This window comes from Struthio camelus, chromosome 11, assembly GCF_040807025.1.
Source record: "Struthio camelus isolate bStrCam1 chromosome 11, bStrCam1.hap1, whole genome shotgun sequence".
NCBI lineage: Eukaryota > Metazoa > Chordata > Aves > Struthioniformes > Struthionidae > Struthio > Struthio camelus.
Window position 1 is genome coordinate 27,135,191 of NC_090952.1, and position 243,793 is coordinate 27,378,983.

Consider the following 243,793-nt stretch of genomic DNA (forward strand, 5'->3'; position numbering starts at 1 on the left):
TTGCGGCTGGGTGGGGATGCAGCTCTCGCCCCGCCGGGCTGACGTAAGGTGGGACGTGCTGCAAGCGATCTTTCCTGGTGCTGTAATTCCTTCTCCCTTGCGGAAAGGCAGCCCGAAGCAGCAGAGCATCCGAGCCCGCAGCTGGCGGCGGGGCCTTCGGGGCGGAGGGGTCCCGCGTGCTCGGGGTAGGGAGGTGCCTGAGGGTCTTGGCCGTGTAGGCTGCAGCAGAAAGTCTGCAAACACGTGTTTCCCTGAGCACGTTCCTGCTTTACTCCACCCAAAATATGGGTTCAAGACATGTCTTTGTTGTTCTCAGCTTGCCGCCTCTCCGTAGCCCCCTCTGCACTGTCATCTCCTCCACCAACCATCCAGTAGGTCTGGCAGCAGCCCGGGTCCCAAGGCCCCTTCCACCCACTGGTGACACCAACCACCTCGTTACCTTTGCGTTTTCCCCTTCTTTCATAAACCATCTCTGTGAAAATGTGTTTTAGGATTGATTTCACCACATTTGCACGTTACTAAATCTTTCTTCTGGGACTCACTGGCCAGTGCACTTTTCTTCGGTTTCCTAACCGTACCATTATTAGTAAACAAATAATCTATTTTATTTTCAGCTCCCTGCATATTTGCTTATCATGTTGTAAATTTAAATGAATGACCTTCCTCCAATCTATCAAGGATAAACCTTAAGGAGAAATGCAAGCTAAAATCTAGTATTCCAAGGAGCAAATCATGTCATTCTTTTGGAAGAAAAAAAAGGCTCATGCATGGTACGGTGCGCCACGAACAGCTGCCACTATCAACAAAGGAAGGGGTTGGAAAGTTTTTTTAGGAGTATTTCAAAGCTGTAACAAAAACAGCTTCTGGACACTTCGGATAATACTGAACTGAATGTGACCATCAATCCAATAACCTTTCTGTAGGCTGCAATAACTCCTCTGCATTTTGTGTTCTGCGGAGAACATAAGGTACCGGAATTTGAAAATATCAAACTTTTGTTTTTCCAAACGTGACTAACACTTCATTTGTATCATTAGCTAATTGCTTATTAACAAATTAACAAATATTTCTTTTTTTAAAAACAACCTTTTAAAAAGAAACTCCCAAAGACTAAGTAAATCTTGGCAGAAAACTCCCGTAGTAGCTTATAATAGTGCTTATGAGATTGTTTTCCCTTACATTCTCAAATGTCAAGTCCCACAGCATAGCTTTAATTTCATTCTCATTCTTATTTTGCCCATAATGAACTTTTAAAAACCTCTGGTGTTATATTCAAGCAAAGTGCGACAGCGTGCAGTTTAACCGAGCACTTCGCAGACCCCAGACAGCAATCGGTGACGACCTCCGTCGCGGACAGCAGGCCGGGACCACGTGCTGACACGCGGCGTCGGGAAGAGTTTTGCTGCTCATTTGGAGGAATCGGGGTATGGCACCCTCTTAGTCATGTTTTCGATCTTCTTTCCCCCTTGGGATATGATGTCAGCACCGGGAGGGCCCAGCTCAGCGTCCCTCCCTTGTCCCTGACCAAGGCGTCCCCAAAAGCGCAGTGGGACCTGGGGCTGAGCACTGCAAACTGCTTCTGCTCCACCCTCTGCACGCTCCCACGGCGCCAGTGTACACGCGGGTGCCAGGAGCCTCTGGAGAACTTGCTCTTGTCTACGTTCTGCGGAGATTCTTCAATGCCGTATGTGCTGCATTAGTTAAAGCTGTATTAAAACAAATCTCAATTAAGTTGTTTCATACATAAGCACAAAAATGGCCATGCAGGGAATAGGATAAAACTCTAAGGAAATGATTCAGTGAATTAAAAACAATACATACCGTATTTGGGGAAAGTTAAATCAAATTAGGTGACTCAGATCGTTTGATGAGAAGAGGTTTTGCCAGGTTGGTGATGCTCTCCACCAGATCCAGGAAGGTCTAAAGCAGATCAGCAACGCACACATGCTAGTAGGCTAAGGACAAGTCCACCACGTGCGTCGCCAGTGCTGGTATCAAGACGTAACATGCTGCCATGAGCACTTTTTTATAGCAGCTCTTGACTGTAATTACGTGCCCTGCTGAGAGCTTGCATGAGACATCCAACATGACTGGATCAAAGTAACAGGGTCTTCTGCCAGATACCCCACCGCAACCTCAGCATATTTTCTGGAAGAGCAAGATTTATTGGCTCTGTCCTAGAAGGAGCGTTTTAAAGGTCACCTTTCATAGCCGGGCTCGGTGGTTCCAGCCTGCGTTTACGGCAGGAGCAGGGGGGGAAGTGGAGAGCGTAGGCACGGCTCGCGTGTTGGCAAGCACCTACGCCTACTCCGTACGGCGCATCGCAGTGCGAGGCAGCGCTCCTCCGCCTCGCGGGGATTTCGGGCTCTGGCAAGGCTGTGTATCGCGCAGCGCGGGCGATGGGAACATCAGCACATCAGGCACCGAGGGACGATTCGCAATCAGCGCTCGCTGTTGCCTTGGCCGGCGGTCGTTCACAGCACTTTGGGAAATGGTTTTCATCTGCGCAAGGGGCTGAGGAAGGAAAAAATGCTTTGAATCCTGCTTTTTTCTAGCAACTAGCTCCTTTTAAGGGTAGGACTCATGGTGCTGATAGATACGATTAATGCTAGATGGGGCATGATGACCTTTTAAGGGCCTCACCATAAATTCAGACTCTTTTATTTCAACACTGGCAGGTGGGAGTTATGCTGGTGGGGGAAGTTTTTTGCCTGTTAGAAATGCATGGCTCATGCTTTGGCTTGAGGAGTCTGTGAAATTCAGTAAAAAAGGGTGAGATTAAAGAGAATTTGTTTTGCGATACCCGTTACCTGGCTCTGCCCTGAGGCTTCTTTGACGTGCTCCAGCTGAGGAGCAGATGCCACCTCTTTCCGCCGCGGCCTTGCTGCCCTTCCCAGAGGTGCACGTATAGACCGTCCTTCCATCAAGGCTCCTCCAGAGCACGAAAAACTGACAGGAAACTGCCCCTTCCCCCACTGAGCAAAGGAAAAAATTCCTGACGTGTTGAACTTTTCTCATAATACTTAAAGAAAATACTTAAAGAATGTGTAATAATAGGGGATTTAGAGAGAGCAAAATTAGCCGCATGGATAAAATGGAAAACCTTTAGAATGGCACCAAAATGCATCCTGTCTCATTTTACTGTGGGGAAGGGTGTGGGGGCGAACAGATGGTGCTGCAGGATCCTCTGTGCGTATCTGGGACGTGGAGGACCCCCTCTCTGCAAGGCCACCTGACGGTTTTCTTACCGGTTGCACTGGCTGAGGAAAAAGAAAGAGTTCTCGATTTAACTGCCAGGGAAACCACACAGGAGAAGCGAAATTAAAAATAGTTTGGGGGAAGTTGATATTAAGTCATTCTATATTCCCACTCGCCAGCAGAGCCCAGCAGACCTGGGGCCGCTGCTTCCTGCATTACCTTTCTTGGCACGCGTTTGGATGGCTGCTGGCCGCCCTGGGAATGGGATGAGCCCTCAAATAGGGCGTCCAAGGGTCTCCCGAACTTCAAGTAACAGATTAAAAGTACTGAGTCCTTTCGCAGAAAGGAATCTAAGAGTAAAGGGCCATTTTTAAAGAGAAAGATGATAGTGTTTTTACAAAATACAGCACATACTCTGGTTTGTTTCGCTTTAAATAGCAATCGGATACCTCAATGCATCTCCAGTGCTGGTGGGTATGTGGGGATGGTCCGTCGATGGTCTTCACCGCACATCACTTGGTTCTGAAGAAAAAAGGGCCAAAGTCTTCCCTAGCAGCCGGGGCTGGGGCTCGGGGCACGGCTTGGTCTGTGCCTGAGACGGGAGTGCGGAGGGCCCACAGGGCTGACACGTTGTCCAGGTGGGACACGGCACTCCAGTTCATGGTCCCCATGGATTCTTCATGTTCCTCTGGCAGTGCTTTGCTGCTGCAGGGTGAGTGCTGCTGCCTCGGAGCAGCAATGGCCTGGGGACATCAGGATGAAGCTAATGGGGCGAATGGTTGAGCATCCCTGCTGCCCTAGGGTCAGAGCTCCCCCATGCACCACCCTGCGATCCTGCTTTGCTCTCCAGCTTTCCTGGTGGGCAAAAGTCCAAGCAGCCAACTCAAGTGGCTGGTTTCTTCATATTTTCAATTACTTTATTCTCTGCAGACCATGGGACACATCAAAAAGCTAACATGAAGGGTAAACTTTTTGTTTCCGTTATTCTTTTGGCACTTTATCAGGATGCTTAAGAGAAAGTGCGTATGCCACTTACAGTCCTTCCGAGAACCCTTTGAAGCTGGTGCTTGGGTGAGGAAGGCCTTGGGGGACGTGGCAGCTGCGTGGTCCCTGCTGGTCGTATCTGCCCTGTCATTGGTTGCGTGCAGCACTGGGCTGTGCCAGGTGATGCTGGCAACTTGTTACATCTCCCATGGTGTCTTTTGCCCCTGCCACTGCCTGCAGATTCTTGACCTGCCCTGGAGATTGGCTTAGAAAATTGTTGCTGTCAGGGACACTCATGTTTTCTTCTTATTAATGCAGAAATTGCAGATTGCAACAGCTCTTTCTTACGCCTTACCAAATCCTAATGTCTACAATGAGCTTCCCTACCCGAGCACTTCGCTGGGCTCAGAGAACTCCTGCATTTGGGGAAGCTGGGTCCTGTCCCACCAGTTTTGGTGCAGTGTGGTTTTCTGATTTTTTTTATTTTTAATTGATTCCTTTCCACAGCCTGTTTTTTGTACTATGTAGCCACCAGATGCTTTGTTGTAGCCACCAGCTGGAAGATGGGTTTGGGAATTTCCTGTCCCAGTCAGCCTAGGAAGAAAAATACAACCTCTGGCCCTAAACCGAGTCTACACCAGGGATAGACCTGGCTATGGAGAAACCCATTGGAGCTTGTGTGAGACTTCTGGCACACAGGAGGGAATCATCCTGGGTCAGCAGCCTGAGCGTGCACGAAAAGCTGCCCATACGCCTGGGCAGCCCTTGTGGAAATATGGAGCCCCAAGGGGAAAAGGGACTTGGAGAGAAGCAGAACATGCACCCCACGAAGCACAAATTGTCACAGCAGAGCCTTGGCAGCTCCTCAGGCCAGCAGGGCTAGGCTCTTCGCAAGAGGCACGCTACCGATGGTGTCACCCAAAATCTCAATCCCTGCTGCACCTCTCATTCCTGGCTTCAGCTAACCAGCTTCAACTGTCTTCCAGGTCTGGGATGAAGACACAGGACCACAAGCCACCCTACTGTCCTGCTGCGGTGGTTAACAAAGCTAACATTGAACTAAGTCCGTTAGGCAATGTTTACACGCTTGCATTTCAGCTCAGGAAGGGCACGATGGTAAAATGCAAGTCGTCATTGCAGTGGTGGTGACAAGTGCAATGACGTCGGGAGCAACTTATAGCTTGTTCACGTGATTTCTGTGATGGATGAAGGAGAAGAAGCAGCAGCATCGGCTCCACCGTGAGCATTGCCCTCTCTCCGTACTTGGGTTTGCTCTTGAACGCACAGCATCCGTCCCTGAAATACGGACACGGCAGCTGCTGAGGAGCCGTGCAATCAGGCGTTCGCCTCCTCGGGCGTCTGCAAGGCTGCGTGTCTGCGACACCCTGAGCGGCAGCGCGCCGCGCCGGAGCCTTGCCCTGGGCCGCGGCACGGGGAGCCGGCCAAGTTCCTCCACGTTCTCACGATTAATTTTCATGACTCAGCTCTGTTTTGCTATTCAAGCCATGGTTATTCCAGTTAATTTCTGCTGCGAATGTAAACAGGAGAGGAAAATATAAAAGCTTGGAAAGGGCGATGCATTTGGGAGAAGGACAATAAATCAAAAAGTTTGCAAGGAAGCTTTCACTCATATTCTAAGTACCAATATATTTTTGAACTGTTTGCTTGAACTTAGGTTAAGAAGCAACTTTTGAAATTAAACAGGAAAGATAAAATCTTAGTATTTCGTATTATCTGCCAATACAAATATCTGTCAACAGATGTGTGAAGTAATAGCTTTGAAAAAAGGATAAGACTCACATGACAGTTTCTAAGGAGAGTGATGTCACCCCCCCAACCAAGCTATATAGTCTTTGTATTTGAAATTAAAACTGCATGAACTCTCCTCACAAAGCTGGGTGAAACTATGCTTTTTAAAGTATCCCCATAGGGATGACGGATATTTATTTTCTGGTTTTAATTTTAAAGTCATAAATAAGTGTCAATGATTGACTTGGTACCCAATAGCACCATCTGATTTGTGCATAGTAAATGCAATCCTTGCATATTAATGGGCTGGTAGTCTTTATAGAAAGTTTGTAAAGCAACACCTACCTAAGGCTAGTGGAGCCATAACAAAAGCACATTGACGTTAGCCGAACTGGTCCACCAGCTTTAGCTTGCAGGAGGAATTTCAGATCACAGAACAGGAAAATCTGTCTCCATGGTATTATCTCAGTTTCCAAAGTCTCCTTCTGGCTGTGCTGGGTCACAGACTGTGGACTGTAAGTTATACAGCAAAAAAACAAATGATCTTTTTCAATAAGAAAAGAAGAAAAAATGCAATGATTTAATATAAGAAGCACTTCAACTTATGGCTTTCTCTTGTTTGCAAATGTGGACAGTCCTGTTGAGATCCAAACGCCATTCCAGACCTTCAAAATTAGCAAATAACCATCTGGTGCGGGGGCTCAACACCTTCCATGGCTGTAAATTCAAATCCCGGGAACATTAACAGGGGATTTGCTCTGAAAAACAAGCGCTGTCCTACGGTAATGCGAAAACAAGGTGAGGCGGAAGAGGCTGGAGAGCACGTTGTGACCTGCACCGGGCCACTGGGTCCCCCGGGAGGAGTCTCTCTCCTGGCCCCTTGGGACACCTCTCCGCTAGCACGCTCCGCTCCAGCTCCAGGACAGAGCAGCATGATGCAAACCCTCCAGGCTCCCTATAGCAGTTTTGGGCATAGACCTGTGATCACGGCATACAGCTTTCTTTTCCAGGTCTCCAGAATCAAGCTAAGCCAAGCGTGTAGGTGCTAGTGCACAGATCTTCCTATCTGAAATGTAAGATCCTCCCCTCTCGCCAGCTCTGCTGTGATTTCCTCCGTCTTTGGCTGGAGCCCATGCTACGGAAGGGGAAGATTTGCAGGGGAGAAAATAGATTTTCTTGCAATGTGTGATATATCCATCCTGCTTCCCTTCCCTGCGTATGATTGCTGTGCTTGTTTAAATTGTGTGCAATTTAAAATTAGGCATGAAGCTGTAATATCCTTCTTGTCAATATAATAATTAAGGAGGCTTGTAAGCAGGCAGAAGAGACGCTGATAGGAGCCCTGAGTCTCCATAACCAGTGTGTGTCCGAACACCAGAGCCCTGGGAGCGAAGACCAGATCCCCGGGCGGTCGCATCGGCCTCTGTCCTGCCCTGCCAGCCCCTGCCAGGAGCCTGCGTTACCGTTATGGCTCACGCACCAAAAAAATCTCCCTTTTCCTAACCCGCGAGACCTGGAACTAGCAGCCAGTCCTGATTTGGGATTTGCAAGTTGTCTCCTCTAGAGAAGCTGTGTATTTCTCACGCCTTTGGTTGTATTTGTGGGTGATGCTGCTTTTCAGTGCTGCTGAAGCCTGTCTGTGCCCTTCAGCTCCCCGAGCAAAGAGCTGCCTCCTTGCACGGAAATGCACTGTTGGGCCGTTTCACATTTAAATATTATTGGCAATTCATTGCTGCTCTTAAGTTAGCACCAAATCAAGCGACAGCGCGCTGAGGGCACCAGCGCCGGCTTCGCCCCCTGCTTCTCCAAGGTCAGATTTCCCGAAGCTGCCAGGACAGGTAGTTTATCCTGCAGTGAAGCCTTGGAAAATACGTTTTATCCCAGAGCATAAAATACATTCCGCGCCATTTAAAATGCCTGATCCTGAGCCTTTTCCCATTTCCGTGAGAGCTACGCCCAGCTCGCGTGTCCTGACCTGGATGCAGCCCCTCCGAGGCCGACCCACGACCTCGGCACCTTTCGGCTTCGGCGGGCGCCCCGGCAGGGAGCGAGCTCTGCTTGTGCGGCCCTTGGCGTGGGCGCAGGGTTTCTACAGGATGCTGCGATAGGGCAGCCGGACAGTATTTTTTTCTGGATTTCTCAGGTTCTTGTATCTACTCATTATTAATAGCTCGTAAACTTAAGAGTGCTTCTTATGTAATAGAATTCATGCAGTTCTGTTAAAAAAAATTTTTCCTAATCTGAACAAATAGCCTCTGATTTGAGGCTGAGGAATATTTATTGTGGCACGGGTTTGCTGAGCCCAGCATGTTTCGCATTACCCTTTCCGTTGCAGCTAAAGGACTGAAAAATGTGTCACCCTCCAATTGCTATAATACAGGATACAGCTACGATAAGGAGAGTGAATCGCTCTTCCAGCGGCTCATGGGAAATAAATATTCAGAAGACAGCGCTGTGCTCTTTTTTTTGTAATTTATATATCAGCACTAAAATATATAAGTAGAAAGATCAGTAGGAAGCTAATATGAAAAATTTGGTTGTCTTGTCTTCATTGCTGGAAAAAATAGTTGAAAGACGGAAAACTGGCTAGGAAATCTGTGGATAAATTACCTGGGATGCTCAGCTGTGTGCGGCACTGGTGCCTTTACTACCTTTCCGTAGGGAAGACTGCCGGTGTCACGTCAAGGTCTGCAAACTTCTGGAGCTTTTTGTATGTGTGAACAAACCGTAGTCTGAAAACTATCTCAGCTTGTTTACGTCCACAAAAATCAAGAACACATTGGGAATAATTTGCAAGACAAAAAGGAAAGCCTTAATTTATCAAACACTCGGTTCGACAAATAATATTAAATGCATTCAATTACCAGTAAAACTGTAAACTGCATGCACGGGTGGCAGACGATGCTGCCGTGCAGAAGCCTCTGGCAGTTCTTCCATCATAAAGCTACGTAAATTCTTAAGTTTAAGGGAAGATAGATAGTCAAATTAAAAACCTGAAACGCTTTATGTTTTGCCCCTTCTGCCTACAAATCGCATCTCAAATCACGGTAGTCAAGTGAGATTGAAGGAAAATGGTGCTTCTGTGCTTTTTCCAGCTTGCTCCCTTTAGCCTGCGTTTCGGAGTCCGTTGCGGTAGCTCCTGGACGCAGTCTGCTGGCCAGTGCCTCCTCCCATCTTACTGGAAGTTTTAAAGCATGAACGGGAAAATATTGTTATTATTATTTATTTTTAGAGGCAAAGGAAACTGGCAGAGAGATCAAAGCGGAAGTATGATATCTGACATCTTTTCAGTTCTGCTTTTTGTATTTATTAGATTTCTTAATAATAAGAATAATAACTGGATCAAATTAAACCTTCATGTGACTCTACAGACCCAGTGTCGCTGAGGGGGTTAAACCTACCGTTTATGAACACAAACAGCAAAACTATATTTAGTGATACTCCCCGTGCTTATAATTTGTTACAAATTTGTCCTTTGCTTGCAGTTCGGGCATCGCAAAGGCACTATTTACCCTCAAAAGTCACTGCAGAAGCTAATACAGTGCTTCAGGTGTAAACCACTCGTGACCGTGGATTTGCCCAGGTTCTGACAACCCGTAACCGGACAGTTAGGGCAGCAAATTGCAGTGATTCCCTCTGGAATGAAACGCTGCCGTAATTAACTGAGGGGATTCACCTTAGCAGTATAATTTGACACAAACGCGCGGCTGTAATAGTCTATATATCTGCGTTCACGGCTTGCTTTGAGGGTTTCTGCAAATGATTTAGAGATGAGACTAGAAAAAAAAAAAAGCCAAACCAAACCAGTTTCCACTAACATAGCCTAGCTCCTGGGAAATGAGCTTTTAGTGCACGAATTCACTCGGAAAGCAGCGTCGCAAAGGGGTCACGAGCCGCTGGAGCCTCAATTCCCGTGAGCACCGTTTCGGGCAGCTGAAAGAGAGCGGAAATCCCGCGTCCTGCTGCCATCGGAGCGCCCGGATCCCCGGCGTCCTCGGCCGCGCGGGAACCCGGAGGAGGAGGAGAAGGAGGAGGAGGAGGAAGAGCCTCCTTCCTCGGGAAGGAGAAATCCCTTCCCTGGAAGTCACCCATTGCCTGCTCGGCCGCAGAGCGCGACGCGCCACCGCCCGGCGGCAAGGCGCTGCGGAGCGAAGCGCTGCTTGCCCCGCTTGCAGAAGGCCCCGCGGCCGCGCGACGGGAGGAGGAAAGTCTTCCCAATTAACCTCCGCTCATAAAACCTGCTACGAATGAAGACGTATTTTTAAATTCCATTTAGATCTTTTTTTTTTTTTTTTTTTTTTTTTTTAGGAGGCATCTCGGCTTACATTTGCGATGCCAGTGTCATCCAGGCCTTTAAATCAAATTATAGCGGTATCGGACCGCTTAGCAATGTTTCTTTTTAATTAAGTTTACTAGTCCCACATGCACTTTTCAGAGAAGTAAATTAAACAACCTTAATTAAATTACACGACAGGGGTTGGGCGAGATCCTGAAGAGCCCACAAGGGCTGCGAGGAGCGAGGAAGCCTCTGCGATAACCCTGCCGGCTTTCGCGGCTGCCGAAAAACTCCAAAACTTCAACGGGCATGAAAAACTCCAGGACGAAGGAAAAGGATGAAGCGGGTGGGCAGGAGGTGGCGGCGGGCGGCCAGGCCGAGCTGCGGCGGGCCCTGGCAGCCATGCCGCGCCGCCCGGCTCTAGCGCCACGGCATAAACACGTCCCACCTTGTCCATTTTTAAAAGGAGCTTCCGGGGCCGCCGCCATTACGGCAGCGCCGCAAGCCCGCCGGGTTTTACAGCGCCTAAAGGAAGAGGCCTGAGGCCCGCTGAGGGGCTGGCGAGCCCGAGGGACCGGCCGCCGGCCGGGGTGGGGGGGCCGCACGTGGCCGCCGAGAAACGATCGCGGCCCCCCCCGGAAAAGCGAGGCGTGCTGGGGGTTTCGGGGCGCCGCCGGCTCCGCGGCGAGGCGGGCTCGGCACGCGGGCCGGCGAGGATGAAGTCAGCCTCGGAGCCGCGGCGGGCCTGGAAATGATTTCACCGCGCTGCAATGCAGATGGATTAATTCCAGTCCCGTAAAGTCAACATGGTCGAACGCTGGCTACATCACAGCCTGCCTTGCTGTGGTCTGGATCAGGTTTGGATGAAGTAATTTCCCCGGGGTTTAGCACTTCGAAAACATACAGGGCGTCCGTCTTGGCTTCGCCGGGAGACGGGTCCTGCCTCCCCCCCGCCCCCGAACGGGCCTTTATCGGTTGCACATGGAGCGGGACGAGCCGGAGGGGCTCAAACGAGGCCCAGATGTGCCATGGCACACCATGCCCCAGCGGCCGCCGGCACGACACGGCACGGCGCGCGGGCTCGGCGGACGCGCCGCTCCAAGCCGGCATCTGCCGACGCCACGAGATGGCGGCGGCGACGCCTCGGCCCTGGCGGAGGGGCCCGGGGCCAGACCGGCTGCCCAGGAGCGCCGGGACGAGCCCCTGGGGCTGCCGGCCCTCCGGGACATCCCGCTCGTCGGCGCGCCGGGCGCCCTGAGGCCGCGCTCATAATCCTGCCGCGCTTGTGGTCTCTAAGACTTGGGCGAGAGCCCCGTTGTGCGAAAGCATCTGTTTTGTAATAATTTTCAGATATCAATTGTAATTGCCTATTTGCCAAGGGGGACTTCTTCCCTTGGGAAGTAATTCTGCAAAGGTGGCGTCCTCTCCCAAGGCGCCGGACGCCTGGGCCCTGCCAGCCACGGCACCGCTCGTCCCCTCGGCCCCGGGGCCTGACGGAAAGCCACAGTTAAGGGAGAATAACGGGCTCGTTCGTGATGGCGCCTCACTCGTGCCAAAGACCTCTTCCCATCACAGCCTGAGGCGTGAGCCCGCCGGAGCTGCGCCCGCCGCCGGACAGGGTTCAGCGCTGAAGCGGCAGCTGGACCCCAGCGTTTCGAGTCCGAAAAGGGGACGACGGGCGCAAATAGCAACCCACGCGCGGGCGCGTTTTCCCTTAAGCCCTTCCGGCGCCGCCGCTTTTGTCTCTAGGCGACGGGCAAGGACGAGGCCCCGCCACGGGCCAGCGCAGCCGGCACCGGGCGGACCGCGTCCCCCCAAGGCGCCGCTCAGCCAGGAGCCGCTTCCCCTCGCTCTGGCGCTGGCGCGGGCCTGGGGGTTATTTTGGCCCGAGCGGCGGTGGGAGCCAGGCGTCGCCGCACCCACCGCCCGCGTCCCCAAGCGCCGGCAGCCTCCGCCTTCCCCGCCTCCGCTTTCTGTTTCGGTGTTATGACGAGCACAAAGCCAGGCCTAGTGAAAAGGGACTAAACCCCTCAAAATACGTGCGAATAACGCTAATGGTCCACTAAAGGATGGAAATTCGGAGTAAGTGGTAAAACTGCCCCGTGCGCCCGGCGCGTGTGGCGAGAGGCCCCGGCTCCGTGGGCAGCTCGGCTTTTGCTGCCGGGCTGCTCTCGGCCTGCAGCGTGGGACGTGCGCCTCCTCAGGCTCGCCGCGCCCGCCTTACGGGGCGATGAGTAAGTATGACGACCTGGCAGCAACAAAGGCGGTAACGGAAACACCGAAGCGGCAGAAAACCGCTACCGCACCGACGTGAGGAAACATCGCAGCACCCCAAGGCAAGCGCGTGCGCGGCGGGCGCCACTGCGACAGCGGGATGGGGATGCGGGGAGCGATGCTGGCTCACGACCCGGGGGTGGCTGCTGGGTCGTCTGGACAAAAAGCTGCGACAACGTTGAAACTTGCTGTTTTGCTCACCTGAAGTGTTTTAGTCTTTGCCTTGGGAAACGAATGCGTTTTCAAAGTCGAGGCTGCGTGTGATGGAATCAAAGCAAAACCGATCTGTATGTGGTCGAGACTAAGCAGACTGAATGACTCAACATGATTTTTTATTGATTGAACGCTTTCCTGCCCAAACAGCGCTTTGGGGAGGGGGAGGATGGATGGGTGGAGAGTACGTAGGCGGGAAGAGAAGAGAGTTGCTCTCATTTGGGAGGAAATGAGCATTTTTCAGGTCCTAGTAACCTCTGGCACCAGGGATTCACTCCTGTATCTTGCGCTGCTGAACATGCCGCGGCCGCAGCACCCGCGGGAGCAGGGGACAGCCCATCGCCTGCATGCCCTGCTTCTGGACCTGCTCCCGGTCCCGGTCCCAGACCTAGTCCTGGTCCTGGTCTTGGTCCTGGTTCTGGTCTGGACCCAGTCCTGGTCCTGATCCTGGTCCTGGTTCCACTCCCGATCCTGGTCTGGGTCCCCATCCTGGTCCCACTCCCGATCCTGGTCCTGGTCTTGGTCTCAGTCCTTGTCCTGGTCCTGGTCCTGATCCTAGTCCCAGTCCTGGTCCCAGTCCTGGTCCTAATCCCAGTTCCAGGCCTAGTCCTGGTCCTGGTCCTGATCCCAGTCCCAGTCCTGGTCCTCATCCTGGTCTTGGTCCCCATCATGATCCCAGTGCCAGTCCCCGTCCCAGTCCCAGTCTTGACCTTGGTCACAGTCCTGGTCCCAGTCCTGGTCCTGATCCCAGTCACTGTCCTGGGATCCTAGTCCTGGTCCTGATCCCAGTCCCAGTCCTGGTCCTCATCCTGGTCTTGGTCACCATCGTGATCCCAGTGCCAGTCCCCGTCCCAGTCCCAGTCTTGACCTTGGTCACAGTCCTGGTCCCAGTCCTGGTCCTGATCCCAGTCACTGTCCTGGGATCCTAGTCCTGGTTCTGGTCCTGATCCTGGTCTTGGTCCCCCTCCTGGTCCCATTCCTGGTCCTGGTCCCAGGTTGACCCAACCTGGTCCACCCCTCCCACCTCACCCCGCTGCTTGGTGGCTCCGGCGTGCCAGGGCGCCGTGCCGCCGTCCTCACCCCTGCGGCCGGCCTGCGACACGGCCACGCTCTCTCTCCCGTGAGGAGCGCGTTGCCCGGCGGATGCCACGCGTTTCTCAGCCCTGAAGCCGTGCCCGCGACCCGGTTTGCTTCTGATGCTTGCGAGCGGCCCAGCGTGGCCGCGGCGGCGGCTTGGAAGACGCAAGAGCCGCTCAGGCCTTGCGAGGTTGGGGGGTTCCTGCGGTTGAGCCACCGCGTCCCCGGCTCACGGCGCGGGGCAGAGCCGGCCTGTGCCACCAGCCCCGTCCCCCGCGGCCGGCCGGCGCCCGGGGCAAAGCGGTTTCTTCCTCCTTGTTTTCTTTGGTGGGTGCTCCCTGGAGCGACAACGTGGAATTTCCTCTGAAACTTGAGCGCAGTGAAGGAAATTAATTTTCTCTGTTTTTCTTTTTTCCCCCCTCCCCAATTTATAAATTATTTCATGTGCCTGAGACGAAGTGCCTTAATAAGCAGACCTACGAGTTTTAAGCTGGAAGGGCTCCTCGGCGGTGCCGCTGCCCTCGCCTGCCGCGGTCAGTACGTGAGCGCGGTGTTTGCTCTTTCTGCCCGTCGAAAGAGTCCAATACGTTATTTCACGTTTGGTGCTGTTTATATCATCTGGTTAATTCAAGGCAAAGGGAGGGAGCGTGTGTCCGAGGCAGGGACGGGCAGGGACGGCGCGAGCTGCGCGGGCTTTGCGTCGAGCCCTGGCAGCGCGGCGGTTCGCCTCCTGCCTCTTCCTCCCCCAAGAAAGCAGACCAAAATTCAGTAAATTGGCCCGGTTTGAGTTTTTTCACCGAACATCGCCAGCTTATATTGCTTTTTTTATGTCAAATGCTGACGTTTTGCTAAAGCGATTTGCTCGGCAAAGCATATGAGCAGTGAGCGCTTGGAAAGGCGTGTGAGAGAAAGGGTTAGCCTAACTCCCCAGATTTTGGCAAAAAAATGCATTCGTGTTTTAAGAACTTTTTCGGCCAGCTCGTCTCTTTTTTAGTTCATTTCTCCATTTCCCCTCTTCACGCTCTCCCTCTTCTCATTTTGCATCTATTTTCCTCCCGGTTCTGCTTTGGCCAGTGCCAATTAGAATTAACTGCATTAAATTTAATTGCTTAAAACAGAAAAAAAAAAAAGATTCGCTATGAAAATAACGCAAGAACAGCCGGGATCTCTGCTCCCTGCACGGGCCGGCCCTGAAAACTCTCCCGCTAGCCCTTGTTGTGGTATTTCCTAACCTGGATATTGTTTGGATATTTTTTTCCCCCCCTCCCGGGATTTTTCTCGTCGAGACCACGTCAGAACAAGGCCGACGCCGGGCGTCATCCGCTGCTTCGACCCGGACGCTCGAGTTGGACGCAGCTCTCCAGCGCTCGGCGGGGAAACGCAGCTGCCAACCCAGAGGCCACCGGCGCCCGGCGCCGGGAGCCGTTCTCAGCTATATTTGCCCCCAAACGCGTTCTGGGTCTTTGCCGTGCGCTTTGAGGACGGGGCGAGCCCGAACCACGCCAGGCGTTGGCCGGGCCTGTGGCTCTGGCGGGCCGATAAACCCCCCTTGCACCACGCTGGGATTTTTGGTCTTTTATTTTCCTGACTCTGCAGGTCGCTGTCGTTCAGTTTTGGAAGAGGTGCCTTGCTGCCGCTCGAGCGGGGATGAGCTGAGGCCGCTGCCGCGTGCCTCGAAGCCCTTAACCCCAAATTCAGCTTGCAACAGGTACTGCCAAAGCTCAGGCCCCTGCTGCATGGTTGCTTGCAGAAGGCAGCGATGACCCCCCCCCCCCCAAGTAAGTTCGCCACGCTGCAAAGCTTTCTCCTTTCAATACCGCGGGGTTTTTTTGTTTGGCTGGGGTTTCTTTTGCCGAATTGAGCCCTTGGAAGAGTAACTCTAGACCGAGCGAAATTTTCCGGTGGCCGTTCCCTTCAGCAGCTTCCCAGTTATTTTTACCCGACCGGGAAATATTTTTAGCTCGGGAGAATAAAACAGCCACTTGCGCTGCGATCCCAAAAACGCTGTTTCCCCAAGTGGAACCGACGCCGGCGTGTGAGTTACGGCCCCAAAAACACAACTTCGTCCCCGCCGCTCCAGGCCGAGCGGGCGAGCGACCGGCTCAGGCGCTGCCGAAACCAACCTGCCGCGAGCGCACAGGGCTGCAGCCCAGTTCGCCGATGGAAGAGCATCAGGTTTCCGCTCTTTCCTGGCCGGAAACAATCGTGGCAAAGCTCTGCTACGGCAATTATTTTACCGTTGGCCAATAGGTGTTTTTTGGCGACTGGAAAATAGGAAGCGAGCCTGGGAAATGTTCGTGTGACGGAAAGGCGCGCTGTGAAGCGCTTCGCGCCGGATGGCTTTCGCCTTCCCGGTGCGCGACGGCTGCAGAAGCAGAGCCGTGGGCCACCGGGAGGCAATTTGATTTCAAAGATTATTTTCCAGATTTGATTTCAAAGCAGGAGAAGGGGGACGCGTGCTGCGCTGGCCTGAACAGTGCCGACGACGCTAAACGCGGCACCTGCGGAAGAGCCGCTAGCAGGAACGGCGAGGCGGCGCGGCAGGGATTCGGCACGGACGGTTCGCACGGGTGGGCTCCTTTCCGTGCGCCAAACACGCCGGAGACGGTCCCAGATTCCTCCTCGATTACTGAGGGAAGGCTGCAGGTTTTTAACACCGCTGGCATGGGTTTGGGAAAGGTCTGGGCAATCTGGGAAGCGCTGGAAATGCGGCAGCAGGGAGCAAGAAAAGCAGGATGCCGGGAACAGCTGCCCGGGGCGGCTTGCACGTGCACATGCGTGCACACTCATGCACATGCATGCACGTGCACACACACGCATGCACACACACATGCATGGACACACGCTACGGAAAGCATCGCGCAGACCCCAGCCAACGCCATTGCTCTTCACATTTCTTCATTCCCGGCTTTCTAACTAAACCCGGCTTTGGGCAAAGGCGGGAGCCCGGGGAGCGCGGAGCGGCCGGACGGGAGGGCAGCGGAGGCGAAAGGCGGCCTCCCCGCCGAGCACCCGGCGCCCGCCCGGGGCAGCGCAGCAGCTTCCCCGCGGCATCCGTCACTTCCTCTCCTCCAACAATTAGCTAAATTTCTCTGTCGCTGGCATTTTCTCTCGGCCAGGAAAAAATTATGTGATTGACTTAAAATGTTCTTCCAGAGAGGAAAAACATTTCTCTGGAAATGCTAATCTCCCCGTTCCTGTACTTTTCTCCGTAACTGCTCTCTTCCCTTTACCTATTCAGTAATTTTTCTAGTAAAAACACACATCCCCTCTACTGGGAACCTATAGCAGCAATTTATTTCGATTCACTGCCGGGCAATTTTGCTCCAGCAAAGCAATCAGGCCGATAGCACTGCTGGGAGCAGGCAGTAAAACATACGCACGTATCTGTGTACAGCTATATTTTTATACCGACCCACAGACCCATATATAGCGTGCATACACACGACGCGGACGCAGACACGCATATACCACGCTGCGGACGCGCGTTGCCTTCGACGGGGCCGCGCCGCGACGGCACAACGCTCGCAGAGCCAGCTAAGAGGGCTGCGCGCTTCAGTCGAAAACTTCCAGTCGCAGCGGCCTTCCTCTCAGCACCTGGCATTTCATTCTCCAGCTTGCAGCGTTAGGCAAGGTAATAAAATCAACGCGTGCCCGTGTACAGTCCCGAGGCAGACTGCGTTCAGCTAGGAGAGGCTGCAAGGAACAGCCCGGCGGCTAGGGCAGGAGCCCAGGGCGGGCCGCGCTCCTCCTGGCAGCCGCCAACGGCGCCCGTCCGGGCTCCGGGAGCGAAGCCAGCGCCCGCCGACCTGCTGCCAGAGGTTTAGGGCACCCGAGCCCGCTTTCAGCGGGTTTTCGGCCCGCTCCCGGGCAGCTCCTCCGGCAACCGGGGCCCGCACGGGTTAACGGCCTCACACGCGGCAAGAGCCACGGCGCGCGGCGCTTCCGCTTCCCATCTGGCTTTTATCAAGGCCGAGTCGCTCTCGGGAGGAGCGCGACGCGACGCAAACACGCCGCCGCCCTCGGCAGATAATTCAATTTCTGAAATGAATCGCTTATGTGCCCGCGAGGAAACGCATTCCTCGGCGGGGAGCGAGCGCGCGCTCCCGGCCCGACGCCGCGGGGATGGCGGGCGGCAGGGCGACTCGGTGCCCGCGGCCCCGCTCCGGCACGAGGTGACCCGAGCTCTTTGGCCAAAGGGGCTGCTTCAGCGGGCGGGCGCGCTGGGCGATGCCGAGCGGCGCGGCCCACCCACCGCGCCGGCAGCCCCGGCGTTTGCCTGCCTCCCTGCCGCTCGGCCCCCGGCCGCCGCGATCGTCGCGCTGGGAGGCGTTGGGGAGCTGCGTTTGGCGGGGGCTGCCCGACTCCCCGCCCGGCGCTTCGGCTCCGAGAGGGGTGCGGAGATTCACCCCCGCCCCAGCGCGGCCGGGGCGAGGGGACGCGATGCTGCTCCCGCTCCCAAGTTCTGGGCTGGGCAAGAGTTTGGGCGCTGCAGACCGCCGCCGCCGCGGCTCACCGGGGGGAGCCGGGGCCATGGCAAGGAAGCTTTCCGCCCGCGTGTCTAAAAGCCAGGTCGTGCCGTAGAGATCGGTGCAACGGGCTGTATTAGCTCCTTGAGGAACACGGGACTGCGCTGAAGGACAGGATGCAAACGTCCCTCCCGCAAACACGAACGGGGCTTTTCCGTGGCTTAGTCACCTGGTAGCAAAAATTCACACCCTATCCACCCAGAACAGCCTGAAATAATCAACGTCACTGATTTGGATTACTTCGCGCCACGGCGGCCCGGCTTGGGGGCGCGAGCCAGGCGTCCCGGCTCTGCGCGTTGCGGCCGCCGCGTTTTGGCGGTGCTCGTTTCCGAGTGGCCGCGGTTCCCTTCCTCCGGCCACGAGGTTTTTGCAGAGGTTTATCCCGCTGCGGGACACGCGCTTTGCACAACGCAGGGCAGCAGCAGCGGCTCCCGGCATCCTGCAGCACAATCGCCACGGAGAGACCCCGGCTGCAGCACGGAGCTCTTGGTGGGACTTGTCCCAAAGAGGTCCAGTAATTGACGGTTTTAGCTACCTGGGACTGGGGTGATGTCCCGAGAGAAGCTCTTGCCTGCTGCGTGCCCAGGGTGCCCCAGCGGGCTGGGACCCGACCCGACGCAGGGGCTCCCCGACCTCGTCCTCGCTCCGGCCGGCCATGCGCTCTCCCCTCCCAGCAAATCCGGCACATTTCTGCATACTAATGCACTAAATCTTCTTTGCTGAGGGGGATTGGAAGCAAGGCTAATGTTTGCTCGCTTATGCTGCAAGTCATTTGCTAAATAAATATAGCGTTGAAAGCCTGGAGAAATTCAGAGACGATTCTTCAAAAGGACAATTTTAGGGGGTACAAATTGTATCCACAAAATCTGCGTTCATATACTGCATCTGCAGATAATTGTAAGCATCTGGAGCGCTAACCATCTGGGAGAGAGCGTGCATGAGACCGACAAAGGTGAAACTGCACGGGCACGGGCGGGCTCCTCCAGATCACCTTCCAAGGTGTAACACACTGCTGCAATGCAGACTTGTGTCCGGAAAGGTCAGGTCTGCTTCTGCCTTTTGCTAAGGCTCCCACGTCCCTCCGACGGCGACGGGGCTCAGGGGGCAAGCCGTGCCCTCCCGTCCTGCCTCGCTTGCTGCCAGAGCTCCTGGCACTGCAGAGGAACCGCAAACTCTTCAGGGAGTATTCACTCCGTTAAGGGCTAGGCAAATGCATGCCACAATGGAAATGATAAAAATACTTAACTGAAAAATAAAATAAATGAAACAAAACAAGATAAAATAAAAAGCGTGGCTTGAAGTGCAAATTTCAGGTGTGCTTAATGGCATGAAGCAGATTTGTAGCTTTTCCTGTGCTAACCCTCGCCTGCCTTGGAGTGAGTCTCCCTGCAGAAAGCGCACGATCCGCACTGTTCCGATCTTTCGGAACTGCCTTCTGCATCCTCATTTCAAAAGTGCCAAATAAAGAGGGTGTGCTTTCTCGTACGCTCGTTCTGTTGGTGCTGGCGGAAAATCTGATGCTCAAGTCCTATTTTTTTTTCGTTTCAGAAATGTGACAGCTGACAGGCATTCTTTGCAGCCATTACGGATTTGGAAAGTAATATGCATATTTTGCCACTTTAGAAGCGAACTGAAGCAAGTTCTTGCCAATGTCCCACTAAATTACACCTTTAAGGATTTTTTTTTCCTGCGATGGCAAGGTTCTTTCATTACAATGTTGCTGGAAAAACTGTAGGATAAGTACAGTTAGACATTCCTCGAAGAACAGCTTCCGAGTAATCAGCTCTTTGCAAAGTTCAGGAGGTCCTTATTTTCATGGCGGAAGTGCTTTAATCAAGATTAATTTTTTCCAGTTTTCAGTAATCGGAGCTCTTCCTGAGTTTTCCTCAGCTCTCCTTTAAGATGAAATTATCAAATTTCCATGGCAATTAAACGAGAAAGTTTGAGCATAAGGATCGTTCTGTACAATGGATGACAGGGAACAAGTGAAATTAAGCTGGGAGAAACCAAGGGCAGAGACCTCCACGGCGAGGACCAGCTGCACCAGCAGTCCGAGCCCCCGTCCCTTGCGCCGCGCTCCCGTCCAGCAGCCTTATCTCCTGTTGCTCCCCAAACGCCGGCAGCTCCGGGACTCAGGGTGTGATGTGAGGCACAAACCCAGGCAGTTATGCATTGGGATGGCAAACAAAAGGGCTGACCTTTGACGCACACCAGCCAGAAATCATTCCCAGCATCAAAGGAAGGTGACATTTCTGGTGGATTTTCACTGTATACATGACCAATGCTGTGGGGTTTCTTGAGGTCTGTGCTGAAAATGCCTGTTTCCTGGTGGCACGGCAACTTTGGTCTAGGTTTATTCTTTATCTGAATCTGCAGTAAATCTGCCTGATGTTAAAGTCACCTCCCAGCAGAGCAGCCAGCCCAGGGCAGGGCTTGCACACGGGATGCAAAGACGTCACATGCTGCTGTGAAAGTTACGGTTCAGCTTGTGCAACGATCCTTGGTATAAAAATAAGGAGAGTTTCTGTGGTTTTGCCCAGATTTAAAAGTGTGAGGTCAAGGGAAATGACTTTCCAGGCATAAAACCTATCCCGGTGTGATCTTACCACTAGAGGAAAGGAGAAGCCGCTCTGTTGAAATCAATGAAGTTATGGAAAACACCAGGATGACGGTGGATGTGACTGACCACTGGATGTGACTGACTTCTCTATGTGCATCATGGTGCATTTTTACAGACGTGGCTCACTCCTGGTTCGGCAGAGGAGCACGTTCCCGGAGGAGCAGTGCGATGGGAAGGAGAGGAGCAGAAATGCTGTAGCAAAGGAGGAGAAATGGGGACCACAGCAGGAGGAGGACTCACAGGATATGTCTCTCTGAGCAGAGACATATCTGCTGTCTCTCTCACGACCAGCAGGTGGCCAGAGTGTCCAGGGTACCGTAGCCTTGGTCTGACCTGCCAACCATGATGTCCTCCTTGGATTCGGCACACGTGCCTTGAAGACCTTGGTGAACGCGGCTGCTGCTCTGGGTGCGGCCGCACGCTCTCCGAAGTTCCTCTCTAGGGAATCGGTGGTGGCTTGGGCTGAACGTGCCTTCTGGGGACGCTAGATAAGGTGGTGGCCAAACTGTGGCAATGCAGAGTTTGGACACAGGCTTCAGAGCCCCACCAAGAGGCAAACAGCAAACAGCACCAGCTTTTCAGTGTGTTGTGGAGGAGGGAGAAGTAACACACAAACGAGACCCCAGCTGCCGGCAGTGGGGCCCTGCCAAGGACAGCGAGGGGAGCATGAGCTGCGACAGGCAGCAGCGGGGAAAAAGGTAAAGGGCAGGAATTCTATTTAGCAAACAGAGATTTGCAGGGGCTTGTCCCAACAAAAGGTATTACTGAAGGGGCTTATGAGTTCTGTATTTTGTAATTCCTGGGACCAATTATTATCTGCAAGAACATGAACAATCCCTAGGAGTTCCTGAAATAGCTCAAGCATCCCAGCAAGTTCACGAATCATAGCAGAGCTGATGATTCAGCTGGAAACGCAATCTTCAAAATGCTGCTGATCATCCACTGAGCAGTGTTCGGCCTGTGAAAGCTTTGGTCACGCGGTGAGGAGCGTATGGTATAGTTCAGCTACTCACTGACAGCACACAAAATGTATAACTACTGATCTGGCCGAGTCATAAAATTACCATCAAAAATAGCTGACTCGTGCTTGGAAATAACAGATACACTCCATACACTTGAGATAATCATGTCTGGCTGGCTATATCAAAAAGCCACTACAACTCACAAAATATAATTATTTGAGGCAAGGAAAAAAAAGAGCAGTGTGGAGACTAACCAGTCATCAAGGGGGTGGCACAGCCCACCTGCCTTCACCAGCGTTCTGCTGGAGTGGGAACAGGCTGGCTGCCAGATTCCCAAAAAGGTTGAGCAGGATGTTATTTCAAGAGTGTATTTTCAGGACACTTTATTTATTTTCAGGAGAATAGAGACAGCTTCAACTCTATAGCTACGTGGCAGAGTCTTCCTGGGAAACAGGGTAAGGCAAGGTCTGGTTTTCCATAGCTTTGGTTTCCATGCTGGCTTGAGTGGAGACAAGTTCAAATTTGTACAAGTGAAAGGCAGGAGAAACCTGGAGCTCCTGGAGCGAAGGGCTGCTAAGGTGATTAAGGGTCTGGAGCATCTCTCCTATGAGGAAAGGCTGAGAGAGCTGGGACTCTTCAGCCTGGAGAAGAGAAGACTGAGGGGAGATCTGATCAATATGAATAAGCATCTGAAGGAAGGGTGTCAAGAGGATGAGGCCAAACTCTTCTCCGTGGTGCCCAGCAATAGGATGAGAGACACTGGGCACAAACTGAACCACAGGAAGTTCTGTCCAAACATGAGGAAAAACTTCTTTCCTGTGAGGGTGACTGAGCCCTGGAACAGGTTGCCCAGAGAGGTGGTGGAGTCTCCTTTCTTGGAGATATTCAAAAGCTGTCTGGACGTGGTCCAGGGCAACCTGCTCTAGGTGCCCCTGGTTGAGCAAAGGAGTTGGACTAGATGATCTGCAGAGGTCCCTTCCAACCTCAACCATGCTGTGAAACTGGTCCAGTTTGGTGACCTGAAAGCAGAGGCATTCTGCACAACCTGCCTGGTAACACCAATGGGACAGGGGGAAAGTGCAACTTTTCTTCTGTTGGTGGAGTTACTGCTGCAGTCTTTGAGTTGTGTGTTAAAAAATAGTTAAGGAACCAGAACCACCGTTTTTTTCTCATCGCTGCGCTCTGTCCCTGCAAAGAAAGCCTGGGAATGTCACCCATTTGCTTTGCTGACTGTTTAAAAAGGTTGCAACCCATCTCCATTTATGAAAATCCAGTTTCCTCCTGTTTTCTCCGTGGGGCTCTTGGAGGTGCGTGGCAGATTTGTACATTGCACTCATATCCTCTCCCCGCACAGACCCCAGGGCAGCGTGTGTTGGGGATGGGGAGCCGACAACTGCAGGGGACGCTCCTGGGGTCAAAGGCGCTGCAGGTGCGTGGTTAGGAGGTCTGCCAGCGTTAAAGCCACTGCAGGTGTGTGGCCAGGAAGTTTGGTGGGGAGGAAGGCACTGCAGGTGTGTGGTTAATGAAGTGCTAATGGGAAGGCAGTTGCCCATAAATAAGGGGGATGGCAGATTGGGAGAAGAACAGCCCAGGGTGGGGTGGTAGGGCTTAGTGCCTTAGTTGCAGGCAACCCTCTTGGCTCTTCTTGTCTCTAAGGTTTTGTGACTGTGCTCTGAATAGATGGGGGGGCTGTAATTCTTAGGGTGCAGTGAGTGAATAATCTCCTTCTGAGCAAACTATATATAGAGATTTAAGATTTCTCTACTCTTTTTTATAAATGTGCTCCTGTTTGGCAGAAGCTGGTGAACGTGGCTTCCCATGTGGGTGCCTGAGCAAGGTGCTATACCTCTGAAATGGAGTGTGGAACCCAAGCAGTGTTCCAGGAGGTCAGGAATACAGGGAAGGTGCTGAGGTCTTTAGGAAATATGACCCTTTCTGTAGACCCTGTTTTCATGCCCAGCTTTTGGGAAAGCTGCTTCTTCCCCATTTAGTGTTGGATGCTCTGTTTTTGCTTATTTAATTTCTCTAGTCTGCAAAGAAACTCCCAAGATGTAGCTGGAGTCAACTTCAGGAACAGTCTTAAGATAACATCCAAATGAAGCTGCTCGTGATAACGCATTGCATGGCATTGTCTCTTCCTTGGTCTGACCTGTCGCCATCTGGGTGTGGAGGAGCTCGAAGGCAGCACTGGGGCTGCCAGGACAAGTGGTCTGCGATCACCCTGCTTGGGTGGAGAAAGCCTGGCAGGCCTGGAGGAGGGACAGCAGCCATGTTGAAGAACGCCAAGGACTGAGAGGTAAGACCTGCTGTGTCCGGTTCAGCATTAGCCAAAAGCCCCACAAAAAAGGTGAAAGAAGCCTCCTGAGTCTGCTGGGAATCGTTTGGGAAGTAAGAGGGAAAAGCAGGGGCCAGGCAGGAGTGATGAGTGTTCAAAATTGCCAGTGATAGCCCCAGATGGGTGAAGGACTAGGCAGAACGTGAGGCTGGCAAAGGCCAACAGCAATGCACCAGCTCATGCCTTGACACTGCTTTCTCTGCAAAGTTAAATCCATCACTGGCAGGGATCGGCTCCTGCGCGAGCTGCAAACCCCGCGTCTGCCCTGAGCCAAGTACGTCACGGCTTCCTCAGCAGCAGATGGTGATAGGGTTTAAAGCACAAGCACGCATCCAAATATGCTGTAATTCTGCTATATGGCTCACTTACTCATTTCTGAAGCTGAAGAATAAACACTACCAAAAACTTAGCAGAGGCAACTATAATAGCTTGTGTTGTCAAAAACGTGCTGCTTTGCTAGGCTTGGATCTTAATTATAAATGCAAATACTTTGCAGCAGCAGCGTCGCTCGCCCATCTCTGCTGTTGCTTATGTAACAAATAGGAGGATACTGGTTGTGTGTTTCTGACCGTTTGTTACATGACGCAACATCTGGAAACAAGAAGGAGAATTACTGCTACATGATGAGCGAGCCACGGAGGCCAGTTCAGGAGCCAACAGGAAAGGCGGAACAGTGGAACAACTCAGCCTCCTCCAGCATCTAATACTCTCTTAAAAACGTATTCAAAGGAAAAAAGCACCGTAGAAACCCATTCAGAACCTCAGGCCTTTTCTTTCCAGCACTCATTTCAAATTACCTGCCTCGTTTAACGCGAGTTGTAGCTGCGGAGTGCATTAGGGCGTTTGCCTTTGCGTGGACCGTCTGCCACGTCCTGCGAGGCCGGTGCGGAGGTGCGTGGGGGCTGCCCCCGGCGTCGCGGAGGCACTCCCGGCTTCCCCGCGGGCGGCTTGGTGGTGGGCACGTTTCGTGACGTGCCAGCTCTGGGATCCGCGTGAGCGCTGGCGCTGCGCGTGCCGGTGCGGCGCTCCTGCTCTAAAACCAGACCTCAAATGCCTGGAAAAGACTTCTTGCGTCTTTTGCTACAGCAAAGACGGACGCTTCACTAAACGTAGGTGGAAGCGGCTCGCTGCTGATGTGAGAGCTTCCAGGAATAACTCCTGGGCTCGGCCAAAGCCGGTAACTCTACAATTTCCATGCGGAGCAGCAGCACGGTGATGTTCCCTATGGCGAGAGGGTGTGCTGTACGAGGCCTAGGCGGCTGCCCCTTCTCCATTAGCTCAGAAACAAGCAACCTATTTCTTTTTATTTTTTTTTCTTTTAGAAAACTGCTCTCAGCTGCGAGGCAGTTCTTGCTAGGCTGATAGGAAGGCGCTGACCGTGTGAACCAAGTGTGAGAGCCAGAGCAGGCAGCACCATCCTTGAAATCTTCAGCTTGTCATCTGCAGGCTTTTTCACTTGACCCATTTCCAGAGTTTGTTTTGCTGGTCCCCGGTCGAGGGAATCGCTCCCGCTGCAATGGGAGCCAGCGCCGCCTCGGCCCCCGCGCGGGGCAGCGGCTCCTCCCGGCCTGCTGGGTCACCGGGCGCTCCCCGGCCATATGAAAGATATCATTGCTTTTTCTGTATGCGAACAGCGGTTTTGTTACACTGCAATAAATCAGTTACAGATAGCAAATGATAAATCTTTGCACAGTGAGTTGAGAAATCCGGGATGAGAAGGTACGGGAATGTATTATTCAAGCCAAGTGGCCCTACAGCCCATGCCTGTCCTGCTCACTCCTTAGGAAAACTATCAACATTATGGAGCATGATAAACCATAGCGCTGTTAACAGCTGCTGCCCAAGTACACCTTAAAATGATAGCTTTTTTCAGTGACACTTTTACCCTGAAGCTAACTGAATGTTAGAGAGGGCTTAAAAAAAAATCCTCAGTATTTTTCTTCGGTTTTTAGTGCATTGCCTTAAAATCCTGTCCCCTCTAGTCACTGCTGCTGGTGTCAGGATTGTGCCTTCAGCGTCGGACTGAGGCTGCCTCTGACACCGGTGCGGGTCAGTGCAGAGTGGGAGGCTGCAATCTGTTGGAAAAGAAATCCTTGAAATGTGAATTTCGGGTAATAACACCAGCTTTTAAATACACTTGACTCGACAGCTGATGAAATCACCCCCGCTCCCTGTGGCAGAAGGTCAGCATTGAGGCTGGTATGCCACATAACCCCTTAATCCTCTCCCGAAGGCTGCAGAGGGGCGAATGCCCTGCAGTATAACTTAGATTATCCCTGATTTGTAAAGCAGTGTGTATTGGATTTAGGACTCTTTAATGCCTGGATGATGGAGGACAATGCCTGCAGCAGGCCACAACGCTGTCCAGAGCCACACGTGTGCGGACACGGCCAGTCCTTGGCCAGTCCTTGGCAAGTCCCACTGTCTTTGGCCTCGGATGACGTTAATGCTGGGTGCTGTCAGGACACGTATGAGAGACTTACCCTCAGGAAGTATTAGCTGCTGTTCATCCTCATATACAGTGTTGATGTGACATGTCTTCTGGATTGATGTTCCAGGTCTTCCTGGGTTGCTTTCCTCAGCTGTAAAGTACAATGGTGCAAGTCAAGTGTTTCCCACGATAGGTTTTCACAGATGTGTTCAGTATACTGTAGAAACTTATTTCTCACAATCTGTACAAGCAGAAAGGGAGCATGGTGTGGACCTTGGGGTGATAAAGCCTATATAAAGACCCCGGGCAGGTATTTTGCAGATATGGACCTTGTTGCTCAGATATTAAATGGGTCTGCACCATGAGAGGAGACACTGGTGGAAGTACTCAGGCTAGGTTTGAATGAGGAGGAATGGGCCAATGCAGTATAGCAAGGCCAGATGGAAATAGCGGTGGTAGAGCAGCGCAGTGTGCTCACGTCAAGGCCTCAGCCCCATCCTGCCCTCACAGCCTTTGGGCTTGCTCGGGACAGCGCCAGCAAGCACAGCACAGCACCAAGGGGACCTGCATGGGTCACGTAGCTGGGGTAGATCTGCTGTAACAAGAAGCAAAGCAAAACCTATTTTTGTAGTTTTCTGCAATGTTCTCCTGCCTCATCTTCCGGGAGAGTGCCTGGCTGCTGGGCAGCGTTGGAGGACCTCAGAACAGGGACACCAAAGCCAGTTTCTGTGGGGGGAGGGGGTGGAAACAAAGGCATGGAAGAGGGTGCTGTGAACATCTACGCTAGCCTTGAAGGTTGAATCAGTGGCATCAGGTAGGCCATGGATGCACTCCCACTGCAAGGTGCAGTCCCCCACTCCCTGAGTTAGTCTTCTGCTGTTGCTGGGTTTCCTTCTCCTCTGAGCCCATAGCCTGTGTCCTTGCCTGGCCCTCACATCTATCTGCCCAGCCTCAGGCCTTGCTGACTTTGGACAGACTTCGGCATTGAGTTTCTCATGATTTTCAGCTGCTCTTCTTTGTCCCACTTACTAAAGTCTGTAGAAAATTTAATTAAAGTTCTGCCTTGAGACCTGAGGTTTTCCCTAGTCCCATTCCTACCATAATAAGCAAAAGGGAATCTGCTCCCAAGGGCCAATTCTTACTTAGAGGGCTCAGAGGATTGCTTAGGACATTTGGGGCACATCCTTATGTCCTGATATAAGATGCTTCAAGATGTCACCTGGATTTCTCAAGGCCAGAAGGAAAGGTGTGAGCAGTTCCTTGGCATGTGGAGTTCCTCTTAGTTTGCATCACGTTCCAGTAAACTCTTTCTGTCAATGATTTATAATGCGTAATAGAAAAGAGCAAAAGGCCACTACATTTGTCCCTTATCGGACATTTGCGCTGGCTTATGACTTTCTGTTTCTCTCAACTAAGCTGCCAACTGTGTTACTAAACAGCAACATTATCCATTCAATCTTTCCCAGAAAAGTTTGGGTTCTGCTCAGCATGAAGGCAATAATATTTCTGCCCCCTTAGTGGGGAGAACACGAAAGGATGGAAATTCGGTGTCTGTTGGGCCTGATTTGCTGTCAGCAGTGGAAATGCTTATCTGTCTGGATTGGTTATTCACAGCTGTGTCCATGTCCGCATTTTATTCATACATAAACAGCTGGTGCCTTCAGTCTTAAGGACTTCTGCAGTGGGCCAGTGTCTGCAGAGCGGAGAACCCCTCCTGAGCTCCAGAGCTTCTCCTTGGTGCTGCCTGTGCCAAAACCAGGTGACAGGAGCCCCGCAGCCCTGGAGAGGCTCAAAACACCCAGTGCTCAGCAGATGTAGCTGAGGTTCTCCCAATTTGCCGTTCACTTCCCAGTCCTTAAGGCTTTCTGTTTCCCAGTTGTTTCTTTACTCCCGTGCCAGGGATCAGTTTTTGTGGGCGTTTGCTCTAACAAAAAGCTGATGTGACGTGGTCACTGGGCTCCACGTTCTGCAGCTTCAGGAGAAACATCTTGAGACTTACTTCACAGAAACTGGATGGAATCACACAAAATCGGAAGTGTTGCTTTACAGCAAAACGTAGGCTTTCTTTAACTGCACTTTGAGCATTACAGAATCACAGAATGGTTGAGGTTGGAAGGGACCTCTGGAGATCATCTAGTCCAACCTCCCTGTTCAAGCAGGGTCACCTAGAGCATATTGCCCAGGGTCACATCCAGACGGGTTTTGAATATCTCCGGCAAAGGAGACTCCACCACCTCTCTGGGCAACCTGTTCCCACGCTCTGTCACCCTCACAGTGCAGACGTTTTTTCTCAGGTTTAGGTGGAACTTCCTGTGGTTCAGTTTGTGCCTGTTGCCTCTTGCCCTGTTGCTGGGCACCACGGAGAAGACACTGGCCTCATCCTCTTGAGACCCCCCCCCCCTTCAGATACTTGTGCACATTGATGAGATCGCCTCTCAGCCTTCTCTTCTCCAGACTGAACAGGCCCACCTCTCAGCCTTTCTTCAGAGGAGAGATGCTCCAGTCCCCTCATCATCTTTGTAGCCCATTAGCTACTGTTTTGTTTTGGTGAATGCTTTATTCACTCAGAACAGAAGAATGTTAGGTTAAAAAAAGTGACAAAACATCAGGTTTTTCCTCAAAGGTGCAAAGACGAACAAAGAGGACAGAGACAGTGAGGAAGGATTGTTGCACACCGGGTGCTGGACAGCCAACTTGTGAACTTTTCCGCACAGGGAAAATTGTTTATATATAGTTTGTTTAGGGTTTTTTGTCCATGTGAATATTGCATGCAGAACATCAGGTTTCAGCTGGATTGTTTTGTGTAAGAAAACCCAGTGTTTATGGTCACTGTCATGGAGCGTTTGCCTCTTATAAGCCAAAATGCGAACTTGTGTACACCCCAGTACCCCTCTCCCACTGCCAGGGGAAGGAAAGTGTGAACTGGTTCTTTGGTTCTGTATTTTCTTTAGATACGTCACAGCCGAATAGTCATCCTTTTTGAAGGAGAAAAGGAGGAAGGTTGCTGGACACCTACAGATCTTTCCTCTAGGCTAGTGGAGGTTAGAGGTACCCACTGTCCTTCGGGTTTGAGCATGACAGACCAGTCCCTGCCTTTCTGAGCCTAATCCTGATGCTCTTCCTTAGCTCGCGCCCTTCAGGCCTTCGCGAGTAGATGCAATGGCTGCTGCCTTGTTGTTTTACCAGAAGACTTTCCTCAGGGTCCAGTCGGGCTGAGCTCTAAGGTTTCTTCTGCACCGTGAGAAGCTTATTAATTTTGGCTAAGCTTGCCATACATGCTGAATCCCTTAATAAAGCTTGAGAGAGACTTCAATAGTACATGAGTCCATATACCCTGTTTACCCTGTTCCTGAAGTTCCTTTCAGGAAGCCGTAGTAGAAATATTCAGGTTCTGCTGCTATGCAATGAATGAAAAAAATGAATTAAGGAAATCAGTGCTGCAAAACACCAAGTTTTTGGCCAGATCTCTATCTGTGCCTTACCTAGTCTTGCTGGGAGGCTTGCAAGGATTTAGTTAACTTCTAAGATTTTTTTCTTTTTAATCGGCCCCTGTGTTTCTGGGCTTGGGCTGAATCCAGAAGGAGCCACAATAAAACCATTGGCCAAAGTGTGCATTTCCAAGTACGATCGTGAAAGGATGTGGCTGGGAGTATGTTTGCCAGCCTTCATAATAAATGGCCCATATCTGCAGGCTGAGGCGCTGTACCGAGGGCTTTTATACGGAAAGGTTTCTTTGTGCGCACATTCATATGGAAAGGTTTCTTTGCATACACGTTTACACATGCAAGGCATTTGACTTGCATCAGAAATCCTGGTGACTCTAGTGGGTCATCCTGCATCAGTAAAGTTTCTTGCGTAAATAAATGATTGCAGATTTGTGATTTCGTCCAGGTCATAGCTGTGTATATTCTGGGATTTCTTTGCAAAGGGGATATTTAAAGAGAACATGGATGATTCAGCCCTGAATGACACTCATACTGACCAGGTTGAATAATGGCTGATGCCATTCCAGTACTTCTTTCATTAAAAAATATCGCTAGTGGGGGTTTATTCACATCTTGCTGGACACGGAGCCACTGTTCTTCCTGTGTAAGTCACTGTTTTGTATAGACCTGCTCTACAGAGCCTCTGGCTCACGCTTGGAAAGCACCTACGCATGTGATTTATTTTAAACGTATGGTACAGTCCATCTCTGTTCAGCAAAACACTTAAGCAAATGCTTAATTTTTAGCTTAAATTCTCAGGGTTATAGGTTAAATCAATGGGACATTGAGTCAATGGGATTTTTTTCCTTGATAGGAGTACAGGACCAGAACTTTAATATGGAAAGTCATGTCTTTTTCCTAAAGACTAAGTTTATAAAAATGAATATTATAGCACTGTTTTCAAGCTTATTAACTGTGTCATACTGTTATTGCCTTCAGCCATTTTTTTAGAAAACAAATAAACAGCAAGTATTTGTCAATCTCAGCAATAAACTATAGTGGCAGCAAACTTAATCTGGTGTTGATTAGGCTTGTGGAAAACTAAATCAAGCATCAGAAACCACAGATTATTTTAGGCTTCCTCTAGCATAAACAGAAAGGCTTGAGGATCCATAACGTATTATTTTTGTTGACAGTTTTCCACTTTTCCCCCAATTTATTTCATGTATCCGATAGGCTTCTCCTTGATTGCTTTTAGCTCTGTCTTCTTTTGGCCTCAATGTGGCAGTTTGTTAATCCTTCCTATTTTTGTGTGTTTAAGCAGGATTACAGACTTCAAATACATTGTAAAAGGAATCTGTATACAATCCTTCAAAATCACTTAAGTGGGCCAATGACAGAAGTACCAACCTTGCAAGCAAATACAGAACATTTCGGAAATGATCCCCAGTGTTTATTTATAAGCCATTTTTAATTACTCAGCAGAAATGAATGAAAGGACAAGAAAATGGAAAATGACAGAGGGTTTTGCATTAAGTTACAGCTCATGGAGAAGAAGGGAGTGATCAGTGCTTTCAAGTCTAGATGTTTTTGATATGTAATTATGACCTGCTGGTTTATTGACAATCTAATAAAATTAAACTGTAAACCATTTTCCAAATAGCTTAGAGATCTCTTAAAAGGCTCCACTGGGCAAAGAAGAGAAACAGCAGATATCGGCAATGGGGGCCGACAGGTAAAGGTGACAGGTAAATAACAGGGCAGAAAACTCACGGCAGGTGGTAGCCAAGCCTTGACTGGGGCGACTGCGGCGGCTGGCTGGGGCGGGAGCTTGCGGGGCTCCGAGTCAGGTCTGCTGTTGGATGCGACGCGTTTCTCTCGGATGCCAGAGGACTAAAAATCCTGCTTTTGGGATGGGAAAAGACCAAGATGCTGAAGCTGCGTGCTGCTGCTTGCTTGACCGTGGTTGACTTGCTCGACCTGCAGCTCCTGCTAGTGTCGCATGCTTGAGGCCTCGCTGCAATTGTCTGTGGGACTGCCAAAAAATGGCAGTGCTCCATGACTTTGCAGACTCATTTGAGAACACAAACAGAGCATATTTAGCACAAAGCCACAAACATGCAAGCAGCTGGCAGAAGTAACTGCTCTTAGGATGGGCAGGAAAGGGGCAACTGGTGGCCAGGGAGACAACCATGGCAGCAGGATGATGAAGAGGTAAGTGAAGAGAGAAGGGGAAAGCCCATCTGCTCTTCGTTCTTTCCACGAGATGTTATTCTCCCAACAAGCTGTCTGCTGGAAAGATGTTCCTTTGGAAAAATCTACCCATTCCCAATATCAAACCAGAGCGTCTTGTGAATTGCTCTCAGAGCCAAAATAATGAAGCAGAGTCATAAAAAGTTGGTTTACATCAATGTGACCCTGAAGCCAAATCCTTGGAGCCTGCATAGCTACCACACAACTAAGTAACAAACAAAACGTGGCACACTGCGTCACAGAAATTCGAGATCTGTAAATGGGCATGTGTAGGGCAGAAAAAAATCAGTTTATATGACACCGATAAATAATTAATCAATAAAAGAAAAGAAATGTGACAGATGCAATTTAATTTTAAAAAAGGCCAGCTCAGCGGACAAACAGAGAGAAGATATTCCCCCAAACATAAAACAACCCTGCAAAAAGTCATTCTGACCATTAGGGCCCATGGATGGGAAATCTGCTACAGATGATAGTGGTTTAGTCAACAGCTTGAACACATTCCTTGTCTCGTTATTCAGTGAAGCTGGAGGTCGACCTGCCTTGGTTGAGCAAGCGTGTTAGAGGTGAAAGGAGCTGAGTTCTCTGCAGGTCCTGAGCGAGCGCATTGGCATACGGGAAGCAGAAACACTTGGTAGAAACTAAAATTCAGTGTTTTCTGTGCTTATTATTACAATTACTCTTATACTCTTTAATTACATGTGTTTATTGATCATTTACAAATAGGTGCATTGTTGTAACTGAGAAAGGCCATTTAAAGCTCAGCACCTCCCCAAAGTATCACAGAATCACAGAATCGTTTAGGTTGGATGAGACCTCTGGAGATCATCTAGTCCAACCTCCCTGCTCAAGCAGGGTCACCTAGAGCATATTGCCCAGGATCACATCCAGACGGGTTTTGAATATCTCCAGCAAAGGAGACTCCACGACCTCTCTGGGCAACCTGTTCCAACGCTCTGTCACCCTCACAGTGAAGAAGTTTTTTCTCAGGTTCAGATGGAACTTCCTGTGGTTCAGTTTGTGCCCGTTGCCTCTTGCCCTGTTGCTGGGCACCACGGAGAAGAGGCTGGCCTCATCCTCTTGACACTCCCCCTTCAGATACTTGGACACGTTGATGAGATCCCCTCTGAGTCTTCTCTTCTCCAGGCTGAACAGGCCCAGCTCTTGCAGTCTTAAAGACTCAATACTGCAACTCCTTGTAAAGAGAGCTTTCCTGCAGGCTGGACGATGAATGAGATTAATGCAAAAGGGAAATAGTACAGGTACACTGAGAACCACTGCCATGGAGAAGCCAGTTCAAGGAGGCATGTGTGTAAGGCAGGCTCAACGCAGAGAACCGCGTGCTCTGACGCACCACCAGAGACCAAATCCCATAAATAGGAATGTCAGTCTGAGAATATCTATTTGCCACTTCCTGCTGATAGGATGTGGGAGAGGAGCAATTGCTCCACCTTCGCCAATCAACATAGCAAGGTCATTGCTGTAAGCCCTGTTTGGGTAGCTGTGAATAATCAGCATTTTCAACTGCCTTCAGGTTGTAGGAGGACCACTGCAGAGCCCTGATTATTTCTGGATGCAGAGTTCACCTACGTACAAGATGAATCCAAGAGAAATCCTAAGCTATCAGTTACTGGGAGAGGCAATGACCATCCTCATGTGACGAAGGCACCACCATCACCCCTTCTACTTCTCTCCCCGCCAGCATCAATGGCGTCTCAGCCAGCAAGAACTTCATCTGGAGGGATTTCCTCCAGGTCTGATCTGTTACCAGCTACTGTGAGAGCAGAGAAACATCAACATCTGAATTAGGTGTTGAGACTTTTAAGGATAATTACAAATCTTTAAAAGTTTTAAAGCAATGGGGCCATTTACTTTATGGTCTAATACTGTTAACACTGTTTAATCACAGAATGATGATAGGGTAATGAAAGGAGTCATCACCATTTTCCAGGATGGGCTGCACAGCCACACCAAGAGTTTGCACAACAACACACAGATAATAACAAATCATGGTGCGATCTTTGTTTACCTTAAGCACCATTCCAACGGTTGCTTTTGACTCTTCCAGTTTTTGAGGCTGCTGCTCGAGGATGTAAAACCTGGAGACTGCATTAAGAAGATGACTTCACACAAACAGCTACTTCACCTTTCTCAGTGCCAGGACCACAATTTCAGGATAGCCTGATATGGGCAGATGCAAGGGTATAGGAACAAAGGCATGTGCGTACGGCGTAAAGTAATACCTGCATTCACATGCTACCAGCACCACCAGTACAGGTCTCTCTCTTTCCCCAGTGTTGATTCTTTCTTGGGGTTCTACTCACAGAGAGCTTAACATAAGATCGCCTGAGAAAGAACGGACCGTTCATTTATCTGGATGAGATGATTTTCAAGACGATCTCCGTTAATTGTGAAAGTAAGATTTTTTTGTTCCTCTCTGTCTCTGAAACCTAAGTCATATGAGAGCAAACCATGCGTTGCCTGGTTTTGATCACTTGGCATACTTGGAACCAAACTAATTCCTCAAAGTAAATACATCTTACAAAGATCATTAAGAGTGCGACTAACATGTAAAGAACAGCAACAGGAAAACATTGCTTTAAACCTAATACCACATCATGTTGCATTCATTAGTTGCTCAACACTGTAGCTGGTACGTGAAAAAGTAAAAAGGCATGAAGCAGAATATTTCAGCTTGTTAAATGCTTCAACGAAAACCGGACCTTAGTTTATATTGGTTTATATTTAGTAAAAAGAGAAGGCGCGCTTCCATGTGTTCATGGGGGAAGGAAGATAACGGAGCAGTTCTCCTCCTTCTCCAGCTGCCCGACAGAAAGCTCCTTCCTAGGGTTTTATCTGGCCGGAGCAGGGCTGCAGCATTCCTGCTCTCCAGCGAGATGGGGCCAGCACGGCTCACTCTGCACGGTGGGAGAGCCCAGCCTCACACAGCAGCGCTGCCAGCCCAGCACTGGGCTGCTGTGCCAGCAGAGCGAGCGTCTTCCTCAGAGGCATCTCTTGGGATTTTTCCTGTTTTTACGAAATAACGCATAATTTGACAACTGAGAGCGGTCAAACGCGACTGAAGTCCATTGCTTCGGGCAGTCAACTGTGCCTTATTAAAGATTATTCAAACTCATTTTTAAAATAAGAAATGTTTTTCACAATCAGGACTCCAGAGTCCCTAGGACATCTGTTCTCCTCCAGCCTTGGGAGATAACTTTCCAGTTGTGCCACTGTTCGGTGGAAAATGGCCTGAGGGAGGAGGGACGCCTGCCCTGGGGCACAGCTGGTGGATCAAACACTCTCACACTGATCCAGCTGATTAATCAGAACTTCTGCAAACTGATAAAAAAACCCATTCATAATAAAAATTTAGCTCTGTTTTTTGCCATGCTTTGCACCACCAACACAAGCCTAAAGGAAGGACCTAATCAGGTTGGACAAGAGAACCCAGCCAAAACTGAATAACAGATCCTGTGTTTAAGAGATTTTTCAGATAAATGAATTCAAGCGAAATGTTATGAGACAGAGTTCCATTATAGGAGATGCTTGGGAGGTTTGTGGGTCAGATACATGGTTTTTGCCACTGCCTGTAAAGTTTTTTGTGTATTTTTGCCTGTAGGCTTTTAAGGTCAAACGTTCCCTTATGACAGACGCGTTGATAGGTATGTAGCGATTACCAGGGAGTCTGCCCCCGCGTTTCCTGCACAAGCTAAAGGCTCTCGCTGCTCAGCATGCTATTATTACAACTTACCACAGAAAGCTGGCTTCGACAGGGAGACAGTATAAAGAAACAAGACCTTCTGCAAGCTATTGGGAAAGAGATGTGGTCTGAAAACACGTAGCAAAACTGAGAGTGAATTTGCACAGGGAGAGTGTATTTGGAAAGCCAGCATGGTCTGCTCCGGCACCAGGAGCCACGTGTGTGGATCCCACGTGCTCACGCCTACAGAGTTAAGTGGGTTTCCTCATGGGCCTTCAGATGCGGGATTCACGCTCAAAGCCCAATGCCACAAGATGTGGGCACATCACACCTTCAGCCGCCAGTGGGAACTGGAGCGAGGTGCTCGTGCTTTGCGGACGCAGGACGCAATAATGGCTGTGCACGGATGATGATATGAGTTCTGCTGCATTTCCTAGTTTTTCATTCCAGCCCTCTGATCAGATGTTGAGAATTTGCACGTTTCACAGAAATCACAGCTCCGCCTGCAGCTCTGAACAGCATTAAGCTGAATTGCTCTTCCATCAGTGAGCCTCGATACTGGCATTCAGTATGAAATGCATGCATGTCTAGCATTAACACAGACAGCTAGTGCTTCAGTGTTACTCAAGAGGACACGGAGACACATGTCCTTTGCAAAGGGTGGATGCATCCAGCTGGCGAGAGGTTTAGAGGTGGTCCGGGTGGGCTCTCGGCGCACGGCTGCTCGGAGTCTCCTCTCCCCGCTGCCCCTTGCCTTGCCTCGCCTCTTGAAGATGCCCCCAGAGGCACCTGCATGCAGCATTAGGGTTTGATGAAGTTACTACAGAAGAACTGCTGGAAAATAAGAAATGGTAAATATTGATTTCACAGCAAGTGAATTTGCTTTACTTTGCCACAAGATGGAGCCTTCAGATTAAATTAGTTGTTTGAGATTTGGTTATTTAAGAAAATTAAGCCCCATTTAAAGATGCCCGTATTCAGTCTTCTCAGATGATTTCCTGTGTTTTCTTATGAATCACGTTTTTCATCATAGTAGTCAGACACGAGGAAACTCTTTCAAAATAGGTGCCACTCTGGCATAATTCAGCAGAGGAAGACGTTGAACAATGTGGCTTTTCTTTTTCGATAACAAATCATGCTCTGATACCATGAAATGTTCGGGGAGGGGGTTGGGGAGGGTGAGAAAAGTATAAGAAGGGGCACGTTGCTGAAGAAATGAGGCAGGAATGAGGGAGAAAGGAGAGAAACTTGGGAGGCAATAGGCTTTTTTCCCCCTCATTTACCTTCTGATTAGATTTTACTTCTACAAAATCCCCTAGTTGTATATGCTACAGTTACTTCTCAAGGGAAATGGAAAAGTGTCGTTGGAAAGATTTTACCAAATTCTCTAGCATTTGATATTGACAGGCAAATTTAAATGATGACTCCATCTTGGCAAAGCGTCGCTCTCCCTGTGTCAGTGCCTCTTCCACCGTTTATCTATCTGTCTTCAGCACATCTCCCCATGACCCTTGTCAAAGGTACTTCCCCAAAAATATAAGGCAATGTATATGCACTGCATTTGTCTTTTGATTTCACTTGCCCGCCGCAGAGGCAGGACCTGCACGCTGCCAGCGAGCAGCGGCCTCTCCTACCCTGAGGCGGGTGTAGATGTTGGGCAATCCGTCTTGCCGCGTCCTGATGTTGGGCAATCCCTTCCCTTGGGGAACCCTTTGTCATTTTTTGATAAAAAGTCAACACCCTTTTATGTGGCCTCTTGCTCTAGCTGCATTTTAAGTTAGAAAAAGTCAGCTTTTTTTTTTTTTCTTTTACAAAAACGCAGAGCTAAGAGCACAAGGGGAATCCTGAAACATCTGTCTGTTAAAGAGAGAAATGCACGTGGTGTTTCTGCTCCACTCAGCTTTGTATTGGTGCCCAATTTCTACAGCGTCTTGTGTAATCCAACACCATCAACTTTGTGGGTTCCTCTGAAAACCATACAGCTAGGTAGGAAGGATGTGTCACAAGCAATATCCAGCTGCAGGCGCATGCGCATGCTGGAGAAGAGGAGCCCACCACAGGGCAGCCTCTCGCCGGGGCACTGCTCCCCACCGCAGGAGGCTGCTGGCTGGTGCACACGAGCGGGGAGCACATGAGTGCACGCAAACCCATTTGTTGCTGCGGGGCTTACAGCACGTCCTTAGCACCTGTACCTAAACCTTCCTTTCAAGCGTTGTACGTGACTTCTGTCCATTTAGCTGTGTTCTAATTGCAAACATCAGTGCTTCCTCAGTAAGACAGAGACTTAAAGAGAAAACGTGCTGAACTTTTTTTGTACACTGAGGCTATGCTTCGTTAGCGTAAACAGGACTCTGACAACGGCCTCAGTCCAGTGCTGCTGGATGGCTGGAATAAACTGCACACAGGATCAGAACGGATAGCCAAAGGGTAGAGTATTTTAAAAGAGCACTGGATTTTATTTTATAGAAATATTTCCTTCCCGCTTCCCCCTACTCCTGCCCTGCCCCATTTCCCACTTGGGCCACTTGTCTTCCTTCCTGCCCATGCTGCTTCCTGCGCCCAGCACTTCTCCAGCCCCTCCTTTCCTGCTCTTCAGGCTGATTAAAACACGGTGAGCAACTTCATTAGCAAAACAACAGTCTCTGCAATAGCTGGAGCTGAATGATCATGTCCAACATACGCAGGATGGAAACCAGGACTGAGGCTGCGCCTTATCCTTTCAGCACAGTAATTGAACAGAAACTGTCCTCAGTTAATATTAATTTCCAGTAAGTCTTGAAATTAGCCAGGCACAGTTCTGCCAATTAAGGTGAAAAAGCAGCTTATCCTGAAGCAATGCTCCCAGCAGGCTTATTCCAAAGACCTACCTATTTGTTATATTCTGTATATTTATTATTCCTAGTGGGTTATATAGGATGTAAGTGGAAGAATTTACAATGTTGTAATTAATTTCAGTGGCACCTTTTCATACGGGAAAAGACTGTCCAAATGTGTCTAATGAAAATAGCTAATGTATATGTTTCTAGTGCTCTACAGATTTGGGGGGGAAACTCAAGTCTTGAGATAAAAGATGCAAAGGCAGTAAACTATTGTTACAAGAAGTGCTTCTTTTGATATTAGGTCTCTGAAGAAAATCCATAATATTTTTTCACGTAGAAGTTATGGTGAAATCCAAAACTAAGCATCAATCTGAGAAATGAACATTAGCTATATAAATTTCATATATGTATCTACTTCAAGGCCAGCTTATAAAACATGTGGAAGAATTAAATACCACCTATGCTGTAGCTCAGAAAGTGCTCTAGCTACAGCAAAACCCAATTTGCAGCACCTGCGGTAGTGAGGGCTTCTTGTGAGGGCCACTGGGCATGGAGCAAAGCAGGTGGCTGCATTCGTACGCTATGGGCCAGGCAGTCGTTGAAGATGTTGGCTCATTCTCTAACAAACTCAGCGTAGCCTCAGGGTGTGAGAGGACCTGCAAACTTCAGGACAGTGGTGATGCAGACCTGTCTCAGAGTTAGGTTTGGCTTCAAGATAGCTTGATCTCCAGGCTTCCAGCACACAACACAGACTAAGCAGGACACCATGGGGGAGACGATGTCCTTCTCGAATGGGAATATTCACTTGGGAAGAAGTAGGAGAAAATAACCTGGAAATAAGGCCATTGTTCTTGAGACATCCCCATGGGAAATTCAAGGAGCTGTGAGTGTATTCATTTTCCTGCTGAGTGTGACAGGCACGTGGCAGCCACTTTCCACACCAGCAGCAGCAGTAGGCTGTGAACAGTGGAAATAGCTCTAACACAGGCTTTGGAGAGTATCAGAAATGCCAAGGCTGTGAAGAGCCTCTAGCCCTTCAGGCAAATGGTCCCATGTGACTTCCCAGCAAGTAAATTTCAGTAAAGGAAGCTGGGGTATAACTTGGTTCCTGGTTTATCTCAGGGTTAACAAAAAGATGAAATGTTGCAACATAACTATCGAGAACTGTATGTCTCTGTGATGCAATCCCTACAGAGGTGGAAATAACACACTGCTCCTTCTGTATACTTCTTTGTCTAGGGTTACTGCATCATCACCTCCAAGAAATGGGTCCAGGCAGCAAACAACTGACGCTAGAAAGGGCTACTACAATTCTAAGCTGTTAAACTGCAGAAGAACAGAGATTTGCTCACTTGCACAGAAGGGCTTGCACTTTCATCCTGCATGCGCAGCTACATGATGGAAGAAGGCTAGAGATAGAAACAGGCAGAAACATGACCTGCTCTACATCGTTAGAGTTAAAAGACCTGAAGCCATGAAAGAAATGGAAATGAGGTCAAAGAGGTGAGCCCATGTTGCACTGCTCTATGGGCTGGGCAGTAACACAGCCACATTTCCTCCATGTCCCAACGCTATTTCCATGGATCCCTAGAGATCCATGGATCCCTGGCTGAGAGCCGCATCCCACCATCATCCCTACACAGAGCTTTGGGTGCAAATATTAAAATAATAATCTTTTTTGGAAAATTTTTTAGGATTTTTTTCTGAGATATTAAGTCAAGTATATGAATCAGAACTCGGAAAATTAATTTACTTAATTTTAATCACTGAGTTAGGTGGTAAGGCAGTATCACTGTCAGCAGAATATTCCTGCGTGTTCACCTCATTACTGACCGACTGGTTGGACTAAGGCACGTACTCCATTAATATGCAATGCCTAAATAGCCTTGACGAAGCGTCAAAATTGGTCCTGGGGAGGACTGTTATCTATACGGAGAATAAGTGCCATGTTTGAGAATGTACGTGATCCAGTGAGAGAGAACAGATGAGAACTCACACAAGCTGCTGAAGCCCAGCCCTGTACTCAAGTCTGCTGGAAAAATATGAATGTGCAGAGATTAGACCCATTTCCTGGTGACCTGGTGGAGTGGCTAATGCCATGAATAGCAGAGCCTCAGCCCAGAGGGACAGCCCAGAGGGACATTGGTGACCTCTGGGCCAACAGAAACTCCACAAAGTGCAACAGAGGTGAGGTTCCCCGTGACGGGAAGGTAGTGTTGTACAGGAATAGGACACCCAGAGAGGTTGTGGAGTCTCCATCCTTGGTGTTCTTCAATATCAAGCTACACAAAGCCTGATCTAATGATGGTGATAGTCCTCCTTCGAGTGGGAGGTTGGACTAAAGGGCTGACAGAGTTCCCTTCCAGTCAACATTTCCAAGATTCTGTAAACTCAGACTCAGGTCAGTGCACTTAACAATTAACATTAACCTTAACATTAACTTGGTGAGATTCCAGTATGTCCTGAAATGCTTTCCTCAAGAAGACTTTCTGAACTGGGGGCTTCATACAAAAGTGCAATAAAAAAACTAAAATTGTTTTAGGGATTTCTCATAAAGCTCCTTCAAAACCTCAGTGCTGTTCACCCTGCTGCCTGCTGAAGATTCAACACATTCAAAAATAGCATCGAATGAGGTCTCATCAAAGACTTCTAACATCACCAGGTGTCTCCTCAGTATGAAAACAAATTTTGTGAAGAGATTTCTTGCAACAGGAGAATAAGGCATCACAGGTTATTTCCTGTATCGTGATGCAGTACCATATGAATAAAAAACACTTTTTGCAGTAAAAGCTGCAGTCTAAAACTGCTGTAGACAGTAGTCTACAGTAGTTCCTTTCCATTCAAATCAAAAGGCATATTCTCAAAACCAATAGATAAAAAATAGTTTAATAGTTTTGTTAGGATCTGTTCTGACTGCATAATATTTTATGTATGCATCAAACTTATTATGTGTAAGTAGGTGGGTGGGTGGGTGTGGGTGGGGGTGTGGGTGGGGGTGGGGGTGTGTGTGTGTGTGGGTGGGTGGGTGGGTGGTTGTGTATGAGTGTGCGTGCATATGACCATATGCTGTTTCCTCTCTGCACTGCGAAGAGGAAACTCAAGCTGGGCTTGGGCATTTACGTCTTAGAAAACTAGCTTTTATCTTCACCCAGGAACACATACCACAACTTTGTTGAGGCTTTGCCTCTCAGAGCTGTGAGACTCTGCTCGCAGATAAATATCGTATCAGGATACCACTATTACCTGTTCTGTTCCTTAACAGAAAATCTGCACCCTGTTGCACAACTTCTTTTACCATCTGCAGAAAAAAGGGCAACAAATCACTTTAACCGACAATATTTGTACTGTAAGCTGCTGTTAGCACAGGTGTTCTGTGGTATTTCTATTTTTGATAGTGTTGGCTTCACATTGATGAAAAGGGACACCTGTATCCTAAAAAAATGCACATGGGAGTAGATGAGGATGAAGGCAGCTTCATTTTCTATAACAGCTTCTTTTTTAAAAGTTCATATTATTTCATCAGTTAAAAGAAAGCAAAAATATAGTGCAACTGGCTGCAGAAATTGGTAATATATTCTCACTCAAAGGCAAGTAGGAGGGAAATTTTTGTTAACGTTAATGGACTAAAGTTTGGTAAGTAGAGTGATATAATAAAATATTTTATTCTGAAAAGTTCTTATGAATTAGTGATATTTATGTGATATCTAAAATATATGCTTGCTCTTCTTCAGATAGAAAAGTGGCAGAAAAAAGAGTGTATATTTGCAGGAAAGGTGTCTGGCAGGGTTGTGTGGTCTTATTACAGCTTTTTTACTAACTATATGCTATTAATTCTAATATACTCCTGCAAGATTAACAAAATTATTCTCAAACCTTTAGAGGGTTCACCTTTGATTTTTCACCCCAGTTCCAAAACCTTCTATAGTCTCTTATTGCAGCGCTCAGACTTTGTAGACTGGGCCCCTGATTACATCACCTCGTAAGTAAGAGGACTCCCCAGCTGGAATGTTGTCTGGCTACAAATCCCTTATTAATGCCATTTTAACAGATGTATCTATGCAATATGCAAACACTATGTACGCAACACACACGGACATAAGCAATCAGACCAAATTAGACCTCTTGTTTCTTAGGCTTCTTTTAGAACTGCACCTTCGTGGGAAATCCTAATCAACGTTAAGCTGATGATGTGCCCACAAAACAATTATGTAGGGGAACAATTATCTCTGGGGGAATACTGCTTGCATTTTGCCAGAAAAGAACTGCCCCAGTGTGTACAGCCATGTCAACACTTTGCAAGTGAAACCATACACAACAGGTCAAACAAGTTGTACCAGTAAATGCACAGTTTTGTCAGTATGTTAGGGATCTCTGCCAGCACAGCTCTGTTGATCTGCGAACATCTTTTCACAGCCGCAGTGTAGGTACAGCCTTAGTTTAACTGCATTTGTAGGCAAGCACAAGTCAAATTCAGCACAGTTTCAGAAAATGTAGCCAAGCAAGATTTCCCTGTGTCTCTGTTTGCCATTAAACTGAGCTCAAACTACAAGTGTGGTCACGAGCGTGGTGAGCACTGGGTTGTTCTCCTGCACTGATAGCAGAGGCTGGCCACTGCAGCAGCCTCTGGGCAGCCTTCAGCGGCAGGGCATGGGTGCGGGCTGTATCGCGCTGTGCTGCATTCCTGCACAGCAGGTACCCACGAGCCACGTGTTGCCTCTCGGGGCTAAGGTGAGATGCTACCCCGCACCTCCTACGAACAAGTAGAGATTGGGACACAGAGAAAACGCCAAGGACAGAGGAGTCGGGTTAAACCCAGCCTCTTTCCCATTCAGGGGGTCTAACAAGTACCAGCCCCTGATGAGCCCACGGGTCTCGCTGAGTCCCTGGACAGGAAGAGGAGGGAGACGGGGCGCTCATCTAAAGCCACCCCACGCAAATGAACTCGCAAGACGGCGCCACCAAGCAGTGGGGTGAACTAAACCTCAGCAAGCCCACCTCAGTCCGAGGGAGAGCTGCTGGGGCACGCAGGCTCTAGCGGTGGTGTTGGGGGGAAGTGTACTTGAAAGCACAAAGGGGAACCTGAGAGGACACCCCTCAACGCCGAGGTAAAAATCAATCCACATTCAGAAACGCGTACTTGGTCAGTTCAGTAGACGATAGCTTGAGCTCCAAGTGTTTATGGGATTTCCTCTAATAATAATATTTGGTAATGCTTTTTTAGACCTGCCAAGAAATACTCTGCATCCCTAATATATCTCTGGTGTAACGCTGCTTGCTTCACTGAAGTTACACCAGAAGCGATTTTGGTCCTTTAATCATTCCGGGTTGCTGATCGTTTTGGGCGTGCTGCTTACTCTGCAGATTTTCTGGACTGCTGGAATTTCTTGTGGAATCCTGTTTTGTGAGGCAATTGCTGTGTGGGCAGCTGAGTCCTATTCAACGCTCAGTTTGAACACAGTCATTACAGGATATGCTTTTGACTTTGTTGCTTAATCTTCTCTGTCTCCTTCAGGCTCACTTTCCTGCTCATTGCTTCCGTAGTTTATCACTACATACAGAGAATTGGAACCATGGCTTTCCCCTGAATGCAGATAGGCTATTTTCCATTTAACTAATATTCTTGCTACAGTATTTTGTAAGGAGGCAATCAGTAAAAGTAATGTAAGGTTTTTTTTGCCACAGATACTAACATAATGTTGCTGCAACAAAGAAAAGCACTCCGAACAGTAAGAGAAGTAAGTAGAGTAAATACAGTAATTGCTGTCCAGAAACAGATATCCTCAAAGGCCCAAATTCATCACAATCCAGCGGGAATAATTTTCCCGTAAAAAAATTTATATAGGCAGCTCTCAGCATGACAGTTTCATAGTCGGAAATATGGACAGGGTCCTTACCAAGAGTCTTATAAAAAAGAGTGAGGTAGAAATGCAGGGGACCTAAAGAGGAAAAAACCAGGATCACTGATTAGAGAAGTAATGAAAACAGAGAATATCAGTGCCAGAGAGCAAAGGAAAACAGGCTGAGTAAGCGAAGAAGGAGGAAGTCTGACAAAGAGGGACGGAAAAAGTTTGAAGCAAAAAGCAGAAGTTCAGACATCTGGATAAATATAAACAAACTTAGTGAAGGACTCCCTTCATAAATGTAATCACCCTGGTAGTTTCCCTTTCATTTTTAATAGTCTTACGTGACGCAGTTATTGTTTACCTTTTGTTGTCCATCTTTCAGCAATTACGCTATTCATAAAACCTTTCAAATGACAGAAACTGTGTGCATTTAAAACTATTATTAATTATATGTATTAATTATTGTTTCTGGGTGTGTTCCACCTTGATTCAGCACTGGGGCTCCACTGTGCAATGGTTTGTTCATGTATTTAGTAAGAGACAGTCTCTGTAGATGTGAACTCATTGTGTGGAGTGCATTAAGAATATCAAGCCCATGCTGACTGAACATAACGTTTCAAAACTTAAGCATGGACACAGATTCAGGTCTACCAAAAAACTTAAACACACGCTTAATATTACACTGCGAGTGACCACTGAAATGAAAGGACGTGTTTATATGCCTTGCTAGACTTCAATCCTCCTGATCATAGCTTTGTTTCAACCAGAACAATATACATGACTGAAGACTATGCACATATATAGTACCTTCTACTTCAAAGTCTGAGATTACAAACTGTAACACATGTAATATTATTCCCAAGAGGTAAGGTAGTAGTCTCCTGACAAACATAAGAAGATTGAGGTAAGGGAGGCAGAATAAACATGAGTGGATTTTAAAGTTTGTGTTTTCTAAAGAGTACACTAGAACAGTAAAAAACTCCTAAATATTCAAAATCGGTTTTAGTGCTATGTAGCTTACTCAAAAAGATTGTTAAAATGACATCATTTATTGAACCACTGATTGGTTCAATAAAAGATATTACTTCACCTTACGAACCTTGTTCTTTAATATTCTTAGACTGTCTGGACTACTTCATCACTTCTGCTAAAATGGGAGGTGCTCATGTTTAATGTCAGTTCTAAGAAACACAGTTCACAGCTCTCTGTGAGTAGGCTTAAAGGTAACAGTCATAGCCACTGTAACGTACCAGTTCACCCTTCTTTTTTGCCAAATTTCTCTAGTCTATAAGTCAGTTTAGTCTGTATATTTGTTAGCTGTTAGAGCAGTGTTGCTTTAACATTACTACCAATAGAAGGATTAAAAGGGTAATTAGGATAAAAGGATAATCTCTTGCCTTTCAAGAGGATAAAGATGATCTCAGAGTAAATATCAGTAAACAAAAACCTGCATATTTCACTAGAAGGAAAAGCAGAGATACAATGGAATTTGAAAGAGTAAGTGGTATCACTTGTTTGGAGGTCTTGGAATTTCATATATTTTGGGCCTAAATTGGAGCCATCACATGGGGAAAGCCTGAAAGAAAACTGAGCCAGGACTAAGAGGCGGAGTTAAAAGCATTTTAAAGGCGAAGTGGTGAGCTCACCCGTGGAGATGCTACGTGGAAGCCAGGTCTCTAATATGTATTTGGCAGAATATCTTGATGATTTCAGAATGACAGCCTTGATGATTTTCAGAATGATTTCATGTCCATACATCTGAGGATGGAATTTGTCTTCCCAGACCTATTACTTCAGAATGCAACTGCTCTACAAAATACAATCAGACTAGCATAGAAGGAGCTTTATCTGGAAGGAAAAGGTATTGACTGAATTGAAAGTTATTATCAGGTGGGTAAGGATAGGAAAAATGGTTTGATGACATCGGAATATCTTTCTCCTAGACACTGCACATTTTGAAGAAGTTTTGAACACGTTAAGATAAATGATTTATTTCCACCTAGATCCTGGCGGATGCTACAAACAGAAATGTCAAAAGATATCATAATGAATCTTATGAGAGTTCCAGTTTTGCAAATTCATTGAGGCCAGATAAACATATAAAACCCTAGATTTTTGAATTCTTGAGCACAGTCTTCTGATGTGCATCCATCCCTTGCAACAGAGCATACAACGTAGGGAGTGAACAAGCCGACACGTACAGACACTAGTCTTGATGAAATGCAAGGGTCTATCTTAATTTTATCTCTGTGGAGTTCTGTGTCCCATCAAGAAAAGTGAGCGTTTTCTTTTTCATATAAAGGTGCTGGGTAATTGGAGGATAAAGTCAATTTGTTTAAGCATAAAGTAAGTGTACTAGATTAAGGTACTGAAAATTATTCATACAAAGGACAAACTGCCAGGCTGTATAGATATCGTGTCAGCCATACAGAAAACTTATATAATCTCTTCTTAGGGACTTTGATGAGAGTATGGCTTAACTTCTTCCTACCATGCTAAAATTAGGAAGAATGAAAATTTGTAGATTTTTTTTTGGTGAAATGAAGTAAAAATGTTTTCTGTTTGTTACTAGACAAAGTCAGGTTAAAGAGACATGAAAGACTGTTCTTTCACTGAAGTCAAAGTTCTGATTAACACGAAAGGCAGCAATATCAAAGCTACGATCTTGAAAGGAAATAATAGTGATATTGCACCTGTAGAATAACAGGAATATGCTTTGAGCCCTAGAATGCACTCTGCATTTTGTTTACACTTAGAAAAATTACTTATTGCAATAATTGGCATAGTGTTTCGTTCTGTTTAATCTAGAGCCATCAAGTCAAATTCCAGTGAGACTGAAAGCAACTTTCGTCAGTATGAAGCAGAAGATAGTTTCAGTTTAATATATAAAGCTTTTTTCCCCTCCCTTGGAGTCATTAAATAGATAGTGAAGTCTTGTCTGTCTTCATGGTTGTTAAAGACTCCTTAGGCCCCATTTCATAACAGAAGCAATGTCGGTGATGGTACGCTTGACTAAAAATATCCCTATCCCTGTGTCACACAGAATGTGGCCCAGAAATTTCTCCTTTTCACTAGTGACTGTTGCGATCCCAGTGTAAATGCAGAATATTAAATGTAGGTATGATTATCTACATGAATGGTGCACAAAGCAAAAACTGGCTAAAAGGAAAGAAAATGACTGCTGTGAAGAAAGACCAGAGAAATGCGCAACAAACGGCATCCTCCTCCCGCTGTACAGCACTGTCCTCCTTATCTCATCTCACTTGAGCACATTACTGCGAGCGTCTCTGAGATTTCAGGCTATTTTTAGGCGGTAGGTCTCTCTGAGGCAGGGATCTGGTCCGTATCCTTGCCTGTAGCGCCATGTGCAGCCGTGGAGCTATGTAACCCCCTGGCCGGGACAGCGCGGCGTTTCTAGACGGCTCCACAAGAAGGAAAGCCGAGGCAGGGCCGGGCCTCAGCGTGGCCGACAGCCCGGCGAGCAAAGACACGCGGCAGCAGGCTTCTGTAACGGTCACGCAGTGGTAACGCAACACCACCGCTTAAAGGCTCTATTTCTCTCTCGCCGGGAATCGCGCTGCCGTGCATCGCGGCACGCGCAGAAACGCCGCGGTCACCTTCAACAGAGCTGCCGGCGCCTCTCCCCCCTGGGCTCGAGCACCCCGCCTGACCTCGCTTGTTTTATTTCTAAATCAACATCTCTTTTCCAAGGTTTTTTTTTTTTTTTTTTTTTAGGGTTGCTAAAGGGCCATCGGCACTTGTGCCCGATTTTCCACCCCGGAGAAAGCGGCGCGGGCCGCACAGCCGCCCCCGCCTCAGCGCCCCTCACCGCAGCAACGGCGGCCGGCGGGCGGCCCGCCGCCTTCCCACAATGCATTGTGACGTGCCCCGCCTGCAGGCGGCGCTCTGCCCCGCTGCCCTGCCGCGGCGGCGGCCGGGCCTGCCCGGGGGGCGGGGCGGGAAGAGAGGGGAGGGGCGGGGCCAACGCACACCCCGCCCCCCCCGCCGCCCGGCAGGCTCTTCAGCGGGCCAGGAGGGCGCTGCGCAACACCGGCGCCATGGTGAAGATCGCCTTCAACTCCCCCTTCGCCCAGAAGGACGAGCCCAAGAAGGAGGCGGCCGAGGCGCTGGTGGCCGACAAGGTGCGGGCTGCCGCCGCCGCCGGGCCGCGGAGCGCGGCGGGGGGACACGGCGGGGGTGGGGGCGGACGAGGAGGTGGCCGCCGCCGCCATCTTCTCGCTGAGGCCGGGGTTAGTCAGCGCCGGGGGCGGCCGCGCTCTGCCCCGTCCCCCCCGCCCGTCGCTGCCGGCCGGTGCGGGGCGGTCGGCGACCGCCGAGGTACCACCACCACCGCCGCCGCCGCGGGCTGGGCTCTGCGGGTGGCTCTGGCGGTTTTTCCCTGGCCGCAGCCATTTTCCCGGCGCGGCTGCGGCTCCGCAGGGCCCGGGGGCCGCCGCGGGGCAGGCCCGCCGCTGTCCGCCTAGCGGGCCGGCGGCTGGGCCAGCGCCAGCGCTGCCCTTCCTGGCTGCTGTTGAAAGTCCTGGCGAGCGCTGGGGCCGGCTCGGCTCCGGCCCGGCGAAATCTGCTGGGGAAAAGTGCTGCGCCCTCGCCTGCAGCCTGTCCTGTTCCCCCCCCCCCCCCAAAAAAAAAAAAGTGCTAGTTTGCAGCAGCGTCTGCCGGGAAAACCAAGTGGGTTAAGGCTCTGACGCCCTGTAGGCTGCGAGTTGGAAAGAGGTGCTGTGGTAGGCTGTCTGGGCTTCTGGCACGTCTAGCTTAAGTTAAGAAACCTGCCATAAAGGGGTTTTAAATAGAAACTCTGTGGCTGGCTTTTCCTTCCTAATGAGTTGTCATGGTGCTGGTTTGAAATGAACTCTTTAAATATGTGGGGAGGCTTTATTTTTGAAGAGGGCGTGCTTAGCTGCTAATGCTTTCGGTCAGCCTCTAGGTAAATAAAGTTGGCCCATCCCGGCTCCTCTAGAGCTACTGATTTATTTGTAATCACGGGCTGGGACTGCAAAAACGGTAGTCTAGGAATCTAACTTCTCGTTTTCTGCTAAGTTCTAATCAGGCAAGCAACTTACCTCCCAGCTCACAAAGCCTCCCCTCTCCTACAACAGCGAGCCCCTGAAAGAGGAAGGGAGCAGAGAGTGGTGGTATTGCTCAGTGGTGCCTTCTGAATTGTAGGAGTTGTATGTGTGCACACATACAACTTGGTGTCACTGTATTAATTCAGAGAGCAAGAGGAGAGGAAGTTGGGAAACAGAAACAAACTAAGTTCAACTTAAACTTTAGTCTGGCTAGTCTACTGTAGAACAAAGTCGTCAACTACTTTTGAGGAAGCCTTTGTTAGATGCACTTTTAGCAGCCCTCTACTGTACAAGTTCTGAGCATAGCTCTAATGTGAGAAAGAGAAGGGCATGAAGTATGTATGTTTTCAAGGTAGCTTCAAAAATGAGAAGAGTAGTTACTTACGTTGCTTTATTATGCCTTTTGCAATATTTTGTGCGTGTGTGTACATGTCTCTGACTGAAATCTTCACTTTGACTTCAGGGCTTAGAATTGCATGTAAACATCGAGTTCACAAGTCTACTTAAAGACAAACTCATTTTGGTGCTTGTTGTGCCTCTGTCTTCTTCCTCCCCTGCCCCTGAATGTTTGGGTAGAGCCAGCAAGCTTAACGGCTCATGTTGGCTGAAATGGCTCAGTAAGAGTCCGCTAGATAATCTTCACAAAAACACTTGAGTTTGCAGAATATTCTCCCGCAGTTCTTTGGAGCTGACTGTGTCAACAGTGTCTCTTGAGCTAGCTGCAGATGTTAATGCAAGTGTTTTTCCCTCCCTCCTCCATTATTTTCAGTTTGCTTTGCATGTTATTACGCCACTTAGAACTGCGTTGTCTTTGCAGTTTGACTCGAGCTGAGGCTGTGTAACCTGCTGGAGGGGAATATTGGTATTGTGTTCTCTTATCAGTCCTCTATACTATTCTCGGGTCCTGGCTTCCTATGCTGCCTCCTAATATGATAAATGGCTGTGCTTTGTTTGAAATAAGTGTAGTGCAAGAGTAGCTAATGACGTGCAGACATCATCACGTCGTCTGAGCACTACGAAGTCTGTAGTGCCAAAACTTGTTGCAGACTACTATGTTTGAGTAATGATAGGCTAGACAGGTAAATAGCTGAAAGATGTTGATGAAGATGGCAGACTATGAAGAGAACAGTACTAGCCTTGATCTTCCAAGCAAGATGGGTCTGAAACATTGTTTCCCTGAAATGGCATGTAGATGTGACGACTCTGACCTGAAACTGGTTTATTTTTGTCAGACTCTTTCTCCAGCCAATAGGAGAGGCTTATGTCTCACTGGACGAACACTTTTTTGTTTGTAGGATGTGAGACTGGAGTGTAGGAGTGTTGACTTTCACTAAACATAGATTGTTTTCTGTCTTATGGTCGTTGCACAGCTGGTGTGTTTGAATTATACACTGCTGTATCTTGCTGAGCATAGAAATATGTGCAGCCTTGTAAATAATGTTGGGGTGTGTCATGGTCGCAGGTTCCTTATACAAATGGCCAATAATAGGACCCAAACTAAGAATGGACGTGGAGGGTGCTGTGATGAATCTAGGTGCTGGCTCTAGGAACAACCCAAGGGAAAAGATCTCTTACTGCTTGCATAAGATCCAGTTTTGTCCTTATGCTGAGTAGGAAGAACGGATCTTGAAAGTGCCATGAAAGGGACGTACTGAGCTGAACATCTAGATTACCTAAACAGTTGCTCCCCCCGGAGACCTAAAAATGCTATTTGCTGTCCAGGTGAACATCTCTTCTGCCTGTTTTGTATTTGATGGTACTTCTTGTCATTGTTCTCCACTCAGCATGGCTTGTGTGGGCCTTTCACCTGAAAGACTAGAAAGGGATCTAAAGAACTGGAAGAATGTTATAATATGCCATTCAGATACCACCACCAGCTTTGCAGTCAGTATTACACAAGTGATCCCCCATAGTACATAACAGTAGTAGTAGTAGTTTCACTTGGATGGATTCTTCTGCTACTTAAGAGAGCACTGGAAAAAAATCACTAAACTAGAGTTAAAATCTAGGCTGCCAGAAGCAAAACTTCCCAGGTGCTTGGGTGAGAGGAAGAGAATTTTGAAACTGCAAGGGAGGGTATGCCGCAAAGAGTTACTTTTTTGAGTATATTTTTGAGGCTGTACTTAGTCTGGCTAGTACTTCTTTCTCTATAGTCATCTTCAGTCATGCATATTACAAGAAAGTTCCAAAACCTGAATGTTTGACTTAAGTGTGAGATAGCTCTTCAATTACTAGATAAGGTCCTATCTCTCTCTCTCTCTCTCTTTTTTTTTTTTTTTTTTTCCTCCTTATAAGCTGGACTACTGGGGCGGGGGGGGGGGAGGGGGAGTCTTACTATCTTATTCCATCTGATAGTAAGAGGAGGATAGGAAATAGGCTTTTGGAAACAGGCCTGAAAACGCTGTGTACCTTTAAATGACCTTGCCCTAGAAATCTTGCCTTGCTAGTATAATATTGTGGCTGCAAGACTGTCTTTTATTACAGTTACATAAATTTCTTGTACCTCACTTCTTCAGACAGGTTTGGTTTCTGGTTAGATCTGAGTAGAGGTTTGTGTAGAAAGCTTACTCTTAAATAAGAAAGTCTTTCTGTGCTGTTTGAAAACTGATCTTGATAAGATACAAAAATGTTTCGTGAAATGCTTAACTGTTTTCTCTGAGGTATGCAGTGAGAATCATTGTAGGTCAAAGTGAAGCACTTGGTAATAGCTTGCAGTTACATCCTCTCAGTTTCCATCTCCTTCTCTTCAAAGGATCCAGAAATTGCAACACATGGAAGTGAAAATTCATCTGGAAGATGTCTTTTGACTCTGCTGGGTCTAGCGTTCATCTTGGCGGGAGTTGTTGTTGGTGGAGCCTGCATCTACAAGTACTTCATGCCTAGGGTAATGTGAAGCTTCTCTCTTATAAAGCATCACTAAGCAAAGAAAGTGTAATTATAAATGCAGCACTTACTGAAGGGTTTATATCATAGTGGTAATCTGTAACTGAGACTGGAAGGCTACTGTAGCTTTTATAGAAGCTCCGCGTGTCATCTTAGCATATGTGTTGGACATGCAGTTTTAAAGCATCTTACCTTTGAAAATTAACTAGGCTTGCCCTTACTTTCAGCATAAGGTGTATCGTGGTGAAATGTGTTACTTTGAAAACGAGAATCGGGATCGTGCAGTAGAACCATATTTCCTCCCCATTGCTGAAGAAGCTGACATTCGGGAAGATGACAACATAGCGATCATTGATGTTCCTGTTCCAAAGTTCTCTGACAGTGATCCAGCAGCGATTGTTCATGACTTTGATAGGGTGAGTACATGTAAAACAATAAGAAATCCAACAAGTCTTAGTAGGAAACTGCAGAGTAGGTAGCAGTCATAATGGCTCCTGATTTTTTTTTTTTTTTTTTTTTTTTCATTCCTGGGACTTCGGACACTTGATGTGAGCCTCTCTTGGTGAGGGGAAGAGTGGGAAATCTTACCCTTGGCATAAAGTGGATAAGTTCTGTTTTAACTCTCTAGGAGCAGGTATAATTCTGCAAGAGAGGAGTGTTATGAGAATACTAGGGAAGTTCACACCCACAGTGATTTTTAACTGATTCATTTCAGATGAGTGGACCTCAGTGCTGTGCAACTTTAAACACTTTTGCCAGTGGTATATCTGAAAATGGCACGTCATGCGGTTAATCCTACTTATTTGAAATTGGGGGGAAGAGAACTCTGTAAACACAAATTAGAAACAAAACAGAGGATTTGGTATAAGACTACCACACTGCATGTTATAGCAAAATTTAGAATTCTAAACACGTGTGGAGTCCTATTTCTTGAAAGTAATTAAAATCACTTAAAAAGTGACAGAAAGCTAGAAATTGAGAATGCCACATTAGTAGCATGTAGTTTCTCTAAAGCAAAGATGAGAGGTTGGTTTGTTTTAACACTTTTTTGTTGAAGTTGCCCTGATAGTGTTAGTGGTTATCCTTAGTCTAAGTGTAAAAGCTCTCCTCAGGTGGTTTGTAAAGCAAATTTTGGAATTGCGGATATAATCGCTGTAAATATGCTAGAACTAATCTCTGTACGTGCTGCCTTTTAGCAGTAGCATGGAATGCCGTGCAAACAAACTGCTACCTGCTAGTTTGGAGCACTTGTAGAACCTTGCTATAACTTAAAGCATTTGGACAATTTAAAGTTCAATTGATTTTTGGCTAAGCACTATGTAAAGTTGTGATAAAAGAAGTAGGTATATATTGGAAGTTCTGTTTTTGCTGGTCTTGTACTCGGTGGCAATGCTGAAGTGAATTCCTAGAGACTTTGACGCTTGACCTGAAGAATCGTTTCCAGAGAATGACCGCTTATCTGCGTTTGGATACCTTTAATTTGCATTGTGCTTAATTAGACGACATCAATTATGAGAACACACTTCCAAGTACTTCGTTTGTATTAATATAAACCTTACTCTTGTTAGGAACTGACTGAAATGTTTAGCTGTTAGTCAACTGTCACTTCTGTTCAGAAGTCCTGTTGTAAACCAGGGCTATAACAACTTTTGTTACTTTTGTTCCAAACAGTTCATGTACTAGGTGGTTCCTGAATGTGGTGTTCTGATAATGCCTGTGCATGAACTCTAGTTTTTAAACTTCCTTCTTAGACGTGTAGAACTGTGCTCTAATAGTCACTCAAAGGCCACAATTAGTTGAAAACTTTTTTTTTCCCCCCTCTCCTCTCCCCAAAATAGCTTTTGACAGCGTATCTTGACTTGCAACTGGGTAATTGCTATGTGATTCCACTGAACACATCCATAGTTATGCCACCAAGGAATTTGATGGATCTCTTCGCGAAACTTGCGGTATGTGGAAACCGTACTGTTTAGCTGGGTTACGAAGATCACTTGATAAGAATGTTGGGTGGTGTTCCTGAACTTAGCTACAGTCTCTTACTGTAACAGTCCTCTTGCCATCAAAGTACATAATCCTCCCTCTCAGTCACTGTACTGAAGTTTAAGGCCAGCAGTCAGTATGTGTTCTGTTGAGTAGATTCATGCTTAATACATTCATTAATACCTAGTTTTATGGAAGCTAAAAGCAGCTAGTTAATAAGGATAAATTTTCTTATTATAAAGGAATTTGCTAAACCTCTGAATACCATTAAAAGTCTAAAACGGAAAGTTACTACCAGAAAGCGCACTTGCCCTGTAAGAGCTTTAATGGAAAGAACAGTGCTGACTTGTTCTTCTGTTTTACTGGTATAGTAGTTTTGCACTCTCTACATGAATCTTTATCTTCAGTGACTAAAACAGAATTTTATTCAAAATAACAATCTTATGGGTCAAGCTAATAGAGCTTGCTGCTATTCCCAAATTATTTGTGATACTGAGCTATCATATGTTGAGATTGTGAGGGATGGATAGTAGTTTCAGTAATGCTGCCTTCTTTAGTGAAGGCCTGACTTCTGTAGGTCACGTTCAATGTTCTCATCAATATACTTCTAATACTGAAAAACTGTAAAATTGATCTTTGTATGTTATTTCTCCAGTTTTAACTGCAGGCTTAACAGTACTTGCATACGAATAAATTTCAACAGATTCTATTAATAGTTTGCCTCATGTAAGGTGAGCGTTGTTAGCTTACTTTGTAACTGCACCTGTTTGTAGTAGCCTTTGTCAGTTTAATTTCTTTGGTGTGCAGCCATTCACAACTAGCATAATGTTAGAATGAAGGAGAGCTGAAATCTAGGTTCACAAACCTTTCCAAAGCAAAGAAAATTTGTACGGCTATTTGGCCGTTGTTAGTGGAATCCTCTATCTCACGGCTTCTTTTCCTTTTAGACTGGCTCATATTTGCCTCAGACTTACCTTGTCCGTGAAGAAATGGTGGTTACAGAGGAGATAAATAATGTGTCTGATTTGGGTATCTTCATCTACCAACTTTGTGTTGGAAAAGAGACCTTCAGACTGCAGCGCAGAGATCAGATAATAGGTAAGTTTCCATCAGTAAAAGAAATTCCCGGTTACAGTAGGGAAGGGGTATGTGAGGGGAAGAGGGGGGGGGGGAAACAAAAACAACCCCACCAAAGATCTAAGGAGACTTTGGAAATCGGTGGGCCTTCAGCATGTAGGGGCTGACAGAACTGGTAGGGTTTTTTCCCCCCTTCTCTTAAGTAAGGATCTGAAGCTTCATTCAAAACCGAAGAGAGAAAGTTTCAGTTATGGAATTAGCAGTTATGTGCCCACACTTAAGCTTAAGCCTATTTCTGTTCCATTTTTTGGTCCCCAAATTCAGATAACCAGATTAAGACTTCAAGCAGACTATGTGAGTCATTGTAGGGTAGAGAGGACAAAGACAGAATAAGCTATCTAAAACTGGGTTACATGAACGCCAAGTAAAAGGATTTTCTGGTTCACTTGCTCTGAAAAATTAGATATCTAGAACAGATCTCTACTTTAAAGTAAAGACGAAGAACACTTCAAGGAGGGTTTTTTCTGTTCTTTTCTTATTTGCCTGTTCCCTTCCTCTCCCCCTGCACTTCTGTGAAAAGGCCAGTTTCATCGGGATTCAATTTGATGTGTCAGTGGCTTGACGTTGGAAGGATGCCTAGAGTATGAAAATCTGATGATGCTGTGAATTTTACTTCACTAGAGTTCTCGAAGCATTTCATAGCTTGCTACTCTCACTGAACACATAGCAAACTAATCCTTTGTCTGTTATTGCCTTTTAGAATGCAAGTGTTTGGTTTGTCAGAACTCTCTGCTCTTGTTTTCCTGCCAAACTCTTGGGCAAGATTTTCCTCAGCCCAGTTAGAGCTTGCAAAGTCTGAATTTGTCTACTGTTCCCTAGAGGCTACATGCCCTTACTAGAGGGAAAGCTCTGTATGTGAGAGCTTGACTCAGTGCTCCTGAGTAGCTAACAGCATAAGGCAGGTGAGGAAATAATAAATGCTGCCTTTATGGAAGAGAGGCTTCTGTGACTCAAGTTTGTGTGTGTGTTCACAACAGCTAAATTGACTGCTACTGCTGAAAGACTACAGTCCACAGGCAGTGCTGTGAAGAGTATTTATGGTGGTTTCTTAAAATATAAATCATCTTGCTCTAGCGTGTCTGTGTTGCTGACATCTTCACTGCACAGTAAATGACTTCTCAAATACTTAAGTAGAAATACTCTCTAGTAAATGAATAACACCTCTGGGTGCAGTTTCTTTCCTGTAACTAACCTTGTTTACCCTTGGGGAAAAAAACTATTCAAATGAAGGACTCCTGCTGAGGAGAAAACTGTTCAGAGACGAGGCTTCCCTTGCCTTTCGGATTAGATTCCTCATTAGCTGCTGCCTGGTAATGCATTGGTTCTCAGATTTATTTATTTATTTTTTCTTGTAGGGTTTATAGATTTCCATGTTAGATCGGTGTGGCATCAAGTTGTACTGAAGGAATTTCCTGGAGATGTAACTGTAGGCATACGTGTGACTGCAGAACTCATCCTAGCCAGTTCAAACGTATACCCAGTTACATAGCCACTGGAAACCTCTTAGCCTGTGCAGACATTTAGAGATTAATAGCTGGGCTATCCTTCTATTCATGTTTTTACTATACCGTAGAACAGTGTCCTGCAGGGTTTATTTTAAGGCCTAGTGCTTGTAGACTTCCATGGAGAGATTCCATTGCTCACTGTGAATGAGTCTCTGCTTATTACCACACGCTGGAGAGCTTTCTTCTGTAACTGCTGTATACTGGAGAGCTTTGGTTGATCAGCTTGTCTGTGATGGCAGGACTATCATATTCTTGTCTCCTGTTAAAGATTCACAGCTGATAGAGGTACATTGCCTGTGTCAAGTTTGGTACTGGCATGCTCCCACACAAAGAAGATCACTTTAAATATGTTGGGAGAAGTTTCAGTAAGGTCATGAGATGAGAGGCAAATCATCACAGGGCTTGCATCAAGATGAAGACTGCTGCGTAGAAGTATGCTCTCTATTAATACAGAGGAAGAAAGAGAAGTCCTGATAAAGAGTTAGCTTTTTCTGCATCCTCTGAGTTCTTAACACTTCCCTGCAGTTTGTCTGCTTTGTTTTTCCTTTTCTTTGCGGTTAGGAAGAGCTATGAGAAACTGTGCTGTAAAGGATCTATTTTAGTGTTCTCTCATCTCTCACTGAAATGATGATAGGGAACTAGAATAAAAAGGCTATAGCTTGTAGCTTGTTTTGTCCTCTGTTTGTATCTGGCCTCCTCTTATGTTGCCCTGTTCTGAGAATGGGGAAGCTATCTAATAAACCCATTTGCAGCCTTAATGGCATACCTGTGAAAGCGTTATAGATGGAGTTACTTTATCTTCTTGCTCTTCATAAGTATCTGAAACTTATAAATGCTTCCTGTTAAAGAAGTTATTGATCTGCTTTACTTAGGCTCTCATCTCCTCTCATCCCCAGGTCTGCAGAAACGTTCAGCGGAGAACTGTCATTCAATCAGACACTTTGAAAACTCTTTCGTTGTTGAAACAAAGATTTGTCAACAGTGAAAGGCGCTGACTACTTCACACCTTCATTGAGAAGTCTGAGCTTTAGACCTTGACTTCTAAATTAAAATGTGCAGTGATAATCAAAAGCCTTATGCATTTTCTGTGTATTGCTTATATTACAAAAGACAAAGTCACCATTTCAGCTTTCTTTAATCCTTGGTATAGTATTATTTTTAGTTGTTTCTTGTAAAACTTAAATTTGAGTAAGGTTCTTTTAGAAGGTTAATATCAGTTTATCCATTGAACGTTTGGTTTAAAATCGGAGAACGGCAGAAATATATATATATATAAAAATGTTAACCAATTTCTTGGCTGGAACCAATTCTATTCACGTTAACTTTCACAGGATGATTAATGTATTAATACATCTGTGGTTTGCACATTTTGTGTAGTTTTATAGAATAGCTCTGCACTCAGTCTCCTGGCTAAAAACCTTCTGAGTATTGTTAAAGGTTTATTTTAACTTCCATGTGTGAAGCATGTAAAATCTAACCTCAGTGATTATAAACCTCTAACATAGCTTTATTTCATTTTGTGCAATTACTGTATTGAATTTGTATGTATATTTGGAACCTTCCCCAAGCTTACACTTAATTCTTTTAAGTTTGTTTGGTTTTGTGGTATTTAGTTGTTAGATTCAGATGGAGTTACTCTTGGAGCTTGTCAGTATTTTTGGTTATGGATTTGTTTATCCTGTAGCTTCCTCTTTCGAGAATATCTTCTGGTATAGCCCACTTGTGAATGTGACTGTAGTTGTAAACTTAAACTACTCTGGCTTATACAAACTTTTTAGATCAACTTTTTATGAGCAAGTAGCATTACTCCTGCAGTCAAGAGTATTGTTCCTTTTTTTGAAAGCTGCAGGATAAAGATAGGGAAGAGTTAGTGTCCTGCAGTTGATACACTTGAGAGTTTTAATAAGGGACTTTATATTGATATAAATTCTGCAACCCTGAAATAAATGTTTCTCTAAAACTCTGGTGTTGGTGTGACTTAATGGTGCTCAGAGGTTGAGTGCAACGTGTAGGGTTATGGGGTGCCTGGGGGCGGTGATGGCCATGTGCCTAAGGCAGCATGCAGTGTTCCTCCTGCTGCTGCCTTTCTTGCCCCTGCCCTCTCCAACTTGTGAAGCTGGATTTCCTCCTCTTGTTTCTGTGGAAATGCTTAGAGGTGCAAATTGAACTTGGGGGGGGAAGAAGGAAAAGGTATCTCATTTCACTGAGAGCTGCCTCTTGGGAGATCATGTTTGATGTTTAGTCCTGTGAACTGAATTCATATAGCAGACTTCCTGGCATGTGAGCAATAATGATGAATTCTAATGTAGTATAGTGGAGGGAAGATGTGTTCTGTAATTCTGCATTTTGAATATTGGGATTGATGGAGTTGGTGACTAAGGGGCTTGTATTACTGTATTCATAGCAGTACTAATACTTTTGAGTCCCTTTGGCATATTATAATATCCAAAATCAGGGGAGGGTTAATCAGCATCTTAGTGCAGCACCTTTTAGCGCTTAACCCAAAGCACTACAGCAAGGCATATAAGCTCAGAGCTATGAGAGAGTTGCAGTGAGTTCTCTGTTGTTCCAGTTGCTCAAAGAGCCACAGTTTGTATTTTACGCTTCCACCTTTCCTGGAAAGTAACTTTGATAGGCATTTGGCACTAATGTGGTAAGCAGGCTTGGCTTTCTGTGGTAAGAACTAAGGTGTGTGTGGTTTTTTTTTTTTTTTAAAAAAGGGGGGGGCTGGAATAGCTATTCTCAGTCATCTTATGAAATTCTCTGTGCAGAAGAGAGAATAGGACTTAACCACAGGCCCTGTGCAGTAGGGAATTCTGATGCCTTGTCCTGCATTACAGCAGTTCTGTCCTCTTTAGCAACTGCTCTCCCTAGGTGTATGAACCTTGGGAAATGTGATGTAGAGGACATGTCTCAACCAAGAGCACTTGTGTCTAAATTTGTAAGTCTATTTCATTACATGACTAAAACTTTAATGCTCAAGTGCAATACTACAGAAGATTTGTTCTAACTGCTGTCACTGAGAGTCAAATATGCCTTACCAAGTCACAGATTCACAGAATGGTTGAGGTTGGAAGGGACTTCTGGAGTTCATCTAGTCCGAGGTTTCTTTCTGCCGAAGACTTGGTATATGCTTGGGCAAGGTAACTGTTGCTGCGACTGCCCTCTGGATAACCTGAGAGGATAATAAGGGTGGGCTGGTTGTCTGATTTGTTTTGATAGTCTTGAGTGGAGAGACTTGGAAATGTAGTTACAGGGAGCAGGAAGAGTGTAGCTGTAGCATGAAGATTTGGCTCTATTGAAAACCCAGAAGAGAAGTTCTCCCTTCCAGCTTTGAGCAACTGTGCAGCAGGTAGCCCTCACTCTACAAGGCTTCAACCTGTTGGCTACCTTAAGACACACATAAGGAACGATAGAAGTGCTTCCAGATAGCCTGAGACAGTTTCTCTTACCTTTGTCTGGTAAAGCTTTTAAAAGAAATAATATCTCAGGGCACTACCTTTATTAGATGTTCTTGGCAATGAGCCAACATATCCAGAGGAACAAATTGTTCGCTACAGCTAAATGGCCCAGTTACTTACTGTTCTTGTTCGGACAAAGTGGCTGATGTTTCAGGCAGGTGTGTGGTGTGCCAGCCTTGTTACCTGGCTTGAACCACTTTAGGTGGGGGACATGCGTTCAAGTCCAAGAGCTCTAGTTTTAAGGTTGCCTCTAGAATCATCTGTCTCAATGCAGGCAACTGGGGTGTTTAGCTAGCCTGTGAGCGGCTGGGACGGGACAGGCTGTGAGTCTAGGGGAGCGTATCGCACCAGTAGATGGCACAGTCAGCCAGCCCTGCGCTTCTGCGAGCTGCTCCGCACCCCGGGGGAACGTGCTGAGACGAGCTTAGACAGCTAGCACTGAGATATGATTAATCAACTGACTCATACAATAGGTCATCCCTGCTTATTTTAAATGGAGGTGTTAAGGTATTTGCCATAACCATTTTTAAACTTAGTTCATAAATTTTATTTTTTTTGAGAGAACTTCCTTTAGCTGGCACTCAACATTTCTGCCTATAGGCATAGGTTTTTTTTAACTCTAGTAAGCTAGAGATATTACTGTAAAGCATATCAAATCCTATTAAAAATATGTAAGATTGTGCTTTGAACATCGGTGCATAACTGAAGGAATAATGTTACTGAGATGCAAATACAAACTTATTTACAGTAATGACTTCTTATTATAGATGTGTATTTCCTGAAAAAGCAAGCAGTGTGAACGGGACGGTCTGTGGTATATATGCACTTGCTTATTGACGAGTTATCTTTGTACTATCTTACAGGTTATTTTCCTGGCACAATGCATACTTAATTGCGCGTTTTAAATACCTTCATGTAAAAAGGTCATCCAGTGCTTTGGATGATTCTTCTTCCAGCATTACACGTGAGGGTGTTTTTTTTTTTTTTTTTGTGCAAACTTATTTGTACTCTAATCAGACAGACAGACGAGAAAATCACAGTTGAACTTGAATTTGCTTCTTGGAGGAGAGGCCATTGACCTTTGTGGAAGTCTAATAGCTTTCTGTTTAAATGAGCTTGCGAGTGGTAAGATGTGGGCTGCTGGTGGCGTTGAGTAAGTCACACATGCAAACACTTTGATTACAGTAGGTGATAGTCTACATTTTCATCTGCATTATCAACTGCCATCTGCATGGTAGTTAGGTTATACACAAGAACTTCTCCTCTGGCCCGATTTTGTAGAAGTTCAGAGAAATTAAACTGCTATTTGCATGTATATACACTCTGAGATGAAGAACAAGAAAAAACGTGGACAGCTAAGAGACCTTTGAAACATACTGAGGTCTCAACCTGATAGAAAAAAGCTTCAGCACTTCAGACTTGATAAGCTGGTTGGCTAAAAGTGAGGCAAATTTTTCATCACACGCTCAACTCTACTGCAGACTCTTGCAGTATGGCCAGGACAGCTTGGGCGTGAAAAGTCTTGCCTCACTGCCATAGCAAAAATCACTGTTCATACACAGCTGTCTGGAAGAAGCCTTGTTAGGCTGCTTTGTGTTACCTTAGAAGTTGATATAATTATGTTTACGCACAAAACTACTGTGGCAGCAATCGGTGTCCTCAGAGATTATGCTGGCGGTGATGTAGGGAAGATAAGGGTCTGGAGGAGAGACTGTTGGGCTGATGAGGGGTTAGGCCAGCAGAAGGGATTTGTTTTACATAAATTTAGGCTATTAGTTATTGTGAAACTCCTAGTACAGTCAAGATGGTTGTAGTTAAGTGATCCAGGAAAAACTTCTATCCTTATTTTTCAGTGGGGAGAAAAAGTCATTCTGAATTGAAGATGTTCTGAGCACAAAAGCAGTTTTAGAGGAGGCTCTCTCACTATCTCCAAGTCCTTAGCTTATCTGCTAACGTGTAGGAGAACTGTAGGACGTTTTGCTAGGACTTAACAGCTAGGAACTGCTAGGAACTAGCAACTTTGCTAGGAAGTCTTTCTCCCCTTTTTCTACATGCCTGCCTTTTCCTCTAAGGAAGACAACAGAAAAAGAAGTATAGTTATACAATTGGTGTGTCAAAGCAATTTGTTTCATGTACGCTATCTACTTTTGCTAGTAAGGCCTGTGATATATAGCTCAATCCTCATAAAATTAGGATCAATGAGTTAGAGGGGAATTTATTTTTAGAAACATGTATTTTTCTGGGTCCTCTATATCTAGGTGAGAAGAGTCTAGCTCTGAGTTGTGCTAAGTGCTCTCTTTTTTGAAAAAAGAGGATGCTATAAGGAAGACATGGTCTCATGCAGACTACTCCAAAACGGTAGATAGGCTGTCCTCCGTAGGCAGATGTGTTAGCAGAGTGAGGTTTCACTGTGAAAGCCCCCCGACGCTTCACTTACGGACGGAAGTTTTCTCTGCCATTGCAGGCTTCAGTAAGCAGCAACCAAAGGAGCAGGCAAAGGATGAGCTAAGCTGAGCTGATGTGAGTATGGAAGCATTTGTCTTCATCATAACTAAGCTTCTGATTTTTAAAAAAGGAAGCTAATAATATGAAGCAAAAGGTTAAAAGACAAAGATGGGTATGTGTACTTGAGAAAGATTTGGAGTTCATGCGAACATAGCAAATTTTCTGTTTTCAGATAAATGACGAATGTTTCATATGTGCAGGTTCAAAAGAAATATTAACATTACAGCTACATACAAGGTCATAGAAAGCTAAAGCCACCATGTAAAGTATAAATGGATAAAGGGTGGGGTGAAGTTGGCCAGTCCATTCCAGTCGGTAATGATACAGCAGCTGCCAGCTTTGGCTTTTGTAGGTGGATACTTTGGTGTCTTGGCCTTTTCCTAGGTACTTAGCAAGAAAAAAAAAAAAACATTGCGATGATTAACTAAAGACACCCTCCAAAATCTGTTGCATTTCATCTCATGTTCTCCTAACGTGCCCAAACCAAAAAATCCTAAAACAGAAAAGAACATTTAAAGGGACAGATAAATGCAATATAATTTGCAAAGTCTCTGCAGTGGCACACCAGCTAGTCATGTGGCTGAATTATCACTCTGGGAGGACTACACTCGAGGTAAGGCTTGAAAGGATTAGAGCTACTCTTACCATCCTGATTATGAGTTGTATAGGGAATGACTGCGCTGTCAGCTGTGGCACAGCACCCAAATAAGAGTATTGATTGAAGCATCTAACAAATTAATGATTTGTGTGTATAAGTAGTTGTATTATTTCATTAAAACAGTTTCTTTTATTTATATAAATATATATATATATATTCATGACAGTACCTAGGCAGTATATTATTGGGTATATTTCCTGTCTTGAGAATAATTAAAGACTTGCCACCTACCAGTGCACCGCCGAAGGAAGTCACTTCATATAGTTAACTCTTTGTTTACTTCAGCTTTTCTCTCTTTAAAATATCTTTTTGTGATCTAACACCCCTCCCCATTAGGTTTCACATCAACAAATGTGAAAGTGAGTTTATTGTCCAGGAATCACTTATTCTGATTGTGGATATGATAAGTTATGGGTTCATTATAGAAGTGTTTAGATTCTCTTGAGCTGCTCCACTTTAGGATATTGTAGTTCCTCCGGACTAAGTCTGTGCGTGGATACTCTTACTCCAGAATAAGGAACCTTCTTCCTATAAATTTAATCCCCTGCTGGGATGGAACCAGGTGCTCTGGAAAGAGAGTGCCTGCATACAGGAGTCATCAGGAACAGATCTATGTATAGATAAACCCTAGAGTCTGCAGTTACTATCAGAAATCCTTCACTTCTATTTCTTTGCTGTGAGGTGGCAATATCAGTGGTAATTCTGTCTGCACTCTCACTTTAAGGTAAATAATTTAGTACTTTGGTTTCCCTGTCTTCTTCTTGGCAAACATAGCTTCTTTGTCATCACAGACTCTCAGAAGGCCTCTTTCACTAGTTAATCCTTAATGCTTAGAAGAGTACAAGAGCAATGAAGGAGCCGCCATTTGGGCAGTTTTGGCCTTACCAATGTGCCTTACCACCCAGTGTGAAGTTAGAAACCGTTAGGTCTTTACCTTCTCGCCTTAAGGTAAAAAAGGGAGTCAGACCTCTTTGCGCTAAGTAAATGACAGCTCTTTTGTGGTTGTGATCTGAGCTATAATTGCTAGTTTTTCACACAAGTTTGTAATCTGAAAAAAAATTCACTGTGTTTCTCTTAATCTTGTACATCTGTGCTGTAGCATATGCTGGTTTCCTTCATGTCTAAATTCTTGCTACTCTTGCCAAAACTTAAGTATCATCACTCTTGACAAACCGCGACTGAATCAGGTGGCTATCTGGAGAGCTGAGAGGCAGGAATGAAACTCTAAAGACACCATCTCCATCTGTTAATGACTTTAGAGAGTTTTCTGTGGTATGGGTTTGATTGGGTGGAGGTGACTAGGAAGTACAAGTTTGTAGAGGCAGAGAAGAGCTTGAGTCTACAATTGCTGACTTCTAATGTGTTCCTGGGGCCGCGTTTTCATTATAGATTATGATCCTTGATCTTCAGGAGGGAAATGACTCACACTAACTGGAGTGAAAAGAGAGCTTCTGGCTGACTGCCTTCAGTATGAGAGAAAAGTGAGTTCCGGATCTCAACAACTCTTATTTCTTCTATAAATATCCCAGTTGGAGATATAATGGATATCTTTCTATCCCAGGCTCAGAATAATATTCATTATTTTTTAATGGAGTTAGTCTGGTTTCCCTGTAGAAAACTTTCTTCTTTTGCTTTCTCAGCTTCATTTGATTTTCTTCTTCTGTGTTTTCATTTATATCCCCCCAAAAAAAAAGTTTACCAAAAAGCTCTAATGTGACAAAGTAAAGATGGGACCTTGCTGAAGAGTTCGGATCTATAGCTGAACACTGATGTGCAGCTGATGTGGGGCCTGTGCTCTTAGTTTGGGCCTCTGTCTCCTACAGAACAGCATCGCTTCCTCGTAGTGGCTGTGATTGAATGGGATTTGTTTTGCCTGGTTGTTCTCAACACACCTTCCCACATGCAACAGGCCATGCTGGCTGTGGCTCTTGTCTTGAGGAGCATGGACGTGGCCTTTAAAGCCATAAAGCCTCACAAAGTTGTTTTTCCATTCATCTTTTTGTCTTTGGATAGACAGGGTTGCAGTCCCCTATTTGTTATTTCTACCAAAGGCTTGTCTTGCAAAGATCAGTGCTTTAGGCAGCACTGATCCACGACTTGACACAGTTAAGACTGCCCACTGTAAATCACTCATAAAATTTCCATTAAATGATAGACAGTACAAGGCTGTAACGGTAACTGGTAGCAGTGTTACTTGTGACTGAATATTAGATTTCTTCCAGCTAATATCATGTTTAGGATTTAGTTGGTTAAAATTATTGCAAGTTCTTGTGAGGCCAAAAAGAAACATGAGCAGTTTTGCTACTTTTATGAGCAGTTCTGCAGCTTGCCACAGCACAGAGGGGAGATGCTACTTAGAGGAGACCAGGGCAGCCACCTTCTCTCAGCCCAGGGGGCTGGTGTCCTACCGTGGATGAACCCCAGCAGTACCACAGGTCCCATATTGCAGAGAAGGGAACCTACCTGAATCAAAGCAAATGGAAGCAAGCTCACACTCCTGAGGCCCTTGCAAAAGCTAACAGAACCTCAGCTCTCTGAGTTACCTGGAGGACTCTTGGCATCATGCCATGAATAGTCTGCACACATTTTGGTCCAGCAGCGGGCTGAGACCTGGCCTTGAGCCAGCAAATCACTGAAGCTCACGAATATGTTTCAGTTGCTGAATATGCTTCAGAATAAACTTCAGAAGCATATGAATGTTTCATATGCTTTAGTTCCACAAAAACCTGGGGGCGAAACTCATCAGTAACAAAGCCATCACTGAGGCTTGAGTCTGGGATTTCTTCTGTTTTCAGTTCAGTGCTCACATGCCTAATTCAGCCCACTTTTTTCCGTAACATTGCAGTCAGGGTTTTGTTTCCTAAGATCCAATCAACTTAGTGTGAAATGGATTTTGGTGCCTTGCTTCCATCAGTTCCCTGGAGGCCCTGCGTTGACGTTTCCGCAGGAGCCATAGGGAGTGGGTATAGATGCTCTGCAAGGGTAGGCCGTGGTGCACGCTGGCAGCGCTGCCTGGAAATCGTCTGCAATCCTATTTGATGCACGGTCCGCAAATGGAGGACTTGCCTTGTGTTGCCAAGCAGTTGTGGTGCATATCCAAAGGGATTTCTTATGTCCAGAAAGAATCTTCCCTTATGCAGAACCTATTATTTTTCTGAGCAAACAAAAAAATGCAGCCATGGCCTCTGGCTCCTGTGGGGAGGATGCCCTGGCAGCAAGGTGCTGAGTAGGGGGACTGAGCTAGCTGTAGCATGTTGCTCTTACCAGTAAAAGGCATGGCTTGACTTCTTGGCTGGAAGAGATTCCCTGGAATTTGTAGCAATGTTTCTGAGGACAACCCCATCCTGCTGCCGGCGTGTCCACTTCATCTCTTTGCAGCCTGTGTTTTTTTTTAAGGATAATAACATAAGGGGGGCCGGGGAGTAGATACCTCCTTTGCTGTCCTGCAAAGAGAAGCTGGCCTTGTCCCAAACCAGAGACTGCTGTAGAAGGTCCCAGTGCACCAGGAAGGAGGCAAGGAGCTTTTGAGCCTGATGCCACCAAGGGTTCAAAGCTCCTGGCCCAGGATGGGTCAATCAAATGCACAGAAGCCAGAGAGAAACTTTCGGTGAAGTTACTCAGGGAAAAGGCACCATGCTGCAGTGCAGGAGCCAGTGCTGGGTGCAATGCTGCTGTCGTCTTTGGGTTTGCGATAGCGGCGTTCTGGATTTTATAGACTGTTAACCAACAGGAACAGGCTGGGATGTGGGACTTTGTTGGTTTGCATTAATTCGGTTAAACAAGAAACCTCTCATTAAACAAGACACTCTAAGCTGTGTACTTTTTAGCTTCTGTTTTACATAGATTTCTTGGCAACTTTCTCTAGCTGCACAGACCTTTATCTGACCACAGGGAATTACTATTTCTTTAAATATTGGCCATGTCATGTAATAGTGGGTTTTGTGCAAGATAATGTCACCGAATCACAGGACTGATTTACAGACTTGCTGCAGATTAGAGAAACTAGTCAGCAAAGTGGTGAGGGTTTTTAAAATTTTTAAATTTAAATTTTTAAAAATTTAAAATACTTTATTGGGACTTCTGGAAGGGTGAGTAGAGAGTTGAAGTTGATCCTTCGTTGCTTGGAATAAACCACTAACTTTTGCACATCATGGTTGGTAAAAGCCATGATCTTTGCTTATATGGCACCCTCCTAGGTATTCCCTTCTTATATCATTATTGAGCTTGTTGGGAAAATGGTGGGCAAATGCATTTGTTAATTCTCGTACTGCAGTATGACAATCAGGTCATTTACATTCATCCTACCTTTGATTGTTGTGGTGTTTATGTTTTTTTTCTTTTCTTGAATTCTATGGCTACATTTAGAAAAAGTGGGGCTGGGGCAAGGAAACTAAGCAGAATTTGACACCTGCATCAAAAATTATAATCTTGATGAGCCTAACTCAACTTCTAGCTTACCATGAAGGTACCTAAACTCAGAGATGCTCAGATTTTTCCCTCCTTTAACTTTACCTTAGAACCTCTGCATATGTCCAGAACTGAACACTAGCTTAGGCTGGGGTGAGGATTATTTTTCTGAGGTCTAATTCATGCCGAAGCCTGAACAGGCTCGGGTACATCCCTGCGTGTTCCCTGACAGGCTTTTTTAGGGAGCTGTTGCTCAGTCCACCATGGACAGGATGGAGATGCCTGTAAAACTATGCTAACTGCTACCAAAAAAACCCACCTAAACCATAAAGGCAGCTGGTGATGTTTACGGATTGTATCCAGTGTTGGTTTGACGTAAAATGCAGAAATAGACCCAGTAGCAGGAACAAGCACCCAGGTTTTCCCCCCTTTGAGGAGATGACACTAACCACTAAAAGTCATGTTCAAGTTTGTTCCCTGTACTCAGCCTACCCCCACTTACCCCCACTGCTTTGATGTGAGGAGCAGAGAGCATCTCCATGCAGAATAGCCTAGGATATTTTCCTAGCAAGCGGAAAGAAATTCAAATCCTCTCGTAGATTAAGGAATAATTTTAACATTTTCCTTCCTTCTTAGGCAAAGACTGTAGTTGCTAGGAGTGGTGCTGACAGCCTTGTCCCTTCCTTGTGTTCTAGGAGTAGGGGATGCTCTTCCCAGATAATTCTTTGCACTTTCTTTTCATATCTTTCAAGTGGGAAAGCTATGAACTCAAAAAGGGCGGGGGAGAAGAATCCCCACCTTTGCTTCAGGATTCCCTTGGTAGGGCTGTGCTTCGTACCTGTCCTGTCTCGGGGTGCCGCTCAAAGCTGGCCCAGACTGCCTGTAGGGCATCCAAGCATTTTGCTCCCTTCCACGTTTTGGCACCTGAAAGATGCTGCAGTGCTGGATCTTTAGAAAGCCAAGTCCTGCATTACATCTATGCTTTAATATATCAGATAGATACACCTGACCCTGGGTCAGGCATCTCCTTCTGTTAGCTGAAGGCCAACAGAATTGTTATCTGAGGATAACAAACCCTAAAGGAAGGTATTTTGATGGCTAAAATTAGTCTCTCTGATGCCTGCAGATCATTCCTAAGTGCAGTGCAATGCTTAGGAACCAGAGAGGCCAACAAAGGGAGCACAATAAAAAAGTTCATTTATATTGCTTTCTCTCCTGTGGTTGTCCCACGTTTCTGTCTGGTGGAGCATTTTTGTTATTCCTGTGAACAGTGGATTCATGACTTCAAGAAGCAGAGTACCAAAGTGACCCACTCGCATCAGCTAAGCTAAGCCAAGAAATTGTTTTGTCCATTCCTGTTCCCTCTTTGGAAAAGTTAGTATTTCTCATTAATACTGTGCCTGCTGGAGTCAGTAGGAAGCTTTGCATTGTGTTCAGTCTCGGGAGGTGAGAAACAATATAAAAATACGTTTTTTTTTTTTGGTAATTAATCAGTATTGCAAAACTATCCATGAGTCTCTAATAACAGAAAATAAAGAAACACTGGAGGAAAGGCCAGATGACAAGACAAACCAAGAGATCTCCGTATCTTAGACTACTAATTCCAACTAGAATGTCATGTTTTCACCTCAAGTTTCTTAGAGGGCTAGTTAGCTTCCCAAATACACTCCTCTGCTCATGTTTTCCTCTTAACTTGAGGAAAGAGTCTTCCTTCTTTTGCTTACTTCGGCAGTGTTACCCATGCAATTAAATTCTTATTAAGTGCAAATCACTGTGTTAGAGAAAAAGGTTAGTAAAACAGCTTCAGCTGGTGGTAGTTGCTGGTCCTAACACAATGATTGATACAGAGAGTGGTGCTACCGAAACAATTGTTGCAGATGTGCTTGCTTTTTTTGGCTTTTTTATGCTTGATGGCTTTAAGTGACTGGACTTTTTTGCAAAACCAGATATGGAAACTTAATCTTTTGACCACTCATCTATATTATATAGATTGTATTTAAACATAGTTCAGTTTATCAGCTTAAGTGCTATAGCACCTCTGCGTGGACTAGTAAACGGGTCACGCAATTGTGGAGTTTCAGAGCTGGGCACTGTCCAAACAGCTCAGACTACTCTACTCTCTTTTTTGTCAGGGTATTTATAAAACCTTCTCAGATGAGATTTTATCTTTTTTTTAAGTTTAGATGATGTTGACTTGTATCTGGGTCAGTCACTTTGTTTTTTCAGTTACTGAGATCCGAGGAGTGGCCTAAAACATTTGATGTACATTTAAATGAACATTTAATGTTCAAGCCTGCCTTGCAGAGCTCCTCCAAGCTCCCCTGGCCAGCGCTGCCAGCTCAGACTGGTGACAGTGGCGTGTGGGTTTTATGCGCAGTTTCATGGGCAGTGAGCTATTTTGGTGACACTGGGTAAGATGCTAATTTTTAGCCTCTAACAGCAAAGTGAAAAAGGAAGTAAACAGTGAGGTGTCAAAATTTGCTGCTGATACAAACTTAATCAGAACAGTAAAATCTAAACCTGCCTACAGAGAAACGGGGAGTGTTTTCAAGATGTTGAGCAACCAGATGACAAACTGTCAAGTAAAATTCAGTGCTGATAAAGGAGTGTACGGAGAGAGAAAGACAATAAGTTGACTTAGATAACAATGTTGGCCTATAAATCGACTCTTCCTCACGCAAAAAAGAGATTTTTGAATCATGTGGCTAACTCATTGAAAATGTTATCTCAGGTGGTGGGTGATGGTAAAGAAGGTGAACAGAACTTAGAAATTCATAAGCAAGTGAACAGCAGAGAATACTGAATAAACCCCTGGAGCACCTGTCCCGTGGCTCGTTGTAGGTGGCTCTGTTCCCCACTCTCCGAAGGGGTTTGAGCGAGGAGGACAAGGCTATCAAATGGAGTGGCCTCCAGATGAGGCAGAGGGAGGTGGCCTAGGGTCTCTGAGACAGAGAAAGGACAGAGAGAACTGGCGGAGGGATTTGGCAGATCTCTGCAGAGTCACAAATAATGTGGACAAGATGGAAAGGGAACTGTTCTTTCTTAACGCAAGAGGAAGGGAATGCACACGGCAGTTGTCAGGTGGCCAGTTCAAAGCAAACAAAAAGAGGTAGGTTTTCAAGCAACACGTGTGTAACTAAAATATGGAATTTGTTGCCGCAGGACAGGACTTAAAGGATTAGTGGATTCAGCTATGTATTGGACAGGTGGGTTGAGAAAAGATCTTGTAGTGGCTCTGAAAAATGATGGTTTGGTACCCATTAGGAAGCCCCTGCAGCAGTGGCTGTACGACGGCCGTGCCCAGGGAGGGAGCACTGGCCGCGGGCCCTGCTTTTTCTCCGAGGTGACAGCAGCGGCAGGGCACTGGGTTGGACGGGCCTCTGCTCTGACTTGCTGCAGCCATTCTTACAAAGGCCTAAAAGGGAAGAGGGAAGATGAGCGCTATCCCACTTCCTTAGCAGGCTTTGCTCTGTGCGTGTGGCTTGCTTGTAAGTACATTTTTAAGCCTCAAAGTGCAAAAACCCCCCGTCATGTCTCCTCTTGTGATAACAATGACACAAAGGAAGTTGTGAGAAGAAAGCCCTCGCTGTGTGATGAAATAGTTTGCAGCTGCTGCAGACAGTGCGTGCACTTTCCACAGTGTGTGGGCCCGCAGACACACGGCTGCGTGGGAGTTGATGGAAACGGAGGCGCGGCGGGGCTCTGATGTGAGACATTCAGAAACCAGCCTCGGCAGGGGAGCCTCCTCTGTGCCTCGGCGCCTGCTAAAGCTGAGCGCCTTGCTTTGACCCCAAATTGTGTAATCCAGTTTTACCTTGTCGAGTATAAGTAAGACTTCCCAAAAAAACTGTCTTGATGCTGCTTCAGAACAGTTCAACATCTCAAAAACATCCCTCAAGTTGCCTGGTTTTCCCTCGGTCTGCACTATTGCCGGTAGTTGCTTTTTTGGCCTGGAGAAGTGCAACCTTCTCTGAATATGATCTTGAGCTCAAACCGGTGCTGAGGTTGAAGCAGGCCTTCCTCGTTGCTGGCTGCTTTCTGAAGCATGTGCGAAGGGGCTCCAGCCCCAGCCCTGCATGCAACCGAGTCCCAGTTGTCCATGACAGAGTTGGTTTTGCTGACAAATTGCAAAGGAGATGATTGCAAAACAAGAGAGAAATGAATCTTGTATGGCACTGTGAAAAGTGCACCTGCGTAGCTATCGCTCCCAAGGAATGTTTGAACAAGAACTGGAGATAATGTTTTGATTGGATTCCTTTTTTTTTTTTTAATTGGAAAACTGTATTTTTGACAAGAACAAAATTTCCCAGCAAATCATTTTCCTTGCGCTGAAGTTTTCATTTGTTTTTTTTTTAAGGTGATGATTAAAGTCTCCAAAACTTTGAAGTTGAAAATGAAATGTTTGGTTTGAGAAAGGAAAAAAAAATAAGAGATTCATTCAACCGTCTGAGAGAAAGACAAAATCTGGGGAAGTGAGGAACAGAACTAGCCCTAATGGAAGCATTAGCTTAAGTACAGCAAACCCTGAAGTTATTTTCTAACTGCAGAACTGTACTTTTGTCCCTCGGTTGCAGGCTGTTTATTTTTCAGGGACCCACTTTATGCTTGTCCAATGAAAATCTCTTCCGTTTTCAGGAGGAGTCCTTGAAGTAGTCATCTTTCTTTGATAAATGAAGAATAACCCTACTGAAATTTTAATTGTTATAAATAAGGGGAGAATATACCTTTTCTTCTGGCCTAGCAAAGATTAAATCTCACTCTGTATGTGTCAGAAAGTCTCTTGCAACTTCAGAGCAAAGTCGGTGAGGTAGGACAGTTTGAATGTATTTCAATGCATTTGCTTCTTGCTGCCTCTGCAAAAACAACTCCCTTAGGAGGGGAAAGGTGCTTGTTGAGCAACCAGAGGAAATACTTCATACAGAATAAAGGGATTTTAGGGGTTTTTTGTTTGTTTTATAGTGAGATACATTCTTATTAAGATCCCCAGTCCAATACTGCAAACCAGTACTCTTATTCAGATGGTTTTCAGGAGAAAAGACCCATGGAACTATCTGTTTCTGCTGGCTTCAAACTAACAAAGGGAACTGCAGCAAGGAGTGAGTGAAATCCCACTGAGGAATCGGGTCTTACATAGCACAAAGCTGATCAGAAAAATGACCCATCAGCAGCTGTCCCTGCTGTCGTGGTGGTTGGGCACTGCTCTTTACTCGCCTTCTCCCAAAGGCTCCTGTGGGCTTCCCCAACCAAAGCTCTCAGGGCTGTGTGGGATGGCGGTAGCTGCAGAAACGCGGCAAAGCTCCTCTCTCTGCTTGTCTGTGATTGCTTTGAAGCCTACGTGCAGGCTGCTGGTACCAAGCTATCCAGAGCCATCAGCGGCACGTGAAAATACGCCTGCCGCTAATATAAGTGAAATAGTCTCTTCGCTCTCCAAACGTCTGTGATAATCTCAACCAAGATTATTTGTCAGGCAGATGATCTAAGGGTTAGGTGGACTATGATACACGTGTCTGGGCTCTAACTTAGAGTGTACTGCAAAGGCTGCGGGTGACAGCAGCTGCCTTGTCGCTTCCTTGCTGTATAACATGTGTTTTCTCTTTGGCACAGTGACAAGAATATGCCCAGGTCTATGTGAAAGGAATGGTTTGAAGGAGAGTTTAGGGCAACATAAGCAACGTTTTGCTGCCCTGTAGAGCCTTGGGCTTTCTGTGCACGCAGCTGCCGGGAGCCCAGGCCCGTTTCTTCGTGTTACCCCTGCCAGGGGAGAGGTGGCAGGGCAGCCCTGCTGTAGGCCAGTCTTTCACTTCATTTAGGTGACAGTAGAACCTCATTCTCACTCTTCCCTACTCCGATGGGGTGGACGCTGTGGTGTGGGGCAGCAGGGGGGCCACCTGCATCCTCCAGGAGGCATCTGCAGGACCTGGCCATGTCCCCTGGGGAGAATGCTCCAAGGAGCAGGGCTGGGGAGTCTTTGCTCTGGAGCGTGCAGCCGAGGCAGATCCCGCCGGGATCGCCGAGCTGCTGCGGCAGGGGGCAGGGAGAGCAGGCTTCTCCCCTGAAATCGGCTCATGTGAGATACTGAGACTATTACGCTAGACTTCCTGTAAAAAGAGACCGTTAATACTAATATGAATAAACCACATCGCTATGGCAGCAGGGGAAGTTGCTGTTGTTGCACCCACAATATTTTCTAGGTGGGAAAACTTATGCAGATGAGCTTTTCTCATCTAACTATTTCTGAACTTCTGATGCCGCTTTGTGTAAGGTGTCTCTCCGCTCCCGAAGCTAAAAGTAGCTCTGGCTGGGTTGTGTCAGGCTCTCTGCCTTCCTTCCCTCCCACCGGGGCAGCGAGGGACAGGGAGAAAGAGGTCACGGAGAGGAGAGTGTGATGGGCGGGAGCCCGTGGGGAACGGCCAGGGACCTGTCCTCCCTCTCCTCTCTGGCCCTGGCAACTGCGTTTTTGGTAAAACGTTCTGCCAGCCCATATCGGTGTCTGCCCCTGCTCTGCCACCAAGCAGGTCCATGCAGGGGACATCTGAAAGCAGTGTTTGGGAGTCCCTTTTGCAGCAGGCAGCTTGCTATACAAAAACATACTTTGCACCCTCATATCCCGAATCAGAAAAATTGTTCAGCGTGCCGGTAAAACTGCTGTAGTTTATTCTGTAATAGCTGCTGGGGGGGCAATTTTCTCTGGAGGGCTGTGACTGAAAGCTGTTGGGATGACCGGAACGGTCCGCTTCGTGCCATGCTCCCCCAAACCTGCCCAGCGTTAGTGCTGATGGAGCTGAAGAGGTGCTGCCCGCTGCCAGGCTAGAAGTATGTGCTAAGCACTCAGACCGGGTAGTTTTGGTACATGGAGGTACTTTTACTTTTTCTACGGTTTTTAGGATTTCTTTTTTTTTTTCTTTTTCTTTTTTTCCTTTTTTCTGTCTCCTTTTTTTCTTTCTTACAATTAGTACATACTTATTGACAGTTGTCTTGCTTTTCTAACTTATTGTGTTGTGCAGATCCCAATTTGACAAACTCTACTGATCTGGCCAAATCTTGTTTTGCCTGAGCGAGAGCACACCCGTGACTCCCTGCCTCCGTTTCAGTGCTAAGTAGGTTGCTTGCTCTGTATCTCTACAAACACATCTGTCGCTATCTCAGCAGACACTATCTCAACACACGGGTTGTGCCTATGTAACAGATGCTTTGTGTGGCTGCCTTGATTCTGGTGTGATCTCAGTGCTGGCAAACCTCCGTTATACACAGTTATACGCAGTTTCTGCTGGAGGAATTGAGCTTTAACTGCTGTTTTTGATTTTGCAGCAGGTTGGGGTGACAGACTACAGTAAGTTAAACTGGCAGAATCACAATCTGATGTATCTAAAGCAATGTACACTGTCTGGGCTGGTTTAAAAAGTTGTGTGTGTTCATAAAATGGAGAAAAAGCTTAAAATTCAGCCTTCTCTTAAAGTATGAATGCTGAAATGGTAAAGGGGTATATGTATTTGTGTGACTATATCCTATTATAAAGGTGACTTAAAGCTATATAAAGGCCACCCACAAGCACTGATCATGAACTAGTTATATATCTGTCTAGCAATTCACGCGCTTTTCATAAACGTGTTGTAGTGCATAGAAGTTAGACGAGAGGCTTGTCAGTGAGTTTTACAGCCATGTTTTTTATCCCTTTGCAAAAGAGCGTTTTGATTTTCTCCACAAAGAGTCACAAAGCACATCCCCACCTTTTTGTTACGCCAGCATCTGGCTGTACAACATAGTGTCCAGGAGATGGGTGCTGCTGGGATGGAGTGAACGTGGAGATCTTCAGTGACTCCTAAAGTGTATCTAGGTCCATCCTCAATTCCTTTATTTTCCTGAGCGGATGGGAAATTTTGTTGAGATCATGTTTTAATGTGTCTGCCAGTGTTTGCGTTTCATAGAGCTGGGAGAAAAATCCCTCATTAAAAATAGAGGAACCTGAAGTTCCTTGGAAACATCCAACTCTTGTAAGCCCTTGGTGATAGCCCTCACTGAAATTCCTTACCTTTTGGTTAACATATAATTCTTTCTTTTCATTTTAGTTGTTGTGGACTTGCATCCTGTAGTCTTACTTTACTTCTGGCTAAACTCTAAAAATTCATAGTGAAACTCATTACACACAGTTCTCATTTATGGAACAAACCCACCAATTTTCCCTAGTCTGTTCCAAATCAATCCTCGGCTTGCCCAGAGAATGTGACCAGATGCACCGATCTTCCCATGAGTTAGGGTGCTCTTTAAGCCTAGTGAGAAGGACCACCTGAACGTTATTTTTGTAGTCTTTGGCACGCTCTGAATACAGCCTCCAGTGATCTATCTGAATGTGGTTCCATTGCTCTGATGCCACTGTGCTGCGATGGATGATTAGAGATGGCATAATTCGTTGACTTAATTCATGTGTGCTAGCATTAATTTCAAGATGTAGTAGGGCTATTGCTGAGGCCTAGGTATGAGAGCCTTATAGACATTTGTGACCACAGTAGGAGCTGCGTTTTGAACAAGGAACATGGCAGGTTTTGCCTCGATAGGAAGCAGAGTGTAGCCATGAATGAGTGATGTAGGCAGTTAGAGGTGAGAGTAGGGCAAACATTACATTTAAAATTTAAAAAAAGGTAATTTTTATTATATACAACTGGGAATGCAGGTAGAAAGTTGAAAATAAATAGCTTTTTTCATTGCTGTGAGCAAATTACAATGTGCTACTCAGTGCTCAATGTGCTTCCATGAATTAGCAGTGCATGCTCAGCCAAATGCAGGTACAGACACACTGGAACAAACTTGTGTATCTATGAAGTGGATTTTTGTTTTATTATGTGGAGGATTTTCTTAAAAAGAAAAATAATAAGGAAGTCTTTCTATTTTCCAGCACTCCCTGGAATCTACATTTTTTTACAAAATATAAATGTTTTTATAAATTAAATCTATAAAACAGCATTTGCATTAAATAAAACATAATATTGTCACAGTATTTTCACATTTAAAAATTTAACATTTAAAATATTCACATAAAAATGAATTTCACAAGAAGGTGCAAACAAAATACCGGTTAAGCACAAAGCTTTTGTTGTTTGATATTAAAGAAATTATTTTTAAAAATATGTCCATATTTGAGCCCTTCCTAAAAAATCTCCCATAGCCTGTTAGGTGACACCTTTGACTCTGCATATATTGGGTATCTAAACTGTTACCATTACAGCAGTATTCAGAAAGCTTAGATTCCTCTGACTACATCTTAATCATGCTGATGTTAGTGACTTGAACTTGACCAAGAATTGCCCTTTTTATAATTACAGAAAGAATTATTCAAATCATGAAATAATAAAATTAATTAACCTAGGCTTTGGACAAAAAAGTCCTGAAAGTCTTGATGGACAGTTAGTCTGAATAAATGTCCTTAAAGCACAGACCCGTGTTTAAAGTTTACCAAAGTCAGCAAAAATGGCTTTGAACTTACTCATGGTATTTTAGTATTTCTTACTGTGATCCAAACGGGAACTGACGGCAGAGGAAAAAGGTCTGGACAATTGAGTGACTTTGCATCTTCCTAGGAAGGGTCACTATGGGTCTACTGGTTCCTTATGGTTTTCCTAAGAAAAATTAGCTTGACCCTCAGTCTGCAGATGCTTGACCCTGCAGATTGCAACATGCCATTCAATACACCCCCAAAATCAAGGCCTTGCTAATTATTTAACTTGTAAGTGCTTTGGGGCAAGAACCTTAAGTTCCTTGCCACGTAGTTAGTATTGCACTAGGCAACCTCTTGGTGCTTTGTATATAAATTAAATCGTAACTGCTATGTTATCCAGGGGGACGTTTCTTGAAGTCCTCCCTTAGTCAACACCTTCCTTTGCATTATTGCAATTTTTGCCAGTTTTGTGAGAACCAAGAAAACTTCCAAATGAAAACAGCTTTATGCATTTCACAGTCTTGCAGTCCTGCACAGTTCACATTTGTCTGCACCCAGTGATCGTGCTTCTTTGTGGTAACAATTATTTAAGAAAAATATAGTATTGTGCGAAGTACTGGTTTTTAGGGCCAAATTCTTTCTGCATAGCAAAAGCCCCAAATTTTTGCTGCCTCTCACTGAAGCCAGCTTGCGTGACCAGAAGGTGGCCGGGCAGCCGCCACTCAGGTGCCAGCTGGGCATGGGCAGCATTTCTCATCACAGGAAGGTGGTGTACAGCTTATGTCACGGGCTTGGTGCCTCCAAAGCACGACCTCAGAGTGCTTTCCTAATCCCCTGCTGTCAGTGGTGGGGTAGTGGGGCTAAACCAACTTTGGTCTATGTCCTCCTGGTTACACCCCATCCTTGTACTCTGCTACTTTGTACCGGCAAAGCTACTAAACTCTTGGCTGGCCAGCTCAGGATTAGGGCCTGTGTGACTTACACAGTGTAATTTATATTCAGTATTCATAGAAAATTTGCAACCAGAGTATTAAATCATCATGTTTTTGGTCAATTTTTTTTTCCTTTCACTCGAGCACTCACTGAAATCAGCAGAAGTTTGTCTGAGTAGTCACTCTCAGTGTCCTGGGGGGAAAAAGCTGGGCCAAAACCTCAAATGACAGAGAATATTTGAAGTCCTTAAAAACACTTCAGGAAGTCCAGCGTTAATAGTCAACGATTTGCCCCTTGGGCTCAGCTCTGGGATGCTTTTTTACATAACTTAGGTTGTGTAGCTGAATACTGTCTTGCAAATCCTGTCTTGAAAGTCGTCTTCTGAACTCATTTGTAGTAAAGTAGTAGATGACTGGGTCTACGCAGGAATTTAAACTGGCAAGACACAAAGCTACAGCATGAAACACTGATATCACTTTCTGGACACATTCATTCTTAATCTTTTTGGTTTTAACAAAGAAATCTAATGGGAAGCTGATATGATAAGGTGCAAAGCAAATCAGAAATACCAGAGCACAGGTGAGAATCATCTTTAAAGCTTTTTTTTTCTCTCCAAGGTCATGTGAAGCAGAATTTCTCTCTTTTAATGATAAGATAGTCTTCCATGAGCAATATAGAATTATTAGTAGGGGCGTTATGAACCCCACCAATTCACCTATTGTCATCATGGCAATGGAGGTGGGAAGGTCAACTTCCTTTACTGGGAGGTCCACAAAACATGTGTTTTTAACATTCTGATGAAGTCTGAGAAGAGGGAAAGGCAAACAGCCAATGCAGACTACGATCCACCCAGCAATGCTGATGTACACATCACAGATGCGTTTGCAGTCGCTGAATTTGAATGGGTACATAAGAAACAAAAATCGTCTTACGCTGATGCAAACCAGGAAGTAGATGCTTGCGTACATATTGACATACTTCAGGTAGAAACAAAGCATGCAGAGACCTCCTCCAAACTCCCATGTTCCAGTCAAGTAGTAGAAAATCCTTAGAGGCAAGGATAAAACCTGTGATAAATCAGCAATGGCTAAATTGATCATAAATATTACAGCCCTTTTAGTCTCTTTCATGTAGCCGTAAAAGACCCACAGAGCCAATATATTTCCTATTAGTCCAGGGATCAGAATGAAAGTGTACGTAATTGCATAATAAGGTTTGAGGTCTGTATCATTGGAACAGGTTGAACTGTTCGTCATGTTTGGTTTTCGGATCTGGACTCGGGTGAGGCAATCCGCAGAGTTCCCAGCTGTCTTCCAGTTCCCTGCAGGACTGAATATTTAAGAATAGCAGAATACCTGCACATTTAGCATTGTGTTTGCCCTCTTCCTCCGCTTCCCTCGCCTTCTGGGATAGGTTTACTTTGTTCTTCATGAAGTCTTCTGCTGTGATAATCGAAATGTGCAAAGTTGGTGGTACAGTATAACATTGTTCTTCACCAGCTTCCTGCTGGCCAGGTTGTCCAGAGGTTGTCTGTGTTTTAAATAAAAAAGTTTGTATCTCTTTCCACCCTACTGTCTGTATGCAAGGCTTCAGTTACAGGATCATTTAGTCCAGTTTTGGGAGGAGCTTGGTTCTGTGGTGAATGACTTAAAAGTCTTGCTTGTGCACTTGACTCATACTCTTTTTCAGAAGTTACTAGCCCTTAATATAGTCGCTTGCAGCATTAACAGAGTGACGATCCACACGGAGATACATCTTCGTGTGCTGAAGCCCTTGACAGCTTGCCGCTGGAGCTGCACTTTCTGTCACCTTTCGGGAGGCATTTCAGCCACTTTTCTCAATGCGTGAGTTTGACAGCAGATGCAAGCCTGCAGCTGAAAAACAGAAAACTGTAATTATAATGCTGCATGGAGACATGGGTCTTAAAAAGCAAAACATACGTGAAAACTGGCAGGAGAGGAAGGGCTGTTTCTTTAGCAGAAGCCTTTTATTAGTGCTCTTTGTGGTGGTCATTTCTTCACCCATCTAAGGGAAGGCCCGTGCCTTGCCCACGAGGGTAGGTGCAAAGCTACAGAGGAATAAAACAGAAAGAGAAAATGTGTTTAACTGCTGTTACAGACCAGCTGTGCGTGCTGCACCCTCAGAACTCATCCCTGCTCCTGTTTACTTTCTATTGGTTTTCTGCAGCAATTCTTTCAAGCTGTGGATGCCCGACTCTGGCTTTTCCATCTGGAGGTCCCTTTTGCTTCCACTTTCTGTTTTGGTTGCTCCCATTGCTGAGCTGTGCAGCCAGCCCTACAGACGTGCTGCTGTGAGTGCTGCGCTTGCGTACATCACGCTTACAACGCTGTTAGGATGCTGTCCTCGTGAGTGGAAAAACTGTGCTCCCACCAATGCAGCCTGAAAGAACATCAGCCCATCTGAGAGTCTTCCTGTCCTAAGAGCTATGCAAAGATTTGCTGCCTTTCAATACACAATAGCCTTACTAATCATCAGCCGAAACACCGTACTTTAGATTCCCCCTGCTTAAAATAGTAAAGCAAGGCCTACTGTCACCTTCACGATGGCAACATCAGCTACCTTGCTGCCCTGTGTGTCCGGGAGTCCGCCTGACCCTGCACCCTAGGACTAGCTCTGTGCCACACTCAGCCACCTTCATTTCTTGGTTTGAGCTCTAGCTTTGTGGTTTGCCTCAGGGCTGGCTATTGGTTTCCCAGTCCTGATCACATTCAACTGCCCTCAACAGGTAATTCATACTGACTCAAACTTGCCATATTACCATTTTTCTCTTATTCCCCTCAACTTAAAGAAGAAATTAAGGTGGTTTCTGCTGGTCTGTCACAAAAGAAGTGAGCCAGAAAATCGAATTATACCTGTTCTTTCCAGAAAAGTCTTTCAGAAGGTGCCCACAATCGCCACAGCTATAACCAACCAAGAATTGCGAGATCTGAAGACCCTTTTCATTGCAAAGCTCCCACATAAGGAACTGGTGATTAGCTTTAGCGTGTCTTGCCGAAAAGAGGGAGCGCTACTTTTCAACCAGATGAACTAAGAGGAATACATAATTAGAATAGATATTCGTAACAAATCTCTGAGATCTGGGGCTATGACTACATTGCAGAAAGAAGTCTTTTTGTAAATGAGTAATATTAATCTGAGAAATTAACTTTTGCCATGAATTAGTACTACAGTTCTGAAAGGCAAGTCACAAAATGGTGGCCTTTCACCAAATTTGGTCTTTGGAGAAAAAGTGCTATTTCGGTTCCGTGAATGTTGAGCATATTTGAAGTCCTGGCAGTAATTTTAATGGTTACTTAACAACCTCTCATTTGAGATGTAGGCACGATTGGTGTCTCCGTGTCCACCACTTCTAAAAGATGTCAACACTTAACAGCTACTGATAGCAAAGTGGTGTGCCTTTTGAAGGTGGTTAAATTTTTAATTTAACTTTTAGAAGTAGGGTATAAATATAGATGACAATAGAGACAAATGGCCCATTTATTCAACCCTTTTTACCACAAAACTATATGCATTATATTAAATTGGAGTTTCTCACAACTGCTTTTCCTAAGACTTTTCCTTAGCCATCTTGTTGATGTGAACTGCGGTCATTGCAACTGCCAGATATTGCTTGCCTGTAAACTAAATTCACTGCAGGTGGGCTTCAAAAATCGCTTGCCTAAGAAGCAGCTGATATTATCTGAATCTGGGATAAAGTTGTCAGAAACAAACAAACAAAAAATAGATCAGATAAGTACAGAGGAAATTCAGATCTCTGCCCAAAGTTTCTGTTTATCTTTTGCTTCAACATTAAGTATTAGCCTACAGTTCTAAGGGAGCAAAAGTTTTAGGTACCAACCAAAGCACAGACGGTACATTTTTAAAGGCAAAATTAAAGGCTTATATCCTGCTGTTATCTGTGACATTTTTTCCTGTGCTTCATTACATCATGAACGGTTATTAATGAAGTTGCTTGATATACTTTTCAGTGCCATTCCACCAAAACTTTGAAGTAGCTTTCTGTGAAAATGTAAAATCTACAAAAGGAAACCATTCTGAAGGGCAGCTTTTGTGCATTTGTTTGTATAGTTTCTCAAGTCATACCATTGAGTAACCAGTCCAGTAAGATCGAGAAGTTTTTTGTGTTCACATTCTAGGAGCCACCACCTAACATAACCAGTAGAAGAAAATGGCTCCAGAAATGATCCCATTAAACTTCAGGAGTGATGATTAATAAGACGTAGTCAATTAGCCTTCTGTCCAAACAGTTTCCAATTCTTCTATTAATTCTCAGACCAGCCTCAGATGTAAAAAGCTGTACGATTAATTCCCGAAATGTGAGTAATCAGTTAGTCATGCAGGAAAACTAGTTGGTGAATACCTACGTGCTAGGTTTTATCAGCCACTAGTGGGTGACTTTGACCAAGTGCTTCGGTTTCTCGTTTGGTGGAAGTTTGTGGGCACGAGTAACTGAGAGGGGCTTGTGGATGTGATGAGAGTTTGGCAAGGTCTGTGACTCCTTTGCCACTTGCGAGGGTCTCTTTGTCACTGTTATTTCCTGGTGGAGACTTTCAAAACCAGCACACAATCTGCAAGAGGCCACTTGTTAACCCGTGAAATAGTTCCTGCAAACTGTGGCTGGTCAAAGCAAGTTCCTCCCTTCTCCTCCTCCCGAGTGGTCTGAAATAGTCTTACTGGTCTTAAGGATATGCTGAGTATAGGTGTACCCAGGCTAGGAGGAGGTAAACACAGGCAGAGGAGGTTATGATGTGATCTACCTGACAAATGGAGGAGACTGGTTTTAGCTGGGGAAGCGTTCGGATCTGCTTAGTGAGGTTTGGCATTTATAGCTGACGGAGAGACGTTGTCTTTCGTTACGATTTTCCGTAGTCGATGCTGGGGCACCCTGAAGAGGCATTCCCCTTCGCTGCGAAGGCAAGCACACAGCACGAGGCATCAGTGCTTCCCACCCAGAGGTCTTTACCTGCTTGCCTCAACCTGCTGACGCACCAGCCGAGGGCACCTGCATCCCTCCCTTGCAGCCATGGAGGGAAGGGGCCTCTGAACCCCGGGCGAAACAACTGCATGGGTAAGTTGCTCAGCTACGCCAACACTAGGAGCACTAAGACACATGTAGCTAGATATATTCAGTTATTCCCAGAGAACTGGGAATTCACCCTTGGCTTCATCTTAATTTCCCTGCTGTCTCGATAGCCCACTACCACTGTCCTCTGGGACGTGGGCACTCTGGCTGGCAGGCGACGATGGCCGGTAAGGAGCTGTGCGGGCTTTGCCTCGGGGTAATCATTGCCTTTCCACCCAGAATGTCTCAATTGACTGAGATTGCTCTAAACAACAAGGACCTCACATGACTTTGCACAAATGCAGTGCCCTGCCTCACCCTCAGTACAGATGTCCTCATCCTGCAAACATATATGTGCTTAACTGGAACTATTTATGTCAGTAATGTTCGGGCTGGGCTACAGATAGGTGACGAGTATGTACATGAGTGCTTGCAAGGACAAGGTCCTAAACCAGCATCACCCATCTCTTCCTTTCAAGGGCAGCCTTTTACAGGCCTGTCTTTCTTCTGAATTCCTGCCTGGCAGCTCCTCTCACCTAGTCAGGAAGGCTAACTCTTGCTCCTTTTCTTCCAGCTGGGTTATCTGGATGAACGGGGTGGGCAGATTTGCCCTTCCTTGCATCGCCGATCCTTAAGACACCCAAGGGTAGGACAGCATAGTGCAGCCCCAGCCCAGCTATCCTGTTCGCAGCCTGGTGCACGCGCGCGCAGGTCCAGGAGCCTCAGCATTTCCCCACGGCAGCCCAGTGCCTGCATTTCCCCGTCCCCACCGTCTACTGACTTTTCTGTAATACTGTCTTCCTCGCCTCGCATCTCGCGCAGCCGCACGGGAGCCACGGCGCGGGCCGGAGCGTGGACATGGCCTGAGGGTGCTGGGCAGCTCCCGCCCCTTTCCCCCCTTGCAGCACCATCCCTCCGTGTGCGCGGGGGTCTCCTGAAAGCCCCTGGAAAAAGGGCGAGAGGGCAGAGGGCTCACCCTGCTCGGAAAGGCTTCTACCAAACAACCTGTACTGAGCAAAAGTACAGCCATGTGAGAAACTGCACTCTGGAAATCCCAAGTAGTAACATTTCAAAGTGTGGTAGTTCAGCCAAACATGCTATGTAAAAACCAGCAGGTTGCTAAAAAAAGACTCAGAAAGAGGAAATTTTGTTTCACATACTGTGCACTCTTGTTTCTCTTCAGCTTACAGTGTTACAGGGTTTTTTTTTTTCTTTCTCTCTCTCTGTGATAACTGTGAGGCTCTCCTCATATACACTTCCTTTTCTTTCTGTACGCCTTTTTCCCTCTCTTTATTTTGCCAAAGCGATCCCATACGTAGCCAGGCACTTTATGACAGCTCCTCTTTTGCACTTAATAACTGAAAACCCTAGATAAGGTTTCTAGCCACTGTTTATAGCCAGAGTTTGCTTAAAGCTGGGCACATCTCATGGCAAATATTTCCCATTTGTTCAACAGCAATCTCTGCTTGCCAGGTAGACAAATGCAGGATTTGGGGATACGGGGGGCAGTTTATTTATAAAACACCTATGAGCTTTTTAACTCTGCCATTTAAAAGACAAGCGCTCTCCCCAGCACACTGTTGGCCCTTTGCATCCATGTTGGAGCAGCTGAAGGATTGACCCTAAGTGAGTAACGAGGCTCAGCAGAGTTTGGCAGCTGAGGGAGTTTATAACTGCAGTTTTCAGCCCAGGAAGCTCCTTAGCAAGCGCTGCAGTCCTTGCTCTGGGAAGGGAGGTGAGTGTCTCTGGCCGGGCAGCTACCCGAGCTTTGGCACAGGCTCTCCAGCAGGTCTGGGCTGTGTTTGTGAGCACCGACCCTCAGAAGTGGTAGCGTGGTGTCCCAGAGCTTGTTTTGGGGATATCGTGCCTTTGGGAAACACAGGGTGCTGCTGGACTCCTCCTTTCTCTGAGGGTGGGGTAAGGGATCAGCCCAGCCAGCCCCTGGGACTGGCCCTGGGGGTGCCGTGCTAGCAAGAGCAGTAACTGCTGGGCTACGCAAGCCAGAAGCGCACTGTGCGCCCGTGTGCAAGCACCCTATCTGCTGCTACTTGCGCTGTAAAAACCTACAAAGCATCTCTTAAGAGGAGGGGTGGACAGAGCAATAACTGGCTGTTGTGGTCAGCACTGATGCTTGTTTGCGGACTTACGTTTTGGTGTGAGGTTTGGGGTCCCTGCTGGTTGGAAAACCTCTCATTTGATTTTCTCACTTCTCTTCTAGAGCCTAAAATAGAAGAAGAATGGGCACAGTAGTAATTTCAAAGCTGTGCAGGCAAAGGCATTGCTGTGTTGCAGTTGTCCTGCATCCGGGCTCCTCCCCTAGTGCAGGCAACTAGGGCTATAGTGAAACGGGTGCTGGCCTGAAACCAGAGAAGGGTAACACGTCTTGGTGAAGTGAAATTCCTTCTTTCTGCATTACTTGAATTCTTTCAGCCCTGTTGTAGTGGAGATTACTACTACTAATAATAGGTACTTAAGAGGAATGATAGTTAGAAATATAAACAAATAATTACATAGGACTATTTAAAAAAAAAAGTGAGTGAAGGATGAAGATTCTTCTCTTTAAGCTGTTTTCTGGTAGATTGTTGATTTTATATTGTGTTCCATAGATGGAAGAGGCAATTTTATCTCTTGCTATGCTGACGGTAGGAATTTCTCTCTACTACTACTTCAGCAGCATCTGCCCACCGAAGCCATGTTGGGTTTTGTCAAGTATTCTCAGCACCGTATGCGTATTGCCGTGTTTAAAACTTTGCTCAGCTTGGACTGAAACAGTGCGTGAAACCCATCATTCTGGTATTGCCCGACTGCTTTAACACAGACCTGATCCCTTTGGGGCTGTATCAGTGTTGTAGTATATCTGAGCCTTGGGTATCCATCCACTCCTGCAGCATCTTTCCTGCGCTAAGCACCATACATATGTCAAGTTGCTAGACTATATCAGCTAATGCCCTTAGTGGAAGAGGATAGACTAGGAAATTTTGTGCTTTCTTTGTGGCTTAGACCTTAAAGCTGTTTTTTCATGCACCAATAATGAGGTGCATTGCCTTAATAATTCATGACTCTGCCTGTTAATATCCATGAAGTTGTAAACCTGAGGAGAAATTGCCACTGGGGAAAAGAAAAGGAAGTCTTTGCTTTAAAAGAAAGAGAAAGAAAGGGTTAGGTTTCTAATGTGGATGTTAGTCAGAACGAACAGCAGCACTGACAAGGAACACGCGTTCACCCCCGCGCAGAACTGGTGTGTCAGCCGAAGCGTGTGGCCTGTGGCTGTCCTCTGCCAATATACTGCCCTTCAGACAGCCGTGAAGCCATAGCTGCCTTGTCACCTGACAAGGTCCTTGTTCGGCCACTACCTCATGCACGGGTGCCAGAGGGAAAGTCCCTGGCGAGGGGGTGGGAGTCGGGCTGAAAACAGCAGCGAGCCTCGTTCCTTCCGCATGGAAAAATAGGTGCGTTACGCATGGGGTGGGCTTTCATTAAAATGCAAGGCTTTGCGAGTCATCCTTTGCGAAGCAGTAGGGATAGGAGTAGCTGTTTGATTTGGTTGCAGGTGCCCACTTGTCCCATGTATTTCCTGAGGTTACCTGAAGCACTAAGGTGATTAATGTTTCTCTCAAGAAAGAAGCAGTGAAACAGCCATGGTTTTATGTGTTGGTACTGTGGGGCCTTGGCACAGCTGAATGAAGCAATTTCTTTCTGCCTGTGTGCTTGTTACCTTCTCACGTGCTCGTTGTTATGGCACCTGCGTGTCTCCCTGTATTATGCCTGCTCTTTGCCTTGCCTGTGGTCCCTGAGTTTCCAACCTATATCCATGTTGACTTGATGGGTTGGAGGAAGAAATCGGTTTTGGCTGTTGGGTAAATGTAGCGAGGTGCCAAAGCGTGTTCTCAGCACCTCTCCAGTGGGTTTCATGTGCCCATTTCCTCTTGCAAGATGTGGCTGGCTGATGCATACTGGCTAAGCTGGTGTTGTATGAGTGTCACTGAAGTGCTGGGAGACAAAAATATGTTGCCCAAGGATCTAAAGGTCTAATGAAGTCCAGACTCCTGGCAGTGTTTGGTGCTGCTGCTTCTCATGAGTCCAGTGCTGCTGAGGAGGCTTGTGCTTATGGGGGATCTCTGCTCCATGGGGTTGAGCTGTGGCCCCTGCAGCTGCACTTCTCAAACCCTGCAAGGCCAAGGAGGGCTTGTGCCCTGGGTAACCACCTTGTTCCGTCAAAAAGCTTTGACTGCATTTCTTCACCATCCGGTTCATGGCTGCAGCAAACTCTTCAGAGGGCAAAACTGGGATGTGGCTCAGGTCCTGCGCTCCGGCTCAAGCTACCATGCCAGGAGCTGCGTCCCCTTTGGTGGGTAATGCAACCTCTCCCGCTCGACCTGCACTGCCTCTGCTAGTTGCACTAGAGCTTGGCTTGGGACGTAGACATGACCACGCCTGCCTTTTGGGACAGGCTGTTCCCAGGTTTCCCGGTGGGACGTGGGCCAGCGCTGCGAGGCACTGGGGCTGGTTATCCGTGAAACACTGTCACAGGCCTTTGGGACTTCTTTTGGAACGGATTTTTTTTTTTTAATTTCTTATTTGCATGCTGGGCAGCCCTGAGGACAGCCCCGCTGCAGCAATGGCGGGAAGGGAGCCGGGCCTTGGCATCAGCCTGCAGCGAGCTGCTACGTCAGAGGTGGCAGCAGCCTCATCAAAACAAGTGATTTTAGTGCTCCTTCTCGAGCAGAGGGTGTGCAGCTGAGTACCCGCTCCGCAGAGCGTCGCAGTGGGCCTTGCTCCTTGGGGCCCCTCCACAGGGCGAGACAGGTCAGTTTGGGACCATTTAGCATCTTTGAAGGAGGTAACATCTCAACAGGCGTTGGGAGGAACGGTGCGGTGTTGGGTGCCATCCTGCTGCCCTGGGGATCTGCACTAGCGGGGTATCGGGGCAGCCCCAGAGAAAGGTGCGGGCACCCAGCGAAGCTGTGGGCTGAGCCCCAGGAAGGTTCCCACCGTCATGGATGAGTCTTCCCAACACTGGGAATAGGCGCCGAGGTCCTTGCTCAAGCAGCGCTTGCACCGCAATTGGTTTGCTGACAGCCTCGCGAGAGAAGTGTTTGCAGTTGGGTTGTCGTAGGGGTTTTGGGGGGTGGAGGTGAGGGGGGGGTGCTCAGATTCCTGTGAGTTGTGCCGCTGTGACAGGCGGGTCAGCACCGAGCACGGAGCCGGCCCGGTCTGTGGCCGGCACTTCCCGGGAACGTTTGCAGCGCGTGCGAGTCAGGCAAGTTGGAAGCAGGGGAAACGAGGGGAATTTCAGCTGAATAAATTCCGTGAATATGCAAGAAAGAAAATAAACGCTGGCATTTAATCCCGTTTGAAGTGCACTACTTCTGCTCTTTAATTATTTGCCAAAGCTTTTGTCTGCCCTGGACAAAAAAGGAAAAAGTGAGCACCTGCGCAGCAGGGTTTAGGTATGAGTCCAACCCACGTGCCCTTCTCCTTTCCCCTTCATTGAGAGGCGCGATGGCCGTGTTAAAGTGAGCAGTAACTAGTGTTAAAGCAGGGAGCTTCCTGCCCAGGCCATTCATTTCACGCTCTTGGCCGCAAGCGTTGCCACGTGCTTCATGGCCCTGAGTCTACGTTTCAGGGAGCACAGCGTCAGTCTTCCTGCTCCTTCTCCCCCCCGTGGCCGCACCTCACACTTTGCTGTCGGATCCACCGCAGCAGTATCTGGGAGAGAAGCAGGAGCCTGCTGAGGCTGAGAAGGGAAAGTTTTACTTTGTGCTTGGAAATCTCTGGAAAGCTGAGAGTGAGAAGGGACCTTTTTTCTTTCCAGTTTTGGCAATTGAGTGGAAAATAGCCAGTGAAAAGTTAGTGTGTTTGACAGGGCATTGACTTTTGCAAGGAACAGACCATTTAATGAGGTCCCTGAGAGAGCTGTAATTAGGCATATTGAAGTAAGACCTTAAGTAATGAGTAACTTAGATATCTACACCCTTGCTAAGATGGTTTGTTTTTTTTAAAGTCCACATCTTAGAGTCCCTTTTAGAAGGCACCTGTCAGCGAGTGACCGCTCTTCTTTATGGCAGCTGTGGGATTTGCAAAGGTTAAGAATAGCCTTAATCATTATTTTTCTTAAATATAGCTTCTTGACAGTCACATAACAGCAGTAGACAATATGATTTGAAACTTCATAGCTGGATTTTAATGTAAAACTCCCCCAATTTTTCTTACTGTGATACACAGACCGCCTCACAGACATCTACCGACACAGCCTCTTCTGAAAAATGGAGCGCACCCTCACTCTTGGTAACTTCCTGAGTACTGAAACGCCCTGCTTGGCATGGACTTCTGCTTTTATTTCTTTCCTTGAAGATTTATGGAAGTCAACAGTTAATTCTCCCTCCTGTCTTCCACTCTGAAAATAGCTCCCTTGTCTCCCCTTATCATTTCTAATGCCAGTAGGAAGAAGCAGGAAAAGCCATGTTACAATATTCAGAAGAGTGCCATTCAAACTTCTTAAAAGCTAAATCAAAGATAACCACGGGGTAGGGGGGGAAAAAACCCCTAGTGGTCCTACCTTTGCGATCTCTCCCGGCTGTGGCTCTGCAGGCTTCTGCTCCAAGGGTCGCGCTGGAAAGCGTGGCGCCGCTCAGCAGCGGCAGCTTCCCTCTCCCGTCTCGATGCACAAACCAAAAGCGCAACCGCTGGGAGCCTTGGGGCGCGCCGGAGCAGCGCGGCAGGCGTCTGCGCGGTGCTCGCGGCCCATGCACTTCCCTTCGCCCGTGGGCAGCGCCCTCGCAGCCTGCTGACGAGGAGCTGGTCCCGTGCGCGGCGTCCCGTGGCAGGGGAAGTGGGGCCACGGCTCTTCGTGGGCGGCTTTATTTTCTGCTCGTCATGTCGGCGGGTAAGACCTGGACCTGAGTTTTGGGGAAGAGAGGTGTTTAAGCAATCCGTTTCAGTGTGTGTTGGTAAATCCTGCCTCAGCGCAGAGATGCACAGATGTTTGCTGTAGTGGCCGCCACTGCCATGTCCTCCCCAGGGGCTGGAGATGCCCAGCAGCACCTGGACAACACTGGCCAAAATCAGGGCCAGCTCTTGGGGATGAAAGGATGCCTCTAGGCAAATATCTTCTTTCAGAGACCTCTTTTTGCTAAGTGAACAGAGCTGGAGAGGCTTAATAAAACGCCTCTGTTTTCAGTGTTTTTCTTTCTTCCATCTGCTTTATTCCCTCCATGAGATTATTTCAGTCTTTTTTAGCTCAACATTGTGACTTTCTGTCATTCTCTCTCCTTTCCCTGGTTTCACTTTCTGTCCTCTTCCATTCCCAGTGTAACTCTTGCATTCTTCCCTCTCTGCTGGCTTGCCCACCCCTGCCTCCCCATTTCCTTCTACCTCTCTTGGTGGTCATGGGGGACCTTTCTCCTGGGCTCTTCCTGCTGGATAGCAAGGGACCGTGTGATGTAGGCTTTCCGCTGGCTCCTCCAAGTCCTGCTCCCCTTCGCTGTTCATGCTGGATGAGGGTTGCCTTCCACTGGACCTTGCCCTTTAGTGATGGGAAATGTGTGATTCGGCCCGTGAGCGTTCCTCTGCTCCACGCTGGACCTGGTCATGGTGCCTGCACAGCCCCAGCACTCCTGCTCCACTGGGATTGCTCCTCGTTGTGCGGGAAGGCCTCGATCAGGAGGGAGCATGGTTGTAGGCCCCTCTTTGAATCCCACCACCAAAAGCAGACCCTGCGAGCAGGATGGATCGGCAACGGTTGGGGTGCCAGGACAGTCACTGGCGCGTCCCTGAGGTTGTTGGTTCGTTCCCTGGAGTCCTCAAGCAAAGGAAACGAGGCCATCAAGAGGCAACTTCAGCCGCTGTTTTGGGGTGTTTTTTCTTTTTAGGCCTCCCTGGGCAGTCTGCTACCTTATTTGGCTTTCCAGTGGCCAAAGGAAACTTGCATTACTGATGACTAAATGTGGAACTTCTACACATTTTTAATGTGGAAATGCAGACACATTTGCCCACCCAACTTGTACTTGAGTGATCTTTTTCCCTTGTTTGTGACAATATAGAAACTGAAGATCTGAAATGACACGAGCAGAATAAAAGTGTATATTAGTTGCAATTAAGTCTTCTGTGCTTGGCCCTGGGTGGATCTATTTTAGGGTCAAAGGGTAAAGCTGTAGGGAAGTGCTCCATTACACCGACCTTGGCAGAACTATCTCAGGGTTGCATCTCACCCACTGTTAACCTCACTGCTAACTGCTTCTGAGTCCCTGTTTGACGTGGAGCTGCAGCTTGTCCAGAGAGCAGCTGCAGACTACCCAGATGCAAGAAGGATTTCTTTGCAACTTCATGTTAAAATGACAGCACCTGTAACATCCAGACTAAATGTGTCCTAGAGGCTGGAATGGAAATAGCATTTATTTCTGCCGGGTCTGGGTTTGCAAGGAACCTGTGTATCAGGCCAAGTTCTGCTGGTGCCGGATCTTGTTGGGAAACGGCAAGGTAATACGTAGGTGTATTAGGTGATTCTCTGAGCTGTGTCTGCTTCTGACACAACATAATCAATACTCCTTTCACTTGATCTACTAACTGGGCAATGGAGAAGTCTTTTTATTATTATTGTTTGTTGTTCTTTTAATCCTGGAGAAGATCTGAAAATATTTAGGATAATGCAGACATTCCTATTTTGAGTTCCTGTGGATGTATTTTTGTAAGCTTTTAAAGTGACTAATGAGGGTGGTTGACCAGCAGCATGCTACACATAGGCATCTCCTTGGCTCTTGCATCTTCCTTACAGAGAAGTAGCAAGTGCCAGCCCTTACTTTGGGTAAATGGTGCCAGGGTGAAAAATAGGGCAGCTGCTCCAGTACTGAAATCTCCCTGCTAATAAAAGTAGTATGCCTGGGACAAAATGAGCCTTTGGGGGGTCAAAGTTACGTAAGTGCAGGCCCAAACAGCTCAAGTCCTAGGCTAGGAGTATATGAAATGCAAACTCCTTGTGGGTCAACAGAGGTTGGAGCAGACCTGTGTGGCCAAGACCTGTCCTCCAGGGTGGAACTGGAGTGGGGAGGCGGGGGGAGCACAAGGAATCCAAACTTCCGATTTTCAAAGATCTGTCATACTGGGATGGGTCCCAGCCACTTCGTGTCTGTTTTTTCCCCAGAGTTTACAGGTGCAGAGTGCCAGTATGAACCATGATCATCCCTGGGCTTAGCAGAGACTGATGCTGCTGGGCTGGGTGCATGAGAAGGGGCCGGTGGACGCCTCTGCAGGGTCTGGGGCAGGTGCCCGGTCTCCCCGGCAGCACGGGGCCCTCTGTGCCCAGCCCTTGCGTGGGCTCTGGTCTCCTTCTGAAGAGTTGCACCAAAACGTGACCCAGTTCTGGCTTCCCTCCAAAGAGCGAGGCTCTTGGAGGTAAGGTGGTTAGGTTGTTCTCCAGCAAATTTCTGCAGCTCATATGAGGCAAATGAGGGCCACAACCAAAGATTTCTCCCTTCTAAATGAACGCTCGTGCTACAAAATCGTGCTGGTTGTGTTATCCCATCTCTTACCCGAGGCCCCTTGGTGAGATGAGGAGCAGCTTCCCCGGGGTTAGTTAGCCGAGTATTGATTTGCCCAAGAAAAGTGCAGGATTTTGGTTAATCCCAGTCAGCAGGGGGCAGGGTAGGACACCCTATTGGAGAGTTGATGTTCCTCCCGCGCGCAAACTCTTCTCTTTTCTGCCGAATATTAGCTGACCCTTTGCAATTGCGATGCTGCGGCGCTGCCCGTAGCAGGACTGGGGCGGCAAAGCCCCTGCTGGGTGGCGCAAACGCAGTCCGAGGCGAGCCGTGCCGGCGGGGAGCTGCCGAAATGGCTCGCTGGTGTCTCGTTGCTTGTGGGTGGCTTGAGCGGGCATCAAAGGGGCGTTTTGCCAATGCCTCTTCGCCCGGCAAATCCTGCGAAGGGCCCGGCCACCGCTGCCGGCGGCAGAGCGGCGCCACCGGCATCCTCCCGGCAGCCGCGGGCACGCGAGGAGGCGCCACGCGGGAGGACGGAGACTGAGGCAGAGCCGCGGCCCAGCCCGTGCCTTGCAGAGGGGCTGTTTCAGGTTGTCGGAGGTGCTTTATCGCGTGGGTCAGCCAAAATTTCCCTTTCTGCTGCGGGAGAGCAGCCGGGTGCCCTGCATCCCGGCAGGGTCTGCTTCGTCAGCGTACCTTTGTGCATCCCTGCAGCGCGTTTCTGTTGCCCGGCTCCTGGCATTTGGGGAGCTTTCAGTCCGTTGTGTACGTGGGTCAGTTAGCGGATCGCTCGCTCGGAGGCGGCTTTGCTGGGGTACGGCCCCCAGGTGAGGCCCGGCCGAGGGCCGGGGCGGCGCTCGCCGCAGCTGGGGGGATGCTGCCCCGTGGCACGGGTGTCTTTGGCGGCCCGTTATTTGGGGTGAGCGCTGGCGGGGAGAGGGAGCTCGCCGGGATGAAGGGTGACGGCGGGGGTGTGGAGGAAGCGCGTGGCCAGGCCCAGGGCCCCGGGTTGCAGCATCCTTCGCCCACCTGGCAGTAGATGCCCTCCTTCGCTGCTGGCCAGGATGTGGCACGGGTCTCCGGTCGGGGGCTCGCAGGTGCCACCTCCTCTTCCCAGTCACTTATTTTGGAGGCATCGGGGTCACATATTTGCTTTTTGCACAAACTGCAATGCTTTCATAGTTAGGGTCATTTTTATTAGCTGACCCTCCTGCTCTTTAAAGCTTGCAGCCTTTTTGTTGAAGTCTGCTGGTTGCTTAACGTTGGCCCGGGGACTGTGGGAGGCAGAGCTTTCAGCACTGTGGTGTCTTCGCTCCTGTCTCCGCTGGCCTGGGGATGGATTAATCCGTTGCTACTTCTGGAATAAAAGCATCAGAGGTTTTGGCTTTGTTGCTTAAACGGACCTTGTTCGCCCCGTGGGCTGTTTTGCGAAGCGCCCCGAGGCCTCGGCGGCGGGTGGCGGCTCCTTTCGGGTCGCTCTCGCAGCGCGGCCGTGCTTGCGGGGGGCTCGTGCTTGCGGGGGGCTCGGCGGCGGGAAGCTTTCCCGCGCCTGCCGGCGCCTCCGGGCAGCTGCCCGGCTGCTGCGCCCGCCTGCCTCGCTGCTCCTCTCGCCCTGCAATCACGCGATGCAAAAACCGGCGATCCCCAGACGCTAAATCTTGCATCCCAGAGCCCACCAAAATGACCACAAAGCGCTGCCCCCATCGTACCCGGAGGGCTTACGGTAACGCGTTTAATGCTGTGCAATCGCCCGTGTAGCTGCCGCCCGCCGTGAGGGCCGGGTCGCTCGAGGGTCCGCGCCCCGGCCCAGCCCTTCGCCGCCGTCCGCGCGGTGCCTGGCCCCGTCGGGAGGCGGCGGCGTGCGTTAGGAGCACGGATCTCTTGGCAGGGCTTCGCCCGCTGCCTGTGTTTGATCCTACGGCGACGGCGGGCCGGGCGCTTCCCGCGGGACGTGCCCTCCGCCCGGGACCCGCGGCGGCGCTGCGCTCCTCTGCGCCCTCCTCCTGCCGGCTTTGCCCTGGCTTTGGATGGAAAGGCTGAGGTCGGTCAGTCTATAGGCAATAAAAAAAAAAAAAAATAATAATAACAGAAACCCCCCCACCTAGGCAGCGGGCAGGCTTTGGCTACCCGGGGCCGAGCTGGGGTGCCGTTTCTGCAGCGCAAGCTCTTTATCGGATATTTTTTCCCTCCCCGCCGAGATGTGCAATGGATGCTCAGTTTTGCACTTTCACTTCCCCGGGAGGCAGCTCGTTTATAGGAAAGGCTAGCCCGCGCTCGGTTCAGCAGCCCTGTTTACTGTAGCGGCGTTTTGCTTCAGAAGCGCGACTCGGGATGTAACCATATCCTGTTTTGCCTGGGCTGGGCTCTTGCACGCAGCCCGCGCTCGCGCGCCCTGTGCCGTCGCCCTGCCCCGCGCTCGGCTTTCCTGCAAGTCGGCAGCCAAACGCGCGTGTCCCAGTCGCGCTCGTGCCTGCAGCAGCCCCGCTGCTCGGGTGCCTCCTTTGCCCGTGGACAAAGGGAACTCTTACAGCAGGAGACGATATCAAAAATCGAGATCCTTCCCCCAACCCGCTGGCGCCGCAGGGGATGCTCGGGTAGCGGCTGACCGCGCTGGCGGCGGTAGGAGTGATCCTTGAAAGCGGCCTGAGCGACTCTTGCCTTCAGCTGGCCGGCGCTTCGGGCTGTTTCGCCTGCTGCTGCTGGGGCGGGAGCCCGGGGAGCAGGGCGCTGGCGGGGCGGACGCAGCGGAGCGCGCGGCCCAGCGGAGCGTCGGCAGGGCCGGCCGCCTTACTGCCGCCGCCGCGAGCGGGCTCTGCCCGGGCCTCCCTGGCGGCACCCGTCCATCTGCTGCCAAGGGCAAGTCTGTCTTTTAAAAAAAAAAAACCAAACACCCCCCCTACACCCCCCGCCCAACCCAACGCAAACAAGCGCGCGCTGCAAACAGTCGGAGAGCAGAAGCAGGCGCTGCAGGCGGGAGTTGCCGCTGGAAGCGGGACCCCCCCGGGGGCGGCTCCTGCCTCTCCAGGAGCTCGGGGTTTTGCCGGCGCTCGCGCGTGTGCTGAGCCCAGGAGTCCGGACCTGGGACTTGCATGCGGTCACGGCTGTCTGGAAAACCACCCCCGGTTTTGCTTTGGTTGACAGCAATGACGTTTGCCTCCTGCCCGTGGAGGTCGCGCTCGGGATTCGAGTCTCTGCTGCTGCGGTGGTTTTTCCCTCCGACGAGCACCGCGCGCCGCTCCCTCCGGAGCGAGGAGGGAGGATCTCCAAGCAGCTCGCTTCCAGGAGCCGCGGCTGTTAGAAGCGGGCCAAAAATCATGAGACTCTGTGTCTCGCTCGTGGGTAGATGGTGCACATTTCATTGAGGACTGAGACTGAGTGTTTTTGCAGACGCAAAGTAACGAGGCTGTCTTTGGGCTAGAGGCGTGCGGTCACGGTGGGAAAGAAATGTAGAGAGATATTTTTAGCAAAGGAAAAAAGCAGCCTTCCTTCCCTTCTTGCAGCGCCCTAGAAAGCACTGTGCGTGAGAGACGTCTCTGATAATTCCTTATTGCCTTCTGAAGTACTGCGTAATTTCTTTTCTTTTTTAACACACACATATATATTTATATAAAGTGTGTATGTATGCATATGTATAATGTGTGTGTGCGTGCATGTATATACATACACACACACATATATATTTATGTATAGATGCACAAGCAGAAAAGCCACTAAGCTGTTGCAGCTGTTCCCGCAGCAGCGGAGCGGCGTCGCGCATCGCCCAGCCCTCCGGCACGCCTCCGTCCCAGCCTCACGGATCGTCCCGACTTTTTGTCTTGCTCTTCTTCTTCCTGTGGTCTTCTGGGGGCCGGGGGGGGGGGGTTGGCATTGCCAAAACGGCTTGAAAAGCCGAACTATCGGAAAATGGACAGGGCCTAAGTCCCCGTGGGAATCGGGGCGAGTGCTGCCGGGAAGGTCAGGTCGCGCCCGGGAGCGGGTGTCCGGCGACGCGGGCGCCTGCGGGGTGGCCGCAGCCGTCCCCAGGGACGCGCTCAGCCCGAAACCCCGTTCCTGGATCAGTGGCGCTGTTGGCCTCGTCGGGGTCGGTTTGCCTGCGCCGCGTCCCCTTCCTGCCCGGTTTGCCTGCGGCTGGTCGTTCGTTCACTTAACGAGAGACGTTTTTCTCCCGTTTCCCGCTCTGCCTGTGCGTGCTGCGGGGTTGGTGCCATCCTTTTGTAAGGGCCTCTGAAACGGGGGGGGGGGTTTTTTAGCCTTGCTTCCTCCCCGCAAAGCAAGCAAGGAAAACATGTCCCTTTGTTTTTCTGGGTTTTTTTTTTTTTCTTTCTTTTTCGGAGGAGACTTCTGCTAGCTCGGGGCAGACGGATTTGGGCTGCGGCAGGTTTTCTGGCGGTCGCCTGCGTGCTGAAGCACCAAAGCAAATCAGTGCCGGCTGCCCGGACCTCCTCTCGTCTGTCTAAGCACAGCTTTGGCAGCGCGCGGTCCCGGAAACGCAGCGGGGCTTGGAAACGTGCGTCCAATTACCCGCGAGGCTGCTTTCCGTCCTGTGGGAGGCTAACTGGCAGAAGTGCTCTGCCTGCGTTTGCTTGTGTCGCTCTTTGAGGGCTTTTGGCGTTGCAGCCCTCGATGCCTTGGTCCGCAAAGCAAACGTGGCCGGCCCGCGGCGGGCCGGCACGCTCGCGGGACTCCGCTTGGCCTCTGCAGGCTCCCGCGTGCAGACACCCCCCAAGGCAAAGCAGGGGGCGATTTCCGTCTCTGCGGCGCCTGCTGGAGCTCCCCGAGATGATGAGGTTATTTACAAGTCACAGCACTTAAAATAACACCCGTAATGCCAAAATACATGTTGTGGGATAATTTTATTTGCTCCCGAGTCTGAAGCCTTAAGGATGCGCTTGGGTCAGCTTTGTGAACTTTTGGGAACCAGCGAGGGCTGGAAGCGTTTTTGTTCTTTAAGGCAAAGCCGAGAGCCTCATATAACATCTTAATCTAGGAGCAGAGGCTTTAGCAAAATGCCAGGTAACACAAGACTCCTAATAACAACAGGAGATGGCAGCACCGACTGCGAGCTCCCCCGTGGCAGGTCCTGCGCGCGAACGTGCTGTGGGAAGGACTGCCCGGTCCCTCTCCCACCTCGCGCTTGGCATATCCCCTTACAGTCATCTTTCAAGTATTCATCCCTTATAATCGCTTTAGTGTCTTGCAGCTCCCAGCAGCCTAAGCTCCCTCACTTAAGTCTAGGTGGCTTTTTTCTATAGAGTAAACTCAGCTGACATAGCTCAGCTCGTTTGAAAACTCCCTTTAACGCTGACGTGAACATGGGTTAATGCTGCTAGCTTGGTGTTTGCTGGTAACGTTGTAGTCCTGCAGTCTGGTCTAGGTTAGGTCCTCAATGGGAGGAGGTTTGTTTTACGTGGAGATAGTTAACTGTCTGGATCTAGAGCCTAATGAGAGCGCAGCACAGGCAATTTTAATTGGATGTATGCAGCTGCAGTCAGTGCTGTAATTCCAGCCGGTGGTACCTCTGTTGAGGGCAGAGCTGCCTGGTTGCAAGCCAGGGTTTAGAAGGATTTTCAAGAAGGACAAATACATAGATACGTTTTTTTCTGGTTCAGAAATATTCCCTTTTCCTGTGGGACTCCACCGAAGCGAAAGGAATTGTAGGGAACCACACCTGCTGCAGTTCAGCCTGGAGAAAAATACTGGTATTGGTGATGGCTGTTTCAAATAGTTTAATAATAACATGACGGAGACCACTGTGGGTCAGACAGTCACTAATAGCAACAATGCAACTACGAAATGTGTTTTCATCGAAGTGTCATTCTGTGTCACTCTTGTACCTGTTGCAAACAAGGGTAATGCAACATGTATTCAGACACCTAATGCAGTCTTCACTAGAGCTCTGAGAAGCACCTATATGGAGGGAAATGTCTTATGTTTCAAGAGATGGACTCTAACAAAAGCTCAGCTGGTGGCATCGGAGGAATTTCCATACTATTTATTCGACCAAAGAATTTTGGAAGGGACCAAAATTTGAAACGTGGAAAACTTTGTTTTTTCATATGAATATTGTCGCTGGTCTCCCTAACAGAGAGGCTGCTCCCTTTGCGTGCAAACCAAGACCTCAGGGCAGCATGGCTGTGTCGCAGCAATTGGTCCTGAAACTCGGATGTCATGAAGTAGTAGAGGACTGGATCCAAGCAGCAGTTCAGGCTCGCGAGGCAGAGGGAGATGGGGTGGAAGCGGAGCGTGCTCCTGTGAATGGCACAGTCTTTGATGATGTTCTCTATTACCATCATAAATAACGGGAAGTTGATGTGGTATGGGGTGAAGCATATGAAGAACACAGCAGCGCACATTAACACCATTCGCAAAGCTTTCTGCTTCTCACTGGCATTTTGCAGCTCCGTTTGACATTCCTGCAAGGACTGCCTCATCTTCCACGTGCAACAGGCAATGATACCCAAGGGGATCACAAACCCAAATAGCTCCGCAACTGTCACCAAAGCGATAGAGGCTCCTGGTGTCATTTGCTTCACACCTAGGTCGGAAAAGCATGTGTTTGTGGTGTTGGATAAGGCCGGGCTCCTCACAATGGGCAGCGGTAAGCAAGCTGCCCCCACGAACAGCCACACCGCGGCGCTGATGGCCGCGTCGTACCTCCGCTTCCAGTCCTTCGCCTTGAACGGGTGGAGAAGGAAGAGGTACCTCTGGATGCTGATGCAGGTGAGGAAGCAAATGCTCGCGTACATGTTGAGATACTTCAGGTAGAAACACACCTGGCAAAGAAAGCTTCCAAAAGGCCACGTATGGTTTATATAGTAATACATTCGTAAAGGCAGTGAGAGAACGTGAGCCAGGTCGGCCACGGCCAGATTGATCATGAAAATCACAGCTTTGCTCTTCTTGCTGATGAAGCGACATAAAACCCACAAGGCAGCACTGTTTGCCAGAAGCCCGGGTATGAATATGATGGTGTAAGTGGTTGCATACAGGGTGGACTGAAAGGACATCTGGGGATCAGTACAGTTTCCAGAGGACATGTTGGTCTCCATCTCGACTGAACGTCTTCACTCAAGACAATTAAGGTGAATGGAGGGTTTCTGTAGGGAGAAAAAACAGATGCTGTAAAGCCAAAAACTTCTCAATATTTTCCCACATTGAATAAATGCGCTTCAGTACAGAAACCTAAGTTTTAAGTGAGATGGCTCATAGTGTCGATGCATTTAGATTACAGTGTTCTCACGGAAGGGTCTGCCCCCCCCATGGGTATTTCTGTGCAGCAAACTGTCCAGTCGGCCACAACTGGACCTCAAGTGTTTGACCTCACTGGAACAATGAACTGGTGTATTGCTGCATTGCCCTGTAGTCTGCTGCTTCTTACGCCCTCGGATGATCCTCGAGGACTATGGTGCTGTAGACAGTATACGTACGTATCTATCTCTCAAAAGAGAGATAGCAAGAAACAGATAAGCGGTTTACTCCCTTAAGAAACAGATCGAACTTAGTCAAAGAGGACCGAAAGTTCTCTTAACGCGGGCCGGTGGCCTGGTGTGGGGTGTCGTGACCCTGTGTACATCCCGGCCGTAGTACGTCCAAAAAATCTGCATCATCTTTCCTGTCTGTCGTTCTGAACTCAGAAGCACAGAAGCACCAGCCAGGTAGAGCCTCCACCCTGGAAGGGACTGAGCTAGTGTTGACCTACAGAAATGTTATATTTCTTTTATATAGGGGTGCATGTGTATACGGCTAGAGAGCACGTGCGCGTTGGGCTTGGTGGCATCTCCCAGGCAGCTCGGAGCAGGTTTAGTCCGTGCGAGGGCGGCTGGCGATCCTGCTCTCCCGCACCCTCGTGCGCTGATAAGAGCACAGAGGCTGCAGTCATGCTCCGGATCATCCACCTGCAATTTTCTGTCAAACTCCTGTGAAACTGGTGCCTCTGGCACGTCTACAGGTGATTCAGGTGGGACCATAAATAACACAAGCTCAGAGCGCACTGAGACGTTGCCCGTTCGGAGCTGAGCAGAGGTCCGATGTGAACCGGCGGCAAGGGCAGTAATCACCATCAGTAACGGTGGTGCTGGCCGGCAGCAGGCTGGAGCGGGGGCCGGTGATGGAGAGGTGCAGACGGCTTTATCAGCGCTCTGGCTCCAGATTTGAGAGGGGATTTAAAAACTAATAGCTGGCTGAACACACACAGCCTATCTGTCAGTACTGCTAACTCAATTTCTGTACTCATGGCACATTACGCAGGCATCGTGTTGTAGCAACAGAAATTATCTTCCAGCAACAACTCAGGACATGAAGGAAGATAAATACATTTGTCTGTTAGTTAGACCAGAAATTCATTTCATCCGTTTACCCTTTTCACCTCCTATCATCAATGCTGAGGGTACCTGCGGGTCTTGTGTAGTTCACGGGCGCTCGCTCAGGTCTCCAAGAGGTAATGAATTCAATGCATTTCACTATTCCTGAGCAAAGCCCGCAGGGCAACTCCGCTTTTTGGGTAGCGATGATTACGCACGTGGCAGGCTGCAAAACCAGGCAGCGTCTGTAGCAGCGCTTGGGACAAAACAGTGCTGGGCTTTTTTGGTGGTGAGGTGCCAGAAGTGTGGTCTGTAAGCGACCGCAAGGTGTCAGACGGCCGGTGGCCTTGGGCATCCTCCTCACCTCGCCGCGGGAGACCAGATCCCGCAGCGCCGCGGAGCCCCGTGATGGTGCTGCCGAATTAAGCCGCCGTGGTGGTTGGTGAATGGACCAACCGCTGCTGCTCCTGGTGGTCCCGAGCGCGGTGCCTGGTGCTTCCCCGGGGAGATCGCCCGTGGCAGGGACCCGGCTCGGGGCAAGAGCTTTGCGCTGCTCCGGGAAACCAGAGCAAAGACCAGATTTTTCCCCCGAGCACTCTAGATTTGGACTGGAGCTCCCCTAGCCAAACTCCGGGGCAGCCGGGCCGCAGAGGACCGAGCGCTTCTCGAAGCCTGGGCTGGGCACGGTGCTCTAAAGCACCGTCAGCTCTGCGCCGGGGCTCTCGAACCAGGCCGCTTCTCCGCTGGCTCTCCTGCCCTCCTCGCGCCCGCTCGCAGGGAGCACGTCCTGCCCTCGTTCGCAGGAGGAGAATGTTTATATCGACATACGCGTATATATATATACTTAAAGAAAAATTATGAAAATAAATAAAAATACGCAGCCTGGCGTTCTTCATGCCAGAGCTGCCGGCCAGGAGCCGAACAGTCCTCAATGGAGAGGTGCCAAAACCTGTCTCAGGGGGCTCGCGGCCGGTCGGCGCCGGCGGCCGCTCTTCGGCCTCGCTGCGCTGCCGAGGGCCGGCCGCCCGCGTTAGCGTTCGCCCGCCGCTTAGGTCCTGATGTTTGAATCAAGTCCTTGTGACGCTGGGGTTCCTTCTCACTTGTTTCTCCTATTTTAAGGATGTAAAAATGAAACAGCGAAGTGAAACGCCCGGGCGGGCTGCCTGCTGCGCGGATGCGCTCCCTGGCCGCTGCGGGCGCCTGGGCTGGTGACCCTGCGGTGGAAGGTTTCTCATTCCGCTACCAAACCGGAGCCGCGAGACCTGGGCGCTGTTGGCTGGATTTGGGGGTTGTTTTTTTCCCTCCCCCGCCACCTTTCGGTGTTTGCGCCGAGCCGGAGCGCGTGCCGCTTGCTCTTGCCAGCAGACGCTTTTGGATTTAGTTTGATAGCGGCGGCTCACGCTGCTGGCAAGGGGGCGGCTCGGAGCCTCCTGCCGAGCTGCCGGCCGCCTGGGCTCAGCCCAGCGGTTATGCAGTGCAGCGCTTCTGGAAATAGGGGTTTTTTTTAATTTATTATTACTGTTAACTCGGTGTGGACTCGGCGGGGAGCTTTGTCTCGCCTGTACCTCGCCCCGCGTCCCTGCAGCTCTCTCCGTGTTTTGCCACCAGTGACGCTGGGTCGGGGCCGAGGTGCTGCTCGGGGCCCCCGTCCCAGGCGCCTTGGCGAGCTTTCGGCTCAGCGACTTTCTGAAACGTGCAGAAAATACTCCTTGCAACTCCTTGATTTTTTTTGTTTGTCCTTATTGCCGGTGTGCCAGCGCTCAAAGGCCGCTCGCAGCAGGTGGATGCTCTTGCTGTAAGTGCCGCCAGGGTCGAGCGAGCGGGTGCCGTCGGCTCCCCGGGAGAGGAGCTGCGCGGGGCGAAGCAGCCTCGAACGCGCTGCCCGTGCACGCACCGGTTTACACGCGGGCGGTAGCTGTGCAGGCTTTTTTCTGAGTGGCAAAGCTGAGTTTTATCCAGCTGCATGCTAAAATTAATTCCTGTCTGGCTGCAAGTAGAGGGGGGAGAAAGCTATTGCCACCGGCAGAATCAGAGTGCTGGTGGTGCATGTAGCACTGTGATTTTTTTTTTAATCAACAACTGATGTTTGCAATTAATTAGCGGCTTAAGACAGCGATGATAATACCCTTGTTCCGTTTTCTGAGTGTGTTAGCAATTTCTTTTTCTAGATCCGTATGCGGCTCTCGTTATTGAAAATTGCCTGGTTATTCTGAATCACTGCGTGCCCCACCCAGTTCTACATTTCTGCGGTATTGCCTTTACTGCTCCCAGATTTACTGGCGTGTTTGCCCTCATCTTTTCCATGTATTTGTTCTTCAAAGTATTACGAAGCTGCCCTCCAAACTGCACGTCTGAGGAGCCCCCAGCTTTGGGGAGTCCTCGGTCACATCGGAGCCCGCTCTCTACAGCAGAGCGTCCTCCCTTGGACCTGCTCAAATCCTTAGATGCTGGAAGGACAAGCAGGCTAGTGAAAAAAAAAAAAATCTGCTTTTGGCTTCAAATAAGTTTTTCTAAAGCTTCTTATTTTAAGCAGTAGAGGCTTTCTGGACCTTCTGCTTTAAGCAGTAATTTCATTTGCTTTTTCAATCCAGGCACTAGTAGAAAGCACGTAAACAGAACGGAGCGGTTATAGTAGCTTCTGTCAATCAAAACGGTTCTGAAGTATTTTCGGTAAAACAGACTTTGCCTATTTGCAGCTGCACATAGCAGGCTTGTGCTCTAACGCACTGTCCTCTGCTCCCCCAGCCCTTCAGAATGAAAAGAAATAGGAATAAATTTCCACTGTCCAAAGCTGTGGAGGACATTGTACCAGCGTTTGTCTGGTAAGACCTTGGGGGGGGATGAAAATATTGCTCAACATTGCGGTAACTTATATCTACTGAAGAAACTGTTAGAGAAATCAAGCTTACCTTCCTGGAACTGCCATTCTTCAGGGGGGAGGCATCCATGCTAGCGAGCAGCAGGAGCAATCTTTCTGCTTTTATTCGCTACAACTTTTCTCCGAGATCCCAGCCCCAAAGATCCTTCTTTAAACTTCAGCATGTTGAGGGAAATTTCAGAGTGCTGAAATCCTGCCGGCATCTGCAGACCAATACGGCGTCTGTAGAACAGGAAATCCTGTATTTTGTTTCTCTTCGCCACAGAAAATGTGTAGAGTTAATGACGTTAAAACATGTTGGATTTGATCCAACGTAAGTTAGATCAAATGACGTCATTTGATCCAACTGCAGGGTGATTTAAGACTCAGGCACAGATTTCTTTTTTTCTGTTTGCACCGAACTTGTGCGTTACAATGATTTGTGCATTCGTTCCTTCAGGCAAGCTGTTTTTGCTGTTATCTGCAATCAATCGCTTGCCATTTGCTTGATAAAAACGACGAAATACAGAAAGAAAAATCTTCCACTAAGTACTCACTAAGGTAAAACTGAAAGGCATATCAGTAGAAATTCACTGGAAAGTAGTAATTTTCCTCCCCTTCCTTCCGTTCCTTGGAAGTTTTGTTAGTCTTGAGACTATAAAGGCTATAGGCTAAAGCTTTTAAGGGTTTAGGCTTTATTCCTGAAACAATCTGATGTTTTAAGGTTGAGAGTTTCCCAAAACATTTGCTTTTTTAAAAAGTGTCCATCACCCCCGATTTCATCAATGTTTGTCGTCTTTCTGCCTCCTTTAACTCCTTCCCTCTGGGGAGGAGTGGGTGTGTTAATTCTCCTACTGCCTGCAGAGGACCTGGGAAAGACGACCTCCCTTCCCGACTCTCGTGATCAGCGTATGCATACGTTGCATATATGATAGATGCAATCATTGTAGTGTGACTTACTGTGATTCATCTCCAGCTGGACAGCGTTATGTAATATTTAGTGTTGCATCTTATGGCCCAGTGTTTGCAATGATATGCCTCCTGGCATGTTTCCCTTTCTTATTACATATAATATATAAATAGGACTACTTTTTCTAGATTTTTTTTTAATTGGTTATATGACCCCACAAAAGGAGCAGAAACGTAACTGAGAACAGAAATGAAAAAAGGAAGACGTTATAGCCTTTTTATGTAGCCAGGGTCTGGGATCGGGCTTGCATCTGTTCCCATTGCAGTTGAGCACCCCAGCTCCGAAAGCCGTGCCGTTGCGGGGGTGCCGCTGCGCGGGCGGGAGCGCTGTCCCGGGCGTCCGAGAGCAGTGGCACGTCGGTGCGCCCTGAAGCAGCGCTTCGTGACAGTGCCGAAAGAAAGGGAGAGGAGGACCCTTGACGGGGACGTACTGCGCTCGCTGGACGGGCGGTTGCTTTGCTCCACGGCTCCACGTCCTCGCGAAGGCAGAGCGCAGGGACAGCAGCTCCCCGCTGTCAGGACCAAGTAACTGCAGGTATATTCTGCTGGTTTTGGAAGGAAAACGCATTTTAGGGGAGATCCAAACAGATTGTATACTAACGCTTATAGTTGTATCTATGGCTTCTGCATTACTGTGTGCTTATCTATCATTTTTAAATTTTATCCACAAAAAAACCCTGCAAAGCCCCGTGCTTGCAGTGTCAACCAAGAGCAAAGCCCTAGCCTGGCAGGGTGTAAATACTGCTCATCCTTCGAGGTTTTCTCCCTGTGCATCTTTTTCAGCAGCTGATGCAGATCCTTGGCAGCAAGAACGATGCTCAGGTGTTTGCTGCAATGTTCCCGAATCCGTAACGGGGAGATGGGCACTGTTCCAGTGCCTGCCTCTCTCCAGAGTTTGGAGGTTTTTCACAAACCAAGTGGCTATCTTATCAGGATATCCAGGCTAGCGCTTCCTACTTCTGTGAGCAAGGCACACATCCAGCATCCTCTCCAGCTGCTGCTGCAGCCTATTTATAGGTACCTACTGAGAGCAGGGGTGGTGGGGCGGGAGGGTCATCGGCTGTCAGTCTGCAGTGAGGACCAGACTGGCACTTTGGGTTCATAATCATGTCACGTCCCTCCTCTGCTCATCAGCTCTCTGCTGTGCTTTGCAGAAGGTCGTGGCATTCCTGGCTGTGAAAGGTCAGTGGGCTGAAGAGCATCAAGCCTGTCCCTTCGACATATACTAAACAACTTTTTTCATTCTTTTTTCAACTGCATGTGTATTTTTATTCTGGCTCATTGTTAACACTAAACATGCATATTTTACACTATGCAATTTTACATTTTTAAAGGCAGAAGATAAAAGGAATTTTTAAATCACTGTGAAACTTTTATCTAAGGCCTTTGATTCTTTGCCTTTAGACTGGTATCCTGTGGGCAGAAGGCCAAATGCATATAATGGGCACCTCTTTCATGTTCTGCATTTGGTGACATCTGACAGGATGCACCTGAAGGATGTATGGAAAAACAAATCTGGGCTTTTCAGAAGGAAGAGGTCTTATCCCCACAAATAGCAACTCACCCTTGTGCAGAGAGCTGGTATGCTCAGACCGAAGGCATCACTATCTGGCTCTTAGTGCTGTGCAAGTGAGTTGCTGGTGGCCTGCTGCACACAGCTGAGCTTCACCACTACACCCAAGTGGCCTCTACAGAGATAGTCTTTTTAGGAGGCTTCAATTTATTTTAGAGTAAAAACTTGTCAGTCCCCCTCTACCTTTTCAGAATGAGCCCTTGTGTAAACTGTAGATGAGGGATTTCTGGTCAAAATTCACATGTCGTGACTCCAAAATCTGTGAAATAGAACAAAGACTATTCATACTTTTTGAGTTGTCTCCTAGTTTTTGAGCTGCTAGCCTATATTTACAGCATATCTTGATTTTTCTCTGCACAGAGCACTGGTAATTTCATTTAGGAAAAGAAAACAAAGCCAAGGTGCTCACAAAATCCTCCAGCTCAATCTGAGGCTTGAAGAGAGGTGTTAAGTACTGTGAGTTACACCGCTGGTTCTGTTTCTTTCCAAATGCATTTGGTGTTGTGCACAGGGGCCCCGTTCTCACAGACGTATCTATGGGCTTAGACTGGGAGAGGAATTATCAGCGTTCTGATATCAGTTAAGATAGGGTAACTGCTTGCTCACCCTGCAAAGGAACGCTTTTTCTTTTGCTAGCAGATGCATTGCTCCTGGATGTAACTGAGACTGTCTTCTGACCAGCGCGAGTGCCAGAGAAGGGGAATACATCATGCACTGACTTTGCCCCAGCTTTCTACTCCAATATGTAAAAGGGACTGGTTTCATGTGGGTCTAAGGGAGCTCAGAGAGGAGAAGAGGCAGGAAGACTGGGGCTCCAGCATGAGTGATCGAGGCTGAGGGTGCTTAGGGATGCTGTTGTGGTGACAGGGATGTCACCCTTACAGAGCTACCATATCTGTTTATATTGATGTTGACTCATCCTTCCCAGAAATCAGGGTAGATAAGCACAAAATGGCCTCGGAGCAAGTGACAAAGAGAGAGCGTGTTGCTCACCAAACAACTGCTCTCATGAGTCCGGGGACCTCAAGTCTCACAAAAAGTTATCTGTACTCCCTATGGCATTCGTCCAAAAAGCCTTTCCTCCCAGAATGCAATGTTCAGGGTGGGAGAGTTGCTGTCACTCCCCAGAAACTGAGAGACCGCGTTCCCCTGACAATTCCCCATTTCAACTTTGAGTGCATAGAGGACTATCCTTACTAATTACATGGTGCTCGTGCTTTTTCAAGCCACATAGGTTTGGATCTACAAATTGATTTTTGGGTAAGACATAGTCTTCGTTTCTACAGTCCTGCTTGTACATAAAAATGACCCTGGTCAGTCAGCTTCAACCAGTCGTGCCCCATGCCGGGACGCGGGCATCCCTGGGGTTATGACTGACAGCTCTTCAGCACCGCACCTATTCCTGCAGGGGAAGGGTGAGAAGCTGTCCTGCTCTGAAGCACCTTTCTATCCACAAAATATGGCTAAATCCAATTTAATTGTTGTAGTTTTTAAAAAAAATGAAAATAATCCTATTTGACTGGAGTGAAAACCTTTCTGCAGACAGGCAAGCAATCTGTTTAAGAATAACAGAAGCTGGTAGTGGCCAAGGCACTTAATCATCTGAGGGTAAGTCTGTGATTTATGTGATGGAGAAACTGATCTCATTTGGTTCTGCAGGTGTAAGTGATAACTATGAAACTCAGTTTACAGTTGCCAAAACGCGTTTATTTTTTAAGCATCAATTTTTAGAAGGAAAAATGTAGAACAAGCTACACAGTTACCATAGCAGTGTCTTCAACTTGTTTCCACCTCATAAATGCAGAATTGTTTGAGAAGGCAATTACAGTAAGCAGCTCCTAGCTACATGCTAGGTAATCAAGGTCTATAAAAATCCTCAAAACAACCATTGAAACTAGAGTCTTATTCACGGATGATGTTGTACAGTATCTAGCTCGTGAGAAAGTTGCTAAGTTGGCAAGAATTGCATTATACATGCTTAACTATACCTGAGCATCAACCTCTGCTCACATTTTAAAGGGATTACCTGCAGTGTGTAAACGAGCATACATATAACATTGGCATAATAAACTGCCCAGTTAAACCAGTGGAAAAATGTCCATTGCCTTCAATGAGAGATGGACTGTTCACTTGCTCTGTAGTTTTCTCACTACGAAACTAGAGCAACTTGCAAGAATACAGTGTTCTTAAAAGCTATTTCCTTCAGATAAGCACATTTCAGTACTCTCGTGCATGTGTAAGATTAAATTCCCCATACTACAGACCATAATCATCTTTTTACAAACAGGAGAACTACAGTAGCTTATTCTATTGAAACAGTATGTCTTCACTGCCTTTTAGAGGAACTCTGGTGTCATGGTTATTTAAACCTGGCTGTTGTTTGCTTTTTCCCTCTTCACTGTGTGTAAAACTAATATGCAGAAAAATTTTGATTGAGTCAAAATGTAGCAAAGTGGAATTAAGTAGTTAGATTTCAGTTATACTTAGCAAGCGTTTCTGAAATTCCTTGAATGTTACAGTAACATCTGAGGCGCTGCCACTGATGTTTACTGAGACTTTCTCAGAATGCTTTTGAAAAGCCCCAGGCTTTCCAAAGGGTATAAATCAGTGCCTGTGTTCGGCCAAAACTATCCCCAGCTATCGGCACGCTGAAAGCCTTGAAGTTACACAAACTGGATGAATTTGGCCTAAGAGCTATGACGTACTTAAAACACTTTAGGGGTAAACGGAACCCTGTCTTGTGACTGCTTTTAATAGTCAATTAGCAATAATTAATGAAGTCATAAAAATGTAAACATTAAGGTCATAAGAGGGGATGATGGGAAAAATACCTGTGAGTTTACTTGAAGAAATTAGCCATTGCTCGATTAGTGAAATAATCATGGCAAGGACACCTTACTTTTTTTAAAGATTTTTCAGCTGATTTTGTTGAGGACGCGTTTCATGGTGGAACCGTCACAGATCCCTCTTGGCCTAAGACGGCCTCACGCAGAACAGAGCAGGGGCTCGAACGGAGCCACTGGGGCATTAAATCCAGCCTGCACTGGTGCTTAGTCCGAGCAGATGGGCTCCCCGCAGCCGCCAGAGGCTCCTCGCGGTCCTGAACCCCACAGTCCTGACGCAGACGCCTTGCGCCGCAGCACCCCGTTGCGAAGCGGGCAGCCGGGGGGAAAGAGGCAATCGGAGCAGAGCCAGTCCCGCTCCCCAGAGCGGCTGCAGAGTCAGGGGAGAGCTTGTGCGGCAGCGCGGGGCACTTGCCATGGTGGTGGCTGTAGTTGCAATTGCAGGCTGGGTCAGCAGTGGAGAGCAAGCTTAGAGCTGAGTGAGAGGAAACACATGATGAACGAGACAGGAAGGGAGAAATACAAAGAGAACAAAACAAATGCAAGTGTTGTGACTCGCAGGGTGTACTTAAAGTCAGCACCCTGAGGCTGCCGTGCTGAAGCAAGCTGTGAACCTTTCACGTGCAGTGTGCCTGAGCGTAGAGACCTGAAACAGTCACTGAGTGTTATTGGCCATTTTCAGCTTCTCGTATGCACTGCATATTTTTAATTGAGAAGACACTTTGGTGGATGTCAGCGTATGATTATCTTCGGCTTGGCCAGAAAACTACTAAAGTTGGAAAAATACAAAAAGGCTGCTGGGACGTTTCCGCTGTTTCCCAGCGAAAGCCTCTCTGCTCCCGTCTGCACTTTTGCGGTCCGGTCGGGTCAGGCGTGGGCATCACGTCAGCAGGTGCAGTCACACCAGCTGGGTCACTCAGCAGCTACTAACACGCTTTTACTTTTTTCCTTCTTACTTTGTGTAAATCAAAAGATTTCCACTGCCGCAAAACTCCTCTGAAAAAGCAAACTTGCAGGATCTTCCTTAACGGTTGGTAAGTGAACATAACAGAACAGTCCTAGATTTCATACAAAATACTTTGTTAATTTTTCAAGCCTTCTTTTCATTCCTTAATCGATGAGGCGCTTTCTTTGCTCATGAGCCGACTCCTGATGACCATGCTGCTATGCCTTGATATCTGATCCTGAAAGTCTGAAGTCATGAAGAAATACAGGATTGGATCCAAACAGCAGTCCAGACTTGCAAGACTTAAGCAAAAGGGTTGTGTGTAAAGAGTGATTGTACGTAAGGAACAGTCTGTAATAACATTTTCTTTCACCATCATGTAGAAAAAGAAGTTGATGTGGTACGGTGCAAAACACACAAAGAACACAATGGCGCACATGGAAACCATCCGTAAAGCTTTCTGCCTCTCGCTGCTGTTTTGCAGCGGTATCTGGAATCCCCGAAGGGAATCTTTTGTTTTCAAAGTGCAGAATAAAATAATAACAAGAGGGCCCACGAACCCAAATAGCTCCGCCGTCGTTGTCATCAGCACCGTGGCCACCTTGCTGTTGATCTGCCGGACTTCGAGGTCTGCAAAGCAGGTATTTGTACTGTTGGCTAGGCCGTAGTTTCGCATGATGGGAAACGGTGAGCAAGCTGCCCCCACGAACAGCCACACCACGGCGCTGATGGCCAGGTCGTACCGCCGCTTCCAGTCCTTAGCTTTGAATGGCTGGTACAGGAAGAGGTACCTCTGGATGCTGATGCAGGTGAGGAAGCAAATGCTCGCGTACATGTTGAGATACTTCAGGTAGAAACACAGTAAGCAAAGGAACCTCCCAAAAGGCCATGTGTGGTTAGTATAGTAGTATATTCGCAGTGGCAGTGAGAGAACGTGAGCCAGGTCGGCCATGGCCAGATTGATCATGAAAATCACAGCTTTGTTCTTCTTGCTGATGAAGCGACATAAAACCCACAAGGCAGCACTGTTTGCCAGAAGCCCGGGTATGAATATGATGGTGTAAGTGGTTGCATACAAGCTATATTTAAACGTTATAACAGGATCAGGACAAGTTCTGTTGCTCTGCATCGTGACAGGGCTGCTGGAAATGTTTGGCACAAGGTAGGATGGACAGGACATTTCTGTAGGGAATAAAAACAAAGGTTGTAAAGGCAAAGGTACTGCAATAATTTGCATTTCTTATTTGAATTTTGGTAGAAAGTAGAGGTTTTGAAATGTCTTCTATATAAAGCATCTCACTTTATTCTTCAAAGCTACCTCTTCAGAGGTCTCCCACCACTGCTGTCACTGTTGGTCCCCTTGCTGTGCTATCCACATGCCCCACAAAAGGCTCTGCTCCTGTCACCATCTGTAAAGCAGAGAGCTCACGCACTAAAAGACTCATCCTTAAGGTCATGCAGGAAATCCATGGCAGAGCAACACACTGAACAGGGGAATTTTCAGGCTACCTTAAATATATTTAAACAAGTGATCCTATTTCAGGACCTGAAATGGGGACTGCCTCAAAAACGTAAGCGTGGGTGAAGCTGTGCCAAACTACTTGGCATAGGTTACAAGTAGGAAAAGCTGCCCATCCTTTGGCAGCTCGAGACCACCTATGGTGGGTAACTGGCTAGCAGGGTAATAGCAGCCAGCATAAGCCATGTGGTATTTCAGGAATAAGCTAAAGGAAGGTATGCCGCCGCCCAGCTTCTGCGTGTGAAGGCTAGAGGCCTCTGCACATGGCCTAGAGACCAAAATGCGGGTGCCAGCCACTGCATTAGACCTGCCATTAAGTTGCCACTTGGGCATTGCATTGGTGTCTCGGGACCAAGTCAAGTATCAGCAGACCTGATGGACCCAGCTCCCCTGGCGTGATGACGAGAGCCCATGTGGCCTTTCTGGGGGAAAGGGGAGTGGGAAGCAGGCTTGAAGAGCTTGAAGGCTGTAAATGCAGTTACTGCTCCTGAAGTGTACTGACCTGTGTTTAAATAAAAGGAAAAGGCAGAGACTTAATCTGATCACAAGCTTCCATTTCTCATCACCCCAGCATCCTCAGTCTAACGCTTCTCCTCTTTGGATAATTTTATTTTGAGATATTCCCAAAATCTGGCTCTCCTTTGATTCAGATGAGTAGAGATGGCTACGTGTCAGACTGAACTGTTGGGCCTTCTTTCTTTTGTTATCCTTTTTAACTGAGACTTTTCTCAGGAGGGTAACACAGGCAGGAAGACTTTGGTTTCACTGGGTATTTCCCCATAGGGTTGTAATTCTTGGTACAGTGATTCCCTCCTGTGTCTAATTTAAGAGTTAAAAAAGTTGAATATTGGCTTTCTATTTCATGTAGCTCTGCAGACACTGATTCATTGCTTGTGACTCATTTTCTGCAAGTATCACTTACAAGGGACACATTTGAAAAAGTGTCTCTGTAGGTAGGTATTAGTAACTCACATCCTGTTACTAATGCTTTTTTTCCTTCATATTATAAAAAAGAAAAAAAAAGTAAAGAGTTTAGAGTTCTCAAGTCGCAGAGAACACAAATGGCTGTTTTTTTCAGTTTGTTAATCGTTGTGGTACTTGAAGTTGGCAGCACTAGGCATTTCTGGGGCCTGAGTTACAACCCTTCCATTGGTCCATGGGACCAATCCAGGCCCCAGAAATGCCTAGAATTGGCAAAGTCCTAGCACAGGACATAGTCCAAGCTCAACACTGCCTAAACGGCTGGCTTGCGTACGTGGACAGTGAGGAAAACCACCAAACCCTGCACCTACGGGGGCTCTGAACAGACCCTACTGCCAGCTTTCTTGCTTTTCTTCTTAAACTTCCCTTTCCTTAAGTTTCATTTTCTCCTAGTCTTCAAAAAGCAAGGCCTGCTGATTTATGTCCTGCAGCACCATCAGCTGTAGCAAGTGGGCTACACCCACTAGTTGGGTTGGGCAGAACATGAAGTATACAGCCACTCTGATGACTTGTATCCAAGGTTTTTTTTTTTTTCTTTCCAAACAAAGGGTAGCAAGTATATTTTTCCTTGCCTTTAAAGTATGACTGTTGCCAATTTCTGATGCAAATTGAGACCGGTTATTCAATGCACTCTATTCATTTCATTACAACTCAAAGCAGATGGCATTGAAAATCAAGCACAATGTAAGATGTTAGTAAGCGTAACAGCTGTTCAAGTTTGATTGATAAATGGGTAGGTTGGGCAGGTTGGGCTGCACCCAACCCTTTAGTTGCACCAAAGCATCAATGAAATGCCGTAATCAAGAAACTCTATCCAGTCCGTCTCCTTTACTGAGTCAGCATGAGTATACAGAGGCCAGGTGTCCCAAAGCAACCCTTGCAGGCTGTTTTTGTTCCTCTAGGACAATTGCTGCAGGCTGCAAGTCACTCCCATTAAGCCTCGTCCCTGAGGCAGCTCTGGAGCAAGCTCAGGTGAGATGCTTTGTTCAGTGGTACTGGCAGGAAGGAGTTATCGGCTGTCTGGGAACTGGACACTAAGTCTTGATTTTGCGTTTAGGCATTCCTCCTTTTCAGGAGGAATATTTCTCCTTTGTTTGAAATGTCATCTTTTAGATTGCATCCCATTTCTTGAGGCCGCTTTGAATTTCTGGTGCTCGAGAGGTTTGTGATCCCTTTCCGTCGGTGTCACCCGCAGCTCTAGGTGGACGTGCTGGCTGATGTCCCCGTCCTCATTGACAGCTCTGCTCAGTGCACCCGGTTGCTGTCTCCTCATGTGACCTCCCTGTTTGGCAAGAAGCCATTGAGCAGTCACTTTTGAAGTTATTAGCTGTTTGCGTTTCCTTGGATGTCAAGGTTAGACTGACTGACCTATGTTTCTCCAAAATACATGAGTGCCACGCAGCCACAGAAATCATGGAGGTTTAGGTGCATTTGCAAAACGTTCCATTTTAAGGAACATTATTACTTAAAAACTGTCCAGTGGACTCATGTTCTTAAGTCTTGAGTCTGAGTTCAAGTGAGTCATAGCAGTCAGTTTGCTCATGGATGACCCTAGATACAGTTAGCCTGTATTTACAATTCATGTGACAGCTACAGGACGAGATTGTAACTAGATTGCATGCTGCTGTCTCTGAACATGAAGGATGATACTGTGTGCACACATATGATACCACAGTTCAGCCTTCGCCTTCTGGGGCGGAAAGCCATGTGCAGCCACGTGATGCGCACGGTGCCTGGCCTGCCACAGGGACAGGTTCCCCTGCCCTGGCTCATCTCCCTCTGCTAATTGTCCACCAGGTGTCAGAGTTAATCAAGATTTCATTTCTTCCTCCACCTCTTTCAGGCAGTTCTCTAACTCTAGCAGGAACAGCTGAGGCGACTAGGGCTGTCTGAGTGGGCAGAGGCAGAGGTAGCACCACCATGTCTTCCTGACTGTGACTTGCTATCTTCTGAGACAATCCCAAACTGAAAAGTTCTTGTGTGCCTATATAACTGATATATATGATATATAAAAATGGTCCAAGGAGTAGTCCTCAGATTCCTGGTATTTACAGGGAGGAATGTCCTGAAGCACTGCAGCATGGTGGCGATGGTGGCTGCCCAGAGCCCTTGGCACTAAAAGGTCATGAAACCCAAGAGACAGAAACACAGGTGTTGTCCTCCCACCACCACTCATGGGGAATCTAATGCCTCTGCTTGATTAACAACACATGTGAGCCCAAGCCAAAGCCTTACGGAGCCTCCGCTGAGTTCAGGGTCAGGCCGTTTAAAACAAAATACAGGATTACCTGGTTGGCAGTGCAAAAACACATCTACAGTTTACACACATGTACGTGTGTAAAGTCTGCTGGCTGATCAGCGCACAGTGCTTTCTGATACTGAATGACTTCATTACAAAGGCATAAAAACATAGTGAGACTTAACCATCCCTACAGCTAAAATGCACCCAGGCAGATGCACAAGGGCTGATTTATGCAAGGGACCATAAAATGGCTCTATTTTGCCCTTCACCCAACTTTTCTTATTCAGGTTTGAGCTGCATCCCTCCCTGTCACCTCTGCTGCCTGAGCCCAGAAGCACACACACAGACAGGAATACCACTGAATGTCTGCCTGAAATGAGACTTGCTGCCTACAAAGCTGTTAAGAAAGCAAAGGCGTTTGCTGCAGGATGTACAGGGAAGGAGAGGGCTGAAACGCCCAGTCTGATTTATCCACGCTCATTTACATGTTGCAGGGAGACAGTGAAAGGCTCTTCAAAACCAGCCTCCTGCTGAAACATTGTTTTCAGAACATGCCGTTTCAAAAAAAATTAGGTAATAAAAAGCACTGTCGTATATAACTAGTGTTTTTTTACATTTTAAGTAGAGCCTGTATTTCTGAGGCTGTTGCAATAAGGAAAGAATTAAGTGTGCACGCTATTACTTGTGCTGCACGTTTGGAAACTATTATTTCATGGCATTTCCAGGAAAAGGATGTTCATCTTGATAGGACTGCGAAGTACAGGAATGTCATTCCTCAATCCTATATCTTTCTGTCATGTCCATGAGCAGACGGAATAACTGACTTAATTGAGACAGAAATGCCTTTCGGTAGAGTCTGCCCTCATTGCTTGGCTGTGAACATATCACGCTATTGCACTCACACTTCAGTGTGAAACCTCTGCAGTCAGAAGTGGAAAGTTCTACAGTTAACGGTATTTTTTTTCTGTTTGTCTTTTTCCAAAAAAAAAAAAAAAGTCTATCTGGGTTGTCTGATCTGTAGTGATGATATGTTTTGGTTTTGCAATATCAATCTAATTTTCACTTCTGCAGCTCTAACAGCTGAAGAAACGGTGCCCGCACAAGCAGAAGGAAGCCCGGCAGCCAGACGAGGGCTGTCCTGGGCACGGAGTCGCCTCGCCGACGAGATTCCCATGGCTTGTGATGTTTGCGCAGGAACCAAGGGCTGAGCACTTTCACTGAGGCATAACTTGACAACAGAAAATATGCCCTTAAACAAAATCACGCTCTCATTTCACACACACCAGCCTACTGCTGAAGTTCCTCTCCCACATGAATCTGAGGCAAGACGGATTGGACGTCCTGACTCACCCTTTGCACTACTTTGATAGCAGAAAGCTATCCCCAGAGCACACTTTTGATTTACTTTGCGAAACTTCAGATTCAGGGTCCACCCAGTTTGTATCTCATCTGTTTCTGCCAAACCCCAGCTGTACGAATTGCTTATGTTCCCCTCCGAGCTGAGGTGCAAGTCGGGGTGATAGCGATCTCATCAGTAAGCCATCCTTTACAGAGTATGGTTTAAAAGAGTCAGCCAAAGAATCAAGGTAGATCATGATCTCGGTTGGAGACTGCAGTCGGAATTGTGAACTGAAACTGCCTTGGAGTTCTTGAGACTGAGAATATGTCCAAGCAGCTCGATTTTTGTCATGTTGTGTCCCCCCGACTCAAACAAATATTCATGTCCTACTATTGCAATTCAGTCTGAGAGCAGGGTGGATTGCACAAATACAGCACGTAGCGTTATTTAGTATAAATCACTGCCAGAAGGAACAGATTTGGAACAATTCCCTCACTGTCAAATCCGATTTTAAAATAGAAGATACTTGTAGTGTAATTGGGTAAAAGAAGAAAATTAGGTCGAGTGAAGATATCTGAGACCAGTCAGAGAACCGTTTATCACCCATGCTATAAAACTGTACATTCTCTATTAACGGTAATTTCATGCAGCCACTGTTTTAACTCCTCCATGTGTACAAACAGAGGACTGGCGCCCAAGGAGCTCTGTTGTTTTTACAGGACTCAACATGCCACAAATCTCCTCCCGGCAAGAGTCAACCCCAAAGAAAAAGCTCAAGGAAGGCAACACTGTTGTAGGAAAAAGTACAGGCTCCTTAATGCTTGTTCTAAATCGTGAAGAGAGAGCTTAAAAGCAGCCTTACCTTATCAGGCAGGAATCCAGCTAGCTGCAAATGTGCTCTTAGAGGAAGTGCGAGGTCTTGAGCAGCCTTGTTTACATATGCAGAGCAACCTGCGTGAAATCACGAGCTGCTCAGGTGCCGCTCAGACTGCGGCCCCACAGCATGGCCGCCTTTGGAGCCGCCGGTGCAGACGCCCAGCTCGGGCACCACCTGCGCTCGCAGGACTCACTTGCATGGCTCCAAGCCCTGGCCGGGTGCATGACACGGGGTTCCCGTACCTTTGGCCTCGCTGATTCCTCCCGTGTGGCTCTGCCCAGCTTGGCACCGGGCACCGGCGCTGCCCAGCCGCCCTGGAAGATGGTACTGAGCAGAGCAGGTGCTGCTTTCCAGGCTGTGCCGGCTCTCCGGGCTCCTCTGAGCTGCCCCCGAAACACTCCGGAGACTCCTTCTCACTCTGAATTGGAAGCTGAGCTTTGCCTCCTCATTGAGCCATCCGCAGCTGTTCATTGCCGTGTTGGAGCCTTGGCTAGTGGTTGCTCTATTTTACCTAGTGCTGCCTCCTGTTTCCAGTGAGGTCAAACATCCCAATGGCTTTTTATAGAGCTGGTTTGAGCCTTGCTTGTTATTTCGCTTGCACTTAATAAAAGGGCAACTCAGATTACACTTGCTGGAGCTCGCAGCCAGCGATGCCAAACAGTGGCAGCTCCTCAAACATTTCCAGCAATGGGGTGAAATCCAGCCTCACCCTCATTCCAGGGGGTTAATGCTTTAATGAGGCTGGGACTTCAACCACTTTCCTTTCTGTATTAAAAGTTTTCGAAGGTCTCATTGTTTGGATTTTCAGGAAGCCGTAGGGAATCCAATCTGCCTTGCCTTTTCCAGGTCGGACTCTGGCTTGCAGCACACAACTGTCTCGGTAGCTCAGCAACTAAACTCTGCTATGTTGTGGTTTAAAAGTACGGAGTAAAACATCGCTGCACCTATTCTCTGACTTAGGGACAATATAGACGTTGATGTCTGACTCCTCAGAACGCGCTGCCTCGGCTCGCCCAGGTATGGAGGGGAGGAGGGCAGAGCCGCAGGTCTCTTCCCTCCTCCTGGCTATGTGGCTCTGGCCCGGCGTCCTGGCGGTGCAGAGCGCCCCGAGGAGGGGAGCAGGGCCAGCCCTGCAGAGGAAGCTTCGTGGTTTGCTGGCCGAACCTCGGAGGCAGGCTGTGACTGCCTCCTCCTCTGCTCTGGGGTCTGGTCATAAATTCTCCAGTATGACTTTCTAAGTTCGTTATTGCTACTGTAACACTTTGGGCTACAAAGGATCTAAAACGAATGGCTCTGATTCAAATAAGGATGACCCAAAGTTGACTCCTTGAAATGCACTGCTGCAGTCCACAGACTGTTGTTTCCATGATTTTTCAAAGGAGGTTGATAAAAGCTGGGATTTTATATTGCCAGATGTTTATTTTAGAATTATTTATATGGGCCTCATGAAAAGCAACAGCAAGCTTTTGGCCAATAGTGCAGTGTTTATCAGTATAACCTGCTTAGCTGATTTTTAAAGTTGTTCATCAGCAATGGGAATGTGTTTGCTGGAATCTAGCCAATACAAAGCTGTCTTTTTAATTAAATCACCTCACAATGCTCTGCAGCCCAGCAAGCTAAGCAGAAGCCGGTTTGGGACCAGCTTTCAGACATACTTCACTGACTGATCTGAGTAACGTTTGTGGAAAACAGACTTTGTCAAACTCTTCTGCAGGCACTCTCGTCTGCCTGAGCTTCTCTCTGTAATTCTTTCATCCCTCACTCGGTTGTTACTAATAGAACTGACTGATTTGAGGAAAAGCTACACTGGTTATAGAAAAGAGATTAAATTAAACATAGCTGCAGCTGTGCATATTGGTACCTGAAATGCATTGCACAGTTGCAAGAACCAGAAAGAGAGCGCTTGTGAAAATACACTGGATACTTATGAACAGATCTACCTACCAAAGAGATGCAACTACTGTTGCTACGATATACTTGTCCACATAAACTGTCCTGGCAGCCCAGTTCAGTGCAGGTTGCTACAAAAAAATGTACAGGTGCGAAACGGAGATTTAAAGGCCCGAATCATAGCACCTGCAGAACAATTCTGCTGAATTGCTCTGTGCTTGAGTTTACTCGGTTGTAGAGGGGGGATAACATTTTCCTATCCTCAACACAAGGATGTTGCCTGGACTTCTGTAAGACTTAACTGAAAGGTTACGTAATTCAAAAAACTCCTTAGTGAAGGGTCCAGAAGCATGCTGTCACTCCAAGGCATGGTTTGCACTAGAAGCAGACTCTTTTATAGCCAGCCTGGAGGATTTGAAGCTTACTTGCTAGCATCATCTATCAGTTTCCTAAGTAAGTTATCTTGGAGGTGAGGAGTGGGACATGGCCTTTTTTGCTAATAAAACTGAATTTACTCTAGAGACTTTGTGGACAGTTATACTGGTTACTGATGTACTTTCCCCCTATAGCTATTTGCCCTAGCTGTGTAGGTAAATCTTTGATTTGCATAGCATGCCTAAAACTGTTCCTGCTCTTGGTTTCTGCTTATCAGAATATTGGGCTTACCAGAAATATTCAGCTAGCTGAATGACCTGCAGATTTCAGAGTGGCTGCTTGGCCTCAGCTCCAGCGCGCTGCCGGCGGCTGCTTACCCACGGCCCTTCGCTGGGGTGCTCGGCAGCGTGACGGCCGTCCGTGTCTGCTGCTCCGGCAGCTGAGGAGCCGCCTCGGAGGAGGCTTCTCCAGGTTACTACAAACGCCAGGGCCCACCTTCCCAGCTGAAAAAATGACAGCCCTTGAGCGGGAACTAGGGAAAAAACAAACCCAGGTCTAAATTATTGTCACAATAATATTATATAATTATTAACATTCACCTGAAAAAGGGAGTCAGAGTTAGATTTCATGTCAAAAATATTTATTTTATCTCAATGACTGTGGATAGCAAATTCATTTTATTGTCAACTCAAGCATCTCATGGTTTGGACAAGCACATATTCAGTGAAAGCTGCTGCCAAGCAGTTATTTGACTTTTCTCAAAAGCTGTATGTACTACTACAAGCAAAAAGTAAATATGTGCATCCCAGTTGTCCTTATCGACAATTGTAACAACTTACTTAAAGGAGTACAAACACTTACAATAGGACATGAAAAACATATATGGGGATTAAAGTACCTAAATATGTTGTTTATTTGAAAATTCTCTTCCATGCTCTGAATCAGATAACAGAAAGAGGAAGGTGTAAGGGAAAGCATTTCAAAATTCTGCTCTTTCCCCTGCATATCTGGGCCCCGAGATAATAATGTTTTTTCCCATGCTTAAAAAAAAAAAAAAAAGCAGGCGTAAGGGAGAGGTAACAACTGGGTGTACTCTGAGAAACAATTTCTAATTATCTGCCTGGACTCTGATGACAACAGTAATAACACTGTTTTTTACTGCATCTTTTACTGTTACATAGCTAAAATTACACAACATAGCTAGATCATGTTGTTAATGATTTTTCCTGGTCCTAGTACAAGTTCATGTTACTTTTGTCCAAAAGACTCTTCAGCTTATTTGAAATATATGGTTTTTATTCAAAACACAGCAGCATTTTTCAATAGGGAAGCCTGTTAGTTCTGCCTTAGATTATCGCTGACTGTGTACCACAGCACTCACTCTCCTCCATGGGCCATTGAAACTGTGAATAGGATGCTATAATGAACTGAAAAGACTCATAATCCAAGTATTTCTACAATAACAAAAATATTCCTCCCTGACAGTAGAAAGAGATAGGAAATCTCAGAACGTTTCAGAATCTGGGGCACCCAAAACCTTGGCAGATCAGATCACTCCAGATTTTATTCAGACTGGCTGAGCACCTTGAATCTTTGGAACAGGATGAAATTTGGATACTTTCTCTTGGGAGATGTGGGGCTCCCCAGTATCAGCCACAAGGACTTACCCATCAGAGCAGTTGCTTTTTTATTATTATTTACTTCTGAACTTCTTTTTTTCAGCAGAAACTAAAACGGAGGAAATATGTGTTATATTCTAACACTCCAGAGCCTCTGAGAAGTATTTTCCATGCAGCTGATTCTAAAAATAGCTATGTCAGTTTTCTCTGCTAAAATTTTTTTGCCCTACAGTTCTGGATCTCTCGATGCCTAAAATCAAGTAACCTATGCTTTTTTGGATTGGATGCAAGAAAATGTATGTGGGGAAGGGCCTGGGGGAGGGAATGCGTGCTTATTTTTGTTGGTGGGGATTTTAATTTTCTTTCCCCAGCTTATTCAAGAGGAGTACTACAGTTCTGTCTACATAGTGGCAAGTAACCCCATGTTCGGTAGCACCTCCCACAAGCCTCTACATATGATCCCTTTTTCCTGTCTCCACAGTGTTTTGAACACATCCTTAGAGTGTCTTTAGGAATCGGTATGCAGGCACAGGGTGAAGTCAGCGCTCTGCTCTGCAGAACACAGTCCTTTCCCAAATCTAACCATGACCAACCCTGTCTTTCTCAGCAGCCCTACCGGCCAACATTTTATCACAACTTGCCTTGGTGTGAGACCCAGGAAGCTGGACATCAGTGACGGCGCCCATCATACGCCACCGTGATGGGTGGCAGCGAGCGGTGCTGCTGAGTGCCGGGAGCTGCAGCGCTGCGGAGCCGCTCTGGTCCTGACACCTGCTGCTGCTTAGGGATTCCCTGCAAGGCCCTTCAGCGTCTCATCACACGGCAGCCCTGCAGCGCAAGCAGCTGGGGAACAAGCTGTCAGAGAAAACAGTTTGTAAACATATGAGGCCACTTTTATAACAACTGCTGTTGCCCACCTGTCAGTAGCATTGCTGGAGGAGAAAGATTTGTGTGATCTGGTGAGATCCAGCTAAACGTGAATGTTACGCAAATAACAGGCTTTAGTGCTTCTGCGTAAGGATTCACATCTTCATGGACTTATGCAAGGAGATTTCTTCTACTTTCCAGTATCAGATCATCAGACTAAGGGAACGAAAATCAGCTTAGAAGCAAGCTGCTAGAGCTATCACAATTCTTACATGCCTGTGGCTAACCACTTTAGTCTTGCCAAGCCAATTATAAGACTAGTGGTAATGAAAGTTTGTGATACTGGTGTGACGTTGTAGATCCTCAGGCTCTTGCCATTGGGACCATACCTGAAATACAATAGCTGGCTTTCAGGAAAGTAGATGTTCAACCTGTCTTGGAACCTTTGGGGCATTCCCGTGCCCACAGCTCGCCCTCCTGCTTGAGCCAGCAGATGTGTTAACTGTAAAGACAGTACCGCCTGGGCCTGCAGGGGAAAGCTCATGAAACTGGTGTGGGAAGATCCAAGGCTCTGAGATCAGGTATTTGCATGTTTGCAGTACTTCCTCCGCAGCAAGATAGGGCAAAGCAGTTCCCATTGGTTAAGAGATATTGCCTGCCAGCATATGACTGCACATGATGCTTTTAGCATGCATGGAGCAGCAGTGGAGTGCATGTCAAGGCTGGAAGGAAAATGGTGCTTCTTCAAAAGCCGTTGGTGTGCCAGTGTCCCAAATACTGTCTGTGATGTTGCAGGCTGCTGCAGCCTGCACATGACAGCTGCAAAGTGAAGGGCAAGTATTTTTGTGTGAACTGGAACACAAAAACCAATAAACTCCACAGGGGATTCCCAAGACTGGAAAACACCCTCCTAACAACTATCAGCCAACTCTATGCCTGTACTTCATCACATTTACTTCATAAGGCTGTGCTTCCCCTTTCACTTCAGCTGGGTAGACAGCAGCAAAGGTTTCAGCAAACAGTGAACTTCATAAAATGTAAAAACTGGGAATAACTTGACAAGAATGAGGTCAGACTGCTGACATACGCACATGAAACCAGCGCACAAGTCAAGCTATACAAAAGACCGAGTCAACTGAACTCAATATCTAAGGTACAGATGGGGCAGGTGGCACTAAAGCTAATCCCCTGTAAGCTCCTTACCTTCTTATCTTCTGCCCTAAAGCAAAGCCAGCTGCACCTGAAGGAAGATGAAAACCTTTGCAACTTCACTGGCCATCCACTATAAAATCCCAGCATGTGGGCTGAGGCCTGAGCAGCTGTGAGTGGTGCTGGCAGTCCAGAGCATTAGCAGGCACCACAGTTGGAAAGCTCTCTCCAGCGTCCAGGCATTGAAGGGCATGAGGGTAAGCAGAAGGGCTAGCAGATATGGGAACAGAGAAGAGCAGGACTGCAATGGAAAACGCTCAAAATTCATGTTCTGTAGGACAGGGCTGCACTACAAATGCGGTGTTTCCCATGGGAGGTTAGCAGGTGCCTGCATCCACAGAAGTTGTGCAGAACAGGCAACATCCTGCTGAATTTGTTTGGGAAGAGACCTAGCAGGTGACATGTAGGACAGACGGGATGTCTTATGAGCTTTAGCACAGGTCTAGGCGTGTGCCTAGCTATCAAGATGTAAACCTGTTGAGAGAAAACAACAAGTTCAATGACATCAACACCTAGCACAAAGAGATCAACAGCACAAGTCCTATTTCAGGTCTACTTTGAGTATCTCCTGCGTGGTAAAGGAATCCAAGGAGGATAACTCACTGGAGAAAACATGCTCATAAAACAATCACTTAATCATTCCATTAAGATCAGAAACAGCACTGACAACATATACAAAACATACATCTACCACAAGGATTTTACTGATTCATTGGTAATAGTGAAAAGACAGGGAAAGGGTTTGCTCCTAGTCCTACTTTCCATGATTCTAAAGGAGCAGGATGCAGTCTTGGAAGCAGGTTTAATTTCCCTGCCCAAAGGTAGGGGTGAACGCATGTATGTACCTGAAAATAGAGCAGCTTTATCTCAGTGCTTCCTGAGAGATGTGAGCTTAATCTGGTCTTTTTGTTGTTGTTGTTGTTGTTGCTTTTTACCTTATGAACGTTCTTTTTAAGTATTGTTCTTGCTTTTAGCATATTAGCACTGAACGTAACAGACTGTTAAACTGCCTGATTGTGCTGGACTCCAGTGAAGCTGAACGTTACCAGTTGTGAAGGCCAAGATTGCATCTTCCTGTGGATATAGACAGAGCTATGACTCTATTAAGATCTACAGAGCAAGGTCTGGGCAAATAGGCAAAGGAGATCTGAGAAGAGGCTTGATAAAGAGCTGTGGCTTCCCACAAGAAGGTGGATTTGGTCTTCTGAACCTGGTAGGAGGGAGCAGAGCAGGAGCCAAAGGGACTGTGTGTCAGATCTGTGGCCTGCTTCGCATTTTAGAGAATGCTTTTCTTTGCTTGCATCTCATGAAGCCTGTAACTACAGCTGTGTGTTGGAAGAAATGAGTAAGTCTGTACTATTACAAGCGGTTACATTTGGACAGAGGAGTCAAGATTTCCTTGGCAATAGTAATTCATTGGCCCTGTTGATTTTTCAGTCACTACTTCTCCTTTTGATGATTTTTCCACTACCTCTGCCTTTAGCTCGTCTCCTTTTTTCTATTTTCTCTTTTCAGGTTGTCTTTCACTCAGCAGGAGCCGTTTTTCTGTGACACCTGGGGAGGAAGCGCAACACAATAATATCCTAATTACATCTGCAGCATTGCCATGCATCTGAAGTATTGCCATGTTTTAAGCAAAGCATCCTTCAAATTCTGGGATGGCACAAAATAGCTACATGCTATATTTCTTGCTTTTCCCCTCTATTTTCTCGTCTTTTTTGTTTCTCACCTTTTTTGTTTTCTATCTGTAATGTGGATTGTATCAAACTACTAATTCCTTAAATACTGTTTCTGAAGCTGGATTTTTGGTAGTTGCCCTAAGGGATTTGACTTTAAGTGGCTGCTTCTAAGTATACATGATCAGACGGAGGATTCATAAGCTAGGAAAGGAAATGTTTGTTGCATTTGAGTCAGTCTAAATTTATTTCTCCCTCTACACGGTAGTTGCACTTGTAGAGGGAAAATGCAACCACCAGTTAGTAGTACAAGATAGCACCACAATTACTATTTGTTCATTAGGGTTTAAAACCTGAGGTTTAACTGTCCAAATCCCATGCAAACTCTCCACATAATTTCTAGAGTTAGCAAACTGTTGAAGTTTCTGCACAGAAATTAGGCCCACTTAAAGTGCGTTTGAGCTGTATATATAAACGCTAAGGGTATTGACTGCAAATATATCTTGGCAAATGACTTCCAACATACACAATGCTCATTTAACTATTGTAGCTGATTAAGGATCCAGATCATAATAGTTCTGCTCCCCCTTGAGAAAGCAAGTATTCCATAAACTTCCAACTGGTCAGAAGAGAATTCATCGTGTCTATGGGGATTACAGAATCACAGAATCGCAGAATGGTTGAGGCTGGAAGGGACCTCTAGGAGATCTCCCTAGGAGATCATCTAGTCCAACCCCCCTGATCAAGTAGGGTCATCTAGAGCACATTACACAGGATCATGTCCAGGCAGGTTTTGAATATCTTTGTAGCCCTCCGCTGGACTCTCTCCAGCAGTGCCATGTCTCTCTTGTACTGAGGAGCCCAGAACTGGACACAGTACTCCAAATGTAGCCTCACCAGGGCTGAGGAGAGGGGCAGGATCACCTCCCTCGACCTGCTGGCAACACTCTTTCTAGTGCACCCCAGGATACCATTGGCCTTCTTGGCCACAAGGGCACATTGCTGGCTCATGGTCAGCTTGTCCACCAGGACTCCCAGGTCCTTCTCTGCAGAGCTGCTTTCCGGGAGGTCAAACCCCAACCTGTACTAGTGCATGATTCAGCATAAGCTTACAGTTAGCATTACTTAGAAGCTTTTCTTAACAGAAGCTTGAAATAGTAGGACTGGTAAACATAAATTCTTGTACCTTGGCAGCTTGATCACAGAGAAAACCCATAGAGATGTTAATACTGGATGGAGAAAGCATCACAAAGCCAGTGGATCTCTTTGGAAGAGAAGGAGATAAGCGAAAACATTACAGTTGCATTTCACTGTAGGACCCTGCTGACCGGCCTTTCTGTAATTTAGGTGCTATCAGAGCATAGTCTGCATGTAGTTGTTGGGTGCCAGTGTGATGTGCTGACCCACTTGCTCTGAAGACCCAGCCAGGCTGCTAGTTGTGCTCCAGCTGGTGAGAGAGGCCACTGCGCTAACCAGTTTTCTTTTTCTCACTCTGGTTTGTCCTTAGGTATGGGTATTCTTATATAATTGAAGAAAACCTACTCTGAGCATGAAACCAAGACTTAAACCCTTATGAATTCTTAAAGTAAGTGGGTTCTAATTTGATTATAACTTCTAATTTTTGCTGCTTTAAAATGAAAACCTTTTTGAGAATCTGGGGGATTTGGAAGAAAGCATTTGAGACTGGTATAATGCCTCTCTATTTAAAGCCTGTTCAGACACTGAGGAGTAGGGTCTGCAGGGCTCCATGTCAAAGAAGGTAGAAGTTCAGAACTGGCTTCTTAAAAAAAAAAATCAAATCCTAGACTAAAAGCAAACTTCCTTATCTTCCCCTCTTCCCTGAGGTCAGTAGAAGAACCCCACATGGTCTTGATGGCATTGGACTGAGCCCCAGATTTCCAAGAAGCTCAGCTGTCAGATGACCCCACGTAAATCAAACCATACCTAATCCCAGTTGGTGTTGGACTCTAGCTGAGAAGCGATAATTGGCTTTGAACTAGAATTGGACTCCACACTTTCTAATTTCAGGCTGGACTTTTGGGGGGTTTTTTTGGTTTTGTTTTGTTTTTTCTCTTTTTTGGCATGCAAAGCTTTCATGAAACGTTTTTGGTTTTTCTGTTTACTCTTCCCAAGAAGAACACAGATGTTTCCCAGATCTGTTAGTAATTCTTGGGTTCCTCTTCTACATCAGTCTCTCCCCCCATCTCTACTTTTCCCAGGGCTTCTCAGTATCTTTGCATCTAGATAAAAACATTTTTAGCCACAGTGGATGATAAAACACATTGTCTTGGATAGCTTTATCTGGTAAATGCATGGTGCAACCATTTTTTCTGAGAACTATTGTACAGTTAAAAAAAAAAGAAACCACTAGTTCGTGGTCAAAACATGCACAGTGATGTGAGAAATTTGACCAACAAAACAATGTTGTCAGGATGTAAAGATCAGACACGATGATTCTCCTTTCTTGCTTTCTAACTGAAAAGAGAATGACTGGAAGAAGCATGAAACAGTCACGGTATTAGGAATTTCAAGTTAGTTCTATTAACATGTATTAATTAGATTGCCACAGAGCAGAAAGCATCACCCTTCACCAAAGCAGTATCCTGCCTTTTGTCATTGGTCTCAACAGATGCTGCAGAGGAAGGAAGGATCTGCCTTCTGCAATGTATGTGGCTGTGAGACAGCATGTGTTAAAGCGGGGAGGGAAATTCCAGCGAGAGCATGTGAGAGAGGCAGCCAGGGCTGAGCACTGTTCAACTGGTCATACTGTGGCTGCAGAGTGACTGACGGTGTGTTAAGACAGCTCAGAAAAGTAAGAAGTCGCTGTGCTCTGAAAGGTGGCGCCGTGAAAGAGGTATAGGAAAACGAAAGGGATAAACATGTCCTGAGCATTTGCAGAGCAGCTTGCAGGAGGAGGAAGGGACAGTGACCAGACAGAGCTTATGGCCAACTGAAGGTGTCCAGCACAGACACCGAGGACGAAGTCTGCCCTTGAACCATAGGACAGGCACTGCGGGGCGGGGAGCGCGAAGCAGGACTGCCTGCATGTGCAGTCAAGCCAAATCTGCAAACAGGAAATGTTCGTTATTTGCTGGCAATGTGGTTTCTTGTTAACACTGACAAAAGTAATTAATCCTACTCTCCCGGGGAGTGCATGGATAACAGCAGCCAAACGTATTCCTGCCTGCTTAAAGCACAGATTAAAGCTATTGCAGGAGAGAGAGGAGCTCTCTCAGAAACAGAGAGCCAAACAACAGAGGGAGGGTTTTAATTCCCGCTGTGATGCTGTTTAAATATGAGCCCCTTCACAGTAAGGTCTGAACTGGTCTCCTCACACAGCTTAGTAGCCTCTTCTGTTACAGCCATATTTTTCAAACTACATATTTAACCCCCAAACTAAGCCACCCTTCTTCTCATAGCAATTTTTTCAGAGAAGACTGTTTATAACTTTCCTCTGAAAGTGGCTGAGAACAGTTCACAGCTGCTTTCTGCTTACATACACTGGGGCTAGACCCAGTGAAGGCAGAAGCCTGCGTTGCAGCCCAGGGGAGGCAGGCGCCCGAGGAGAGCCAGCCCTGTGAGCAGGGAGCTCAGAGCAAAAGCTCAGCCTGTGGGTATGTGATCTTTCCCTCTCTCTTTCGGCTCAGTGAATCCTGAATTCTTGGCTGCGCGTCTGGAAGAGCTGAGAAAGGAAGGGTGGAGAAGGCATCCGCCTCCTAAAAAGGAATAATTTACCAGTAATGCAGTAATCAGGGCAGTCTCCTGCAAGGGATGTGACAGCCCTGAGCCCAAATGGGTGCTCCATCCACACAGAAATTACAAACAAGGGATGGCAGTACCACCACCACCACTGCCAGCTACGTGGTTTGACGGAATAGCTCTCTCCTGGGTTCCAGCGGGATTTACGCATGAGCTCGGTGTTCAACAGCTCCAGAAAGGGGCAGTTCCAGGCACGTGGCACAATTCTAGGGATCTGATCTGGGGAAAGAAAAATGCCCAGTGTCTGCAGTGCTGGGGCACATCCAGGCCAGTGGCTGCTGCGTGTGACTGCGATTTTGGTACCTTTGTTCTACCAAAACCTCATTTAAGAAGGCCAAGTCCTTTGTTCAAGCTCAGCTTTGAGTGCTCGGGAGTGTGACTGCTGATGAAAAGCTGATCGCTCAGGGAAAACAATCAAGAGATTTCCCCATGTAGGTCACCAAAGAAAGCTCTGAGAAAAAATGCTTTCTTCTCAGCCAATTTCTTGGCAAGACAGTAAACCTGAGTAAAGGGCTGCTAATGCTAGCACACAGATGGTGCAGCTGCATGACCTGCAGCAATGACCTGCTGTGAAGTCACCGAGGTTTCACATTTGTTCACAGAATTTTCATTTTGCAGTGGCATGCCTGGGAACGGCCTGTCCTCCTGTGTAAACCTGTCGTTTACTCTCCACTGCATGTCCTGAGTAACTTGACTGAAGTGTAAGCACCCTGGCCAGGATCCAAACCAGCTGTGGCCTACTGGATAATCCAGCAGTGCACGAATCCCAGGGCCTCCCCGCACTGTAATCACTGCAGCAGGCATTGCCTTCAAACCATTAGCCAAGAGCAGGGCGGCTGTAACAGCACAGTTCCTAGCATGAGCTGTCTGGATATTTATGCAGCTTTGTGGGCAGGCTTCATAGCCCACACTGTTTTATCAGCTGTGGCTAGATTGCTATTAGTTCCCCAGGCAGCAGGTCTGAAGGCTTCTGAGGTATGAGATGAAGCACAGACACGTGTCTGTGCATTTACATAACTCCCCTGATATAGCAGTTCAGCACCTTACAGCTCTTAATGTGTTCAGCCTATTAGCCAAGGCAGTGGTATTAGCCCCGTTTCACAGATAGGGGATCAAGGAACTGCAAAGACTAAGACAAGTGGCTTCTGATTTCTCATGTTGAACTTGGTCTCTTCACCCACACAACCCTTCGTGTTAGTGTTTATTCAGCTCTACCGTTGCAGCTGGCTCCCCTAGTGAGAGAACTTAACATGCAGAGGCTGATTCTCACTGCAGTGTTGCTGATGGATGCAACTGTGCCAAACCAGCTGGCTGGCCCACAGTCCTCCAGAAAGTCCTCACAGATTTTAGGGCCTTTTAGCCTTCCTAAAGACTCAGAGTGTCTCCAGCATACCATGGCAGGTCTCAGACCACTCGCTTCCAAACAGCAACTGGTTCTCAATCCATTCTCTGACCCATCTAGAAAGAGGTATAGCAGATGAGCCATTAGCAAGTGCATCTTGCGTTGCAGGACAAATCAGCTCTCTTCACTGTCTGCACTTGCTAACCTAAACACGGTCACTAGGGCTGGCTCCCAGACTTTCCTGTCTACCATCCTATCTTTCCTATCTGCCATCTTTCCCATCTACTTGCTTATGTGCCACTCTGGCTAGAGTTTTTTCTAAGCAATCCTTAGAAAAAAAGACTGAAAGGCATAAGGCCAGTAAAGGCAGATAGATACAGAACTGCAATGAGCATTTTGGGTGCAGTATTGCAGGAAGGTAGGCCCGTTTGGTGTTCATTGCACTGCGTGTTCTCAGGTCCTAGAACTGCCAGCTTTGGTCGTTTTCTGTTATGGCAAAAAACAAGGCTGCTTCCATGACCTCTTCCCCTGCCACCACTCTTGGAGTGGTCCACATCAGAAAGGACTACAGATGAGGCAGATGAAAGACATGTGCTGAGCACCAGCAGAGAATTTCTGGAGTTCCTCAGAGCCCTGGCCCCAGAGCAGAGAGAGGTATCTGAGAAGAACCTGGAGAGGAAGGTGGAGAACCAGCAGCAGCTGCCATGCATATAACTGCTCACACACAGCTCACAGCTCTTTCAGAAGCTGTTTTGGCCTTGAATCTTGCCACTGCTGAAGCTGCAGTTGATAGCTTCTACTGTGGAAACGCGCATGCCCTTCTGCCTCTCTCTGCTTCTGGAGGGCCTCGTTGCTCAGTGGAGCCTCATGGAAGGTAGGACCCTATGAGAGCATGCAGGCAGGATGCAGAGCAGGAGGAGTGGGAGGTGAAGACCAACACTGGGCACATGCTGTCTGTGCTTGGAGGAGGCCAGCAGAGATCTGCTGAGAGGAAAGGATCAGCGCGGGGTTTACGAGAGCACGTTCCCCACACCACGTTCGGCAGCCAAGGTGGCAGGGGAAGAGAGGCAAGAGGCCTCTACTGAGCAGAGACAAGGTACTGGTTCACTAGAAAAGGAAGAGGACTTTTTTAGGGCCCAGTGTGAGAATGACTCAGTGTCAGTGTTTTGTGCAAAAGTCTGAAAGGCTGCAGGATTCCACAACCACTTCATAGCAGTGATGTTTGCCACCTGTTGCTAAATCTTCATGCTAAATCAATAGGCCTAAAAGGCCCTGAACAGCCTCACCTGGGGCCTCCACCCACCCTGCCCATGGCCTGAGGGCTCCATTTAAGCTTAACCTGGGGCTCTTACATCCTCTCCAGGTTGTGCTGTAGGAGTGTATGTCTCCAGGTTTGCCTCTTGGACAGACTCAGACCTGCAGTGTGAGTAGCTTCTCTCTTAGAGGGACCCCCTTGGTTGTATGCTGTAGTTTGTCTCTAGCCCTGGCTGTGCCTTGGCTCCTGGAGGGACTTTGGACCTCTGTTGTAGCCTTGTCTCCTGTCCTATCTCTGGCCTGGTCTTCTTTTGCTCCTGCCTGGGCTCCCTGGGTCTGGCTCATTGCTTGCCGCGTCTGGAACTGTCAATGGAGCCTATTGCCAGCATCTGGCTCTGCTGCCATGGGACTGCACCTGATGGTGAGGGTGCTGCCTGTGCTAGGGTCACCCTGGCCCCTAGGTCACCTTCCCTTAGGGAGCAGTAGGCCCTTGTCATCCCTTACAGTGTTCTGTTTTGCTTAAAGTTTTACATAACTTCCTGAGGTTGCCTGAATAGCTGCTTCCTCTCAAATAAAGGGGTAAGAGCAAATAAGACTTTCAAACTTTGAAGTAAGATGCTAGAGAGGCTAGTTTTAGGTTTTTGGAACAGATGCAGAACTGAGTGAGATATCTGTGATTCCCATGTGTTCCCTGGGGAGGGGGAGTGCTCTCCAATTGGGACCTGGAGTAGCCAATATCATGTGCCTGAGGTGAGGTGAGAAGGAACACTTAGCAGAGGGCCCCCTTTCCCCCCCCCCCCTTTTTTTTATTTTTAAAGAAAATGCTGCCTCTGTTACCATGTGGAGATTTGATGGCTCCTGCCATCAAACTGTGGGTGTCTTTGGAGTTCATGCTCTCTGGAGGATGGTCTGTAAGGGTCCTGTGAGGGCCACAAGTGAGTGCTCCGTTGCTCGGTCAAGCCCAGCATGCTTTGGCCAAGTGCTGAGTCAATCGCCTCCTACAATTTCAGGCACGCAGTGGAGCTCTGAGCTATTTCTTTTGGTTACCAAAAATAAATGGGTATGTTTAGGGTGTGATTGTTTTAGATGTCTATTGCGGGAGAAGATAATTGTAAGTGCCTGTTTTTATCGGTGACTAAAAGGAAGTCTAGATGACCAGTTGGGACCTGAAGTCATGCAGGTTGTATCCCATGCCCTGTGTCTGGAGCTGCTGTAAGGCTGAAGTGTGAAGCGCCTGTAGAGTTTAGATACTAACAGTAGGAGAAACTGTAGGACCTCCGTTTTGGATTTAAGCCCCTAAATTTCACTGAAGTCCTCTGTTAACTCCCCAAATCTATTTTTGCTATAGGCTGACATACCCGACACAAATGTCAGAAGCAGGAACTGGGCCCTTGTCTCTCTCAAGCCAGTGGCTTTCCAGCTACTGGACTGTATTTTTGCCCTTTCAAACATGAAATCACAAGTAAAGGGACTGCCTAGTCCTTCTTACCTCTGTGACCTGTTTCCTGCTCTCTGGCAGGCATGGCTGTGGGGTTCATTCTAATCTCATACAGTTGTGTTCACAGGGTAAATTATTTTATAACTATGACTTATTAGCTTCTTGGGTTTATTTGCTATTTTAAGTTGGTTTTTTTTCAGCTTCAAACTCTGGCTAAATGGACTTTCCCTTGCTGAAAACTTGTCTTCAGAACAGGAAGGAACTTGACTTTGTAAAGATTTATGTCCCTTTTAACCTAATTATGTGACTATTTGTAATAATAAGCTTCAGTTCCACTTCATATAGTAAAATTTCTTCTGTAAGCAGTTATTTGCCTCAGGCTATGAGGTATCTGCTACTGAAACTCAATGAATTTATATGTATAAAAAAATGAAAATGTGTTAAAAGTCTGGGCCCTGTCCTGAAATCTTTGGAAAAGTCTATGTGGGGCAAGAAATGTGACATATGTGAAGACTGTTAAACCCTTAAACTTATTCTTTTCAAAGTTAAAACTTGTTTTAAAGGTTGTTTTCCTAAAATAAAAAAAACTGGAGTGGGGAGAAATACGTATTTGTAGATGTAGAGAGAGCAGAGGATTATTTCACTGTTATTAAGGCAATATGAAATTAGGAAAAGGTGTTGCTTTGAAACAAGAAACTTAACTTTGACAAAATCATGATTTAAAAAAAAAAAAGTAACCCCTTGACTCCGTTTTAGTCTGACAGACATTAAGGAATCATTCTCATCCAAGCAGGCGTCCCTTTGTCAGCACACGCGTGCCCAAAGCGCTTGAGCAACGATTCACCTCGTCTAGCGCTGCGTCTCCCCATTTTCTTTATTCTTCCCCCCCCTTATTTTTCTCTCTCGGTGGTTGTTTTTTTCTTTAATTAAAAATATAATTGGACGGGCAACAATAGCAGGCCTTCCTGCCTCCTGCCCTTCCTCCTCCTCCTCCCCAGAGGATGTCGTCCTGCAGGAAGCCAGGCGGCTGCCGAAGCCAACCGACAGCCCCGTCAGCCGCAGGAGCAGAGGAAACCAGCGTCTGCTGAGTTGCCAGCGTCTCTGGTGGTCATAAATGAGTCATAATTTGCTATATTTGTGCGGCCGGGGCAGAAGCTGTTGCTGTGGCCGGTTTGCCCTCGCTGGCTGTGCCGGCGCCTCGCGCCCGCCAGCGTTGGCGCTGGGTGAGGGAGGGCGCGAGGCTGACATGTACAGTGGGTGCTGTTGCATGGACTCTATCTTTAGATAGCCTCCTTCCCCCTCCTCCCCCCGCTGTCAGTTGTTTTTTTTAGCCACATATTTCTTTTGTGTACAACAGACCAAAAGAAGAAGCGACGGCTTCAGAGCACGTACCTGAAGCATAAAAACATGGCGACCGTCACGGCAGTGAGCCAGCCCCCAGCTGGCGGCGGCTGCTCCCTGCCTCGTGCCACGGCCCTCGCTTCCCCTGCAGGTGTTGCCGCACTCCGCTGCCCTGAGCTGCCACAGGCCCCGGTGGCTTCCCCCTCCCTGGGGAAGCTGGAGGGGGGCGGGACGTGCCAGAAGGGCCTCGGCAACCATCTTGGCAGTGCCGCCTAGGCAGAGGCGAGGGCGGCCGCCTCGGGGTGGGCGGCTGCTTCACACTAGTTTCATTCCCCCCTGGCTCTGCTGCCCCCACGCAGGGCTCGAGCGGGGCTGCGGTGGGTGGGCAAGCCCCCGGCTCGTAGCACGGCCGCCACCGCTGTGGTGAGGGCTGTGGAGGTCGCCGTCGCACCCAGCGCCGTGTTTCAGCTCTGGCCTCCGGGTGCCTGAGAAGGTGGCCTGTTTCTGTTAACTACATGCAGCAACACGACAGCCAGCACTCCTGATCGTGGTCTCTCTGCACAAGCTTAGCTGAACTCCTTGCATGGCCTCTGTTCTCCGTTTTCCCCTCTGCACCTCTCCTGACAATAAAGACAGGTGTTTTTTTGCTTTCCTTCTCATCTTCCACTAGCTTTTTTCTCCCCCCTGATCTCTGCTACCTCAAACCTTTTTAAATCCGCTCTGTGGTTATCTGTTTTGGTGTTTTCCTTTCACCAGTACTTTTCTACCTCCTTGTACCCCTCGGTTCTGGAGACTCTTATTACGCAGGCAAGCCACCTTTATCTTTACATCTCCTATGTTTGTTTTCACTACTGTTTCTGCCTGCCTGCACTTATTTCACATTTATTTCCTGTTTCATCAGCTTTCTTTATCTATCCACTACCCTTTGTGTCTGAAATCCTTACTGTGTCTCTAGAAAAGCCTTCATTACTCACAGCCTCTTCAGGTTTGTCCTCCAGGCCTCCTTCCTGCCTCTGATCAGGTCTGGTTTTACCTCCTTCACTTCTGATGCTTCCCATCCCACCTTTGTGCACCAACACCCCTTTCTCCCCTTCTTCCTCATGTCCTGGTTGTTGACAGCTATCTTCACTCAGCTCTTCCTCATCAGCCACCTTCTCCAGTGTCAGCTTTTGTTTCTTCCTCTTCTCCTTGCAGGCTTCTCTCCTCGCCCTCCAAGACCTCAGTGATTCATCTTGAGCTTTTGCTCCTTTCTCATCTTGCATGGTCCAGCCTGACAACTCCAGGCTCTGTCTTTTTATCCCATGCTCTTTCTGGTTCTGTATATATCTAGCAAGAATTGCATTACCTTTTCCTACTGTATATGTGATTTCTTCTTTCTTGCTAATTCTGTGCTGTTGTACTTAACAGTTCTTCTCCAGATTAATCAAATTCCAACCCATAATTCTAATTGCTTCTTGTGGAGTGAAATAAGGTGACAAGACCTTACTTCTTCCTGCCTCTGAATCTCCCTTCACATAGCATATCTCAACTTCTTTTCCCCCAAGAGAAATGATTAAAGCACGCAACCATTGCTTGATCACCTTGTCCATCCAGGTCTTCCTTATTATTCTCTTCCTCTAACCTTCCTTTTTGCCCTAAACATTCTATTGAAGCTGCTCTTGTCAAAGCATCAAATCATGTTTTGAAGAGCCAGTTCTTAAAGGTGGTACTGTTTTCAATCTCCCTGTCTCCTCAGCCAGCACTGATCCAACAGTGCTCTTCCTAAAGTATTTGTCTTCCCTTGGTAACCAAAATGCCGTAGTATCCTGGTTTTCCTCTTATGTCTCTAGTCTGTTTTTTGGTACATCTTTCTCCCTGAATTTTGTAGGGTTCCTAGAGGGCTTCATCCTTCATTCTACTCTCCTGCTGCAAGTAATCTCTGGATAATCTCACCCTCAAATACAAATAAAATCTTTGTCTACGCTGTCTACGCTTAATCTACAGAATTAACTGGGTGCTTCTGGCCAACCTCCTCTTGTCCAAGCCAGAATCTTAGGAGGACCGGACATCAACTTCAGCACAGTGGTTCTTCTGTTCCATTTCTTCCATTTTGATCACAGGAGATAGCTATAGCCATACCAGACGACAAAAAATTGTGCTATCGTATCAGCTAGCAAAGTTATTGGCAAGTCATGATAACTCAACATGCTAATGTGTGTGAAAACAGCACATAACCCCCACGTTTTCATTAATATTGTAATATGCTCGAGTAAAAAGCACAGCTTTTTCTGTTGGGTTGTTTGTTTGCCTTAAGGAATGGAGACTTAACATCTTAAAAGAATCATGAACAATTGGTTGCTGTTAATCAGTAATGGACTGTTCCCCAAACATCATGAACAAAGGATTGTCCCAGGCTGTCACCTTCCTCTCCTTTAGATGGTCCTATTTAGGACACCCAGCTGTTACCACAAAGGACTTTTGTCTCTTAATATTTAGCTCCTGTTCCCCTGAAAAGAACCATGCCAGCTGATCTTGTCCGGAAGTTGATGGTAAACTGCAAAAGCACTTGGATATGTTCATGACTAGAGCAACAAGATGGAAGCAGGCTGGGTCACTGCTCAGAGCTTTCAGGACTGCCTGTGTTCCATTACAAAAGGGAAAAGAAAATCTGCCGTCCAGCAGAGTGACATTATACTTTGTCAAGGCAAAGCACTAGTGCTTCCAATTTGGGATTCAGTAATAGCTTTCTAAGGGATGTGAAAGTAGGGGCAAAAAGAGCTATGCTCTTGTAAACAACAAAGGAGAAATAATTTGGCTTAGGTTTACGTTTTGACTTTTCTTTTTTTTTTTTCCAACCTCTTGAGTGTGTCGTCTTTGAAGCTCAGACAGTTTCACCTCAGCTTTTTGAGGAATCTGAGGGTCTTTCAGATAGCTTTTCTTATCAATGTTGCCTATCAACTATGTTTAGTAATGAAGGCACGAGCGGTTCAGCCTTCTTGTCTAACAGTCACTCTTTAGCCCATCTTGTTGCAATATGCCTTTTAAAATTATTAGATTTGGTTTTTTTTTTTCCTGAACACTAATCACATATCATTTGCACTTTTTAATGTGCTAGTAATTTTATGAACAAATGACTGGTGAGTCTAAAAATAGTTCTTAAAAAAGTCTCCTATAATGGCCAACTTCCCTTTGAGGGCAATGACAATTTGGATTGGGAATTAACAAGCGAAATCACTACAAGGCATACTTGGTACCTCAGTTTTTTCAGAAGCTGTATATTGCTAATTCCCGACACTTATATACTGCTGTTGTCTTTTACCTACTTGCAGGCTTGTGGCTCTGCTATCACAGTAATTACCGAGGGGTGGCTCTGGGTGCAATTTTAAGAGCATTTTGATAATCCATGTCTCATTTCTCAAGGCAAGGATGGAAGGAGGTCTAGAAAACAGTCACAGCTGGAGTTTGTTCCTCACCTGAGCCTCATTCTCATGTCTAAAGCAGGATGGGGAAGCCAGGAGAGGGCAGACCTGTGGGAGGAACAGATTGAACTGCTTGGTTTAGAATGGCTCTGGCTTTCCAAAATTGTACCATTCAATTTTGTTTATCTCAGCACCTATTTGAGAGGATGATATTGTTGCCTGCCAGTAAGTACATTAAAGAAGTAAATGGAGTGTTGTAAGAAAGAAACCTTATTTCTACACAGGAATGTTAGAGCATAGTTGGGAAAACGGGCTGAGCTGTTTGGAGTGGTAAGCAGGAACCAGACCCTAATGCCTAGGAGTAGCTGGTGCTCTGCAATGCTTGTAGATCTTACAAAACAGTGGGGCTCTCATTTACTGGCTGAACTTCCTAAGTCAATGCTTTCTCTGGTCCTCTGTTCTTCTTTCTGAACACATGAGGGCAGTACATACCTTACACACCAGCTCCAATTTTTAATATTAAAAGTAACTGAGTGTAAACTTCTAATCCTTCTCTTTACAGTACCTTCTAAGAAGTGAAAGAAGTATTTATGCCCCCATGCCTAAAATACCCAATCTTCCTTTCCTTTATAAAAACGCAGTCCCCTCCAAATTCCTCCCCTTTAAGTCAGTTCTCCCCTTATTCCTAATCCAGCTGAATTCCCCCCGGCACTTTGTCCTATTGCTTTGAATCACAGGGCTTCTTTTGCAAGGTGGTGCTTCTCGTGTGCAGATAACACACGTTTGGGGATTCTACTGGCTGGTCAATCTGTAACTCAGGGTGGTGTAATGGGAAAAGCAGTATCTGACGTCATGGTAGCAAACCTTTCATCAAAAGAATTTTGTCAGTGGTGGATTAAAGAAGGTAGTGAGCTCAGAGGGAAAGGACCTTCAGAAATAGTTATAGGGGAAGACATTCTGGATATGAATTTATGGCATGAGGATTTGGAACGTCTCTGACTTGCTTGGAAAAGAAGCCTTCAGATGATCTGAGGTTTGGCAACAATTTTTTTCTCCAGTCTTCAAAATACTTTCAATTTTCTCTGCAGGAGATGAATTTATAGAAGACAACTCTCATCCTGATATATTTTACTGACTCCTCTCAGCTTCTGACTACTGCTTGCTTTTGTGTCCCACGCCTGCCCCCTGGTGTTGCTCTGGCTCTGAGCTGTGAGACCGGCCCTGCTGTCTGTGACAGTATGAGTTTTCTGGCTGTGATTAAGCAGTTTTCTATACAGACTTTGTAGCCTTGAGTTGCTTTGTTTCACGTTGCTTATTTTTTGGCATTACTTGTATTTGAGGGTGTGACGATAGTATCTAACCAAGGGAGAACGGGTAAAAGAAGCAGCAGAAAGCAATTTTGAGAAACCTTGCCATTTCTTTAGGCCCTTGTTGTCTTTAATACTTTTGTTAGTCTCTTAGTTAACTCGAGGAAGCCATGAAACAGTGCTGCTGTACTCTGCTCCGAATGAGTGGCTGCACTACCCTCAGGAAAGCAAAAAAAGCAATTTAAATAAGGTATGAACACCTAAGTGACATGTGGAGCTAGAAATGAAGATGACTCTCGGAAAATAACCGAAGTAGAAGGCAGCAAACAAGTGAAATTCAAGGCCCAAAGTATGACTGTTTTCTCACTGAAGGCATATACATACCTAAATATATGAATAAATAATGCAGAAGTGTGGGAAAATAAGCTGTTAGTCAAGCCCCTGGATGAATTATGAGAGTGCATCCAGGAAGGGGAAGTCTGTGGACAGCTTCCGTGGGTTAGGGAAGCTCAAAGCAATGGCAGAGCCCATCTATTCCATAGGACTTCTATGCCTTGGGCACTTTCTTGTGTGTGAAGGCAGAAAATAAAAGTCAAGGGGACACACTTACTGCTCTAAGCACCAGAGAAAAACTGACCATGTGCATAGAATCACTTGTCATTGGGGAATGCTTTCCTTATGCACCAAACCTGAATAATTAGATGTATAAAATTCAGAAGCACCTTTATCATCTTCAGGGGTTAGGCTTCACAAAGCTTACCTTTTTTTTTTTTTAAAAAAAAAAAAAAGAAATCAATTGCCATGTCAGCATGGTTCTCACAGGTGTCATTACAAAAAGAAAGGAAAAAAAAAAAGAGGAATTTGTGCATGCTTTGTACTCCCTTTGGGAAAGGCAGTCCAAGTCCCAAAGTCCCAAGGATGTCCGGAGAGGCTCCAGTTGTAATGATAGTAAGTGCAAAACTACAAGCCACACCCAGACATTTCCAGTGGAGCGTATTGACATAGTCTTCTTGCAGCGGGATGATCAGGAGAGGAGACAAGTAGCTTGCCTGTTTGGGGAAATAACGCAGTCAACGTGTCAGTCCTCCCAGGTAGTTTTAGCCAACTTCCATGGGTGAGAAGGGTTTCAGGTCTCCTTGATGGGAAAGAAACATTAATTGGAACTGACTGTAAACTGCATTGTCTCAAACAGCCCCCTCATGATATCTAAGACTATATATCAATTTTTCATCTACAAGTGTATAACTTACAGATGAATTATGTACTTGGGTACTTGGGAGAGATTTGGGTGTTACAGATATGCTTTTTAGAGTATTTAACAAGAGCTCAGTGGTGGAGCTCACTTAATTCCAGCCTGAGCTGTCACTGCTGGCAGATATATAGCATAGAGAAAAATCAGTCTTCCCTAGATGGGGAGGAAGGAGGATAAAGGGCACCAACTCTACCCTTTTTCTTAAGGAGGTCTCAGATAAGCAGCAGCTGCTGCAGGAATGACTTCCCAAAGCTCATGTACGAACTGCCTCCTTGCAGCAGTGGTTCAGGAGAAGCTGGATGGCAGGAACTGGGTGAACGTCTCCACTTAGTATTTGATTTCTACATGCTTGAGATGCTGCCTTTACTTAATACCGAGAATCGCAGTGTCTGACTGGGAAGGAAAATAGCAGCAGTCTGTGGCTGGACTGGGCTGGAGGAACTCATTCTGTAGAAGCCAGTGTCAGGTGATGCAGGTTAGTGAGAAGCTGGGAGCTAAGGGAAGCAGATGCCTTGGCCCTGGGTGATTTCTGAGCATAGTGAATTAACAGTGGCCTTCCCCAGCAATCTGTATGCTCTGTGGAGCAAGGGCTGTCATCCTGTGTGTGTCTGGAGCACCTATCACAGGGAGCCTGAGGTCAGCTTGGTAGAAAGGAGTGCTGTAATGTAGACCTGTAACGGACATAACAGCTCACTAAAACTTCTACTCAGAAGAGCTGCTGTGAGTACTCAACTCTCTTGACCTTGGTAACTATTTAGGAATGACTGCATGGGTGTGTAGTGGTGGAGAGGTAACCATCTGCCCTTTTAATCCAAGCTATAAGATTATATGTGGGGTCTCCAAGAGAGATTGGGCATTGTTGGCTTTCTGGATACTAGCAGCGATATGTTGATTCTTCCTGAGTTCTTACTGTTGCATACAATCATTTCTGTGAATAAACCAGAGAATGAGTTGGCAGCGTGGCTACTTTTTGAGCTGAATGGCTTTGGTGTAGGAGGCAATGTCTTCAGTGACTCTTGACCTAAGAATCTCTACTGTTTTCTTAACCACCTGTGAGGGATAGGTCCAATGTGTGATGAACCGATGTCTGTTAACAAGTGACTTGTTCTAGTTTAACCTTTCTTCCAATTTCATGCTTTATAGTGTAGGCTTTTCTTTTCTATCCATCCTACATCACCTCCCTCTGCCCTGTTATCTTTGCACTCCAGCTAATTCTCTCCCTCCCTCTAATCCTTGGGGGTTTTCTTCTGCTCTACCACTTTGTATTTGCCCAAACCCATCTTGCCCTTTCCTGTCTTTCTTTTGAGTGTCTGCATGTCCCCTTTTCTCTCTGTTGCATTCTCTGTTCCCCTGGGCCACCAGGAAGATGGCTGCTCCCTCTCCTTGCTCCAGTTTGGGAAGGGACTGTGTCATGCTGAGGCAGGCAGTGCTGACCCCCTTCCCCTGCTACCTGTTCCTGCCAGGAACGTAGCAGCAGCAGCTAGGAGGAGGCCTGGCTGCCTGTCCACCAGCGTCCCGTAACTGCTTGGGAGCCTTGCTGTTCAGTGACGTCCCAAGGCTGAGGGGCGCTTGGCACGTGTTGGTCCTCCCCCAGTCTGCGTGTGACAAGCAATACAGACAGCACACCAGATGCCATAATCTGCTTGTCTGAGCAGTGACACTCGATTGCAGCAGAGGTGTCTGCTATGAGCTTTTGAGGCGGCATTGTCTGCTCTCCAGCTTGATATAAACTTAAAAAATAGAAGACTTCCAGATCTACCTTCTCTACTTCTTAACTTAAACACTTCCACCTAATTATCTGACTGACCTGTGTTAGCTGATCCCAGCCTAAACTCTAGTTTGCTGAGTTGCAGGTAACACATTTAGTGGGGTAACATGTTTAACTTGGTAAAATCAAGCTAAGAGGTAAATTGAGGAAAGGTGTTTAGGGAGCAGCAGCTGCCAAGCAGTATTCAGGTGGATTTCCAGGGGCAAGCAGGTGGCTGCAAAGCCAGCAACTGGACCAATTTTGCCTTCAAAGAGGGCAGACAGCTCTGCAAGTGGGACATGCCTCAGCGTGCGCCTGGAATATGATGAGGGTGTCGAACATGGATTGCTAACAATCACCTTCCTTTCAGAATCTCCCACCAGAGGAGAGGCGGAAAAGTGTGGGATGTACCTGACCTCGTCTCACCAGTCCCACCACTGTGTGAGGAGAAGCTCCTGCCCGTGGATACCAGCCAGTGTCATCCCGCTTCTTGCTGAGCATCACGCCTTTGGATCAGTCAGAGGTAAGGAGACAGCACCAAGCTCCTGACTATGTGTATCACTCTTTCAGAAATGCTGTATTTTTTATTGCTCGAAAAAATGTTTCATGTTCTAGAGGCTTATGTTGGCGAAGGGATGCTTTGTATTTCTTTGTCACAGTGTCTAATGAGCCATCGCAGAGACAGTTAAGAGAACTGGGGAAGGCAGCTGGGGGGATGCACGTAGAAACAGCCCTGGGCGCCGTACCAGTGCGGTATCCTCAGTTCTCCTTTCACTTGGAACGAGCATCAGAGCTGTGAAGACCAAAGAGAAATACTGATATCGACTATAAACTAAATTCTCCATATTTTGAAATAAATACACAGCTCTCCTAGAGCTCTAACGTGAAAACAAATGCATCAGCAGTTTTTGAGCATCACGCGGCCAGGCACGTTAATAAACGTGGCAGGGTGAACAACCCTCTAAGCTGAAATCCAGCACGTGTGGGATGTTCATGACCAAATAACACCAGCTGTGTCCTTCCCCCTTCTAGGCTTGACTTAAGTGTTGGGTGTGTAGAAGAGAAGGACAAAACATGGTCAGCGTTCAGCCCCGAAGGGGGAGGCTGCGGATGCGCTCGTGCGCCGCGCTAGCGGGGGCAGTGGTTTGCTGCTTCAGGTGTCCAAACTGCAGCAGTCTGCAGGCTCTGGACAGGATGCTTTGTTTTGTTGGTTTGATTGTATAATTGAAGGGCTATGGGTTTTTTCTATTTAAAAAAAGAGCTGTCTCATTTCCGTGGGTGGGGAAAACTTACTCTATGCAAACAGCTCTGATTCTGATATAGAAATGCAGTTAAGTAGGAAACGGGCATCCTGGCATCACTCCTCAGGGTCAGCTTGGCAGAGAGCTTTTGGAAGCTCCTCTTTTCCCCTTTGGTTTTGGGGGATGGCTCGACGGAGGTCTGGATGTGGGGCCTGAAAGTTGTGTTTGGCGTTGGCTTCAGCCATACCTGTGTCATAGCTCTATCTGAGCTGGAGGAACCGATGGGTGTGCACTTGCTTAGAAACAAAGGAAGTTGTGTAGCACGCTGGGCAAGTTTTCTTCTATTCTGTATATTTCTGAATATACAATATAAATGTCAGTACTTCAGCTAATGGTGAAAATCTAGGCTCTTCAAAGGGCAATTAGTTTCCATGTCAGCCATCTGTCCTCTTCCTCTGTAGATCAGCATGACTATAAAAGAGAATTACTTCAATGCTGAGGGACTTTAACAGTGAAGACTACCGATGTGTTTCCGCATGATTCTCCAGTGTATGCACCACTGAAAATGAAGCCAGTTTCACTCTCTTGCCCTACGCTTTCACTGAAAAGCTTGTCTCTTCCAATAGGGAACAGAGTTTTAAGTGAAGTATGGGTATGTAGGAGCAGACCAGCAATTTGCAGATCCTGAAATGAAGGATTTTCACACTAGAGGAGATTTTACTTTTAAATAGGCTAAACTTAAAAATAAGATGTTTGTGTGTTTGTCATCGGATTTCTTGTACTAGTTATAATAACAAAGTACTTAAATAATGGCCCTTCTGCTTTCTCTGCTATCCTGAAACTAGCTTGAATAGAGTTGCTATGGAAGTTCAACTTTGTAAGGCCATACGGGTAGGGTTATAACTTCACTATGAATCAAGCAACAGGAGGAACTGGATAAAAAGCCTCTCTTATCCAAATACACCTCTTCAGTGGTAATCAAAATTTCTACCCTGGTTTCCTGCTAGAGGCAGTGCAGTAGGAGCTAACACAAACCTATTTTCCATTGTAAGGAATAAATAGCCTTTTTTGGGATGGTCTCCTGGAGCTTTATATAGCCAAGGCACAGTAATGCAACCTCTGTATTATCTGCATCCCTTCCTATTTCAATTTATCCTGTGTTTCCTCAGTTAAAACATTGTTTTCCAGATGGGAATGGAGCTTCCTTCCTTACTTGCTTTCAGTTTTCCCAGTGTGAACAGAGCAGCGTGAGTCAGAAACCAAACACCTACCAAGGGCTTTTTCCCCAAGAAACTACGTGGCAACTTTGCAGTCTCGGGGATCGCTTGTTCTTAGCCTATGGCTTCTCGGCGCCTGGAATTCTTGTGCAAAAAGCTGTGAAAGGCTGAGCTTCACCACTACAATATTGACTGGAGAGATGGAGGTTTCAGGAGCAGTGTTTTCCTTAGGCCTCTGAAATAATTGAGGTGGGAGGGCTTTTCTCACAGCGTGAGGCTGCAGTCCGACTGTGCTGTTCCATGCAGAATAAGCTGTGACCTTGAGCTGCAAAATTTGACTTTATTTGATAAGCCCCTCACAGCTCTGGCTTAGAGAGCGTTACAAAGCTGCGAGACACCCACCTTTCAGCAGCTCCGCAAGGTGCCTATAGGCCTCTCACAGAGTTCTTGGCTCTGTGCTTGGGGCCAAGCGCGTGAAAAACTGCCTGGTTAAATTGTTCCTGTGAATGTGTCCTTTAATGTATCTCTGCAACTTTGTGATGTGGCTCAGCCCAGTCAGTGCGATGTCAATGATGCAGACAGATACCAGGCCCCGTTTCTGGTCTTTATCCAGTGCAGTCATGCATAGGCCCTTACAGAAGAAAGGTAAAAATATGCCTGATATATTTTCATGAAAGAGCATTGGTGGAGTATGCTCTTTCACTTTAAACTCTGCAAGAAAAGGAAATAAATTTGATCTCTACTCCTTTCCTAGAGCCCTTAGGTTTCTTTCTTTTGCAGTCAAGTGAGACAAAGCCAGTAAAAATATATCCTGTTCAAGCCATTGGTCTCACCCTGCTCCAGCTGCAACTGTCTGTTTAGCTTTACCAGATGAAATTTTACTGCTGGAGCAAGGGCTATGAAACTGAGCAGGTTTTATGAGAAACTGCTTTAAATCTCCTGTGTTACCCATCTCCCCCAGGTGAAATTTTTAGCAGAATAGGAAGAGTCCAGGAGAGAGGTGTGAAAATACTACCAGCAACGGCTGTTTAAAAAGTCACTCTTTGTTCACAGAGCCCTGCATGGTGTTTTTTGGGATTTCCTGTTCTAAGCACAGAGATGACTGTGGTAATGATCAGTGTTAGCACATAAAAATCATTTTTAGCCGTGACTAATATACTTAATATAATCACCCTGATTCATAAAGCACCAATTTGTATATAGATTGGTTATTTAATAATGCAAAGCATCAAGCATGTCCATTAGGAGCAGAGGCCACGTCCCTCTTTTGTGCAGAGCATCCAGAGACCACCTTGGTCAGAGACTGGGATCCAGAAAAGCTTATTTCACCTACAAATCGCTGGTCAGGACTGAGACTTCCCTGCCCTGGATTCTCCCTAGGAAAAGGCAGAAAGATAGGGCCTACTTCTTTGAGCTCCCACGCACAAAAGGAGTCATTCTGGAATTGGAGGGGAACACCAGCTCTGGCTGTGAACACTGTATGTCACAAAGTCTGTTGCACTATCACCATCTTGTTCTATTTGTCTGCTATATAGGTCTGCTTGTAACGTTTCCTTTTTACTGAGATGCCTATATACACATATATATATATTCCTTTTCATGCCCTGATACTTCAGCATGTATTCTCCTGTAAGTACTGCTCATTGCTGTATCTTTACCGGCGCGCATTTTCCCAGTACCAGAGGCCGGGCGTTTGGCTCCCTTGAAATCCTTGCCAACTCTAATCTACAACTCAAGTGACTTGGCACCCATTTCCCACAAAAAGCCTTGGTATCCTACACCTCTGTACACGCCTCAGATACTTGTATTTATCTCTGCCTGATTAGGGCTCATCTGCTGCAGAGTTTCTGCAGATGTTTCTTTATTTCTCTGCGAAGGGAAGGAAGGTGAGACATACATGCAGAGGAAGGAGGTGTGTTTCATAACATCATATTTATTCTGAGATGACTACGGTGCCAGGAAAAATATGCACATCGTTCAGAATTTTTTGTCTCATTTGTTCTTCCCTCCTACTCCCACCCCAAAAAACAGGAATTCCTTGCTTACTAATTAAATCTCTTTACCTACAATAAACCAAGGAGGTTATCAATGCAGCAGCATGATGCGGTCAGCTGATGGCTGCAGTTGCTCAGCAGGAAATCTGGTAGGGAAATACAACTTCAGCAGCTTCGCAGACTTTATTTTTAGGGCGCGTGAGCTTGTTTAGCCTGCAAATGCAAACTGCCAGATTTCTATTGTTGTCAGATGGCTCGCGGCCCACCAAGCTGAATCAAAACTGTTGACTTGCAGGCAAAGAGGAATTGCTTTGGCAATTACTTCTCCCTCCTCTGGTCTAAGATGCTGTATGATAGACGAAACTTCTTTTTAAAAAAAAAAAAAAAACCATGTCCAGCATGTCCTGGTTACAAATTCCTGCTTGTAATCAAAAAACAATCACATTGCAAAATCGTCTCCAAAGCACCCGATGTATTTAAGTTTGGTCCTTTTGCAGTTGGACGTGGCCTGCCTCTCCTCCTGTCCCGAGCGGGCCAGGTGCAAGGCAGCGCTGCAACGGAAACGAGAGCGCCGTGTTAGCTCAGCGTTGTTCCTGAGCCAACTGCCCCTGCCGAGAGCCTCGATTTATTAAACCTGGAGCGCAGTGCTGTACTGGGGCAGTGACAGGGATTTCAGGTGTGAGCTGGTTGGCATCCAGCCAGCTTGGCAAGTGGATGCAAATCCTGTGGAAGATTCAAGCCCATATATTATTTCGGGAAATCCAAGTTCTAATTTTGGTTCTCCCTCTCCCCCAACTCCTCCCCCGTCACAAATCCTTATGCTTCTTTGTAGTATAAACTACTCATTCTAGAAATCACTGAATTAATTCCTCAAGAAATATGCACGTGGAATTATCTTGAACTCTTTGCTGTGCTTGTTTCTTACCCTTCTGTCTTTGTGGCTCTTTAAAACCTGGTATTAATTCGGATACCAGCTTGGATACAGTGAGGGGGTTCTTCTAGGCTATTGCCCATAGATATGAGAAAGATCTCAGGCCCCTTCTGGTTATTTTTTTCTTATTACAGGCCCTGAACGAGGTCAGGCAGTCCGGTGCTTTGCAGGAGTGCGCTAGTTGAGCGATCGAGCAGTGTACGCCCCCATAAGCATTCCTTTATCTTGCACGTGGGTGTGCAGTAATTCCTAGGTCAGTGTCGAACGGCTGAAGGGCAGCAAGCCTGACTGTCTGGGTGTCGGGTTTTTTTTCTTTTCTTTTCTTTTCTTTTTTTTTTTTTTTAAACCATTGAAATGCTAGGTTGTTTCTTCCGGCTCATAGCACCTTGCAAATATCTTGCCAAATCACTTGGAAGTTATTTAGAAAGAACCAGACTTGGCACGTTTTTCTGCTATCACCATCACCAAGAGGTGTTTGTACCTAATGACTTGTCACCTTGCTGGTGAGCGTGTCATTCCAAGCCCTGATCCCCTATGCGTGAACTTTCTCCTCTGGATTATTATGAGTTAGGCATTACCGTCTGGCAGCTGTTCAGGGGACAAGGACATGACTTGTTGTCAGCATTGACTTACGCTTGAGTATGCCCTTTAAAATGAGTAACAAGCCTCTTGCTCTAATACAACGTATTGTTCTGTAGGCCTTGTCAATGTGAAAAGACAGATGGCCTTAGCAAAGATGCAATTAAAACCTAATTTAGTTGGTCTACTACAGTGTGACGCTTAATTCTGCTTGTAACAGGCTTGCGTTGGTTAAATTTGCAGTGACCTAAGTGCTGTAGTGTCAGTTGTGAGTTCATAGTTTGGTAATTATGAGTTTGGATTTTGTTTATTTAATTTTTAAAGGAATTTACCCCTTGCAAATTTCTTACTGTAGCATGTCCTTGGGCCCTTCACTGAAGTGCTATACATCACACAAAGTCTGAGGTTTTAGTGTCAGACAAATCCACGTGTGATTTAAAAAGCCCTAAATAGCCAAAACATCCAGTCCCGCAGTTTTTACATCAATCAAAGGCTCGCTCAAGGCTACGGCTGCCTGTCATGTGCAAGGACTCTTCAAGAGCTCAAGCAAACGTACTCATTGCTTGACAGTGGTTATCCTCGCTCTTTTTCCGGTTTGGCCTTGTAACTGTTCTGCACACTGGAACTGTCCTGCTGTGACTAACAGGAATCAAGTGGTTAACTACCCCTCCTCAACAGCAAGCATACTGATAACTGTGAAGGATGGTTATAACAGCATTGCTTATTCCTTTATTTCCAAGGGCATGTTGCCATGTCAGTAGAAGGTGCTTTGGTGCTGTGAGAGGTGGAGGGCAAACCCAAACGGGTTAAGATAACTAAGTAAAAATGGAGTATGGACCAGGCTCTTGGATTAAGGAAGGTGGCTGTTTGCTGGGGGACGTACATAGCCTATGTTACGCAGTGTAAACGATGTGTGCAACGGGTTCATTTCTGTTTTGAACTGTGAAACAGTGTTGGAACCATACTTGATCACGACCTGAACTCCAGGTATTTGTGCCAACCTCTAAGGATGGGGCCGGATCTGGTGAGGTGCTAGTCTTGTCAGCTCGGGAGTTCAAATGTTTAGCTGGGTTGTTTTTGTTGTTTTTGTTTCAGGCCTTACGTGGAATTTAAAACCCATCTCTATTACCTGGCCTACCCTTTAATGAGGGAGTGGGATTCTGTGGTGCGCTGACCTGAGCTGCAGAGTTGGCTTAAAGCATTGTCGCTGTCCTGTCTGCACAGACACCCTCCCCTCAGCTGTGCCAACACACCTCTTGATGGGATAGAGCTTTTAACCGGAACTGGGTTAAATAATAGTAGTAGTAGCAGTAATTAAAAAAAAAAAAAAAAGATACGCGTACACACAAAACACCACTTGTGAATCCAGCTATCGGGGGTATCAATTAAGTAACACAGGGTGTGTTTGCGGTGGGGAGTTATTCCAGAGTACCCATCTGAGAGTTTGAGTGACTGCTGCCTGTATGAAGCGTCTTACGTGTACCTCTTCCTCACCCTCGTTTTCATCTGTGGCCCCTAGCTGCAAAGCTAGTTCTTGGTGAAGAGATCATATATGGGAACAAGTGCAAGTCTCTGAAATGCTGAAGGGTAACACATTTATGGATGTGCTGTGGATACAACAAGTTTATGGCTTAATGCAAAAAGGGTTTTTTACCTATATTGGCCCTTCTCTTAGCTTGGGATGGGTCCTATTGCTCAGGTACAGCCTTGCCTTCATACACACAAGTGGGAGTGAGGTTGTGGAGTCTTAGTTTTTCTCTCCATTTAAATGAAAAATTATGCTCGTAAGTAGTGTTGAGGAAAAAATGCAATTCAAATTTGCAACAAAAAACCTATAGGTTAGTGAAGGAATTTTAATAGAAAACCCTGTCCCCTTACTCTGTGGTGTCCTAGCTGTATACATTGCAAGTGATCACTGCTAACTGTGAACAGTTACACTGCACAAGCAAGGACTAAAAAGTCTTCTGCTGCAGAGATTACTACAAGAACAACATTTAGCAGGATGTGATTGCTGGACATGAGACTAAAATTCAACCTTTAAAATCTGAGCATCTTATTTCTGTACAAATCTGTAAATGAATCAAGGTCTTAGATCTGTCAGCTGTCCAAACTTCATTTACCTTATTTTCTCACTGGGTTGTAAAGTCAGGTAGATATATATATGGCTTTATACTGGTTTTAAGAACTCATTTTACATATTTGATATTGCTCATATGCAGAAAAGCTTGTTTCCTTTCGGATAGTCTTGTAGTCTTCTGTTAAGGATTGTTGAACAGCCCTTGTGGAGGATTTGAAATCCCATGGGAGTGTGCGTCTCGAACCACAGACGTCAAGGTGAGCTGCAGAGGTAAAAAGCAAAACCTCTCCCATGTTAGATTTACGTGTTTGTGATTGCAGGGTGGCAAATTAGCAAATACCAAATGCTGCTTTTGTAATTGCATAGGCAGAGGAGAGCAAGATAAAACAGTACCTTGAAGGAAAGCCTGTAGCCTTACTTGGGTGCAAAAAACTGACTTCCAGCCAAATTTTGTGAAGTTCTGTGATACACGGCAGTTGTTGAGCTCTTCCGAGGTTTGTTCAAAATTGCATTTCAGGTGCTTTCATGTAAACTTTTTTCAAGTCAGTGAAAATGTGCCTTTTTCTTGAAAGGGGAGAGCCTGGTTTAACTTGTGCATTGCCTGGTTTGCTTTGGTGAGTTGCATGAAGTACGGCTCTACAGCAGTGTGAGTGCATCTCAGTTCTGTTGTAATTTTAAGCCCTATATTGGGGCACTGATGATGATACTTATGCCAAAAAGTATTCTTACTCTAAAACATCTTCACCTTGTTACCTGGAGCGGCATGGTCAGTGCCCGTCCTTCTAAAACGTGCCCTACACTTGCACAAGGTTTTTTTCCTATTATTTGTGTTTTCCTTATTCCTGGAAATGAGTATTCTACTGCACATGTTCTCTGCAAGGCAGTAAGGTACAGTGACAGGGCAGCCTATAACTTTTAATGTAACAATGACAGAACGTCAATATTATAACAGGATTACAAGTTTTTTCCCCTTTTATGCGAGTGATCTTTGTAAAGGTATCTTCCAGCCCAAGATTCGACAACAGCTGTGCAGTAGCAGCAACCTCAGCGTGGCATCTCACTGTGCTGATCTGTTGCTGAGTCGTGGGACACCAGTATTTGAAGCACTTTCCCCAGTTCCCCTATTGCAGCTAATTTAATTTAGCAAATGCAATATCTTCCCTGCCTGTCAGCTCCTAAATCAGTGTTGTCCAAGTGTGACGTGCTGTTCTCTGCCTTCTTGTGCAGGATTGTTGGAGGTCTCAGCGCTGACTTTTGCAGAGTTCCTTTTGCTGCCAGCATGTTTCCAGAGATAAGATACCCTGATGCCAGCTTTGGAAACAGTACAGTCCTTCCAGCAGGCAGAAGAGATTGAGTTTAATCTTTTTGCCATTAGTATGAGAACGCAAACTTTATGCCACTGTTGAGTTTGAAATTAAGTGTAACAGCCAAGCCACCAAATCTAGAGAAATGTTCTCCTTTTCCCTTAGAAGATATCTGTCCTCTCTTTCTTTTGGGATTGAGTGTGCTGCCACCCCAACCTGCTCTCTAGCAAACCCTTCCAGCAAGGCACCAGAAACAGGCAGGAGTCAGGGCGACGGAGGGACTGCAGACACGCACGCCGAAAGGAAAGCAGCTGGAGGAGGCGCGAGCGGTGACAGAAGGGTGCTACGGCAGCCCGGGGTCTGACTTTCTTATCCTGTGTCAGTGAGAGAGATGGGACTTCAGGGAAGTAAATTCATTGAAACAGGTTCTCTGGCAATTGCTCTGGCCTCCTCATCTGTCTTGTTGTGGTGTTTGGACGCTGACTTTCAGAAGCGATCTAGTGAATGACTTCAAAGGAAGCATTGCATGATTCCGGAGACATTTGAGGTTAATGACGTGCTGCCACAGGAGAAGCAGGGGATATTTATATAAAACAACAAAAAGGGAATGACTAGTTTCCCATACTTAAGGTTTCCAGGAAATTCTCTGTGTGCGACGGATGCAGTCAGAGTTTCTCAAGAGGTCTACAGAAAACCTTCAATTTAAATATTATTCCAGTTAATAAGTGTATTTATAGAAGTCAGAATAAATGAGCACACTCACATATAGTGTTTTTCCGGAAAAAACTTTCCTTTTTCATTATGCACATGCACACACACATGCACACGCATATAGAAAAGAGCAAGCAGTGCAAAACATGCATGTTGTTAACTTCTGTACACTGTTTACATTGGTCAAATCCCACAGAGAAGCTAGCTCAGGATTTTCTTAGGTACTTGACAGTTAAGTATTTTGGGAAAACATACACACAATGTAACTACTTGATCCTAACAAGAAACCACCTGACTCTCCTTTTTTGTCCCAGTGTTTTAGGTGTGTCTGTGGGTCCTGTTGCTTTTACATGAAGAGGTGAAATTTTAGAATTTGGAGAGAACTGCCAGCGCAGTTAAATGTTATTTTCAAGTGAAGTGACATATTCCAGAGAAAAACAGAAATAGTGCTATGCTTTCCTTTTTCTTCCCCATGAAGTGTCTGTTTTATAGAGGCTAAAATCACTGCATTACGTGACAAGCTTGAAAGTCCATTTGTCTGTTTTCTGTCCTGCCTTTCCCCTACCCCGGCAGGTTCTAAAAATCCACCAGCCTTTTTTCCTGCAGGGAGACCACGGGCAGGCAAAAAGCTCTGCACAGACCCAAGTCAGCTCTGCGTCCTCGCTGCCTGGCATCCTTCACGCTTCTGCCACTGCAAACTCGCTGCGTTTCACATCCACAGCAAAAAACTCAGTAAAGAATAATTCAAACCTTTACTAATACACACATATATATCGACAGAACAAACACGAAAGAAAAAAGATTTCAAGAGCTGGAATCAATGCCTAGAGAAAAGGAGGCTGTGCCAGTGAACATCAATAGATTTCCAGTTAGTAGCAACAGTACGTCTTTGATCGCTGTTTTGGGAAGTAAAGACCATGTTTTGAGTAGTTCTTCCTCACTTCCTAAACCCTGGTTGAGTGCAGCATTTTAAGGCTCCCATGAACTTAATTTTCAAAATAAGACATCTCTGTAGCACACCACCTCGTGGGTGTTCAGAGTTGTGGTCCTTGGGAGCGTATCAGAGACTCAGCGCACAGCTCATACCCCAGAAGGACTGTCAAGTGAAGCCTGAGGTCAGCATTCAGAAGTTAAAATTCCAGCTTCCTGCATTAGCAGGGGAAAAGCAGGGCTTGGCCTTCTAATCTTATGAAGACCAGCTGTGCCTCTTTAATAAATTAATGCTGACAAACATTGTTTATCTACTCAAATGGGGACCATTTGGATCATATGTTCCTGGAGCAAATCATACCCTGAGAGCTGCTTGCAGCCCATCCTTTGGGATCCAGCAAAGCTCTTGGCTTTCCCTGCGTTCAGGGTTATGTTTGTTCTGGAGGGGCAGTGACCCCCAGCCTGGCTTTTGGTGTGCCGACAACAGCCTGAGAAGCGTGGCGTGGGCTCTCCTGACCTGCCCCTGAGAAAGATGGTCACGTTTGTGCACCCAGCTTCCGAGAGGAGCTGCGGGAGGGCAGAAGCAGCTGTCCTGCTCCCAGCCCACGCGGCTCTGCGTGTTTTGCTTGGGCTTCTCAGCCTGGGGCAAAGACAATCTGAGCATCTCTGTGCGGTGCCACGTGGCGTGCTGCGGCAACCGCCTTAGCTGCTGGACGCACAGCTAGCACTTCTCTCCGTTACCTCGTGCATCCTCTTTTTGCTTTCTTCACGTAGAGCACTGAGTAGAAACTCTTTCAGGGAGCCTGTTGGTGTCTGTTGCTGTTCCCTGTTCTGAGACAGGGTTTCTAAGACGGTCGTTTCCTGCCTCCTTTTATAGCCAGTCCACCCACTGGGAATGCCGTGGAAGTGTTACCGGGGAGTTCTTTAGGGACACAGGGCACAGAAGGTGGTTAAAGGTGCTGTGTAGTCTTACTATATAGATATGACAGGTCCCATTTTATTTTACCAACTGTTTGTCAGAGGGCAGACTCCTCTCAATGGCATAGCAGATGTTGTCTGGATAAAGATAGAGGGCAGGGTCTCGCCCTCAGTCACCCTTGCAAAACCACAGGGAGGACTCTCAGATGTCACGGGGCTGTTTTTAGAGGGACCTAAAGGCTGAATCCACTCAGCAGATCTCCAAGACGGGCAAGGGTAGTAGGAACGGAGCGTTCCTTTCTGACGAGGAGCCAGCGCGCGACTTTCTGTACGTGACCTTCTGCTGCCTCCTTGCCCTTGCAGACCATCTCATAGATGTGAGCCTGGGTAATTCCCACTAATTCTACAAAGACAAGGAAGATATATGCTGTCACATGAGCACTTGGCACCTTTCTTCTGATGTAGATCCTCTTCTTTTACTAACGAAAACCCACTGTAAGAGGAGGCCTTTCGTGATGACTGTAACACAAGGCCCTGCAGGACAGCTACCATGCAAACTGGTAGACTGGCACTGGCATTTTGTAGGGATGGGCCTATGCAAAGGTGAGCTTGAGCAGAGGTTTGTGTGCTGTTTTCCAGGGCTTCAGCTTTCCAGCATGGCAAAGCTTTGCAAAGTGTGGTGATGAGCTTATACTTGCATGAGTCACTCGAGGGGAACTGGGGAATGGGAGAAGTGAGCTAGCTGGGAGCAGATGAAGTCCGTGATTAATGCTGAACATACAACATCTGAGAGGCCTGCTGCATCCTCTCTCTCAGCTTCTGCTAGATAAAAGTACTGGTGACTTCTTAATTTGATTTTTTGCATTTAAACTCCTGCTTCTGGTTTGTACTGTTTGCTGACAATAGCCCTTTGTTAGACAGGGGAGTAGAAACACTCAGCTGCACATTAGCCAGAAAAACTGTGAATCCACTTTTCATTTACCACCATCGTTCCTTCCAGCTTGTCTTGACCAACACCTGAAAATTACTTTTCCTCTCTCTGAATGCATAATTGGTTATTTATATACAAACCATACAGCATTTACTTGGTATACCTGACCTAGAAAAAAGATTAGTCAAGAACTATCCTACCAGATGTGAGTGTCAGTCAACATATGATCTCCATATAATTTATAAGGTATTAAATTACAAAATAATGAATCTTTTCAGTTAGCATTTTGGCGCATGATGATAGTGTTACATTTTATGTGAGAATATCAACCACAGCTCTTGCCCCATAAAACTGCAAACAGAAATTTGTAAGTATTGGCACTAGTTTCACTTAGAAAAAGACAACCATTATGCTCGTATTACAGTTAAGCTATGTATGTACAGCCTGGATGTTGTCCAGTCACACAGAGTTCTTTCCCCCCTCTCTTTTAACATTTCCTTAAGAAGGCTAGACAGTGGTTTCTAGGTTGGGGTTTTTTTTTTTCTTCTTCTTCAAATTTAACTAGAGGAAGGTCTGTGGCGCATAGAGCAGAAAGTCTTCCAGCATTCTTGCAAACGAGATGTTGCTTTGTTGTCAGCTTTGATGTGCTGGGCCAGCTTCTGTTCTCGCTTGCCCCAGAGCAACGAAGCTGCCGCCGTTGATGAGAGCAGCCTTGTCCCAAGAAGCTCCCAAACCCTGCCTGTAACTCAGGCTCATCTTTCCGCTTCTTGCTCGCCACAGGAAAGCTGCAGCTTTAAGCAGGAGATTCACAAGCTGGCAGTTAAGAAGTTGCCCACTGAGAACCAGCTGGCATGTAAACAAGTTTCTATTCTCTCATTATAAAAGTGAAGTAAGAAGGATTTTTGCCTCGGAGAACTGCATTAACTCATGCACCATGTATTTTTCTTGCCCGTAGGAAGAGGGTTTGAAATGCATCTTCAACACCATCATCTCCGCTTTTTAAAGTATCCTCTCCGCTGCTGCTCTGTCTGCCATCCCTAAAAATAGCGCTCTCATCCCTCCTTAAATACAGCTGTGAACAAGCAGATAACGGTAGGGCGCGAGCTGGGGTGCCCCCTTCTCCCGCGCAGCGTAGGACGCGTCAGAGCTGTTAACGGCTGCACAGACCCCTCTTCTTCGCTTGACAGCGCTGGGGTGTGAAGGACGGGGTGCTGTGTGTGGAAAACCCTGCTTCTATCAGAGCTTGTAAAATCCTTCTTGCCTCGCCTTGGATTTTGATCTGAAGTTATGGAAACAGCTTCTTTGAAAAAATATACATTTTACGGCAAGTGTTGAAACAGGCCCATCAGCCAAAGGAAGTGGGGATTTTAAAAAAGCCTCCTAAACTGTTCAGTTTTGGGCCTGTACTGAAAGGGAAGGAGGAGCGTGGCACCGCCTTCCACTTCGCCTGAGCGTAACTGGCTGTACTGAGCGGCAGGGGAAGGCTCGCGGGTTTACCCGGGAACGTTTAGCTCGTGGAGGAGGTAGGCAAGAGGACCAAGCTAGCTGAAATGGGGCGCTGGGGCTTTATGCTTGTTGGGATTGCGGCATAGGCGGACAGGGAAGCGTGTTCAGCACATACCGATGCTTCTTAAAACACAGTTTTAAGAAGTTTCTGCTCAAGGTAAACTTTTTTCTGGCCGCTGACAAATTCATGGTGCTCTAGTCCTGCCACGTGGATCTCGTGTCGCCCGCTAGCCTGAGTGATCTATGCCTGTTTTCACACTTCTTTTCTGCCCCAAGGTGGATCAGTTGTTGGCGGAGGGTTTAATATGCACGTGAGACTGGCTTGGGAGAATTTGGCTGCAAGTTTCTAGTAAATACAACGATAACTCAAAGCTGAGGTATAATGGTTTGGCTGCTCTAATACTTCCTGCGTATAATGAATTTATGATATACTTGTTCTCTGCGATATATGCCAAAAGCCAGGGGCACTATGTAACCAATAGTCATTTTAGGGCTAAAATAGAGTGACCTCTAGGGCCTGTCTTAGGCTTGTTAAGCAAATAACTTTTTTGGTTCAAAGTGAAAGTAGTGCTAAATAAATATTCCCTTCAAAGCATAACACTTTTTGCAGCTGAGTTCTTTTCACACTTTTAAAAACTCCAATTGTTTTGAGAAGTAATTTGATGTGCATTTGATGTGTAGCACTCAGTATTTCATGAGATTTGATCTGAGAGAATTAAGATAAGTGGTTGAGCAGAAGGCATCTGTTCCATTTTTTGTCTGTCTTTTATTGCCGATATAGCCCTAGAAGCAGCTTTATGCTGTCCAGCAGAAAATGTATATCACCGATGTAACAAGCAGTAACTTCATTCATTTCCATGTTAACTTGGTTACCTCATTTACATGTCTTACACGGAAGAATGAATCAGCCAGTTAAGGTCAGTATAGCTTCTGTCCCTACAAAGGCTGCAGGAATGAACCACTCAGTAAAACGTAACAGCATACAGATAGTTAACTTTACATATATAATCTATATCTATAAAAGGAAGTGCAGGACGTAATAAATTAATTGCAAAACAAGAAAACACATTGCTATGACTTGACTAGGAAAACAGTGCAGCTAACTTGTTTTACTTATTCCTCTTTCAGAATTTCTTTCAGACCTCTAGCTTAATTAGTTGACTGTGTAGCGCCAAAAAAAAAAGGCAAACAATCACTTACAAGATCTTCTGCTAATTGGCAGAAGATTAATTCTGCTAATATGACACCAGTTGTCTATATCCAAACAAGTACTTTAGCAAGATCAGCACACTGTGGTTCTTCAGTCCTTCAGTTGCGTACAGTTCCATATAAGAGATTTGGCCTAGAAAGAGCTCTGGGGTTTCAGGCTCTCTCTTTAGCTGACTTTATAGTCCAGCCCTTACCAGAAATAGCCACATATAATCTCCTGGGATATAAAAACCCAGGTGCAAAAGAGCCGTAATGCACTCTTTACTTCTCCCTAGAGATGGCTTTTAAAATAAAGGCAGCTTAATCGTACAAGAATGAAACTCAGTTCAAAATTGCTTCATTAATTATTCTTTTTTCTTCTGAATTTTCGTTCATATCAGCAAGCAACTGTTTTGCCTTCTTTTCAAAACAGAATTATTTACACTCCAAACCTCTCCAAACAATAAATTTAAAATGCCTGTATCTACTAAAACCAGGATGTGTACTCTTGCAGTGAAATAAAAAAAAGCCAAAGCTTTTATTACACCTTTTTTAAGCAAACATACATATTGTGTGAAGTTATTGAGTTAACATATGGTGATTCATCTCCAGAAGACATGAAATATTGGCAGATATCTCTAAGAAAATTAAATTCTATATTTCCCAACTGGTCCCAAGTCAAATGCTGGAAAAAATGCCAAATGTTGGCCTCTTGTGATTAAAGAATCTGTTCCATTCCCTCCTTAGTTGGTGTGTATGTTGTCACCCATTCATAATCTCCAGAGAGATCCATCTGGATTATTATATCTCATGTTCTGAAATGGAGATGCTTGTTGCATCTGATGGAGCAATCCCATCGTGAGCGAGCGTTTGCCCACTCGTGTAGTTTTCCCCCATTAACTTTTCTTCAGTAGCACCATGTGTGAAGCCACATTCTGAAAGAACTATTTTGTGCATGGTGTTAATGAAGAAATGAGTGGAGGTTAACTCCATGTGTAAACAAGTCACTAGAAATGTGATTCAGATGTCGGATCTCCCCCATTCGTAATAGCCTGGTCACTTATTTCGTCCCGTGGCGCTGGTAGTGCAGTCTTTGTTAGAGGTGTTTCAGTCTTGAAAAGAGAATCCATTTTTATCTGGGTTTTTATGTTGAAAGACTTCTGGAAGGATTCTGATGTGAAGTAATAGATGAATGGGTCAAAGCAGCAGTTCATTGTTGCAATGCACAACGTGATCGGGTACATTGTCCTGGCAAATCTCTCCAAGGAGCAATTTGCTATTGCTTGGGACCGCACAAGAGCGTACAAGAAGAGTATGGAATTGTAAGGCACAAAGCACACAACAAAAATGGCCACGTGCACAATGATCATTTTCAGTACTTTCTCTTTGTTTGTCCCAATCTGAGACAAGGTGGCAGGTTTCCGAAGAGTCCTGAGTACTAAAGAAGAGCACGTAAGGTTGAGTAGCAAAGGAATTATGAATCCCACCACTTCAATAAATATAGTGATCTTGGACAAGTAGGTTTTCCAGATACGTTTGGAGAAACCTTCAAAGCAGGTTGTGCTGGTGTTAGAGATATTGGTTGTGGAGAACAATGAAGCTGAAATTCCACCACTGAGGACCAGTATCCAAACACCAGCACATACTATGGCTGAATTTCTCCTGGTCCTAATGGTACGAGATCGGAATGGATAGACGATAGCAAGGAAACGGTCAACGCTAATGCAGGTGAGGAACAGCATGCTCCCGTAGATGTTAGTGAGAAATGCTGTACCGGAAATCTTGCATAGACTGTCTCCAAAAGGCCAATGCCGGTTGAAATTATAAAAAATTTTAAAAGGCAAGGTGAACACAAACAGCAAGTCTGAAACAGCCAGGTTTGTCATGAAAATGGCTGTTTCGCTTCGCATTTTCATACGGCAGCAGAAAACAAAGAGAGAGGCACAGTTAGTAATCAAACCGAGGATGAAGACCACGCTGTACACAGCTCCATACAGGTTGTACTTAAAGGAATCATCTGTCAAACAGGTATGATTGTTGCTGTGGTTTCCCATGCCAGGTTTGTGATGTGCTTCCGAAGAACCTCAAAGTCTATTTCAGTGACATCCATAAAAAAAGGTAGTGATCTCTTTTCTTCCGGAAGAAACACATCCCAGGAAGGGGGCTTGACACCTTGCTACCATGAGTTTGTCAGGAGTCCTTTTGTCCTAAAAGAGAGACAAATAGAAGCCATCAGTCCCGCAACCTACTATCTTTTAAAGCATCCGTACAAGAGAGCATTTATTGTTTCTTTTCCAAAGGAATGGACATGAAGACAAGACCAGTAATTAGTTTACAATGCAGTCTTTTTAAATTCTCCTATTATTGGAACTTTTCAAAGTTGAATACAGCAATTACTGAACTCAGCCTTTCCTTTCCCCTTCCCCTTTGCTCTCTAGTCCTCCCATTGGAAGAGAGAGGAGGACTCCACATTGGAAAGGTTTTTCTGAAAAAATTTTAGCTGGGGTTGGCCCAGTGTATTTGGAAAGAAATTAAACCATGAACCCACGATCTTACTTAGGTATAGAATAAGTCTGAAGTATTGACCTGAACATGTGCTGGGAGCAGAAAAGAGTGGAAATTTCTAATCTTTGCCTTTATCTGTGCAAAAATAACTGATGTAGTTTTACAACCTTTTTTTAATGAAAAAGCTTTAAAAAACAAACTTTATTTTGGCAAACTACTGCTTTGCCTTTTTTCTATTTGAAAATAGGAACATTCCAAACACAAGTTTTTCAGGGTGGAAAAACTGAAATGTTGCATTTCAGAAATGTTCGCCATAAATGCTTTCCAAAATTAAATGCTTGCCACTTTTCAAAAAGTTGGAGGAGGGGTTCCTTCTAAATTTCTGCAAAAATGGTAGTATTTTGCAAAGCATTTTACATTCCCCCCCCCCCCAAAAAAAAAGTTTTCAAAAAGGGACTCCCGTAAGTTTTTGACAGTTTTACTTTCCCTTCTCTTTGTCAAGGTTCAGAAAGAGAAGTCTGAGAAATCTCATAAGACTTTGTCCCAATTCACGAGCTTTGGAGAGGTGTATAGTTGAAGTAAGCATACTGTTTATTGGAAATAAATGCTTTTTGAACTCTCTTGATGTTCTCTTATTGCTATTCTAAGTAGGTGTTTTTAAGGCCTGTAAAAAGAAGTGGTCAGAAAGTCTCATTAATTGGAGAGAGAATAGTTTGTAATTTGCAACATGCGCAGGGCAGCTGGTAGGCCTTGGAAATGAGGAGCAAAGTTGGGTAGCTAAAAGAGGGACCTTTTGCACTGTAAAACACAGCAAACCACATATGAAACAAAGTTTGCGTCCTCTTGCAAATTTGTAATCGAACAAATGTCTTAGTAACTAAAATTATGGAGCAACGTAGAGAGATGAAGCCACTGTGAAGAACTGGATCTGTTCCAGAAAGTGGTCCTCTGACAATGCGGTTTCAACAGCAAACGTGTAACTGAAAATGTTTGTGCTAAAGGTTGAAATGGCAACATATAAACAAACAAACGAGGGAAGAAAGCGTGGAATCAAGACAATTTGGGATACAAAACGTCTGATGAAATTTAAATGTTTTCCATATGTTTTCCTGCTAGAAACGCTTACGCTGACAATCGCTCTTGCATGCGGGTTGTCAGTGAGTCAGCTGGTCAAATGTCCAATGCTGCGAAAGGCGTTATGGTCGCAGCTTTGCCAAAGGAAAGGTGCAAGTCCTGCCCTCCTCACCTGGCAGTGCTTGGAGAACTACAGACCTACTGCACACCTTGCAGAAACCAGTGCTGTGAGCCAAACGGCACGCAGCAGCCGTCCTTTGCCCTTCTAGATGAGCTGGGTGTAGAGCAAAATAGCAGGAAGGGAGGATCCCCAGATCTTACTTTTCAGAAAGATGACTTTCGAATGACTTGGATCTTTTGGCATCCAAAAAGATGACTTGGAACTACACTTATGTGTGTCCTGTCAGAGGGGTTCGTGCATCAGCCTCGCAGCAGGCCCCGGCAGCAGCAGGGCTGGGGCAGGGAAGCGTTGCCTTTTGCTGGTCCCTTATTCGGGCTGCCGTTTGCCGTGCACGCCTCGAACTGTTCAAATTCACTGTAATTTCTTCAGAAGATTTTGCTACGTGCCCTTCAACCCATCTAGCAAATTCTCTCTTCGTTTTAATTGCGTTTTGAGTTACACATCAGTGATGAGCTCTTGCATTAGCAAACGTTCAAATCAGAAGTAGACGTGCTTTTATCTGATGGCTGTTGATTGCATAGCAAGAACAACTGAGATCAAAGCCCACGTTCAGGTTTTTTCTAGAGCACATGTAAACAGACACTTCAGTATGCGAAGCGAACGAGCAGGGGAACAGATCCACGAGAGGACTTGCTAGGTAGGGAGGAAAAGGCTCCTCAGTCCCCTTTGGGCTTTTGGACACATCTTCTCTGTGTTTTTCCTACTAAATTTATGGTAAAATGAACTTTGTTGTGAAATGATAGAAAGTAGCTTAAAGACAACATTGAACATTCAAACTTTTAAGTAATAAGATCTCAAAGGTACATTTTCCTTGCGTATGAAGTAATCTAAATAACTGGAGTCTCAGCTACAAGTTGAAATGCCCTTAGGTAGGACCTTAAAACCGGGTGCAAAAGTGCACATTAGCTCCGACAGAAATAGTTTTGCCTCTTAGCAAAAAGAGCCTCTTTTGCCTCTGAGCTTAAAGCTCAGCCTAATACATTAAACTCATGGCTTGTTACCCCCTGTAGTAGTATACGAGTAGTCGTATACAGAGAGACTGCACATTATCTCCACCAGGATTTTTTTTTTATGTTTGTATCGAAACGTAACCTCAATAAGTAGACTTTCTTCTTCTTCTGCGCGTCAAGCCAGGTGTGCCACACTGTCCTGGTCCAAGCCTCCTAAGGCTGGGCAGGCAGGAGAGGGCTTGGGTACTCCTCTGAAGCTTACACAGCCATGCGCCTGCGAGGGGTATGGACACCCCACTTTCCAATCTGTGCACCTAGTCCAGGATTTTGGCTGTTCCACAAAACGCCGCCTGGCACAGCACGTTTCTGGACTGCTTTGAAATGCTTAGCTTTACTGCTGGTCTGCGCCAGCGGCCTGACCCAGATACTGCCTTACGCAGGAGAAAAGATGCTTGATCGTTTGATGCCGTCTTTCCTGCTCTGCATCAGGCAGCCACAAGGACAAACAGCAGGTTTTTCTGGTGTACGCGTCCATGGGAACTGCCTGCCAGCAACTGTCCAGCTAAGTTATGGTCTTGAAAACGTAGGCCTGTGCTGTTTGCCTATCTAACGCTGAGGTGTTTAAAGAAGCTGACGAGCTGCTTTGAAACGGAGCCATATGCTTTGAATTCTGAAGCGGGAGCCTACAGATTTAGCTCTCCGAATGCAAGATTAATTTTCCTTCCCTTCCAGTAAGAATTAAAGCAGCCGGATGATCTTCGTGTATCTCACGGTCACCGCTGCTTTTGCTCTGCTGGTGGAAAAACCTCTCGCAGCGCATTTAAAATGCGGCGTTAAATGACCATAAACAAAATCACTTCACAGTTCTGTTTTTCAGGCAGACCAAAACTTGAAATCCTGTATCTAAAGTGGGGAGGGGAGGACTGTACCCAGCTGGTGTCGGAAGGGGCACCGTCACGGAAGACGAAACCAGCTACTATCTCCTCCCTTGTAGGAGGGCTGCCGCAAGGCAACCTGCAGCGGTGGGACGTGCTCGCGGTGCCCCGCTAGGCTCCGTTCTGCAGTGGGGTTCGGCAGGGCGGCTGACGGCGTTTGCTCTCCCCTCCCCTCCCTTGCAGAGAGCTGTGCCTTCCTCCATGTACTGGAAATGACGGAAAACTTCTGTTTCTGCGCAAGGTGTATGAGCATCCTGTTTCCAGTTCTTCCCCTCCCTTCTCCTTGCGCCCCAAGAGGCCTTCAAAAGAGCCAGGGTGTAGCTTAATTCGGGCCAACCAGTTGTATGGAAAATAAATGCTGCAGGTAGAGAGCACATTTTAACATCAGATGCCGTAATTGTGTTCCGTGGCGTTGTGCCTGTTTCCAAAGGTACATCCTTATGCTCCGCAAGTCCATGAAACCAAGGCCAGAAAGATCACAGTGTGCGTTTTGGGGCTGATGCTGCATCTTAATGTTTTCTTTCTCTCCTCCTTGTTTTTAATAGGAGATGTGAGATGAATGTATCCTTATTAGTCTGACTGTGTAGGGCATCCTGTGCGTGTGTTTACTGAAATAACTGCAGGGGCAAAGCTGTTTCATGTCAAGTCTGCGCCTGACCAAATGAAAATCTTTCACATCTGAAAGACTTCCTTCCAGATTACCGCTACCTGTACCCACGTTATCTCTAAATCAGGTGACAAACAGGCTTTATAGGTGACGGTAGCTGCACAGAAGCCAAAAAAATGGACAGACCAAAAGGTGGGTTTTACTAGCTTTGGGGGTTTTCTCTGGGTTTCGTCCAGAAACGTCTGTAGGTTACGGCAACTCTTGTTGTGTTTTGATACAGTCTCAAACCCTGACCTTGAAAATAAACAAGTATTTTCCTTGGGCACAGCATGCACTTTATGCCTTCTCTTGACAAGAATTACATTCATAAGAAGGTTTTTACTTTACTGCTATTCATGCAGTTGTACGACGGTTGTCTGACGTATAACACGCTGCCGTGTACCGGGCCCACCTGCGAGCCCGGTGTTAGGGCTCTACAGCCACATCCGCTATCATTTTTTCAATTTCTTTTTTTATTTCTCTCCCTCATTCTATCTTAATTATGTAGGAGGTCCAAATAAGATTTTTTTGAAGATTTTTGTTTAGATGATAATTCCACATAAGGCTACAGGACGTGGATTCTTCTAGGCAGAGATAAGTACTATATTCAGGTAAGCCTATACTGTAATTGTTGATAGACTCAAGATACTTTTTCTACATGAAAAAGTAAAATTTTTTGACCAATCTTTGGTATTGCTAAGGAGCCATCGTAACACCAGACTGATCATTTCTAAAGTCCTACCAATGTTCATTGGAAAGCCATTTGAAAACGTGAGTTCAAAGGAAGCAAAGCAGCAATTGAAAGCGCAGCGATACAGTCTCACCATTGTGTTTGTGTTCCCGACGGCTTTGCCGGTCTTGCGGTATCTTGGTGATTACAAAGGGATCTCAGCTTACTAGTTACCCTTTCTTTTCTCTAGAAGTTTTGCTAGTCTTTTCTAGTTGCAAAGCGAACTTTGAGAGTGTTAACTGGAAGCAGTTTTAGGGAAAAATGTTGCAATTTGGAGGGATCTGGTGTTTGGGCTTTTCCCTTTTCCGGGCTGGCAGGAGAGTGCGTGCTGCATAGCAACGCCGACTGTTGTCCCAGTGCCCGGGGGTGAGGGCTTACCAAGCGCTGTAGCTGTCCCGGAGCAGGAGCTGCTAGTCCGATTTCTGCCGTCTGCTGCTGGAGGGGAACCGCGCTTGCAGGACTTGCAGCTTGCTTTTCGTGGTCACGGAGTTTTGCTTCGGCTCTTAAAGCGACCACCTTGCACAGTTGCTTTGAGCTCTACATCTCCCCTTTTACTTCTTGCGGTTTTACAGTAACCTTTTCCTGCGTTGCTTCCCCGGTGTGGAATGAGCGGGAGAAGCCAACGGGATTATATAATGGGAAACAAAGCCGCTGCCTGTAAACAAAGCACTAGGGACTGTAAAAAGTGACGGAAAGTGCAAATGCTTTAATCTCTTTCATTTTACTAATCCTAAGTGATGTATTTGAGAACAGTAGGAAAGAAGTAGACAGAAGTGTGACTTTGAAGTCCAGCAAAGGTTTCTGCAGCTTCAAAGGACCATTCTTCCCTACGGTTTGTCAGAATGAATGCCGAGTCCGAGCGTGGGCAGAAGGGGGACGTTTTCTGACGGTTAGCATAGAAGACGGGCAGAAAGGCCCTTATTCATGGCTTTGACACTTATTGTGCAAGGATCTTCAATGCCAATGTTACCTTGATTCCCCAATATTTACAGTGCGTCTAGTAACATCTCCCACACCTGGTAGGAAGGTGAAAGCATGAGTCACTCGTGATCCTTTCAGTCAATCAGATTTTGCCATCTGGTTTTCAAAGTCTGTCAAATCCTCTTAGGTAGAAGAAAAACAAGTTCCCAGCGCTGGGCTCCGCAGGGGCCAGCGAGGCATTTCCCTTTGCCTCGGCCACCGAAAGCGCCCCCAGGAAGCAGCCGGGGCTGGTGGACACGCGCGGGCCCCCTCCACTGGTGGGTGCTCTGGGCTTCCCAGCCTCACGGACCTGCCAAGGGCAGCAGCTCCTTTCGGTTGCCTGGAAGAGGGTGAATGAATTGAAGCAGGACCCCAATGTAATTCTGCTGGAAGATGGAGCTGGGAAGTGGAAACCTGAGCCTATCGGACCTAACCCTAAAGGCCTCCTCTCTGTCTCTCTCTTTTTTTTTTTTTTAATTGGTCAGCACTGCCGTTGTCTCCTAACTGTCCTTTGAGACCTACAAAGCATTTCCTGCTCATGGTGACTTCTCTGTGCTGTATCTGTTTTGTATTGAGCTAATTAAAATGTTTCCTTCTGAAGAGAATAGTGAACTGACTTACCCCATATTCAGCCAGTGCTCCTCAGGGCATGACTCTCTCTTTGTTTTCACTAAGAATGTCTCTCTCCATTTACATCACCCGTTTAACCCTTGCCGAGCTTTGGCCTGCCCATCCACTGCGGCCTTCCGAGAGGCGAAGCTACGGTCCCGGAATGATGGAATTCACCCCAAACTTCCCCCAAACAGCTGTATCTTTTGGCTTCTCTAAGAAGGACCTTTTTTAATTTGCAAAGGAACTTCAGTCGGATTTTGGAGTATTATGAGAATGCTGCCTCTTTTTGAACCTCAGGTCTTTTGCTGATGGGACATCTCTTCTTTATAATAGTATTGCAAGATCCCACAGAGATCATGGTAAGAGAAGATTTAGATGTAATGAAAAATTGATGAAAAACAAAGTTACACTGTTTGAGCCAATGCTTGAAGGTTGTTTTCACTCAGGAATAGAAATTGATGATGGAGGTAGCGTTGTCTTTGATGTAGTCCAGTTTATTTACAAAGAGTGTTTTAAAAAAAAAAAAAAAAAAAGGGTAAGAGAGTGCCGTTGCCCTGAATACACTCAGGAATCTAACAACAGGAGCCAGTTTATTTGCTTACGGCTCCACAACCCTTTCCAGGCAGCATTCTGCCCCAAAAAGCATCCTTTCTTTGCTTCCTCCGACACAATTTCCAGTGGTTCTTTGGTGCCGTCTTAGCTTCTTGGCTCCTCCTCGTTGCCGGTGCCTGGCTCTCGCGGGGCGCCCCCGGCCCCCGGAAGCCCTCCTTTCACCCAGCCTCGCACGGGGCCCTCGCTCCAGGCTGCTTCCTTTCTCCAGCCCCTTTGCTGAAGCAGCAGAGGTGAACTTTCACCTCTGTTTATCCAAAAATTACAGGCTTTTTTTTTTCCTCTTTGCATACGTTAGCTTCAGCCAGCTTCCCGCCGGCCCCCAGCACGGTGGCACAAACGCCCGTTTCGGCTCTCGCCAGGTAAAGCTCGGTGGCAGGGAGCTGCGGCTGGGTTTCCTCTTGGTGCTGGGCATGTTCTCCTTGCAGCGAAGCCGGTGGAGGCAGGCGGCGATGAGCGCTTTGCTCGGGTGCTCAGGACCTCGGAGGATCTGTGCCCAGCATTGCTGTACCGGAGGGACTTGATCAAACAGGGCTTGGCTCTTCAGTTGCTTTATTCTGGGGGGAAAAGGGGAGGTTTGAGTACTCTCTTCTCCCAAGAGTTTGGGCAAGGTTGGTGCAGACAGGCTGAGTTTCTCCTCCCTCGTGGGCCTGGCCTCGCGAGAGCGGCAGATGTTGGGTGCCCTCCTGGACTGCTTGCGCGTCGCCAGGACGAGGCCACTCATCCCCCCGTTCTGCGGGGCACGTGTGTCAGCAAAAACGTGTGGCTGATCTGGAGGCACGGCTGGGGTTTTCATGCCATCTCCCTCATCGCCCTTCTTGGGAGAAGCATTAAGGTCTTGAGAAGTATTTAGAGGTGTATACCGAAAGCACGTGCAAGGAAAGAGAACACGCAGCTACAGTATTTTTCAGTAAGAACTGCAGAGAGTAAAGTTGTACTAATGTGTTAAAATAAACTTAGAATGACTTCACAATGCAAAAATGCAAAATCAGAGACAGCGAGTGATGTTTCTGTAGTTAAGTTTCATAGAAAACATTTCTAATAATGACATGAGCAAAAGGGAATCAGGTTTTGGCATGATATGAGGTGTGCGGCTATGGAAATGCAGTTGATTTCTATTTTCCCTGAAAGAGCAAGTGCGTGTTGTAGTGGAAGATGGTGCATTATCTGCAGGTTGAAAAATTAAAAGGGGAAAATATTAGGTGGAAATAACATCTTCAGTTGTGGCTGTCTATGGGCAGGGTAGGAATTTAAAATATTATAAAAGCATATTATATACAGAGAAAGCAATGCATTATGTTGCTTGCATGCATCTTTGTCCCCGGGCTCGGGGCTGATGAATGCCCTTCAATGTGACTTGCTCAAACTTGCCAAGATAAAGAGGCTCTGCGTTTTCTACAAAACAAAACCCACCCATCACAGATAATTCAGAAAGCTTTCCTTGCAACTGGGGTCAGGTAAGGTGAATTTGGCTCTGAAACCGTGGCTCTTTCCCCTCTTTTACGGGACTAAATTCAGAAGATGATGCATTTGAGGAAATCTTGTAGAGCCACTGTCTGCTCCTGTGAACAAATAACTCTTCTTTTCAGGGAGAGAAGTTGCCTTTTGTGAAAGGCAGCGGGCTCCCCTTCCCTGAGACTAAATCAGGTCCTTATTTACGGAGGAGGTGCAACATGTGAAGGAGAAGAGGGAGTCTCTGCACACACACTTGACCTGGAAGGACCTATGGAGGGCTGGACGCGTGCTCCAGGAGCCGTCCTCGCTCACTCCCAGCCCTGCTGCGCGGGGTGGCTCCTGGTGCCTAATCTGTGACCGTGGAGCGCTGCGCAAGCCATCAGTCTGAGCCGTCCGCGTACACCCGGCCACCAACACTCAGACAGCGGTAAACAGAGGCCCTGACACTGAAATAGGCTCTAACCGGAGCGGACCGTAGCCTGCACAGATGCATCGCTCACACCGGCGTAATCAGTCATCCCACTCACAGAGACAGGGCAGAAGCAATGTAGTTTGTTGACTCGAGAGATCTTAAATTATTAATAAAATAGCATTTGTGAATATTTTACGCAGAGATCTCTCTTGACAGGCATTTCTTAACCCTCGCAGTGCTCCTGGGAGCTTTGCTGGGTGGCAGCTACGTGCCCGCCCGGGGTGAAGGGCTGGCGCAGGAGAGGTGCTGGATTAGGGCATGCCAGGTAGCATCCGAGTGCAGGCCTGGAGCACGTCTGCTCTAAGTGGCCACCACACTGCAAGCGTCCAAAGCGGTGCTGCAGTAAAGGGGTTTCCCAGACTGTTTTGCCACATACCCTTTTTTCCCCCTGGGGAGCAATCTTCTCCCCCTTTCTGCCCACGCAGAAGCAGTGTAGCCTGCGCTGCTCCCTTTCCTGGGGCTGGCCTGGGGTGCGGGGAAAAGGGCCTGAGTTCCTGCTCCTGCGTCTCAGCTCCAGGAGGGACGACCGTCTCCCGGCCGGGAGCACGTCTCTGCCCGGGCACAGCTAACGCTGCCATTGTTGCTTCTCAGGCACTTGGAAGGCACTGTTGTTTCTCTCATTTTTTGGCAAATTGCAAAGAAAATGAGAGTGAGCGGGTAATTGCATTCGGGCGTTGGTTCTGTCTGTCTGTCTTTGTATGAGCCGAACTCCGAGCTCCAGAATTTGAAAGACATTGATTTTTATCAACTGGCCTAACCCCAGCCAAGGAGGAGTGTCATTTTTTACTCTCCGAGGATTAAAGTGAAATGCACACTGAGTTCCCTCTCCCTTCCTCCTTCCCATGTTTTTCAGGACTTTCTTTTACATTTAAAAGGCTTTGAACCCACCAGAGTAGTAAGGTTAGCTTCCTGCCTGCTCTCTTTTGGCTTTCAGAAGACTAGTAAGAGAAAGAAGATGAAAAAGTGCAGGGGGGGGGGGGGAAATATCCTTATCACCGACCCGAGAACTCTGCACTTCCCCTCCCCTAGGTTTACTGTTCTGTTTGTGTGGGGGGACAATAACAGCAGATACAATCATCTCCTCTCAAAAGAGTAAGGAGCGTTATTAAAAACTACAAACTTTTCTCGCAAACTGTTCTGCAGTGGACTTACTGCATTAAGCTGTATTTCTTTCAAACAGCTGCATCTTTAAATGGCTTTAAGCGTGCCTCATTCATTCTACTTCTGACAATAGTTTTTCTATCTGCATATAGCTGCATGCAAATTTTCTTGTGGAGTTTTGCAACCGGGTTTAAAAGGAGTAGATTTTAGCTATAAATGAAAGCCAAAGTGATATTTTAAAGTTTTCAGTATAAAAATATAACTTTTTTCCCCTGTTTTTAATATAGTTTGTAGCAACCAGCTCTCTTGATCACAGTACATGAAACTGAAAACATATTATTGTAAGCTGAAAGTCTCAGTTCTTGCCACGTTTATCTACTACCATCTCTTAAGCTTGCGTTAAAGAGCGTCTTTATGATATTGACTTCAAGTACCAAAAAATCCCTCAGCAAGGGACATTTTCCACAAGTCTGAAGCAAACAATAAGGATGGAAAAATCTTTAACTTGTCATCCTCAGCGACACGATGAGAAGGATGGTGTGAATTATGATGATTCCCCCTGCAGCGGTTCGGACAAGTAGCTCCTACAGTAATTACTTTCCAAAAACTTGGAGATCATCGTTTTCACTTTAAACAGAAACATCCACCTCTTCCATCTAAATCATACTGTCGCTCAAGGAAGAGGAATGAGATCTGCCTGGATGGAAAAAACATTGCTGATCTCTGCTGCAAGGAGCAGCTCCAGCCAGACGACCGGATTTACACCGTAGCTTTGTCCGAGCTGGCGGCTTTTAGAAAACGTTAGAATCATTTTATTTTATTTTTTTCCTTTCCCAGCGCTGACATGAAACGCGGACGGCTTTATGCTGACTTAGCAAGCGAGGAAGCAGACTCACCCAGGCCCAGCGGGGCGAGCGGCTTGGCCGGTCCCGAGCGCCCTGCCAGCCCGCGGGCACCCGACCCGAGCTCGAGTCAGTCCCACGCGGCGGAGCGGCGCGCTCCGCGTTTGCAAGGTTTCCTCTTGGAAACGCAAAGCGGCCGCGGGTTAGCTCCGTGCCTTTGTTAGGAGGGGGGAAAAGCCGCCCAAGGCTGCAGCCATCCCGTCCCGTCTCAGGGAGCGGGCGGCGAGACCGGGCCCAGCGCCTGGGCAGGGGGGCTGCGCGGGGGATCTCTCGGGGGTCTCCCCAGCCAGCGCTCTCCATTGGGCGCGGGCGTCTCACTCGCGCCTGATCCTGATCCTGATCCTGATCCTGATGCCGCCCCGCGGCCCCTCGCCGCCCGCTCGCCAGGCTCCTTTCCCTTAAACAGCAATGCCCGGCGCAGGCGGCTCTCGCCGCTCAGATTTAGCAGCTTAAGCGCAGCCTGACAATGGCTAAAGCTTATTTCCTGAGCAATTAGTTGGCAGGCGCAGGCTGCGGGAGCGTGCTCGGAGCAGGGGGCTGCGCACGCCTGGCGCTGAGCGCGGGGTGGGGGGAAAAGGCTGTTTAAAGCTCAGGTTTTCTTTTGCACAGCTGTAACTAGTTTTCCTAACAGTTAAAAAATAAAGAGCAAAGAGGCGAGGGGAGAGCTGGGGAACAGGAAAGCGTTTGATAACGCCTGGGAGCCGCAAAGCAAAGCTGGGTGGAAAAATCAGGCATCTTTCTAAGCTGAGATTTAAAGAGGCTCTTTTGCAAGCGTTCTCCTCGGAGCGAGCTCAACAGAGCGGGCTCTTGTCCTCCCGCAGCTGGCAGGGAACGGCTGGGGTTCCTGCTGGAAAGCCTGCAGGCTCTCAAATGTTTACGGGCATGGTTACACGCAGCGCCTGCTGCGGAGGAGCGCCCCTGCTCTGCCTCTGCAGCCCGTCTGGGAGCTCCTGCTGCCCCTCGGTGAGCCTGCCTTCCCGCAGAGCCACCAAGAGCTGCCTTTTTGTCTCTTACCTTTGATATTAGCCCTTCGGCTAGCAAAGAGGATCTTCTGGCAGCAGGGAAGGGTTTATCCGCCGCGGCTTGTTTATGCAGTGGAGTGGTTGGTGCCCTTTTCTTTCTTTTTCAGCTGCCTCTGGCTCCATACGTTGGAGAGCCCGAGCCTGCTTTTAAAGCCCAGCCTCCCCGCTAACGTGCCTCGCTTTCATTGTGTTTGCTTCTCCTTTTCCTCCGCTCTTTTTGGCAGTTCCCACAGGCAGCCAAGGCCAGTAAACAACTCATTGTGCGGCTGGAACTAATGTTATTCCTTGGGAGAGCGGGTGATACAGCCGCCTCTGTCTCGCTTCTGCATCACGCCCAGCTGCCGCGGGCTTTTATCCAGGCGATTCAAATAACTTCCTGAATATCTCATGTAACAGCCTAGCTCCAATCCGCAAGACCTCATCCTCCGAGGGTTCATGCTTCAGATGGACTGTGAAACGCTAGTGCGGGTTTGAATTGAAAAGGATGGAGGTGCAAAATTATTATTATTTTTTTTTTTAAGCTAGCATTGATTGAAAGATGAGAGGAAAATTTGGATCCCTTAGGAAGGGATGGCCAAAACCTCTGAGCATGGCACTCATGTACCAATGTGGGTGTTGAGTTTGGGGGCTGGGGGAGGGCTGAGGATGCAAAACCCACCAGCCTGTCTGGGCAGTCAGTTTGCGGCGCGTCAGTAATTCCCGCAGGTCCCCTGCCCTGCTGCGGCTGGAGCAGGAGCTGCCTGCCCGCCTGTGTGCCTATCGCGGGACGTCAAGGGCAGCGTGGCAGCTCTGAGACGCCGTGCCCGCTGTCACCGCCGCTCTGCCCGCAAAAGCGGGCACTTGAGCACGGGAGCGTGCAAGACCCCGCAGGCCCCGGGTAGCTCCTGCCTGGAGCCAGCCTCTGTGCTGGCTTTGTGCTCCAGCCGCCGGGCCGGGCCGGGCGGGCGCAGAAATTGCCAGCTTTTGTCCTTCCTTCCTGAAAACTGATACCAACTTGCTGTGAGCAGAGATCAGCTTTGGCCCTTTATGGCTTGTGGGGATTTTCGTGCTGGCTGCATGGAAAGCCTGATTGCTCTGGTGTAATGCAACCACTTTTCACACTTCAGGACCCATTCTTATGCGACAGAGAGAGCGCTCTCAGCAGGGACTGGTTAAACAACAAGTCTGCATTTGAAATCACTCTGCTTAGGGGAAGAAGTGGGGTTTAAAATGGTTGGAAGCTGGTTACGCTGCAGTGATGATACAGAGTAGAAGGAGGACGCTGAAGCCCTTTGTGGATTCACATCTTGTGTCTGAGGCTTCAAAGCTATCAGCCACTCCGCAAACCCGTCAGAAATTGGACTGGCAGTATTTCTGCTGAAGTGGGAATAGTGGCAAATTACTCCGTGAGGAATAAATAGAGGGTACCTCTTAAAACAAAAGTTCTGTGCTTCCTGCAGTATTTGGTCAGAAAGTGGCAGTTTTGCCAACTTTGCTACCATTGGAATTTAACCAAACAGATGTACTTACGCAGGCTGTTTGCTTTCTCTCTAGAGCTTTTGGTTTAACTAAACCCTCCTAACAGAAATTTTCGGCTGTGGTGAATTTCAAGGGCTCTCGAGAACTCCTCCTTTGATGTTACCTGCAGCCTAACAGGAGACTGGGGGTGGTAGCTCTGCCCCTGTGGAGTCCTAAACCCTTCTAGTGGCCCATGGTGTCCATGGAGTTCAGAAGTCCTCTAGTGAACAGGTTATTCAGTCACCTTCCATTTATAGGGTTGTCTTTAAAATGCAGCATCCTTTTGCGCTAGCCCTAGCCCAAACCTAGAAGCTGGACAAGCAGAATCCCTAGGGTTGACCCATGATGCTATTCTCTATCTTCTAGAGATCAGAAAGAAACAAGCTGTTCACCTTTGGCACATAATAAGTCTTTGCTGTTAACGGGAAAGAAAAAGCCTGCAGAGCAGCATATCCCTGCTCCCCTCCAGAGGACGTTTCACGCAGCAGTACCCACATGCTTTTGCCCTGCTCCTCCATGCCTGTTTAAATAGGCCAAATGCTGTGCTATCAAAGTACTCTGTATATTTTCTTAAATAAATAAAGTATAAACATTTCCAACAAAGTACCCTTAACATAGGTTTATTTACCAAACAAGAAAAAAAGGAGGTGGCTGCCTCTCCTCTTGGTTACAGTTACAGGCGAGTGTTTTCTTTAAAATGGAAAAACAATGAAGAGACTCCGCGGCTCTTCATCTCGCCTCTCTGCAGCAACTCGTGTGCTGTCCCCACCCTGATCCCATGGCGCTCATCTTAGGCTTGGGACAGGGTGGGATTCAGTGAGCTCTCCTGTTAAAACATTGGCCGTACATCAATAATCTCTAGTTATTTTGGAAAACAAGGCACACTGAACTGCTATCTCGTCGGGAAGCGTGGCTGCTGAGAAGGCATAACATGTTTAAGCAAAAATTTTACCACCTGCTTACACTGCTCAGATTTTCTGCTTGTACATTGAAACTCTACTGATGTGTGACTTCTGCGGTGTTGCTCATCGCCCATGGTGTCAGTGGTCAAATATCAAAGGATCAAACCTTGGCTTTTGGATAGGCGTGTGCAATTTGCATTGATTTCAGCCAGGCAGGAATATCTGAATTTAAGGAAAAACTTTGCCCACAGGAGTAGTATATTGTATTTCCAGATGATTAACACTTAATTCTTATGTTGTCAAACGTACTCAGTATTTGCAGTCAATTGATGCCTCATTGTGTCACGATTCCTACTTCAGGGCATTTATGAGCACTCGAAAAAGAGCCAACAGCACCAACTAAATCCAAACTGCATAAATCACTATATGTGATAGAGATATTGGCTTTTTCCCTTCCTCCTCTATTTGTTGGCATTCCTTTCTTTGCTTTTCTACAGAAGCAGGCTTAATTTGTCATTTGGTAGCTAAATATTACATGGCTTGCGTGTATCAGATGGTATGAGACTTTGTGGAGCTCTCTCCCGCAGAAAAGAGCCTATGAACAAGCTCCAGCTAAGGTGCAGAAGTCAAATCACCGTACGGTCAAAATGAACCATCCAGGAATGGCTTGATGGCATTACAGTGGCATAGTCGCCCTGCTTAGGGAAGCGGGTAAGCCCACCTTGCCAAGATAGTTCCCTTACGAGCTTACAAACGCTGTTGCGTTTAGAAATGTTGGCTGTCTGCAGTATAGCCTTATGACGTCTGCATTGTTTGCTCATTCCATCGGGTGTGCAGCTTCTTAAGGTCTCGTGCTTTTAAAACACCAGTTTTAGCACTACAGCTCCCACCCTACAGCAGCTCCTGTGGAATAAGGTTAATGTTTGGTGACCCCAAAGGAAACATTTGAATGATTAAACCAGAAGGTTCAATTCTGCTTGCCCAGAATATTTCTTTTAGATGTTCCCCAGGAAAGCTAAGGGAAAAAAGTCAGTAATGCTGACATTTTCCTGGAAAAAATGTCACTTTACAGAAACCACACTCACTGCTGGAAAAGATTCTGAAGGAAAATTCCTGAGCAGATCTAGCAGGACCCAGCAAGAGCTCACTAATGCTGCAGTGTTCACTGATGCTTAATGGTTTGTCAGTGTTTCCATTTGAAAACCTTTTTGAAGCATTTTATAACATGGCCATAAAAAAATCATTTTGGAATCAAATGGAAATGCAAAGCCTCAGCCTGTTTGTTTTTTTAAATATGCTCTTGGAAGGACTTTATTTAATCGTTTTAAATATTACAGATAGCTGGTATAAAAACATGAGTGTCCAATTGAATCGGTATCCTTGCAATTTTAGGAAGGCTTCATTTGAAAATTATATGTTTTGTTAATTTGCCAGCACTGAAAGTTCCATTACTTTCCAATCCAAAATACTTTTTGCTAATAAGCGACGGGATATTTCTTCTCCAAATGTTTATTCAAATCAAACCCTTAGGGGTGGAGGGGAAGGTGGTGGTGTGCCAGCCGAGTGACTGAGCATCCAGAAGGTCCCCATTGCTTCCAGCGCTGCTGACAGCTTTTTGGTGACGATAACCGCCTAAAACATTAAATACAATCCCTCAGTTCATTAAGGAGTGGATTAACTAATTAATCTTTGATTTATTTCTCTGACTCTTAGACCCATCAAAGAGCAATCATTTTCCTTCAGATGAGTCCTGAGGGCCTTTCTTTACTACGTGCAATTAACTGGAAGCAAAGGCATTAAATTATGGACTGCTGAAGAGTGTTTCACTGTACAAAAATAAAATAAAAACCTGTGCTTTGCTAGGTCTGCCGTACAGAACTCTTCAGTGGCACCAAACGCCTGGAACTGAATATTCCTCCAAACCATGCATTTTTTCCTAAACCTTTGCTTTTCTTTGCTATGTAGCGTCATCAATAAGCTAAGCGAAAGTCAGTCTTTTGGACAGTGTCTTCTCTGGGCCTCAAGGCCCGTCTGTCTCTCTTTGCTTTCCATGTTTTGCGGTAATTTACCTGGGCTCTTCCAAGTGTCTCTCATTAGTTTCAGTCTTTCAACTGAGAACGGATTCATTTTGCAAACTCCCCTCTCATTAGTCATTTTCCCCGTAAATGTGGAGCAATTTCCAATTTTGCATGACCAAAGGTAGCTCGTAATGTCGACTCACTTCAGAAATTGCATCCAGCATTGGATTAACTCAGAAAAGTTTCTTCAGGCGGGAAACACCTGATTCTTCCCTCCCTCACAATTATTGGAGAAACTGGCAACGTCCTGTTTTGGTGTGGGCTCTGGACTTGCTGATTCTTTTCACCCAGTTCAAAGGGAGTGTTTTTTAGTTCTGCGTGCTTCAGCGGTCCTGCTTTAATAAACACGGGGTAACGGAGACCCTTGCTTGGACAGGAGGCACCAGTAATGCAGAAATCCTATCCCCTGGATAAACGGAGCAGGTGTTTTCCAACAAAGCTGCTCGGCTGCCTCTGGGGGACGCTGCCAGCGCCGGCCGAGGCGAAGCCCGATTTCGGCGCTGAGCAACGTCGCTCTTGTCGCGTTGGAGGATGATGTCTGAACGTGTCCAAGGCGAGGCTGAAATGGCCGCCTTTGTCCTCCTGTCTGGGGGAGCGGAGCAGATTTTAATGAAGGACAGGTGGGACTGAGTTGTTTTATTCTCTTTCTGAACGGCGGCGATAGTCAAGCTTTACCGCTGCCCCCCGTTGCGGGCCTGACGGAGGCTGTCTTGGTTCAGCAGGTATAGCTATAGGTTATTTTCCTGGAATAAACTGGAGTTTCAGCAGACAGACCGGGAAGGACTGAGAATGAAGAGCTCTGATGCCGGCAGCGGATACGGCGGCTGGCGGCAGGGAGCAGCGGGCGATGGGAGCCGAGGGCGGCCGGCTTCCCCGCGCGGCGGCCGGCCACAGGTTCTGCGAGGGCAGCGGTGGAGGCGTGTTGGGTGCCGACAGGACAAATCCAGAGGACGTGAGAAGCTACTGAACGTGCTCTGCAGTCTGAAGGCACAAAATCGGAGTTGGAAAGGAGTCCGGAGCGCCTCAAACAATCGAAGGCGCAGCCAGGCAGGAGCTGCGATTCTGCTGAGCATGAATAGAAGGAAGAAGCAGCTGAATATCAGGAAACGGTTTTTAACAATGAGGACTAGTAGGGCTTCAGTTTAGATTCCCAAGGGAAGTGGCCAAAGCCTTACAGGGGTCGAATAATAGAGAGCTAGACAAAGCCACAGTGTATGAGTCCTGCAAAGAAAGTCTCAAGCGTACTGATATACAGTTCACAATGCGTTATCTAGCGAAAATAGTGCTCCTAAGAACAGTTGTAAGATGTATTTTTCCACGCACAGCTTTAGCAAGAAGTCTTGCAGAAGAGGCGGCTGCAAAGCTGCGCGGGCGGCTGCTCTCTCGGCGGCCGGGCGGAGGGGAGCGGGGCGCGCGCCGCCCCTCGCAGCCGCGCGCCCGGGGGCTCGGGGCCGCGGCGAGCCGCCGCCGCCGCCGCTCTCCTTGGCCCTGAGAGGAAGCCTGGCCTCCGAATGTTCCTGAGGAGCCTTTTGTTCGCCCGGTTGCTGCGTCCCTGTAGAGGGCAGCTGCTTCCCCCAGCATCGGCCCGAGCATCTCCTGGGTCCCGTTTGGCGGGCCGCGCGGTGCCTCAACAGCCAGCGCTTGCAGGGCTTCGGCGCTGGCCGCAAAGCGCAGGGGTGGACGCCCGGGGGTTTCACAGCCCCGGCGACCCCCTCCCGCCTCGGCCACCGGATCAGCCTGGGGGCTGAGGAAGGGCTGCTTCCACGGGGGCCTCACCCGCGGGGAGCGCGAGCGGAGGCGAATTAGCGCGGGCTCGTTGGGGTCTGTAGCTTCGCAGCGTCACAACATGCATCGCTATAGCTGCTGCCAAAGAATTCGTTGATAAAAGTGCTGGCGTGACTGAAAAAGTGCCTATTTGCGATTTTGTGCAGCGTGCGAGCCAAGGCAATGCAGCGCCTAGCAGGGCCGCGCTTTGCCCCGGCTGCTCAGCAGATGACCCTTTCCGAGCGTCTGAGCGCGCAAGACCGTTCTGGGCTTGAAAACGGCAGTGGAGCGTGACCGATGCCGGGCTGCCCTGCGCTCCCGCGTCCGGTCCGTCGCGCGGTGTTTGTGCTCCAGGGCCTGCGCCACTGAAGCGTGTTAACAGGGCTCATCTTGCCAAGCTGTATACCTCTCTGTGGCACAAACGTGCCGTTGGAAAGCGTTGTGCAAATCCAAGGGAGATTATTAGTGGCGCACCACCGCTTAGCTCCTGCACGCTGCAACCGCCTTTTTGCTAGCGCTTTGGCGTGGTGCCAGGCTGACTGCAATTAGGCTTTTTGCGCAGCATCGCTCAAGGCTGGCTGCTCTGGTCTTAATTGTTCGTGTTCTCAAAGGTCCTCCACAACGGCTGCTCCACCAGCTGCATTGGTAACGGCCTCGCTTGAGAAGTTTGATAACATTTTGTGACTCATGGAGGCTATTTTGGTACTAACTTTTTTGTTTTGCTGGTTTCCAAGGAAAGAAAAGTCTATATTTAATGCCCTAACGTAGTCCGTGTCTTCTGAAGTTTTTTTTTTCTATCAGCAAAAGACTTTCTCAAAGTTTCTTTTATCAAAGACCCAGAAAAACGCCTGCGTTCTCAAGGAAAATAGGATGTTACGTGCACAACAGCTATAAAGAGGAAAGATTCTGATACAGATATCAAGGGCTAGCCCCTTTGCCAATAAATAAGTGCAAAAATAAAATGAAGCCTGTGATTCATTTTGGAAATAGACTGTATTTCCAGCTGAAGCTTGCTGTATTGGTTCAGCAATACACACTAAAGCAGTTAACGATCGTTTATTGAAAAGGAGCAAAAGGTCTCTCGGCTCGTTACTGGATGCATGAAGGCAGCAGCCTCTGATTAACGAGCGTCCTATGTTGGGAAGGTCTGTATCTCGGGAAACCCTCCTCCTCACGGAGAGGCGGCTCGTTCTTTAGGTTTAAGCTTGAGGAGCTGATTTTCCATTGCATTCGGTAACAAAGGACTTGCATTCTTTTCTGCCTCAGGACATTATTTTGGCACTTTGGGGTTTTTTTGCCTTTTTTTTTTTTTCTTCAAATGAGCTCAATGTGCAGGAATTAGGCTGGTCAAGCCTTTTATTTTACGTCAGCTTATAGGGAATGCAGAAACTCTCTCTCTGCGGTTCTCTGCTGTGCTGAAGTCCTCCCTTGCTTGCAGTCCATCTAACCCAGAAACTACAGGGAAAAAATAACTTCTTTAACGTTTGACCTAGCACAGCGTTTGTTCCAGGCTCTCTCTAACACTGATTGCTTCTCTCCAGTTTGCCCTGGACCACTGTATTTCATTCTGCCCGTCTAATTCTGTGAACTGCTATTTGTATCTCTGTTAAAGCAGCAAACGCTAAACATCAGGTATGCTAATCTGAGCACTGGCCAACTTGCTTCTATTTTAAACTAAGGCAACTTGCAGTTATTTAGGTTTCCCTGAAGTGAGGACAGATTAAAAAGCCTCACCTACAGCTCTCATTTGAGAGCTCCTGGATCCCCTTTGGCAGCCTGTAACGAAATGCTCCCCTGGGACAGTGCGGTCTTTGCCAAGCGGTGGATGGCTGAGCACTGAAACGCCTCCGAAGAGAAAAATGGGGCAAAACTGTACACCGGGGAGCTCCCCAAACCCCCTCGCAGCGCTGCCCGGACCTGACATCCTTCCTAGGAACTCTGTCTTTCTCCAGGACCACAGCAGCCTCTGAACAGACACTTAGCATTGAATGGAAGCTCAGTCTTAAGTTACAAATTAATCCCAAAGCTTCCAGTTAACAGCTCAGAATTGATGCGTAGGCTAACGCTGAAGAACTGTCAGGGCCGTCAGAAGCTCTACTGTGCTCTGCCTGTCGCCAGATGTTCTCTGGAAAGTGAATTCAAATACTTTTTCATGGAGGCACCTGGAGAGAAGTTATTAATAGGCCAAACTGTGCTCATACGCTTCAGTAATAGCCTCCACCAGCAAGGGGGCAATGGCAAATACCTAATTACATATCCCAGTGGCATATTGGTTAAGGCTTAGCTTAACAGTCTGTCATTGACACAGGGCAAGCTGTGCAGCCTGTGAGGGTCAGAAATAGAGATGAATCCAAATGACAGCGTCTTGAACTGAACTTCCCTGCCGACGTGGGGTGCTCGGGGCGTGCGTCTCCGCGTGAGCTGCCTGGCAGACGGCATAGCCAGTGCCACGACTTACAATCAGGCCGGGTGCTGTTCACCGCTGACAGCAGATGGTCTCTCTCTGCTTCCTTGGCCTGTCCAAAACGTGAGGCTGGCTGCAAGGCTGCAGATAGGCTCAGTGTGTGACACCTGGACACCACTTACTTACTGCCAACAGGTTGTGGTACAGTGATCACAGATGTCACGTCCTGGCCCCAGCCATGCTCAGAGGTCTAGGGCTACAACGAGAGCAATGTCTAGGGAGGCCTGTCTTCATGACTATCTCATTCCTGGTAACGCTGGCTGCCGTGGGGCACTTCAGGCCAAAGGAGGCATTTGTTCAAGTAAGGGTGCATTTCCATGGTACAGTCGCAGCTCTCGGTCGCCACAAGCAGGTTCAGCAGCGTCACGGAGTGACTAGGCTCCGTAGCACGAGCTCGGATCTGGTACCAGCTCCCGCACGTCTCCAGAGAGACGACCAGTGGAGCACGGTGCCATTCACCGCACCAAAAGGTGACTGAGACCCAGGGGTCTTTTTACAGGAGACGGGCGTTTTTCTGGTGTCACCAGGTTGAAAAAAAGAGCATCAAGACCAACAAACAAAATACTGCCAGTCGACAGAATAGAAGCTGCGTTTCTGAAAGGGAGGAGGAGTTGGAGAGGCAGTCTGCCATGTCAGGGAAAGGCCACTCTGTCTAGAAGCTCCCTAGATAAGAATGGAAATCCTTGTATGACATTTCCCTTTGTTATCACAGGGAAGAAACACTTTTTTTAAAAAAGCATTGTTTTTGCAGAGGAAAGCAACACCAGGCAGGCAACGGTTTTTTTCTTTAACCTTTTTTCTGTTGGCTTGCTGACACTGGTGGTGGCCTTCCAAGATGAGTCTTCAAACCACCCGTGATCGCTGTGCCTGCCGTGGGGGCTCCTGGTGCGTAGAGTTTTCTTAAAGGAAGGATTTTGCTTAAATAGAAAAAAAAAAAAAGCCCCTATAGTTTTAAACAGCCTGAGTAAAAGTTTTTCTGTTGGTTGCTAACTAGTCTCTCATTTCTCATGATGTCATTTCACTAATTAGTACTCATCATCCTCCAAGGCAAGCTGGCTATGAAATGGGGGAAGAAGCGATGCTTTTTTTTTAAATAACAAAAGAAAACCACAAAATTAATCAATTTTCAAGCCTTCCCTATACACTGCAGAAAAACTACAAGGGCCACAGCCCCTATTTCACTGCTCCTTCCGCACTGCAAATCACTTTTAGTATTGCCTTTAAGTCACCGTCCCCTTCCTCCGCGAAGCGCAGCGTTCTGGTGAGGCACTGGGGGAAAAACTGCTTTGTTTAACGTCTCCCCGGAGCTGCTGCGCTGGCACCTGCAGCCCTCCTGTGTTACGTCCTGCGTGTTGGAGGAGCATCGCGTTTACCCTGTTTCCATTGCTGCCTTTGTCAGAGCTACAGACCTGATTTTCTGCCAAAGGAAAGGTGGGAAGGCTCTTCTCCAAATTCAGCTAGTGAGTGATAGGTTCAGGACTGCGGCTTTGCTTAAACTTTGACGGAGCTATGTTGTGTGTGTTGGAGCTTCTGTTAACCTCGTGCAACCAAAAGGCTTCCAAACGGCCCAGTTAGAGAGCTGGTAGCTCCTGTGCCTACCCCTGGGCTGCCCTCCCTGGCCGGGGCTGGCGTTCCTGCTTATTTGCAAGGTTGGGGCCGTCAGGCAGCAGAGCACTCGGTGGCCCAGGGCCTAGTCGCTCCTACGAGAGGTTGTGGTCCTTAGTTTGACTAAGAGGACCACGCGCTTGAGGCCACACAGAAGCTTTGTCTGCAATGACTGCGGCATGCAGCGGGGTCTCCCTCATTCCCCTGGCAGAGGAACATCTCCACTCATGCAAATTGCCCTCTGGCCTTTCAGTGCTGCTTTGTCCGTGAAGGGTTTGGGCCGCTGGCCCCCGAGCTGCAGCGGTGCGCGGCTCCCTGCAAGGCTGGGGAGGCTGCGGGAGCTCAGGAGCAAGCTGCTGTTCCCCAGCCCTGCTTTCCCTCGCGCTCCTTTAGCAGCCTGCCGGGAAGGTGCGTGCAAGGAGAAACGTCACCCTGGCGCCAGCAGCAGCCGCTCCACCAGCCTTCACAGGTCCTTCAGCATCGGACAGGCCCGCGCGTGCGCGTCGCCCTAGCCATTTCATTGCAGGTTATCTCCTTGGGGAGGATAAAGGGCCTGATCCTGCTCCCTTTCCTGCAGATTTGGTGTGTGCTGTCCGCCGCTTTGCAGTGGGGTTGCTGTTGGTGAGCGGGGCTGCCGGGCAGACCCAGCCCTGAGGAGAGAGGCAGCTCCTTTGCAAGAGCTACAGATGCGGTTTCCTCCCAGTATTGAAAACCAGTAAGTTTTCAGTCAAGCTAGCATCTTTTAGCACGTTCTCCACTCTGTGCCTGGGGGAATATAACTCCAGCTGCGCGGGGCTGCAGCTCCGAGCAGGAAGCAGAAAACAGCACACCCAAAGGGAAGCACCAGGGGAATTCAGGGAGACAGAAAGCAATTAAATATCCTGGAATTTGTCCAGGTCCCTGGGGTTGTCACCCCATCTCCTACAAAAAGTTAATGGCCACACGTGGTCTGGATCTCAGTGTTACGCCTCCTCTGAGATGCAGCGTCTCCGGCGGCGTGACCAGTGCAGTGTTTCCTCGGTACCAAATTCAAACCAAGCTCCAGCTGCGCCCCGCCGCTCTCCTCTGCGGCGGTTCGGGGCGGGCTCGGGTGCCTTTGCTTTGGTGGTGGTGGTGTGACTGGACTCTGCTGGGGTTTGAGAGAAATATTCTCATGTGAATTTCCAAGCAACTTCTTGGACCATTACTAGCAGATGCTATATTTATCCTAATGCTGACACATCTTTAAATAGCTTGGGCTACGTTACAAGCTCCCTGTTTAAGGAGTTTACCATGATCGCTTCGTTGAGTGCAGCTCTTGCAGAGCAGTTTGAAAAGGACCAGAGCTCCCCTAAGCAGCGCTTTGATCTAACCTAAATGTTTCTCCCAAGAAAGAGTTGCCAGAGACGCTCCCTTCTCTGTCAAGACTTTGTTATCCCTCTTCTGCAAACATTTCTTCCTCTCTTTTTGCTTTCTGCAGCTTTCTCAAACCACTTCTCTGCTCTTCCAAATCCTGCTGAATTGCTTCCAAATCCCTAATTGCCCCCCTTTCCCTACACAGCATTTTGGTGCAAACTGCCCTCTATTGCCAAGCCTGGGGCCCTCCAGCTCACCTTGGAGTAAATGACTTATTTCTAAACATCACTGGAGAAGTATGATTTCACCTCTTTGGCTGGGGTGCTGTGCTCCAGTATTGGTGGGGACATCTGTTTGCAATGTGAGTGATTTAAAACTAGCTTTTTTTTTTTTTTTTTTCCTGCTGCTTCTTTTTGGCTCTTCTCACTTAAATTTGGCTTCTGCTAATTTATGATGATGACAGATGCATCCTTAATCACGGGAGCACTTTGCGCCTACCTCGGGCAGCTGCTAGCCCTGATGGCTGTGCAAGCCGCGCGCCGGACCGGAGCCGCAGCTGCCAGCCCGGCCGCTCTGGCCCACGCTTCGGTGGGGTGCTTGTATGTCCAAATTTCTTTTTAATGTGCTTTTATTTATCTGTTTGACTGAACTATCTGTTGACGAGGACAGCGTTGCCAAATGACTGCTGAGTCTAAGCTTTCAGCAGCACCTTCTTAAAAATGCCATCTATGGGAAACGAATCAGAATTGAGGGCTTTGGGGGGTGGCAACCCCAGGCTGTAGCACCTTTGCAACTATTTTCCATAATGGTCCTTTACTGGGAGAAGGAGGGAGGGAAAATCTTAACGAAGCCATCTGAGGGAAGGCGAAAAGCTTGACTAATGCATGGGCTCAGCTTTTGCTGCCATCACAGTTGGTTTAGGTTGAATGAGGGCCCCAAAAGAGCAAGATGACTTTACAGCCCTGCATTTCTCACTGTCGGAGCCCTATACAGACAGCAGAGCTTTCAATTTGTTAAACATGCTGCTGCACCGCAGACGGCTGTGGCAAAGGGGGGTACGCCCGCAGGCTGAGAGAGCTGTCTTGGGGTGATGGGCCACCTTTCCAACCCAAAAAGGGGAAAGGAGCCGCCGAAACAGGCACTGCTGCCCGTCGGGAGACACCGCAGGACGCGAAGGGCAGCGGTCAGTCGTTTTGCCTCCCCACTGCGGACGCCCAGCCTCTCCCCCGTCCCTGCGATGCTGTGCACCTATCTGCGCTCAAGCCAACACGTTTTCTCCATCCACCTTTCATTTCGCTTTCACTGCTGCTCCGTGGCCGCTCACCTCGTCGCTGGGACCCTTCTGCTTGGTTTCAACCCCTTTCGGTTTAGTTGTGCTGTGAGCCCAAGTCCTGACCGTTTTTCTGTCGTTTCACAGTGTTGGGCTTAAACTTTTCCCTTGTTTTATAAAACCACATGGATTTGCTTAGCACTAGCTAAGGACGGACAAGCCGTGAGTCTTGAATGTGTATCTGCCAAGGGAAGTAATCTCTGCTGTGAACGTGCACAATCAGCGCTCGTGGGCATTTGCGTTCCTATGTATAGCTTCACCAGCTGCTGGTCTCGAACATTTATTAGTGCTTTCTTTTTCTCTAATTAAGGCATTATTGCCGTGTTTAACTAGGCAGCCTGTCGCTGGAGTTGGTAGCTGGGCGTACTGCTAGGCTGGTGGAGGTAAAAATCAAAAAGCCTAATTCTGGGCCACCCCTGCCGGCTTGCAGCGCTCAGCCCCGCAAACGGGCTGCGCGGGAATCAGCCGCAGGCTGCCGCCGGGGCCGGCGGTCCTGCAGGAACGGACTGGCTGCTTTACACCAGCGTTTCTGAGCTGCGCGGCAAATACTTGTTTTTCCAAAACACGGGAAAACCTGGCTCCAGAGCTGCGTACCCTGTCTTGGGAGGTGCCTGAACGCCTTCTGTGATTCACTTTGGTTTACGTAATAGTTATGTTTTGAAGGAAAACTTTGCAGGAAGAACGTATCGCAGAGCCATTTTTACTAGCTGCTACACTTTCTGTCCTCGTTCACGAATGGACATTTGGGTTCACATGGGACAAAATGTGTAATAAGTTTCAAACGCGTCCCTGTTTGCTGCCTGTAGCTCCGCCGCGCTTGCCGGTTCTGTAGCTGTATTTACACCAACAGCCGTAGTTTAGACATGTTGGATGGGAACAACTGGAAACTATTTATCCTGTTTATGATTCAAATCAACAGTTCTCCATGAAGCTTGTACTGAAAAATTTGAAGTGTTTTGAGCCGTGACATATCAAAATTAGTTTTGTCTAAGTCTGTGTAGAACGAGTTTCAGTTATGATATGAATCCTCAGTAAAGGATGAAGGTTTACTGTAAAAAAGCACACTTTGCAGAACTGCCTCTGCAGCATGACACAGGCAAGATTGTGAAACCATTTTGTTGGCTTGCGCATGTTGCTTTTACAAATAAAACCACTCTTACACACTTTGTCATTCAGTGATTGCCTCTTACCTAGTGCTTTAACCTCAGACAAGCACGTAGAGAAGAGGGTTATCAATTTGGGCTGCGCGTGGAGCGCTCCAAAGTTAACAAATGCCGCTATTTCAGTTATCTGCACAGTTTTTGTAAGAGCAAGGGTATTGCTTTCTCCTCAGGCTGCCACTGAGGTAGTGCACAGAATGATAAATAGTAGGTTTGAGGACCTGATAAATCAGCTAAACCTTGACAAAGAAAAGGTTTCACAGGCTCCCTCAAACAATCTTTGGGCCGGTTTTGAGAAATTTTTTAAATGGATTTTGGGAGCTATCCTCACTTCCCTTTGCAGCGAAGAGGAAAAGAGGTTTGAAACGTGGGCACTAGCTGATAAGCTACTCATGGAGATGATTTTTTTTTTTTAGTCTTGGAGTTATTTTATATGCATACAGGCTCAGAGCACTTTTAAGATATGGCTAGCCCCAGGGAAAAATTGGGAGCAGCCCAAGGCTCAGCCTGCGCTGCATGCTAGTTGGACCCATCACCTCGCCTGGAAAACCTCAACCTGCGCCCCTGGCACCGGTTGCAGGCTGCTTTGCTTTGGTCCAGAGATCCACAGGCAAAACGCAGCTGGCACAGAGCCGGGAGCTGCTCAGCATGCAAAAGCCGGGGCCAGGACCCAGCAAAAACGCGCTCAGGGAGCAAAGCAAAGCAAACGCGCTCTGGTCCACAGGGGAGAACGGGGAGTCCAGCGGGTATTTAAACTCAGAGAGGCATCTGAAAGAGCGATAGACAAAGTAGTGCCACTTTTCCTGGCTGCGAGCAGAATTTTGTTCAGTCTTATGTTTTCTGTATCCCCCTGTCCCCTTTTTCTAAAGGGAGGCTTGAAATTGGGAGGGGAGGAAGGTCCCTTCTCCCCCTGCTCCTCCAGCCCCGTCAGTGGTGCTGGCCGGGGAAGGGGCCTTCCTCTGCCCACGAGGCGGCATCCGGCACCCCAAGGCTCTCGGGGAGTGGGCAGGAGGAAAACAAGCCAACGTGGCTAGAAATATTGGCATCTTCCAGTGCTGGGGGTCCCTGGCAGCCCCGCTTATGGTGGCCTCGGGATGGACGTCACCTGAAGGCAAGCAGTGACAAACTTTGTATAAAGAAATCCACCCAGTGCCCCAGAGCAAGCCCTGGAGCATGGGCATAACAAAATCATGGTTCAGAAAGTCTTCCCAGGGCTTGGCCTGTCTGTGATCTCCCGTTCAGGCACGGAGCAGACAGGATCTGGCTTTCTCCTGTGTGTCCTGAGTGTGTTTCCTCCAGCCAGTGGGTGCGCTTTAAGTTTGTTTTTGTTTGTTTGGGTTTTTTTTAATCTACCTGGGAGGATTTCCTGAGCTGAGTCTATTCTGGGCGTGCTCTGAGCTCCTGACTGGGGACACTATATTCAGCGTGGAGGTCCCTCTCGTTCTGGCTAAGCAGGTTGCTGTATAAATACACAGGGCACAACAATCCCTATGTCCGTTTTGAGAAAGCGCAACACTCGAACCTGACGTTTAAAAATAGCCCGAACGGAGACTGAGACATGAAAGGAGCCCACAGACTGCCCACAAAACACAACCCCTCCAATGCAGCGGGGGGGACGGGGCCGGACGAGCAACTTCACGAGCAGAAGGAAATCTAGTAGCCAGTGGCACTATGAATAGGCTGCTTGTGAAAAGGCTGACGTGCAGCGCGCGCAGGCAGGCGGTCCGCAACAGCAAAACCAACCTGCAGTGCAATCTTTTAAAGAGCGCTGCTTTTTCAGTCCGCGTTTAACATTTAAACTGCCGTGAATTTGGTAGCTCTAGATTCAAAGTCATTCCGTAACAGAAGCGCGCAGAAGGGTGAAGAGTAAAACTTGCTGGTCTAGATCTTCAGGTGAACTTAGACTTCTTCACGAGCGTTTTTCCTGGCTGTCCGTATCAGTCCGAGCAGGTAATTTAACACATTTGCACACTTTCGCAACAGCGTCAGCGTTTTAGCTAATAGCAGCTCCGTGATTAACTCACTAGCGAATAAACACCATCTTCTACATACTGAAGAAGCAGCAACTTCTGTGATGAAGAAAGCAATACTTGTGGTTGGGAACGGGCAGAAAGTTCCCGCAAGAGCTGCGGGGAGCTCCCGGGCGGCTGGCGCAGGCTGCCTCCCCTACCGCCGCGCCTGCCCTCGCGCCTGAGCAAAGCCAAGCGGTCGCTGCTCCGCTGAGTTTTTAGCTTTGTTCGGACAGGCCAAAGCAGAGATTTGGTGTCGCAGATGAATTCCTTAAGGAGGGTTTAGTTACCAAACGGGCAACCTGGTAGTTTAACATGGCGATGCCTACGTTTTGGATCCCATTAAGCCGCTGGCCGTCGGGCTGAGCTACCGCGTTGCGGTGAACCAAACTCAAAAGCAAGTGTGAAGTTGGGGGTGAAGGGGCCCTAAAAGTGAGCGAATCTGGCTCCTGGAAAAGGCGCCAGAAACTGCTGCGAGCCGGCGGCAATCCAGAAGGCAAATTCCCCTGCGTAGCCAAGGGAGAGCAGGGCTAAACAGCGTGAGTCAGAGATGGAGCCTGAGCAAGAACCGCAGATCCATCAACTTGGAGGAAGCAGCAGGGACTGCAGCATCGCCTAAACACCCCCTGGGCGCGTTAACTCCCCGCGACCGGGGAAATCGCCGCGGGTTTAGATGCCGACTTAAAGCCAGCGCCTGCGGGCACAGCCCTGCCTGCAGCTTAGTCGTCCTCTTGGGCTGCTCTCTAACAGACAGCTTTTCCAGCAGCTCCAGAATGAAAAAAGCATTTAAAAAAATTAATCATTTTCCTCTTTTGCACTATTAAAAAAACTTATCTGAAAAAGTGCCTGCAACCTTTCTCTTGCCGCCGTTGCTGGTGAACTCGCCCGTACTAACGGCACCAAAACCCACCTGCCTTTGAGGCTGGCTCGAGATGTTCCTGCTCGCTCTCCTGTTTACGCCCTCACGTGAACGCTCTAGCAGCGCTGACATTAAATTATTGTCTGTGGCTCTGTGAACTTTGTCCTGCCCCACGGCGAGGGCCGTTCTCCTCCTGCCGCCAGGGTGCTGCGGCAAAAAAGCACGAGCAGCGCGATGAGCAGTTCGCGCCCCCCCGTCCCCCCCGCCCGGCTGCCTCCCTCCTGCCGGTAAGGCAGAAAGCGGCAGCGTCCGAGAGCGCTCGCCCCGTCGGCGAGGCCGTCGCCTGGCTGATCACCCGCAGTCGGCGCCCAGGGCGCCGCGGGGAGCGGGCGCTCGCCCGGCTGGGAACTCGGCGCTGCCGTCCGGGAGGTGCCCGGACACGGGAGGAACCTCCTGACCCCGTGTTAAGCCTTTCAACACAAATTGGCACATTTGGGGGTGGGGGGGGGGCACAGTATTGGGTTCCTTAGCAGCCGGCATCCTCTGGCACTGGGGATTCGTAACCAGGCTGTAAAAAGGACCAGGCGGTTTGCAAACTCCGGGCAGCGCGCCGATGGGGCCTGGCAGGGGAGCAGCGGAGCTGCAGACTTGCAAACAAGACTCTGCTGCTCGGGTGTAAGCTGCTTTTGCTGGCAATCGTATTCCTAACTGCTCTTCGCACGCACACTTGATGCAGGAAGAGAGGTCTGAGGCAGGGCAGGTTTGATTTGTCCAAAGTGGGGAGAATTACGTGATTTTTTTTTTTCCCCTAATAAAAGCATCGTGCTGGGCAGAGTTGCGCTGCAGCTCGCAGTGGTGCAGACCTGCGCAACCAGCTGATTGAACGTACAACTGAGGCCTAAGTGGACGTGTTTTGTCCGGGGTTGGGGCTGTGCCCCCGTGGCAGAGCTGACCCTCGGGATTTGTGGCAGCGTGAGTAGGATGTGGCCTCTCCTCCTCCATCCCAAGCCGAGACGCTCTTGCCACCCTGCGTCAGCAGCCGCTTGCGCTGGGAAACCCGTGTTTTCACAGTGTGCCGCTTCAGCAGCGGGATGGGGTCACCTGCGCCGTGTGAATACCCTTTTCCTGTAAGGGCAGGACTTGGGCTCTGAGTCAGCAAAACATTTCAGCACATGCTTAATCATACTGCAGCCCATTACCGAAGTTAAGCATCTGCTTGTTTTTAAGCTTGCACTTATATATTTTGGCTGAGTTGGAAGAGTATCGCCAAAGGGTGAAGGCGGTCTGGTGCCGATCATCCCGTGCTCCAGGTGGCCGCACGTGCAGAAGACCCTGTCTCAACTGAGTCCTCCTCTCCTGTTTTTAAAGAATGAAAAAAATGGTCCAAAACTGTAAATATGGGAATAAACACTCCCACAAGTCATCTGCTGTTAATTTACAGTTGAATCAATTCATTTTAATGCAAAAACAGCAGAGCAGCTTTTGGTCTCTCAAGACCATTGACAATTATACCTGATCTCGTAAGCAAAAGAATTGCGGGGCACGTGTTTCCCCCAGCTGCTTTATCTCACCAAGAGCATCCAGCGCTTTGCCAACTCCCTTCTCCGAGGGTCGCTGCAAACGTGTTCTCCTTCTGCTTTTCCTGTCCAGCTGACAAGGGAGCTCTGCCCGTGTGACTCATTAAGTGTCCCTCCAATTTCAGCTTGGAGGCTTCTCTGTTTCAGTGCCTGAGTACAGCTTGCTCTTACAGACTTCTCTCCCCCTTAAAGAACGAATATATCAGCAACGTGTCCGTCACGGGAAACAGCTGCTTCTTAACGCGAGAGGGAAAGGGTGCAGATAAAAAGGGACGAGCTTACCCCCGTCGCTCTCGCGCTGGGACGTCCTCGCGTAGCGATCCGTCCCTCTCGGCGCTTGTCAAATGGAACGGAACAGATGGCCTCAGACAAGGTGCCTCTTCCTCCGATTTTCTCGTCTCTTTTGTAAACGTCTTCGGTCACTGGCGACAGCAGGCAGTTCAGTACAGCGGTCGAGGCCGCGGAAAGCGTGCGAGGGGCCGAGCTCAGCCCAGGCGATCGGGCGCCTCCTGAAGAGCCGCACGGCGGCAGATGTAGTCATCCGTACGGCAGACATCCCGACTGAGCTCGCTGCCAGACCTAGACGGGAGCTGAAGCCTGGGTAACCAGGGAGGTCGTAACTTAACGGCGGGCTCCGCCAGCGCTGGCCCTTCCCAGCGCGCTCGGATGCTTCTGCTTGTCCTGTTGGTGCCTCCCATCCTCAACGCGCCTCCCGAACGCATCAAGCTGCTAAAAAGCTCCCTGTAAAATAGACCTTGGCCATTGCTCAGCTCCGCTCTGGCGATTTAGACTGCACAAGGCACGCTGCTTATTGGTGAGTGAGAATTATATAGGAAAAGGGCAAATGAGCATTGCCTGATTTATCTTTCCATTGGCCTTTCTTTTTGTAATTAACGTCAAGGAAAGACCTTGGTAGGAAGCTGTAACGTCAGGCATCTGGCCATAAGCACCGCTGGCCTCAGTGTCTTTTGCCGCGCTTGCTTCCCGGCAGCTGATCGGGGTTTAGTTAATTACCTCCTTGAGAGAGGAATTTATATTTTCGCAAAATGACTAACGGCTGACAGAAGTGCACACGAGAGCAGGAACACAAATGTTTAGGTAGACCTGGCAAACACTTCGTATAGCCGAGCAGGCAGCTGCGGCTAACGGCCGAGCGTTGCCTTTTCACCTCCTGGCTGATACAGTTGTCTTGAGGGATGGTTTCTGGGATCGTTGGACGTGGACGTTGCCTCTCACGCGGCCGGCCTCAGTCGCACGTCGGTACCGAGCTGCCAAACGGTGGTCCCGTGCCGCGCGCCCGTCCCGCCGCGACGGAGGGTTGGCCTCTCGGGCCCTCCGCGCCTGCTCCGCCGCGGCGTTACCCCGAGATGGCTGCCAAAACGGAGCTGGAGAGGCGGCGGCGGCGGCGCCTTCAGGAGACTCTGCCCGCCGCTGGGCCGACGTTAGGAGGTTCGCGGCGGCCTTGGGCCCGTGCGGCGCCGCAGGGCGCTCGGGCCGGGCCGGGGCTGCCCTCCGCGGCCGGGTTATCGGGGACGGTGGGCGGCTCTCCGGGCGCAGCAGAGCCGTGGTGGCCGAGGCTGCAAGGTCTTCCTGCAGACTTCCTGCGGGCTGCGCTCTCCGCGGCTCGCAGTCTCGCCTCCGCAGCAGCCCGGCCCTTCCGGCCCTGCGGACACCGTTGAAAAGACGGAGAGTCCTGCCGGCCGTTTGGGGGCAGGGAGGGGGAGTCCGTGTCCTGGGAAGGAAAAGAACCTCCCCGTTCCCCCAAACGACCCGTTGGCTCTGACGACTGAAGCGCCGGACCCCTCCGCGCTGCCCAACGCGGTTTCTACTGTTGACCTTAGCGTCAGAAATAGCTCCCTGACGCGGCTGAGCCTTGGGAGGCTGGGCACGCAGAGAGAGCCTGATACTTGGCTTATTTACGTGGAAACTACTTGGGGGCAAGTCTGTGTGAACTTGAGCGTGACTGCTGGCTCCTTTTTGGGATAAATAGCTGCTTTGCAGTATTCAGGGCGAAAGACCGTTACGCAAAGGCTAAAGCCGCGATGGGGCGTTCAGGCAGCGTCGCTCCGGGGCAAACCTGCAAGGGTTCGGCTTCGTCCTCCGCCCTGGACCTACTTCTCCACCGCAGGGAAATAACCCGCGTGCCCCAGGCGCGCTGCGAGACTTGCGCTTGCGGAGCCGGGTGGTGAGACCTCAGCCGGCGCGAGCCCAGCTCGCCTACCGCCTCCGTGCCGGGGACGAGCCCCGTGGCACGGCGGCAGGTCGTGTGGCTCTTACCCGCGCGCTGAGGAGCCAAACGCCCTTGCGCGTCGTGGCCACGGGGATTTGCTCGAGCTCTTGCAGGACTAGGGCCCCGAGCTGGTGACGCACGGTCGGGGAGCTGCATGTCACCCCTCCCTCCCCGGCAGCACCAGCCCTTCTCCCCCTCTCTCTCCGGCCGCAGGTCTTCGCCGTGTTTTTCTTGCCCCGGGAGCGCGCTCGGAGGCTGGGGCGGCAATCGTTTCCAGGCAGCATGTGGACGTTCGCCCGCCCTCGGCGCACGCTGCGTCGAGCCTTTCGGCTGCTATTGATGCAGGGCCACCTTGCACGCGGAGGCCGCGAGCTCTGCGCTAGCGCCCGGCCGTGCGAGCGTCAGGCTAAAGCCACCCCGCAGAGGGGCTGTAATCAGAGCCGCAGCGGCAACACGGTGAGCGGAGCTGAGATCTCAGCGCTTGCCATCGAATTTCCTGCGCTTGGAATTTTACAAATATATAGACTTGTTGTTGCTGAAAAGTACGAACCGAAATCTAGTCTTGTTCAATCTTTCCCTTCCTTTTAGCCTTTTAAACTAATAATAGGCACATGTAAGTGATTACCGCAACCTAGTGAGACTGTTTCTTGTTGTTTGTGCAATCCTCAACATGTGCTTTATCTTCCAAGTCCTAAGTAAATGTATTTGGCCTTTCTTACATAAGGGAATTTGCCAGCCTAACAAAATGTCATTCAATTACATTGTTTTCATAACCACTGCAACTGCATGATAATTCCTGGCTCCTCCCTGCTCTCTGCCCAAACCTCCAGAGGGTTGCGCTGTGCTCACTGTTGGAGAGGATCACTTCTTTTTGTTCTTGTCATAAATGCTTTTTAAACTTGTGGCCTTAATAGTCGAGAGGAGCCTTTGCTTTGCCTGTGCTATAAAGACATAGTCTTCTCTTCTCTTCTCCTTCCTTTAACATGCCTAACAGCTGACGGAGTTGTCTGGCCCGGGGTGGTTTGTCTTTAGCTCACACTTTGGATCCCCCCGTGTCCTGGCTATACATGAGCCGGTTTGGGTGGATCAATGGCAGACTCCAAAACTGAAGATAGAAGAAAAAATCAACTAGAAACTTTCCATATCTCTAAAGGGATTTTGTTTTCTTTAAAATATCATTAATACAAAGCTGGATCTCAGTTCCACAACCACCCTGGCTGGCAACCAGCTCACGTTCCGCTAGGGACGTCGGAGCCATCGCTCAGGTGCTCACAGTCCCGCATCCTCCTCGATTTACTGCCGCCGCTCTGGCAGGACGGATGGGTTCTCCCACCGGCCCCTGGGAACGGCTCCGGCTGCGGTAGCCCCGGGGGGTGATGGCCCCTGCCGCGCATGCCATGCCCGGTGTAGGCCCGAGCTCAGCTTCGCAGAGCGGCTGCTCGCTCCCAGCTCAGGCACGCGCCAGTGGAGGTGGACAGATGGCACCGCTAATGAGAAGAAGTGATGGAAAAGACAAGTGTAGACAGCTTTTCTGCACCTGGGCCAGCTCTGGGGCATCAGATCTACAGATGGGCAGGCAGTCACCAATTCATGTCTCTCCCAGATTTCAGGCTGTGAGCTGGGAACAAAAAGGAGGTAAAGAACCAGCTCCAGCAAAGCAAAGATGTCCAAAGACCTTGTGGTGAGAGCATCTTACTGAGGATACTAACCGTTTAACGCACCAAGTGAGCTAAAAACAGTGCAAATGTTGCAGAAAATAAATACGTGGCATGCATACAAAGCATTGTAAAATTGAAGGAAAGTTAAGATTGAAAATGTCTAAGTAAAGATCTAAAGATGGGGAGGAACGCTGACAGGTGGCCGGCTGCTAAGGTAAATCTCACCATGGTCCTAATGTTAAATTCCAAAGAAACAAGGGCCACATTGCATTTGCAGTGGGGAGCCTCAGTGTGAACGCGCGTTCGGTGCCAGAGAGACACTGCTTCACGGCTGAGCCTTTTCTCGTTATCTAAACACTGGTACACAACCTGCAAATGCAGCAAGCGCATGTACCTAACTCAGCCTGTCTCTAGGAAGGTTACATCAGACTGAACAAATCTGATCTGGACTGCGTAGCCTTTTTCAGAGGTCGTAGATGAACAGTTCACTGCTTCTGTAACTCTCACCCATGAATACTTTCTTTTTTCTTTTTCCCTTGATGTGTCTTTTTGACTAAACTTCTACATAATGCTCCTGTCTGTTAAGGCACATTAGGGCCTACTGAAAGGTCTGCAAAAATCTGTTAGCATTACTTGATCTCCTTCAGCTTTGTTTGCATAACTTTCTACATGCTCTTTAGTTTTGGAGTACTCTTTTTGATCTTTGTTTCAATAATACTTTGGCCTCTTGATCCATGGTGTGGTTTTCTATTCTCTCCTGAGAGGTACAACACAGAGCAGATGCAGGCTACATATGAGCTGTTGCACCAAATCTAAGTGAACATTTACCTAGATGCCCTAAATATGGTAACCTGGCAGTTCCTTTTATGATGCTGCACGGATAGATCCATCTGCAGTAAGAATGTACATATTTTGGACTTTGGGAATCTGAAATACAAGATTAAAAAGAAGGTGGTTGGTTTTAGGCCTTTTTGGTTTTTCTTTTTTTTTCCCAAAGACCTATTTTGACCCAGGTTCATGTGGTTCCTGGGAGGAAGGATGGGTTCGAGGGCCACATTACCAACCTTGAACACAGGCATGTGCAGTGCTACAGCAACAGCATGGATAACATAGGCACTGCTGGAGCTGGGAGCGCCCGCGCATGGAGCAGGAATGCTGTAAAGAGTGCAAAGACGGCTGGTGCCCAGTGCGCCGTCTCTAAAGTGGTTCCGTTTATCTTTGCACGTGGCTAATCCGGTCCAGAAGCGTTCTGGCGTTTCCCAAATCCCTTTGTTAACATGTAGGGAAGAAAGTCACTAAGCTATTGGGAACTGGGAAAGATTCACTAAACGTGAAAAAGAAGTGAATAGGCTGAAGCAGACATCCTTGTGGTGACAGAACGGAGATGATTATGGTTTCCTTTCTAATTTCTATGCTCCTGGGAAACATGTGATCGGCTGAGAGTCCAAACTCCACGAACAGGCAGGCGAGCGCTGGCAGAGTTAAACGCGCAGGAGCGCCGCATGCCTGTTTTGACCTCCGAGTGCCCTGGGCCGTTGCATCCTGACGTCTCATGCCATCCTGAGCTTCCTAACGTGGAGAATCACCTGCGCTTCTCTGTAGTTCGATCCGAAGCACCTTTGTGCTCTGCTTCCCCCACGACCGCTGTGCCGGTTATCTGTCTCTGTGGCTACACCTGCCACGAAATCGGGGGAAAGCTGACAGGCCTGGTAACTTGGGAGCAAGAAGTCACACAACTTCACAGCCTTGCAGAGGGCCACCCGTTAAATAACCAGCTATGCTGCTCTGCGAAGGGCAAATGTGAACTCTCCACTGAAAAGCTCCTCTTCCTGTCTGTTGGACCACAAAAACCATGAGAAACACAGTTCAACACCTGTTGCTCCAAGGGCTGTTTTTTCAGGTTGTCAGAAGAGGAAAATAACTATTTTAACATATAGCCAATGTATCACAATAGCACGTGGGTCACTATGCACCTATTAAATGAAAATCTTTGTAAAAAATAAGCCTTTATATGTGCTGAACTTGTGCTTGTGCTTAAAAGCATACCTAAGTGGCAAAGAGATGCACAGTGAAAATATAAAGTATAAGCAGCGGTACTTTTGCAGCAAGAAAGCATGGCGGCATGAAGCAAAGAGCCTGGAGACCTCAGGGAGAGGAGAGCTCCCGCGATCCCACGCGCGGCCCCTGCCTCCTTCTCCCACCTCCCTCCCTCACTAGGGTGGCCCCATGGCAACCCGTTTAACTGGCCAGGGAAGTGGCCTTCTGCTGCTCCCCTTGGCCAGCTATAGCTCCCCTGCAGCAAGATCATGGGAGGGGAGGAAGAAAGGATAAGTGAGACTTGGTGCGTGCATGCATCCCGTGGCATTCGTGCCCCACTGTGGTCCCCGCGTGCCCACGGTATCAGTGGCAGAGAGCCCTGCTCCCATCTGACCTGGCTGCTCTGTGTCATCTCCCCTAGCCCAGAAGATGCAGAAGCCGATGCCTTGAATATAGTAGTTTGGTGACACCTGGCAGCTTTACCTTTTCTACTCTGGTCTAAGGCAGATCCGTGGCCCGTTTACACTGCCAGCTGGACCTGAAATAAATGCAATGAGCCCAAAATATCCTTCTTGTGAATAAAAATCCTTTTCCAGATGAGCATCGGTGTGAGATCTAGTCACTGTCCTTGCCCTAAGCAACTGTTTAACTCTTTAGAATGAAATGATCGGGTATCCTAGAAATTAAATTTATTTTCAAATACATGCAGAGTCGTAGACTAATTCTAGGACAAGGAGTTAAATTTGTTTCCTTTTCTCCAATAGTTAAACTCATTTCATTGTGTACAGAGCATATCTGAGATAAACCTTTTGCAGTAAACATGTTAATACAAGATTCTGCAAGGAAATTTTTTTTTGTCTATTTTTTTTTTTTAGCTAGGGCTTCAAATGGATCTTTCTATAATTCTCAAGGTCATTGTTAAATATTTGAAATAGTTGGTCAAATGCCAAACTATTTTCATGGCCTGAACTTCTCTCCTTAGAGAATTACTGCAGACAATGAAACGGGACATCTTCAACATTTGTGTCAAAGAGAAACTTACCATGACAATCAGTTTTGTAACTCGGGAACTGAATTAAATTCTGTATTGCACTGAGTAGGACAAGGAGTCTCACAGTATATTTAGTTGTTAGGTCTCTGTGGCATCCTATATTGCAATTATTATCGCTTTTCTTTTTCAATGTATAGCTTTTCTTTTTCATTTTATAGCCATCTACCTTTTTCTGTCAGCTTAAAAACTAGACTTGTGGCTACAGTCTAGGACATATGATGTTTCCCAGACTGGGACTCTGCAGCAGAGTGAGCTGCGACTGCCATTTGTGTTTTCTTGAGGGTGTGTGTAATGACCCGCCGCGGGGCAGGTGCTCAGCCGTGGCCGTTGGAGAGTGCAGATGAACTCTGGGAGAGACGCGGAGCTGGCCGGCTGCTTTGCTGACCAACGCTCCCCTTCGTAGGCTCTCTGCTCGCTGGGTTTGCATCGTGCCAGGCCAGCTGGGGAGATGACCCCCGAGGCTTTAGGAGCTGGCCAGCCTTCAGCTGACCATGCAGGAAGCAGGGATAGACCAACCAAATGGGCCACATTGGAGATGGCAAAAGTGTGCTCATTTAATCGGCTCTGCTTCTAGGCAGGCTGAGGGGATGGGAAAAAAAATCTTACTTCTACGTTTTGTGAGAAGTTGGGCTTGAAATCGTTGGCAGCCCTTAGAAATGCTTGGATAGTGCAACTGGGTGCTGTAAGAAGGTTTGACAGTCATTCTTCCAGTGTTCAAGTGATTTCATTTTTTAGTTACTACATGTGGTGCACCAATTTTGAAAGCAGGCCTAATCAAGGCATTGGAAAGACTCCTTGGTGCTTTGGATCAAGCCTTAATCAACAGAGGAATGAATGAAAAGGTTTGGATGCTGGTAGACAGTTTGTTTGTATATTTTCTGAATTTTATGCTGGAAATAAATTAATTAAGCTCTTTATGCTGTGTACTTCTCACCACCACTTTTGTTAGGGAAGAAGTTGAGGGGGCTTAAATGAGGCTAAGAAATCTGCAGCACTGAAAGAGGTTGTGTCCAGTAGATACCATATCTGCACTGTATATGAATATTGATCAAAAATGTTGAAATGAATGCTCTATTGTTTGCCTATCCGTGACTTTTATTTGCTCTCAGGAAGGAGCAAGCTGAATTTTCTGAAGTAGGATTACAAGCAGATTTGGCATTTGTCTTCCCGTTGTTAGAACAAATGAGCCTTATTAGTCAGACAACAGATGAACCTGTACTTGACCGGATGAAATACAATAATCTTTATTTCCTTCAGAACTATACCCTTGATTCCTGCACTTGATTGACACCGATATTCAAAAGTATCTGGAAAGAATTGGGCATTTATCCCTGTTACAAATCTGCCGGCTGGGGATGGTATTCATTTGCTCTAGATTACCCATAAACGTCTAAGCTTGGATTTAGTGAGGGAACATGTTCTTTGCTAATCAGCCGCTTCCTGCGGCTGTAACGTGTGCTGGCATCTGAACCGCGGCGAGCGCCGTGGCTGCGTTCCGGCAGCAAGAAGGGAAAGTGCATGTGACAGGTTGCCTTTTAGCAGGATATCGCGTGTTTCTAACATCTGCGTGTGACAGGTCCCGTAACCACCAAAGTGGCATTTGACAGAAGAGATGAAAAGGCTGTATGGAGATGTCTGTGCATAATTTAATTAGCGACGCCAATGATCTTGAAAAATTTCATGAAAAAGATTATGAAAGGCATTTTACTTTGTAGAGGAAACAAAGAGCTTTTACTTTGCAATTACTTAATCTCTTTTTTCCCCCCTTGTTGCTTCATAGATGGTTTTTTTTTAAGGGAAGGAAAGAGAAGGGCGAAAAGCTGTGATTAATTTCTTCTTTTGCTTCCTCGCTCGTAATGCAAATTCAGGGGGACCATCACTGAGCTAAACACATCCCATGAAATGAGGGGGAATAGCTTTTCTGGCAAAACAGCGTAGCTTAGAAGTTTGTCTGTGGTTGCTCTCTGGTCAGCCAAGTTTCTGAAGGACTGTCACGCGCGGGCACTATGGAAAAAGCTCACATACCAGTTCAGTGAGCTGCTGCAAAGTGAGTTGTGCATATGTTTGTTTCAGAGCAGAAGGCAAGCGTGAAATGTTGCCCTTTGTATCTCAGATGCTGGTTTTGCAACTTGAAAATGCTTTTAAGGTTTGAGATGAAGACTCTGGGAAAAAATAGTAGTCTTAATCTTTTTAACTTCACAGCTTTAGTGGGATGAGTTCACCTGTGACTGTGCGCGTTTGGCAGCAGCATATTTTGGCTCCCTAGATTTTATTTTACAGTGAAGATCTAAGTTTCTAAGAATATATTTCATAACCAGTAAATAATGCAGAAAAACGGTTATAAAACGGTTTTACAGAGGCATCGTCCAGAGCCATCATCCAGATCCAAATGAGGTTGTAGCAACACCTATGTGGTTGGTTGGGTGTTGGCGTGGTTGCAGACTGTCGCAGATGTAGTCGAGAGGTGAAGATGGTGTCTGCAGGCTTGACTGACTCCGGGCAGTTGGCGTTAATGGACTTTCCTGACTCGAGCAAAGCATCCGATGCTTCTGTGAGCGAGGAGCAATGCATTGTGTTTTCCCAGCTCTCTCTATCCCATTCTGTTTGCTCATAATGAAGTAAACTTCAAAAGAATAGTTTCTCTTTCACCAAACACGTTACACTGCAGAAAAAACCCCCATCATTTATGTGAGGGCGATTTCTGAGTGCAGGAACCCCTCCCCTCCATCGAGATTCGGAGCTTCTATTGCTTTTTTCAGTGGAAGAACGTCAGAGTTGAGGAGTCTCCTCGTGTAAACGTGTTTCTTCGTAATCTTTAAGAGGAGAAGTAGGAGAGACTGGATTAGTTTTCTTAGCTCTCTAAGAAGAGAATTTATCACTGAACAGCGAAGAGATGCTGTAGCAAAGCTTGGGAGCTATAGATAGTAAAACAAATCTGCTGCTGCTCTCTCTTCTTTCTTTCATGCTAACGGTACATGCCCATTTGATCGCTCATGTTGTTCCTACGTTTCTGCCCAAAGCATCTTCCTTTCTGGCTTCTGCCCCTTTCCACCAGTGACGCTGTCATGTCCCAGCTTCCCTGAGGTCACGGGACATCCCCAGATGTTTCTTTCACTCTCTCGATAACATGGTTTCTACCTTTAATTCCACATGCCTGTTTCCTCCGCAGAAAGGAGCAAACAGTTCTCTCCCTACCGCAGCGTGGGCTGAATCCCAGCCCACGTAGGACCGTTGCCCGCAAGGAGTGCCATTACCAGCCCCGTTTGGAGGGGGAGAGGAAAGGAGCTTTGACCCGCGCTGTACTTTATTAGCCTAAGTAATGGTTTGTACGCCTAGGGTCAAAGCAAGAATGAATTAATGTCACTCCCCTTTTAGTTATTCCTACTTTTATCAGTGTGGGATCTAATTTACAAGAAATTTATAAATCATGTGTTGGCTGAGAATGTTCCCAGTACATTCAATTTCACTAATTCAATGACTATCTTTTTTCAAAATGAGTCTTGGGTAGTTAAACAACACAACGTTGGTAACTTAACTACAATTATATATCCTTGGACTTTCTTTTGTTAATCTCGTTCCATCAAGTTAGTCCAGTCTTGGACGAGTAAGTTTTATTCTTGATGTGTTTTCACATGCAAATTCCCTTAAAACTAAAGTCTCGCACACTGTTGGGTACGGAAAAAAAAATCCCTTATCTGTTTCAGTTCTACCTCTAACTAAAAATCTGGCTGCTATAAACAGTAATATAGAGATGGTGCTCGAGAAGCATATCACTAGGGATGTTATTTCTTTATGATCTCTTTTCTGGCCTGCTCAATATTTGTTTTAAACAGCTGCCTCCAACATCTGCTTTTCATCTCTGTTCTTTATCCATGTAGATATTCAGAAATGCCTTTCTTCTTTCCTTCTTTCAGCCGCTTTGTGTGTCTCCTGTCTTGTCAATGAAATGTTCAACTTTTTAATTAAAAAGTCATTTTAAAACAGGCTATTTCGTATTTTGCACATTAGTAATTAAAGGCAGTAGTTTCAACTGCCTTCCACATAAAGGAAGGTGGAGGAAGAGGGCAAAATGAGCCTGAAATTGCTCAGGAATCTAAAATTAAGCTGAGCCCAATCTGTAATTTTCAAGCTGAGATCTGGTGAGCAGTTTCTGCTGGTTCAACAGGGATCCGCACTGTGAGCAATGGATGGGTCTTTGGCTTTTGTCATCCGTTGGCGTGAAAATGTTGCTGAGCAGCAACCCCGCGCTGTGACGGCAGGATCTTTGCAGCTCTGCTTTACCTCATTGCTTAGGTCATTTGGACAGTGCTGGATGGCTGTGCTTTTAAACAGCTCTTCCATAACAGCTCTAGCGGGTAATCTCCCCTTCCCTCCCTCCCCCCGCCATGTAAATGCGAAGTTGTTGCTTTTGGATAAAAGAGGCTGCAGCTCTGAGGCATTTCTGAAAAAGCAAATACAACTTTTGACCTCAGCAAGGGGCAGAATTTTGCCTGGTTTGAAGGTCAACAGCTCCACGAGCCGCACAGGCTGGATAGACTAATGCCTCCTCCCTGTGATTTTCAATACAGTCGCCTCAGAAAAAAAGCCCATTTCCTTGTCAGAACATGACTCTCCGTTTGACTTCTTTCCCAATTTCAAGGTATTTATCTCCTTGGACAAAATTTGCCGTTTGAATAACATCCCTCCACGTTACGATGTGTCTGTATTTCTGTGGCTAAACTTCCCTTGAGTCTTGAATCAGCAATTCAACCGGCAAATCCTTGTTCCCTCAGCTACTTCATTAAAGTATCTGTTAATTACTGTTAATAATAGTAAGGGCAGACTCGGAGCTCCAGTTCTGACACTGAGGCTTACTAGGCAGAAGACCCTGCCAGGCCAGGGAGGATAGGCTGAGGTCCTCAGGCAGCGCCAGCAGGTTTGCTCTCACCCTCTCTTGGCCAGGGCCTCCTTTGCACCTTCGTCTAAACTACCTGGGCAAACGGCCCCTCACACAGGAAGACTGCAAAGAAGCTACCAGATTACGGCCCCGTTTGATGTTTAAGAGACGCCGCAGTCTCCCAGGAGAGAAGCACGGGGCAGAAGTGAAGCCAGGGAGGCTCCAAGCCTGGATGACAGCCCTGGAGGTCCGGGCCCTGCTCCGAGGCAGTACAGCACCGAGGCCGCTGTCTGTCCTGATCCTTTTCTATCGTTTTTTTAAAGCGGGCAAAGCAACATCTGACCAGTTTGGTTTTGCATCTTCATATATCTGAAAATGTAAACTGTAGCCGAGTATCTGCTTATGGTGTGACCTCTCAGCCCCGGGGTTTTGTTCTGCTCTGGGGTGGATTCCAGCAAACCACTGTGCTGCTGTGTTTACAAGAAAAATGCATGCTTTATATGTTCTCAAGGCCACAGCATGTGTCATTAAAAAATGCACTTCAGAAAAAGGAGGTTAGTTAGCATTGCTCCCTTCAGCGAATGTGCCCTGAATAAATGCTCCTACTCCGCTATTACAAGGAGAAAGAAAAGCACTGAAATGAGATTTGAATAATCCTGTGCTACTTCTTCTGGCGATGAATCTGTTCCGGGTTTTCAAACATGCAGGCGCTCAGTTTAAAAGCATAAAACTGAGCTTTTATGCTTTAAAAGCCAAAGAAACCAGTCCAATCCTGCAGGTGAGACTGGACAGCCGCCGGAGCCCCCCGTAACCCCTTCGAGATGCCAGAACGGGTTTACCGGCAGGGCACGGGGGAGAGCGGCCCCCGTTTCCCATCCTCGCCCGCGCAGGCTGGCCGGGGAGCAGACAAACCCTCTAGCAGAGGGCTGCTGGCTCCCCACCGTGGTCACCGGTGTGATTTTAGCCGGCTGGCGCGTCAACCCCCCCGGGGCCGAGCAGCCCCAGCGCAGGCGGCGGTGCAGCGGGTCGGCAGCGGCCTGCCGCCGGCTCGGCGGAGGGCGAAGGCAGCGGCGGCTCGGACGCCGACGCTCTCGTAGCTCCAGCAGCTTCTGTCACGGGAGCCGTTAGTAAACGACTGGGGTACATTACAGATCCTGACAATTGCAGGCAGGTCCCCCCCTTGCCGATGGGTCCCCCGCTGCGTGCACAGGCCGCTGCGTGCCTGGCCGCAGATCAGAGCCGCGCTAACGCGCCCGCCCCTGCTGCAAAGCGCCGCGGCGTGCTCGCCTGACAGCCACAAACAATACGTTTCTAAATCAAAACATGGCAAATACGCTTTGTTTACGCGGCTCAGACTGAAAAGAGGAACAGACGCTTCTGGTTTGGGTGTCTGTCCAGCCTAATTTCAGCAACGCGTGCAGATCAGAGGGGGGGGGGAAGGGGGGAATTGAAATGCGCAGCCTGTCACATCTCCAGTTTTAAATACCGCAAGTCGTTCAGGTGCGGCTGCAGCGGCGCGGGGCTCCCCGCTGCCACGCGCCAGGCTGGGACTTCGGACCGGCACGTTTGCACGGGGCCTTGTCCCTAAGTGCACGGATGCCTTGGGGGAAACGCGACGGCGGCGGTCGTTAGATCATTGTCTTTACGGCCCCGAAAGGTAAAAATGAAGGATGAAGCGATGCTTTTAAGCGGCGCCGCTGGCGCAGGAATTCGCTGGCGTTGTAACCGCCCGGCACGGCCGCGCTGGGCCCGTGCGGCCCGGGTCTGGCCAGCCTTTGCCCAACGTCCTGTCTCTTCTTCCTGATAGCTGAAGTGGGGGTGTGAAGCGCTTGCCGGGCACTCGAATGCGATATTCCTTCATGTGGGCTATTTATTATTTTCATACGCGTGAAATTTGGCAGGCGCGAGTACATGACATCCCTGTTTTTGGGCACCACCCCCAAGCTCTGATTTAAGCCTTAGTCACGTCTCAGCCCCCCCTCAGCCAAGCAGGCCGACCAGGCACGTTACAAGGCCCTCCGCCTTCCTGAGCTGAAAGCGTTCCCCGTCCTGGCTGCCCCGTGCGAGCGGGCAGGGCCTGGCGCTCGGGCCGGTTGGACGCCTTCCTCTTCCAGCAGCAGGACGCCGAGAGCCGGGGAGGGCCCGCGTCGCAGCCAGCCTGCCTGGGCCGGAGGGACGCCTCAGCTGCCCCGAAACCTGTCCTGGCCTAACCAGGACAAGCCCGGAAACCCATCCGGAGGGTCTCTCTCCGCGGTCACGAAGCCAGTGGCATTTGTACGTCGGCCAAAAGGAGTTAGAACGCGTCGTTTCTTGCTGCTCCGTGGCTCCCGCTGCTAATCTCAGGGCGAGGAGGTATTGGTAGACGTGAAGGAAATTCTTCCATCGGTCGCCCCGTTTTGGGGAGGGAAGGGGAGGGGGGCTGCCTTGTTGGGAGGGTTCCTCGAGCTGCCGTAACGCTGTCTGCTGCGTTGGGGGCCTGGGCGCTTCGCTACGGCTCCCTGCCGGCGCGTGCCGGGCGCCGGGGCTGAGGTGCTTTCGGCTGCCCGCGCTCTCCAGCGAGGTCTGACTGGTCGGGCGGGCTGCCAACACGGGACGCTGTCAGCGCGCGTCTGAAAATAAACGCGCGGAGGACTTAAAGGTAGCGAGGATTTTTCTTTCGTCTGGGTGAAATAGTCCGTTTCTTAGCTAAGAAGGACTTATAACGGGGGAACCGGCTGGAGCAATTTTACCCGCCAGTTCGCGCGGCGGCGGGGGAGACGACGCTCAGTGACCAGTTGGCGCCTGCTGGGCGCGCCGGGACGGTCGGCCAGGGCTTGGCCCTGGGGGGGCCCCTCGGCGGAAGCCCCCAGCGCGACGCGAGAGCCGCGACCAGCAGCCCACGCTGGGGAGCCGCTGCCGGTGGCCTCCTTGCGCAAGCGAAGCCCAGCAGCGGGCTCCTACCTCCCCGGTTGCTCCTACGGTTCGTTAAGCTGTCGGGGCAACCTCAGTTGTGCTTTTTTTTTTTTTTTTTGCGCAGACACCTGTTAGTGGACCGTTTCGCCCAGGTATCAGGCACGGTGGAGGCATCTCGCGTAGTTCTGGCTGTGCTGATGGCTTTGGCAGAAGGGGGTGTGCGGGAGGGTAGGTACTCGTGGTGCTGGAGGTGGCCTTTGTAAGAGTAAAGAAGTAGGGCCGCAGTTGGCACTGCTCGTAATATAGAGAAGGAATCTTTTTTCCTGTAAAAAAAGGCGTTTTAAGAAAATTGGATGAGAATTTTTCGCAACCAGGAAGTTCCTTTTTTCAGATGACAACTTTTGCTTTCTGTTTCCAGATGAAAAATTGCAGTTTTTCTTTGTGTGAGGTTTTATTTTGTTGAAAATGCAACTTTTCGTTGAAAAGGAGATTCCAGAGAAGAGTTTCATTCAGCCGTGGTAGTACGCAGGCCTTGGTAGTTACGTGTACGTCCATGCATCGAGAAACAGAATGTGCGTATTTTTCAGTTGCTTAACTTTTCGGTTTTGGGGTCTTTTGCATGCACTGCACACATACATAGTAACATAATTTGATTTTCAGATGAGTTTTCTATACATTAATTTCCCAATTATTTTAATGCACTGGTGTTTGAAGGGGGAGGAAGGGGGGTGGTATAAGAGCAGAGGTCCATGTTGTGGAGAAGGTTGGAGAAGCCTTTTAGCCTTTTTGGCTTTTGACTGAAAGTTTAAAAAAAGAAAGTGGTCAGACAAAATTGTGTCTATCCATGTTAAGCATTAATTTCTATTAGGATTAGTATTTATTTACTACAAACCAAGTGGGACAGGTCTATTCCTTTGCATTGGCTTTGCAGCAGTATAAGTTCCTCGACCTAAGTCAAATAACCCCTGGTGCAAGGGATTGGAAAATCTGCCCCCGTATGATTTATCGGCTATAGCTGCAGCATGCAAAGCTGAGCTTCCAAAACGGGTTTGAACAGATGGGCAAATGCAGCAGAGGAAGGAGGCAGCAGGTTTTCTGCGCCGTGGGGTCCCGCTCCGGGCAGCCCGAGCCCGGCCGCCTCCTCGCCGCACGGCGCTGGCAGCACCGACGCGGACCGCGCTCCGGCGCAAAGCAAAAATGCGTTCTTCGGCCGGCCTGAGACATTGCTTTTCCAGCAGAGGGCATTACGTGCAAATGAGAAAGGTGGCTGCCCCTGAAAAGAAGCAATTCTAGAAACGCTCCTGGAAACGATACAGGGGAAAGGAATTGGTGCGCGGAGCCGCCAGATGCCGTGCCCGGCCCTCCTGCCGCCCAGGGCTGCTCGGCAGCTTGCAAAGGGGGCTCTCGAGAGGACCTTGCTCCCGACCGCAGAGCCGCAATCTCCAAATATCCTTCTCCCCCCTAGAAATCACTTGGTTTCTTTATAAAACACCCGCAATGTTATTTTAAATGTAGTTTTGAAGAATTTCTGTGAACTAAAGAAAATGGAGCCAGCATCTGCTTGAAGGGATGTGATTGCTCCTCATTTTCCAGAATTTCTTAGACATTGATGTCAAAAGAGCAGCATTTTTCCAAGATAAGTCACTGTATTTTAATCACATAATTCACTGAAGGGAGCAAAACCATCTCTTCAGCTAGATCTGTTCATCGTGGCTTGTGTGCAAGGTCTAAATTAAAGCCTGTTGTTCGAGTCATTAATGCTTAAGAAAACGGATGACCTAGTTGTAGAAAATAGTTTCTTGTCTGACTGTTGCCTTCTCAGAAATGACCCCCTGGATTATTATCAAACTTTCTTTGAAAAAGGCTTTTCAGCAAAGGCAAGCATGAGAAATGTTTTGTTCTTGCTTTAACTATTAAGTGAGGAAAACATGTATTTAGTGTAAGTGTATTTTAACAGCAGAGCTCTGGTCGTTCCCATGACCTGGGAAGCTCCCTCATTGTGCATCGTCACATCTCAATTCCCAAAATTGCTTTTATTTCAACTTTCTGCTCTCATCTTGCGTAGCCTTACTAAAACGATGTGATTCATCACCGAAACGCTCTTAAAAGGACCAAAATGTAAACTGATTGGCTGTCACGAGGCAAAGTTCACGCAAGGATGCCGTCTCGCTTCGGCGGCCTGGTGGGCCGCGGGGCCAGGGAGCGCGGCGGCGGCGCCACGGCTCGCTCCCGGCTCTCCGTGTGCGGGGCGGCTCGCCGCTGGGAGGTAGCGGAGGTGAGCCCTGCGGCGGGGAGGAGAGCTCTCCCGCTGCCTTCGGGGCCAGGCGATCCAACAAATGCAGATGTGGACACCGCTGGGGCAGTGTCGTGTCGACCAGCCTTCCTCTTGCAACGGGGCGTTAATGCTTTTCCTCTCCCCCGCGCAGGCACACCGATAAGCGTTGCACCCTTTCCATCGCTAGCCAAAGACCATTTCCACTTGATGCGGTTGTTTGCGACCACAAGTGTTTATTGCTCTTTCCTCCCCTCGTTCCCTCCCGGCACTCCTGTCCCCAGCCGAGCGCTTACGACGACAGTGCCGCGCGGGCTAGCGAGGAAGCGCCTGAACAACTCTTGCGACAGCGGAGCCCGGGAGGGCAGCAGAAGCGCAAGCACAAGGTTTCCGTGGAGCTGAGGCCGGGAAGGAGGGCTGCGCTGTGTCACGGTGCGGGCAGCCCCGGCTGCTCGGTGCCACGCTGGCTGGGCGCCCCCAGCCCCGCTTGCCCCACCAAGGTGCCGCCGTGCTTGCTGCCCTTCTGCTCCTCTCCGGGAAAAAGGGGCAGGCCAGACCCCTCTCCTTTAACGCTGCTGTTGTGCATGGGCTGCTCCTTCGGAGGCTTCATGCTGGCGCTGCTTTTCTGCTTGTGGGTTTGTAGCCGCTGTTATTTGCTAGGACGTGAGATAAACAGACTGAGCCGTGAAACTTCAAGAGGCAGCTAACGCAAGGCTCTGCAACGATTTCACACCCCTGCCCACTGGGGCTGGAGTGCATTTTGCAATTTTCTGCGTGCCACCTGGCAGGTGCTGAAAAAGAGAACTCGCACCAGCGAGAGCACTTAGTCACGTGGATCGCGCAGCGCCGGCGGCGCTCGGCGCGGCCCGCGCTCTGGGCTTGTTTCACTCCTGCTCCCCTTCCAGCACACTCTCCTGAGAAATAGCAGGCTGGTTTGTTTTCCCCGTCGGCCGATTATCTTTCGGAAAACGATTGTTTCCAGCTTTGGAGCGGCTGGTCTGAGGTTCCCTGCTCGTGAACAGCAGCGAGGGCAGCTGTGCCCCGGGCAGCCCCGCCGGCTTCCCCGCACCGCCAGCTCCCGCCGGCCCCGGCAGCCCTTGCGCACCTCTGTTACCAGCTCCTTCCCAGTCCCAGCTCTGCCTTCATTTGAGGGAATTTTTTCCGTAGTTTCTAGATCTAGCATGGACTTTCTGTCATTCACCATGGGCCCATGGGCCACATGCCGCTTGGGAAGACTGAAAACACTTGGTGCCTCTGAGCTTATCCAAGACTGGAAAGATCTTTTAGAAAGGGGAATTGGAAACTGAGGAAAGAAGGAACATTTCCCAGAGACTGCTAAAAGGCTGGGTAATAGCCAGCCATCCTCTTTCTCCTCTGTTTCTTCCTTTTCTCAAAATGAATGACCCACTGTAGTGACCGTGAGCAACATTGCTGGCTCTAAATGCCTGATCCAGGTAAGAGCAAAGGGCATTTACAGTTCCTTCTGCCCATACCAACCCCAAGAGCCAGAAAAGGAGGTTGTGTGTGCTGACTGCATAAGTTGGTGACCTTAAAAGCACTGACTGGTCCAGAGAGCAGGCCTTATTCTTTAAAGCTTTGAAAGGATTTCAGATTGGCCTCCAGAATGCCTGTTTTTGTTGTATGTTCACGAGTGTGGTAGAAAAACAACCATCAAAATACACTCTGTCCCCACAGTATACAAACTAAAGGTTTGGCAGCAGTGCATGTACCCCCAGGTGCAGAGGCAACCACTGGAAGCAAAACCATAGACCAGAAGCATTTACGGATGTCCTCGGAGGAGATCAAGGCATGCCCTGAACCAACGCAGTTTTGCAAAGGGTGAACCCCTGGTGGGGTTCAGACCTTTCCATGACCTCCATTGCCCTGGCTGACAGAGTTTCCCTCTTGCTTGCACAGTGGCTATGCAAAACGCAGGAAGCTGCTGTCACCAAGTGCAAATTTCGGCTGCAGCTGCTGGCCCCGCACCGGATCTCTCCCCACCTTGCAGCCCTTCAGGCTGCCCGTTCCGCAGGCCTGCTCCATCCCCCTCAAATACCACCGCAGAGCGGTGCTCTGCCTTTCCTTGGGTCCAAGAAAGGCTTCTGCGGCCAGAGAGAGGAGAGGGTGAACTGGGTTTCCTCAGATGACTAAAGAAATGGGAGAATCTGTAATGTCCATGAAGCGAGGGGAAGAAACGCTCTAGTTTTTCACTGCAGAAAATAGGCCCACATTTTGGACAAACGCAGACCGCTCTGTGAACCTTTCACAGAAAACAACTTGACCTTGGAGCTACAGCTCCGAGAAGGTCTATTAGCAGAACCGTGGAGAAATCCCCTTTCTTTCAAAGACCTCAAAAGTGCAGATGGGAATGCAGACCCTGGGAATGTAGGGTCTGTCATCATCCACCAAGCGCTGTGGGGATTCTAGCTATGCAAATCGCCTAATAATTTGGGCTGTTGCCCAGGCTGATGATCTGGAGAGACGGAGCTATCTTGCAGAGCGTCTCTCCGTCTCAGCGGCTGATCACTGCCCATAACGCAGCTGGCTAGCGCAGGGTAGCTGGCGGTAGGTCAGGCACTGGTCCATGGTGTGGCAAGCGGTTAAGTGCATTTGCAGGCGCTGCGGTTCCAGGGTGATCACTGCAGAGACATCCAGGAAAAAAGGAGTTTAGTATCTTCAGGTTCTGCTCCTGCTGGTAGACATTCAGGGCCACATCCTTGTCTGGTCCCGTCTGTCGGCAGTAGCTGACTGAACCTGAAAACAGCAGTTCAATGACTGAAGCTGCTTCAGGGAAGCATCTCAGATACCTATTCCATTCTCCTTCCAGCCTTTGCCCGCTAACCTGGCTTTGAAGTTACCACATGCCTTTAGATATGCTTCTAGCAACCTGCTGGCACAAACCACGAGCAGGTTTGCATCACGCACCCACAGTCCCTGCCTGCTGCGGGACTGCGCAAGGTGCACAGCCTCCTTTTGCATAAGCAGGCTGGCTCCTAGGATCAGCCCAGAGGGTTGGTGGAGAGTAGGCAGCAGAAGCTCTCGAGCCCACACTTCAGAGTGCACAAGAGCCATACTAGCAGGGTAAAAAGCTAAAGACTGATTGGTCTCTTGTGGACTTATTTCAAAACATCACTGAAGAGTGTGTACAAAGCAGAAATGCTTCAGTCTTTAGATAAGAGGAAGAGGGTCTCCCCTCATGCTACAATCACAAACTGCAAAACTATATGCAGGCTCGATATCAGGTTCTAAGGCAGACATAACTTCAAGCTCCCCAGGAGCTTTTTACTGATAAGAGGAAGGAAATGCTTTCTATTATCAGTCTTATCATCCTGTATAAGGTTTATTTCCTTTATGTTTTCGAAGGTGTTCAGAAGTGGGGGTGATGGGGACCAGATTGCTGGCAAGGGTGCAGTAGCGAGAATGTGGATTTCCTTTTTGCTGCTTAGCACTAGAACAGGAGATGCAAGCGTGCAGCATCTCTCTGTCGTTTGATGTTTCTCTGCACCCATTTCCTGTGTAAGGAGTCAAATTTGGTTCTAATGCAGCTAGTTCACTAATTATAACCTTGTCAAATTTGACTGTAATAAGGTAATAATCCTTTCTTTACATCATAGCTAAGACAATCAAATACCTGACATTTTATTTTACACCTTGGTTAGCTTTGGTGAGCATATGATGCAACTTGAGTACCTCTCTTCCTCAAACCGTGTCACTTGTGGTGGAGATTTTACGCTCCACTCCAGACCTAATCCACAGTCACTGGCATCAGCAACAAATTAGGCCTCCAACTTCAGCACAGATGAGAAAGTTACCATCAGGCTGTGATGTGCTCTTGATTTTCTTGGGATTTTTCTTGCCAACCTGCCAAGGTGGAGATACAACAACCAAAGCATCAGGAGCAGCCACAGTTATATGGTCATATATATGGAGGAAGGGACAGAGTGCACCCTCAGCAAGTTTGCTGATGATACTAAACTGGGGGGAGAGGCTAACACACCAGAAGACTGTGCTGCCATTCAGAGGGACCTGGACAGGCTGGAGAGGTGGGCGGAGAGGAACCTCATGAAGTTCAACAAAGGCAAGTGCAAGGTCCTGCACCTAGGCAGGAATAATCCCATGCACCAGTACAGGCTGGGGGTTGACCTGCTGGAAAGTAGCTCTGCAGAGAAGGACCTGGGAGTGCTGGTGGACAACAAGTTAAACATGAGCCAGCAGTGTGCCCTTGTGGCCAAGAAGGCCAATGGTCTCCTGGGGTGCATTAGGCAGAGTGTTGCCAGCAGGTCGAGGGAGGTGATCCTGCCCCTCTACTCAGCCCTGGTGAGGCCTCACCTGGAGTACTGTGTCCAGTTCTGGGCTCCCCAGTACAAGAGAGACATGGCACTGCTGGAGAGAGTCCAGCGGAGGGCTACCAAGATGATTAGAGGGCTGGAGCACCTCTCCTATGAAGAAAGACTGCAAGAGCTGGGCCTGTTCAGCCTGGAGAAGAGAAGATTGAGAGGGGATCTCATCAACGTGTCCAAGTATCTGAAGGGGGAGTGTCAAGAGGATGAGGCCAGACTCTTCTCCGTGGTGCCCAGCAACAGGACAAGAGGCAATGGGCAGAAACTGAACCACAGGAAGTTCCATCTGAACCTGAGAAAAAACTTCTTCACTGTGAGGGTGACAGAGCATTGGAACAGGTTGCCCAGAGAGGTGGTGGAGTCTCCTTCGCTGGAGATATTCAAAAGCCGTCTGGATGTGATCCTGGGCAATACGCTCTAGGTGACCCTGCTTGAACAGGGAGGTTGGACTAGATGATCTCCAGAGGTCCCTTCCAACCTAAACGATTCTGTGATTCTGTGGTTCTGTGATATGGCTACTTTTGCAAAAGATAATATAATGTTGAGAACTATTCTGAGGGATTTATTTGCATAACAGAGTGTGAAGTTAAAAGGCATGAAAAGAAAATCCCAGAGTTGGAGGATTACTTGTTTCTATGCCTATATTCCTCAGCTTTTGAATAGGAAAGCTCATTAAAGAGCTCATTGGTACAAGAGCAAGCAGAAGGGCAACAGATTGCCCAGCTTTGGCATAAGAATCTGCTGCTGCTCTTATTCCCTCCTCCGTGTTTGTGTATTGCTAATAGTTAGACATGCTGGGAGATGCACTAAAGACCATATTTGCTGCAGCTAACAGTCCAATCTATGCTTTCTAGCAGTAGAGCTGGAGCCTTGCAGATCTTTCTGAGAATATGCTAAGGGCAAGCCTGGTGCGGTGACCTAGTCTATGAAACAGTAGATGTCATTGGAAAAAGTCAAATCACTGACTCAACATATTCCCTGAGAAAGTGTCAGGTACATCAGAAAAGAGTTCTGCACTCAAAGAGAAGAAGGAGGTAAACCATCCACCTCAGAAAAGTCAGCAAGTCTGGGGTGAGCGCGATCGCGTGGACGTAGGAGACTCAGGCGAGCAACCTCTGTTTTCCACACGCCAGGCCAGTTCTCCATCCACCAACACCTCAGCCACCACAGGAGGAGTCTCTCCTGTTGGAGCTAGTGCTTTTACATTGTTGGAACTCCTTGTCCCTCCAATTTAATATTTACTTATTTAAATAAAATGAAACGCTTTGAAGAGGAGAGGCTGAGCCTGTAGGCAAGAGGTTACAGCAGAGATGTGGGAGAGTAGCAGAGCTGCTACACTGCACCTCAACCTCTCCCACATCCTAACCAGGCTCTTCTGCTACATCTCTCACACCCAGGGGCTTTTTTATGTGTGAGGTGGGAGAAGCAGGGAAGTGAGAAGAGTTGTTTTATTTTCTACTAAAAGCTTTGAAAGGTGTCTGTTTTGTCCCAATGTGGAGTAAGAAGGTAACTGAAGACACAGAATATTTTAGAAAACAGCAGAATAGTTTCCTGCCCAGCTCTAAATAGAGATAATCTAATCTTATTCGTATTTCTGATAGATCTCCATCACTGACTTCTCAGCAACTAAAAATCATTCTGAAGATGGCTCCCAAGACAATATTCCGGGATTCATATCATCTTTAGCCAGGCTGGAATAAGCTGATAACCATCCTTATTTCCATTGCTTTTGAGGGGACATGCTGTTGCATTGACATTGGCTAAACTCATTTTAGTTGTTAGTTTAAGATTAGTAAAATGCTCATTCATACTATGGAAATGAGATGAATCACTTAAGATTTGAAGGAAATTTTCTGAAGTCTCATTTTGCATAGTGTGAAGTTGTCAGCTCTGTTGAGTCAATCTTCTGTGGCATGTCTTGTAAATGGTTCGCTTTTCTTTTCTGCAGTATGTGAATTTAGGATTTTCTGAATGTTAGGTAACAACTGCTTTGGCACCAAAAGGCCAAGGGAAGCGAGTGAATGATATTTATTTAAGCTAGGCCCCGCTAGCTTGCGTGTCTTTGACAGTGCATGTATCCAAAGAAGGCACCTACTGAGTGTTTGCCAGAGTTGCCTTATTGCCTCCGTGGGCACCAACCCCACAGAGTCACACAGGGGCTGTATTTGTGGCAAGGAACGTTACGGAATAAAGTTTTATGCAATTCTCTAAACTTATAGCCTGTAAGCATGGGCAGTGGCGGGGGACAGGTTGCAAAATCTTTAACAATTGGACAGGATTGTGCAACTAGAAGAGACAACTGCAGTTAACAAATGTGGCCTGATCCTTTTCACGACTCTCCTATCCAGTCGAGCAGGAGAGGAGGGACACTGGGGTGAGCTCACCCCGTCTGCTGGGCGCTGTAGGGTTGTCAGGCTGACTTCTGACACCCAGATTTCTGGGCTGGTTTCATTATCCTCCTAGAGACCTTGCAGTTTCGGGTGGAGCAAGGTGCTGCAGGGCGGTGGAAAGCTTGATGGCTCACTGAGCCTGGGTCCCCAGCACGGCACCGGGAGCTTCAGCTCCTGCCGCTCATCAGTGCCATCAAGTATTTTCATTTGATTCATTGCTTTTATAAAATTGCCAGAGATGCAAAGTGACGACCATCCCCTTGCCACTGCAGAGGAGGGAGCGGGTGTGCTAGTGGTTATGCAGGCGCTTTCGAAGGACAGCTTTGAAGCGTGGGCAGGGGCTCTTTAGCATATCAGTACAATTGGTAAGGTCTTTGTCTTGAGAATTCAGCGTCATCTTGTTCTCAGCTTCCTTGTTTTTCTGCAACCCAGCCCTTTTGGTTTTGTTAAAAGACTGCCATAACTGACATTAAGGCGACAGTGCAGTTTGATCAAACCCGGAGGAGATGCCCAGGAGATGACCCTGCCGCACTAACTGCTGTATTAATCTTTGTCAAAATATCTAGATAGAAAAAGACAGATTCAGACCCTTAAAAATGAAACAACAAATTATAATCATCAGCAAAGGGCTTCCCCTTGCCGCTGGACAGTAATCACTGCTCTCCCCGCAGAGCACGTGGAGAAAGCAGGAGCCTGCAGAGCCGTGGGGGCGCCCAGCCCCGTGCCGGCGGTCGGGACGGCCGCTGCTCGAGCCCGTCCTGAGCTCTCTCTGCCCGCCCCGAGGCCTGGCGGCCTCAGTGCTCGAGCGGGCACGGCCCCAGAGCTGCTCGCCAGCTGCTTCAGACCGAGGGCTGGTGAAAGTTGAGCGTGCGGTGCGCCCCAGCCCTCGGCACGGGCTGCGGGAGGAGGAGCCCAACGTCCGGCGGTGAAAGAAAGGTCCCCAGAAGGAATGCACGGTCGTAGTAAATGACGTGTACGCTTTAATAAAACAGAACAATATTTAGGAACCTGGTAGAAAATCAAATCCTGACAAATACTTTGCGAAGCTGTTTTCATCTGCCAGCTCAAGTAAACGATCAAAGTCAAAAGCTGTCAATGCTTGCAGCACAGCAGGAACATAAACCCTTTCTTCATTACAGTACTTCAAGTAGCATTTAGTTTCTCTTGAAAGCAGCATTTCAGGCTTGCAAAATAAGAATATGTCACAGTGTATCAAATTATGAAGCTTTCCTTCCTACAGAAGGAATCAGCTTTGTTAGGCAACAGCCTAACTTGAGCAATTGTGTCAAAGTTTTTCTAAATGATGCGATCACCTTTCTGTTGTGCTTTTGCGGGACGCGCAGCCCTTAGCCGTGTTTCTGCTGCCCGCCCGGAGAAGCGATGCCAAGCAGTCGTCGCGCCCGGCCCTGCCCTGCATGCTCCGCGCGTTTCTGACGCTCCTGTTCATCATCAAATACCACTGCACTTAGGCAGACGACTTTTGTGAATTGTCTTAATCAGAATAGTCATTGTTCTTCTGAAACCTACTACTGCAGCCAAAGGGATTAGAGTATCTTTAAAGATTTTGGCAGTCACAGGTGAGAGCTTGGTATTCGACTTCTAGCCAGTCGAGTACAGCTGCATTAATATTGCTGGTTTTTTGACACAGAGGCGAAGATTCAGCCCTTTCTCAGAGACTGTAACAAGCTCTGCAAGCAGAGTGAAGGAACACAAAGAGAAAGAGGAAGGGAAGCAAAAAGGATTTAGAACAACTATGGAGTTGCTAAGCAGGGTACAGTCATGCAGAAAAGATAGGAGTCCTTGTTGGAAAAAATGCCTTCTAGCAATCTCAGAGATTCCTATTTAAAACACATACTGCTGGAATATTTGCCTTTCACTTAACCTGAGCTCACTTTAGCTGACACCTAAAGAAACTGTTTTGTTCCACGTACGTGGAGAGCATGTCCCTCGGCAGCGCAGCGGGCGCGTGCGGGTTCAGAGCCCCTTCTCCTGGTGCTTCCCTTCTGTCAGGCTGATCTTAGTGTGGGAGAAGAAGCGTTGCTGAGACTGACCACAAAAAGCATGACTGCAAAATTTAAAATCTGACTGGTGGGGGCAGCACAGACAGAGCAGGAAACCTCCCCCCCTCCCCCCCGCACTTGCCTTTTTCTTTATTTTTGTGAAATCTGATCTCCAGTTTGACAGCCTGTGTGCATATGGTCACCTTGGGCTACAGACCGCTTTGAAAAGTTGTGACAGGTCCAATTTTCAGCTCTACTGGTTTAAGCACTGAATAACTCCTTTGCTGCCAGCAGGGAACCTCAGGTGTTGGCTGGGACAGTTTTGACTGTAAAGGTCCAACATAATCCAAAGAAAGGCAGGTTAGAGCTTAAATTCATTGCACTTGAACTCTGTGCCCCAAAGTGCACTTCTTCTCAAATGACCTGAGTTTTATTGCTGTGTTTGAGCTGGCATGGTGTATTGAAGGTCTGGAAATGTGACAGAGAAAGGTCGCAGATAGCAGTTTGGCAATTAATACATGTTTTTTCGGCTCATTTCATTTTTCTGTTCACCTTTCAATGTCCTTGGATTGCAAAACATATCACAAAAGTTCAAGCTCTGAAGAAGCTCTCAAGAGAAGAAATGCAATTATCGCCATCCTCACCAGGCAGACAAGGAGATCAAGGCGCAGAGAGCAAAGGCCCTGTGCCTGGAGCGGTCTCTAAAGCGTGGTGCCTGTGTCCTCAGCCTTGCTTTCAGTTTTCAGCACTGCTGCCCGTCAGCACCTCCTCTCTGCCAGCTGTGGGCTGAGAGCAGCTTCGCCGCTCTGGGGTTGAAGATCTGACAACTGGCGGTCAGGGGCATGCTCGTGACCTGGTCCTCTCTTCTGCCCTACTTCTCAGGGGCCCTGGAAGACCCTTGCTAGCACTCATGCCTGTCTCTCCGTACATCAGGAGCACGGCCACCCAAATTACAGCTCCTGCTGGACTCAGGTCTTCAACATAGAGGTCTTCTCAACACCCCCTTTATAGAGCTGCAGAAAGCAGCTTTGTTCTGGCCTTCCATATCCTCTCTCTCTCTGGTGGGCGCTGTTGAAAAAACTACTTACTGATGTGTTGCAGCGACCTTCCAAGAATAGACAGTGCACTGAGGTGTAGCAGCTCGGCCCCGCTCTGTAGCGTGGGGGCCTCTCACAGCTGGGCTGATGCCAGCTGTGGGATAAGCCCAGGTAGTCTAGGTCAGCTTGTTGGCCCTCTTGTCTCTTGGTCCTACCTGCTGAGTTTCATGATTAACCTGAGTTATATATTTTCGGACATAGATCATTTCTTCAGTATACAGTAATACAGCTCTTGGCTCAATGAATCCCTGAGTCAGCCTCTAAGCACCATTTTTATGTAAAAATATTTAGATTGCTTCACTTTTTACAACCATTCATGAAATGTCATTCATTTAATATGAACGATGAATAAACTTTAGGTTGAGGACAACCAAAACAAGTCTGTGTTGCTCTGTGGGTGTTAACAACACCCACTGCCTAACTTGGTCTTGTTTCAGTGCCAAGGGGCACGCCAACGCCTTGAGCTCCTCACAACAAGCGAGGCCAAATAATATCACAAAATAGGAAGGCTTTTGTCTCAGTAGTGTTCCAAAATGTGAGCCTTGGTCCTGGCTTCCTGGTTAATGAATGTTTTTCAAACCAATGCCTTCAAACTGTGTTGAAGTATATTCTGTTTGGTGTCACCAAGCTGCTTCTCTGGGGAGTATGTGCTACTTTTTTTTTAGTGTAGATCTGTTAGACATGCTAAAAAATATTTTGTAGTAAAAGTATACATTGATAATTCTTAAAAAAATCCCAAGGAAGTAACTGAAGGACCTGAGAAGAGCTGCAGCTCTGCCTGAGAAATGAAACAACAAAGTGCAATGGCTGCTGAGGTGAGTAGACATGGTGCTGGCTTTCAGGAAGTCTTCCATCTGGAATATGGCACACTCCACAGTTACTAAGATCCAGATGATCCTAGATGTCAGTCTGGCATTTTTCACTGTCCTTACGTGGCGAGACTCCATGGGAAAGAACGTTATTAAATAAGCCTCAAAGGCGACACAGCCTAGCAGCAAACAGCTAATGTGTGAGTTTGCAGTAAGGAGATTCTGCAGCAGCGCTGATGTAAATGCTGCAGATAAGACACTAACATCAAAGATCCATACCATCATGTCAGAAGCAACGCAAACAGAAACCAGGATGTCTGCTTTTGCTATGCTTGAAATGAGAACCGTAGTAGACTTGGATGAAACCTTTGCAGACTGCAGGATGATGATTGTATACAAACTGCCCAGCAGGCCCAGAAGGGTGCTGACAATGTTTGAAGAAGACAGGACAAGGTATTGGATATACTTAAGTACCAAGTATCTTCTGAGATCTTTCATGTGGTCTCTCTCCATAGAAATGCCAATGAGAGACGAATACCTGGAATACATATAGAAAAGGTTAGTTAAATGTAAAATAAGTGGGATGGAGTCTGGACAAATTATTTTGTACTTGCGTTTGTATAGACACATGCTAACATCCTGCACACTAGCACAATCATGACATTGGTTGATTACTTAGCTTCAGAGTTATTCCATACGTGAAATTCTGAGAGTGGATCAATTATGAAATAAAGTGAGTGTAAGCCCAATGGATAGCGTTTTGCTATAACTAACACTGTTATCTGTCAGGGGTCATTGCAGGGAACTGGGAATGACTCTGGACTGATGCTGGAATAACTTATGTCAGAAAATGACTGCTTTCATTGAGCAAGTTTGTTTCTGTTTGTTTGCCTTCATGGAATGATAGTTCAAGAATGAAGAATCCATTCTTTTACAGTGTTTCAGTAAGAAAACCATTCCCAGTTACGCAGTGCAGAGGAGCAAATATGATATTTATTATTCATTCTGAGAAACAAAGTAATAAACTAATGGGAATGCTATCCAATAACTGTCCCAGTTGATTCAGAAGTCAGAAATTACAATACCAATACTGTAATTACTGGAAAATAGAATTTCACTTCTGACAGTGAAAGATTCTCAGAAAAGGCATTTGACACAACTGCTCCTGCAGAGTGGCATACTGGCGGGTTTAGCCAGAATTTTTAAAGGAACAAAGAAATTTATGAAAACAGCCAGTCTCACCAGGCTGCCAAGGGGAGTCCTTCTCTATCTGATCGTTATCTCACATAAAATATTGCAAATGGGCCCTTCCCTTTTAATTCAGTGGCCAATGGTACCTGGATGCCCCAGTTCTGCCCCGTGGGATCCTTTGCATCTCATGTAAAGTATTTTGGGTCAGCAAGATTAAGTTTGCTTATTTGACTGTTCGTGATCATTTTGTGTCAACATGCTGAAGTACTCTAAGAAATCAAGGCTGAATCCTGCAGCTTTGCTCATTTGGTATACATGTGAAGTGCCCATCACTTTCAACTGCAATTTGGGAATGAAAGGCCAAGACGCAAGATGAGGTGCAGCTGCCAAGGGATATAAGGATAAGGAAGAAACGTCCCATACATCTGTTGTCAGAGAAAGGAAGAGCAAGGAACGAGTCTACTCCATGCAAAGTTTACATTATCAACTGATAATGCCAAAATCAGGAGACATCAATTTTTTTTGTGTTGCTGAACTCTTCTCTAAAGGGCACAGTTTATGACTGGACAAATGACACAGCTGGAATTAGCAGCAGCAGAGGTCAAATGAGACTAGACTTAAGAAAGAGTGTTTTCAAATTCCTAAGCTTCATGAAATATACCCAAGAGCATTAAGAAACTGGCTGAAGCAATTTCGGAGATCTTCATGGTTATCACTGAGAAGTCTTAAAAGACAAATGGGAAAAGTTCCAAAACTTGAAAAAGCAAAAGTAGTGGCTGTCTTTAAAAGGAAGGAGTAGGGCAGGAGGAAAGGGCATGGTAGGGAGGAGGCCAGACTACTGTAAGCTTCAGTTGCCAGAAAACTACTGAAATAATCAAATTGTTATCTAGATGATAGACAGGAGATAGGAAAGAACAACATGGATTTCTCATGAATAAAGCATATTAAACCAGCCCACCTTATTTCTGTGGCAGAATAATAGATGAGGAGAGAAGCAGCAAGTGTCGTATATCTTAAATTTTATTAAGACTTTTGATATTGTTTCGTAAGGTATTTTTATAAGGGAGCAAGGTAAGGAAATGTGGAATAGATGAAACTACCAGGAATTCATGCACAGCTGGCTGGAAAACTAAAATGAGACTAATTATCAGAAATCACTGGAATGACGTATCAGATGCGGTTCTGTAGAGATCTGATCTTTTGCTCATTTTCATTAACTCCTATGAAGGAATAGCGATCATGCTTTTTAGGTTTGCAGGCATTGCACGAGCTACAAGCACAGTTTTGGAACCCATACAAAGGCTGGTCCCCGCGTTGAGTGGGAGGAAGAAGGACGCACGGATGGAGGAGGAGGGAACACGCCGATGGAGGAGGATGGCTGCGTTAGGTGGCAATGTGGATGTGACCGGCAGCCTGCAGTGACCGGTGGCTTACGGCACTCGCAGCTTGAGCCAGTGACACTGCTGGGCTGGGAGAAGGCAGATGCCATAAACAGCAGTATGGTCTGTAACTACATGGGATGAGTCTTTGGTTCTGCTTGGTGGAAGTTCTTAGTTCAAGAAAGATATTGACTGAGAGTGTTTCAAGGAGAGTGAGCAGAGATATGGGAAACATAGCGCAGAAAGAAAGGCATTAGGCTCACGTAGTTTAGACTAGAAGAGATGCCCCCTTGTTTAATATACGTTAGGGCAATTTAGATCACAAGTCTTTTTAACCGGAAGGATGATCAAGCACTAGAATAGTTCGTCTCAGGAAACCATGGGCTCTCCATTACGGGAAGTCCTTAAGAGCACTGTGGACTGGTGGCTGTTAGGAGGACATGTGGGTACAGATATGATCCTCTAGTATGTCACTGTACTTCAGCGCCTTTCACCCCTGTTGTCTACATGTCTGTGAAGAACATTTAAATTAACAAATGATAATAACAGCTCCCTATGAATGAGATGGTGCCTATTTTGTCAGGAATGATCTATTCACATAATGCTTAAGTTGTGGCTCAAGTCACCTCTGAGCATTACTTCATGATCTTCATTCCGCAGACACCCAGGGACACTGCAATACACTCTCTGTTCAGGAAAAATATTGCTCGTCATTGAAATAATACCACTGTTACAGTTATCCTAGCAATTTTGTATGAACTGTCCACAGAGCTGTTTGTGTTGTGACTCATATTCATCATTCAGCTGTGCCTAAGCTGTTTGCCTTGATGCTTCCAAACGCTCTCCAGACTATACTCTTACTAAATGTTAACAGTATTGATTTCCCTTTGTTCTGAATATTGGATCTCAAATCATGTCAGTGGTGATGTGACCAGAGGTTTAACTAACTGTAATAACTCTTCTTTCATTTTTGAGCACTTATTTCTTTCTGTAAATTCATGTTATTCTTAACGTGAGCACCTTGGAGCTTGTACTACAAAGCTTTTCCAGTACGGTTACCTAGAAGGTCTGGGTGGTTGCTGTAGTTCTTGTCCGTTTTTCTTTTTAATGACATGATGGGAAATTGATAATTCTGAGTGATTCCTATGACAGTTACTATACCGAGCCAATTTTTTGAAATGTGGGATTTCCTCTGCTTGTTGAGACTCGATTTATGCCAGGTTGACTCATCCAAGATCCACGTATGCTTTTTTTTTTTCTCATATCTGAGCCAACTTGTTAGTGGAATCCTTTTCAGGAAAAGTAGGAAAAAATTAGTCCTGTACTGTATCTGAATTGTGATATAGTTCATATTACCCTGATTTTCCGCAGCGATTAACTAGAAAAATGATTCTGCGTTTTCAGTAAAAAGTAAAATCTTTCTGAAATTACAATGGTCTGTACTCTTCCCGTTAAATCAAAGGGGTTTACCAGTAGCACAGGTCCAGCCCCTTTAGTGTATGCTAACTTACCAAAAAATGGCTTTGCTTCACTGCAAAGGATGAAAGAAGAGGTGAAAAGGAGGGTTAATCTGAGTATTGCTTTGACCTTTTATTGGGATACAAAGCAGCCATGAAAAGAAGATTTACTATTGGCACAAAGCCATCCAAATCCACCGAGGGAAAGCTCAGGCCTGTAGCTAGTTAGCAGTGGGGGAAGGCCAAGCTCTGCTATGCATGACTGAACTCTTGATTTATCTCATTCTCAAAAAAGCTACTCTGTGTTTGCAGAGGTACTTAACAACATGTTTCATAATATTTTTGGACAGCAAACTATTCTTGTATCTATTTTCATTAAGTATAATTTTAGGAGATAAATAATATCACTTCTAAAAGTTCTTTGTTCGTTCCACAACTACTAATTGTTGTCATTAATTGTTGTGTGCTGGAAAATATATGTGACCTGGCCCGGGCTGCTGCGCGCTCAAGATCAATGCACCTGGCCAAAGGACTTGAGCTCAATTCACGGCTGCTTAGCAGCATCTGTTATTCCCAGATGAAGTGAGCAGACAGATCTAAGCTGGTTAAATCAGAGAGAAAAATGTGCAATTTGTTAGCTATATGATGTTACATCTCCTCTGGAGAATATGGAAACGAGACTTCATTGGCAAACTAATTGCGAGTCGAACAGAAGTTTGCCATGCGGATGAAAACAAATTTCTCCAGTGAGCCCATCTTGTTTGAGTATTTTCTCTATCCTTTTTTTTTCCCCCACTTAAGAAGCTTGGAAGGACTAAGACGCTGATGGCTGGATTTGCAGCAGAGTATCATCGCAGCCCTGCGGAGCGCTTTAACGTCCAGCTGCAGGCCTGGGGCCTCATTACGCCCAGCAGCTGGTGGTAAGCCCGTGGGCTCTCCTAACAGTGAGAATCAGAAGAGGATCCAGAACAACCAGTCCAGCAAGAAGAAGTGCCCAGAAGCACTTCCTCCCTTTTGGAGATTTTAAGCATTTTGCGTAACACTGCCAGCGTTTTATGTCACGCTGCTGTGAGGCGCTTGGCAGGGGAGCCCGGCGTTTCTTCACGGAAGGGGCCCTTGCCCTCTCTTGCTGGAAATGTGCCAGCGGTAGCCTTCCTTTCACAGCGCGGCTGCCCCAGCAGACGGGATCCCCGCGGGGAGCTCTCCTGTCTCCCTCCACCGCTTGCGGACCGTGATTCAGTGGTTAAAACTCTCCTCCAGAATGTAGAAGTAGGTTCAATGTTCTCCTGTGCCTCAGGAGATTTAGATACTTCTCTCTCGGGAGTGTCCCAGCCACCAGGCTGCGAGCTGTCCTGCGGTGGGCAGGATCTCGGCACCTCCTCGGGAGTCTGGGCACAGCGCAGGGAAACACCTGACCCCCGCGGCCAGACGCAGGGATCGGGCAAAGCCTTGTGGCTCTCTGCGCAGATAGCTGGGGCCTTTGCTTGAGAAAAGGGAGCGCTGGGCTCCACGTTCAGCTGCCGGTGCTGGTTGGATGCATCTGCTCTAGCAAATTCAGCAGAGCCGGGAGACGATCCTGGGCACTGGAGCTTAACTGAGGGCATGGTCATGGGTTGCTCCAGGCAGCCTCAGTGCCGGGGAGTAGTCCCAGGCACGTTCACTAGTAAGACGCAGCCTTTAGATATTTAAGATTAAAGAGTCATCAGATAAAGAATACAAGTGTAGTGTAAGTATGAGGAGTCTGTGACGCTAGCTCGATCTGAAGCCACAGACTCCTCCTTCGGAGGAGGTGGCTGCCAGCACAGCTCTCTGGAGCGTCTCTGGGAGGTTTCCCTCCCGGCACCAAGATCCTCCTTCACAGCCGACCCACCAGCATTCCTGCAGCCAGGAAACCCTTCCGGCCCGCGGAGGACCCTGGGGCATCGATGGCGAGCAGCGGCAGCAGCTCGTGACTGCCGTGCCCAGGTACGGGCAGGACAGGCACGCTGCCCGCCAGCTCCCCGGGAGCGCAGCTGGGTCCCGCTGCGGGGTCGGGCTGGCTGGGATCAGAAGTGGTAGCTGTTTCCGGGACAGCTGCTCCCACCCTGCTCTAACGGCTAGAACTGGTGAAGAAGACAACCTAGGCCAATTCATGGATTTATTTACAATTTTAAAAACAACCTCTTGCAGTATTAATTACAGATTATTTATAAACAGGTTGCTGCCGATAGACAGGGACCCTACAGCTCTTATCCAGTTTTTGTGTAATCCTTATTCAGACAAAACCTCAATTCAAGCTCCTGGGAGGTTTTCTGAAATAGAGCTTGGCACTTTCATTTATATTGTCCTTAGTTTCTACAGAAATTGTTCTGCCAAGACATTTTACAAATTCAGTTAATAATAACTTCTCACTTGGGTTTTTTTTGTCAATGTCATCCGAGAGGTATATAGAAATACTTCCTTTCAAAGTTCCCCTTGGAATTGTTACAAAGAAAATACAGAAGAGGACAAAGCTTAAACCCAAATCCCCACTGACAGTAATGAACTGATACTAGGTCTTACTTAGCTTAAAAGCAAAAATACTTACATTTGCTGGAAAAAGCAGCGAGAACTAGCTTTCTCCATCACTGTATCCCGTGTATAGTCTGTAGCAGAGCTGAAATGTGCCGTTCCTCTTGGATTGCTTCCTGGTTTTTATATATAGCTTCATGTATTATGTACCACGTCAGACTATTGGACTATGTTGACAGAATTTGTTTTGCTAGGCAACATCCCCAAAGCTGGTTTCACAAGAACTACTTGCTTGAATCATGATAGTTATTAACTTTCAACTGTCTGGAAAAATTGATGCCCTGCGTGGAACAGAAGTCCCAGACAGTTCCTCAAACACATTTGAAGATGAAGCAGATGACAGGGAAAGCTTAAACTTGTCTGGGTGTCGTGTGAGCTAACATACAGATTATCCATGAGTAAAAAAAATAACTTTTCCCTAAGTGAAGAAAAGATGTCCTCTGGCAGCAAAACGTGCACTGGACCTAGCTGGACTGGGGCTACCCTGGATGAGTGTTTGTATTGGAGTTGCTAGGGCTACATGGGCTCCTTTCGGATTACATTTATACTAAGCTCAGTCTATTGTTCTCCAAGTAATGACGTCAGCAGAAGCACGATCACTTTATTCGTGTGTCACTGAAAGGTAATCTGTTCGCCGTGTCTCTGCGTAGCGGAGGAGCGGAGACGACGTTGTGATGACACAGACGGGCAGCGGTGTGCTTGTCGCTGCGTGCATGCATGGGAATTTCCTGGCCCTACCTGGAACACCTGGATCTCAGGCTTACAGTCATGGTGCTAAAGCAGGGAATTAAAGGCAGCGAGGAGGGCTGCCTTGCTCTCTGCTCCGCGCCCGCCCCGGGCAGCCCGCGCAGCCTGCAGGTGCTTGCTGGCAGTCTGGCGCCCCAGTGTATATTAAGTATAGTAATGGGTTAGGTTTTGCCAGAGTCTCTTTGTAGCGGTTTTTATTTTATGCTACTTCTGTTTCTATAGTATTTGGTTGTTTTGGTTGGGATGACAAAACAGAACTGTCGGCTGCAAGAGTGCAAACTGTGTGAGCAAGCTACGAGCTTTCTCAGCAGCTCGGAGTTTCGTAACGTTAGCCCACTCCCGGAAAAGATAAGGCAGAAACCTCCGCTCCTCCAGAGCACCACCCCTTCCAGCAGCGTTTTTGCTCTGGTGGCACTGACTCTGTAAAGAGAGTAATAAAAAGAAGGGGAAGTTGGGAGGGGGGGTGAGATTTCTGCCCCGGACAAGAGCTGCGGTGGCTTCAGCTAGCTGCCGAGACCGGCCGGGCCGGCTGGAGTGGCGGTGAGCCTCCGCATCTGGCTCGGCTTCTGCGGACAGACGGGGCTGAGCATGGGGAACAGCCGCTGGGATGAAATCCTTAATCAGGTCCCCTCAGTTAATCTTTCCCTTCGTTAGCAATGGCTCCAGATGATTAACTGTTTTGAGAGCTCCTCTCTGAAGCCACCTTTGCACCGACATCTCCTCTGACGTAACCAGAAGTGCCCAGAGCGTCCCCGATAAGGGGCTTTGTACTGATTTGTTCAGTGGCACAAGATTATTTCCAGTATTATTCCCTCTCCTGTTTATTTTGTGCTACACCTTTGTTTGAGGGGTTTGGCCAGCGCCGGGCATTGACCAGAAGTGTTCTTTACAGTTGAGGACTTTTAATTTTTTTTCCTTGCTGGTTGAAATACTTAATAACACTTCGTAATTAATGAGTTAAGTTAGCAGTGAGTAACAGGTAAGAACATACCAAATTTTTCTGCCCAAGGTGTTTTGTCTTACATTTGACACCTGAGCGTTTCCAACGCTATTTTCCCACCTGCCCCTTTCTCTAGACACCTCCTTCACATTCCTTCTCCATCTCTTCGAAGCAGCCAGTGCAATTTTGTACCATCTCAAAACACTGCCAAGAGACACTGTAAAAGTTACCTGTTGTTCCTACAGCCTTTCTCTCTTCTTTGTCTCTCTTTAAAAAAAGAACTGCAGTTTGTGTCTCATTCCTATTTATTTTCCTGTATACCACACTGAGAAGAACCCTGTGAAGGAAATCTAGATAAATGATATCTCTGATTTTCTCATTTTGGGTGGTTTGTTTTAATATGCTTGAAGATGTCTAAACAACTGTAGGAAGATGGTTTTCTTTTTAAATACTTCTGCAGTTGGGTCCTAAACAAGTCCTAATTTTTATTCATTGGTGTTTCAATCACTTTATCTAATTCGAAAGTGGTGCCAACCCGGGCTACCTGGGTTTATTCATATGCCCATCTTGTGCTGCTACTCCTTAGTCTAGCAATTTACAAGAAAAAAAACTGCATTTATTGTGTTAGCTTTTTTTTTTTCTTAGGTTGCTTAAGAAACCAGAATGATTGCTGTCTGGTCTTCAGCCAAGACTTCCTGCCTCTTCATTTATTAAACTGATGGAGCATATCCTGTCTGGATGCCTCACTTTGTCATTTCCCATCTTATTATCCTCAGAGAATATGCATTTCTCCAACATCTTGTTTGGTTACATCATCTAGCTTTTCCGCAGCACCTTGGCATCCTCAGCATCACTCACCAGCCTTATGGAGCCTGGAGGAGCTCATCTGAAAACGTGAATCCAAATAAACTACTGTCTCTCCTGCCTAATAAAGGGAGGGCTGTTACTTTGTGCTTTGTGCGTTTTCAGGAGGAAAAACAGCAGAGTCTGAACTTCTGAGAACCAGGAATCAAGGAGTTTCCGTCTTTTCTCTGCTACTTCGGGCTTCGAACAGCGGAAGGACAAACGTGCTATCAACTGGCGGGAGGGAGGGACTTTCAAAGTCTCCAAATCCAAACTAGCTGCCTTCCTGTCATAACCTGCCATCCTTGGACGACATGCGAGGCGAGGGGATCTCTGCCTTTGCCAGCAAAGGAAGATGATGCTCTTCCCTGGTCACGCACAGCCAAGACTGTTCCAAGAAATTTGCTACAGAGAGCATGGTTTATGTTTGCCGCTTGGTAAAACATGAAAGGGTTAAAAAATGGGAACACGTAACTTGGGTGTATTCTGCAGTTTTTCTCAAGCAACTTTCCAGTTTCCACCTTTCCAAATAGCTTGTGATCAGAGAAAACAATCAGCTCATTTGTTTTCTTGCCTTTACTCTCTTTTTGCACTGTATTAAAGGAAATCCACTTTTAATGAGGGCAAATACTAGGGAAAAGTGGTGCTAATGTAAAGTTTGTGCATGGCGGGCAGCAAGTGCAGGCATAAGGCATCCTTGCAAGTGCCTTGAATGAGTCCATTGGCCTTTCTTACATGCGACAGAACAGGTTTCCTTGCAGAGAACCAGGGAAACTGTTTATCGCATGATTTCTTTCGTTTCATGAACTGACTGCATGAAAATTACAGACAAAATGCATAAAGAAACTATGGTGATTCAGAAAAATGGGGGGTGAACTAGATTCAAGAAGGTTAATGGAAATCCCATTTGGTTTTGGTTTTCTCCTTCACTGACTAGCTATCACTTCTAATCCTGAAACAAGAGTAGCAGTAGCAGCACTTTGAGAAATGTGCCCACCCAAGAAGAAGGGGCTTGGCTGAGTTTGCGAGTTCTCAGCTAGCAACCTCAGGGAACCAGAACTGAGTATACTCATATTTTCTAAAGGAAAAATGCAGAAGAAGCCTGAAACTTCCCTACAGCAGAGGTCACCAGCCGCCAGGCTCCCCGCTGTGCAGCCGTGACCCTGCCGGCAGAAGCCGTTTCTGCGAGGGTGCTCGCTTACTTCTCTGTGCTCTGCCGTGAACAGACCTTTGTGCCTTTTGATTCTTGCTCATAATGTGGTTTTAAATACGATCTATTGTTCGTGTTAGGGGCTCTCGGAAGTAGCAGCTCCAGCCGCAGCTCCCACAGCCGTTTCAACCTGTTTGCAGTTTGGGCCTGGAGAACGGCTTTCCTCTGAGTCACCTCGCGCTTGCCTCCAGCGCCGTACCTGCTCGGAGCGCACACAGCACCCAACTGGAGCCGGTGTAGAGTGTTTGCGTCTCGTTGCTGAAACCTTTAATGTGATTTTCACTTTGCCCTTGGAGAACCACTAGATGCGATTTTGATATGCCCTCCACACACAGATGGTGCTCCCGTGTGCCCCTAGTTATCACAGCTACTCCATTTCTGAGCTAAATTCTACCCTCCTGCATTTTTTAATTTCCAAGGCATAATATTGTTTTCTCTTTACTTAGCTAACTGAATCATAAAATTAAATATATTTCAGTTTAAAAGGACTTATTACATCCCATCAATGCAGAGGGTTTTTTTCACTGCCATTATTTGTCCAGTGCTTTGCCTTGATTACATTTTAAAGTCTCCATATAATGACCTCTCCTCCCTGTTTTGATATGCACTGCCCAGGCAAGGAGCTCTTCCTAGTGCAGATGTCGTTTTTGCTTGCTAAGTGTCCTCTTGTCACTTGCATCCATTTATCTAAATTACCCTTCGCTCATATTCCATGATCACCCTGTATTTATTTTTATTTTCTTGATACTTCTTTGTACCTACCACATACACAAAGATTATAGCCTTGCTCCTAGAGTCTGATCTTGTATTTCATAAATAGAGGCAACTATTCTGACTTCGTTAGATAGAATAAGATGCATAGGACAATCACTAAGACTATATGGGAAATTTTTACCAGCTTTTCCAGGAAGGCAAGAGCCAAAATCATAGTCCGCTGGAAGATGTTATCATGTATGCTCTGCATGGGAAAATAATCTAATTTTCAACCTCAGGTCAAGATACAAACATACAAAGTTTTACTTTTGACATATTTCCCCTATTTCACATCTGACCAAATGTCTTTTGAGGCTTTTGTCTGGTTTCCTTCCAGATGTTTCTGATGCCTTCCTTTCTTCAGAGATCAAATCAGAGCGTGACTCTGCCCCAAGAATTTGTCTGCTCTGTTCTGTTGTTAGTTTGTTTTTCAGGCTCTACTGGTTTATTTTCTGTATAAAACTAGGTGTTGGCCAGATGGTGCGAAACCATCCTCGCAGCTGAGGCAGAGCGAACAAACAAAAGGTTCGAAGCATGTGAGAATGCAGAAAACCGTGTCCCTGTCGACTTCCCCAGTTCGGAGAGCGAGCCGGTTGCAGTGGTCTCTCAGGAGGGACTGTGTCCTCAAGTTTGGGTTGCAACCTACATGTATGAGTACTTACTAAGCAGAAAGTACATTTCTACAGCGAACCAAAGCACTGGAGTAGCACTGAGGTGCTCCTTGGAAAACGTAAGTGGCTGCAGGAGCTGCTCTGCATCCAGCTCTCCCAGCCAGAGGGAAATGCGAGTTGGACATGTCACGAGCAGTGTCTGGTCCCCTCACTCCCTCGCTTCACCCTAGAAATCCCAGGTCTAAGAGCAATGAAGGCAGCGCCCCATGGACATGCCCGAGCCCACCGCTGCTGCCCCCTCTCCTGGCTGGGCTTTGGGCATCTTGCAGACCAGTGCTATTTCCGGGGCACTTGTGGTAATACAATTTGCATTTTTAATTAGTTGCTTCTGCACGGGAGAAAATAGCATTTGCTGCATACAGAGAGAGAGATCCAGCGTGCCACATATGTCCATAGCACCACATGTAGACCACATGCTTTTCCCTCCACACTCCATGAGTCAATATTGCTAACATGTTTGTAATAATGCAGCTGGGGACTGAACTCTGCCTCACTGTAGAAGGCTGGTGGCTAGGCAGGTGCAGCAGAAAAGCAATCTTTTTCTTTGTGAGCAGGGTAGGGGAGGAGCAGATCCTGGGAACATGTGTCCCAGCCCTTGGAGAGCTAGCAAACTGATGTATAAAAAAATCAGTCATCTCCTGAGGACTGGCAGGTCTTAAAACAGGCTTGGATGGCATCTCCTCAATATCGACACGGTTACTGGGCATGGGGTAGTTGTTGGCCCTGGTGGACTTCCACCAGGCACCAGATCCCGGGAACAGGCGGGGAAGCTGTCGCGTTGATGTGCTACTGCTACTGCTTTGGAGTAGGTTCAACATAAGTTTCCCAGAAAAGTGTATTTTGCTGTTCCTGAGGCCTTGGAAGACACACATATGTTTGCTCCACCTAACTTTCTGTAGAAATCAGTTCCTCCAAAAACACTTGTGATGCTTCCCCTGGATGTGAGTCCAATTTCTATTTTCCCTTGAGGTCAAATCAAGGAAATTGTTTCCCAGTGACTGGGGCTGCAGTGGAAGAAAACATTTGCAAATGTGCTTTCAGCTTGGCATTATTTATTTTCCAAGGCTATGTTGGTTTGAGGTTGGGATTTTTTTTTGTTTTTTTTTATGATATTTGGGGGTTGTTTTGTTTTAAGAAAGCTGAGTTTTGTTCAGGCTTGTAAACTGAAATAGTTAATTAGTGTTGGGTAAGGAATAAGCAACCACTGAAACTGAAAATTCAGTCATTAACTGAAAACAGCTCTTGAGGTCTGGAGACATGAAGCAACTTGCTGAGTTTAGCAGAATGAGATTCCTATTTCCTAAAGGCACTAAGAAATAGAAGAATTGCTCAACTCCTATAGGGTTTTAATAGAATTAGCTCTGAACGTGTGCTCTAAAGATACATCAATACATCAGCATACATCACCTTTTTCCCCCCCAAAAAGTTCCTCCTCAAGAAGCCAGCTGGCCTGCATTGACACAGGATAGTCCTATGAGGTCAGGTGGGAGAAATCCTCTTTCTCATGAACATCAAATAGGTCACGGACCAGCAGAAGGAGTAGTAACGTCCCATGTCTCATCAAACGCGTATTTACCTGGAGTGAGTTTATTGTCTAACCTTCACACCTATGTAGCAAAAGGAAAGGAGAGCAACAGCTTGCTGCAGTGGTTAGAGGTAAACGAAGAATCATCAGAAGAAGCTAAAGGAACATTTGGGATTGTAAGAGCTTAGTTTACCTGCGCAGAGCGTGGTTAGAGCGGGACAGGATTTGAGCAGATAGTTTGTAATAAGCGATGGTCGTGGATAGCTCGCTCGTCAGCAGCGCTGGAAATCCCAGCCCACCAGCGGGACCAGAACGAGCGCCGTGCGTTGCCGCCGTCGGGATCGTTGTACGTACAACCTGCGGGGCCTGCAAAGCAGCCGTTCCCCTGGCGAGCAAAGCTGGAAAGAGCAGCGATGCATCGCTGGCGTTGCCTTAATTGTTTTTCAGAAAAGTGCTTTTTCTGCATTGAGAAATTAACATTTGTTATCTTCAGCTAGCATGGGGGAGAGTTAGTTGACAGAAAGAATAATTTATTATTTCTTTAACAGAAGATCTAAGGAACTTTTCAGAGCACTACTGTTGCCAAAAAGAATAAAGGGAGGAAACAAATTCTGTGCTATCTCATGCAATTCCCTTATTAGTAGATGTATTTTGTTTGGAAGGTGACAGACATTAGTAAACTGTTTCTCAGTGAAACCACACAGACGGACAAAAATAGCTTAGATAAAAAACGTGGTTAATTAAGAGAACAATCTTATTGCACCATTGTAAAGCTTCAGGCATTCTCAGCAGCCTCACTGGCAAACCTAGAAATATATTTTGTAAACATATTTGTCCTGAAGGAGTCATTTGGGCCTGTGTAATACTCAGGTTGTTTAAACATTGAGAAACTAGTCCTTCTCCCTCGCTGTCAAGACAGCTTTGTGTTCACAGGCAGCGCACAGCCATCTGTAAGCAGTCACCGAGTGTCCCGGGAAGGAAAAAAAATCGTAACGGTACCCGCAGCAAAGCGACCGCCTGGGGAGCGCTGCGCGCGGAGGTCCTGCCGGGGACTCCCCCGCGTGAGGGTCTGCCTGCGGTCTCCGTGCAAAGCGAGACTGACGGCTTTATTTTTCATGTTAGCAAATGAACCCAGCGCCCAGGGGTAGCACAGTAGCTCCTCGTGAACGATTGCAGGTTTAAACAACCCCGTGGTTAGGGAAAGGGGGCTGACTCCGAGAGCAGGAAGGTGCAGGGATTCTGCAGCTGGGGCTGAGAAGGTCAGACCGGAAGAGAGAGAGAGAAAGCAGGTTTGAGCAGCTTGTCTGGGGCTCAGGAGAGGGGAAGTCCTTGTGCCAGCACTGTTTCACTGAAACCCTGCTTGGGTGACCAGGCTCCTGCAGAAATCCTCCTTAGCTGTTCTGTGCCATGGGTGATGGAGCAAGTGCCTGCAGATGTGCAGAAGGAAGGGCCCTGGCGTGGGGATTTCTATGGAGAGTAGAGCTGAGGGTGTGCTGGAGGAGGTATGTAGCTTGGGAGTAGCATATTTAGGCCAGGACTAAGCGAGATGCAAATAACTCTATCCTTGCTATGCAAATACACTGGAAAAGCTTGGAAATTTGGGACAATTGAGAAACAGTGAAAGTTGCTCAAGTAAATGTTCCACCTACACAGCCATGAACAAACTGGGAAATTCCTGACTCCTTCCCTAACCATCTGCAGCCCTCAAGGCTTCTCCTTGTGTCTTCTTTCCCGTATCCGTGCTGCTGCCCAGCTCTGCTCCGCAAATACACTGCAGCCTTATTTGTGCAGATAAGCCCAGGCTTGGGAATGTGTGAGGCAGAAGCATGTTTGCCTGCTTGGAAATTCTCACTACCAGAAGCCTTTTTAAGGCTACATGCTAGATACCAGCAAAGTCTGGCTCACTGCCTGCAAGTGTGATGGGGTCTTGCTGCTTTTTGCCTGTCTGCCCCTCATAGTCTTGTGCACCCAGAGACCCAGCGCGTGCAGGCACCGTACAGTGCCCATGCTGCCCTGCTGATGGGGTAGGGGCATCTTGCACATTACTGAAAATGTTTTTTCAGCTGGAAAAAAAAAGTCTCATATTTAAATTTGCTAGTAATCTTGGCTTCTGCAACTCAGTGTTCTCCTTTGTAATTGGAAGAGATCGACTGATTAATTTGGCTTACAGACTGCATCTTGCCAGATTATCCAAGGAATCTGGAAGTGCCAAAATTACATTTTGTATTGGATGCCAGAGAAGCCAAATTTTTAAAGGCAGGCATCTAGAATTGTATTTGCAATAGTGTGTCTCATTCTGAATGTAAATAGCATCGCTGCCTGTGCAAACTGGACAGTAGCGTTCCCAAACAGCCGGTGAGAAACTCAGCTAAGTTTTGCGCAAGCCTGCATTTTATTTATGCAAATTAGATGCACATAAATATGTGAGATGAGTTTATAGAAAATGCTTTAGAAAAATCCAAATTCTTGGGCTCAGTGCGGTAGTAACCAGAGGAACTTTCATGTCTATTGTTACCAGATGCTCTCCGTAAGCTTAAATCCTGCAAAATTAGGAAACGGGGGATCAAAGGTGACCTCAGAGGCTCTAGGCTACACTGGAAATGGTTTTGTGCGGGGTGGTGGTAGGGCTGCACGTGTGTGTTCCCACAGCAGACAGCCAGAGAACAGAAGCAAATTCTGAACACAAAACAGTGATTCTGTTTCACCTGAGCCTTGCTCCTAAAATGACTTGCTGCATCTAGTCTTACCTACCTATCGCTCGCTGTTGCGGCACTGTCGTGGCTGCAGAGCTGCTCTCTCACCACTGCAGTGAAAATCGTGCTGTTGTCGTGCAAACGCGGATCCGCGTGAGGAAGCGCTGAAGCGGGTAGGAGCGGAGCGTCGGGATCTCGTTTCTCTTTCCTCAAGCCTTTGCCTTGTCGTATTTGTGTTATTACCTGCTCGCTTCACTTTCTTTCTCCCTCTGCCCCTTAGAAAACAGTGTCGCAGGAACAGTGCTGTGAAGTCTCGTGCGAGCTGCTGTCAATCTAGAATAGTGACGCTGGAACTCGCTAACGAAAAGCGGGGAGGCAGCATAGAAATTATTCAACAAAAATGGCACTTAGTTCGTCCTCATCCTCTCTCCTCTTTCAGTTGTCCTCTCTCTCCTGCTCCTTTTCTGTGCGTGGCTATTGCTCTGCCTTGGTTTTCAGACATTCGTAATGGACATGGATAAAACTGCAGTTAAAATAGGAACGGCCTCAGTACGGTACAAGTCCATCCTGCGGTCCGAGCGGCGCCCTGCCAGCAGCCTCGCAGGTCTCGCACCCCACGCTTTGCCCTCTAACGCTCTCGCGGCGTGGGACTTCCGACGAGATATACATAAAAATGTTAATTTTTGGTTTGCAAAAGATTATTCCTCAACCACATCCTCTCCGGAGGGGCGGTTTGAGCCCGGTGCCCTGGCAATGTCCTCCAGAGAGCAGCTACCGAGCAGGTCCATCTAGCGGCTGCTTGCGCACAGCCGTCCTGGCTGGGGACGGACCTCCGGGACGTGGGGGCTTGCCGGGGGTGGGATTAGGAAGGGCTAAACCAACCCTTGCAGCTTGCTGAGGTTCCCCTGTATCTTCTCCATGAAAGGTAACAGTAAAGATGCAATTCTTCGATTCGTATGCAAATTGTCAATTCACTGCAAATCACGAATAGGTTCTTTTTATGGCAAAGGCAGGGTTTCGGGCAAGCTGCTTGAGATAAGTGGTAGGTCCACAACAGAGGAAGGCTGTGGTCAGCATGGGGGTGGAGCGCAAGGTCTCGGCACAGAGGTTTCAGCCTGCGCTGTGACTCCTTCCCTGCTCGTTCCTGCCTCGGGTCGCTCGCCTACGTGGCTCCCTCGGGCCGCGCCAGCTCTCCCCTCTGCCGGGCCCTGCGCTGGGGCTGCGAGGCCCTCTGGAGACCTGGGCAGTCATCTGGGTCTGTAAATACAACCCACAAAGTTCAGGAAAGTGTCAGGGATGGTTTTTTTTAAAAATAAAAATAAAAGGAGCGTTTCGCTGGCCCGGGGCCGAGCGTCGCCCGGGAGCGCTGCGAGGGCCGGGCCGGGCGTCAGGAGGGCAGGAGCGAGCCGAGGGCCGCAGCGGGGACGCCCGCGCGCCGCCTCCCTGGCTGCCAAGGCATCCCCGCCGCGGGCCCGCGCCAGGGCTCTCCTCGGCCCTCGCCTTCCCCTTCGTCGGCCGACGGCGCGGCCCCCGGTGAGCTCCAAGAGCCGTCAGCCCAACGGCGAGGCGTGAGGGGGGAAAGCGTGAGGGGGCTTTGCGCGGCGGGCGCGGGCCCGCGGCGGGAAGAGGCGGCCAAGGCGGCCGGGGGAGCAGCGCGCTCCGGGCGAGGAGGACAGCTGTCTGCCGGCCGGGGCAGCTGCCGCTTTTGTGACCGGGGCAATAAAGAGGAAACGTCGTTTGCCGCTCAAGGAGAAAACGCTGGTCCTGAGGTCGGATGGAGCTGGTATCTATCGGCACATCCAGGGCTTGTCACTCGGCACCTCGCGAGTCTGCTGAAGCTGATAAGATAAAAGCTCTAGAGAGAGCCTGGGGGCAGGAGAGGGTAACACCTCTGTTAGATCGCAGAATTAGCAGACGGTTTGGCTTTTTCCAAAGGCCACACAAGCGGTTTTCAGAAGACAATGACTTTCCCTGTCAGCTGGAGCCGCAGAGGACGGTGCGTGTTGCTCTGCTGCCTTTCGAATGCAGCCGGGTGTGCTCACGCGTGACTGTGCTAACGTGGGGTACCTCCACGGCCTGCGTGCGGAAGGCTAAAGGATTCCCAGCTTTTGTTTATCTAACTGAGATTTGCTCTTTCCTTTCCCTGAAGAGAGCCCTGGAGCTTGCAAAGTGCTTCCTATGGGGCAAAAAGCACCAGGAAGGCAGGTTCTGCATCTGCTCTCTGGAGCCCTCTCACTAGCAGCTTGGACCAAGAAACTTCGGGAGGGGGGAAAAAAACAGTCAATGCTTCTTATGGAGCTAAACATGCCATCCGTGACCACATAGGTGACCTTCTTACAGAAAACAAGCCCGTGGGATGGGTGTATGGATTTCATCAGCTCCTCGTTCTCTCCTGAAGCCTCAGACGTCCCAGCAGAGCGGTGTCAGCAGCACGGCTGAGCTATACACTCCCTGGCGAAAGGGCAGAGACGTGCACTGTCAGAAAAGCATGCCCAGAGCACTTAGTAACGAAGAGCTGGTCCTTGGCAAGGAGCTGTGGTAGGCATTCGGGCTGAGCTGCCATAATTTCTGCACTGACACATCCCTATGGATTTGCTAGGACAGCTATGCTTTCTAAAATCCTGCTGGTGGTGAAACAGAAATAAAAGATAAATAATGATAATCCTGTTCTGTGGAATCCTGCAGTTCCCTAGAAAGAAAGATTGTGGGAAAACTCAGAAGGAAAACATACAAAACATAAAAATAATAATGCGTACAAGTACAACTAAATAAATAATAGAGCAGGCCAAGGTTTCAGCTGAACCAAGTGCTCATGATTCCTACAGTGAAAGTCTACAAAGCAATAGCTTGGTAATTATTTTTGTCTTATTACCCCTTTTGCATAGTGTGATGCAAAATATACCCTCTTCAAAATGGGTGAAGCTGAACCAAAGGCAGCCACAGCTTGGCATGTGCAAGATGGGAAAGTCTCACAGCCATGAAGATTGCCCTCTGTGGAAATCTGCATGCCAAGGGTGGGATTTCATGTCATAAGGGTGTTCAAAACTGTAGGGGACCGCAGGGTGTTGTGTCACCACAAAAGCAGCCTCCTCTCAGCCCAACGGCACGTGCACGGGGGCACCTTCGCGCAGTTATCGGCACGTCACACGCACAGGCACCTGCTGTACTTAATCTAGCTTACTGAGTAGGCACCTGGTGCTCAGTTCTCTCCATCTGTATTTCTCTTTCCTTTCCATAGCTAAATACGTATATTGGAACAGGCAATTCCCCCAGGCTTGCTTAAGCAAGAAGTGCATCAGAGGAAAAGTCAAAAAAGGCCCAAATTCTGCCTGGCTTGCAAGTACAGAATAGAAGCTGATCTCCCCAAGCCCTTCTGCCACGCGCTGCGCGTCGCCGATGTAAACGCGGAGACCGTGGAGTCGCCGCTTCCGCTGGCTGTGCTCCCCACCGAGGCAGTTGCCCGGGCTCAGCAGAAACGGCTTCACGAACATCATTAGCCCACATGTGGTCTCACAAGAGCAAACCTAGGGCTGTCCTCACTAGAAAGGAAGTGAGAACAGGAACCTCTTGACCACTGTTAGAGCTAGCTGCTAAAGGAACAAGCTGTGCAAGCACACAGTTTGTATAAGCTGCAGCCAAGGTGAGCTCTGGAAGGGAGGTGTTATTAAAAACAAAGTCCTTCCAAGTACTTTAAATTGATGATGTGTGTTTTCCCTTTCGGAAAGGCAAAGAGCTTTGGATGTGTATGAAAGCATCGTTTGAGAAAAGCTTCACTAACAGCCTCTCCGCCAAGAGGTTAACTTTATGAACAGGCATGCAAAGGAGGAGCAGAGAGCAAATATCAAACCCTGCGCTAAACGGTGGCTTTCTGGGTTCTTTCTGAGCTTGGCTCAGAAAGAAAAAAAAGTGAGCAAGGCTCACAAGCGAGAGACTGGAGAGAGGCACAGCAATTTGGTTCCAACGGATTTAAAAATAATTGCCCTTCTTGTAAAAGGGATTGAAAAGAGGAGCGGGAGGGGGTGAATTTGTTGCCTCTCGTGAGCAGAGCAATGGGAGCGAGTAGAGGACATAGAGACAAGCGGAGGGTGGAGGAATTTTGTCATAGAGGGCATTTGTCATCGTTACAGGCCTGCATGAGAAATTTAAATCTGATTTTGAAGGCAATGGAGAACTTGGATGTGAGCAGATTAACGCAGTTAGTAATCAGTTATTAGGCTCAGCAGAGCAGTGGGTGGACGCAGAAGTTCCCCTTTCGGCAGAAGTTAGCACCTCCAAGGGGGTGGCTGCGCTTGGGTCTGCTGCCCTTCATGGAAGACGAGCAGGTGGGAAGCACGCAGCGCACAGCAAGTCTCCGGGAGTCGCAGTAGACTCAAACACAGCGGTGTACGTTAGGAAAGGCCCTGAAAGAACAGCTGAGCAAAGCTTAGCTGCTAAGAGAGAAAAGCGAAGCAGTCTGGCAGCCAAGAGGAAAGCTGCCAGACAAAAAGGATCCATTCAGTTCCTGAGCAAAGCAGATTAAGCACAAGTGTCGGAGCTATTAACAAGAATTTCTTGTCAGTCGCAGCACATAAGAGAAACACAGCTGTTTATCTCACTGTACTCAGATTGCCCAAAAAAGGCCCATTTTCAGGGTACAAGCTGCTCTCCAGAGAGAAACTGTCAGCCCTAAGCCTCTTGGAAACAGGCACACGAACGGTTTGCACGGAGGGCTGAATTCTCCCAGGAAGGGCTTGGGTTTGGCCATGGTTTTCTGTAAGTGTCGATTCAAGGTCAGGCGTTATTTCTGAGCCTTTCCTGGCAAACTTGATATGTTTTTGAAGCACAAACAACCACAGAGGTAAATATAAACCACACCAGCACAGCGGTACCTGTCTACGCGTGCGCCGAGTATTGCAAATTCAAAATGAAAATGTCCTTTCAGGCAAGAGATGTGGGAAACCGAAGGCAATGTGTGCGCGTGGGTGCAGGCTGCAGCTTCTTTAAAAAGGCTTTAACAGAAAGTCGAGGAACGACCTCGGCGTCCGTGCGGCTCGCGCAGGCAGGGATCGGGAGCAGCGCGGAGGAGAAGGGCGTAAGATGGTGCCTGCCAGGACAGCAGCATCCACAGGATGCAGGAGTGACAGCGGGTGCAAACTACTTATATCACATCCTGAAGGTATTTGATTTGCATTGGCCTAACTGGTCTATCTGCTATCAAAGAGAAGGGAAACGGCAGAAGGGAACAGGAAATCCCAGAAAAATCTTGTGTTATAGTAAGCCTCCCAAAGGAGACCGAAAAGCCACATACATATGAAAACATACACTACACACGTATATACGATACGTGTGAAAAACCAAGATGCTGGCTCTGTGCCTAGAGGATGCTCCAGGGCATTACCTGTCTGCCTGTAAAGAGGCTTTCCAGTGTCATTATAAAACCTACAGGAGGAGGAAGCAAGCACTCTCAGCACTCTCAAGTTTTTGAGAGGTTTGTTGATTTTTTTTCCTTCAAAAAAATCATTCATAGGGATTCTGGACCAGTAACTACAGTATTCTTTTGGCTCTCTGCTTCTGGGCTCTTAGAAGTTTACTGGAAGAGACAGAAGAGGCATCAACTGTAACATAAGGATATCTTACTTTTGCAAAAGCAAAACCTCCATTGATATCTGCTAGACAAAAATCATTTTAGCGCAGAACAGGGTACACAGTTTGTCATCCTGATGAGAGAATGCTTCTCTTCCAATGTTTTTCCATATTTGAGCAAACTTTGGATGTATGAAAGTGCAAACAATTTGTCTTCAGATTTAGTACGCTGTTGCCAAAACTTGGAGACAGTATGATTATAAAGTTATAATTTTAATAGCTGCTCTGTTGAATTTGAGATCCACACTAATGAATCATTTTATTTCACGTTAATTCCAGCTGGTGCCCTCAGTCTGAGCGCCAAAATATGGCTTTCCCTAGAAGCAGCTGACCAAAGACTGCAGACTAGCTTGCCAGTTATCCCCAGCCTCCACACCCGCATGCAGTACGACTGCATTTTAAGTATCAGTGCTCAGAAAAGGAATGATTTTGTTTGTCTTTTTTTTTTTTTTTAAAGAAAGCTTTCACACCGGCTAAATTAGCTGATCCTCTTTCCTTCCCCAGCACAGATGACCCCTTGTCCTGCACGTAAGCCATCACCTCTCACTAGCCATCCGACCTTCGCTGAGGAGCAGCTGACAGCCCAGCAGGTCAACATGACCCAGCATCTTCTGGGGAAAGGAAGCATCAGCATCTGACTAGGGCAAGTGCAACTGGGGATGCTGGGGCCGCACATCCGCCTGGACTGTCGTCATGCATGTGTGCCTCTCTGATCATCCCTTCAGTGTGTTTATACCAACAGGAACTTTCTGCCACTTTCTTCCTTTTTCCCAGGACATTGATGGACAGGGGCCACACAGCAGTCTCTGAGGCACAAAGGCTGGAAGATGGCCCCCTTTCATAAAATTAGTGTGGTATGCACTTGTCGGGTGTCTGACGCATTTAGAGTGAGGAAAGCAAGAATCTTGGTATGCTAAGTCCAGAAAAACAAATTTCTATTGCGGATTCAAAATGAGAACCAATAGGTCAATACAACAACAAGGAACTATTTACCATGACCAAGACCTGAGGATGGTTTGTTCTTCGTGGGCCGCTGGATCTGATTTTGAGTGGGTTTTTGCAATGCAGGCGAGTTTCCAATATTATCTCTTCTGGGACTAACAAAACTTGTTTTTAAATGATGATCCTTTGGGATTAGGAATGAGCAGACAAGTTTAGAGTAACTTGGGTTTTCAAGCCTGCTTCACACTGAATGATTTCTGAAGTTTACACGGATATATTACAGGAAAATGGGAAATAACATATTTTTGCTTAGCCTTCTGCCTTCAGTAGGGCATCACAGCCCAACTACCAAGTGTTCCCAATTACCATCACAGCATCTCAGACATGCTCCTTTCCTTCCATCTCCATACTTACTTTCATTTCTCCTGTCTGTTTTCTAGCCTGTTTTCCAGATCAGAAGGAAGGATGCTTCATGGTCCCTCAGTATAGCTGCACAAATTAGTTTATGTTAGAAATTCAGATCTCATTCATTATAAGATACTTTCTCTTCAACATTAAAATGAATAACTCTGGCAAGAAACACCCCTCTGTTGCTAAGATGGAGTACAGAAACCTCAGTATTGAAGAGGATTAGGAACAATTATTCTGAAAAAGGACAACCATTTGGTTGGTATAACATGCTTCATCATACAGCTGGTACCATCTTATATTCTTGCTCTTGTCATTTTGTTTAATTTGAAGTTGATCTGATTTGATTTTCATGTTGCTTGAACTCTTCTGGCTGCAAAAGGCTGAGAAAAGTAGGAATTGTCATATGTTGATCTTCATACCCTCATTAATGTCCTCAAAATGGGATCTGGGAATGAGTGCAACCAGAAGTGAGGGCAGCAAAATTAAAAAAAAAAAAAAAAAATCCCAAATATGACCTTAAAAGAGAGGCAAAGAACTTGAGGGTGAAAATAGCTAAACAGGATTCCTTTTGTGAGGGTGCTAGCTGACACATCGGGGAGAAATAATCTGAAATGTCTACTCGTCTTTGGATTGAACTCTCTCCTATGATTTGAATGTGCAGCTACCACACACTTGTGAAGACAGCTCATGCCATCGAGCGAAGGATTTGAATGGATCAGAGGCGGTGAGGAAGAATGGACTTGTCTTCGGTCCCTTGCTGGGACCTTTAGGACTCAGATTAATTCATCTGTTTTATCCATAGACTTTCAGCAAGTTAGCAGAACCGGTTTGGGGCTACTTCTCCAGAGCTAGTTTGTCGCTTTTAAATGAAGATAAAAGTGACACGTCTCCACACGGGGAGATCTCACAGGTGAATATGCTTAGCATTGGGAGCTGATCAGATGCTACAGTTGCGTTGGTATGTAAGAATATTGGGTAAAGAAATCAGTTTAAAGGATGACAATGGGCCTTAAATCAGACTGACATGAGTGGGACATGGCCTACGTGATTTTGAACTCGCAGAGAAAAGCTGGCTGGTAAACAGGAAGGTACTAGCCTGCTGCAGCAAACCTGTTGGGCAACCACCTGGCAAGACATTGTGGGCGCAGCGTTATCAGGAGATGGGTAAATTGGAAGGATCCCAAGTAAAGAGCATAAAAATAGAAAGATCCGGAGGCAATGTATTTAAAAGGAGAGATAAGGGAATACATTCTTGAAAACTATTAAATAGATGAAGACATTTGAAATCAAACCACTTCACTGAATCTAACAGCCAAAGATTTGCACCATGACTTAGAAGTGACCATGCAAAGGAAGCTAAGTGGGAATAGGCAACTATCGGAGATCGTTCGCACCAGGAAGCGAGAATAATTATTGGAAGTGCTACTGCAGTTTAGAACTGGAACTCATAGTACTAAATTAAGCAAAAGGTCTCTTCCTTTTGCTTAATTCCTCTCTTCCTTCCTTCATCAGAATAACTTCCTAAGAGAGAGCCCAGGTAGGCTTTGATTTTCCAAGAATTGCGTCAACAAATGTATATTATAATGTATGTCAGTTCCAAGCTGAATACAGTGAGTAAAGTTTGTGTGCTTCAAAGTTAAGGAAAATATCTTCATTCTCAGGCTTCCTACTAATTTCTCCTCTGTGGGAAATAGGAGTAATCTTAGGAGAACTGCCAGCACCACAATTTGATGAAGATTTGAAAGATTAACTTTCTTCTCTAGAAGCAGAGCAACTTTTATGAGAGACATTTTTTATCATTTTGCAAAATTCGCTGTCTGTACTTGCCAAATAATTTTGCTTTGCAAACTGAAAGAAAACTAAACCCAGTAGTGCTTAAGATTTGGTGTAGTGCCAGGAAACAAAAAAGCCCAGTTAAGACTGCATACTCCCCTTGACTTCAGTGTGCACTGGCCTACGTGTAAGTGCGAGGGAGCCTTCTCCCATTTGCAGCAGGTACCGAGATGTTCTGCTAGCACCATGGCATCCTCTCCAGTCCTGCACTGATGTCTGCGGGAATTAGGATTTATTCATTCTGTATGATTAATTCTGTACAATTATTAATTCTGTACAATCATAGGAAAAGACTACCAAAGTGCAAAAGCTCAAAGTGCAAAATTCTTGTAAAATTTGACTTTGACAGGTGTGCTAATAAAGATGACTTCTTTCCTGTGCAGGCTTCATTGCATGAAATACAGTGAAACACTCTAAGGGCCATCTGAAATACATTGTTCTCTGTCTTCAGAGTAGCTTTGTTTAATCTTCCATTAAAAGTCATCTTTACTCATTAATTTTCCTGGCATCCTTGGATGGTATTTAGGCAGCCCCCAGTGCATTTCCTTCTTTCTAATCACAAGGAATTCCTTCTTGTTTGTCTGTTGTCCTCCATCTGTTCTCTGCCTGAGAATAATTGTTGAATCATCCCAACATGAAAAACTTGTAATTGGTAAATGCATTATTAAATCTGTAGGGAAAGAATATCAAAATGCAAAAGTTCTAAGTGCATTTCAAAATATTAAGTATCGCATAACACAAGTAATAAAGAGAAACAAAAGCAAAGTTCTTGGAAAGCTATTACAACATTGGTTTAACAAGAAATGACGAACTGTAAAACTACAGAAGCCTGTGATTAGCCTTTTTAGTGACCAGACTAGATTCACTAATCACTACGTTCATGCTAAAGTATGGAGGTACTAAAAACAATAGTATGAAAATAATAATGAAAAATAATACTCAGGCTATACTACCAAA

The 243,793-nt window shown here is 47.4% G+C and overlaps 5 protein-coding genes and 1 long non-coding RNA gene across 17 annotated transcripts; 2 read left to right on the forward strand and 4 right to left on the reverse strand.

Annotated features, from left to right (window-relative positions):
* The first annotated feature begins 48,643 nt into the window (after nt 1-48,643).
* On the forward strand, nt 48,644-59,243 carry ITM2A (integral membrane protein 2A). The gene is made up of 6 exons (XM_068956640.1): nt 48,644-48,833; nt 52,531-52,662; nt 52,889-53,077; nt 54,500-54,610; nt 55,589-55,739; nt 58,180-59,243. Exons 1-6 carry the CDS (start codon nt 48,750-48,752, stop codon nt 58,266-58,268), a joined length of 756 nt encoding a protein of 251 aa, XP_068812741.1. The 5' UTR covers nt 48,644-48,749; the 3' UTR covers nt 58,269-59,243.
* A 17,689-nt stretch (nt 59,244-76,932) lies between these two features.
* On the reverse strand, nt 76,933-90,641 carry GPR174 (G protein-coupled receptor 174). Of its 4 annotated transcripts, XR_011143395.1 has the most exons (4): nt 90,320-90,641; nt 85,908-85,981; nt 83,456-83,604; nt 80,618-80,745 (listed from the first exon to the last, which is right to left on the reverse strand). XR_011143395.1 is itself a non-coding variant. In XM_068956663.1 (3 exons), the coding sequence occupies exon 3, from the start codon at nt 79,931-79,933 to the stop codon at nt 78,950-78,952; it is 984 nt and encodes a 327-aa protein (XP_068812764.1). In that variant the 5' UTR covers nt 79,934-80,551; nt 85,908-85,981; nt 90,320-90,620; the 3' UTR covers nt 76,933-78,949. The 4 variants fall into 4 exon arrangements, 2 of the variants coding, with proteins under 2 accessions (XP_068812764.1, XP_068812765.1); XM_068956663.1 differs by lacking the exons at nt 80,618-80,745; nt 83,456-83,604 and adding an exon at nt 76,933-80,551 and having other exon boundaries at nt 90,320-90,620; XR_011143394.1 differs by lacking the exon at nt 83,456-83,604 and having other exon boundaries at nt 80,614-80,745; nt 90,320-90,631.
* A 7,431-nt stretch (nt 90,642-98,072) lies between these two features.
* Nucleotides 98,073-105,502, reverse strand: LOC104152338 (putative P2Y purinoceptor 10). Its single transcript, XM_009687643.2, has 2 exons — nt 104,446-105,502; nt 98,073-100,333 (listed from the first exon to the last, which is right to left on the reverse strand). Exon 2 carries the CDS (start codon nt 100,283-100,285, stop codon nt 99,170-99,172), a length of 1,116 nt encoding a protein of 371 aa, XP_009685938.2. The 5' UTR covers nt 100,286-100,333; nt 104,446-105,502; the 3' UTR covers nt 98,073-99,169.
* A 3,118-nt stretch (nt 105,503-108,620) lies between these two features.
* LOC104152336 (putative P2Y purinoceptor 10) lies at nt 108,621-118,747 on the reverse strand. 7 transcript variants are annotated; one of them, XM_068956654.1, is made up of 3 exons: nt 117,925-117,943; nt 117,668-117,756; nt 108,621-111,906 (listed from the first exon to the last, which is right to left on the reverse strand). In XM_068956654.1, the coding sequence occupies exon 3, from the start codon at nt 111,902-111,904 to the stop codon at nt 110,882-110,884; it is 1,023 nt and encodes a 340-aa protein (XP_068812755.1). In that variant the 5' UTR covers nt 111,905-111,906; nt 117,668-117,756; nt 117,925-117,943; the 3' UTR covers nt 108,621-110,881. The 7 variants fall into 7 exon arrangements, 6 of the variants coding, with proteins under 6 accessions (XP_068812755.1, XP_068812753.1, XP_068812758.1 ...); XM_068956652.1 differs by lacking the exon at nt 117,668-117,756 and having other exon boundaries at nt 117,925-118,747; XM_068956657.1 differs by lacking the exons at nt 117,668-117,756; nt 117,925-117,943 and adding an exon at nt 113,797-114,322.
* A 242-nt stretch (nt 118,748-118,989) lies between these two features.
* Nucleotides 118,990-243,502, forward strand: LOC138068702 (uncharacterized). Its single transcript, XR_011143396.1, has 5 exons — nt 118,990-126,903; nt 142,527-142,679; nt 226,979-234,953; nt 238,950-239,183; nt 240,155-243,502. It is a non-coding gene; the product is annotated as an uncharacterized lncRNA (long non-coding RNA).
* Nucleotides 152,268-172,770, reverse strand: LPAR4 (lysophosphatidic acid receptor 4). Of its 3 annotated transcripts, XM_068956659.1 has the most exons (3): nt 171,830-172,424; nt 166,286-167,442; nt 152,268-159,890 (listed from the first exon to the last, which is right to left on the reverse strand). In XM_068956659.1, exon 3 carries the CDS (start codon nt 159,735-159,737, stop codon nt 158,691-158,693), a length of 1,047 nt encoding a protein of 348 aa, XP_068812760.1. In that variant the 5' UTR covers nt 159,738-159,890; nt 166,286-167,442; nt 171,830-172,424; the 3' UTR covers nt 152,268-158,690. The 3 variants fall into 3 exon arrangements, with proteins under 3 accessions (XP_068812760.1, XP_009685935.1, XP_068812761.1); XM_009687640.2 differs by lacking the exon at nt 166,286-167,442 and having other exon boundaries at nt 171,830-172,770; XM_068956660.1 differs by lacking the exons at nt 166,286-167,442; nt 171,830-172,424 and adding an exon at nt 165,083-166,246.
* Nucleotides 243,503-243,793: the final 291 nt, after the last annotated feature.

Excerpts from the sequence above, each read along its gene's own strand:
- ITM2A (XM_068956640.1), top strand. The coding sequence starts at position 48,750 with ATGGTGAAGATCGCCTTCAACTCCCCCTTCGCCCAGAAGGACGAGCCC. Across the intron at positions 53,078-54,499 it reads TTGTTCATGACTTTGATAGG|CTTTTGACAGCGTATCTTGA; the intron begins GTGAGTACATGT and ends TCCCCAAAATAG. Across the intron at positions 55,740-58,179 it reads GCGCAGAGATCAGATAATAG|GTCTGCAGAAACGTTCAGCG; the intron begins GTAAGTTTCCAT and ends TCTCATCCCCAG.
- GPR174 (XM_068956664.1), bottom strand. The coding sequence starts at position 79,933 with ATGACGAACAGTTCAACCTGTTCCAATGATACAGACCTCAAACCTTAT.
- LOC104152338 (XM_009687643.2), bottom strand. The coding sequence starts at position 100,285 with ATGGAGACCAACATGTCCTCTGGAAACTGTACTGATCCCCAGATGTCC.
- LOC104152336 (XM_068956652.1), bottom strand. The coding sequence starts at position 118,153 with ATGAACAGCTGCGGATGGCTCAATGAGGAGGCAAAGCTCAGCTTCCAA. Across the intron at positions 111,907-117,924 it reads AGGAATCAGCGAGGCCAAAG|AAATGTCCTGTCCATCCTAC; the intron begins GTACGGGAACCC and ends TATTCCCTACAG.
- LPAR4 (XM_009687640.2), bottom strand. The coding sequence starts at position 159,737 with ATGGGAAACCACAGCAACAATCATACCTGTTTGACAGATGATTCCTTT.